Source organism: Artemia franciscana, chromosome 2 (genome assembly GCF_032884065.1).
Source record: "Artemia franciscana chromosome 2, ASM3288406v1, whole genome shotgun sequence".
In the NCBI taxonomy this organism is placed as follows: domain Eukaryota; kingdom Metazoa; phylum Arthropoda; class Branchiopoda; order Anostraca; family Artemiidae; genus Artemia; species Artemia franciscana.
In genome coordinates, this window is record NC_088864.1 from 59,952,674 (window position 1) to 60,206,472 (window position 253,799).

General features: G+C 34.7%; 4 protein-coding genes across 6 annotated transcripts; 2 read left to right on the forward strand and 2 right to left on the reverse strand.

Moving 5' to 3' along the window:
- The first annotated feature begins 34,568 nt into the window (after positions 1 to 34,568).
- LOC136043866 (uncharacterized) lies at positions 34,569 to 83,589 on the forward strand. The gene is made up of 23 exons (XM_065728827.1): positions 34,569 to 34,711; positions 36,948 to 37,059; positions 41,842 to 42,067; positions 44,850 to 45,085; positions 45,922 to 46,147; positions 47,664 to 47,899; positions 49,262 to 49,437; positions 51,335 to 51,513; positions 53,753 to 54,099; positions 55,114 to 55,234; positions 56,761 to 56,885; positions 59,923 to 60,148; positions 61,552 to 61,784; positions 63,815 to 63,986; positions 65,766 to 65,970; positions 68,272 to 68,362; positions 71,689 to 71,914; positions 73,125 to 73,369; positions 75,564 to 75,795; positions 77,207 to 77,451; positions 78,291 to 78,513; positions 82,185 to 82,310; positions 83,453 to 83,589. The coding sequence occupies exons 1-23, from the start codon at positions 34,672 to 34,674 to the stop codon at positions 83,495 to 83,497; spliced, it is 4,293 nt and encodes a 1,430-aa protein (XP_065584899.1). The 5' UTR covers positions 34,569 to 34,671; the 3' UTR covers positions 83,498 to 83,589.
- Positions 83,590 to 93,414: 9,825 nt separating this feature from the next.
- LOC136035325 (uncharacterized) lies at positions 93,415 to 93,825 on the reverse strand. The gene has a single exon (XM_065717050.1). It carries the CDS (start codon positions 93,823 to 93,825, stop codon positions 93,415 to 93,417), a length of 411 nt encoding a protein of 136 aa, XP_065573122.1.
- Positions 93,826 to 116,819: 22,994 nt separating this feature from the next.
- Positions 116,820 to 180,635, forward strand: LOC136043867 (uncharacterized). Its single transcript, XM_065728828.1, has 23 exons — positions 116,820 to 116,927; positions 118,211 to 118,322; positions 121,646 to 121,871; positions 123,675 to 123,910; positions 127,650 to 127,875; positions 130,054 to 130,289; positions 133,291 to 133,466; positions 135,262 to 135,440; positions 137,563 to 137,909; positions 139,530 to 139,650; positions 141,402 to 141,526; positions 142,623 to 142,848; positions 144,052 to 144,284; positions 145,087 to 145,258; positions 147,686 to 147,890; positions 150,632 to 150,722; positions 151,513 to 151,738; positions 154,766 to 155,010; positions 156,235 to 156,466; positions 159,710 to 159,954; positions 176,051 to 176,273; positions 177,465 to 177,590; positions 180,500 to 180,635. The coding sequence occupies exons 1-23, from the start codon at positions 116,888 to 116,890 to the stop codon at positions 180,542 to 180,544; spliced, it is 4,293 nt and encodes a 1,430-aa protein (XP_065584900.1). The 5' UTR covers positions 116,820 to 116,887; the 3' UTR covers positions 180,545 to 180,635.
- Positions 180,636 to 189,345: 8,710 nt separating this feature from the next.
- LOC136043868 (protein bric-a-brac 1-like) lies at positions 189,346 to 242,313 on the reverse strand. Of its 3 annotated transcripts, none has more exons than XM_065728831.1 (5): positions 242,190 to 242,313; positions 228,187 to 228,819; positions 223,398 to 223,499; positions 215,843 to 215,906; positions 189,346 to 190,463 (listed from the first exon to the last, which is right to left on the reverse strand). In XM_065728831.1, exons 2-5 carry the CDS (start codon positions 228,772 to 228,774, stop codon positions 189,925 to 189,927), a joined length of 1,293 nt encoding a protein of 430 aa, XP_065584903.1. In that variant the 5' UTR covers positions 228,775 to 228,819; positions 242,190 to 242,313; the 3' UTR covers positions 189,346 to 189,924. The 3 variants fall into 3 exon arrangements, with proteins under 3 accessions (XP_065584903.1, XP_065584901.1, XP_065584904.1); XM_065728829.1 differs by having other exon boundaries at positions 242,180 to 242,307; XM_065728832.1 differs by lacking the exon at positions 189,346 to 190,463 and adding an exon at positions 204,509 to 205,356 and having other exon boundaries at positions 242,180 to 242,307.
- Positions 242,314 to 253,799: the final 11,486 nt, after the last annotated feature.

Consider the following 253,799-nt stretch of genomic DNA (forward strand, 5'->3'; position numbering starts at 1 on the left):
GACATAATCATTTCAAGATTCTTTCTAATATCATTTGAAGACATACTATGCCTAATACTTCATTGAATTGGAGGGAACGCTTTTTTCCCGTTTTTTAAGTCTTAATTTCCTCATTTTTGTCCTCTTGGCTAAGAATTTTTTGGGGTGGGGGGTACAAAAAAACTTTATAAACGCATAAAAAATGATTTCGGGGGGAGGGGCTGACCCCCCCCCCCCCCCCTCCCCCAAGGTATGGCCTTGAGAAGATGTGCATGTTTTGACCTCATTTTTCAATTTTTCTATTGGACCCATAGGACCAATTCAGTGAGGGGAATCTTTTTCCCAATCACCTTCCCTTGTTTGCAGGTAGTTTTGTCCTTTTCTAGTATTGCGTCATAAAAGCTTTAAAATGTCCTCTCGGCTATGTCTCTTTTGTCGATTTTTAACATTCATTAAAGCCGTTTCCCAACTTTTCTCCCCGGAAAACTACGGAGATAACCTCAGAATATTACAAATCCTGTCAGATTAGATATTCGCAATAATGCAGCAGTAATGAATAATGAAAACTAATGCAAAAATTAGGCGGATTTCTGTGGGAAACTAGTCCTTGGACTGGACTAGTCCTTGCCCCTTTTCAGATTAATCGGCCGAGGCTGGATCTATCATTTGTTCGCTTCTTTAAATACATTCATTCCCAATCACAGTGTACAAAAAAAGCCCAACCTGAACAATATTTCAATATTCACCGTCAACATCTCAAACCCATACTGGTTTTGAAGTATTGCGTTGTGTCATTAAGGTAGTTAGAGACAAAAAGTCCCCCCCCCCCGAGCTATGTAATAAAACCAAATTAGCTGTGAAATGCTTATAATATAAGCAGCAATGAATGATCATCCTGTACTCCTTGAGATCCTTGTCGCAGGGCAATGGTGCTCGCCCTCCTCATGGGGCCGTTAATATACAGACAATGTGTTATGTATATGACATAATGTTCACAATTTCACAATATTATTGTGATTCGACTCAGGCTAACAATAGTGGCCACCTTAAAAACACTTGAATAAGTAAATAATATAGAATTATCTGAAAACTTTTTCGTAGCACCTCGTATAGATATAAAACTAAGATCTATAGTCAATCCCTGGCCTGGGATTCAGAGACGTACTGAGGGAGGGGCTCAGGGACACCCCTCCTGATATCCTGGGTTTGTTTGAATTTCTTGCCACTTCTCATTAAAGTTTTATCCTAGGAAGTTGCTTTGTAATTGGCCCTCCTCCGAAAAAAATATCGTGCGTAGTGCCTGCTCGGAAGCATTCCTATTATATTTTGAGGTTAAATGTTGAAATCTGTCTATCCTATTCTTAGCTGTCAACTAGTTAATGCTTTGTAAAATGGTGATTAAATATTACCATTTTTTACCCTTTGAACGGATTTTTCATTTATTTTACGTTTTGTGACTAGTTTTGGGAGTAAACTAGGCGCCTATTTGACGAAAACACGGAAGATGGGAAGGCTACACTGTTGCCTGAAGTCTTATTTGTTACTAAAATAACCATTCTCTGCAACTACCCAGACAGTGCCACATCTCATCTTTTATTATGCTAAATGCCGTTTCTTGCCTCAAAAACGAAAAATTGACATACGTGACTGGTGTCAGCTTCTTTTCCGCCTACTAATTACTACACATGTTTTATTTCGTTTTTTTTTTTTCACTCGTGATAACTCGAAAAATGCAACACATTTTTAATCAGATGCACGAGTCTTGTCGCAAGTTGTCTTTTGTCGTTTTACAGATAACCCCAGCCGATATCAGGTTCATCGCTTCCAGGTGTTTTTCTTAGAAGAGTAGTTATCTTGTTAGTGAACTCAGTTGCACAATTTCGGAAATTCATTTGCAAAAAAAAATAAATAAAATGCGTATTATATTTACGGAAATTTCTATTACAGAAGCCTTATTAGGTGACGGCTGAAGTTACTCCGAGGCATATTTGATCGGTAATTTTTCTGCAAAAAAAACGCATTTATTATTATTATTTGTTGTAAGACCCATGTATAGTAGATTACTGCACACAATGGAAACTAAAGAACGAAAAATAGAAAAGAAAACCAACTCTGTTTATAGCAAATAAGTCGAAACTGGAACTGAACCGTTCAATTTTAACTGAACCATATAGAAACCACGCCAAATTAAGTCACTATTATTTTTTTAAATAGTTGCGTCAAAGCTCTTGATTCATTCTTATCTTTGTTGATAAGAATATTCATTCAAGGTAAAGATTCGCAAAGAAAATTCGCAAAATTTTTGCAAAATTATAGAAATTCTTTGGGCCATAAAAAGGCTACAACAAGTATACAAATGCATATTAAAAGTGGTAAGTCTAGATTTGGTAAAATTCTAGAAATGCTGCTTTTCACTGTCTTTGAAAGGGGCTAGGTTAGGAAAACTGAAACTTTTAGGAATGAATTCAGGGCCAAAAACATATCCTGGGAAGGTATTGCCAAGTAGTAGTAGTAGAACAATTTTATTGAAAATAATCATTTCTTATGTAATAGCACAACAAAAGCGGAGCTTGCGAGGATGTGCTAAAATAAAGAAAAAGAGTAAGAGTATGGAGCATGAGACCATTTACTGAAACCAACATAAAAAAAAACAACGAAACACCACGATATAAAACCCCAAAACAGCACATAAAAATATAGAAAAATATTCCATACGTAAATCAGATTTAAACTGGTTGAAATTACTAAGTTTGTTCCAAAGCTTGGAAGCTCTATGAACAAGAGAAAAAGAAGACCTACTAGGAGCAAGTCGAGCAACCTCAATATTTCCTCGCATCCGAGTATCGTGTTGGTGAACATCAGACCTCTCACAAAATATACCTGCAAAACAAATAGGTTAATCCTCTTCTGATTTCTCAGTCCTACTTGACAGGTTTACATACCTGGAATTTTGGAATTTTGAGAAAACAACATTACACCTTAGTTTCCGATTTTAGTTTCGTTTTCTCTGGTTTTGGTTTTCAAAATGCAATTCCTGTTACTTGATTAGAATTTTAAGTCATATCAGTTGTTTTTTTTTCAAAGTTTAGGACATGCGTTTGTAGATCTCTGAACCTCATAAATTGCGATTGAGCGAAGTTATGAAGCTGAAAAACTTTTCTTGTACTTCTTGGTAATCTATTTTGCTAGGTTTTACTTTTATGTAAATAAAAAAATTTTATCTTAAAGATTTAAATACACAATGATTTTTAAATGTCAGTGCCCTCTAGAGGGAGAAGGAATGGAGGGGAAGGAAGGAATACTTCAAAATACCTTCCTGGGGCATGCACTAGGGGCTCTGAAGATCCATCCCTGAAAGTTTCATTTTCCTAATCTAACGCCTTTCCAAGATAGCAAAAAGTAGCTTATTCTTGAATTTTACCAAATTTGGACTTACCACTTTTAATGTGTATTTGTTTGTTGTAACCTTTTTATCGCCCAAAGAATTCCTATAATTTGGCAAAATTTTTGTGAATTTACGGATATTGTGTATTATCTGGAATAGTTACATAACATTACATGATTGGTTAATTAATTTCTGTTCAAAAATCTTTATATTGAATTATTTTAGAGCACGGATACACGGACATTTTACCTTAATGCTTGTCCTCCTCCTAGCAATCCATACACTAAAAAAAAGGCCGAAAGGGAAGATATAATAAAGAAAATATAATAGGCATTCATCTTAAATTTCAACCAAATTAGTTTTTAAATGAGTAAAGTACTTGAGCAATGCTTAGATCACATTGAATATTTAAATATTTTTTCTATATTTTAAAATATTTTTTAATATTAAATATTTTTTAAATATATTTAATTTTTTATTTTTTAAATGTATTTTTTAATATTTTTAAATATATTAATTTTTTATTTTTTAAAATATATTCCTTAATTATTTTTATAAATATTTTTTAATTATATTTTTAAATATATTTTTAAAATACATTTTAAATATATCTTTTCAAATATTACTCTCGACATCAATATTTAAGGCACAATACCAAATAGTATTGAATCTTGTCCGATATTCAAATATTCCGATATTCAAATAAAAATACACAAACAAACGCCGGCATTTTTTTCTGACAAATGCAGATGTGTTGAAATTATTTCTCGAAATATGTTTATTTTTTTCAAATTTCTTCTTTCCTTGTTTTTTATAGACTTAATTTATTTGGCGTATGAACAGCTCAATCATTTAGAGTTGGTTTGTGGCTAGTGTTTTTTGCAAAGAGCTTGAATTCCTAGATGCCCTCTTGTATTATTTGTTGAAATCGATCAAAGCTAATACCTTACTCGCCCACACGGTTGATTGTGAGTAAACATGCCGGCTGGGATGGAACAACAGAAGCAAAAGGCATGGAACCAAACACTTACCATCAACTTAGCAAATAAAGGAATGCTTGGGTAAGACTCCCTCTTCCGACTAGTCTGCAAAATTTGTATTTCAAGAATCATTTACCATTTCACGACCTGAGAGCGAAATTGTCCTGCTGGTCGAAAACTCGATCGGAAAAAAAAAACACGCTTAAATATTTTTAACGCTCCTTTTCGAATGCTCTAAGTTCCAGATAATAAATTTGTGTTACCTTAATTTTTTCTTCAGCCGAATAGGATAATTTCCCTCGTAGGGTATGCACTGTTGTGTCGGTTAGAATAAAAGTGAATTTTCATATTTAGAATTTTGTTTTCTTGTGGAATTTAATAATTTAAATTATTAAATTCTGGTCGCGATTTGTATATGCCACTTCCCCAGTCTTTGACTAGGATGCGCAGTTGTTTGCTGCTGAGACTTTTACAACTATAGCGATGACCCTACCTCTTCATTTCATAGGGTAGTTTAAGTTATACCTATAACCATTACGGAAAATTGAGACAATCATAGGGCTCAACAGAAGGCTAAGAGGTTGGAACGCCCGTTCATGGCCAACCTCTGTGCAAATCATAGATATACACTTTTGGATATAGATTCAACTCTGAAGTATTGAGTGTGTCGACTTTCTTAAAAATTTCTGGGAAGCCTCGTTGAGTGTCGAGTCCTTGCACTTTGGCGGATTCTAGTGATAGCAAGAGCTTGTACGGCTTTTATGTAGGCAGGAAATCATCTTGGGGTGCTCGACATTTTAGTGGGGCGCAAATTCGATAGCAAAGCAAAATTTGGCAAACTATATTGAAAGTTTAAATTGCAAGAGCCTCAGGATTATCTTTGCTAGGGGAAGGCACTGGCTTCGACTCCGTTCCTTCTAATAGGAAATTTTTTTACATGAATATATAATGAACATGAATTAAAAACTAGATGATAAATAACAGTTGGAATTGATGTAAAACACTTTTATTAATGCACATGTATCACTGTATATGAGATCGAAATATCCAGTTTTTTTCACTGTCTAATAAAGGATTTTTTTTTCTATGCGAAATGCCATTTATTGTAATGAAAAAGTAGTATTGTCATCAAAACTACCAATATATTAAAAACTAGGTCTGTATGAGCTACGCTAAAGGTCTAGTACGCACGTAGGGGGAAGGGAGAGTTGAGGCTCCCTCCCAGTATCAAATTTTTTTAATTTTCTAGCAAATTATCTATTTTTTGCTGTTTTTACGGATCTTCCTCTCTCTCTAAACAAATGCGCATCTGATACTGGCATAGATAAAATCCTGGCATTGAATTGATATCAAGAACGATAATATATAATAGAAATTGATTAATACTGATAGATTTGATGTATGATGACACCGCTTCATGTATACAAATGCTGAAAGGCCAATTAGCTGGAGGCTATAAAATGAAAATCAGCACTTCCGGGTTGAACTGGGCCGGCTGTTTACCTTTTACCTGAGCACAAATTTATCTTTGTAAAGCTTCATTTTATTATTCCTGTTCTTTGCTTTTTGGTAATTCTACTGTAAGGCATAGGCCGGCTAGTCCACTTTAATCATCTTAATATAGTGCTTACATCAACGCCAACAGCGCTGATGAAGGTGACTATTTATTATAGCGAATACGAAATGCGGACTAGGTTTTCCCATCTCTCCAGATAAATCTACAATCTGATTTTTTAGTTTGGTAAAATTCTAGATAAGGGGTTTTTGTCTATCTTAGAAATTAGTTGAAGTAGGTGAATAAAACTCTCAGGAATAAATCCAGAGCCTTAGTGATCTCCTTTGAAGGTTTTTTTAAGTACATACCTCCACTTCTTTGTACTCCAATGATCAGTTATTTTTATAGACCTTTTACAGTCTTTATGTTATAAAAGTGAAACCTTGAGAAATAGATTTATTACTTAAGTGATGGGACAAGCAAAGGGTTTTAAGCCTCATATCTTTGCTCAATCCTGATTTATAAGGGTTTAAAGATTTTAAAATCTATTTCTTAAGTTTGATATTACTCTTTGCATTTTTCTGTGTTTTTTTGTTTTGTTTTTTCCTGTCCGTGTTTATTTCCCTTGTCTTGTATTATGAATCTTGATAAAATAAGATTGTAATGTTTTTCCCTACTTTCACAGGCCATAGGCCATGGAGCCTTTTGCGGGGATGTTAAAAGAGAAGCATCTATTGATTATTTGATACTAATGAAGTTGAAGTTGAAGTTATGAAAAAGCCATGATGTAGCTTAAACTCCTGCAGAAATAATAGGAATTGCATTTTCAGGAACAGTAGCCAATGAAAAGGGACTGGAAACCCAACATTAACATAAAGCATCTTTTATTAAAATTTAGATTGGTATAGATCTGCTATCTATGCAATCGTCTGAACCTTAGAAATTAGCATAGGGTAGAGATAGCATATTGACTACATCTTCCAAGGGTATATCTCAAGCCCTGGATTCTTTCTTGAATGAATCCTTTTTGCTGCAATAATTTATTAGTGTTGTCATTTTCATTTATGTTTAAATTGTGGATAAAAATAAAACCTACCTACCTACTTTCTGAGATATTAAGAAGCCCTTCAAGTAGAACTTCAGTTTAAGTTCTTCGTTAAGTAATAAATACAGCCAACACTTAAAGCAAAACACTTGAATATAGGTAAAAAAAATGAAATTGCTTCATTACCTGTTTTTCTGTGCTTTTCTGCTTTCTGTTTCTCCTTGTTTCTTGCTTCCGATTGAATCATGTGTGAACTTCTGTTGGCCTCGTTGAGAGAATGGTCATTAGGAAAATGAAAATAATCATGTTTTGTAACACCTTATAATGAAACCGTAGAAAGAAATTCATTATTTGATAGTCTTTTTGCTGATGACAGTAACATTTTCATTGCTGCAGTGGACCTGCCACCTGCCACTTCTGTAGCTCAAGGTCTTCTTGATAAAGTAAAGGATTGGTGCTGGTCAAATGGTATGGCTCTTAACAGCCGAAAGAGTGCCATTGTCAACTTCAGGACCCCTTACCGTATGAGAGACGTACAGGGGCCAATCACCCTGACTTATGGGAATGATATTATACCACAAGGTGATATGGTGAAATTTCTTGGTGTGTATCTTGACTGTTTTCTTTCTTTTAAACCGCATATAACTCACACCCGTTCCCTCATCCTTCGCCGATCTTCAATGTTGTACCAGGTTAACTCATTTCTTCCTCCAGATGTTATGGTTTCTCTTTATTATTTTTTTTATTTATCCTTACCTTTCTTAATGCTGCTCTGTCTGGGGTATTATTAATAAATCTCTTCTCTGCTCACTTCAAAGAGCCTAAAATAGGACAGTGAAGGCTACTTTTCCTTTCCCTCGGCTTTACCCTTCCTCTGATCTTTATAATGATACTGGAATAACTCCGCTGGATCGTATTGTAGGCAAAAGTAATCTTTATTTAGCGCATTCTGCTTTTCTAGGTATACTTTCACCGCCTCTGCAGCAATTTTTTTTCACGGACAGGCTCAGGTAGGTGCTCTTCTTTTTGCATAGTTCTTCTCGAAGATTTATTTTACCCAAACGACCATCTACATCGGCCCAGAGGTCTCCTGTTCATTAATCAATCCTACTATGGAAACTCCATCCTTCTGGAAGTCCCCCCAGAGGTCTCCTGTTCATTAATCAATCCTACTATGGAAACTCCATCCTTCTGGAAGTCCCTCTATTTCTTTATGCAAAGGCGGTTTTTCGTCGGGTCTTTCCATGTTAGTAATTTTTCTCTCACTCCTTTGTTCTTATTTTTCCTGTTTTCTCTTTTCCTATTGTTTCTCCTTTTCGGAATTCTTTCCCAACTGATACATCTCTCTCCTATTCTTTTTAAAATTGTTTTCAGGAATCTTCTTAACTTTCAAAGTCCTTGTTTATTTTTCTTTTTTTATGGCACTTGGTACTAACCAAGTGACATATAGCAATCGCAAATTCTGTCGGTCTGTCGGTCTGTCTGTCGGTCCCGGTTTTGCTACTTTAGGCACTTCCAGGTAAGTTAGGACGATGAAATTTGGAGAGCGCATCAGGGACCGGACCAGATTAAATTAGAAATAGTCGTTTTCCCGATTTGACCGTCTGGGGGGGAGTGGGGGGCCGGTTAATTCGGAAAAAATAGAAAAAATTAAGTATTTTTAACTTATGAGCGGGTGATGGGATCTTAATGAAATTTGATGTTTGGAATGGTATTGTGTCTCAGAGCTCTTATTTTAAATCCCGACCGGATCTGATGACATTGGGGGGAGTTGGAGGGGAGAAACCTAAAATCCTGGAAACACTTAGAGTGGAGGGATCGGGATGAAACTTGATGGGAAAAATAAGCACAAGTCCCAGGTACATGATTAACATAATCGGAACGGATCCGCTCTCTTTGCGGTAGTTGGGGGGGGGGGGTAATTCTGAAAAATTAGAAAAAAAGAGGTATTTTTAACTTACGAACGGGTGATCGGATCTTAATGAAGTTTGATGTTTAGAAGGGTATCGTGTCTTAGAGCTCTTATTTTAGATTCCGACCGGATCTGGTGACATTGGGGGGAGTTGGGAGGGGGAAACCTAAAACTTGGAAAACACTTAGAGTGGAGGGATCGAGATGAAACTTGGTGGGAAAAATAAACACAAGTCCTAGATACATGATTGACATAAACGGAACGGATCCTCTCTCTTTGGGGTAGTTAGGGGGGGGGGTATTTCTGAAAAATTAGAAAAAATGAGCTATTTTTAACTTACGAACGGGTGATCGGATCTCAATGAAATTTGATATTTAGAAGGATATCGTGTCTCAGAGCTCTTATTTTAAACCCGACCGGATCTGATGACATTGGGGGGAGTTGGGAGGGGGAACCTAAAACTTGGAAAACACTTAGAGTGGAGGGATCGGGATGAAACTTGGTGGGAAAAATAAGCACAAGTCCTAGATACATGATTGACATAACCGGAACGGATCCGCTCTCTTTGGGGTAGTTGGGGGAGGGGCTAATTCTGAAAAATTAGAAAAAATGAGGTATTTTTAACTTACGAACGGGTGATGGGATCTCAATGAAATTTGATATTTAGAAGGATATCGTGTCTCAAAGCTCTTATTTTAAATCCTGACCTGATCTGGTGACATTGGGGGAAGTTTGGGGTGGGGGAACCTAAAATCATGGAAAACGCTTAGATTGGAGGGATCGGGATGAAACATGGTGGGAAAAATAATCAGAAGTCTTACATACGTGATTTAGATAATTGGAACGGATCCGCTCTATTGGGGGGGGGGGTAATAATGAAAAATAAGAACAAATGAAATATTTTTAACTTACGACGGAGTGATCGAATCTTTATGAAACTTCATATTTAAAAGGACCTCGTAACTCAGATCTCTTATTTTAAATCTAAACCGGATCAAGCGTAATTGGGGGGGGGGCAGTTGGGGGGACCGGAAATCTTAGAAAATACTTAAAGCGGTGAGATCAGGATGAAACTGGATGGGAAGAATTGAAATCTGTCTAAGATACGTGACTGACATAACCGGACCGGATCCGCTCTCTTTGGTGGAACTGGGGGGGGGGGTAATTTTGAAAATTGAGGTATTTGTAACTTACGAAAGGGTGACCAGATCTTAATGAAATTTGATATTTAGAAGGATCTTGTGCTTTAAAGTTCTAATTCTAAATTCCGACCAGATCCTGTGACATTGGGGAGAGTTGGAGGGGAAACCGGAATTCTTGGAAAACGTGAAAATTGGGGTATTTTTAGCTTACGAATAGATGATCGGATCTTAATGAAATTTGATTTTTAGAAGGAATTCATGTCTCAGAGCTCTTATTTCAAGTCTCGACCAGATCTTTTGACATTGGAGGGAGTTGGAGGGGGAAATCTTGGGAAAACACGGAGTGGAGGAATCGGGATGAAGCTTGGTGGATAGAATAAACAAATGTCCGTGATACGTGATTGACACAATCGTACTGGATTCGCTCTCTTTGGGGGAGGTGGGGGGAGGGGTTCAGTGATTTGGCGAGTTTGGTGCTTCTGGACGTGCTAGGACGATGAAAATTGCTTGGCGTGTCAGGAAGCTGCACAAATTGACTTGATAAAGTCGTTTTCCCAGATTCGACCATCTGGGGGGCTAAAGGGAGAGGAAAAATTAGAAAAAATTAGGTATTTATAACTTACGAGTGGGTGATCGGATCTTAATGAATTTTGATATTTAGAAGGACATTGTGACTCAGAGCTCTTATTTTAAATCCTTACCGGCATTAAGCCTATTATTTTCCTTTCTAAATCAATCTATTGATTCATAGAATTTTGTTAGAGCTCATACCATATGATATCTTGGCTCTTAGCTCTTCTCGCCTCGTCACAAGTGCCATATGAGTTCTTGGCTCTTGTTCTGATGTTCTAATGTCAACTTCGTCTTTCCTGTTTCTCTACTTTCTTGGTTTCTATTTATTTCTGTTATTATCATTACTACCAGTTTTTTTTCTGTATGATAGTGGATATTATTTATGGTTCTTTTAGTGCTCTATTGTATTGTACGGCCCGTAACAAGCAAAGCTTCTTGGACCGAATAACATTTTCACTTTTGTACTAGTGTTTTAGCATTAATAAAATGATTGATTGATTACCAGAACTTAATTTGCACTTTACTCAAAACAAAATTCATTTAAAATGTTTTCACGTTTTCTACTTTAATAAATAAAAATTATTAAATCATTAACGAATAAATGTCAGTATATGCTAAACTGACAATCCATGGTCATTTGTTTTTTGTTCTTGTTTTTTTCAGGAAAACGCAAATTGTGTTCTGGTCTGGGTGGTAGTTTTATGCTCAGAAGGTTATTTGACTTTATATCTGCTCATTTATGGCTTACCAGATCTCTTTTTCCTTTCTTTGAAGAACTTGTTTTGTGGAAAAAGTTTTTTAAATTAATAACTTTAAAAACTATATTATATTCCATACTTTGAATATAATAATAATAATAAATAATTTATTTGTAACCCACAAAGTACATTAAACTGTGGAGTAAACACACAAAAAAAGAAAAAACAAGACAAAAAACATAATAACATAAATAACATAGCAGCATAACGACATACAACATAAATAAATTACCTCCAATCAAAAAATGGCCAAAGAGGGTCAAAAACACCGACCATTTGCCGAGTTTTAAAACATATATCTTTAGATAAATGTTTCAGTCGCGAGGGCGCATCAACGATGTCAAATTTAGAGACGACTGTATGATTCCGATACCACCGAGGCAGACGCAGCAAATACTTGCAATACTTAAAATATCCTGAGCGTATTTTCTTTGTATCCTTCTTGCGAAGGAGGAAAGCAAAACCAGAAAGATAAAAAAGAGCAGGGGCACAAAAACTAGAATAAAGACGGCATAGTCCATTTCGGTTATACCGACCACGATTTGGTGAAATTTTCGCGTATCCAACCCGCATACTTTTCAGCACGCTGGACGTAATAGCGGAGCAAGTAGACGAAAGTGACGTGGAAAAAGAGAGACCCAACCATTTAATACTTGCTGAACATGGTATAGTTGAAGAACCCAAGCAAAGAGGTGATGCTGGTGGAGGACTCCCAAAACACAAAAACTCACATTTGGAGGCATTAACTGAAAGGCCTACTGTGGATAGTGCGGCTGAAAGCCGGTAGAAGTTGGTAATTAGGCTATTTTTTGTCCGGCTAAGAAGCAGAACATCATCAGCATATGCAACGTGACTAATGCCTAAATTATCATTGTAAAAAATTGACGGTTGAAGACGTTGGAGACACGAAGCTAAAACACATTTAAAAATGCTCGGGGATAACACGGCACCTTGCCTAACGCCTTTTTTAACAGGAATATACTCCCCTACCGTACCATTCCACTTCACCCTAACTGAAGAATTAGCATACCAATACTTAAGCACGGAAACAATAGAGCTGCTAAACAATCGAGGCTGCTAGAGAAAACAAAGCATTTGAATGAATTACATTATCAAAAGCACTAGATATGTCAACAGTCAAACAATACAGGGGACTTTTTTGAGCAACAGCTTGTTTCATTAGCCGACCCACAATATGGTGAGCTTGAAAACAGCCCATACCTTTTCTAAAACCAAGCTGGAAGGGTGTAAAATTGCACTTGGAGTTAATGGCCGGTAGCAATACATATTCAAATAGCTTACTAACAAAACAAGACACAGTGATAGGACGATAATTAGAGCAAGCACTGGGGTCCTTACCCCTCTTGACTATGGGAGATATACAACCGGACAAAAAACTATCTGGCACAACGGACTGTGCCAAACACATCTGAAACAATAATTGCAAATGCTTCAGCAGTTCAGGACAATCATAAGCAAAAAACTTGAAGCAAAGACCATCACTATCGAGAGACTCAGACTTATTCACTTGCATAAGAGCTCGGAGTATAACACCAGATTCCACCGACAACCCTTGAGATTGGTTGATACGAATTGGGAGGATTGAGTTTACAAGCTTTGTAAAATGATTTTGGAGATTAATATTAAACGAAAGCAAAATATTTTTATAATGAGAAACGAAGTCACATAGCCGAAGAGACGAATTAATTGGAGGTGAACACTTAACACTGTTTATAACACGATCCCAGGATTTCTTGTCACAAGGACCATCCCAGGCATTTAGTCTCGCTCTACGCAGGGAATATTTGTACTCTCGTTTGGTTTTCTGTTTTATTTGATGTACTGAACCAGAAGAAGGACGATTACAGGCTATCCACATACGGAGCCAGAACTTAGCTTTTTGTTTAGCTATCTTCACTTTAGGATCAACTTTCCAAAAGGGATTGCGAGTACCCGTTCGCACGCATTCGGAGGGTACAGCTGTTTTAGCGGCAGACTTTAGACAAAACACTATTTGCTGATAATACCAGTTGATATCTATCCGCGTTGAAGTTGTAGATACAGATGTTTGCAATAAGTGGAAAGGCACTTTAATAGATGATAATAACTGGGACAATGTCAATACATAAAGTGAAACATTGGTATTTTCCAAATTTAACTTTGAGAACCACTTGGGAGAGTTACGTTGCACAGAGGTCGCCATGGAGCAAGATAGTTGGCACGTGATTGGTAAATGATCGTCGTCGATTTTAGAGTCTTCCACATGAACTATTGATGAAAGTAGAGTTGAATCTGACACAATTACATGATCAAGGTTGGAAGTAAGACCACCACGATTGTGAATATAAGTAAATAGAAGATCTTTATCAGCAAGATGGAATCCTCCAGGTAGTGAATCGAGAAAGATTTCAGGTCGGTCGGAATTAGATAATAAGTCAGTGTTCATGTCACCGGCGAGAACCCATTTGGTATTTTGTTTTGAAAGGTCGCTAAGTAGTGTTCGTAGGCGATTACATGCTTGTGAAAAACTAGACAATGACTGCACAGTCTTTTTATTACAGGGGAAATAAATGTTTATAAATGCGGTATCACCACATTTTATCGCTAAGATGTTAGCGTCGCTTTGCAATAATATCGGCTGAGTCTTGTGTCTGAAATAGATGGCCAGACCTCCTGATGGTCTTCCACGGGTTTTTTGGGCGGCTCTCAAGAAGGTATAATGGGTCCGAGAACGCTTTAGGCTATCAACATTCACTTTAGAGAGAAGGTGCTCCTGTAGAAACACAATATCATTTTCAAGTAGCTCACTTATCAGTAGATCCTTGTCTTTTGTACCATTAATATTAAGGGAAACAAAGCTAAACGGAGTTTGAGCATTCATTTATTAGCATTGTTGAGAGCCGATCGGAGAACTTTGCATTTCAGGCTAAAACTTACGTGTTCCATAGTGCAATTTGCACATTTTGGTGAGGCTTGGCAAGGGTTTTCCTTGGAATTCACATGAGGGCCAGAGCATCTGGAACACTTGGGATGTGCTGGTGAGCTGGGACAAGCTCCAATCAGGTAATCAGTACTTTGACAGCGAAAGCATCGACGCGGAATGGATTGAAAGGGCTTAGCGCGAAAAATTTCATATCCAATACGGATTCCCGACTCCAGAACCGCATTCAGAGCGGTTTTGTCGACAAACTCGAGGCGAAAAGTACGAGAGTCGCCGATTTGACTAGCACTAATAAGTCCTTCCACTGAGGCCTCCAAATCAGCTCTTGAATAATTATGGGGTATATCCCGGACCACAGCTAAAGGCTTTTTATCAATCACTCTGGCTCCAACGTTAGGGATGGAGCTAGTAACAGCTTCAGCAAGCGAGTCGGCTGAGCGCTTATCGCGTACCATCACAACCCAGCTTTTGCTATGTGGCTTAGATTTTAGACTTATGATTCCGTCGTGACCATCCAACGTTTCGAGCTTCTTCATGCGAAGGATAGGGTCGCTGAGCTCCGGGGGTGGGTTTCTTACAACGACAGCGTAGGATGGTTTTTTCTTATTTTGAGTAGGGGCTACAAGCTTAGACTGTCCCTCTGTAACCTTGGACGCAATATCACGCAGCTGTTCAAGGCAAGAATTCACCTTGGCACTGAGGGTACTGAAGGCATCGACAGGGATCATTGGCACTTCGCTGGGACATTTGATAACAAAGTCCGGAAGCTTTATGTTCTGGGAATCGCACTTTACAAGCGAAGAAATAATGTCCGAAGCACAGTTTAATGCAGCATTGGCTCCTACGCGCTTCGATGGGACTTCATTCGGAAAAAGATTTAAAAAAAGCAATTTACGGGTCTCACCAAGAGAAGAAGACTCGAAGAAATCGGCCATAGGTTAATATATGCTCTGTTATGATGTCTTTTGCGATTGCAGCCAGAGGATAATGACAACTGATGTCATATGTCCTAGGTTAATTTTTTAGTGCCTGGAAAAAGAAGTAAATGATTAGGGAGGATAAGGGTTATAGATAGTCCTTACTCAAGCCGCATGTGTCACTTTATGGCCCTTTCTTCCGAATTATAATATTTATGAAAAAATTTGTTTTCTAACAAAGTGGGATCAAATGATCGAATATTTACAGGAAAACCAAAAAGATAAAAAAAACGTAATAACCCGGAGATGACACATAGAAAAAAGTTTTCTGGAAGGGAATGGAAGGGTTGAGTGCTTGAAATATGTTGAATGTGCGTGGGTGTTTTTTTTTTATATATATTTGTTGTAGAAATGTTCATTTATGTGTAAATATTATTGATTATTCTTTTGTTTATTTTTCTGACATGGCCTCGTGGCTTTTTGTAAATAAATATCTATCTATCTATTAAAAAATCAATTAAGCATATCAATAACATAATCAAGTAAAGAATTAAATTATCCTACAAAAACTTATGATTTTCTACGTGATCTATACTTACTCTGAGGAATCCTATCCGCATAACGCCATTACAAGGTTCACTTCCAACCACACTGAACTACCACTTCAGTTTATTTTACATACCTAACATCTCTTATGTTAGTATTAAATGAATAAAAAAGTTTCTTCAACTGAAATTAAGGAGCAACATTAAAACCTGAAACGAACAGAAATTATTGCGTATATAAGAGAGGTTGCTCCCTAACACCTCGCCCTTTATGCTTTATGTTTTTAAGTTTTCTTTTAAACTTTTTATTGTTCTAATTAAATGAACATAGTGTTTCAGGAGTCGTTCTTAAAGAATTAGTACAGAATTAAAACTTTAGCGTAAAGAGCAAGGCATTGATGAGGAGCAATCCGCCTCTTATACGTAATAATTTCTGTTCGTTTTAGGTTTTAATGTTGCTCCTTACTTTTAGTTGAAAAAACTTTTTTTTTGAATTTCTGATCATTTTTCAAATAATGCCTGGAAATTTAGCTACACATCCCTGAAAAAATCCCTCCTCCTCGCGGATTTATTCTCTAGACAATTCAATCCTGATGATAATATACCTTTGACATTTACCCTTAACATTTCTACAAGTAAAATTGAATCGGCTAAGAGAAAGCAAGATATAAGAAGAATTTCGTATAGCAGTTCTCGCAAATTCCCCCATTTTGAAGTTTCCCCTGAAAAATTCACCCCCTGAAAACTTCCCTCCCTACGGAAAATTTTCCCCTTGGAAAATCTTGCCAATTGGAAATTTGCCCCCCCCTTACCCAAAAAATCTATGCATACTTCCCAATAACAAATACTAAATGTAAATAATGGCCACATTTTTTTAACTTAAAGACCTTTCCCCAGGGGCTCTGTGGGGTCATGGTATCTCTAAAATCTTAGTTATTCGGCCGTTCAACTATGCTGAAGAAAATGGCTATCTCAAAATTTTATCTGACGATTTTGAGGAAAAAAAGAGGCTGGGGAGGGTGCTTAGTTGCCCTCCAATATTCTTAGTCACTTAAAAAGGGATCTAGAGCTTTTAATTTCCGTTCGAATGAGAACTCTCCCGATATTCTAGCACCACTGGGTCGATAAAATCATCCCTGGAAAAAAAGAACAAAAAAAAAAAAAAATAGAACACGCATCGGTGATCTTTCTTCTGGCAATAAATACAAAATTCCACATATCAAACAGTTCGTGGTAATGAACTGTAGTAAGGAGCGATCCGGCTCAATAGTAACCAAAACTCTAAAAAATTGAATTTTGATATAAATAGCTACATCAAAAGAATCGCATTTTAATGCTGATTTTAAATATATAAGTTTTATCAAGTTTAGTCTTAGCCATCAAAAGTTACGAGCCTGAGAAAATTTGCCTTATTTAGGAAAATAGGGGGAAACACCCCCTAAAAGTCGTAGGATCTTAACGAAAATGACACCATCAGATTCAGCGTATCAGAGAACCCTACTGTAGAAGTTTCAAGCTCCTATCTACAAAAATGTGGAATTTTGCATTTTTTGCCAGAAGACAAATCACGGGTGCGTGTTTATTTGTTTGTTTTTTTTGTTTGTTTTTTTTTTTCCCAGGGGTCATCGTATCGACCAAGTGGTCCTAGAATGTCGCAAGAGGGCTCATTCTAACGGAAATGAAAAGTTCTAGTGCCCTTTTTAAGTGACCAAAAAAATTGGAGGGCATCTAGGCCCCCTCCCACGCTCATTTTTTTCCCAAAGTCAACGGATCAAAATTTTGAGATAGCCATTTCGTTTGGCATAGTCGAAAATCTTAATAACTATGTTTTTGGGGATGACTTACTCCCCCACAGTCCCTGGGGGAGGGGTTGCAAGTTACAAACTTCAACCAGTGTTTACATATAATAATGGTTATTGGGAAAGGTACAAACGTTTTCAGGGGGATTTTTTTGGTTTTGGGGGTAGGGTTGAGGGAGGGGGCTATGTGGGAGGATCTTTCCTTGGAGAAATATGCCATGGGGCAAAAAATTAAATGAAAAGGGCGCAGGATTTTCTAGCATTACTATAAAAAAAAAAACAATGAAAAAATAAACATGAAAACGTTTTTTCAAATGAAAGTAAGGAATAGCATTGAAATTTAAAACAAACAGAGATTATTACGCATATGAAGGGTTCTAAAAATACTTTAGCATAAAGAGCGAGGTATTTAGGAGGAGATAAATACCTCACTCTTTATGCTAAAATATTTTTAGTGATTTCAACTATTTATTCTACGGCCTATTTGATTCAGGGGTCATTTTTAAGAATTGGAACAAAACTTACGATTTAGTGTAAAGAGCGAGGTATTAACGAGGGTACAAACCCCCTCGTACACATACTAAAAATATAAGAATATAAAAGTTTGTTACGTAAGTTAATTCTTAAGTTACGTATATTTTTTACTAATAAAAACGTTCGTTGAATATTAAAAGTTCTAGTAGCCTTTTTAAGTAACCGAAAAATTGGAGGGCAGCTAGGCCTCCTTCCCCACCCCTTATTTCTCAAAATCGTCTGATCAAAACTAAGAGAAAGCCATTTAGCCAAAAAAAATTAATATACTAATTTCATTTCAATAATTTATGTGCGGAGAGCCAAAATCAAACATGCATTAATTCAAAAACGTTCAGAAATTAAATAAAAAAAACTAGTTTTTTTAACTGAAAGTAAGGAGCGACATTAAAACTTAAAACGAACAGAAATTACTCCGTATATGAAATGGGTTGTCCCCTCCGCAGTCCCACGCTCTTTACGCTAAAGTTTTTAGTTGTTTTAAAAAGTAGAATTGTGGCAAAGAGTCAAACTTTAGCGTAAAGAGCGTGGGACTGCGGAGGGGACAACCCATTTCATATACGGAGTAATTTCTGTTCGTTTTAAGTTTTAATGTCGCTCCTTACTTTCAGTTAAAAATAATAGTTTTTTTCATTTAATTTGCACATAGGAGCTTGGAACCTCTACAGTAGGATTCTCTGATACGCTGAATCTGATTGTGTGATTTTCAGTAAGATTATATGACTTTCAGGGGTTATTCCTCCCCTTTTTCGAAAGTCTATTCAAATTTTACCAGGCTCGTAACCTTTGATGGGTAAGACTGGACCTAATCCGATAAAAAAAAAACCGATTCTTTTGATATCTATTGGCATCAAAATTCCCATTTTTTAGAGTTTCGGTTGCTATTGAGCAGGGTAGTTACAGTTCGTTATCACGAACTATTTGACTTAGACCTCGAAATCACGAACTGTTTAGACTTCACGAACTGTTTGACCCAGACCTCACGAACTGTTTGGCCCCTCGAAAACAAGGACCTTCCAAAAATGAATGGTGCCTTGTGATTTAACAACAAAAGATTAAGTTATATGTAGACCACATGCTTTCTTCTTAAAGTTGTCATTATTTCAGGGCTCGTCCCAAATTTGAGTGAGTGTGGACCAAATTGGCGCATGAACAAGACACTATCTTAGCATTTAAGATTTTCTTTAAAAGCAAAATAAAAAAATCATCAGTGTGTGTTGGGTAGGATATTTGGAGGAGGGCAGAATATCAAAACAACAAAACAGGTGGTCTATTGAATAGAAATTGAAAATACTGGCAAATTACAGAAATCACGAAGATTCAGGGGCATGCCGCTAGGCTACCTCCTTCCCATTGTGCACGGGCTTAAAGCCAGTCTATTAAGTTTTTATTTAGGCGCTGCAACTTATGTTTTTTCGTGTAATTTTTGCCAACGGAGCTATATGTTGTGAAATCACACTTGCCTTCGCGGTATTAGTCTAACATTTCCAGTTGTTTCTTATCTTGCACATGTCTGCTGCCACGTGTAGAGTTGGACGATAATTAGATAATTAGAACTTAGAGAATGTATTCCATTTAAGCATCAAAATCTCTCTTCTAAAAGAACACCTAATCCATTGGGACTAACAAGGGAGGACAGATCGATTATTTGACACTTCTTTCCCCTTTTCTTAGAAGAAAAACATGCAGAACGGTGCAAAATCTGTATTTTGAAAAGAGAAATCAATTTTCATGGTAAAAAGAGTTTCCGAACTTTTACTCCCATTCCTTCGAGTGTTTTTACGGGCTCACATAATGAATCACCCATAAGGTTTCAGTTGTGTTTTCAATGATAATGAAACCGAAAAGAAGGATTTTACAGTGCATTAAACTTGCATTAAATTGCATTAATTGCATTAAATTGGATTAAATTTGGCATATATTTCCCCAAAAACTTCAAACTAGCGTTAATTTTTTTCTAGAAATTAAATTGTATTATTACTTCATCAGAAAATGTCTTAAACCTGATGTATTTTAAATTAAAGAAAAGTATAAAATTTCTTTAACCTGTAGTAGGACATATCTACTTGGCAAAATACGGCCTGGGGTTCGATCCAAGCTGCAGCAGGGCCAATAAAAAAGGCATAGGTTACATTTTTTCCTACAGTTTAAAGTTTAGTTAAGTTCTATTTATATATCTTAATTAAATAAAAAATTTCAACTAAAAATAAGGAGCAACAATAAAAATTAAAACGAACAGAAGTTATTACGTATGCGGGGAGGGGGGCTCTCTTCTACTCAGTACCTCGCTCTTTACGCTAAAGTTTAACTTTAACTTCCAATTATTTTAGAGTAGCTATTAATTTTTTTCAAGTTCTAAAAAAAAATGCGTAAAGAGTGAGACTCTTAGGAGGAAGAAACCCCCTCATATGCGTAATAATTTATAATGTTTTTAAGTTTTAATGTTGCTCCTTACTTTCAGTTGAAAAAATCCTATTCTTTATTTAGTTTCTGACCGTCAGAGCCCGGAAATCCGGCTCCCCCTCCATAGGGAGTTCCCTTCCACCGAGAAAATTCCTCAATTTAAAGATCATCCCACATAATCCCCCGCCCCAAAAAATATCTGCATACTTCCCGATAACCAATTCAAAATGCAAGCAATGGTCAAAGCTCATAGCTTGCAGCCCTTTCCTGGGGATTGTGGGGGTCAAGTCAACCTCAAAGAAATGGTTACTAGATCTTTAGGCTATTTTAAACGAAATAGTTATCCCAAAATTTTGATAAGGAGACTCTGGGGAAAAAGGGGGCGTGGGAGGAGGGCTAGGTACCCTACAATATTTTTGGCAACTTATAAAATACACTAGAGCTTTACATTTTCGGGCAAATGAGCCCTCCCTTGGCCATCTAGAGTTAGTGGTTTGATACGATCAACCCTGGGAAAAACAAACAAAAATAAAAAAACAAATAAACACACACCCGTGATTATTCTTCTAGCAAAAAACGCAAAATTCCACATTTTGTATATAGGAGCCTTGAAACCCCTGCAATAACACTCTTATGTGCTGAATCTGACGGTGTTATTTTCATTAGGATCGCTTGATGTTCTGGGGGAGTTCACCCCTTTTTTGAAAAATAAGCAAATTTTCTTGGGCTCGCAACTTTTAATGGGTAACATTAAACTCAATAAATTTTGCACTTTTTAAATAAGCCTCAAGATTCGATTATTTTGATGTATCTTTTGTTATCAAGATTCTGTTTCTCAGAGTTTCGGCTACTATTGAGCCGCATCACTCCTTGCTTACAGTTTGTTACCACAAACTGTTTGATAGTTCTGTGACGTTGATGGTTTATTGTTAGTTTTCTAGTAGCATAGGGATGGATTTTGGGATAGCTTTTAATTTAAAACAACATCAATTTATTCAAAAAACACATTATCTCTCCATCTTGAAATGCTCTTCTAAGCTAAATTGCCGTAATCTTTTTTTTTTGTAACTTAGAAGGTAAAACCATCGAAGAGTGAATCAGTCTGATTTTTTTCAGAGTCTGAATTAATCGCAAAAAAAGGAGGCATACCTCACTTCAGACGAGTACATAAAAGTATAAATAATCTATTCAAGCCTTCCACTTGGCAAATATTTTGCAGTTGCCCTTGCCTTACCTTTGAACTAGTGTATTAAAAATAACCAACAGGACAAAAATTACTTGGACTAGTAGTTGAAAATTACTTATATATTGCAAATGTATGCACACATACAAATGATAAGATGGTCACGATTAGGACTGCGAAGTATCTGCGATGCATAACATTGCATACTTGTATGTTGGAGTATACTCAAAATTCCTTTTCTTAGGTCGATTTCAATTTAGGTCGATTTCAATTTAGGTCGATTTCAATTTGAAGAAGTAGGGTGTAGCTAAGTTAGTGCTATAGTTTAAATACCACAGTTTGATTGAAAAGAACGCGTTTGCATACAATTTCCCTTTTTTATTAGAATTTTTTTAGAAAGCTTTCCTTCTTATGCAGCATTTTTTAATTATCTTTTTATTCAGTCCACTTTAATGGATGAATAAAAATACACTTTTCTTTTCTTGTGGCGTTTGCAAACATAACAAAACAAGAAACACGAGAAAATAATCCAGCGAGTCTTTCTTATTTTCCAGCTGCTTTTAGAGACAGCCTTGTCCTTTTACGAGCTAATAAACTTAGAAATAGAAACTCGAGTCTCTGTTTCCCTCTGATTGCCACGCAGCAGATTCTTTTTTAATGGATAGGCTTTTCTTCTAAGTTTCAAAAGATAGTGGCATAGACAATTTAATTAACAGCTGTTCTTGCGGGAAGGAAAGCTTTTCCTGGAAGAATATGGAAAAAGTCTATATAAGCATGAGAAAGCGGGTGGGAATGTAAATACAAAAACACTTGAAAAGCAGTAAAATCGAGGAAAGCTTCTACTAAGAAACTTGGTCTTCGTGTAAAGATGAAGGTTCTCTACATCGAAGTAATGATGAAATGCTTACAAAACGGATTCTTTTCCCTTTTAGAAAGATGGCCCAAGAAAGAAAGCTAGCTTTCAGTCCTGACAACTCGTCAATTTCGGGACCATCCAAATCATAAGGTCTTTCTAAACTACAGCTTAAACAAAATTAGTACATATACCAAATCTGAGTTTTTGACTTTTCTGCTCTCGAAAATTATAAATCAAATGATGTTGTTAAAAGGAAAACTTTTCAGAAAAGGACCAGAAAACTACCGGAATAAAAAAAGGAAACATTTCCTTTTTAAACTAACAGTGGTGTTAAGTTATAGCACTACCTCCTAATTTACCTAAGCACTACCTCCTCAAGGTAAGGTTGGCTGTTCTTAGAAATAGAGTTTTGAGTGTATTCCTTAACATTAAGTAGGTAATACTTGGTATTATACCCCTCGAAAACAAGGACCTTCCAAAAATGAATGGTGCCTTGTGATTTAACAACAAAAGATTAAGTTATATGTAGACCACATGCTTTCTTCTTAAAGTTGTCATTATTTCAGGGCTCGTCCCAAATTTGAGTGAGTGTGGACCAAATTGGCGCATGAACAAGACACTATCTTAGCATTTAAGATTTTCTTTAAAAGCAAAATAAAAAAATCATCAGTGTGTGTTGGGTAGGATATTTGGAGGAGGGCAGAATATCAAAACAACAAAACAGGTGGTCTATTGAATAGAAATTGAAAATACTGGTAAATTACAGAAATCACGAAGATTCAGGGGCATGCCGCTAGGCTACCTCCTTCCCATTGTGCACGGGCTTAAAGCCAGTCTATTAAGTTTTTATTTAGGCGCTGCAACTTATGTTTTTTCGTGTAATTTTTGCCAACGGAGCTATATGTTGTGAAATCACACTTGCCTTCGCGGTATTAATCTAACATTTCCAGTTGTTTCTTATCTTGCACATGTCTGCTGCCACGTGTAGAGTTGGACGATAATTAATATAGACCAGAAACTAATGGCATTTCCATCCCAGAATTGACCTTAATGATGCTTCTTGGAAACAGTAATTTATTGAAATCTAAAAATCTTTTAGTCTAGAGTATGTACATATTTTATTATAAAATTTTATCATAGACGTATATGGGCTATCGACATGACTGTCGATAGCCATGAGCTCGCCTGCTGCAAAACACCTCCCCTACCCAAGCCCTCTTTACAAACTAAACAAATAAAAAAACCACAACATAAAAAATAATAAAAAAAACAATATTTTTCGCCCATATTAATTATTTCTTCGTTCTGAGGAAAGTACAGTTCAACGAGAGGCTTGCGTTCCATCTCCATTTACATGGATCATTTTGATGATGGGATCTGTACTAAGGAACTCGGCAGCGGCTATGGGAACACATGGAACCAAATGGTAAAGTAAAACTCCCTTAGACTTAGATTATACTTACGAGTTGAGTGTCTTAGATGAGAATATTAGGAAAATGAATAAGATTTTGAGTGTTCAGGGTGCACGAATAAGCTTGAAAATTAATGTTAAAAAATTGAAGTTGTTTATACTAGGAATAAAAAAAGTGAAGAGGTGATGTTGGATAATGAGAAGATCAATCAAGTGTATAGGTCTACTTACGTAGGGGATATTATTAGTAAAGATGATTGTGGCGTTTTTTCACAATAAATTTCTTTTTTTGAAGAACAGGATGATACAACTGGAAACCCAAATTGGAATCTTGGAAGCTACAGTGATGGCAGTGGTCAAGTATGGTTCTGAAACGTCGGCGCTTCGAAAGACGGAAGAGGATTTATTAGATGTTTTCCAGAGGAATTTTTTACGAATCCTTTTGAGTACCCGACTGACTGACTGTATCTCAAACAGTAAGCTCTTCAAAAATAATATTCATTCCAGCTTTCTAGGGCTATAATGAGAGAAAGATCGAGAAGGCTAGGACACGGTTTGTGGGCGAAGGACGACAGTTTGCCAAAGATTGTCCTTTACAGTTATCCATCTAAGGCCGAACAAAAACCAGGTCGTCCCCGAATGCGGTGGAAAAAGGTCATAAGAAAGGATTTAAAGGAAACTTGAATTTGGAAGGATGTAAAGAGGGAAACTTTGAATAGACTGGGATGGAAGGGCGTAAGCAGTTGTGTTCACTTCAGATGGGGCGGTGATACAATGAGACGGTGGTACCATATTATTATTAAAGTAGATTACAGACGTATTATCATTATTATTATTGTTATTAGTAAAGACATATTAATATTAAAGAACTATAATTATCAAATTATACAATTAAAATAATCAAAATTATAGGTCTATGAGTAGTAGTAGTAATTAACGAAACATAAGTGAAAACAATAATGTAAACCAGCAAAATGGTCAAAATCCTATGTTTAGTACACACGGCAAACTGTAACTCGCGAGCTGGATGTGGCTCTTTGAAATAATGAATGCAGCTCTCGAAAAGAAATACAAATTAATGGAAATAAAAGTTGTTTTCATCAAAATGAAAATAAAGGAAATGTAATTAAAATTTGTATGCTATTCATATCTAACTGTACATGATAATGTATTGAGAAAGAAAAAAATGAAATTTATAACTAAAAAATTGATCGAAAAAATAAAAACACTATCCAGAATCAAATGATAATGAATGGGGGAAAAGTTCTGCTTTTTAAATGCAATTTAATTCCAAAAATCTTTAATCACTTTCTCGATCTGAAAAACAGACTCTCTAAAATTGGTTAGAGAAAATTGAGTCAATGCAACATTAGATTTGAAGAATTATTAATAGACTTTCACTTGCAATTTGATACCATTTGCTATTCCATGTGGTTGATAATAGTCGCGGTCATTTAACAAAATATAAATATATGTACTTATTTAACTGATAACAACTGATGTTTCTGATATTTTATTTTTATGTTGGCTTTTTTAACGGGAGTTTATTGTAATGCAGTCCGACTTTCAGTGAAGCTTGGTCATCACTAGGTTATGGTTTAGGGCCATATCCAGGCATGAGGAGACTGAGTTGTATTTAAACAGAAAGTAATGAAGTAGGAGTTTATTATTTAACGGGAGTTTATTGTAATGCAGTCCGACTTTCAGTGAAGCTTGGTCATCACTAGGTTACGGTTTAGGGCCATATCCAGGCATGAGGAGACTGGGTTGTATTTAAACAGAAAGTAATGAAGTAGGAACTTTGTCATTATTTTAGTTCAGAAAAGAGGATAAAAAGCACTTTTTTCAAAAAAAAAAACAAAAAAGGACGCAAAACAACAAAATTGGTAAACTTTTCGTCTGATGTAGGGCTATATCTGCTTATTTTTGGGAGGGGGCTAGGATATGATTAAACTGAAGGTGAAATTCACCTTCTAAACTGGCTGAGGCAGCAGTGCAGTTTATCCTCTTTTCCAAACCAAGCACTATATTAACAAATTCTTATTGAACTGAATTTTAAATATTTTATATCTTTTGGATTTTCAGAGTCCCTTCCAGTTTAACTGCTTCCTAAACCCCCTCCCCTAATACCTAAATGTAGCCCTATGCTGTACAAAAAAGTTTATTTAACTTCTTGGTTGGTGTTATTTTTTTCAAATTCTTAATATATTTTGTAATCACAATTTGAAAAAAAATAAAATAAAAAGAATTATTGAACTTCCACGTAGCTAAGGACGAAATCCAACGTTAGGTGGAAAGAATGGCTGGGTTCAGTTATTTAGTTATGTGACCTAGGGTCATATTCAATCATAAGGGAAGAGGGCTGGGATACCTCTACCGTGATGACTGAATTTATGGTCAAGGACCATATAGAAGAATTAGGGGAAAAGAGGGACTGGGATACAGTTAACCTGCACAAAACAAAAGAAACTTCAGCATGCAGACGAATGGTGTTTTGCTTAGTACAGATGTTGATCTCCCAACACTCTGTCTTCGACTGGAGTGCTATGCATGACTGGTGCCAAATCGTTCGGCTCCTCCCGTGGTTTATCCTAGATTCTTCTGGCTTGTATTGCAGGGAAACGCCACTAACCCTTGCCCCGATTCAAAAATTAGTACCACCAAGACTTGAATCAGCGACCCAGGCACGAGTCTGAAAATTTAGAAAATAATTTCCGGAATGTAATGAAACAAAAACAAAAAATTGATATTATGTTATTCAGTCCAGAACAGGTGGATAAACTGCTTTGTTACCAAATAAAAGTATTGAATTTTGAAATTTTTATAAAAAGGAATTTACAGGAAGTACTATGACAAATAGCAACAAGTTAAAAGCGTACGTATTTAATGTAATTCCAGCATCTCCCAGGGAGGGTTAAATTTGTAATCAACTAGGCATGTAATGAGAAGTAATTAAAAAAAAAAATGAACATCAATGAAGCTCTTGGAATATCAGTTACTTCTATTATATACAACTATACAAGATAGGCATGGGATACTTGTAAAATAGTATTTGAATTAGGATGGAAATATTATAAATGAGTTGCTCGAGATTTTGAAGAGGGGATTCCTGAAGTTAATTAAAGGAAAATCACGCTACGTTTCTGTGCAAATAACACAATTCGCTTCACATCTGAAAGCCTTTATCAAAGGAGAGATCAGGGGAAAATACAAAAATCAACTTGGATAAATTAAAACGCACATAAAAAGATTAAAAAACAGTTGTTATTATTATTCGAAATGTTAATTGGCGTAATAAAACACAAGGCAGTATGATTACTATGTATTATTTTGCATATCTGAGTTATCTTCTGATATAAGATTTTAGCAAAATGAAACATCCTTTATATTTTAAAATCTCACGTATAGCCTAGTAAAATTGAGTAAAATCAGATAATGGCCAAAAGTCTTTTAATGCTCTTGTGTTTCAAAACTTGAACAATTTTCTTTTATGTATAAAAAAAATTTCTTTTTCCTTTTGCATAAAGAATTTTCCCCAATTTTTTTTTTCATTTTGACCTTTATTTACGAAGTTTATCCTTGTCTGTTATTGACCATGCAGAATTTTTTTTTATGTTCTTCATTATTTGAAGCACATAAGTCTATGACCTGCTCTTTAACTACCCAAATACATTTAATCTCTACCCCCACTCATGCCAATCAAAACTAATCATCTTATAGATAATTTCTTTAATTCCCATATTGCTACTACTGCTAAAGATTCACTGCAGCACCAAGCCACCTGAGGCGGACATATATGCACGCGCTCCTCCTCTACCCCAATCTATTCAAAGCTTCACGCTTTATCCCCTCTCACGAAGGCCCTTTTTGATTCCTTGGATCAAATTAGAATATAAAATAACATTTCTTGTGGAAATTTTTTGTGTTGGCAGAACACAACAAAATTTAGAAGATGAGCTATAACAGAACATAAAACGAATAGATCATACCCAAAACGTAATAAAATAAAAAAAAAGTTTTTTTCTCCGTGCGATTCCTGGAAGATAAGGGCCGTTTAATTAGACTCAGAAGTTTTTTAAAAGTACTGGACAACTTCAGCGTAAAGAACTGGATATTGAGGAGGGGGAAACACCCTCATACATGGAATGATTTCTGCTGGTTTTAAGTTTAAATGTTACTCCTTACTTTCAGTAGAAAAACCTTGAGTTTTTATATTTGATTTCTGATCATTTTTCAAACTATCACAGGAAATCCGCCTCCCCGTCCATGGAAAATCCTCCCCATAAAAATTTCTACATGGAAAGCTCCTTCCACGTAAAATCTTTCCCCCCTGGAAATTACCCCGGACAATTTCATCCTTGCTGCGAATTTCCCTCCTCCAAAAAATTTCTTGCGGATGGTTCTGTCTGAAAAAGTTCATATAGAAGGAGTTGCCCTAGAAATTTCGGAAGGAGCTCGTTCGATTGGAAACTGAAAGTTCTAGTGCGCTTTTTAAGAGTCAAAAATGATTTGAGAGCAACCAGCACCTGCCTACCAACCTTTTCCCCCAAAGAAATCCGCTCAAAATTTCTGTATAGCCATCTTGTTCAGCATAGTTGAAAAGTCCTGTAACCATGCCTCTAAGGAAGACACCCCCACCCCAAAGCTTTTGGGGCAGGGGCTGTCGCTCATTGGGGCATTTTGGGGCAACTTATACATTAGCTCATTGTTTCCTTGTAATGTTTGTTATTGGGGAAGGGGAGGCGGCATATTGGACCTTTTGTGTCAAAAGAGGGCAAAGGTATTCAGGTGAAGCTTTCAGGGATTGTTGAGAGGAGTGTTGAACTAAATCAAAATATACTATGGGTAGGCCGTTTGTCAAAAGGGCGTATCTCAGGAATGACTCAGGGTATTAAGTTGGAACTTTCAGGGAGTGATGTTACTACCTACCACCACTGCTACTACTGCTAGTACAACTACTATTTCTATTGCGACTACTACTAATGTTCATACCACTTGTCGTACATCAGCAATTTTTTAGGAACCGCTTAGCGTATTAAGTTGAAACTCCAGGAAATGATGGTGTGATTTTCAACTGACGAAAGGGCAATATGCATACTACTTCTACTACTGTGTTACTTACTTTTTACTTTTACATTACTTACTACTACTACTGATGTTACTGCTACTACTCCTACTACAACCATTATGACTCCTACTTCTGTTAAGACTAAGGATATGAAGGCGAAAATCTCAGGGAACAAAACTAAATAAAAATCGGGTCAGAGCTCCCCCCCCCCAAAAAACCGAGTTTTTTCTTAGTGAAAGTTGTGTGTTGAAATTCAAAATGTCTAAGGACGCTGAAGTTACTTACTATCCACACTACTACTACTACTACTACTGCTACTACTACTATTAGTAACTTGGTTAGCAAAACCAAGCCACCTGAGGCCATCATAGCTACGCACGCTCCTCCTCCATCCTAATCTATTCAAAGCATTCCTCTTTACATCCTCCTAAGAAGTTCCTGTATCCCTTAAATCTTTCCTCGCGATATCCTGACTCCCCGTCCGGGGACCACTTACTTTTCGTTTGGCCTCAGACGGTTGGCCGGCAAGGGCAATCTTCGGCAATTTGCCATCCTTAATCCGTAGAACCTGCCCTAGCCATCTCATCCTTTCTCTCATTATAGTCCTAGAAAGCGGGACTGAACCACATTTTCTGTACAGCTTACTGTTTGAGCCACGGTCAGTCACTCGGGTACCCAAAACAATCCGTAGGCAATTCCTCTGGAAAACATCTAGCAGACCTTAATCGGTTTTCTGAGCGTCCACGCTTCAGAAATTTTCTTGATCACTGCCATTACTGTAGCTTCCAATATTCTAATCTTGGTTCCCAGACTTATCCTCCTATTCTTCCAGATTTTTTTCTACCGTGAAAAAACACCCTGGGCCTTGGCTATTCTACTTTTAGCATCTTCATTGCAGACACCGTCCTTACTAATTAGTAAAAATAAAAAACAAGTTTTTTCATCTGAAAGTAAGGAGCAACATTAAAACTTAAAACGAACTGAAATTATTACGTATATGAGGGGGTTCGCCCCCTAGTCAATACCTCGCTCTTTACGCTAAAATTATAATTTTGTTCCGATTCTTTAAGATTGACCCCTGAATCACAAAGGCCGTTTAATTAAAATAGATAGCTCTTTTGAAAGTACTAAAAAAGCTTTAGCGTGAAGAGTGAGGCATTGACTAGGGGGCGAACCCCCTCATACATGTAATAATTTCTGTTCGTTTTAATTTCTGATCTGTTTTTAATAATGCTGGGAAATGCGGCGCCCCTTGATTGAAATGACCCTTCACCCTTGAAAATATCCTTCTTGGAAAGATCCTCCCACGTAATCCCCTCCCACCGACCCCTACCACGAAAAATCCCTCCTGAAAACGTCTGTATGCTTCCCAATAACGAATACTATATGTAAACAATGGGCAAAGCTCATAACTTGCAGCCCTTCCCCCTGGATAGTGGGAGATCAAGTCATCTTCAAAGACATAGCTATTGAATTTTCGACCATGCTGAACAAAATGGCTATCTCATAATTTTGATCGGGTGAATGGGGGAAAAATTGAGCGAGGGACGGGGCCTAGTTTCCCTCCAGCTTCTTGGTCACTTAAAAAGGGCATTAGAACTTTTAATTTCCGTTCAAATGAGCCCTCCCGTGATATTCTAGGACCACTGGATCGATACGATCACTCCTGGAAAAAAAAACAAAAAAAACAACAAATAAGCACGCATCCGTGATCTTTCTTTTGGCAAAAAAATACAAAATTCCACATTTTTGCAGATAGGAGCTTGAAACCTCTACAGTAGGGTTTCCTGATATGCTGAGATTCTATCACTTTCAGGGGGTGATTCCGCCTTTTTTCGAAAATAAAGCAAACTTATTTAGGCTTGTAACTCTTTATAGGTAAGATTAAACTTGATGAAACTTATATATCTGAAATTGGCATAAAAATCCACTTCTTTTGATGTATCTATTGGTATCAAAATTCGGTTTTTTAGAGTTTCGGTTACTATTGAGCAGGTTCGCTCCTTACTTACAGTTCGTTACCACGAACTGTTTGATGCTACCTAGGTAGGTGAAGCTGTCTACTTGATCGGTCTTCTCGCTATCAAGCATTATTTCTTCACTTTCACTTATTCCTAGTCTTAACGACTTGGTCTTCTTAACAATAATTTAGAATCTATTCCTGCATTGTGAACTCGCAAATGAGGACATTCATAACTGCATGTTTTTTTTTTCTCAGGGACGATCAAATCCAATCAGCGGTCGTAAGCTAATGAAAAAATTCCTCGCTCGAGTGAAAAATCATAGACCCCTATCCTGAGATTTTGTACCGCAAAACAATGATGTGGCCAGAGCAGGGCCGAAATGTCATTTTATACAATTTTTGAGAAAGCCAGTCGAATTGGAACTACGGAAAGACATTTATATAGCATCACAATCACAGAAAACTTGCAGGTGAGCAGTTTAAAATTTGCCCCTAAATATACAAGTAGTTTATAAATTTCAATGGTTATCATAATTTTTTTTTTTAATAAAAGTAACGGTTATAGAGTATTGCATATTTGTGCAAAAGCCATTAGTGGTTAGGGCGGAGGATTTGATTTATGCAGTGGGGGTATTCATCTAATGCCTCAAAAGTACATTTCTTGGCCTATGAGCCCTTTTTCTCGATGTCTTCTTACGCAAGTGTTGTACTTTTGTTGAAAGAGGGGAGGGGTTTAAGGGGCTAATAGCCCCCTCAAGCGTGACTTAATTTTGGTGGTAAAAAGAGAAACTGATTACATAAGGAAACAGGTTTAAATTGAAAATAACATTTTAAATGAACAGAAATTTTGCAAATGAGGGTGTCCCATCCCTCCTCCACCCATCATTCTTCACACTTTTGCTTCCCCAATATTTCCAGATCGAATGCTTAAACGCAAAGGCAGTTGGATGAACGGTTTTTTTTTCTTCACAATGCCTCAAGAATGGAGGGCGTGTTGTTGCATATTTGTCCTCCGCCATGGAAGTTTTATTTGAAATGTTTTGGAAGACAATCGGTGGATGGAAGAATTGAGTGTTTGTCAAACTAATTTAAGGCCGAGTCTTCATAATGACTTTATCAGGCGAAGTCGCCCGTGCTTTTTGACTTTCTGGTAGCTCTGATCTCCATTGGTGCTTTTTAAGTCTGAAAAGACAATTTCGGCATGTTTGAAGTGGCTTTAGCCAATAACTCTGGGTTCACACACATGTTTACACAGGAGCAACAATCGCCCATCACCGCAATTTAGTTGCCAGTTTGAGCAATTTTAGTTGTCACATTGAGCAAAAATTCGACTTTAATCAGGCGACAATACAATTTTTATAGCAATTTTCTGCGCGTAACAGCAACATAATGGAAAATACTGATAATATTATTGAGAAGCTGATAATGGCTGTTTAGTTTAATTCTATAATATATGAAAAGAAAGCAAAAGGTCACAAAAACTCAGTGCTGCTGCTAAAAGCATGGAAGCAGGTATCCAGAACAACAGGATTATCAGATCAAGAATAAATGTTAGCAATGACTTCGTCTAGCGATTATCATAAATCCAAATCATTGATCACTAAATAATGTGACCATCTTCCAATTTGTGATAACCAAAGAAAATCTGTGGACCCCACTACCATGATTATCACAAGAAAACTTGAAATCGTGGGAGACATGACTAGGAAAGCTTACCGAATTCCTCTTTGTCTTTCTCCTCCTTGCAACAAGAGATAGAAACAGAACATCTTCTCGATTCATTCTTCTCACGTGCTTTAATTTTAAATTTTTTTGCGGATAAAAATTGACCAATGCAAACTGTGTGACCAACAAGGGAACGAAAATTGTCAATTGCCGCGACTGACGAAAACTGCCTATCGCAGCATTTGAAACTCAAATTCCATTAGCTGAAAGCCCGGCTTATTTAGCATGAAAAAGGCACAGTGAAGACATGTTGTAAATAGCAGCTAATTGGGTTAGTTCCCTCGAAAACAGAACAAAGCCTCTTTGTTTCGAATTTTGAGGTCACTTTTTAGTGCCCTTTAAAAAGCTTTTTTCATTATTCAACAAGTAAAAAGAAGTTATCTGAAAAGGAACTGAGATTTAAAATTTTTCACAAATTTGTTCTTACTTCTTAGGAAATGGGAGTTTTCTAACATGTACCACTCTGTGCATATCTTTGACACTTCATGTCATATCATTTTGTGCCTACGGAAAAAAAAAAAACTCTTTAAGCCTGACTTTACGCAATCTACCACTTATGCAACTTGTAACGGCTTTACCAAATGCATCACTAAACATGTGATTTTTTCATAGTTATGTAACTTACCAAATGTTTGAATTCAGTATGAAGTATAAATTCATCGACCATGGCCAAGGGGGAGGGGGGTAGAAATAGTCAGAAATATTAGAAACCACTTAATTATATCCTCAAAAGTGAGCGTCAAGCTAAGTGTTGAGAAGGGGCAGTTAATTTGCACCCTTTTTTGGCTGGCTCTAGTCTATGAAAATTGCCTTTCTATCATCACGGGGATGGGGTTGTCTATGCCATTCCCATAATAATTTTCAGTATTATTTCCTATTTTTCTCATATCGGGGCAAAAAGTAAAACTTTACCGTAAACAGCGAGGTTTGTGAATGGGCAGCCCCCCCCCTCAGACGCGGAAAGGTTTCTGTTCATTTTAAGTTTTGATATTGCTCCTTACTTCCAGTTGACTTAAGTTCAAATGATTTCAGTTGTTCACTGTTATTTTCAGCTTCAATTGTACTAATTTCTGATCAGTTTTCCGTGACGTGAGGAATCTCCCCCCGGCCTCTGGGGAAAATTTTCCCTTACAATTGAGCCGTGTCGACAACCTTTATTTCTAAAACAAAACCCCTTACTTTATTTTCATATAACCTATCTAGTATATCTTCCGCATCTTTCTATTGGGCACACAATTATTAATAATAGAAAGTAAGCGATGCTTTAACCCTAATTTTAATTGGCTAAAGAGATTTGGAACTTTTGCCTCCTTTTTGCCCCATTGGCTATAGACATTTTAAAGTGCCAAGGACATCGGAACAAAAACACTTTTTGCCCCCTCACCCATCTTAGGTCCATTCATACCTGAAAACCACGATTTTGTATGATTTCATTGTTGGCTATTTCAAAATTATGAAGTTATTATGGTATTATCACATTTTTGTTCGTGTTGCCACGTTGAGCCCTGAAGATAAATAAACGAAATTAATTAGATGAATTTGACAACGCTTTTTGTCCGTAAAATTCAAAATTTTTTGGCTTACAAATACAACTAAACCTTAAACGGAAAGCAGCACCTTCTTAAGCTATTTGGTACCACATGTTTTAGTTTATTTTATGTTGATGTTTTACCCATATTTTTTTTAGGTTTGGCATCCGCTAATACCAAAAACAATATAAAATCCATGAATTAAAAATCCATGATTTTTTATTATTCTTAATTATTTAAGATATAAATAGTTTTTTCAACTTCCAATTAACCAATTCCAGTAGTTAAATTGTATTTTCACTGTTCATGGTTCTTTAAAAGATGGACACGTCTCGTCGCGTGCCAAGTGTAGTTTCCATCCAAATGTTAAGTGGCGTTAACGTGACAACAAAGTATTTTGCAATCGTACCATTTTTTATGACCCTGGAAACCCGTTCTTGCTGCCAGCTATGATAAGAAAAATGGGTATATATTCCAAACTTTTTTGTGGAATCTTCAGAACGCCTGTAGAGAGCAGCGTCTCAGTACAGGATGAAGAATTGTGTGTTGATTCTCGTGGGCCTTGCTGCCAGTAAGTAAAATTGCATCTTTGTGCTTTTATAACACCTGCTTTTTATTTTTTGATCCTAACCATTAAAAAAAACGTTAATCGTGTGCGAATACTACCCATCTAAACTAGCTACCATGGCAAAAAACTCCTGACTTCAATCTTGTCAGAGAAACTGTGTTCTTGACTTTTACATTCCCTTTCAACTTATTTGAATCACACATCTCCCCCCCCCCCCAAATACCTAAACATGGCACTAGACTATTTTCTAAAAATAACTAGAAAACCTAGTGTTTAGCTTAGGGCTATATCCATGAATTAAGGAGGATAAGCGTATATGCATTTAGGCCACATCCATGTATGAGGAAGGATAAGCATATAGCCATTTGAGCTATATCCTTATGTTAGGGATGATATGCATATATGTATTAGGGCCATATCCTTGCATTAGGAAGGATATGCTTATATGCATTAGGGTCATATCCATGCCTGTATGCAATTAAACTGAAAGTAAATATAATAATTAAGTTGAATTTTGTTGATAAGAATGAAAAAAGAAATTTGTTGTTATTCTAGACAGTTTAGAAGGGAATCTTCTCAACAAGATAATCTAATTTTTTATAATTTCCATAAAAGATTTTCCAATTTAGCAATAACTGAAGTGACATGGAATGGTCGTTTAACAGTAATACTTTCCACTTTCTAATGCCTTGGAATTAACCCTATAGTAGTGTAAAGGGCTTTTCCCCCTTCGAAACCCCATGAACTCTGTCGTACTGTTCGATTTTTTTGTGAACTTGTAACGTCCCCAAAAATAAACTGTCATAAATGTGCCTTATCTAAATATACAGAACCTCCTTGAACATTATATTTTGAGTAAAATAATGTATTAATATTTTGATAAATTCTTGAGCTGGTTTCTTTCTCTTTTTTATGTAAAAAACTAACAGTGATTAGCGTCCTATGACAGGATTCGTTGATAAAGGCTAATGTTTCTCTTTTTTCCTCTTTTTGAAGCGAAATTTTGACTAGTATTTTCTTCTGTTTTAAAAACATTTTGATTTCTTTGAATACCGTTGGGTAGTGACTACTATTATTTGTCCTACAAGTAAGAAAACCACCCAAGATTTTTACCAGGAGGGACAATTTTCCAGTAAATAAGTATAATAATTATAAATTATGCATTTTAATGCATTAATTTACTCACTACATGTTAGCAGCGAATAATATTTTCATTAAAATGAAAATACCTTGGTTTTAAGTAGATCTTAGGTCTAATTGTCGGGATACGCAGTAGCCTAGGTTTCAAAGTGTTGTATAGGTTCTTTTATTGTTGTATACTTTCCTACGAGGAAGGGTATGCTGCCCTTTTACTCCTTCTTGGTATAGCCTATGCATGTATAGTCAAAATAACCAAGCCGTTTTTGTTTGAAATATTTCCCCTAAATTAGACATTTCCCCGTTTCTGATGTTATCCTTTTCTTACTATGGAAAGTAACAGGGGTATTAATGATTAGTTTAAAGCGATGAATGTTCTTTCAATATTCGTTTGTTATTGATTATAAATAGGACTGTTAACAACAGAGTTCCGATTAGGTGAAGGTAGGGAAAACGGAATCAACTTCTAGTTTTCAGCAAATTCCAGCCAGGATTTGACAGTGGTCAATGACTACCACAACGTCAGCTACTTAAACAATTAATCATATAGGTCTTACCCACTAATAAGTCTTGTTAGACTATCACAACTCCTAAGTTAATGTTTTCATGTATAAGAATGAGCTAGTATGTTCAATTTTATGTAGAAAATTAAGGCTTGCAGCTCAAAAATCAATTTATTTCAAAACAGAACCACTAAAATCTTGACGTAAATTTGAGAAGGAGGGAAGAAAAAAGAGGAGAGAGAATAATAGAAGACAAACAATCAAGGCTTTTCATTTTCCTAGCTTTATTTAAAGCTTATTTCTTTTCAGATGCCTGAGTTATGTTAATTAACTTAAAAATTTTCTTAATGAAAACATGATTGAAGTTTGAACTTGACCTTGTTCAAAAAAACGCTATTAATAATTTTTGTACAAAGGAGATAGAGAGGCAGCTCGTTATGCATCTCTTAACATTGAATATTTTTTCGAATGTCTCTTAATAATATATATATATATATATATATATATATATATATATATATATATATATATATATATATATATATATATATATATACGTAATCTAAAATTATATATAATTTAAATATCTTCTTTTTCAGTTGTCTCTGCTGCCGAAGTTCGTGGAATCCTTTGTAGTGACAAAGCAACTATCAAACGAACATGGTCTATTGTCAATGATTTGCCATCTTTTGGACGTAATGTTTTCCTAAGGTAATTTTAATTATTTTTAATAATCAAACCTTACATGCCTAAAAGTTGACTTTTAAACTGGAACTTTTTTTAATTACCTGATATTTATAAACCTTACTCAGTTACTCAAGCAATTATTGTATCTTGAATTAGAACCTTATGGAAATATATATTGAAATATAATTGGAAATACAATTTCAAAATAACTAATATAATTCCATAATAGCAAAATCTTTTCCACTTTATGTTGACTAAATTTCTAATACGAAGCCTGGACGAGATTAATATAGTTGCTATTAAATGGCTGAAAAAAGAAAAAAAAACGAATTTCTCTAGACCCTAAGTCAAATTCATTGTTTTTTTGTTTTTTTTTTAGTTTTCTGTTTCCATTTTCTCACTGTTAAATTAAAATAACTGTAAGAATCATAAAATTATAAGTTTCTACAATTCTCAATATTCGAGTGCTACAATTCTCTCTTAGTCTTACAATATTATAAATGAAAGTTGAGAATGGAGATCTTGACTTAACCCACTTTAATACTGAGGCCTTTTTTAGTTTTCGCCTTTTTACTTTTTCTAGTTTTTTTTGTTTCTATTTTCTCACTGTTAAATTATAATAACTGTAAGAATTATAAAATTATAAATTTCTTATTGGAGTGCTATAATTCTCTCTTAGTCTTACAATATGATAAATGAAAGTTAAGAATTGAATTCTGGACTTAACCCACTTTAATACTGAGGCCTTAGTCGATATCTATTTATAATTCAGTACATGAATTGGTCAATAATATCATCTCGGTTATCGCTAGGATAGTAGAATGGGCATATGAAATAGGGTCTATGTTTTCTGTATATTTTTACAGAAACATTATGAGGATATTTCTATTTTCCTTCCATAGCAATCATCCTCCAGTCCAAGGGTTTGTTCCAAAACTCAAATGTCGATAAAGACCACTAATTGCTTAGCCTATTATTAACTTCGGATTAAAATGGCAGATAATACCAAATGTACCCCCCAAAACGCTTATTATGCCTAAAAGGGGCTAACATTTTATTCCGTTCTGCTTTTTATCGTAAAAATCGTTACAGCTGTGTGCTACCCGTTATCTTAGAACTAAAATTATATTAATAATCTGTGAGTTCCAAAATCCCCCCCCCCCCAAAAAAAAAACCTACATCAATTAGTGAAACCATGGGCAATTGCTTCAAACCCGTTGGAAGTTTTTGAATTTATTTTATTTTGACAAACAAAAATAATAAATTATAGCCTAATACGATCTGTTCGTCAATTATCTATTTAGCATATAGTAATTTGGTGGAAATCAAAGTAAATTTGGCGTATTCTGGCAAAGTCATATGTAAATAAAATTTTCGTTAAAACAATATTGTCAAGTCATAGTTAAGAGTTTGTCTATTTTCAAAAGCTAAGAGGTCAATGCCTCACATTCCAAAGACTCCAACTTCTGTAGGAGTAAATTAGGTCGTCAATGAACAAACAAGTAGGAATAAACAATGCCATTAATGTTGACGCCAATAAACTCTAACGACTCCAACACTATAAAATCAATGGCTCCAGCTTCTTTAGGAGTAAACCAGGTCGTTAATGGACAAATAAGAATTAGTAACCAAGGCCATCAATATCTGCTCCAATGTCTTAAACTCTAATGACTGAAACATATCTAGGAATAAATTTGACCATCAGTATGGATACCAGGTCTTCAAATTATCCTAAATAGAGTTCTTTTAGGAGTAAATCAATACAAAGTTCGATTTCAGGTCTGTCTTAGTAGCTCAGATTTTTTTTGCTTTTCAAATAAGCCACTTAAAAATTAAAAAAACATATCTGATGCACTTCATAATTAATTCTTCGTATAGTCCTTCATTCTTTAAAGTTTGCCAATATTTTGCGCTTATCCTCCATAAACTATTTACGCCACAAAACTCAACATCTCGCATGAATAAATAAAAGCAAATGAGGTGCGCATATAATATGCAGAATTTGCACAAACAAAAATTCCGGTTGGGTATATCCCAAGCCCCTCCTCCCTTTTGAAGAAAATTTAAGGAAAAGTTAGTAAAAATTTTGGGTAAAAACAATCATATATTTTGGCATAGCAACGAACCAACTCTATCCAACAGGGAGTCCTCCGTCATTCAACCTTGTCATTGGTGTTCATTGTCATAATATGTCATTGTTATTGTCATTGTCATTGTAAGTGTCATGGTCATAATTTGTTAGTCCTAAAATCCACCCAAACCTACATAAATTAGCAAAACCATGGGTAATTGCTTCAAACCCGTTGGAAGTTTTAAGATTTATTATATTGTGACAAATAAAAATATAATATATAGCCTAATACGATTTGTTCTGTCAATTACCTATTTAGTATAAAGTAACTTGGTGGAAATCAAAGTAAATTTGGGGTAATTCTGGTAAAGTAATATGTACATAAAATTTAATCAAAACAATATTGTCAATGTCATAGTTAAGAGTTTGTCTATTTTTAACAGCTAAGAGGTCAAGGCCTTACATTCCAACGGCTCCAACTTCCGTAGGAGTAAATTAGGTCGTCAGTGGACAAACAAGTAGAAATAAGCAAGGCCCTCAGTGTTGACGCCAATAAACTCCAGCTTCTTTAGGAGTAAATTAGGTCTTTAATACACAAATAAGAATTAGTAACCAAGACCATCAATTTCTACTCCAATGTCTTAAAATCTAATGACTGAAACATATTTAGGAACAAATTTGACCATCAGTATGGATACCAGGCCTTCAAATTAACTTAAATAGAGCTCTTTTAGGAGTAAATCAACACAAAGTTCGACTTCAGGTCCGTCTTAGTAACCTACATTTTTTGCTTTTCAAATAAGCCGCTTAAAAATTAAATAAACATATCTAATACACTTCATATTTAATTCTTCGTATAGTCGTTCAAACTCAAAGGTTTGCCAATATTTTGTGCTTATTCTCCATGATCTATTTACACCACAAAATTCAATATCTTACATGAATATATACAAGCAAATGGGGTGTACATATAATATGTAAAATTTGCACGGGGCGGGGTGAATAATAAAATATGTAGAATTTGCACGGGGAGTGTATAATATAATGTGTAGAATTTACACGGAGGGGGGAGTGTGTATAATATAGTATTTAGGATTTAAGCGGGGGAGTGTATAACGTAATATGTAGAATTTGCACAGGGGGGTGTGTATAATATAATATGTATAACTTGCACAAGCAAAAGTTCCAGTTGGGTATATCCCATGCCCTTCCTCCCCTTTGAAAAAAAATTAAGGAAAATGTTAGGTAAAAACAAAATTCTTACCCAATTTTTACTCCGTCATCCCGTTATTGAAACTCGACTTTGTCATTGGTGTTCTTCTTATGCTTAAAACATTTAAGATCATTTCTATTTACTCTAGAAGCATAAAGTGGATGCGGAGTTTTTATAAAAAAAGGGGGGGGGGGCTCAATGGTTTTGCTTTGAAAATCAAGGCAAATCTACGGGAAAGAATCTAATAGTAAAATAAACCAAAGAAGGTTTAGCAAATTAAACTAATTGTAATGTTTTGGCTGTAACTTAGGAAATCATCATCTTGTTTCTTAAATTTATCAGCATTTATCAAATAGTACGATACAAGCAGGCAGTGGGAATGAACTATTGCTTTTCTTTATCATTACTAGGCTATTATACTTACAAGTTCCTCTTAGTGTTACAGACAATAAGCTTTTGTTGCTAAATTATTTTTTATGAATATTATACTGAAGAATGTAGAGTATGACAGTATTTTATGAAAATATTGACTATGTTTTTTAATCTTAATGTTTATTTGCCGAGTATGGAAACTTTGAGCCTGTGAGCAGTCGTTTTGAAATAAATCGTTTATTTATCCATCTTTAAATAGTGTTTTTGCTGCAATACAAAGAGTACAGGAATCTTGTCTGTTATGGCCCTACTTAATTTTTATTTTGTTCGAGACGGACAAGTGTCATGTGAATGCCGCTTTAACTGACTATTTTCGCTCCCTTTTTTGTAAGTAAAATCTGCCGTTTTACATATTTCAAGATTATTTTAGTTATAGATTAATTTTTTAGATTATTTTTTTCATATTTAATTTTATTTTTTTTATTCGTTGTAGTCCTTAATTCTAATTAAACCCACGAGATAAAGTTTTTTCTTACAGCAAATAATCAAAAAATTTTTATAGTGTTTTTGCTGCAAAACCGGAGTACAAGAATCTGTTCGTTGAATTCCGTAATATTCCCGCTTCTGAGCTAGTCAACAGTGAGCGCCTTCTGTACCATGGTGGCCGCGTTTTGGCATCCGTTAATGAAGTCATCTCTGCAATAGATTCACAATAGATCCATAAATCACATCAGTCCAGTTTTTATTAAGAAAAAAGTCACTCAGTAATGATTTATGGCACCCCCTGGCATTTGTGCACCCCTAGGCCCGAACCCATTGGGTAAATCCTGGCCTGTATACTGATCAAAAACCTGTTATCAAAAATGAATTTCTCAGAGCAGCGGTACAAGGGATAAACTTCTGACTATTGAACACTGTTGACTAGCTTGTTAATCAAAAACTTGTTAATCAAGTACACATAAAGATAATTTTCATCAACCTAGAAGTTTAGTTTATTAATGCTAGTTTCAAGTACTGATTTGGTAAGTTAATATACAAGTAAAGAATTTGGTTTATTAACTTTATTTTTATTTATGAAATTCTGTTTTGTTCTTGATGTGTTCCGACTTCTCAATTTTTCTTACAGCAAATAATCAAAACAATTTTATAGTGTTTTTGCTGCAAAACCGGAGTACAAGAATCTGTTCGTTGAATTTCGTAACATTCCTGCTTCTGAGTTGGCTAACAGTGAGCGCCTTCTGTACCATGGTGGCCGTGTTTTGGCATCCATTGATGAGGTGATCTCAGAAATTGACTCGCCAGACAGTGCTGCGAAGAAACTTGTTGCTCTTGGTGAAAGACATATCACCAGAGGTACTGTAAGACGTCACTTTGAGGTGAGAATTCCATTTGACATATGCGCGTAAAAGGAACTTTAAGCTATCATTAATGAATTTAATAAATTTATTGGTCATATAAAATACAGCTACATAAATAGGACGATAAATCAAAACAAATTATGTTACTTTTAAACTTTTTAAGAATGTGGTTAATCGTTTGCTTTGCTCACTCTTTAAGAAAAATTTTTCCTTTTTTTAATGTTTTAAGTTTTTACGTTGGAGAGAAATATAGCATGCATATCTGTGTAGAACTAGCTCATAGAGCAGCAAGAATTCCACATAGATTGCTGAAAAGTAAGAAATCTGCTCAAAAAGGGCTGCAATAACGCATTGAAGAAGTTGAGGATGGAGCATGTTTACCTTACTGAAAAAACATACATTTTTAATAACTTTGTATATCCAACTAAATGCCCAGTATATTGCTGTTGAACTTTTTCCCTGTACAATTTCTCATTATTTTTAATAGTTTTTCTGGTTTTTGGGTTTCTACGACTCCGCGAATCCCACCCCCTACAAAAAAATCGTTCATTCATCCCTCAATGGGAGTTTGTAAGTTTGGATAAAAACTTGCACTTATTACAAAAGCATAAGCCTGAAAATATAAAAAACTGAAAAAATATTGGAAAAAGCCAGTAAGTGAATTTATTATAAGTTCAGAGGCTGCTAAAAATTTAATAATGTTGGTTCACGATTTCTAAATGATAACTACTTATATTTACAATCCAACATGTAATTTTTGTAATTTGTAATTGCTATATAGTTTATTTTGCGGCTACTGTGATTTCTATAGAATCTATGCCTGATTTTACTTGAATTTATAGAAAAATACATTTGAAATTTATATTGTAAGGAATTTTATCATAAGGACATCAGCAAAAACATCAACAAATATCAACGATAAATTTTTGCATTTTGTTTCTTCCTAATGCAGCTCAAAATATTGTCTTGTGTATATAATTCGTAATATTTTCAAATTATACGAAAAAATATGTCATCTTTTTTTCCACTTTTATTAGGCACTGAAGATGTTAGGCACTTTCAGTCCATAAATCTCCCATTTTCTTTAAATCATGATAATAATTTGTTTTTAACCTTCTATAAACAACAAGAAAAATTGGAGTAAAAAAATACAAAAAGAGAAGAGACCAAAATAAAAGAAAAACAGTCAACTAGAACAAAAATATTCGATAAAACCATTGTGTCATGAATTGCCTATGTAAATTATACTTCTAGCTAAATCCTTTTTCATGTTAAGTCTTTGTCTGTATGTGGTATCGTAAATGAGTGCCGAGATACTGAATTAGAACTGTAATGGACTTTAATGTTATTCATTTTGCTAGTTGCAACTTGTCTGTTTAAGAATAAAGAAGGTATTTTTCGTATTTGGATACTTTGTTGGAATAGGGAGAAATCAGCGGCAGCACATGGAATGGCTGAATAGCACATGGCTGATCAGCACATGGAATATATATATACTACTACTACTACTACTACTAATAACTCACTGCAGCACCAAGCCGCCTGAGGCCAACACAGCTACGCACGCTCCTCCTCCAACCTAATCTATTTAAAGCCTCCCTCTTTACAACCTCCCAGGAAGTTCCCATTTCCTTTAAATCCTTATTTATGACATCCTCCCAACCCAGACAAGAATGACCTGCTTTCCGTGTAGCCCCAGACGGTTCGCCAAAAAGGACAATCTTCGGTAATCTGTCATCCTTCATCCGTAGAACGTGGCCTAGCCATCTCAACCTTTCTTTCATTATAGCCCCAGAAAGCGGGATTGAACCACACTTTTCGTACAACCTACTGTTTGAAATACGGTCAGTCAGCCGGGTACCCAGAACAATCCGTAGGCAATTTCTCTGGAAAACATCTAGTAAATTTTCATCTGCTTTTCGGAGTGTCCATGCTTCAGAGCCATATTTGACCACTGTCATCACTGTAGCTTCCAATATTCTAATCTTGGTTTGTAGGCTTATCTTTCTATTCTTCCAAACTTTTTTTAACTGTGAAAAAACACCCTGAGCTTTAGCTATTCTGCTTTTAACATCTTCACTGCTCCCACCATCTTTACTAATAATACTACCAAGGTAACTGAAGCTCCCAACCTGATCAATCTTTTCGTTACCTAAGGTCACCTGTTCATCTTCACTTATTCCTAACCTTAGTGACTTAGTCTTCTTAACATTAATTTTCAAGCCTATTTTAGCACCCTGAACTCGTAAAACCTCTAAAAATCCATTCATTTTGCTCACACTTTCATCTAATATGCTTAAATCATCAGCATAATCTAAGTCCAGGAGCGTTCTTCCTCCCCATTTGATTCCATGGTCTCCAATTGCCTTTCCTGTGCTCCTTAAGACGAAGTCCATCAAAATGATCCATATAAAGGGGGATAGAACACAACCCTGCTTAACTCCTGATTTATATATATATATATATATATATATATATATATATATATATATATATATATATATATATATATATATATATATATATATATATATATATATATATATATATATATATCGTCATGAATCTGTAAAATATAGACCTATGACCTCGTTTGAATTTCGCATCTTTTAAAGAACAAAATGAAAAGAGGAAGAAAAATTCGAACAAAATGAACAAAAAATGAGCAAAAAGAAAAAAAGATTAAGATGAACCAATAAAAGAAAGAATGATAAGAATATAGAAAAGAAAAACAAGTCTCTCCATTCTTCCCTTCTTTTTCTAGTTCTACATCTCTTGATCACCCCTATTTATCTTTCAGGCCTTTTCTTATGCATTTATTGACGAATTAAAACAAAGAGGTGTTGCCTCTGCTGACCTCGCTGCTTGGAGAAAAGGTTGGGACAGTATCGTTGACATCCTTGAAGCTGGTCTATTAAAGCGTCAGATTGACCTTGAAGTTACAGGTCTTAGCTGTGTTGATGTCGCAAATGTTCAGGAAAGCTGGGCCACAGTCAGTGCAAACCTCAAAAACACCGGCTCAATCCTTTTCCAGAGGTAAAATTGTCCTTGTAATAAAATACTGCCTACAGTATTAAGTTATCTCAAATGGAAACAACCTATTTTATTGTTTTTAATGCTAAATTCAGTGGTGTTATGATACACTCAATATAACCACTATTCTTATATTTATTTTGAGTAATATCCTACACTAATGTTCTTTCATTTTCTTTATGTGGTCTAATATTCTTTTTTAATAACCCTAAGCAATTCCTAATCATTTTACCTTTTCCTTGTTGCATAGAATATTATTGATGTTTTTTTTTTATTTTTTTTCAAGAAAGAAAGGGTTTATTCATCAACAATAAATGTAACAAAACCTGTAGCAAAGCTATTTTATAGTGAACATAAGTAAAATAGACAGAATAAAATTAAAAAGAAGAGAGGGAGAGAACCCAAAGAAAGAAATTGTAAGTGAGAGAGAGAGAGAGTGAGTGCGAGAGAGAAATAAAATTCCTTAGTGATATTACCTAGTCTTTCAGTATAGCTTAATAGTAAAGAAATCAAATAGACAGGTTTTAGTCAAACGGGGTACAAGTGAGTATTGATAGAAGACAATAAATTTCCCTCCCTCTAGCTGGACGGTAATTCCTACCCATTCAAAAGAAGGCCTATCTAAGCCCCTGTGAATCAATTGAATGTTTTAACACGAAGGAGATTGAGACAGGCTGATGGGGGGAAAACTCCTTTGTGAGAAGAAACTAGAGGATTATCAAGTGTTTTGATTTATTTTTCTATTTTACCCAGTTTTTCTTAGAAACTGTGTTTCTAAATGTTTGCAACTAGGAAATTAACTTATCTCAGGCATAAACCCAACGACACTTCTGTTTCAGATTGATCAATGATCATCCAGAATACCAGCAACTCTTCAGACAATTCCGCGATGTTGAACTCGCCAAGCTGGGTGAAAGCAATGGATTTGTTGCTCATGTTTTCCGTGTCGTTGCTGCCTTTGACGGTATCATCAAAGAGCTAGATAACAATCCATTCATTGTATCTACCCTTAAAAGACTCGGTGAGCAGCACATTGCTCGCGGCACTGATATCAGCCATTTCCAGGTAATTAAATTTTGTCCAGAAACTTGTGAACATTTTTCCTGTTCAAAAGTTTCGTATTCGTGATTCGAAATTTAATTCTTCAAATGGACACGAAACATACTTAATGAAGGAAAATTGGCAGCCTTTATTTAATTCACCATTGAATATTCCTGAATTCTAAATTCAGTGATTGGCTGAATGTTCAGTATATTCCAAGTTCAGAATTTTAAGCACAGATGGTCAATATTCAGCTTGTTACGTATTATCGGTGAGCAGCAAAAATCTTTTAATTGCTTTCTAAACTTAGTTAAAATTTGACTTTCTTTTTTTACATTTTAATATTTAAAAGGTAGTAAAATATATGAAAAGTGTCATTTGGGCATCTGAATGTTCAGAATCTTTCAAAATTTTCCCCTACCTATGTCCAAGAAGGAAATTCGTTTTTTTTTTTTATTGGGATGGCAGCATATTACCAACGTTTTATCAAGAATTTTACTGAAATTGCTGAGCCGCTCACTTCGCTTCTGAAGAAAAATTCTCCAAACAAGTTGAAGCTCAATGAGATACAGGTTGGTGCATTGGAGAACCTGAAACGAGTACTCATCAAAGCCCTGGTTTCGGTGACCTAAAGAAAGATTCTCTAAACAAGTTGAAGCTCAAAGAGATACAGGATACAGGTGCATTTGAGAACCTGAAACAAGCGCTCATCGAAGCCCCGATTTTGGCGACCCGAAGAAAGGTTCTCCAAACAAGTTGAAGCTGAACGAGATGCAGGTTGGTGCATTTTAGAACCTGAAACGAGCACTCATCGAAGTCCCAGTTTGGCGACCTGAAAAGGGGTTCTCCAAACAAGTTGAAGCTGAACGAGATACAGGTTGGTGCATTTGTGAACCTGAAACGAGCACTCATCGAAGCCCCTGTTTTGGCGACACCAGATTTCGGTAAGGATTTTATTTTACCGACAGACATCTCTGATATAGGCGTTGGAGCGGTCCTTACCCAAAAGGATGGCGAAGAGCACCCAATTGCATTGTATAGTAGGAAACTGGTCCCGGCATAAATATATTACTATATATTACTTTGTCTTAACTATAACTTGAACTCATCCTAAAATCGGTATTTCTATGGCCAAGCTAATTCATGTATTCTAAATTGTATTACTATTTTGAAAGGTACGCAAGGTTCAGGGATAACTAACGAATCAGAAAAAAATATGGATAATTTTTTTTTATTTATGAAATCTTTAGCAGCATCGATTTTCTATATGACTATAATTTAGTCAGGTTTAGTGAAATTGTAAATACTTAACTGATTTTCTATCTCTTACGGAAGTACACCTAAGTGATTTTGTTTAGTTTACTTAAAAGTGATTCAGAACGATTCTTGACATTTTTAGGAAAAAGTGATGTTTGAAAATGTGCTTAGGAAAAATTAAATTGAACAATTAAATTCTAGCATAGAAGTTTTAACCGAGCATTGAACCTAATTCTTTGCTTAGTATTTCGGAATTTCAAGATTTTTTTTTATTTTCCTTTAGAATTTCCGTACGACCCTTTTGGTATATCTTAATGAAAATGGTATGAACCAAGCACAAGAAGCCTCATGGAACAAAGCGTTTGATGCTATTGAGAAATACATTTCTATTGGTCTCAAGTCCTTGGAACGAGTGGACCCTATCACTGGACTATCAGGTCTTGAAAAAAACGCCATCCTTAATACTTGGGGCAAAGTCCGTGGAAATCTCCAAGAAGTTGGAAAAGCCACCTTTGGAAAGTGAGTAACTAGTCAAAAACGAAAATTCTTGTGCTACCCCTTTTCGGAGCTTATTATTGCTCCGAGTGGACTTCAATAATAATCAGTTTCTAAATCTTTCTATCTTTTCTGTAAACGATCTTCTTATCACCTTTTGAATTGATGTATGTCTTTAAAGCATTATTTATTTATGTAACTTTTGTTTATGTTTTTTTTTATTTACTATTATAAAACCTTCAATTTGTCTCTAAGTTATCTAGATGTATTTCAATCAATATGACCTTGGTGAAGAAATGGGCGGGGGGAGAGACTACTCCTAAGATTTTTTCCGCAATAACAGGGGTAGCAAGGGATAACAGAAATCTGTTACCCTTGAAAATTCAACTTTCCCTTGTCATCCACCGCTTCTACCTCACCTCCCTTTTTCTGCTTCAGACAAAATCCCCTTTTTCCTAATATAAATTTTTCTGATAAAGGTTTATTCCAAGGGCTAATGCGCCCTTGGCAAAACTAATTACAGTGTCCCATTCCAATACAAAAATTAATAAAAAAAAACACACAGAAGCCCCAGCAGCGGTATCTTACCCCCCACTACGGCGCACCAGGACAGGATGCTTGGGTCACCCACCCCTCTTGAAAGGCCCTGCCCAGAGATAGATATAGAAGAAATTTTATTCCCGGAAACAGTTGATATGCTAAATACGCTAATCCCCTCCTCTCTCTTTTATCAGTTGCTGCGTAATTTTTATCTTACAACTTTTTAACTTCTTTTTATAGTCTTTTTTTACTATTTTTTTTTTGGTCACAAGACTAAATTTTCGTTGTGTTCTTGTTTGGTTTGATTCCTTTGTAAATTTTCAAGCTCTAATCGTTTTATTTTTCTGTTAATGGATTTTTCTTTTCTTGCCAATAATTTTTTTTTCCAGTTTATTGACTCTGAATTGTGAATTCGCCCCATCTGGTCATGTGATAGTGATTTTTCAAAAATAAATCTTGTCTTACATCTTGATAAAATGCATAAATTAATATATTTGGCCCCCTTCCAACAAAAATATTTAGCAACCTAGGTCATGAATAAAAGTAACGTAGGGTGATTATCTTCAAGAACCTGTTACAAATTAATTGTTTCTTCCCCTTCATTGCTAGAATGTTTGGCGCTCTTGGAGAAAAACTTTTAATAGCCTGACGAATCAATCAAAACTAAGTGATTTTGGAGTTAAAATATTGAATGCAAAATATTAAAGTATTTTAGAACTATCAAAAAAAAACCTAATTTAGTGGAAGGTTAAATAAACAGGAAAAAATAATACTAATTGAAGAAAAAAAAAATCAAATTAATTTACACATTCGCTTACGTACTTACTAAGGAACACACAATTTTAGACTCTTTGCTGCACATCCAGAGTATCAGCAGATGTTCCGCTTCTTCCAAGGTGTGCAATTGGCTGAGCTTGTAGAGTCCCCCAAATTTGCTGCCCACACCCAGCGTGTGGTCTCTGCCCTTGATCAAACTCTTTTGGCCTTGAACAGACCATCCGACTTTGTGTACATGATCAAAGGTGAATATTTATTTTTATTTTGTTCTATAATGTTAGCTATGTGCATGCCTTTCAATCAATTTGGAACTTCAGTGTCCATAACCTGGGCTCTAAATTAGCTGTAACTTCCAGAAGTTTCAACTTCCAGAAGTTGCAACTAAGCATCGCAAATACCGTGATACCAATTAAAACTCAAGTATTAATAACTTTAGTTCTAAAATAGCTATGGCTTCGATAATCTTTAATTAAGCAGCGTAGATATCGTAATCTTAATTTGAAGATTTAGCTTCCCTAATTTAGCTTCTGGCAGTAGGAACGTTTTGATGCGTTTTAATTAAAAAACTAAAAAACGCATCAAAACGAGTTTAATGCTTTTTTATTACGTTTTCACGAGTCGGACTAACATTTCGGGGGGGGGGGGTCAAATTCCCTAACCCTCAACGGAATACGACTTTGCTTTTAGGTCCATTCCTAATTTTACTAATGAAATTTTACTAATACCGAAATATAGCTGAAGCTAATTTGAGCCAATCATAATTTCACATATTTATTGGCCTTTAGCCAATCAATAACTGTATTGAGCCAATTGATTGGCTCAAATTAGCGCTAGATAAATCTTAGTATGAATAAAATCTCGTCGTAAATAGACTTTTTGCACATTTTTTTTTATCATCAACACTATCGCACCTTAATTTGAAGCTTCAATATATATCGCACCTTAATTTGAAGCTTCAATATATATCGCACCTTAATTTGAAGCTTCAATATATATCGCACCTTAATTTGAAGCTTCAATATATATCGCACCTTAATTTGAAGCTTCAATATATATCGCACCTTAATTTGAAGCTTCAATATATATCGCACCTTAATTTGAAGTTTCAATATATATCGCACCTTAATTTGAAGCTTCAATATATATCGCACCTTAATTTGAAGCTTCAATATATATCGCACCTTAATTTGAAGCTTCAATATATATCGCACCTTAATTTGAAGCTTCAATGTATATCGCACCTTAGTTTGAAGCTTCAATATATATCGCACCTTAATTTGAAGCTTCAATATATATCGCACCTTAATTTGAAGCTTCAATATATATTGCTTAGATTCTAAGAAAGTTTCAGCTTTTAGAAGCTGCAACTAAGCAGTGTGTATGCTGTAATAAAACCAATATTAATGATTTCGGCTCTAAACTAGATGCAGCTTCGAGGAGCTGCAACTAAGCAGAATGGATACTGTGAAAAAGATTTAATGCTTCGATATACATGATTGGGGCTGCAAGTTAGTTGCAGCTGCAGGAAGCTGGAAGCTAGCAAGAAGCATTAACCGCAAATAGATGCGACTGTGCCCTTTACTCTTGGAAAATGTAAGGAGTAATAGCTTCTGGAGGTTCGAAAAATTTAGTTACAAGACATATTTGCGTTCAATACAAAAAAAAAGATACAAAAATTCGGCAGTTATTTATGAGTGATAGAAGTGCTTTTTCTTCTCTCCTGAAAATACACATGCATTGTAAAGTACACAAATGTTTTTTTACGTGCTGTTGAACGCCTAGTTGTACTTCCTATGAAAAGAATTTTTTCATAGGAAGACCAATCAAAGCTACTTTTCTGGCATAAAGACCAGGTGCTACTACTGCTAGTATTACAGATAAATCACTACTTCACCAAACAGCCTGAGATCAGTTGATCCAGTTTATTTTAATTTATTCAGTTTGAACTTCCAAAGGAAATAAAAAAAAGCCCTCCTCCTTTATATAAACAATTTATCTGGATTACATCAATAATGCCACAATTACTCCCTTGTAAAAATGGATATGTTATGAGAAACATTATGAGAAATGGAGCACTTTAAAGTTTATTTATTCAGTTTAAACTTAAAGAAGAAAAATAAACCCATTTTTCTTTATTTAAAGAACTGGGTTTGGACCACATCAACCGTGGCACTGACAGGAGTCATTTCGAGAACTACCAAGTTGTTTTCGTTGAGTACCTCCAGGAAACTCTTGGAGACAGTGTGGATGAATTCACCGTCAAATCTTTCAATCATGTCTTCGAAGTCATCATCAACTTTTTGAACGAAGGTCTTCGACAGGTAAGAATTTCAATAGAGAGCTTTTATCCGTTTACAAAAAACTTACCATTGGAAAGAAATAAGGATTGACGGTATTTTGTTTTAAGAGCTAGTTAGGTTGTCAATGGCCTGAACATGAATTACCAATTTAAAACAGAATTCAAAGAAATGTCGCAGTGTGTACTTGAAGGAAAATATTAAAAATGAAAAGAAATCAGAAATATAAGTTCTTATTCTTATTTGAAAGTTTTTTGTTAAGTGCCAGGGAATTTTCATTGGCAAGTTATCACTTACACCGGTCTTCGATACCTGGGCCGCTGCTATTCGGTCTCTATAGTCGGGGTAGCAGTTTGCTAACTTTAGGACCCAAAGGTAACTAAAGCTGCTACAGCAGGGATAGGATCTTATTGACTTTGGTACCCTAGGAAAATCAAATAAACGGGTAGTACGTTGATATTACCCTACATATAAGGTACTAGTCAGATCATTGTTGATTTATGGAACTTAGGCATATATACGAAAAATTTCCGTAAATGAATATATTTGGGGTTTATATTTCTCTGCACTGTCGTTTCTATTGGATATTTATAGTATTTTCTACAAGTTATTTTCCGCTTCTTATTTATATCTGTTGTCAGACATGCAACGCTATTCATTATAAAAATATGCTAGAAACGAATTTTGAGATTTTGTTTTAAAGAATTAATCCTTACTCAATTTTTCTTCAGTTTTTAAGATAATATGTTACATTCTCTGGTATGAAACGCCTCTCATGAAAAACAAACAACAAAGTTTAAACCTAAGAATGTTTGGATCTAAGCTTGGGGCAGTAGGTTGCTAACTTTGGTACCCCAAAAGACTGAAGTTCTCTAAAAATGGTGACGGTGGCTGCTAATTTTGGTGGTCAGGGAAATCAATGAAGCAAATGTAGATGGCGTGATCGTACCTTTAATGGGTGCCGGTGGGATCAGTTTTTGTAAAAATTTGTTTGACTAGAAAAACATTAGTCAGTATTGTAAATGAAGGAATCAGGGAATGAATTTTCGTTAATTAGTTAACTTAAGAGTCAGTTACCTTACCTAAGGGTTAACCTTACCTAAGGGCTGAAATTGTAAGATTACAAGAACGAAACATTTATGTCTTCTTCAAAATGTCCTTGGTTGCTCTAGCCGAGGACATTTACAGGGGAAAAATTCTCTGGTTCGCCACCCCCTAGGCATAGTCACATCAACCACGAGGGAGAAGTCGCAGCTTTCCCCAAGATTTGAAATATTACCTTTGTTTAAACCTTCATTTAAAAAGGAAAATTTAAAAACTTTCTGTCCTAGATTTCGAAAACTACTTTTTTTGTGTCTGAATTAGCAAATATCGGAAAAGATTAGTGCCCTCCCCCATTCTTGTGGCTTCTTTCCACTGATCGAAACCAAATTAAAAATGTAACAACTAAAATTCTAAGATACCGGTATTAGGGAGCTGCTAAATCGACTTTGAGTGTCTTTAGGTCCTGAAATTAGCCAACTACTACCCCAGTTTTAGATCCCAGAGAGGGCCGACCTGGGTACTAAAGACCATATTTTAACTAGAACCATAGTGAATATATTTTTTTTTATCTAGACTTCCAAATCCTTAATGTTAACTCTAGCGATTTCTATAAACATATCCTCCAAAATCCTATAGGATTTTTACAAAATTGTTTTCATTTGCATGCAATTCAAGTTCGATTCTCATGTGTGTTTTTTTCTTTAGTAGACAGTCTAAATTTTGGCTCAATTAAACAAAATATAGAGCCAGTTACTTGTTTTGTTCTATCCATCTTAAAATGACAGACCATTTTAATTTCAATCCACTAATAAGTAAGTATAATAAACAGAAGAAATTAATATTTAGTTCTTTCCAAAATTTGAGCTTCTTTTTTGTTGTCACCTGGGAATTCTGAGGATGAAGCTCAAATCTCTGTGTTGCACGGGCTTCTCCCTGGAGAAGTACCCTTGAGGTATATATAGCCATAAACTGACACTGTATTATTATGCAATGGGTTATAAGTAGTTTAATTATGCAATGAGTTATAAGTAGTTCTTCAAAGAAAAACTTGAATTTTGGACGTTTGCTGGTATTCAGTCAGACACATTGCCATAAACATTACCATTTCCATAAATACTTTTTTCTAAAAGCAAGGTTTGAATATGAATACTTATAGAGCCTGCAATTACTTTTCCTCGATATTTAAGGGGAAAATTTAAGCTTGTTTATGATTTTCAAGGCCAACGTCGTGGATCCAGTTACACACCTTACTGGCCGTCAAAAGGAAGCTATCAAGGCTTCTTGGTCTGTTGCCCGTACAGATCTCCGCTTCCTCGGCCAGGAACTCTTTATGAGGATGTTCAACGTTCACCCAGAATACCAATCATTGTTTGTCAACAAAGGTTTCGCTGATGTTCCTCTTGTGAGCCTCCGTGAAGACGAGCGTTTTATCTCTCATATGGCCAACGTTCTTCGCGGCTTCGACACCCTTCTTCAGAATCTTGATGACACTTCTTACTTCGTGTATGCTCTTCGCAATCTTGGTGATGCTCATATTCAGCGTAAAGCAGGAACTGAACACTTCAGGTAAGAAAAATGTTAAGCTTAATATTTAATTATTATATATATTATGGATATTTGTTATGTAATATAAAATTTAAATAATATGTGCAGTAATTATATTATTACATAGTAAGCGTATAGTATAAGTAAGTATTTATAAAATTACATCATGACTATTTCTTACATGATAATTATAATACAATTATTGCGAATAATCGTAACAACTATACTAATTTATAATTATAATAATAATATTATGTAATAATAGTAATAGCCTGATAATTTAGTAATACTTTAACTAATAATATACTAAATATGAGCCCCTAGTTTAACTAGTAGTATTTTTAGACCCGAAGTTATATTAAGAAAGTCTCTTTTTTTGGTGTTTTACCCATTGTTCTAAAATGACGCAAATATTTTACATTAATTACTTTTTATACATAAATATAAAGTTGATAAATTGCAAAGATTTAGGACTAGTAATAAAGGCCAAATCCTTTTCATGTAAACATTGTTATCGAAATTTACTTTTTTAGAGTTTAGTTTAGGTTACTATTGACACGGACAACTATTCACTACGGGTATCTGTATAGATCGGGAGGTATGTGTTTGTCCCCATACACTGACAAAACTAAATTTTAATAGTTTTCAATTTGTTTGCTATTTCAAATAAATATATATCTCATTTGGGGAGCAAAAAGAAAGACGGTGTCTAGTAACCCCTAGGATACTACACAAAATTCCAGAAACTCTCCGAAATGTATGTTTTTGTTACAAAGAATCTGCTAGGTACGAAATTCAGTTTGTCTTCTATTTTGAAATCTTTTCAACCATACTCACCTCCTCCTACCTCCTCTCAAAACATAGCCTGGTAACAGCCCTATTTGAAATTTTGTTTCTGTGTCATAAAAATGAGTCAAGACAATTATGTGTTTCAACACGCTCTGTCCTCCCATCTCCTAAAATGCCTTCAGAATAGATTTTAATTTATCCCTATTAAAATAAAAACAGAAATTAGTCAAAATTATTTATTTGCAGAAGCTTCGAGGCAATCCTAATTCCTTACCTCCAAGAATCTCAAGGTCTTGATGCTGCTGGAGTAGAAGCATGGAAAAAATTTTTCGATGTTTCCATTGGTGTTATTGCGCAAGGTCTTAAGGTAGGCTGATTTTTGTTGTTGTTTTGCTTCTTGTTTAGTTCAAGTAGTTACTAAAAATGAAAATAATTGAATCACTGTTACTACTAAAAACATCTGCTAATTCCTATAGTTGATGTTTCCCTCTTTGGTTTATCACATCAATTGATTCTATTTAAAGATCATGATAAGAATTTAAGGGAAAAGGGAAAACTCTGACTTTCTTAATATCCTTTGTATCTGTTAAAATAAATAGATAACAATTACAAAAAAAGTGGCTTGCAGTCTCACAGGAGCTGTCAATGGAGTACTGTAAGTAAAATTACGTTTTTTTTATCGTAATTCAGAAATTTCAAGAGATTAGAACAAAATTCTGTGTTTAAAAGTACACTTAATCTCAACCCCCGAAATTGGCATTCCTCCAAGTAAAACAGCCAAAAAATGAAATAATTTAGAAGTGATACAATACCCAAAACTGCAGCGTTCATAACAATGAACGATGCAAGAGTGAATCATACAATAATGAATAATGATAAAACAATAAAACAAGTGATTACTTGTTTCAGGTAGCAGGGTTTCTATTAGAATCTCCTTCCCAGAAGGTAAAAACGGAAAACAAAACTATGACATTAAACAAAGAAGAAAAACTGGCAAAGCCTAATAAAAATCTAGGAGGTAGCAAGACAAATCACAACTGTACTCAGATTTGAGGGGGAGTAAAAGGCCCCCTCTGAATAGGTAACTCCGTGACTCTGTTTATGACCCAAAAAGTTTAAAAACCTGACAAATACCACGTCTTCCTAAATGAAAAGAAACTAGTAGCCAGGATATAACTGATTATGGTGTAGAGAAACCATACGGATATTATATAGAGAGCCAACTGGACTGATATTTATGGGACTTTATTTCTTGTTTTGTGACACCAAGGGGTTTTAGTGGCACCTATGCTCAGAAATGCCAATCACCGATTTAAAAAAATGGGAAGCTTAAAGAAAAACCAGAAAGAATACAATAAAGATTTTTGCAAATTTGCTTAATGATGGCTTCAAATACCCTAATTGGGTTCAAAATTGAATTCCCTTCCCTTCCAAAGAAATTCTAAACCTTACCAATAAAGCGATTTAGATATTTGTTTATAGTTATAATATCAATTTGAAATCTTAAAACATTAGTAAATATTTTAGACATAACCCTTGAAAGTACCGTGTTAAATACGAATTCATCACATGACACACCTTAATAATTTATTTTTCTAAGAACAAAAGAATTACTTGCACTTGTACTTCTAGAAGAACCTTATGTTTTTCTACCTCACTTGTCATCTGAAATTCAGTTGTTACAAGGGACTTTTTTTTTAATCTGAAACTCCCCATAGTCAGGGTGACTAAGCTTGCAGTCACACTACTTATCCTCACCCCTAGCCAAAGGATTGACTACGCTAGAACTCGAATCCCCTTGCTGAAGGACAAGGGCTTACAAGTTCAGCATTCCGTCCACTTGGCTAGGATTGGTTAGACCTAACAAAATACCTAACGTATATTAATTTGTAGGTTGCATCATCTGAAGAGGCTGATCCAGTCACTGGTCTTTATGGTAAAGAAGTTGTTGCTCTTCGTCAAGCTTTTGCTGCTATTGCCCCGCGCAACGTTGAAATTGGCAAGCGTGTTTTCGCTAAGTAAGTATATTTCGCTTGTTCTGACGGTAAACCCAAAGACTATATGATAATCATTAGAGTTTACACCATCACGTGTCAAAAAGAAAAAATAACAAGCACCATATAGCATGTACCAAAGATGCTGGATACCTGTCTTTTATGGCACTTCAAAAGGCAGGATGCGGAATGAAAGCAGACCCCCCAGTAGACCTGCTATCTTCAGGTCAACTAACTTGCCGGGCTTATCAAGATTTTCCTAAACTTACATAGTCTTACTTTGAAAAGACTAGATTCTTACTTTACATAATCCTTGTGAAGAAAAATGGCGACTATTTATCACGAGGAAACTACAGGTTCCTATTGCATTGCCAATAACTATTACCTAATACTTAGTTTCCTTTGAAATATTTCACTTTTTGAGTAAAGTAGCCAGACGCCAGAGGCAAATCTCCAGCATTTGTATCGGGTGAGGGGGGGCAGGAAGGGCTCATATCCGGATAGTCAAGGGGCATGGGCTGTAAAATATTCTTTTCTATCCAAATTATTGCCCCCCCCCCCAAACGATGCCCCTGCCAGGCGCTACACTGTTAACCTCAATAGGAACTACAATCTCTATCTCCTTATATTGAATTGATGAAGATCCAACCCTGGGATCTTCGAAGGCTTGGGTAGGCCGTCGCTAGCCAAATTATTGAATAAATGTGCATAATAGAAGCGCTCCATAAGGAGACAGGACAAAAAAGAGACATTATTATAGTTCTAATTTTATGCTCTTTTTATAGTTAAGGTTGTGTTTGTGGTAATTTATCCCCCCCATTTGAAATATGGAGTATCAAACAAAAAGAAAACACTAAAACAATGAAACACTTACTCTGTAGTATGTAGCATATTTATATCAATCAGATTATTGTGTTTCTTTCCATTATTACTCTCATTTTAAAGTCATATAAGATAGTATTTTTATTCAATATTGACACAATCACTCAGACTGAACTGGATACCTTTGAGTCTATACAACGCAATCTATTTCCAACTGAACAAAGAATGGAAACAACAACGAACAAATATATTATTTGGGCTATATATGGTCCCATCAGGGGGGGGGGGTCAATGCTAGGGTAACAACTATTAACACCTATTCTGTTGAAAGGAGCATATAATAAGGAATCTTATGGTACCATTTTTAATTCATGTTAGTTTTGTATATAGCTTAAGGCTGTAGGCTATATGAAAGCATCAGGTTGGATGGGGGTGAATGGTCACAAACGCAGCCTTAACTGTAAAAAGAGTATAAAATTATCAATCTGAAAATGCCTCTCTTTTTGATATATGATGTCTCCTTCTGGAGAGCCCCTACTCTGCACATTTGCCTATTATTGTCCATTTTTTTTTGTTTTGAAATAAATAACCTAAGCTTGTTAGGTTATGTATGTTATTCCTAATGTTAGGAACTAACCTTTGTTGAGACCCTAGACTGTACACATGTTATTGCCAATGCTGAGTAGCTATTGAACGTTAAAATTGTTACAGTATGCTATACTAAGAGTTAATTTTTCAGAATTTTAATATAGAGTTATTATTAATAAATAAACTCCAGAATACTTTTCAAATTGTCATTATATTTGGGAATAGCTCTAAATTTCAGACTGAGTATTCAGGCTCAAATATTATTAATGTGATTAGTTTAAGCAAGTAAAATGACGACTATTATTTTTAAAGAAGAAATGAGAGTTATTCTTTCCTGCATTATGGCAAGTGAAGGAGAGAGGGAGCTGGCCCAAAAAATTTTTCTACAATTTTTTCATATAAAAAATGCACATAAACAGTGATTGATTGAAGAATAATCGGAATTCATAGCTTGGTAATATAAATTTTGAAAAATAACGTAGACAAAAATAGATGGAAAAAAACAAAATTAGAAAAAAGAAGGGAACAATAATGAAGAAGAAAAAAAGAAAAAGAATATTAAGAAGGAACTATTTTTGTGGAAATGGTAAGTGAAGGATTCAGTCAAAAATACATCTATGAAGAGCCTCGCTCACTTTGGTTAATTCAATCAACAAGTTTCATTATGGTCTTCATGTGGCCTAACAACTGTTATAGGCTTATAAAAGTGTGTTATACATTTGGCTTCTCTGTTATAGCTTATATGAAATCCCTATTTGAAACCAGTCTAGGAAAATGTTATCGTTTTTACAAATGTTTACATTGATTTTGAGTACTAGGGGGATTAATTTATATTTACTGCTTGTTTTCATTAAATTAATATTTGACAAAATGTTCTTTATTTTCTATGAAAAAGAGGGTAAATAGTTTCGAATAAAGACTTGAATTTTTTACCAAAAAAAATCTTAAAAAGTAAGGAATAAAGTATCAAAAGGATATAAGTTAGAATATCAATGAAGGGGCACACTACGGCTTCGCTTTTGGAGCTTTACGAAAACCTTTTATTTTGAATCAGTTGAAGAATATTTTATTGTCTTGGGGTATTTATGTTTCAAACTTGAGTGGTGGGGAGACTTGTGTAATTCCTAAATATCCACCATATGGATTTTTTTTTTGAACTATAGGTAACAAGTGGGAACCTCACAATTTCAGTTGAATGTGTTTCGGGAAAGGGGGATGTCAGGGAGGAATATTTGCTCTCTATCACTTTTGACTCTTATATAAGAACTAGAAGTATACACTTCCAATTAAATAAGCCTCTTCTAAAGTTCACACGACCACCTCTTCAATAAAAACCGTATACACCCCTAGGACATAACTTACAACTCTTACCTCCAGACTGCGGGGAATTCTTTCAACCCCAAAGGCCTTGATATATAATCTCTTGATATTTTTGGAACAAATGACTATCTCAAAATTTCTATCAGATCCATTTGGAGAAAATACGATGTGGAAGGGGAATGGCTACCCTCCAATCACTTTAATTCTTAACAAGGGCACTGACACTATTGATTTCTACTGTTTCAAATTTGAGTGGTGGGGATACTTGTGTAATTCCTTTCGAGTCTCTTGTAAATAAAGTTCCAGTGGTAATTGTCCTTGTTTTATCTAGGCTGTTCACTTCCCACCCAGAGTACAAAAACCTATTCAAGAAATTTGAGCAATATTCTGTCGAAGAGTTGCCATCTACCGATGCTTTTGACTACCATATTTCATTGGTCATGAACCGTTTTAGTGCCGTGGGCAAGGTCATTGATGACAATGTCTCTTTTGTCTACTTGTTGAAGAAACTTGGAAGAGAACATATCAAACGTGGTCTCTCTAGGAAGCAATTCGATGTGAGTTCATTTTTAGAAATTTTTGCATATATCTGGTAGCCGACCCTTATTATGGTTGAGCTTTGCTCAATATAAGGATAATTATTTTTATGTTGGGGAGTATCATCCCCCGAATACCATGCTAGCTTGTACGTACTTTTAATGACCAGACACCGTGTTGGTTAATAATCTACGAAAGAGAAAATTTTATAAGAAGACAAAAAAAAAAAAAAAACCAATACAAAGAATGTGGCATCTAAAGTCAGTTCCTATGCGTGCTTAGCCAGACATCTATGGCTAGGGATAAGGAGCTTAGACCAATCATGCATTTCTTCCTCTTTTATAAGCGTGATGCCTTGGTATTGGTGTCTAGCTAAGTCTACTCGTGAACAGAGCTTAAGAAAAAGATCCTTATAAATGACCTAAACAACGGTATTTCGGCATGTTTGTGACACTATCTCACCCTCCCTCTCTAAGAACAAGTATAAAAGAACACATAGATAATATTCTCAGTTAATTAACTATAGGTTTAATGAGACTAAGTAAAAAATTTACACGCTTGTTCAATTTTCTCTCATGAGAAATTTCTTGTTATTACTTAATCTATTGTTATTACTTAGTCATTATTGTTATTACTGTATTGTTATTGTTACTTAGTTACTTAGTTAGTTACTATTATTACTTAGACAAAAAAAAAGTTGCTTTGTAAATTTTGAATAACTTTTTTATTTCCTTATTCTTCAAATGTCGCATCTATCTTATTTTTGTAAATGATAAAAAGGATTCTTAGGTGCAAATTATAATTTTAATTTTGTAAAGTGTTTTAAAGCTGTGAAATAAATTTGAATTTTGAAGAATAGAATGAACTATAGAGTTTATTCAAACAAACGAATTAAAACATAAGCTCTTCAAAATTTGAAATATAAGAATTGCTAACCTGATGAATTACTAACCTAATATAAAAATAAAGTTGATATTTTAAAATTCAAAATTGTCATCTATCAGTAGAGTGTTTTAAAGCAATGAAATAAAGCCCTAAAACAAAGCTGTCATGTTTGAGTTATAGGATGAAGTTTATGCTGAATTTATTAAAACAAAAAAATAAAACAAAAGCTCTTCCAAATTTGAAATATAAAAATTGCTACCTAATATAGAAATAAAGTTGAAATTTTAAAATTCAAACTTGCCATCTGTCATGTTTTCATAAATAATAAAAAGATTCTTGGACATTTTATAATATTAATCTTAGTGAAGTCTTTCAAAGCTATGAAATAAACGGGAATTTTAGGAATAGAATAAACTGAGTGCCGATTTTATTCATACAATAGAATTAAAACAAAAGTTCATCTAAATTCAAAATTTAATAATTGTTAACCTGATGTAGAAATAAAGTTAAAATTTTAAATAGAAACACCTTTTTCCAGCAATTTGTTGAACTCTATATTGCTGAAATTTCCCCTGAATTGAGCGAAACTGGCAGAAGTGGTTTAGAGAAAGTTTTGACTTTTGCCACTGGTGTGATCGAACAAGGTCTCTTCCAACTTGGTCAAGTAGACTCGAAGGCCCTAACTGCTTTGGAAAAACAATCTATTCAGGATATCTGGACTAGCCTTCGTGCCACTGGACTTGAAGAGCTTGCAGTCAAAATGTTCACAAGGTCATTATGTTATTTACTTTCCGCTTATGATGGTCACTTTGTTTTGTTATAACAGCTGTTTTTTTTTTATTTCGTTATAATGTAACTGCAAATTTTCTCTCTGGTAAGGTTATGCACAATTTTTTCTTTCTTTTTAAAAATTTAATACGAGGCAAATAAGCGTAAATTTGTTTTTTAGCTGAAATAAATTTTATTTTTGTTTAGATTACAATTTTGTTTGGAATAGATTTGTTTTCTTACAGTATCTTCTTATACAATTTTAAAATCAATAGCTCCACGTGTCATACACAAAAAAAAAGTAAAAAAAACTTAACTATAATCTTTACCCACCTTTTATAGAACATTTTTATTTTCTTGTTTTTTTTATTGAATAAATTTTCCTTTTATTGAGGGATATCCTGGTTATAATCCTTTTTGCACCACAAAAGCTGCACAACTTTCTTGAACTTCCAAATTCAAAGATTTTGCGGTTTTCCTTTATCTTTAAAGCCTTAAAAATACATTTTGTAAAAGAGCATTTTCACTAGGTAGTAATTTATGCTAGGAAATAACTTTTTAAATATTAAAAACTAAGAAAAAAAATTTAACGATTTAAAAAATAGCTAATAAAAACAAAGCTCGGTAATGTTTTATTCTATGACATTAAAAATGAATACTCTCAATCCCTTCAAACAAAGCAAATTTTATTGATTGGTTAAATTTAGTTTCGACATCGGCCAGTTCTGTGTTATGTACAAAACGAAAAAAAAAAACGAAAAATAAAAACGTGCCAAGGTGAAGAAATAAATTATTCAGTATGCTGCCATGTTTAGATTGAGCTATGTTTATCTTAAGGTTTTATTTCTTAGAGCGGGATAGCAGGTTCAAATACCAAAAAATTGTGAGCCTTAACACATTTTCCTACAGTCCAATTTTTGCTCTAGATCTCTATACTTTAAACTTTTGCGCTTGGACCATGACAATTCATCGAGTAAGCCAGGCGTCACTGTTATGGAGGAAAGAAGGAGTGATGGTGGGAACTTGAAAAAAACATCTGTAACAATTTAGAAACCAAAGGTGTCGAAACACGCTGCGAAAATGACCAGGAACCCCCCAAAACGGTCAATATCTGACAATAATTTGTCAATAACTAATGATAGAAAGACAATAGTGCTGGTGAAACGATAACCACCTTGTGAAAGAATAGGATAATATAAGTGGTGAATTGCCCAATATTTCCATTGACTGTTAAGTAGGCTAATATAGACTTTGAAAAGTGCTCGAAATTGGTAATTCCTTTTATTTTTAAAAATAATTTTAAAATGGCATTTTCGTTCAATCAATCAATCAATTTATTAATACTAAAAAAAAAAAATATTTCATCCAACGAGCATTAAACTATGCACTTGCTTTAACCCTGTTAAGGTGTTTTTTTGTGTTTTTTTTTTTTTAGTAAATTAGAAGTCAATGTTATTGAGTAGAGAAGGAGCGGTGTTAGAAACTTAAAAAAATATATTTTGAAGCAATTTAAAAAATCTAAAACAGCAATTTTAAAACTATTCATTGATTTACCTATCAAGAAACGACTAAACCCTACCCCCCCCCCCAAAAAAAAAACTGATTATTTGTCAAAAGCTGATGATGCGAAAAATGCAAATAAGATGGTGCTGGTGAAGGGATATCTGGCTGATAAAAAGTAAATTGCCCAACATTTCCTGCAATCGACCCTCAAACTGGCTAATATTGATTTTGAGAAGTCCTAGAAACTGACAATTTCTTTTATCCTAAAAAACTAGTTTAAAATGGTGTTTTCTTTCCAATGACCAATTCACCTATTCATAGCTTAAACCCTGTTACAGCTTAGTGTTTTTTGGTCATGACAGAAAGTTAGTCAACTAATAAAATTTGAGAAAACCATTTTTCAAGATAGCAGCGTAAAATACAGTTTTTAATTCGCTGATTCATTTGATGTCTTATCAGTGAAATCCCAAAAGATAACAGTGATTTGTTTGAAAATCAGTATGATAACCATGATCAATTTCTTTTTTTAGACTTTTCGCTGATCACCCAGAGTACAAACTTTTGTTCACTGGACGATTTGGAAATGTTGACAATATCAATGAAAACGCCCCCTTTAGAGCCCATCTTCACAGAGTGCTTTCAGCTTTCGACATCGTCATCACTAGTCTTGATAATAACGCTCTCCTTATTCGTCAGCTCAAAGTAAGTCTTAATTATGTCAAATATTTTGTTTCTTTTCAATACTTATTTAGATTTAAATTATTTGGTTCGTTCTTTTTTATTTCATTTTATTTTTTATTTCATTTTATATTCCTAAATTTGTCTTATATCACCAATTCAAAGCCTAAATTAAACCAATAAATTGTGACGCAAAAAAAATGTTGTCTACTTTCAAAGCTACCCGTTTCATTTCATATGTGTTAACAGTTGTAAAAACGGGATTTCAGGAGTTTTTGGGTGGAAATGTGTTACGAAGGGGGTAATAAGGATATTTTTTCACAGCTTTTGCTTTCAAATGTTGAAATTTTTTTCACTTTGTAAGTTTGTTTTTGCTAAAAAAACAAACATTTTAGCAATGTCTTGCAAAAATGTTCTAGAGCTCAGTAGAAGAGATGTTACTCCAATGATTGTTAGATATATCTACATCGTTGGCACTAGAAGGAGGTTTCCTAAACGTTGAGAAAGTGCTATCAGAAGTCACTTTTGTCGAGATCTAAAGGAAAATACTTTTCATTTAAGTATACTTAAAGTATATTTTAAATATACTTCTCTTTTCGTAAGGGGTCTTTGCACCATTCCTCTCCACTACCAGTACATGTGAGACTTGTAGGGTTATAAAATTTAGCCACTTGGAGTTACAAACCAATATATAGAATTGATTTCAACCCGTCTTGAATTGAATTCAACCCATGTATATTATATCCCGTTATATACACATGAAAAACGGAGTAAAATAAAAGAACGTAAAATAAAAAAAATAATAAGAAAGTAAAATAAAATAAAAAACGGAGGAAATAAAATAAAAGAGGAAAAAGAAAACGACCTAAAAAACTAAACGACACTTCATCTTACTTAAAAACAATTAAAACATACAAAAGCAAAACATTCATTGAATCAAAATAGAGCTCCATGGGTGCCGACCAATTCTACTATTATAAGCTTCTATGATTTTTCTGATAGAAGCATTCGGGTCTATGATACCGTATCTTTTAATGACCCAGGAGTTGCTTGACCATGGTGGAAGGGCAAGCAGGTATTTGGCATACCGGAAAAAGATTCGCCGAAGCTGCTTCGTCTCAGTTATTAACCAAATCAATACTGTAGAATTTTAGCGACTGTAGTCAGTTGAATCTGAAGTATCAACCCAGCTGAATAACGACGGGGAAAGTAAATTCATCTTAGTTTTTAAGCTTATAGACTTGATGGGGCTGTTTTCCCACCAACCGGATATTTCCGCTTTTCCCACCAACCAATCGGATATTTTGAATAGTTTACTCTGCCTTTGTAAATTGCAATGTGAACACATTTACAGTCGTTTCTTTGACGTTGTTGTGACGTATTGAGATCATTTTTCATTGTTAATGTTTTTAGAAAAGATAGGTAATAAAAGAATCTAAATTTTTTTCGTGTTTGTTCTTTTTTTTTTTTTTTTTTTTTTTTTTTTTTTTACAGTGAATAGACGCTGAAGAAAATAATGAAATTCCCATTATTTATCTTGCATATATCTCCCAGGATTGGGAATGAATCTTGTTTTTGTCAGTGCCACCAAAGAATAATAACAGGAGATTCCCCATATTCATCTTGCATTATTTTTCATATATTTTAAGGACCGTGGTCTTCATAATATTTTACTTTTACTGATTTTTTTCCTTATTAAATTTTTTAATTTTTTTTTTTACTTTTAAGGACCTTGGTCTTTTATTTTTTTACTTTTGCTGATTTTTTTCCTTATTCCTTTTTTACTGATTTTTTACTTTTAAGGACCTTGGTCTTTTCCATACTCGTCTTGGAATGACTCGTGCTCATTTTGATAACTTCGCCACTGCCTTTTTCTCAGTTGCCGAAGACATTGTACCTAACCTATTAACTGCCCTGGGTCGTGAATCACTGGGCAAGGGATTCAAGTTGATGGTTGCTGTCATTGAAGAAGGTCTTCTACAACTCGAAAGAATTGACCCCATAACTGGTAAGTTCAATGAATTAGTTATTTTTTACCTAACCTATTAACTGCCCTGGGTCGTGAATCACTGGGCAAGGTATTCAAGTTGATGGTTGCTGTCATCGAAGAAGGTCTTCTACAACTCGAAAGAATTGACCCCATAACTGGTAAGTTCAATGAATTAGTTATTTTTTTACCTAACCTATTAACTGCCCTGGGTCGTGAATCACTGGGCAAGGGATTCAAGTTGATGGTTGCTGTCATTGAAGAAGGCCTTCTACAACTCGAAAGAGTTGACCCTATTACTGGTGAGTTCAAACTACTATTAAAAAGCGATTTTTCACTAATGAAATGATAATTCAAAAATAAGCCTGCATAATTTAAGCATCAACAGAAACGGATCAGTTTTCTTTGGTATATATTTACTACATATTTATCTTCATAGTACTACAAAGTACCTTTATAGGTACTTTGTTAACGTACCTTTCATAACACCAGATGGCTCATTTTTCAGCTTTTACTGTCATTTTCACTTCATTTGGGGTAATTGGCTCCAGCTTTGCCCCCCCCCCCCAGGATTATGACGAAATTCCGCCACTGCTCTGGGTGGTGGGACGTTAACGGATTAGCTTTAGAAAAGTAATAAGGAGTATAGATCGCATGTTTGGGCTATGTAGGGTTCTGTTATTCTTTTGATTTTATAGATGCCGCTAGCTGTCAGTTATTATTAATTACTAGTCGGAAAACCTGTCAGAAAGCGAGTCCAAAAAATAGTGATATTTCTTTGTGAAGAACAGAGAAAAAATAGTTTTTCCTCCCCCATAAAAATCAGTGTCCCCTCCAAAAGTAAAAAAAACTTTTCCTGGAAGTTGTAATTAAATCCCTAATCCGTGAGACATAACTTTGTATAACTCTCAAACTGTGAACAAAATTCATCAACTTTTAATGAAACATATTGACTGCATGCTATTTCTATTATGAAATCAAGTTGCTTGCCTTTAGACAGAAAAAAAAACAAAAGAAAAAACAAACAACAAACACATGCTTTCTTATTGTAATCTAAACCAGAATTACCACTCAATGGGAAAAAATCACTAGATCTTAGTGATTTTTTGGTTACTTTAGTGATTTTCTTCAATAATCTAGCGATTTCTGTGCTAATTTAGTGAATTTTTTTTTTAGGCTATATAAGAAATCACTAGAAATAGTGATAAATCACTAGGGGTGTAACCCTGATCTGAACTGACTGATATAAGATACTATCTCTTGGAAATTGTTCTATTACCAGCTCTTTAGTGTCTGCAGTAGTAATAATAGCAATAATATTTTTATAGCTCAAAATTCCCTAAGGACGTGGCGATACAATTTGAAAAATTCAATTTTAATTGACATATACAAAAATTGACGTAAACACCGCATAAACATAAACACTTCACAAATGAAAGATTACATCAGAGCACTAGCATGAACATCACATCTTAGTGTTCAGATTAGTTATTGACTGGCTTCTTCTCACCGATGCTGTCAATTGTCTATCGTGTATGAGTTAATATTTTATATTAACGGGTGGACAGAGTAGTACCAAAGGCCTTTCTCTGTACCAAATCTCACATAAGTATGTTAAATTATTGGCACAATTCCGTGGAGCATTTAGCATGAGGAAGGGTACACAATGAGCTTATAAACTGGTTTCAACTAAAGTCTGACGTAATATAGCTAGACCTTTTCCAAAAAAGGCCCATTCAAAATGGTATTTTACTAACATAGAGATTTAACTAGCGTTAATTTGAGCCAATAAGAATGGAAAAATTAACGTCCATTGAGATCACGAACATAACTTTTTATGTTAGACCTTTTTTTGAAGAGGCCGAAGAAGACGCTTTAGAGCAAGGGAGGGGATAATCAGAGAGTTATTCATAGAATAGAATATATTTTATTCACTGCAATAGTTTGAGTTAACATGAGCATGTCATGACAGAAAAAAGGACCTAAAACAAATAAACAGCAGCAAAAAAAAAAAAAAAAAAATTAAGGCAGCAAGTGCTGCTTCAAGTTCAATAAATTAAAATGAATCATGAAAAAAATTAATACAAGTCAAGAATCTATTTCCACGATTAAAATAGCGACCATTTATATAGAATATTTCAGAATAATTAAGTATATAAATGGTTGGTATATTCAAAAACATTCACAGTTCTGAGCGGCTAATCGCTCTGATAGGCTTTAGTACCTGTAATAGCAATGTATTACTGTAGTATTAGGAGTATAGGCAGTATGTATAGCAATAGAAGATTCCTATTCTAATTTCTAAAAAAAAAAATCTTGCAGGTCTTTCTGTTAGAGAAGTTGAAGTCGTTAAACAGACTTGGAATTTGGTTAAGCCTGATCTTATGGGTGTTGGCATGCGTATTTTCAAAAGGTAAGCTCACAAATTTATAATAGAACATACTTCTTCTTCTTTTTGGCGGAATTATTGCGCAGACGCTTTCATGTAATGTCAAAACCGTAATCAAATTATAAGCCGAGTTGCAGAAGTTGAACTCTGGGTCCTTTACTATCAAATGAAGCCCAATGCCACTCCACCAGCACAGGACAGAGCTAGTTTGCATTTTCACCTTGTAAATTCTTGAACCGGTTAATCGTCGAAATGTCACTGTTGATGTCGGTATTAATGGTTATACAATTCTGATATGATAATCAAGAATTATTATATTTCATGAAAAAAAATATTTTGATGACATCATATATTACAATTGTATCATTGAAACTTTGACAGGAATGCAAAAATACTTAGCATTTTATTTACAAAAATACCAACACCATCTTCAGAGAGAAAACCCATAAAAGATAGATACTCTAAGACCTAAATTTAATACCATGCAATAGAAAATGGTGGAATCTCTCATTGATTTCATTCTATCATTTGTTCCTGTCTCTGTTTAGTAGAAAACTGTAAGCAAAAAAAGAGGTTCTCCCGTACGTATTTGAAGTCTTTGCTCCAGGCTTCCCTAAAATTTCCCAGGTACATTTATTATTATTTATTCAAGAATTAACGATGCTTCTTGACTACTAAGGTCCCTGCGTAGGCCCTGCAGTGCATTCCTGCAGCGTGATTCGATCTCTGGGTCTCGTATTACCAAGCTAAGGTCAAATCCACTGCGTCACCACAGGACTCCCAGGTACATATTTGAAGTCCTGTACATTTTTGAAGTTTTTGCTCCAGGCAAAGACTGAAATTTTCCCTAAAATTTCAGGTACATATTTGAAGTCCTGTACATATTTGAAGTCTTTGCTCCAGGCAAAGACTGAAATCTTCCCTAAAATTTCATGCACATATTTGAAGTCCTGTACATATTTGAAGTCTTTGCTCCAGGCAAAGACTGAAATTTTCCCTAAAATTTCAGGTACATATTTGAAGTCCTGTACATATTTGAAGTCTTTGCTCCAGGCAAAGACTGAAATCTTCCCTAAAATTTCAGGTACATATTTGAAGTCCTGTACATATTTGAAGTCTTTGCTCCAGGCAAAGACTGAAATTTTCCCTAAAATTTCAAGTACATATTTGAAGTCTTGTACATATTTGAAGTCTTTGCTCCAGGCAAAGACTGAAATTTTCCCTAAAATTTCAGGTACATATTTGAAGTCTGCTCAAGGCAAAGACTGAAATTTTCCCTAAAATTTCAGCTACATATTTGAAGTCCTGTACATATTTGAAGTCTTTGCTCCAGGCAAAGACCGAAATCTTCCCTAAAATTTCAGATACATATTTGAAGTCCTGTACATATTTGAAGTCTTTGCTCCAGGCAAAGACTGAAATTTTCCCTAAAATTTCAGGTACATATTTGAAGTCCTGTACATATTTGAAGTCTTTGCTCCAGGCAAAGACCGAAATCTTCCCTAAAATTTCAGATACATATTTGAAGTCCTGTACATATTTGAAGTCTTTGCTCCAGGCAAAGACTGAAATTTTCCCTAAAATTTCAAGTACATATTTGAAGTCCTGTACATATTTGAAGTCTTTGCTCCAGGCAAAGACTGAAATTTTCCCTAAAATTTCAGGTACATATTTGAAGTCCTGTGCATATTTGAAGTCTTTGCTCCAGGCAAAGACTGAAATTTTCCCTAAAATTTCAGCTACATATTTGAAGTCCTGTGCATATTTGAAGTCTTTGCTCCAGGCTTCCCTAAAATTTCCCAATATCATATCTTCTGTGGGTCACTAACTCCTCTTTAATATGTATTACACTATTGTGCACTGTTTAATATATTTTCTCAATAGCTACCAGTCATATCAATTAAGTAATTATTATTCAGTTACATTCTTTCAGTTAAATAATTGAATTTTCAAAATAATTACTGACTGAATGAGGGGCTCACACCTTCAAGAGGTAACAACGCTCCAAAGATTCCAATATTAATTAAATTAAAAAAAATCAGCCTTTTTGAGACCTTTGTAGCTTATCAAACTGTCTCTCCAAAGTTTAAGGATAATGTACAACATGTCCCGTCAATTCAATAATTTTCCCCCCAAACAAATTAAGTAAATCCCCCAAAACAATCTTAAGTCTTATTTGTTTTTCTTCCACCTTTTTGAGACACCCCTAGCTTATCAAACTGTCTCTCCCAGCAGTATTATCCATTAAATCGCCCTTTCTGTCAAAAGCTATTAAATTCTTTTCTGAGTTCAGCAATAGTTACCACCAGTCCAGTCAATTAACCAATTATATTTTCAATCATATTTTTCAATCAAATTCTAAAATGAAATCTAAGTGGAGACATCACCGGCCTATCAAATTGTCTTTCCCAAGTTAAGTCATACTGTGCCTATTAGAATAAGATGGGTCTCTATAATGACAACTCTGAGATTATTGCACCTTCTAGTCAGTCCTCATCCAGTATGACCTTGATTAGCTCAGTAATTGAGAAGAAATGTAGCATTGCAGGATAAGATGCAGTAGTATAGAACAATCTGGAAAAAGAGTCATTCTGCCCTCAATGCCTTCTCCTTGAAAGTGATGCTGTGACAGATTTCGGTGTTTTCATAGATAAAGAGCTTAAGCTTGACTGTTGAGCCCAGGCAATTGGAGATCAAGCCAACCAGACACTCAGTTTGATTGAAATCCTTAGTAGTTGCTCCCACACCATCATAACTGAACTATCTATCTTCTTATAAACTAGCTTCTTAATTAAATTATCAATTTTTTTCATTTAAGTTTGCGAATTAAAGAATTAAATTTGAATTTAAATAATTACCAGACAAATGAATGGCTCACAACTTCCACAGATAATGATTATTCAGAGTTAAGAACTATTAGCTAAATTCTATACATTCTTTTTGACCCTCTCTAGAACTTCCCTGTCTATCAAACTGTTTTCCCCGTGTTCGAGGATGGTGTACTACTAGTCCTATTAATTAAATAATTCTTTTTTTCAATTAAATTTTTCAAGTAAATCCTAAAATACAAACTAACTTTTATTATTATTACTTTTCCAGCCTTATTGAGGCACCTCCAGCTTATCAAGTTGCTTTTCTTAAGTTCTGTGATGATGTGTCAACAGTCCTGGCAATTAGATAATTATTTATTTTAATTAAGTCTATTAGCTAAATATTTTCAAATTTGTAGCTAGTTGAAAATTAAATTTTATTCTAGATAAATACCGGCTGAATAAATAGTCCACATCTTCAAGAAATAACGAGTCTCCAAATTCAGAAAATATAAATATTTTTTATATATTATTTTTTAGCCTTTTCGAGAAATTCCCAGCGTATCAAGCTGTCTTCCCAAAATTCAGCGATGTTCCTCTTGACAAACTGGAGGACATTCCAGCTGTTGGTAAACACGCCATCTCTGTAACTACTAAGCTTGATGAACTCATCCAAACCCTTGACGAACCGGCAAACCTTGCCCTCCTTGCTAGGCAGCTGGGCGAAGATCACATTGTCCTAGGAGTGAACAAACCCATGTTCAAGGTAACTATCAACATCTAATTGGACGTTCATTATACGGATATGTTCTATCAAGATCTATAAGAGAAATATAAATTTTTAAATATGGGTTTTCGTCGTATTTGTCATTAATATATATAAATATATATATATAATATATATATATATATATATATATATATATATATATATATATATATATATATATATATATATATATATACATACATACATATATATATATATATATATATATATATATATATATATATATATATATATATATATATATATATATATATATATATATATATATATATATATATAGTTGATATTAGAACTGATAGTATGCTTAATTGAAATTCTTACAGCCAATGTTTTGGTAATATTTGTATACTCAATTTATTCGAGCCACTGTCAAATAGTTAAAATATCAGTAAATGGTGGATTTTATGTTTGACTTGTCGTATCAAACATTGAATATCTAGGCCCAAATTTTCTCGAAGAAAAGACAAATCTTGGGAGAGTTTGTACCAGAATTTTCATCATACAAAAACAGAATAATTAAAAGAATTGGTAACTTAATTGGAATACTCCAACGATTCTAAAGCCTTGAGACCTCAAAGCCTGTACATAAAGTTTATTTAATGAACTTGAGTAAAGGATGTTTAAAGTTGAAAACTTGAGTAAGGGATAGGCTCCATTTGTGAAATGTTTACCTGCTTTTTTGAAGAAAAAAAGAAAGCCTTTTGAAGCGTTTAGAGCCTTTCAAAGAAAGTCTCTAAAGTTTAGGAGGCTCCGGTTGTTCACACACTTATTATTATCTGTGTTTGTTTATAGCAATTTCTTTTCTTCATTAATAAAAGAAACTTCCATATTTTTCTATGTATTTTGAATTTTACTTTAATTAAAATCATGTTTGAAATCTAATTTTAACTTAATTTAAATTGTATTTTGAATTGTCTTACTAATAGCTGTCACTATTTAGTTTAAACACTTCTACAGCCAAGGGAAATTAAGCAGATTAATGTAAACATTATTTATATATCCACCTGTAGGTGTATCTAAGTAAATGTTACATTCCAGAGCTATTAAAATCAGGAAATAAAATATAAGTCAGGAAGTAATAATATTAATAGTTATTATTTCAAACCAATAGCTCTACATATCTGGTAAATTATTCTCTTACGTGACATTCATTTGTATTACCTTACGGATAATGTTCTATATCCAGAGTTTTGGAGAAGTTCTTGTCCGTCTCCTTGAGAACGACCTGGGCCAACGCTTCTCCAACTTTGCATCCAAATCATGGCACAGAGCTTATGATGTCATCGTAGAATATATTGAGGAAGGACTCCAACAGAGCTATAAACAGGATCCCGTCACTGGCATCACCGATGCAGAGAAAGTATTGGTACAAAGATCTTGGGAGTTGTTGAAACCAGATCTTCTGGGCCTTGGAAGAAAAATTTTTGGAGTGTAAGTAGTTTTCAATAAATAATCTATGCAAGAAATAGAAACAATGTAAAATAAAAAGCCTGTAATATTTTTTTTTCATTCACACGAAGAGATAAACATTGAAAATTTAACTTGTCATAGACTGAAGAATCTTACGTAAGCTTAATAGATGGCTACATGAAAATATCCTTGTAAAATTTCACATATGGGGTGTATATAGAGAATAAAAAAATAATAAATATAACTTAAATAATAAACACATAACAAAACATAAAAACATAATAATTATAAACGCGGTTCAAATGTAAAAAACAATGTAAAATAAGAAGCCTGTAACATTTTTTTTTCACTCATAAAAAGAGATAAACATTGAAAACGTAACTTGTCTTAGACTCAAGAATCTTACGTTAGTTTAAGAGATGCTACATGAAAACATCCTTGTAAAATTTCACATATGAGGTGCAACATTAAAAGGTGTATATAGAGAATAAAGAAAATTAATAAACATAGCTTAAATAATAAACAAATAACAAAATATAAAGATTTAATAATCATAAACGCGGTTCAAAAATAAAAAGTAATGCCGCCTAACAAGAAAAACAAAAATCCAAGACAACTTAATTCCTAACCAGAAAATGGCCATGAAATATTTGTTTCAGATACTAAACAAAGCAAAAAAAAGCACTTTATAAATTCTTATGGTTATAGATTATAAAATAAATAGATTTTGTCGTCAATTATGATAGATTCTCCTTGTGTGCAGAATATTCTTATGTATGTATCAGATTAACGACGCTTCTTGACTACTAAGGTCCCTGCGTCGGCCCTGCAGTGCATTGCTGAAGCATGATTCGATCTCTGGGTCCCGTATTACCAAGCTAAGGTCAAACCCACTGCGCCACCACAGGACAAAATATACAGAATATTCTTATATAAGCGATACTAAACTTTAAGCTTTTTAGTTTCTTGCTCGACAAGATTTACTTTTCTAGATGGAATAGATTATTATATTTCTTACTTTGGTTATTAAGAATTATCTTATATAGTATGAAGGCAGTACCGATAAATTTATAGTGGAAAACTCAATTAAAATCCAGGCACTAGTTGTATTAAACATTTTTGTAATCACTTGTTTTCGTATATTTTCATTATTTTATAGCAAAAATCCTTTTCCCATTTGATGCTCAAATAACAAGACATTAGCCTTAGGCAGAAAATCACACATTTCAGTAATTGTATTAAATAAAAATATTTGTCTTTACTTTTTGTAAGAATAACTCACGCATGCGTGTATGTAACTCATTGTAAGCATTATTTTCAGCGTCGTTTATCATTTGCTATGATAAAATTTAAAATAGTTTTATCATTATCAGTTTACTTGTGATATAAAGAGGGATGAGTGATTGCTTCCCAATAGCTTTGTGGTAGAAAATGTGCTCTAAATGCATTAATTTAAGTCTGTGACTTATAATCAGGATCCAGTTACATAATTTCTTAAGTTCAGGTCAGAGAGGAAGCCCCGCCTTTTTAAAACCTGATGGGCTCTACTGTGTGAAATTTTAAGCCATTAAAAGAACAAACAAATTTTTAGTAACAAGATTTCAACAGTTGTCTCTCTGTGTTTCTGTTTTTTAAGACTTCAATTTCAGTTAAAGTTTGAAGTTATTGCAATGCATCTTTGGGGCAAATAGTGAGTAAACACCGTTAGAAGTCTTTAACCTTGTAAAATTTCTCAGTAAGTGGCTTAAATCGGTCTCAAAAACGAAAAAACCTATTAATTTAGTTCCTTGATTGTTTAAAACCTTTTAAACTAATATTTGAAAGTACCAATTTAGATATATTTGAAATGAAATCAGAATTCTTAGAAAACCAATTGGCATTATCTCATAATGTTCAGGCTGTAAGTTGCTAATAATTAGATTTATATTTGGACAAGCTATCCTTTGAGGTTGGATGCAAACTTGAGACGATTGGTTTCTACCAGCCCTAAGAATATGAATTTGTTGAATACTCTTATGCAATGAGGGCAGTGGGAATCTCCAAATATCGTTTGAGAGAACCTAGAAGATTTCACAAGCTAAAAAAGGACAAATTTCCTTATTAAGCGACACTCACTTGAAAAAATGTCTTCAAATCTCTCTTAAAAGTCAGGCCCTTACGTATTTATTATTTTCATATCTTTATACCGTCGGTTTATTTATAAAACTAATTTCAGGATATTTACAAAACACCCAGAATATCAGATCCTCTTCACACGTGTTGGCTTCGGAGATACTCCACTTACTCAGTTGGACAATAACCCTGCCTTTGGTGAGCACATAATTAAGGTTATGAGGGCATTTGACTACGTTATCCGAAACCTGGGTAAACCCAAGACCCTTTTGGCTTACTTGAAGAACGTCGGTGCTGATCACATTGCTAGAAATGTTGAGCGTCGTCATTTCCAGGTAGGGATCAATTTTAGTTATTATAATGGGAAAACACCCCAGTATTTCGATCTTTTGTGTGTTTTTTCTCTGATGCGCTTATATTTGTTTTAAGGGAATGGATAGTTTTCATTCCTACTTAAAAACTTCGGTTCAGGTTGAACTGCTATAAATGTTAAGTACCGTCATTGGCTGGTAAAAATAATATTTTGTTGGTTATTCTCATAGAAAAATTATCATAAAGCTTAAATTTTTCAAAGTGCTTTTCCCAAATTAAAAGGATATAATGGTTGTAAAAAATACCTGATTGCTCAAATGTTTAAAAAAACCTGTTTATTACACGCCACACGAGCTAAGATGGCAGCAGTGACACTGATTTCGGGAGGGGAAGACAGAGGAGAAGTAATCTTAATGGGAGTAATCTTGGGCTGAACTAAATAGTTTATGAATAAAAATTTTGAATTCAGAGAAGTGACACTACTCATTACATCGTTTGAAATATTCTTAAATTTAGGTATTTTCAGATGGTCAAAGGCTTGAAGAGAATACCAGGGAAGAGGGCCTAGGGGCAGAAAGGTGTCATTTGTCATAGGCGTTGTGCTTTTCTCAACTAATACAAAACTTGGCAACCTAAATGAATTTTTGCTTTTGCAATGACGGAAGTTGCCTTAATTGTCTTTCACTCTGGGGATCTTTAAGAAGCGGAGAAGGGGTACTGACGGTATTTAGTTTAAGCAATTTTAAAATAAATGAACTTTGTAAAAACGTACCATTTTTTAGATTGTGACAATAACGCCAAGAATGTCCTTTAAATGTTTATTTGGGCCTCAAACCATAACCATGGGTCTTATGGGTCATGGGTCTTATCATAATCACCTAGGAAATCGTTGTATAGTTCTACTAAGTTTATTCCAAAATGTGATAGGATACCAGAATTACAGCCACAAGCTGGTAATAAAAGACTACCCCAATACCCAAAGATTATTCCAGAAATTTGTAATAAAGAATGAATCGTGTTTTCATTCTTAAACGTTGATATTTAAAAAGTAAAGTGGATTAATTAGGCCTTTCAGTGGTTCATTTATGAGCTAAATTTTTGTAGAATAAAGAAATTTATGATATTTACCGTATGGATGTAAATCACTTTTTTATTCTGTTTAAATGTAATATTTTTTTCTTTCCATTATATTGCTTGAACAAGCTTGCTTGTTTATAGGTAGACTGAATATATACCAGATTGTATAACATTTAATCTCACAATCTTCTAGTTCTAAGAAGATTTGCCTGGGATGGCTTACAAATTAAAAAAAAATAAATTGGCTAAGAAATGACACACTCCCCTCTATGTGAATCCTACTAAAAATAAAATATAAAATCTTCGATTTCATTTCTACTTGGTTACTATTTCATTTTGAAACTTCTTTTATTTTAGGCCTTCTCCGAAGCCCTTATCCCAGTCATGCAGCGAGAGCTTAAGGCCCAGTTGAAACCTGAAGCCGTCGCAGCGTGGAGAAAGGGACTCGACCGTATCATCGGTGTAATTGACCAAGGTCTTCTCGGACTTAAGGAAGTAAATCCACAGATTGCTTTCTCTGCTGCTGATATTGAAGCTATTCAGAAAACATGGGCTCTTGCCAAACCTGACTTAATGGGCAAAGGAGCAACTGTTTTCAGACAGTAAGTAAAGCTTTCGATAAGTCAAGTTTATCTATATATATATATTCCTTGTTATTTTTATTTATATTTTTTTTTTCTATTACTATTTTTATTTTATGTTATTTTCGTTATCTTTATTAATTTCTTTTTATGTAATGTTTTTTATTATTCTTTTAATTTGATTAAATGAAATTATTAGTTTGGTAGGTCAGTATTTAAGTGGACTTTCGCACGACTACATACCCTCATAACTGTTTCTTCAATGCTAAAGAGTCGTTATTTTACTTAGTTATTTGCGATTGTTAAGAAACAAAGCTGAAGCTGTTGTAAATAGATGTATTAATAAATAGTTTACAATAAATGGTTTACACTATTTATTAAATATTAACAAATATTTAACTATTTATTTATTTTACTATTTATTTATTTTATTAATAAATAGTTTGCAATAATAGAATAGAAATTTACCTAACCTATCTTTACCTTGCTTAAAAGAAAATAATGAAAATAAAGAATTGTAATGTTCCAGTTATGACAGCAAAATTTGCCTTGCTGTATGAGGAGCTGCTAGCTCTTGCTATTTTAAAAACTAAGTCGTTTCATGGTCTTACCCCTTGTTTTTCATCTAGTTGATTGTTTTGGTGTTCATGTTGTCCATTTTCTTTTTATAGTTCTTTTGATAAATTACTTTCGCATAAATATAAATTTATGAAATATATAGAATATTTTATATACATTATCATATAAACATAATAATATACAATATTAATTATATAAAACATTTAATATATAATACAAATTTAAAATATGAAAAATATAATAAAAGATAATATTTTTTTAAACATATTTTCTTTTCTTAGGCTATTCACTGATCATGGTTACCAGCCATTGTTCAGTAATCTTGTTGAATATGAAGTCACTGGTCTTGAAGGATCCCCAGAACTGAACACTCACGCCAGGAATGTTATGGCTCAACTTGATACTCTTGTCGGAAGCCTCCAGAACTCCATTGAACTCGGAAAGTCTCTCAATCAACTTGGCAAAGATCACGTACCTCGTAAAGTCAACAAGGTCCATTTCGATGTAAGTATTAATTCTAATTTATCTAGATATACCATATAAATAGGCACCCATATTCATTGTAAATAAGCAAAATTTTCTTGAGCCTTCTATCTTAAATTTATGCCTTTTCTAATATTTTATCTTTTCTCAAGTTTAAACTCGCTTACTATCCTCACATATCTTTCTTTTATCTGCACAATGGATATGTCCGCCTTTTTAAGGTTCAAAATAAATTCTGAAGTAAAGTTGTTAAAATATTGCAAAACCCGTAATATTTATGTTCTGAGTTCTGAGTTCTTTATTTTGCAATAAAATTCATAAAAAAGAAATTACTTCAAGGCAATCTCCCCCATAAAGCTCCATAGCCGGGAATTTAATATTCATAGTATGATTCATAGTAAAATCACACTGCTTCTATAATTACCATTAAATAGAATTTCATCATTAATTAGAATCTTTTGCTTCAATTTGCCTTACATTGTTTCTTTTATTTCAAACATAATTGTCTTGAGACACAAATTAAGGTATTTCTTTATTTCATATCCTAATCTTTGTTCCTTACCCCTTAGTGTCACTGAAGGGTAAGAGCAAAGACAAATATTCCGAGTTACCAACTGAAATTATGTTGGCTTGCCCTGTAATTGAGGTCGATTGGCCTTGCGCTATTTCTATTTGCTTCACATTAAATTGTCTAAAAACACAAATTATGTTATAGTTTTCGTACCCCTTAATGTCATTATAGGGTGAGATCAAAGACAAATATTCCGAATTACTAACTGAGATTGCATTGGCTTGCCCTATAATTGAAGTTGATTTAGATTGCGCTATTTCTATTTACTTCACATTGAATTATCTAAAAACACAACAACATCAAACAACTGACATTGTTCTTATCATAAGGGCCAGATTTACCTCTCACTCAATCGGACTATCGGGCTGGGATTTTTCTACAATCAGCCATGGCTTGTTGCCTACAAATGGCTTGTTGTGTTTAAAATCAAACACAACAACATCAAACAACTGACATTGTTTTTATCCTAATAAGGGCCAGACTTGCCTCTCACTCAATCGGACTATCTGGCTAGGATTTTTCTACAATCAGCCATGGCTTGTTGCCTATAAATGGCTTGTTGTGTTTAAAATCAAACACAACAACATCAAACAACTGACATTGTTCTTATCCTAATAAGGGCCAGACTTACCTCTCACTCAATCGGACTATCTGGCTTGGATTTTTCTACAATCAGCCGTGGCTTGTTGCCTACAAATGGCTTGTTGTGTTTAAAATCAAACACAACAACATCAAACAACTGATATTGTTCTTATCCTAAGAAGGGCCAGATTTACCTCTCACTCAATCGGACTATCTGGCTTGGATTTTTCTAAAATTAGCCATCGCTTGTTGCCTACAAATGGCTTGTTGTGTTTAAAATCAATCACAACAACATCAAACAACTGACATTGTTCTTATCCAAATAAGGGCCAGATTTACCTCTCACTCAATCAGACTATCTGTCTTGGATTTTTCTAAAATTAGCCATCGCTTGATTTTAGCCATCGCTAAAATTAGCCTACTACTGATTAGTTGGACAAGCTACTAACTGAATTGGGACTACCTTATAATTGGGATCGATTTGCATTAAGTTGTTACTATTTACTTGAAATAAAAGTGTCTTGAACTCTAAATTATAATATTTCTTTTATTTTTTTCATAATCATGTGTCCTTCTCCTTTAAAGATTCTAGGACCACTGGTTCGACGATCACCCCTTGAACAAAAAACAAAACAAACAAACAAACAAACAAATAAACACGCATCCATGATCTGCCTTCTGGTAAAAAATACAAAATTCCACATTTTTGTAGATATGAGCTTGAAAATTCTATAGTAGGATTCTCTGATACGCCGAATCTGATGGTATGATGTTCATTAAGATTCTATGACTTTTAGAGGGTGTTTCCCCCTATTTTCTAAAATAATCGCAAATTTTCTCAGGCTCGTAACTTTTGATGGGTAAGACTAAACTTGATGAAAGTTATATATTTAAAATCAGCATTGAAATGCAATTCTTTTGATGTAGCTATTGGTATCAAAATTCCATTTTTTAGAGTTTTGGTTACTATTGAGCCGGGTCGCTCCTTACTACAGTTCGTTACCACGAACTGTTTGATATTTCTTTGATTTTTTTCATAATCATGTGTCCTTCTCCTTTAAAGTATATGTTACCTCAACACAGGGCCGATTTATTCCGCTAGGAAGTGTTGAAATCAGCCTTTTTAGGTGTCATACCGACTTTGTTTATTGGTCAAAAGAAAAATATAAGGCAAGCTGAAGCCAACCAAAGAAATTCATTCTTATTTGAAGCGCCTAAGTGTGACAGGTAACGAGACGGGTCTTGTGTCTTTCCGACGGGAATATGTTACTGGAGAGTAAGAGCAAATATGAATTTCCGAGCTATTAATTGAGATTTTGTTGGCTTATGTTGTAATTGCGATCTATTTTGCTTGCGGTGTCTATATTTACTTCTAATAAAACTGTTTTGAAACATAAATTATGGTATTACTTTTATGTTATGCCATGATCTTGTTTCCTTATCCCGCACTGTCGCTGGAGGGTAAGAGCAAAGGTGACTTTCCGAGTTGTAATTTAGATTAAATGTGGTTCTAATCCCAGCTCTTTAGTTTAGTTCTGGCAGAAGACGTTAAATTTTATTGAGTAAATACGACCGACTGACATTACTATTTAAATACTGGCTAGAAAGTTTAATGGATAGCAAAATGTTTTGGCTTTTATGGAGAATTTTGAAGAAAATGAAACTTCTTTGAATCAAAATACAAAAACTGGATAAGTTTTGTACTCGTGCACAATAGCACCAATAGCCTTCTATTTAAAAAAAATAATATTGTTCTGGTTGGAAAAACAAACATTTTCGAACTTTGAACCAAAACAGAGGTGACGCGGCATTCACCTACATAAACAAAAATTTATCGGGCCACGCGAAATTCGGCTGCCAAAGCACTCCTCTAATAGCCAAGCTTTAAATATTATCTAAATCATAAGCAGTTGCTTTATTCAGAAAAAAAAATATTATTGATTAGGGAGCATCAAAAATGAGGTTGTTACATAGAATTTTAGAATTCTAAAAAATCAGAATTGCAATTTCAAAAATTTAATATACTTAATAACCGACAAGAAATTAAACTACACTCACGATAAGGGGGAGGAACGATCCTTTGACTTTTTGGATCTGTCACTGTATGTCCAAGACCTTGTTCATTTTATGTTTGGCACTGATGTGGATTTACATGTCTCTCAGACCAAAAATATAGAGTTTCTCAGTTAATCTTCCTTTCGAGTGTGTTATAAGTCTCCCATAGCGTTCAGTTTATTTTTTAAATCTCATGTCTTGCCTCTCTTTACTGGCTAAATTTATACAAAATTTATTCTTATATATTAAAACAATAAAAAGCAATTATATAATGCTTAATATGTATGAATAGTTCATCATATGCTTAATTCAGTGAGAAAATGGACACAGTAAATAGAAAATCTTTTTAGGACAAAAGTTTTTTTTTTAGCCTCTTTTTATTCAACTGAGACCTTAAAATTTTCCAAAAATGTTCCTAGACTTTTCTTGTAACCCGTCTGTTATGTTTAAGAATTACTAAAGTTGATTACTACCTTCTTAATAGGACTTCGCAGAGCACTTTGTTCCACTTATGAAAGCCAATCTTGGTGATGAATTTACTCCATTGGCTGAATCTGCCTGGAAAAAGGCTTTCAATGTGATGGTTGCCACTATTGAGCAAGGACAAAGGGTAAGTTTTTTATGAAAATTTTAAAACCCATTTTGCTAATTACTTTTGCATACGGTTTAAAGGGTATGTAGATAAATGGCTGCATTTGCTTAAAAAGTGCATGGGTGGATTCTCTGGGCCAAAACGTTGATGGAGGAGGAGCATTTGGTGATGGAGGAGGAGCATTGTAGGTCTACTGGTCTCGGATGGCTTGCACTGATGAGTTTTTAGTAGCGATAATAATAGGGAAGAGGTTTCTCTAAGAGTTTCTGTGGGAGCCAGGTCCCATCTATTTTTAGTAGAAATTTAATATTATGCTAATATTAATGTTTTATTACAATTATCGAAAACTTCTTTTCTTCCCTTCTACTAAAAAGCCAAGTAAGAACTTTATATTTTCACATTCACAAGTCTTCAGACGGATATCATGCGCATAATATCAATGCTAAATATTATTCTTTCAACTTCAATTTACACTTATGGAAGAATTTAGACCCTCTAAATAATTTTATGGCACAAATATGGTTGGTTGTTATCAGTGCCGCAAAATGGATGGGAATGGTAAATGAACACCTCTAGATTTTGGAAATACAATTTGTTGGTATTTTCGTGAATAAATCGAGAAATAACTCCCTCCCCCCCAGATTTTGACAAAATACCTTTTCCTTATGTCTTCATTAAAACAACAAATTGAATAAAATCCGTGCCCTCTTCATTTTCATGAATAGGTGCCCCTAGTGGCCTATAATCTTTGCATAAGTCATTTCAAATTTTGTTTAATGCTAGTAAACAAATCACAAAAAGTCACAAAAAGTATAATATTGAAATATTATATTTTATAATTTTAATATTATAATTATCTATTATATTATTATTTATTATTATTTATTGTTATTTATTATTTATTTATTATTATTATTATTATTATTATTATTATTGATATATTTTATAATTATTTTTTTATTATTATAATTTATTATATTAATTATTTAATTAATTTATTCTGTTTAATTAATTTATATGTAATTTATTTATTCGTTATATTTAGATTATGCTGATTACGTCATCCAAATCTCTGTGTACTCATCCAAATATTAACTCACTTCCGTGGAGATACTCTCGATTATAATAACTGTATTTTCACTACGAATTTCTTATTTCAGGCTCGCCGCTCAATTGCCACCTTCTTGACGAATCCTGTGGCCTAAATTGAATTTCTGTGATTAGATTGACTATTATGGACTTAATTTATTTTATGTTTTATACGATATTTAGCGCAAATAGACGCATTGCATCATAATTATGTCTTGTTGTAGTCCTTAGAAATGTTAGAATAATAAAGGGTATGAATTAAGGCAAGTCTTGATTATTGAGAAACGGGCTTAAAATTTTTAGAAAAGAATTATTTGTAACAAAATATAAGACTATTTCAGCCTTTAGTAAAAACTCAACTTTTTTCTTTGAGAAAGAGGAGCGATTGATTGGAGATTATGCTTGTTTGTCATAAATATCAGCAAATACAGATTAATATATAAAATGTTTAGAAACGCATCGATATGAAATTTAATCGAAATTAAAGGGTTCGGAATTCAGCAAACATATAAGATATCTCCGTGATGTATCTCTCTTTGATATTAATCTTTATTTTTCGACTATACCATGCAACTCTCGATTGTGTCATTTGAAAATTTAGGGTATTGACTAACAAACAATATTATTGAGCTCCCTCTGTCAATAATATTGAAACAGAGGGAAGGAAGAACACTAATTAGGAATACATTTTAGAAAATAGTGAAGAAACTAATAAAGTTAGGTGAAAGAAGAAAAAGGAAACTAAAAACAAGAGATTTGAACATTATGTAAGGACATGAATGTAGGGATACGCAAGTCGTGAGTCGTGAGTCATAAATATCAACAAATATAGAATAATATGTAAAATTTTTAGAAACACGTCGATGTAAAATTGAATCGAAATTACAGGGTTCAGATTTGAGCAAACATATAAGATCTTAAGAGAAGCATATAAAAGAAACATCTCCGTACTGTATCTCTCTTTGATATAAATCTATTTTTGCGACCGTGCCATCCGACTCTCCAGTGTGACATATCAAAATTTAGGGAGTCGACAAATAATCAATATTATTGAACCTTCTGTTTCAATGATATTGAAAGAGGGGGAAGGAAGAACACTAATTAGAAATATATTTTAGAAAAGAAAGAAGAAATTAATAAAGTTATGTGAAAAAAGAAAAGGAAACAAAAAATAAAAGATTGAGAATTAAGTAATAGGGTAAAAGTAGGGATACGCAAGTTGTAGGTCGTATGAGCACTACTCATCCCGTCCTCTGTGGAAAATCCCGTCCTCTTCGAAGAATCCCAATGAACGCTTAGGCCCAAGAAACAACTTGTTTAGAGATGGACCCGTCTTTTCATGAAACTTATTATCAATCCTCCAGGTGTTGTTACCGTGCTGGAAGGGATACAACTCATCATTAAAGGGGATTTGAGCAGTATGGCTAAATTTTAATATTAGTGTGGGGTTGTTTGCAGAGGTTTATTTCACAGGATTTATTTTTCAGAAGAGGGGACAAATTTGGAAGGAAAAATGACAAGATATTGGTGAAACAAATACTAAACATTGGAACAAAATGAAAAAATGTGAAGATTTTGTAGAAATTTAATTGTAAAAATTGAGATTTTGGAGCATAGGACCCAAACCACCCTTTGCTCAAGGTATTTTGCTCAAAGTAGGTAAGTCCGTATTTCATTGAAGCGGAAGCCAGGAATATGATAAATAATAAGAATTGCATTCGAAAACCTGGTTTCAGATTGAAATGAAACAAAATATTAATCGAAGAGCAAAGCTGTTGTATTACAACTACAGATTTTGACACTGAAAACAAGTGAAAATCACTATAAATTAGAAGAATCCATCTCCACCAATCTACCGTTAGTTACGCCTAGAAATGGCTTATTATATGCTTAAACTCTGAATTAAACAGGTAATGTGTCATGGAATCGAGTCGTGAATTGTGGATGTTTTCCACACTTTCCCATTTTTTAGTAAGTAAGTAAGTAAGACGGTACTAGACCCTTACGGTCTAAACCGGCGGTGCTGACCTCCGTTTCGTGGCCCTTCAGCCATGAAGTGCAATGGGTGGTTGGAGGTCAACCATCTTCTTCCAGTTTATAGGTAAATGGTGATTCAAATCCTAAATGTGGTTTGTCATTATAGCATCGAGGAAGGTGAAACCTTCCTCAGAGGATAGGAAAGGGATTCTTCCTAAAGGATGATAATTTCCGATTGGTTTAGTTTTTTTTTTAATTGCTCTATCCTTGTGGGTCACAATCCATGTGAGAAGATCTGTTCCAAAAATAAAATTTATGTTTTGTAGAAAGAAAATATTAAACAATGGGTTTCGTTTTTTTTTTTAGTCACAATCCTCCCTTAGGACAGGAAAAAAAATCCGTCATAGAAATAAGGTGAGATGCTAATTTAGCAAACAGTTAGTTAGGCTAGTCGTTAACTCCAGCATTTGATCACCATGGGTGGAAAATATAGATTTTCAAATTACGACAAATTCATGGAAATCCAAGCAATTAAAACCTTCAGCTCATCTTGTTAGCCATAGTTCAACTGACCTTGTTAGACATTCGTGGCCTTATGTGGTTATTAAATAAAAAAAACTGATTTTTTTAGCTGAAAGTAAGGAGCGACATTAAAACTTAAAACGAACAGAAATTACTCCGTATATGAAATGGGTTGTCCCCTCTGCAATCCCTCGCTCTTTACGCTAAAGCTTTTAATTGTTTTAAAAAGTAGAATTGTGGCAAAGAGTCAAACTTTAGCGTAAAGAGCGAGGGATTGCAGAGGGGACAACCCATTTCATATACGGAGTAATTTCTGTTCGTTTTAAGTTTTAATGTCGCTCCTTACTTTCAGCTAAAAAAATCAGTTTTTTTTATTTAATTTCTGAACGTTTTTGAATTAATGCATGTTTGGTTTTGGCTCTCCGCACATAAATTATTAAAATGAAATTTGTATATTAATTCTTTTTTGGCTAAATGGCTTTCTCTTAGTTTTGATCAGACGATTTTGAGAAATAAGGGGTGGAGAAGGAGGCCTAGTTGCCCTCCAATTTTTCGGTTACTTAAAAAGGCTACTCGAACTTTTAATTTTTAACGAACGTTTTTATTAGTAAAAAATATACGTAACTTAAGAATTAACTTACGTAACAAACTTTCATAACCTTATATTTTTATTATGTATATGAGGGGGTTTGTACCCTCGTTAATACCTCGCTCTTTACACTAAATCTTAACTTTTCTCCCAATTCTTTAAGAATGACCCCTGAATCAGAAAGGCCGTAGAATAAATAGTTGAAATTACTAAAAATACTTTAGCATAAAGAGCAAGGTATTTATCTCCTCCTAAATACCTTGCTCTTTATGTAAAGTATTTTTAGAACCCCTCATATGCGTAATAATCTCTGTTCGTTTTAAGTTTCAATGCTACTTCTTCCTTTCATTTGAAAAAAAGTTTTCATGTTTATTTTTCATTGTTTTCTTATAGTAATGCTAGAGAATCCTGCGCCCTTTTCATTGAATTTTTCATCCCCCATGACAGATTTCTCCAAGGAAAGATCCTCCAACATAGCCCCCTCTCCTCAGCCCCACCCCCAAACAAAATAAAATCCCCCTGAAAACGTCTGTACACTTCCCAATAACCATTACTATATGTAAACACTGGTCAAAGTTTGTAACTTGCAGCCCCTCCCCCAGGGAATTGTGGGGAGTAAGACATCCCCAAAGACATAGTTATTATGGTTTTCGACTATGTTGAACAAAATGGCTATCTCAAAATTTTGATCCGTTGACTTTGAGAAAAAATGAGCGTGGGAGGGGGCCTAGATGCCCTCCAATTTTTTTGGTCACTTAAAAAGGGCACTAGAACTTTTCATTTCCGTTAGAATGAGCCCTTATGTGACATTCTAGGACCACTTGGTCGATACGATGACCCCTGGGAAAAAAAAAACAAATAAACACGCACCCGTGATTTGTCTTCTGGCAAAAAATACAAAATTCCACATTTTTGTAGATAGGAGCTTGAAACTTCTACAGTAGGGTTCTCTGATACGCTGAATCTGATGGTGTCATTTTCGTTAAGATCCTACGACTTTTAGGGGGTGTTTTCCCCTATTTTCCTAAATAAGGCAAATTTTCTCAGGCTCGTAACTTCTTATGGGTAGGACTAAACTTGATGAAACTTATATATTTGAAATCAGCATTAAAATGCGATTCTTTTGATGTAGCTATTGATATCAGAATTCAATTTTTTAGAGTTTTGGTTACTATTGAGCTGGGTCGCTCCTTACTACAGTTCGTTACCACGAACTGTTTGATTACTTTCTTAAGAGTCTGTGCGGCTAAGACGGACAAGTAATTTCAACTTTGATGAAACGGAGAAATAAAAATGTAGATAAGCATGAAAAAATATACAAAGCTAATCCATAGTGATAGTCCTACTTAAGCATGATAACTCAGCATCTTTAAACGCCACTATATTATATATTGAAAAAAAAAATTCAACTGACAGTAAGAAGCAACATTAAAAATCAAACCGAAAAAAAATATTTTGTATATTACGGGGGCTGTCCCCTCATCAATCTTTCATTCTTCACGCTAAAGTTCTTAAAAGCCTATGGTTCTAATTTATCGTCCCTTGTGTTTCAGGAGTAGTTCTTAAAAACTAGGACAAATAGTTAAACTTTAGCGTACTTTTAGTTGAAAAACTTGTCTTTTATTTATAATCTGATCATTTTTCAAATAATGCTGGAGAATCTGTCTCCTTTAACCATGATCCTCCCCAACGAAAATTCCTCCATAGAAAGTTCCTATTGCATAAAAAAAAACCAAAAATTTCCCCGGACAATTCCGTCTTCGTTGAATTTGCCCCCCGGAAAGCTTCCTGCAGACAATTCCACCAGAAAAAATCTCCTTTGCTAACTTTCATGTAATAAAGGGCTCATTTCTTATTTAATTTCTGATCGTTTTTAAGATTACTGTGGAAATCCACTGTCGGCGAATTTTTTCTCTGGAATCCCCCCCACCCCAATGGAAAGTTACTCTCATTGAAAATTTTTCCATGGAAAATTTCTCCCGTGGAAAATCTCCCTCCCGATGGAAAAACACTCCTTCCCCAGTCAATTCCTAACCCACTATAAAATTTCAAATCTCAACATGTAAAGTTGAGTTTCCAAAGAGAATGTAAAAAATAAAGGGAATTTCATTTAGGAGTTCTGGCAAATTACCCCCATGCGGAATTTTCTCTGCAAAGTCCAGACCCAGAAACTTTCCCACCCTAATAAATTTCTCATTTTGGAATATCCTCCCAAAGAGCCTCCTCCTCCCCCGCACAAAATGTCTGTATATATACCAGTAACAAATACTATGTATAAACAGTGGGCAATTTAATAGCTTACAGTCCTTTCCCCATGGGCTATGGGGGGTCATTTTATCTCTGAAATATAAGCTTTGAAAGTACAAAAGCAACTTTAATTAAAAACAAGTATATTTTTGAAAAAAAATGATTTTTATTTTTTTACATTAGAAATGACGTATCTTTATGCAGAAGATAATTAACATGGCCGATGATCAACCAAAGAAAGGTAAATGGTAGGCTACAAATGAAGGGCTGTCCAGTCTCCCCTTTTAGAGAAGAAATATAGTATTCAGGCATTTGCAAATAACTTTATTCAAAAGTAGTTTCATTTTTCATGACTTTACAATAAGTTGAACGAGCTAGAAATAGTAAGAAATAATTAGATTTATTGTAAATTTTTAAGAAAAGATATTGTAAATACCCAATAGTTAATCTTAGATGATAGTAAACCATTAAAAAGATTTAGAGACAATGAAACATGTTAAATATTGCAAATAGTCCGTCTCTATCTAGTCTATCGTCTAACTATAAAAGTAACCAGAAGGTGATGGGTGAAGTTTAATTTCTAAAACCTAGACTTGAATAAAATTTGCAGCCAAGTCTGTCAAACTCAGCAGGCTCTATTGGCTGCTTTAGTCTTATTTCTCCTTTTTTCCTATATATTATACCCTTCTTTTCCTCAGTTTTTATATTGTCTCCTATCTTTTCGTTCTCAAAATGCTTTGATAATCTTTTTTTCAAAATTTATAGATTCCTTTTCATTCCCCTGCAGAAATAGTTGGCATAGGAGGTACTGATATCACAGCTGATTTCCACATTTTATATTCGTAAGAAGCATTGCTTGTACGAACAACGTTCTTTACAAAAGTAAAAAATTCAATACACTCCAATTATTCCGCTCTCAGGTAAAGGTTATACAACATACCACCTTTTTAAAATATTGCATCAAACAGTTTGTGGTAACGAATTGTAAGGAAAGGAGCGACTCGGCTCAATAGTAACCGAAACTCTACAAAACGAAAGTTTAATATCAATAGATTTATCAAAAGAATCAGCTTATTCTGCTGATCCCAAATGCATAATATTTATTTAGTATCAAAATGTTTAGTTTAGTATTTGTTAACCATCAAAAGTAACGAGCCTCTGAAAATTTGCCTGATTTTTTACATAGGGAGGAATTGCCCCCCTAAGACAAAAGAATCTTAAATGAAAATCAGAAAACCAGATTCAGAGAACGAGAGAATGTATCTATAGAAGTTTCAAGCTCCTATCTGCAAAAATATGGAATTTTGCCATATCACGGATGCGTGTTTATATGGGTCTTTTTCCCCAGGGCTGATTATATCGAAATAAGGATTGTAGAAGATCGGGAGAGGGTGGATTGGAACTGAAATTTAAAGTTCTAGTGCTATTTTTAGTGACCAAAAAGATTGGAGGGAAAATGGGCCTCCCCCACGCCAATTTTTCCTTTAATATTATTTAATAAAAATTTTGAGATAGCCATTTTGTTCAGTATAGTTGAAAGTTCACATAACTATGACCTTAGGTGTAAAATGACCCCCCGGAGTCCGTGGAGAGAGGCGTTCAAGCTATGAAAGTTGCCCATTGTTTACGTATAGTATTTGTTATTGAGAAGTATACATACAATTTTTTTTTTTTTGGGGGGGGGGGGGTTGTGTGTGCTTAAGTTGGATTTATAGGGATAATCTTTCTTTGGGAGAAAAATTTTCTGGGGGTAAATATTCCAGGGGAAATGTTACACTGGGCGATTTGAAGGAATTATAATACGAAATTCTCTTTAATTGTCTTACATTATCTTTGCCAAATTTTTCATGTGGAGATGTTCCAGGGGAATTATCCAGGGTCTTTTTCCACGTGTTTTAATTTCCGGGAAATAATTTCCACAGAAGGGAGCATTTCCGGAGTGACTGAGAATCCGATTATCGATTAAAGTCTTATTCAAACGAAAAAATGCTAAGGAGAATTTTTTCAGGCCGTATTTTTCGCAAGTAATTTTGCAGGAAGGGGGAGTATCAGTGAGGATGGAACTATTTGGAGGGAATTTGAGAGGGGGGGGGGTACTTTATGTTGGATGAAATTTCAACGGTGGATTTTTTTGTGAAGGGGAGGGATATTTTTCATAGAAGTGAGCCAGATTTACTGGTATTATTTGTGAAACGAACAGGAATTACTCCATATACGAAGGGTCACCCACTCCTCAATACGTTGCTCTTTACGCTAAAGTTTGACTGTCTGTCCCAATTTTTCAAGAACGTCTACTGATTCAAGGGAGATGTTTATTTAGAACATGAAGCTTTTTTAAAAGTGCCAACAGCATTAGCGTGAGGAGCAAGGTGTTGAAAAGGGGGGGGGGACAACCCTTCATACAAGGAATAATTCTGTCAATGCAAATTTTGTTTTAATTTTTCTTGTACGGTGAGCCAAATTTGAACCTGCATTAATTGAAAAACGTTCAGAAATTAAATAAAAAAACAAGTTTTTTTAACTGAAAGCACGATGCGACATAAAAACTAAAGACGGAAAGAAATTATTACGTATATGAAAGGGGCTCTCCAATTCTCAACGCCTCAATCTTTACGCTAAAGTTTTAATTTTTTCAAAAAGTAGAGCTGTGGCAAAGAGTCAAACTTTAGCTTAAAGAGTGAGGCATTGAGAAAAGTTTTTTAACTTTCAGCTAAAAAAAATCGTTTTTTAATATTATTATCAAAGCACAATACGCGTGCAGCCAAACTGTTTGTTCTGGTAACAAGTTTTTAAAGTATTGATATGACGTCGCCTCCTATAATTTACACTTGCCATGGTTTTTTTTTATTAGTAGTATGGATAATATGGATTCTAGGCCACGTCATTAATCAATCCAAGTTACTCCATTTTCATTTGAATTCAAACCATTTTAAATGAAAACTTTCGACATTTTGAACATTTTCCATCCCGACATTCAACATGAAAACAGGTCATTGGAAAACAGAGTTTGGTCTCATTTTTATGCCTTTTCACAATTTGAACACAATTGTCATGGTTTCTATGCTGCCCTAGAATTTTAAAATTTCAATGTGTTAAATAATGGATAGTTTAATATCAATATCTAGATGATTATTATTATCTTTCCCATTTCTTTCGAAAATCCTTTAAATCATATCTTTATCTATTTTTTATTTCTTTTCAAAATTAGCTGCTATAGAATTAAATCGTGTTGGTGCAAATAGATCAACCATTTCATTTTTAAAATCAATAGTGATAACAATTTTCTTTCCATACATAGTTATAACACACTTCATTGCTTTAATTATATATTCTATACCAATGTCTAAATCTTCTTTCCCAATAGTTCGATGATATTTATTTTCAATTTTCATTTCATTTAAAAGTTTCTTTATTATTAGTTGATGACTTTATTTAACAAATTTTCTCAATCTGAAATAGTTTATCTAATAAAATGATTTCCTCTAACTTTCAACAAGTCTCCGATAGTGCAAATGGTTAGAGTGGTTGACCCAGAAGAGAAAAGTCTCGGGTTCAATATTGGAAGCCTGCAACATCTTTAATGATTCTATTTGTTAAATGAAACACGAAAAGACTATATAAGATCTCCGTACAGACCAGCATGGCCTGGCGAGTAGGTTAAGCGACAAACTGATCATCAATTACGATCCAACAGTTTGGCTCTCATACTTACCTCGTATAGCAGTTGATGAAGTCAATACGATCTTGCCCCAGATAAAAAAGTAAGAAGCACACAGCTTTTCTCTGAACAAAAACCGTGCGGGGTTTCCTAAGAACCCAGGCTGATGTGAGATCACCAACACCAAAAAATAAATAAAAATTAAGTAGATAACAGCCTGGGGGAGACCTTACCGTAGATCTTAGTTCTCCTTGTGCCGCCAGAGACGCCCAGGGCATCCAGAAAGAGCCACGAGGTATCCCTAATACGTGCTTCTGCCTAGACGTCTTCCCATTGGGGTTGGGCCGTCGGATTGATAAACTTCAGGTCCCGCAGGTATATACGACTAAGTGTATGTTTTGGCTTTCCACTTCTTCGGGTTCCCTCTGGCTGCTATTCGAGCATGGTTCTGGGTGGTCTATCTTTTGTCACACGGATAGTGTGTCCCAAGCAGTACCATCTTCGTTGGCTTATGACATATGTTACCAGGGGCTGATGCGTGATAGAGAGAACTTTCTGGTTAGCTGTGTGGTCCCTTCAGTTAAAGTTCAGCATCCTGCAAAGACAGTTGTACTCAAAAGCGAGAATCTTCTTTTCCTACTGTTGGTTCAGTATTCAGCATTCACAGCTATAGAGGAAAGCAGAGAGGACTTTACTGTTGAACAGCCTTAATTTTAGTTTCAGGGATTACTTTCTCGATCACCAAACAGGCTTTAGTCGATTGAAAGCTCCACTGGCTTGTCCAATCCTAGACTGCACCTCCTTTTCACTTGATCCAGTTTGTCCGACTGTACTTCCAAGGTATCTGAATTCTACTACCTGCTCTACTGAATTGTCCCTGCACTTTATGCCAAGTAGTGAGTCGCCCGTGGCCATGCTTTTTGTAGAACTAATCTTCAGTTCCAAAAGACTTACTTTCTCTCGTGTGACATCCAAAAGCTCCTGGAGCCTTTCCCTGTTTGCCTGAATCAGGGCGATTTCATCGGCGAAATCAAGATCTGCTAGTCGTTCTTTATCGCATATTTAGATGCCAAATCCTGTGCAGTCTCGGAGCGCATAATGGATAACAAGGACAAAAGCAGGGTGGAGAGGACACATCCCTGTTTGACACCAGACATGATACCGAAACACCATGTATTTCCTTCGTGAATTTGAACGCCATGTTGTTTGTCTCTCCAGTGCTTATCTAACGCTGTCTGGATGTGGCAGAGGATTGTCTGTGAGAATAGTTTCACCAAAATAGAAAGGAGGCTGATTCTCCTCCAGTTATCACACTTCGATGCATCTCCTTTCTTGAAAAGCTTGATAAGTGTGCTTTTTCTCCATTCTTCAAGGACTTTCTCCGATTTCCAGATGCAGGTAAAGAATGTCATCCACACCGTTATGCAATCACCTAAATAGGTTTTGATCATTTCTGCTGATATCTTGTCACTTCATGGTGCTCTACCGTTCATCATATTGCGAGCGGCTTTAACTATTTCTCCTGTCATGGCTCTTCTGTATTAATTTGAATGTCCAGGAAAGGGGTTGTGGGGATGTCTGCTTTGTTCGGGAGACTAGGTCCGTCGAAGACTTTCTTAGAATGTACGGCCCAAACATAAGAAATTTCATTGGGGGCTGTGACCATCTTCCTATTTTCGTCTTTAACTGGCCTCTTTAGGCTATGTCGTTACCCGATGATTTCATAGGTAATTTTTTTTAAACAGCTCTGGAATCGCCGCGTTCGGCTGCGTCTTCTGCCATAGCTGGGATTAAATAGCTGGGATTATATCATTTGGATTAAAACACACGAAAAATGTAAAATGGTTACAGTTTAATTGTATAATTTTAGGTGTATCAAAGTAGCTCATAGAAATATACGTTATTGATGCTTTTCGTTTTCCACTTCTCACGAACAAATCTTCATTTTTTTTTATCTTTTTCCGTTACAAAATCGTAAAAGATAACAAAATTTTTACACTTGGGATCTAGGAAATCTCCATCAATATACCGCTTTTATCATTAATCACAACCAAAAAAATCATGTCTGATTCTTCTTCCAAGACATAAGCATTAGATCTTTATATTTTTCTTCTTCGAGATCTTTAGCAAACAGATAAATTATTTGAAAGTATAAGTAATCATAAATAAAGTTCAAGAGTAAACTGGTTTTACCACATCCAGAGTTTCCACAAATCAATAGTCTAAAATGCCATTGAGGTGCTGGTGGATGTTTATTTTTAAAACGACCTTTTTTCTATATTCATATAATTTATTACTTGCTTTTTCATTCATTTACTTTTAAAAATTTTGTTAAATAAAATTAAACTATGAAGCTCATAGCTTTGAAGGTTGCAGGTTAACTTTAATTATGAAGATTAACTTTAATATATAACTGGCTTAACTACAATACCTTAGTAGCTTTATAATACTTTAACTAAGTTATACCTTCAAGGGTTTAAAACCCCAAGGTACTCTGGCTACAGCCAGAAGACAATGTCTTCTGGGATCTGAAAGACAATGTCTTCTGGGATCTGAAATATCTTCAGAATGCTGAAAGACAATGTCTTTCACCATTTCTCCTGTCGTGACATTTGGATATAGAGCTTCTTTATTCTGGGTTCTTAGGAGCATTCTGTGCTTATTTGCTCCTAAATTATACTGATTAAATTATATCTGATAAGCTTTCCATCTTTCTGAATAGTACATCCCTATAGTTTTGCAGTTTAATTTTATACTTTACGATATTAGTTACGATACCTTTTATTTTTTTGTCTGCTTGGTTGTCGTCATCACCACATTCAAGATAGACATATTCTTTAGATCTTAAACCAATGAACGCAGATAATATCTTACCAGACGTTTCATCCGTCATTAGTCCTATGACTTTTCTATTTAACTGAGAAAATCTATAGGATTTATCATTCTAGTAACCCGAAGTATGAAATCTTTCATTCAAATCAGGTTTAGATTTTGATAAAAGTCATCGCTTCTTATATCATCAATAAGACTCTCAGTGTCCAAGTAGCATAAATCTATCACGTCACTATATTTAGGTTTCATATATTTCATAATGAAATTCGCACATAAGTAATTTAGATAATTCTAAAACAGCAAATCCAACATAAATAGGCTTATCTAATTTATTTTTGATTTAGCCATTCTAGCTACTGAAAATTTATCGCTAAATTTGATTTAAGATCTAAAGTTTGGCTTTTTAACAATTTTTGGTATTTGTCCATTAATAGTAATTATTTAAATATTTGTTCTTTTTTTTTAGATTTTCCACAGGCTTTCAAAAATGTGCATTATTCACAAGTTTAAAGAAACTTTTTTGGAAATCATTCGTTCCCTTTTAACATAGTTTGGTATTATCATTGGTATAACCTTTTAAATAATCTACATCTGTGAATGCCAGTATCCTATATACTTTTTAGTACTAAGCCATACTTTCAAAACTTGAGCTATTTTCAATGTAAATGTGAAGGGTCCGCTACCCTTTTGTATACTATAAGTGATGGAAAGAAGCTTTCGTTTGATGCCTTTAAATCATCACCCCCGCTGGGTGTGCTGTCTGAAAACAATATATCTTTTGATATATTTCCATACTTCCTTAATCGATTTAAAATATGTTTATTCCAAATAAGACTTTCTGGGAAATTTGATGACAAACATTTCTACAAATGACTATCAAAATATACAAGTCTTTTACAATTTTAAATTAAATCTGATAATAGGTCAATTAAATTGAAAATCGTGCCATGGATTAAAACTTCATTCTTACTACGATCAATTTGTACATCTTCATTTTCAGCGAGATAATTCAATACTACTCACGATGAGGTCCACTCACGGTTTCACACTACTCACGATGAGGTCCATAATACTTGAAAAATCCTTAGATCAATTTTTTCTTCCAGTTTTGGCGCTTTCAATCTTTCAGAACTTCCTGAATTTTATGGTTCATCAATGACATTTACTTTGAGCTGTCTTTCACGGTAGGGCTTATTCTTGTTTACATGTCAAAGGGCATTTTGAAGCAAAATTAAAGTTTCGTCATCGGCAATTTTTTCATTGTTTCTAAATTTATCAAGATTACCTTCAAAGTGCTCTTTTGGGGAAAGAACGAGTTCTATTGGCATCAATTTATTGGGTTCAGTATTTTCTTCTAGAGAATAGTGTTTAAAAGTCTAGCGATTATTGGTAGTAACAATGAAAAGAAACTACCACCCGGTTAAACAAATCGTTTTCTTTTAAAATATTTTCCTTTCTTTTTGCAAGCCTGGGCACACGAAAGTGAATGATGTTGCTTTGTCTGTTGTCTAAATACTTCTGGCAGTTGAACATTGTCTTCAGTTGAATTTAAACAAAGCTCAGTTAGGAGATGAATTCGTGTTCAATACCGTTTTTATAGTAGCTTGATTGAATGCTGACAGTAAAAATCTCGCTTTATTGGGATATATCTGGTTCTTTAAACTTATTAGAGAACTTGAGTCACAAATAATCTTATATATGATACACTTGAACTTGCCCCTCCCCCAAAAACTGGACCTTACATACATTATAATAAAACTTCACCATGAGTTTTTTAAATTTATAGAATTGGGCTACCAGCGGCAATATATTCATTTAATGCTACGTTTCTTTTTTCTTATCCAAAAGGACCATATTGGAGTCTATGATCATAAATTATGTGTGCTTCTGATCTGCAATGATTCGAGCACATTTTTGAGTCTGTTACAACGTCACTTACTTTTGCTTTATTATTCAAGTCTCTTTGCTTGTGAGCAAAAGAGACCGCAATGGCTTCATGTCCTTTGACACTACTCGAGTTTGATGGATTGCACAGGATACATAAGTTTATCTTCGATGTCTAATGCCACTTTTGTCGTTCTGAGGGAGCGAATTCTAAAAGTTTTTGAGCCACAGGACTGGGTGGTCGCCTGAAACAATCTCCACGGACTGGTATCCATGACGCTTGCAGTGTCTTAAGTGGTGTTTCAACCTTAATTTGCTACGAAGTTTAGACAGACACATTGAACAATAAAATTATGTCCCATTATGTCCCTTTTTATCCTCGCTTAAAAACCGACTAATATTTGGAATTGGAAAAAAACTGCCCAATTGAATCAGGGTCTTTGGCAGGCCCGTAAAGAAGTTATACCCAGTGTTTTACCGAATCAATTGACGGAGCCCTTACTGAATGTTTTACCCCTTTTATCTTTAATTTCCTCCTCTTCATACTCTGTTTTGTGCTGTGACACTAAGACGCCGATATCTAAATGATCGTTAACCCTCTAAAATATTTATCCCCTTAATTGTTATAGGACATTGCCCCTTAAAACAATTACAGTTTAATTTAGGAAACTCTGACCCCTCCCCAACCCCATTAACTGCCAAATTGTCCAAATCTTAATGGCATCCCTGTCTTTACAACGATTTATGCTCTGTCACAAGGACTGAATACTTGAAGCACTCTAAGCCCGTATCGAAAGAGAAGCGTTTTACACATTGACAAGTCCTTAAATCTGAATTATATTTTACTCTCCCTTCCCTCTTCCACCTCTTAAAACAAATTCTATTTTTAAATTTTGTGACATTGACATCTATAGCTTTCGTGGCAGGGACAATGTGTTCTCAAAGTATGCCCTTGGTGTAGGTGGTGATGGTGGTATGTTAACATAGAAAACAATTAGAGCTTATTATCTCTTTGAAACACTCTGGATTTTATGAAAATATTTTGATTTGATTTTGATTTCTTGAAAACGAATGTAATATTAATCTTAAAATTTCTTGAGTGGGCAATCTGACCCCTCGGATGTATTGAAACCACACTACCATCTAATGGTTTAATGACCATAAAAGGACAGCCAAAGTGACCCTTCGTACCCATACGCTCCTTACTAAGAGCTATAAATTTAAGACCAGAAATTACCACATAAATTTGCTATTATTTTATATTATATTTGTTATTATATTATTAAATAGGGCTGTCCCCCTATTTAATTTTCAGTTATTATAATGTTCCCAAGAGTCTTAAAAAGCTTACGGAGGGGGAGGTTGTGTCCACTGGCGGTAGTTCTTCACCAAATAAGTCCGTCAGTAGATCCTTGATCCATGCAGGCATTTCCGGTGCAGCCTAAAAGAAGAATTTGTTTTTATTTCCTTCAAACATTTATGATTTTAAGCTGCGAAAACGATTTATATTGTGCTGGAATAGAGTATTAATCTAAATACCTGTGGGTCCTCAGACCCTTCAGAGCTAACAAACCCGGTGCTTATTATTCAGCAAATAAAGAATGTCTTATTTTAGTCATTTCTCTCTTAGGAGCGAGGGGGACTTCCCTCAAAACTATCGACAGGCCGCCCTATAGTAAAATAAAAGGTATGCATTACTTTTTAAAGATGGGTAGTATCATCAGTGTTCTTAATAGTTCCCAGAAAAATTTAGTTTTTAGCGTTAAATACAGGGTGACCCAAAAAGATCCGTACTCATATTTTATTCGATAAAAAATACATTTTTTAACAAATATCTTTTGTGTTGCAGGACATGAAAAGTGAACCTTTGGATGATTGTTTGCAGCTATAGTTGCCCCAAAAATGTCTTGGACCAATCAGCAGAAGATATTCTCCCTGGAGACCTATTTTGCGACAAAAGCATACCAGAATGTACAAATTTAGTTTCGAAAACTTTTCCATTGTCGCAGCTTTCCACCAAAATTAACGATTGTTAGCTGGTTACAAAGTTTAGAGAGCATGGGACTGTTGTGACTTATGTTCTAAAGCCACAGGGGGAACTTATTCAGGCTGGGAAAAGAGGAAAATATTGCTGCAGTGCGGGACTCAGTAGGACGCAGCCCTAGAAAATCAGTGCGTAGACACAGCCAAGAACTCGGAATGACAAGGGAGTCACTGTGGCGTGTTCTTACGTTCAATTGGACAGAGTTTCCTTGCACTATATTTCCTGTGGCTTTATAGTTCCCCCTGTAGCTTTAAAATAATAAGTTCCCCCTGTGGCTTTAAAAAATAAGTCTACTACAGTCCCATGCTCACTGCACTTCGTAACTCAACAAACAATCGTGATTTTGGTGGAAAGTTGCGACAATGGAAAAATTTTCGAAACTGAATTTGTACACTCTGGTATGATTTTGTCGCAAAATAGGTCTCCAGAGAGAATGTCTTCTGCTGAAAGGTCCAAGACATTTTTGGGGCAACTATAGCTGCAAACGATCATCCAAAGGTTCACCTTTCATGTCGTGCAACAGAAAGGACATTTGTTAAAAAATGAATTTTTTATCGAATAAAATATGGGTACGGATCTTTTTGGGTCACCCTGAAATAGCGAAAAGCCCCCATCAAACCATTTATTAGGCCTAAAAGAATGAATTGTTTTTGGGATGGGTTATTTTCATTAAACGCTCTCCCAGCAGCATAGAAAAAGCCCCCCCCCCATTCCTTGGTATTTCTCCCTTTATTAGCTTGAACAGGAATGCACATTAGCTTGAAAAAGCGATAAGCTATTTTTTATCGCGCCAATAAATAAGCTTTATGATAGACTATCAAAGAATTTACACTTACAGTAAGATCGACAGCTCCATCTTCGCATTTCGTAGGTGGCACAGCTCTCGATGGCCCCACAGCTTGACTGTAATGGAGCTTGAGGGCCAAAGAGGGTGCATTCTCGTCTTGCAGGGAGAGCGTAGAAGCTCCGGCAGCTTCACTGGCATGGGGCATGGGAGCCGAAAGGGTAGCATCATGGCCTTGTATGAGGGACGTTGGTCTTGATAGGCCGGAATACCTAGTGAATGAAGGTCTTGAGGGGGTCTTCTCCCCGCTTTGTATAATCCTTGGCTTCTTTTGGGGAGGAAGCTCAGAATTTGTCATAAAAAAATTAAATCTTAGTTTTTCATGTAGTGAAAAAAATACACTTATGGAAATCAGTTTTTATGAAAAAGACATACATGGATAATCTTATCTACCCACCTTGACGGTAGGGAGCCCCCATAAAATGTCATAATGATACGGGACTATTGATGGCAAATGATGTGTAAGCCCATTTCCTCTAGGAGGAATGTAATCTTCCTTAACCTTAGTAAGGCGGCTATTTAGCAGAAAAACTTAATTAGGGAATACCATAGACCATGAGCATTTCCTTGTGTTTTATTGTCTCAATAACATAATATCTATAAAGTGTGTTAAAACGTAACAGGAAAAAGGTGAATAAATCATACCCTTTTGCCCTGGTGCCTACTTAATTTCCCCCTTCTTTATCATTGTCAGAAATCTTCCCTCTGCATCTTCAAGCATATACTTAATATACGAGTATTTTGGCTTAGAAGTAGTTTTCACGAGGATAAAAAAAAAATTCAGAGAAAAGTAAAAGCTTTAAAAAATTTGGCATTATCTAGCCATTTGAGAATGTTAGTGCTTCAATTGCAGATCAAGAATTCGAAATCTAGATCACAATGCAACAACCAATTGAGAATACAGGGTTTCGTTTGGATCCGAGAACATTGATTTACAGTTATTTCCTTAAAGAGCGATAACATACAGCGCTAGCATGCTAAAAGTGGCACATGCTTCAAAATACCTTCCCAGTAAAAGTATGTAGACCTCATTGCATTTTCCTAACCTAATCCCCCTTCTCAAGATAGTGGAAAATAGAATTTTTGGAGAGTTAGGGTACTCCGTTAATAAGATTAAATAAAAAAACAGGTTTTTTTTAGCTGAAAGTAAGGAGCGACATTAAAACTTAAAACGAATTAAATTACTTCATATACGCCCCGCTCTTTACGCTAGAGTTTTTTACTGTTTTAAAAAGCAGAGTTGAGAGAAAGAGTCAAACTTTAGCGTAAAGAGCGGGGTGTTGATGAGGAAGCAGCCAATTTCATATACGAATTAATTTCTGTTCGTTTTAAGTTTTAATATCGCTCCTTACTTTCAGTTAAACAAACTTGTTTTTTTTAATTTAATTTCTGAACGTTTTTGAATCAATGCAAGTTTTGATTTGGGCTCTCCGCAGAGGAATAATTAACATGAAATTTGCAAGTCTATTTTTTTTTGCTAAATGGCTTTCCCATGGTTTAAATCGAATGATTTTGAGAAAAAAAAAGGAACGGTGGAGGAAGCCTAGTTGCCCTGAGATTTTTTGGTTACTTAAAAAGGCAACTAGAACTTTTCATTTTTTACGATTGTTTTTATTAGTAAAAGATAAACGTAACTTATAAATTAGCTTACGTAACGAACTTTTATATTCTCATGTTTTTATTACATATACGAGGGGCTCACCCCCTCGTCAGTACCTCGTTCTTTACACTAGAGATTAAATTTTGTCCCAATTCATTAAGAATGACCCCTGAATCACAAAAGCCGTAGAATAAATAGTTGAAATCACTAAAAATACTTTAGCGTAAAGAGTGAGGTATTAGGAGGAGGTGAGCACCTCATATGAATAATAATTTCTCTTCGTTTTAAGTTTTAATGCTGCTCCTTACTTCCAACTGAAAAAAAACTTTTCATATTTATTTTCTCATTGTTTTTTTTTTTTAAATAATGCTAGAAAATCTTGCGCTCCCTTCAAGAAAATTTTCTTCTCCTATGACAAATTCCTAGATAGAAAGTTCCCCCAACATATCCCCCTCTTGTCAACCCCTCCCCCCAACCAAAAAATCCCCCTGAAAACGTCTATACACCTCCCAATAAGCCCTACTATATGTAAGCACTGGTCAAAGTTTGTATCTTGTAGCCCCTCCCACGGGGACTTTGGTGGAGTGAGTCGTCCCCAAAGACATTGTTATAAGGTTAAACTTTTCCTATTTATTTTTTCATTGTTTTTTTTTTAAATAATGCTAGAAAATCCTGCGTTCCCTGCATGGGAATTTTCTTCCCCCATGACGAATTCCTCGATGGGAAATTCCCCCAACATATCCCCCTCTTGTCAGCCCCTCCCCCAACCAAAAAAATCCCCCTGAAAACGTCTGTACACTTCCCAATAAGCATTACTATATGTAAGCACTGGTCAAAGTTTGTAACTTTGAGTAGCCGTGGGAGTAGCCCCTCCCACAGGAACTGTGGGGAAGTAAGTCGTCCCCAAAGATATAGTTATAAGGTTTATCGACTACGCTGAATAAAATGGCTATCTCAGAATTTTGATCCGTTGACTTTGGGAAAATGATTAGCGTTGGAGGGGGCCTAGGTGCCTTCCATTTTTTGGTTGTCAAAACACAACAAAAAAAAACAAACAAACAAACAAATAAACACACATCCGTGATCTGCCTTCTGGCAAAAAATACAAAATTCCACATTTTTGTAGATAGGAGCTTGAAACTTCTACAATAAGGTTCTCTGATACGCTGAATCTGATGCTGTGATTTTCGTTAAGATTCTATATATTCGTTATTTCTAAAATAAGGCAAATTTTCTCAGGCTCGTAACTTTTGATGGGTAAGACTAAACTTGATGAAACTTATATATTTAAAATCAGCATTAAAATGCGATCATGGTATCAAAATTCCATTTTTTGGAATTTTGGTTACTATTGAGCCGGGTCACTCCTTACTACAGTTCGTTACCACGAGTTACCTCCGACCCCATCCCGGGGGGACGGGGCTCTTAAATAATTCGATATTACTGTCAAAAATGCTTCTTGTTTGCTATTTTTAGTATAAGGAAAGAATATTATCAGCCTCTTTCATTTTGCGCAGAGGTAATTTACATTCTTCGGAGCATTTCGCACGAAAATCAAGGATTATGTTAAACAATTGCATCCCAATTTACGATTTGCTTGTAATATAATAGTGTCCAAATTTGCCAGCTAAGAGCCCCTTCGGGCAATTATTAGAAGAGCAGGAACTAAGGCTTTAAATGATGGAAAGGAATCATTAACGGTTTAAGCGCAAGTATCTGTTTATGTCTTTTTTTAGCAACCTTCTAGAATATACTTTGATTAGCGAAAAAGTGTATCGAATTTTAGACGGGGTAAAAGCGTATATTTTGCAAGAAAGTTAGGTTATTCAATCATTGTGAGAATCGTGGAATAGAAGGAGGGAGTTAGATGTTATTCAATATAGCGAGTTATAGTAGGTTAAACTTGGGTATGCACACCTTATTTTTTGGTGGAGGGAGGATATATAAAGTTGCTTACCAAATTATAAGCCGAGGTCCAATCCTCCTTCTAATTTCTAAGGGAATCCATTTTTAGAAAGATATCTCACGTTCAAAATCTTATGTATGATTGATGGAGAATCCCGTTCAATACCCGTTTTTTTACCCCTCGGAGACAATGGAAAATTACTTGGTCTCCATCAGAATAATAGCGGATCAAATAACTCTTGTATTTCCTGGAAACAGTGGTACAACAACAAGTCTTTGTTCCTAGTAAAATCAATAGATGTCTATAACGGAGCTAGTCATTGAAAATGGCGGTAAAAATCCCTTGTTTGCTCACAAAGAAATGGCGGTAAAAAATGAATATGTTGGGATGATATAAGGACCATGACCTTACTTGAGGGAGGGCCCTTGCAGGTTTTTAAACATAACTAGCAAAGAAACCTTTATTTTACTGGGAGCCCTGATGTTTAAAAAAAAGAAACTATTACGTAACACCCAAAGAAATCCTGATTTGGTGGTCCCCTGAAGATTTTTAAGCAGCAGACACATGCATCTCATCTCATAGAGAAAAAATTCTCTATTGCGTATCAACTAAAGAAATCCTAAAGTAAACAAGCCCTGCACCTCACGGGTTTTTGAAACCCTCTCTATTATGTAATATGCAAACCCTGTGACGTGACAACCAAAGAAATCCTGACTTGAGGGGACCCTGAAGATTTTTTCCTGGCCATGAGTTTTTTAAGTAGTTAACAATGCTTTATTTAGAAAACATTCCCTATTGCGTAACAGACACCTGCATCTCTTAGAAAATATTCCCTAAGATGTAACAAGCACCTGTGCCTTGCCCTGAGGAAATCATCATTCAACTTAAATCATTAAAGGAAGAAAGGAATAGCGGCTATGCGCCTGCTCAAAGTCTTTATGCTGTCACTACTGATGCAGACGAAGAAATAGAAGGATAGGGAAAGATAGAGGCACATGTAGAGCGAGAGAGAGAGTTAAGCCTTTCCAAATGCGGTAACAAATAAATAATTTAATTAAAGAAATAAAAAAATACATATGGCCATAATCAAATACTCCTACTGTATTTAAAAGATTTTGGCGCTAGAACTCTTAGTGTCACTTAGCATGGCAGATTAGTTGATCAGCTCATTCAAGTAGCAACTAAAGCAGTAAGGCTGCATAAAGCATATTGTAAGAGGCTCTCATTTTGGGAGAGGAGTTAATTCCTTACTCCAACAAAACAAAAACTTACACGTAACATGAACATTACCGAAAATTATGAAGAAATCTTGAAGATGAGATTTTGCAAAACGGGGACCATGGGAGGGTACTTTATTTTAGCCTGATTTACGGCTAGGTTGACTAAAATCTATAGAAAAAAGAAAAAAGGGATCTTGATTCAGCTTAGAATACAAAACGTATAAAAAATTTGTTTATATCCATTTTTGTTCCATTTTTATGATTCAGACAAACATTTCGGGGGGGGGGGGGGGTCCAAGCCTCCTATCCCTGGATATGGCCTTGGATATACCATCAAAAATTCGGCTAATTGCTCAAGTTACCATATGGCGGGTTGCAAACTCTTTGTTTTTGCTAGGATACCTTTGGAACTATTTAACCTTCAGTCAATGAAATATGATTGATTGTTTGGCTTCTGCTTAATTTTAAAGGGGATTCCCACCCAAGGAGACCACACCTTGTGGAGTTTGGGAAAGTTCCGAAGGGATTTCTTTAAAATTGTCGGTCGTATCACGTTCATAATTCAGTGAAGTTATATAATTCGGCTATTTATAATTTATTTGAACGATTAATCATGATTATAATTCACTATATTCATTTTAATTGAATTTTTTACTTTGAGTTCATTCATAATTTAACTATTTAGAAACGTGAGCAAGATTATGTTATTATGCATTAGAAGTTTGTCAAGACCCTTCAAAGTACTAGGCAGGGCCGCATCCAAGGGAGGGGTGTTACCTAGCTTTACCCTCCCCTCCCGCTCCCCGCCAAAATTTTGTGCCACTAGTACAAGAGTAACAGATATGCACATAAATATATTTGTTTTACGTTTAGTGAGGTCTTCTGTAGCCCTCCCATGAATAAATACCCACCCCCGAAAAAAATCCTGAATACGGCCCAAGTAAGTAAGCAAAAATTATGTCCAATTATTCTACCGAAAATAAAAAATGCCTCTGCCTTACTGAGGAAGATACTTCGATCCAAATCGAACAGTTCGTGGAAACGGATAGTAATGGAAATCAATAGATTGGTCTTAGAATATCGTGAGAGAGCTCATTCGAACGAAAAGTAAAGTTATAGTACCCTTTTTAAGTGACCAAAAAGATTGGAGGGCAACCGGACCCCCTCCCTCGCCCCTTTTTTCCCAAGGTCGTCCGATCAAAATTTTGAGGTAGCCATTTTGCTCATGATAGTTAGAAGGACCAATAAAATGCCTTTGAACCAAAAATTACCCCCCTATAGCCCCAGGGGAAAGGTCAGGGTAAATTATACACTGGGGGAATTCGCCAGAATTCCTACACAAGATTCTTTTTAAATACTTTACCTTTTCTTTTCCCTTTCAATTTTAAACGTAGAGTTCTTAAGGGTAATTGTTCGGGGTAAATTTTCAACGGGATGAAATTGTCTAGAGGATATTTCCGTGGAGAGGGGGATTTCTCAGTGGAAGTGGTGTCAGATTTCCTGGCATCACTTAAAAACGATCCGAAATTGAATTAAAAAACTATTTTTTTTCAGCTGAAAGTAAGGAGATACAATACAACTTAAGACAAACAGAAACTATTACATGTATGAACGGGATTGCTCCTCCTCGACACCTCGCTCTTTACGCTAACTTTTAAATTTGGCCCTTATTCTTTAAGAAGGATTCCTGAAACACCAGGTTCTTTTAATGAGAACAATAGCTTTTTTAAAAGTACTAGAAAACACTAGCGTAAAGAGCAATTGCTCCTTACTTTCAGTTGAAAAAATTTGGTTGTTTTTATTTAATCAAACAGTTTGTGTAACGAACTCTAGTAAGGAGCAACCCGGCTCAATAGTAACCGAAACTCTAAAAAACGGAATTTGATACCATTTCGTATATCAAAAGAATTTGATTTGTATGCTGATTTTAAATATATATATGTTTGTTCAAGTTTAGTTTTACCCATCAAAAGGTACGAGCCTGGGAAAATTTTCCTTATTTTGGAAAAAAGAGGGAAAGACCCCCTAAAGTTTATTTGTTTGTTTTTGTTTTTTTTTTCATGGGTGATCGTATCGACCCAGTTATCCTAGAATGTCGCAAGAGAGCTCATCATAATGGAAATTATAAGTTCTTGTGCCCTTTTTCCACACTCATTTTTCCCCAAATTTACCGGATCAAAACTTTAAGATACCCATTTTGTTCAGCGTAGTCGAAAAATCTAATAATTATTTCCATGAGGACGACTTAATTTCCCACAGTTCCTGAGGGAAGAGCTGCAAGTTATGATATTTTCCAATTGATTACACATAGTATCAATTATTGGGAAGTATACTGACGTCTTCAGGGGGATTTCTCTGGCGGTGAAGTGGGGGGAAGGGGTTACATTAGAAGATCTTTTCATAGAGAAATCTATCATGAGGGAAAGGATTTTCCATGAAGGGGGCGCTAGATTTTCCAACATTATTTAAAAAACAATGACAAATTAAATAAAAAAAACAAGTTTTTTCAACTAAAAGTAAGGAGCAGCATTAAAACTTAAAACGGACAGAAATTATTAAGTATATGAGGAGGTTCCTCCCCCCTTTACACCTCGCTCTTTACGCAAAAGTATTTTTAGTAGTTTCCTCCCCCCTTTACACTTCGCTCTTTACGCAAAAGTATTTTTAGTACAAGTGTTTTTAGGAACAAAATTCGAACTTTAGTGCAAAGAGCAAGGTATTGACGAGGGGGTAAAACCCTCATATATGCAATAAAAATATACAAATATAAAAGTGCGTTGCGTAAGTTAATTTACAAGTTACATATATTTATTAATAAAACATTTTTATTAATGAAAACGTCCTTAAATAAAATTAAAAGCTCTATTGTCCTTTTTAAGTAACCAAGACAATTAGAGGGTAACTAGGCCCCCTCCCTCACACTTTTTGTCTCAAAAACGTCTGATCAAAACCTTGAGAAATGAGAATTTAGCCAAAAAAATTAAAATTGATATGCAAATTTTCTTTGAATTATTCATATACTGTAAGCCAAATAAAAACCTGCATTAATTCAGAAACGTTCAGAAATTAAATTCCTTGCTCAACACCCCGCTCTTTACGCTAAAGTTTGACTCTTTCTCACAACTCTACTTAGTGAAACGATAAACACTTTAGCGTAAAGAGCGGGGCGTTGAGGAGGGGACAGCCTTTTCATATACGGAATAATTTTTGTTCGTTTTAAGTTTTAATCTCGCTCCTTGCTTTCAGTTAAAAAAAACTTATTTTTTTACTAAATTTGATAAAGGATCCACGCTGGCCTAAAACAATATGTTCAAGTTGTTACGGAGCCCAGGAAAGTTTAAAAGTCCTATTCTATCTCATTATACAATTTAATTCCAACTTCCAAGTTTTAGATACAGCCGGACAAAATTGTTTAATTTGACACGAAGACACCAATTACTTTAGGTCTCAGCTTTTTCCCAGGTAAAAAAAAAAAAAAAAAAAAAAAAAAAAAAAAAAAAAAAAAAAAAAAAAAAAAAAAAAAAATCAGAATCTCCCCTAAAAGCCAAAAATTTGGCTTAATGTAAAAGTAAATAACTCACATTAAATGTGTATGACGTAAGAATCAATTCAGGCCGCTATTTTGACCCTTCGAGTCAACCCGCACTCAAATAAAGGACTTGAGCTTGACTCAGTTCGGATCTGTATTCAAGTTACCTCAATGCTTTTTTTTTCTTTTTACTGTAGATGTCAGTCAATCGTGATATAAATCAGACTATCACACAATGTTTGGCCTTGGCAAATGTATAACGTAATAACTTTTCAATATAACGTTGGAATTATTACGCAATAGACAGTAAATTTTATACTTTAAGTATTTGTAAAGTTGGATTTTATGCTTTAAAATATGGTAAACTAAAATCAGACTATCAAACAAGGTTTGGCCTTGGCCCTCGTCTCCCAGGATCTCATCAATTTTTAAATCTCTTCCACAATTACCTGATCTAATTCTATATCATGACCATTTTTTATTTTTAAAACAAATTGTTCTCCCCCCCACCCAAAAAAAAAAATTGAGCCCTCTTGTAGTGTTCTGTGTATTTGTTACAGTGAATGCCAAAATCAATGTTGATGTCGACATTCAACGGTGAATATTCAAAATTCCTTTTTCTCTGCTTGGATTAAATTAGCTTTGCGAATCAGCTTTTTCAGTCTTCTGCAAGGTTCAATGGTAAAATTTAACATTAGGTTAGACTATATTGGGTTAGGTTGGGTTAAATTAAATTAAGTTTTAAATCCCAGAAATGGATTAAAAACCTAACCTAATCTAACCTAACCTGTCACCGTCAAACCTTGCATAAAACTGAAAAAGTTGACTGGCAACACTGACTAAATACAAGGGGGGAAAGGGTGTAGGACATTTATCGATGAATTTTGACGTTCACCAATTTCAAACATTCACGGAATCATATGTATTCAACTTGTATTATATAATTGGTGGTTGAATGAACAGATGGACTAATCTAAATTTTTAAGTTGCAACACAGATTACAGTTATGTTTACGCAACTGTTAAGAAATTTATTTTCAAAAGATACTTCTATCGTTCTAATTTCGACCATACAACATCCGCGTTGATAAAATCCACCTGTGCTTTTTTCAAAATAAAAAATCTATTTAGAAAAGAATTAATATAAAGACTTTTTACAGAAAAGTTGACCTAAACAACTGGTTTTGTATGCTTCCTGAAAAATGAAAAACTGAAAACCTGAAAACATTGCTGGTGGCATAGTAGAAATGCACATTTAGATAAAGCGCAATTAAAACAAATGCAGAAATAGCACAATTTCTAGAAAAAGCACAATTGAAACAAATGGTGATCGTAACTGACATAGAGGTATAAATTGGGTAGATATTTTTATTCGCTGTTTACTGAGATAGCTAAGAAATAGACATATCTTTAGAATCGTTTGTTCCCACCGATTGTTTATATGTTCTCTTTTAAACCTTTTCAACGCTAATTTTATCTCACTCTTTTAGTTTTGTTTTACGACTTACCTTTTCAACTTTCTGACATATTGCCGTTTAATTTTTTCTTTTTTTTTGACAAATGAATGGCTTTGCCTTTCTGATTTAGTTGTTTTTGACATTGTTTAACCAGTTTTTTAGTTGTTGTGCTATTTTTATGATGTGTTTTTATTTTTATGGTTTTATGACTCTGGAATGTGAATTCCGGAATGCGTCCCTCGGGGCTTGTGATAGTTATTTTTTGAAATTAAATATCTTATCTTATCTAAGAACATTAATCCCTCACATAGTTGAAATTTTAAATTAATACCCCCCCCCCCTTTTTTTTTCTTTTCTCACTCCACTCTTATCTTATAGTTTGAGTGATTATTTTGCAATTGCAAACTTTGTAATTCTTGCTAGCTACATTTTTGTTTAAATTTGTTTTCCCTGTTTTAACTTTACGAGTTTTTATCGTTTGACTTTTTATTGATTGCAATTTATGATGTTGTACTGACGCTGAAGTGCGAATTCGGCCCTTTTGGGCTTGTGATAGTCGCTTTGTTGAAATAAATATTATCTTATCTCTAATCAGAATTTCATCTTGGAACCAAATTTAATATTCATTCTTTAACGAATTTAATTTACCAGCAACCCCACCAAATGGTCAAATATACCCTGAATTTATATATGCAATGAATTTTCCGTCGTTTTGATAAACCGTTAAATCAGTTTGAAGAATGGAGTGACGTATTTCAAAGTGAGTCCTTTATAGGGAAGGGGTGAACGGGGGCATGCTTGGAGAGGGGGTGGACCATTAGGGAGGATATGGCAGGAAAGCAAATTGTAGTGGTAATGAATGTTATGTTTAGATTTGGGATGGGATTCTGATTCTAAAATTAAGTCTGTTTCTTAGCCACTTTTTCAATTAGTGGTCTCGAAAAATCTATCGCTATGTCTGCGTGAATGGTCAACCAAAAGGGGGTATATAGCAAAAAGGGAGCATTGTACAGTCTTTTTTTATTTTAAATACCACTTTCAGGCATTTACAGATAACATTACCGAAAAGGAGTTTACGTTTTCATGATTTCAAATTGTTTGTTTGAAGTTAGAGTTAGAGATAACATTTATGGAAAATAAAACATGTTTTACATTGTATATTTTAAGATATAATCCTGTGAATACGAAAACAGCAAATCTTTGAGATACTTAATTCGTTTAGAGATAGTTAGGGATGGTTACAGTTTAAGATAGTTAATAGTCAAGACCTTAAGCTTGGCTGGAGTAAACCAAAACCACTATGATACATTTTTTTGTAAAAATTAGATCTGCGCGAAACTCATCACTAACTCCTTCGAACTAAGCAAAGCATTAAGCATGTTCAAATAATGAGCAAATTGATTTTCCAATAAAACCCAAAACTTCTTAAACTTATTAAATCCCAATAGAGAATCAAATTAAGCCAAATTGAGTTTTTAGGCAATGTGTATCATATAGATGACAACATATATACAGTTAAAACTAAAATAGTCATGATCTAATGTTCAACTGCACCAATTTTTCATGATGGAAAGTGTTGGAGAGGACAAACGAAAATATAAATTTAGTCATTTAGATAATATCTATATATATATAAATAAGTTGTCTGTGTGTGTGTGTCGAGTGACGTCATGTTTGTCGACTGACGTCATTATAAGGATTGAGCTGTATGCGTCATAAAGTTGTTTGTCGACTGACGTCATGTTTGTCAACTGATGAAATTACATACCGGGACACCGGGACACAAATGACGACCGAGACACAGGGAATATAAATGACGACCGGGAACCTCAAAGAGAAATTACAGACTGGGACACCCGGACACAAATCACGACCGGGACACAGGAAATATAAATGACGACCGGGACACAGGGACACAACTACAACGAGGACGCCGGGGGACAGGCGGGATATATAAATGACGACCGGGACACAGGGATTGTTCGAATAGAAATTACAGACCGGGACACCGGGACACAAATGACGACCGGGACACAGGGAATATAAATGACGACCGGGACACTCAAAGATAAATTACAAACTGGGATACCGGGACACAAATGACGACCGGGACACAGGGAATATAAATGACGACCGGGACACAGGGACACATCATTAGAATAATGAGGTATAGATGTGAATACGGATTGTTTTTCCCATGGACAATTATATGTTGCATGTTCAAGAGTCAGTAAACCTGACAATCTATTTATATGCACAGAAAATGGGACAGCGAAGAATATTGTATATTCGCATGTTTTACGTAGTTAAAAACATATATATATATATATATATATATATATATATATATATATATATATATATATATATATATCTATATATATAAAAATAAGTTGTCTGTGTGTGGATCTGTGGATGGATCAGGTGACGTCATGTTTGTTCGCATATGACGTCTGAATTATTTCACACTAATACAAAAGAAGAAAAAAACTAAAAAAGGTAAAAACTACAAAAAAAACTAAAAAGAAAAAAAAACTAAAAAGCTAAAAAACTAAAAAAAACTAAAAAAGGTAAAAATCTAATAACTAAAAAAAAACTGAAAAAAATAAAAAAAGGCAAAAACTACAAAAAAAATAAAAACTAATAAAAAAACTAAAAAAGCTAAAAAACTAAAAAAACTAAAAAAAACTAAAAAAAGGTAAAAAACTAAAAAAAACTAAAAACTAAAAAAGAAAAAAACTAAAAAAAAAGGAAAAAACTGAAAAATAAAAGAGAAAAAGAAAACTAAAAAAATATGAGGATACAAATGACGACCGGGACACAGGGAATATAAATGACGACCGGGACACAGGGACACAACTACAATGGGGACGCCGGGGGGCACAGGGGGATATAAATGACGACCGGGACACCGGGACACAAAAAATATAAATGACGCCCGGGACACTCAAAGAGAAATCGCAGACTGGAACACCGGGACACAAATGACGACCGGGACACAGGGAATATAAATGACGACCGGGACACAGGGACATAACTACAAAGGGGACGCCGGGGTGCACAGGGGGATATATAAATGACGATGGCGACTCAGGGAATGGTCGATTAGCAATCACCATCAACAAAGCTCAAGGGCAATCATTAGAATCATAAGGTATAGATCTGAATACGGATTGTTTTCCCATGGACCATTATATGTTGCATGTTCAAGAGTCGGTAAACCTGACAATCTATTTATATGCACAGACAATGGGACAGCAAAGAATGTTGTATATTCGCAAGTTTTACGTAGTTAAAAACATATATATATATATATATATATATATATATATATATATATATATATATATATATATATATATATATATATATATATATATATATATATATATATATATATATATATATATCTATCTATATTCACAGGTGGGACATAGGGACACAACTACAATGGCGCGTAACTAATATGGCGCGTAACTAATATGGCGCGTAACGACTTACGCGCGCGGGGGGGCTTGGGAGGGCGCGAAGCGCCACCCCAACAGCTAGTATATATATATATATATATATATATATATATATATATATATATATATATATATATATATATATATATATATATATATATATATATATATATATATATATATACAATGGCGTGTAACTAATATGGCGCGTAACGACTTACGCGCGCGGGGTAAGGGGCTTTGGGGGGGCACGAAGCGTCCCACCAACTAGGTGTTGGGGTGGCGCGAAGTGCCATCCCAACAGCTAGTTCTATTATAATTTGATACTTAGCCTATAATTGCTACAATTATAATTTTCAATGCAATTACAATTCTTTAATTACTTTAATAAGGATTAAATTCGTATTCACAAACTAATCAACTTCCAGATATTTAACTAGAGTATTTTCAGAGAGAGAGAGTTCACTGAAAAAGTTCATTCTAAGTTTTGACATAAATTTCCTTCCCAAAATTAAAGCAAATTTCTATTGAAGGTGGCAAGCCTTCCGTGCTTCTAATTGCAAACGAAATATTCAGTTTATAGTAGTTCATTTATTATATTATTTATTATAATTGCTCAAATAGTTCATTCCTTATTGTTGTTCAAATTATATTATTTTAGCAATACCACTGATGAAGATCGCTGTATATGTGATCGAAATATCGGGACTTTTCTACCCGTTTTTTTTTTTTTTTTTTTTTTTTTTTTTTTTTTTTTTTTTTTTTTTTTTTTTTTTTTTTTTTTTTTTTTTTTACTGTCTAAATAAACAAATGTTTTTACATTTGAAAATGTATTTGTTCCTTAAATTGCAAATTTTGAGATTATCTAATACACAGTAAATTTGTTAGAAATAGTAAAACATATTTTACATAGTAAATAGTCAAGACCTGACACTCGGCTGCAATGACTGAATGGTGTTTTTTGTCTTTCTTTTTTAAAGCTTGGACTTTTTTAAAACTAACCGCTGACTTTTTAAAACTAAGGAAACTTTATTCGCTGCTTCAGTCAATTTTCCTTATCTTATTTGGCCCTAAATATATTTAGAGATCAATTTCCAAAAGATATTATTTCTTCTTTTTCTCCCCATATAGATTGTTAGATTATGGTACAAAAAATATCAAAGTTGACCTTCAGTATTAACAATGCCCAAAAAATGTTTGTTTTAACATTCAATTTTAATTTTCAAATTGTTTTCACAAAAAAAAACAAGTAAGCTCAATATCATCCCCTGCAAGGGTTAAACGCTCCCTACTGTTTACCATAGGTTAAGGCTTAAGCTCTGCTAAAAACCAGCGAACGTAAAAATTACAACTACCAACTGTCTGAAAAACTTAATAATAGCATACTACAAAAGGAAGAAAGAAAAATTAACCATAATTTCAACATTATAGAGGAAGAAAAAGAAATGAAGAAAGAGAAAATGATATTCTAAGGCTAGAGAATCTATAATAATTTTTTTAATAAGGTGACTCCGACGAACTCACACAGGAAGTTGTTCCAGATAATATAACACGCGATAATGCACCATACATTGGATTAGAAACTTCTCAACTTTTCCACTCTCCAGTAAAATATATGTTATGTAATATACCGACTTTTTTTTACCTCATGTTACTGGGTAATATATTACGATAGCCAAAATTTTAATAATTGGGGCTGGCCATAAAATATTGGTTTTGCCTTAAGTTCTGAAATTTTGATTCGATCTGGCTTTTGAGTTGATACTATGGTGCTAACATTTGGACAAGGCTCTGAATTTCAAAGATATTATTAATCAGTAAACTATTTTCATCCATTTCATAAAGCCTCAAGAACGCAAATATTTTAGTGTAACATATTTTTGGTGTAAAATCGATCTGGCCTAAAGTTCGGAAATTTTGATTCGATCTGGCTTTTGATTTGATACTATGGTGCTAGCATGTGGACAAGGCTCTGAATTTTAAAGATATTAATCTGTAAACTATTTTCATTCATTTCATCAAGCCTCAAGAACGTATATATTTTGGTGTAAAAAAAAATGACAATTTTTTTTTTTCATGGCTGGCTTCACAGAAAGTGTGAGCTATTTTCTAAAAACTGGATTTTCACAGTTCTAATGGGAAATATAAGGATAGTTTAAAAGGGTATTTATTAGGGAAGAAAAGGATATTAATTAATGCATTTGCAAAGTAAGTTTTGTCAATAAATTACAACATTTTGGCCCTCTTTTTTCGTATTTATTAGCTGAATGAGCTTTTGAGAAGTCAAACTGATTATCTTCACTACACAAAAGTGCATTTTTAGATACTCTGGTGATAAAGCACTTATTTAATTGGTAGTTGGGAGGTGGATTATTGGAAGAAATTTTTCTTATAAAATAGAAAATGTCGGAGCAGAGTATGTCTGAGATAAGTCCATAAGTAATACAGTATGGTTTGTTCAGCGTGTGTAATGAGTACAGTTTAGTGTAAGTAAGAGTGTTGTTGCCGCTGCACGCGATAGGGGTTCGTGACCGTCTAAAATTCCACACAGCTGATCACCCAATTGGCTTAGAAAATCCTTAAGCCCCATATTCAACTATTTGGGAGAGAAAAAAGGAGGAGGGGAGGCTGCTTAAATTGATAAAGTAAGACAAATCTTTATTAATACAATTATAATAGAATCATTATCAAAAGATGCATGAATCGTAGTCAATTACCTTAAATTACCTTAAAGTACAGCTTGGAGCAATCTAAGGATTTCTTCCTTGTAGGCTCCATGAAGAATTAAAGACGAGTTCAAGAAGAAAATATTTACATAAAACCTTCTAACTAGATGCTTAATAAATATCTGTTAATAGAATCTAATTTGTTAATATTGACATTTTACTATATTTTAGGCAGTTTTTTTAGGAAAAGATGAAAGCAGTTACTAAGAAAAATCGACGAGCAAAAAAAGCGCTTTAAAATAAAAATTGAATAATTCGATGGGGAACCTATGAGCATGTTTACAATTGTTTAACCTATTCCATTTTATTTTGTATCTAACGTTTAGCCTAATCTACGTGAATTCTGTACTGGTACTCATGTCAGTTTTTCTTAGGACATGACTGTGGCAAACACCACAAGGTGCTGCTCCATGTGCATTTGTAGGCTCTCGTCAACTTTAATGAGTCATTGATTGTTTAGTATCTTACACATGAAGCAATGTTGTCTCTTGAGAGTTTGGGTGATTTTGTGAGGTAATCTGTGAGCTTTATTAAAAATATAAAATTGAGCCATGCGAAGAATGTAATTCGATCCTACTTCATGGAAAAACCATGAGGGTTCACGGTTAATATTTTAACTTTTATTTAAATTTTAACTATTAATATCTTAAATATTAATATTCTTATTAACACTTAAATTTTCAAATACAAATATTTTATTTATTTAAATGATGATATTTTGGGGTTTATTCTAAAAGAGAGAAAAAGATTAAATGTCTCCCGACCCAGTCAAGAGACAATTTATTGCGTTAGAAATGTTTAAATTTCAGAGCACGTTCAAGTCGTGTATCAATTTGATTATAGGCCAAAAGTCCAACAAGTGGCCATGCAACAATGACAATTATAATTTTTTTTCTCTTTGGAAACTCGTTATTGCTGTCGGCTATGATAAGAGTAATGGGTATATAAACCGATTTTTTTGTGGAATCTTCAGAACGCCTGTAGAGAGCAGCGTCTCAGTACAGGATGAAGAACTACGCATTTTTACTCTTAGGCCTTGCTGCCAGTAAGTGACCTTATATATCATTACCTTTTTTGCTTATTTTCTTTCTCAACCACCTCCCTATTTTCAGTGGGGCTCCACAGGGTACATTACTAGACAGTTTTTTGTTTTAAATCATGATCAAAAGCTTGAGTTGCAAAATATTTAATAGATGTAGTTTGTTAACGATTTGACTATCCTGGATACCTACTACAAACATTTACGCTCCGATTAGAAGTCAAGTGCCAAAGAGGAAGTTCTTATGAAATACTATTTGTTCAGTCAATCCTACCTAATATAGTAGTATCAGTTCACAAAAGTGTAGGAAGGGGGGCAAATTTATATTCAAGATCAAGGTGGTCAATTTTGTTTTTTTTTCCCAGCGAAAACACAGAGAAAAACACATTTTTCAATGAAAAAAAACCTATGCTATCAAAATCGAAGGTTATTTGTATGCAGATTTTAGACTATTTTGTGGACTTACTTCTATTTCGTGGATAACTTGTCTAATCCCTGATTAAAAAATAGTTTGACGCCTTTACAGCTTGACGGTAATGTTTTCTAATTATCCTTAGTTAGTACCTAATTTTTTTTTGTTCCAAGGCACCCTTTAGTGTTGCTGTGTTTAGCTCCAACTCTTCTCTCTATTTTCTATTGTAGACACCTAACTTCCCTTTGAGATTCCCCTTGAGATTAAGCCTCTTGCTGTTTTCTTGGGAGCTTTGTGTCTTTTCTTAAATAAACCTTGCTTTACGTAGTAACATTCTCACTATTTCTCCCTCACTTCTACTTCGCTCGCCTCCCCTACTCTCTCTTCCCCGATCTTCCTCTCTCTCTCTGTTGGTGAATAATACCCACTTTTTGGTTAATACAGAAAGAGAAAGAGAAAGAGAGAGAGAGAGAGAGAGAGAGAGAGAGAGAGAGAGAGAGAGAGAGAGAGAGAGAGAGAGATAGATAAAGAGGAATATGTGTAGAAATGATTAAACTCAATGAAAAAAATGAAAAAAAAAAGAAATACGCACTCCAAGGCTAGTCTATATATCCAGGATGTCCTTTTGGAAGGGATGGTCACACCTTGTCCTAAGGCTATAACACGGTCACAATATTCTCAGAGAATAGAAAATATGCTCAGTCGATTATGTTGTTTTTGGTCTTATCCTCCAAGACACTATCCCCCCCCCCAAAAAAAAAAATATATATGTAGAAAATTACATAACTGGTAGGAAAGCAGTTGAAAATGTGTCGATACAATCAGTTTATGCGAAAGCAATTTATTTCTTTTGTTTATTTAAACATCTCATTTTCAGTCGCTTCTGCTGCCGAAGTTCGTGGGCTCCTTTGTAGTGACAAAGCGACTATCACGCGAACATGGTCTCTTGTTACCGACTTGCCATCTTTTGGACGTAACGTTTTCCTTAGGTAACATTTACTTATTTCCTATTTTTAACGGGATGCTTTAGCTCATCCATATTTTATTATTTAATTATTTATTAGAACAAAAAAAAAACAAACCGGTGTATAGTAAAAAGAAAAAGGCCCTTAAGTGTTTAGGTTACTTTAGTTTCCGTTACAACGTCAACTGAATTATTCAATGCTTTATAGAGTACTTTTTATGCATAGAAATTAATTAAAAAACTGAATTATCAAGCAAAATACAATCTAACTCTTACCGGTTCATTTGTTTATTATTTTACGATATTTGATAAAAGTATGTTTTGACATCATCCAAAATTAAACGTGTCTGCCACAGGCTCGTAAGAACAGGAGGGTGTATAGGATTTAGTTGCATGAAACTTCATGGTTTTATCCTTATTTTCTTATACTTCCTGTTTTGACCTTGGTAGAAATATGTCTAGACATAGAGGTCTTACTAGACGTGCAAAATGTGAAAAAAAATAAAATGTTACTACTAAAGATTATCAAGGTAAACCTAGTACTTTTTAGGGATACTAGATTAAGACTTGTAATATGGTGAGGAAAGCGAACCGCTTTCGTTAAAATAACATGATATTTCCTGATTGAAAACAGTAATAATATTACTTTTTTGTTTTCCTTCATAAAACAAGAGCTAAGAGCTCATATGGCACTTGTGACGAGGCGAGAAGAGCTAAGAGCCAAGAGATCATATGGTATGAGCTCTAACAAAATTCTATGAATCAATAGATTGATTTAAAAAGGAAAATAAGAGGCTTAATGCCAGTCAGGATTTAAAATAAGAGCTCCGAGTCACGATTTCCTTCTAAATATCGAAATTCATTAAGATCCGATCACCCACTCGTAAGTAATAAATACCTAACTTTTTCTAATTTTTCCTCTCCCTTTAGCCCCCCAGATGGTCGAATCTGGGAAAACGACTTTATCAAGTTAAACTGTGCAGCTCCCTGACACGCCTATCAATTTTCATCGTCCTAGCACGTCCAGAAGCACCAAACTCGCCAAATCACTGAACCCCTCCCCCCCAACTCCCCCAAAGCGAGCGAATCTAGTACGATTCTGTCAATCACGTATCAAGGACATTTGTTTATTCTATCCACCAAGCTTCATCCCGATTCCTACACTCCAAGTGTTTTTCCAAGATTTACCCCTCCAACTCCCCCCAATGTCAAACGATCTGGTCGGGATTTGAAATAAGAGCTCTTAGACATGAATTCTTTCTAAAAATCAAATTTCATTAAGATCCGATCAACTATTCGTAAGATAAAAATACCCCAATTTTCACGTTTTCCAAGAATTCCAGTTTCCCCCTCCAACTCTCCCCAACGTCACAGGATCTGGTCGGAATTGAAATAAGAACTTTAAAGCACAAGATCCTTCTAAATATCAAATTTCATTAAGATCTGGTCACCCTTTCGTAAGTTACAAATACCTCAATTTTCAAAATTAACCCCCCCCTCCAATTCCACCAAAGAGAGCAGATCCGGTCCGGTTATGTCAGTCACGTATATTAGACAGGTTTTTATTCTTCCCATCCAGTTTCATCCTGATCTCACCGCATTAAGTATTTTCTAAGATTTCCGGTCCCCCAAACTGCCCCCCCAATTACGCTTGATCCGGTTGAGATTTAAAATAAGAGATCTGAGCTACGAGGTCCTTCTAAATATGAAGTTTCATGAAGATCCGATCGCTCCTTCGTAAGTTTAAAATACGTCATTTTTTCTTATTTTTCAGAATTACCCCCCCCCCCCAATAGATCGGATCCGTTCCAATTATGTAAATCACGTATGTAAGACTTCTGCTTATTTTTCCCACCAAGTTTCATCCCGATCCCTCCAATCTAAGCGTTTTCCATAATTTTAGGTTCCCCACCCCAAACTTCCCCCAACGTCACCAGATCAATTCAGGATTTAAAATAAGAGCTTTGGGACACGATATCCTTCTAAATATCAAATTTCATTGAGATCCGATAACCTGTTCGTAAGTTGAAAATACCTCATTTTGTATAATTTTTCAGAATTAACCCCTCCCCCAACTACCCCAAAGAGAGCGGATTCGTTCCGGTCATGTCAATCATGTATCTAGGACTCGTGATTATCTTTTCCACCAAGTTTCATCCCGATCCCTCCACTCTAAGTGTTTTCCAAGTTTTAGGTTCCCCCTCCCAACTCCCCCCCCCAATGTCACCAGATCCGGTCGGGATTTAAAATAAGAGCTCTAAGACACGATATCCTTCTAAACATCAAATTTAATTGAGATCCGATCACCCATTCGTAAGTTAAAAATACCTCATTTTTTCTAATTTTTCAGAATTACCCCCCCAACTACCCCAAAGAGAGCGGATCCGTTCCGATTATGTCAATCATGTATCTGGGACTTGTGCTTATTTTTCCCATCAAGTTTCATCCCGATCCTTCCACTCTAAGTGTTTTCCAAGATTTTAGGTTTCTCCCCCTCCAACTCCCCCCCAATGTCATCAGATCCGGTCGGGATTTAAAATAAGAGTTCTGAGACACAATATCATTCAAAACATCAAATTTCATTAAGATCCCATCACCCATTCATAAGTTAAAAATACTTCATTTTTTCTATTTTTCCGAATTAACCGCCCCCCCCCCCACTCCCCCCCCCAGATGGTCAAATTGGGAAAACAACTATTTCTAATTTAAGCTGGTCCCGTCCCTGATAAGCCTGCCAAATTTCATCGTCCTAACTTACCTGGAAGTGCCTAAAGTAGCAAAACCGGGACCGACAGACCGACAGACAGACAGACCGACAGAATTGGCGATTGCTATATGTCACTTGGTTAATACCAAGTGGCATAAAAAAGAAAAAAAAATGTTGATTCTTCAATACTTCGAAAGGATAGAACAAAGAATTTCCCTTGGCAGAAAATTTTGCAAAGCAGATAAAGCATTGTCACTAAAGTCACTTTTTTTGTCGTTTCAAAATTCGATTTAGTTAGTGCTTATTTCAGTGAGCTAGAAAGGTAATGTAAAAACATATCGGACAAGAGACTCTTATTTGTTGGGAATATTGATGATAATTTGACACAGGAGAATGAAAAAAAGCAATAATTTTAAATTCCAAAGCAACATATTTAAATATTTATGAATGAATTTTGGATAAGTTGTGCATTTACTTTTCATCAAAAGCAACTTTAGCTGAATATTTTTGTTTCTTGATTTCTTAGTAAAATAAAATTGGGTGTTTTCAATATACAGATAGCTTTTTTAGTTATCCTAAATTGTCATTGAACACTAGAGGTGGCGTTTTCTTCACATAAACTAATCAAGCATCTTTTATAGTGTTTTTGCTGCAAAACCAGAGTACAAGAATCTGTTCGTTGAATTCCGTAATATTCCCGCTTCTGAGCTAGTCAACAGTGAGCGCCTTCTGTACCATGGTGGCCGCGTTTTGGCATCCGTTAATGAAGTCATCTCTGCAATAGATTCACCTGACCATGCAGTAAAGACACTCACTGCTCTTGGTGAAAGGCATATCACTAGAGGCACTGTGAGACGACACTTCGAGGTAAGAATTCCATATGGATTGTGCACAGAAAAAGGATTCAATGGGAGAAATATATAACGAGCAAACTATATAAGAATTAAAATAGAAAAAACATGTTTTTTTCAACTGAAAGTGAGGAGCAGCATTTAGACTTAAAACTAATGGAAATTATTAAGTATACGAAGGGGTTAACCTCCTCCTCAACACCTAGCTCTTCACGCTAAAGTCTTTTAGTGATTTTGAAAAAAACTTCTTCTTGTTCCAATAAGTGAACATAGTGTTTCAGAAGTCGTTCTTAAAAAAACTGAGTCAGAATTTAAACTTTAGCGTAAGCTTTTCTCACAAAAACCTTAAGATTCTTCATTTCACTAAAAGCTTAAACCCTGAAAATTGTTGAAACATTAGATCTGACCTTAAGCTTAGGACATTACAACATAAGTAGGGAACTGTGAGCGAAGCGAGAAGCAAACATTGAATTTCTAATCAGCACTAGTTCAAACTTATTCATAGATCAATTTTAACGAATTTCGAGTCGAACAGGGGTTGAATTGAAATGAGATTGAATTGCCTGGGGGTTAAGTTAAATGGGGTTGAGTGAAACAGGGGCGGGATTGTATAAGGGTTGAGGTAAATAGGGTTGTGTTAAACTGGGTTAATTTAAATGGGAGTTTAATTTAATTTGGGTCGATTTGAATAGATGTTGAAGTGAGTGAAGATTGAAATAAGGGCTGTGCTGAATGGGGCTGGGTTAAACTGGGGATGAGTTACATACATACCGAACATTTTTTCAGACAAAAAATCTTGGATTTTCAAGGCTATATCCTAAATTTAGTGGTTTTAACAGCCAGCTTCAAAGAAATAAAAAGTAGTTAAATCCCCACCCTTTTTGAGATATTAACACATGTCTAACCATATGGGGGCACAGAGAACTAGTGCCCAGAGTGCTACCTAAATATCTCCTGCGCCCTGACAAATCCTTGGACAAAATCCTAAAACGTAAAATAAAAACAGATTTTGGTGCACCTAAAAGCAGGCTTTCACTAAGGGTCAACCCTTCTCCTTCCATAAAAATCTGTATCTCCCATTCAAAATCTTTTATGATTTTTTCTTTTAACAATCATTTAAAAGATCTTTAATCTTTTATTTGAAGTAGTTTGAAAGCAAGATCAACTATATTAGAAGACGAATTGGAGAATAGGATCAAGAATTTAATGTTTGCTGACACCGCCTAAAATATACTATCTTTACCAAAGTTTTGTACGGTTGTGCTTATATTTGACGGAATTCTAAAGCTATATCAACTATGTTAGAAGAAGAACTTCAGAATGGGATTTACAAAGTACTCTATTAAGATCAAGGGGGGGCGGTTTTTTACTCTTTCAATCCTAAAAAGTATTCCTTTAAAATGTAAAATCTTCTGAAATCAGACTGAAACCTATACTATGGGTGTATTGGAAGCGATGTTTTTAGCCTTAACCATTGATAATTACTTTCAGTGATTTCATTTTGTCTACCTAGTTTTATTTTTCTGTATGGATTTTACACGAGCAAAAAGATAAAATATCATTCCGCTGTCGGCCCAAATTTTTTTCTGTACAGCTGTAACCCTGGTTGGAAGTTCAAAGTTTATTAAAATGTATATTGACCTGAAACTGACAGAAATAAACATTGAAACATTTAAAGCGCTGAATATAATTCAATATCCTATTCAATTTTAAGATTATGTTAATCAGGGTTGTCAGTATGATGAAAAATTGGATCATTAAACGAGGTTAGAATTTATTAAGGGTTAGTCATTTGCTCTTATGATGTCAATTTTTCTAGGCTTTTTCTTATGCCTTCATTGATGAATTGAAACAAAGAGGAGTTGAGTCAGCTGATCTGGCTGCTTGGAGAAGAGGCTGGGATACCATCATTGATGTTCTTGAGGCTGGACTCTTGAAACGTCAGATCGACCTCGAAGTCACTGGGCTGAGCTGTGTAGATGTTGCAAACGTTCAGGAAAGCTGGTCAAAAGTCAGTGGAGACCTCAAAACCACTGGTTCAGTCGTTTTCCAAAGGTAATTCAGAAATATTTTTAAAAACTTAGGAAACAAGATGGCAGATGGGAGACTTGATCATCGCATGAGTTATCATTTAGTAAATATCTTAATATTAGTAAAAGGCGGTCACAGAATTTTGACAAGAAAATCAAGAAGTCGATATAAAAACGATAATTGGAAATTATCATAAACAGCAGACTGTTTTAGGCAATTTTCGCATCAAGAGAGAATTAAGACTATAACTGAACTGAAATTGAAGAATCAAAATAAGCTGAGCGATTATAACGGTCTTAGGAAATGCAATATAAGAAAATAGACCAACGACTTGATGGTGTACTTATGCACCAAAATAAGTTCAAAATAGGTTTCCCACCTGATAACCAAACATCCAACGGTTGCAAAGATTATTTAATAATGAGAGTCGGTCAACAATTTTAAAGTTTCTGTTTCCTCTGCAAATTTTGACGTGTTATTCTCCTGCTATCCTGTAGTTTTAATGTTTCAACGTAAGATGCCAATTTTACTATCCTTGGATATATAGGATTCAGGTTTATATATCTACAGGCTTATGTTTTGAAATTCACTTTTTATTTTTAGACAAAATATAAACGTAATAATTGGTCGAAAATCGTAAAAAATTAATTTTTTCTTATTTTGGATAAGCTTGGATCATTCTCTAAGAAAAAGTCTAAATAATATTATAATTCTTGCTTGATGAGTGGATATATTGGAAAAAAATTAATCCTCCTTGTCTTTTCCGAGTAATTACAGCTGTGAGTTTGTCGCAGAATTGCATATTTCAGAGCGATCATAAACTTTAAAGATGACAAAGGGAGCTACTTCTCCAATCGAAATAGCCACAATATGTACTTGATTGATGACCCACACATACAAGATTGTCTAAAAGATCTTGTAATTGCTTTAGTTCTCAGAAATATTGATGCTTTTCCCCATAATTTCTTATATTTTCGGTTCTGGTCCAAGAAATAGTTATGTAGCATTCTACATATTGTATGCTTATGTAGCATAGAAATATGCAATTGTCAAAGATTGGTGCAACAATAATGTTGCACCTTCTTTGAGCAAGAATATAGCAACAATTTCAATTCCAGCGAAGACCCAAGTCTAAGCTAGGGGCTAACCTAGTACATAGCCGGGATAAGTCACAGCTCGCTGCAAAAACAATCTGAGTTGGACAGAAGTCAAAGCCGCTAGCACTTGTGCAAGAAATCTGTCGATTATTCGAATTAAATATACTTATTGCTCCACAGAGTTGGAACGTCATTGGAGGGAGTAGATAGTACAGCTATGAACAGAGTAGGGTAGAAGCAAACTTGCGCAGCTGCGATGGCCTCAGTTACTGTGGTGATATTTGGCATTCACTGAGGTATTTATAACGACTGGGTCCGGAAAAGACGATAACTGAACTACTTACAATGAGCTTTAGCCTTCGGTTAATCTCAGTTGTAAGCTATATTTAATTTGTGGAGAAGGAAAGGAAGTCTGTAATCTGTATTGTGTGAAATTAAATTTGCAGGGGATACACAGGTCATCAGCCACTTTTTTTATGTAGATCAGCCCAACCATGAAAAGGCTAAATTACTGATTAAAAACCAATATGACCAACATGTTTGGAATAAAGGCACAAAACCTCAATTCTTTCTGCATAAACGCGTGGTCCTATCCATGGTTTAAAATATTTCTTGTGTCTAACGATTTTATTTCTCACTTTCATATCATATTTCCTTCTACGTGTGCTTATGACATTCTCTCTAGGTTCAAGCTAAAAAAAAGAAAAAAAAAAAAAAAAAAAAAAAAAAAAAAAAAAAAAAAAAAAAAAAAAAATCAGCGATAGGCAATATCTGTCAATTGCGTTAATAAGAACTGTAATTGGTGCTTTGTTCACAGGGAAGTATCTCTTCTACGGTTGCTACGTTTTTTTTTAGAAAAAAAGATTACCATAAATTTTTATGGTTGTTACCGATGTATAGTGCTTCAGAAAAATGCTATATAATTATTTTTTGGCCTAGAACCGAAAAAATAAGAAATTACGGGGAAAAGCATCAATATTTCTGAGAACTAAAACAATTACAAATATTATTAAACTATAGGACCTCAAATAATTTGTAGGCTTCAACATTAAATTATTCTAAGTTAATCAAAGTGATTTTCTGAATTAAAGATTGTCGAAGTTAAACAACTAAATTTGTATTGTTAATTTTTGTTATAGCCATTTAAAACTAGAAAACAATGTTACAGGATTAATTTGCTATGATGAATAAAATAACTTATCAGAGAACAATAAACTACAACAAAGCCAATTCGATATCACCCACGGTTATTCTTAAAAGGAAATGACGTAGACTACATCCGGGGCAGTACGGCAGCTGCTGCAGCTTTAGGCTGATGAATAAGTTAACATAAAAAATAAAATTTAATTTCAGCCATTTTGGGACAATAATTTATTGGGAATAACAAACATAGAACTAGGTTCAGTTTAATATTGAACCTTCCAGTTAATTTGTACGTTAGAAGTTCTATGCAACAACAAAAGATTATGATGCTGTTATGGTGCTTATATTGCTGTTCATGCTCTTAATTTATTGATGTAAAATCGATTTAAAGCATTAAGCAAACTTAAAAAAGTAAACCTGTTGAATGAAAAACACTGTAGTTTGAAAAGTGATGACTTATTGTGCATTGAAAACTAAATCAAAACTAGTTTTCCTGAAAGAACTATGTACCATTTTAAATCAGCAAGACCTTTCTTACCAACCTTGAATGACACCTTTTAAAGAGGGATTGGGTCATGCTATTTATATTTGTTTTATTTTTAATTTATTCAATTAACTCTTTTTGATAAACTCTTCCCATCCCCCCTGAATGCTAGAAACTCTCCAGAAAAGTCCACAATAAGAAAAATAAGAAAAATGTCTTTGATGGGAATCACCACTCCCTGGTTGTTACCATAATAGATGTCTAAACCCTTTGTACCTATGATTAGCATCATTAATATACATATATATATATATATATATATATATATATATATATATATATATATATATATATATATATTTATATATATATATATTTATATATATATATATATATATATATATATACATATATATATATATATATATATATATATATATATATTTATATATATATATATATACATATATATATATATATAAATATATATATATATATATATATATATATATATATATATATATATATATATATATATATATATCATTTCATTTATTATTTATATACCAATAATTATTTCATATCAATAATATAAATTTATTTAATTACTTTTTTGATAAACTCTTCTCCCCCCCCTCCTGAATACTAGAAACTCTCCAGAGAGGTCCACAGTAAGGAAAAAGGATAACAATTTTTTTGAGGCAAATTAGTTTTGTTTTTAGTGTTTAGTAGTTTCTTACTTTAGATTTTATTGTGCCAGCCTCCCAAGTTCCATCTTTCTTCTATGGTTTTTCACTCCTTTCCTTTCTTTCTTTATGATATTGAATTAGTATTTAAATAATATGTTCAATTTCCCACTTACTGTGGGAAATTTTTACATATCTTATTTATATATTATAAATAAAACAAATTTTAAAAATACATAAGTTTATACTTATATGTTTAATTTTAATACTGTCCTTAGCCACTTAAATAGCTTTTTCGCAGATAGGCTTTAGGACGATAAAATTATCAAGCAATTTTTTACAATTTTCGTCAGATTGATCAATGCTAACCCAGAATACCAACAGCTATTCAGACAGTTTCGTGACGTTGAACTTGCCAAGTTGGGTGAGAGTAAAGGATTTGTTGCTCACGTTTTCCGTGTCGTTGCTGCCTTTGACGGGATCATTCAAGAATTGGACAACAACCAATTTATTGTATCTACCCTAAAAAGGCTTGGAGAGCAGCATATTGCTCGTGGTACTGACCTCAGCCATTTCCAGGTAATATTATTTTTTTTTTAATTTGGCAAAACCTGCCATATTCCTTATACTATCATATTTTTAAGCTTTTTAAATATTTCGTTTAAACAATAGTTTGAATTAATGTTAACAAAATAAATTATTTGTTATTTTCTTATCTCTATAAATTATTATTAGTTAGTTTTATTGGATAAATTATATATTAGCTAGTTTTATTGTATTATAATTTATATTATACTATATTTGCATTATATTAGGACTATCTTTAGTTATATTAGTTAAATTATATTATATAAGTTTTTTATCTAAAAATTATATTAGTTTCTTGTTTTTACAAGTTTCATAGACAAGTGAAATATAGATTTTTTTTTTGAAACGTGATTCACAGAAAAACCAAAGAAACGGTATTAGAAAAAAGAACCAAAAAAAGGAAAATATGAAGTGCTTTATATAATGGTTAATGGGGACTGCAAAAAAAATTTGCATTGGGAAATCTCCAGAGAAATATCTTCAGAGACTTTATGAGCAGAAAAATAACGGGGTACTGAAATCAATATTTCCGAGATAATCTTTTACACTTTAAAAAATATGGCTGAATTTGTTCCATCATATTATGTTCAATATATTTTCAATGTTTTATTAAACAATGTTCCGAATTGATTTTAAAAAATATTAAAATTTAAATTTTTAACACATCCATATTTTTAGACATGCCATGTCTTTACTTCTTTACTTCGCATGTTCAGTAGACACGTGATTGTAAGAAAAATCTCTTTTGTGAAATGGTATTAAAAAAAAAAAAAATGTTTAAAAGGACATATATAATTCAGACTAATAGAAATTACAGAAAAATTTACATGAGTAAAATATTCAGAGAAATATAATATTCTAATATCGACTCTAAAGAGGCTCTGTGAGCCGATCAGTGTTCGCGGTACTGCTTCTAGCCACTCTCAAACTGTCAGCCACAATGCTGTTAGCCCTATTTTATCCTTCATTATATGTTGAATTACAGCAAAAAATTTAAGAAAGAAAATTAAATTAATTTAAAAAAGCAGTAGAACAAAATTAGAAAAAACAAAAAGTTTAAATAATAAAAAAAATCGAACATTTTGGCTCAACGTCCGGGAGCGTTTTCAACGGAAAAAAAATATAAGGAAAAAGAAATTAAAAAAAACCTAAAAATAAACGAAAAGAGGAGAATTATCTGTTTTTTACTATAAAAAATAGTTTGTCTCGTCAGTGATTACAGCAACTGTAGTTCTGGAAGTGTTTAAAATATGTGTTATATTTATTTGTTGATTTTGTGGTTGTTTATTATTTTTTTTCTCTTTTGTGTGTTAGTTGTCACTCGTTTTTTTGTGGTTTTATATTTTGAAATTTTGTGTTAAATCCATAAAAAGAGCATCACTAAAATAAATTATGCTTAAAACTATTAACGATAATTGTAGGGGGGTTTTTCTACCGTCCAAAAAATAACAAAAAAATTGTTAGCTAGCAATTTTCCCAACAATAGAGTTGCCGCCGTCCAACTAGGAACTGTTGGCTAACATTGTTAGATAATATCTTTAACAAATCAAATACTCGTTGAAGAAAACTCTTGGAAAATTTATTTCTGTTAGGTAAAAATTTTGTTTCCGCTGTCCAAGCAAATACCTGCTAGCTAATATTGTTAGCAAACGGTTGGACGGTGAAAAAATATCTTATATATGCAAGTGTAATCTGTGATTGATGTTTATGAAAAATAAATCATTTTCGATTCTCTATTAAATATATATATATATATATATATATATATATATATATATATATATATATATATATATATATATATATATATATATATATATATATATATATATATATATATATATATATATATATATATATATTTATATATATATGTATATATATATATATATATATATATATATATATATATATATATATATATATATATATATATATATATATATACAGGTGTAAATCAGATGGGGGAGAGTAAACAACCCCTTGCTCTCAACATGATGAAAGTAACGAACAAAAATTTATGTTTTGCCTTTCTGTGTGTCTTATATATTTTACAGGATTTCGAGGACTGACCTTACTTATTAAATATTTACATTTTAATGAAAAAACAATGCTTGTTTTTGCTGTAAACTGTGGATACTTTAAGCACTTGTTCTTGTTTTCCATTAGAATTTCCGCATTACCCTTTTGGCATACCTTACCGAAAATGGCATGAATGGAGCTCAAGAAGCCTCTTGGAATAAGGCATTTGATGCCATCGAAAAATACATTTCAATGGGTCTTCATTCTTTGGAACGAGTAGACCCTATTACTGGACTGTCAGGACTAGAAAAGAATGCCATCCTAAACACATGGGGCAAAGTCCGTGGAAATCTCCAAGAAGTTGGGAAATCTACCTTTGCAAAGTAAGTAACTCGTAGGATAGCCACAAGCTACGTACAAAACAAAAATATTATTCGTAATAAGTCCTGCGACTTAAAAACATTTTCATTGGTTTAGAATTTCACTCAGAAAAAACCATTGAGGTGGTATTTAACTTTTTGATTTTTTTTATTGGTTCCTGACAAACAGAAGATCCAATCAAGTGTTGAATAGGCGGAGCTGTTTGTATTGCTAGAACTCCCCTTCTCTGAAATATGCTGAAAGTACTTAAGACACTGAAAATTAAATCTGACGGCTTAAATTAGTTAAATGGAAAGTTACACAACAGTACAATCATACGTTTAGAATTTATTCAGGTATTCAGTTTTTGGCAATAGTAGTTGCTAAATGTAATAAAAAGAAATTAGGGTGAAGAATCAGCAAAAAACGAAAATAATAAGTAATAAAAAACAAAATAATAATAAATAATAAATATCGGCTGTGATAATTAAAAGGGTTACTTACGCCATTTTCGGAGCTTTTCAGGAGAGCCAAAAACAGAAAAAAGTTTGTCCAATGTGTATATCTCTTTTTTATCTTCTAAGTTCTTTCTAGTCCAAAAGTGGCGCATGTCTCTTTTTTATCTTCGTAACGACGACACATATTTGACTTATTTTCCACTAATTTTTTTTGACTAAATCAATGATAAAATCGATGTTTTTCTGATATAAACAGACTTAAGCGAGGCTTAGAGTAAATAACTAGTAAGTTATAGACTAGGCCCAGTATAGTTATACTAGGCCCAAAGAGTAGCAAATGATTCTATTTAATTGCCTTTGGTACTTTAAGGATTAATGGGATTAACCTAAGAAGATACATCACAAAAATAAGCCCATGAAATTAAATAAACTTTTTAAAGCATACTAATTCCTTTTATTTTTTTATTTACGCTCTTTTTAATTTTGAATCAGTTTTTGACATTTTACTTCTTCTCATCTTTTGTTTAATGTAGTTATTTACTTTTCAATGATTTTTTTTCGTGTAAAAAGTTTTTTAAGTTTGTAGAAAAAATGATTGGTAGCCAATAAGGTTCTGCTGAAAAATTGGTCTTACTCGAGCCTGTCCCGAGTTGTTAATGAGAAGACGGTGAAAATAAAACGATAAAATTCGATTATCGTATATTTACTCCATTCGCCACTTCCAGGTTTCTACCATAATAAATGTCTGAACCCTTTGTACCTAGGATTAGTATATATATATATATATATATATATATATATATATATATATATATATATATATATATATATATATATATATATATACACATATAATATATATATATATATATATATATATATATATATATATATATATATATATATATATATATATATATATATATATATATATATATATATATATATATATATATATATATATATATATATATATATATATATGTGTTACATCATTTTATTTACTATTTATATACCACCGATTATTTCGTATCAATAATATAAATAATTAATCCCTTCTTTTTTGTTTGTTGCCTCTATTTATAACTTCGATAAATTACTATATGTTATCATGTTACTATTTAGCAACTGTCGCATTTTTTTGTAAAGAACACCAGATAAATACATACGACATGGCCTAACTGATAAATACGGCCTCTAGCACAGCCCAACTCAAAATGTGAGTGTTTTATATGAAATATTTGATAAGTAATGTCCAAGATAAATTTTTTACCATAAAGAAAATGTAGAGCTATAGACTTTTACCACACTTTTTTTTTCTACTTCCATCATCCCCCCAATAAATTTGTGGAATTTCGATTACCAATTTCTTAGAGGTTTTAATTGTGACTAGCAACTACCGTCAAATGTGTTTTTAATTGTTTCAGAGTTACGTATTTTCCTATGTCATAATTGTAAGCTTGAGCAACTCTTGAAAATAAAATTGTTAAAAGTTTATTTCATATATATATATATATATATATATATATATATATATATATATATATATATATATATATATATATATATATATATATATATATATATTGTGTTACATCATTTTATTTACTATTTATATACCACCGATTATTTCGTATCAATAATATAAATAATTAATCCCTTCTTTTTTGTTTGTCGCCTCTATTTATAACTTCGATAAATTACTATATGTTATCATGTTACTATTTAGCAACTGTCGCATTTTTTTGTAAAGAACACCAGATAAATACATACGACATGGCCTAACTGATAAATACGGCCTCTAGCACAGCCCAACTCAAAATGTGAGTGTTTTATATGAAATATTTGATAAGTAATGTCCAAGATAAATTTTTTACCATAAAGAAAATGTAGAGCTATAGACTTTTACCACACTTTTTTTTTCTACTTCCATCATCCCCCCAATAAGTTTGTGGAATTTCGATTACCAATTTCTTAGAGGTTTTAATTGTGACTAGCAACTACCGTCAAATGTGTTTTTAATTGTTTCAGAGTTACGTATTTTCCTATGTCATAATTGTAAGCTTGAGCAACTCTTGAAAATAAAATTGTTAAAAGTTTATTTCATATATATATATATATATATATATATATATATATATATATGTATATATATATATATATATATATATATATATATATATATATATATATATATATATATATATATATATCAAACTTCAATCCCTTCGTCTTTAAAAAACGATCAGAAATTATATAAAAAAACAAGTTTTTTCAACTGAAAGTAAGGAGCAACTCAAAACTTAAAACGAACAGAAATTAATACGTATTTGAAGGGGATTTCCCCCTCCTCAACACTTCGCTCTTTACGTTGAAGTTTGAATTTTCAACTTCGTTGAAGTTTGAAAAAATAATCAAAATCTCGCCTCTAAGATTAGAAAAAAACGTATAATGCCTCTCTAAAAAAGATATTTTTGATGTTAGAATCTAATGCCAGCTTTAAATAAACCTTCAAAGAAATTACCTCCCTAAGAATACCTTAATACTAAAGAATTAATATTTGTAGACTCTTTGCTGCGCATCCAGAATACCAGCAGATGTTCCGTTTTTTCCAAGGCGTGCAATTGGCTGAACTCGTAGAGTCTCCGAAGTTTGCAGCTCACACCCAGCGTGTGGTGTCTGCCCTTGATCAAACTCTCTTAGCTTTAAATAGACCATCTGATTTTGTATATATGATCAAAGGTAAATATGTCTTTCTTTTGTTAGAGCTGCTTAGAAAAACACCAGGCATGTACAAAAAGGGCGAGGTATTTGCACCTAATCCCCTTACAATCTTAGACTTTCTACGACTCTTCTCATGATTCTTTCAACTTTTGAAATTCGATAACTTTCTATTTCAATTTCCAAATCGGAATTTACTACTTCTTATGTGTTGGTCAGTATCTGACAACAAAAGATAAGTATTTATGCGAAGCATGGACACATATTATCGAAGATATCCATTATATACTAAATACAAACTCGGGTATTTGAGGTTCAGCACTTAAACAGGAGAGAAGGAAGGTTCAAGCCCTTTCAACCTCCAGATGCCTAATATTTTTATGATTCTCTCCACAGTTTCTTATATTTTCCATAGCATTCACCAGTTTAGTCGATAATGTTTGCTAGAATAGCTTGATTCCTAATTTTGATACACTCTCTCTTTTTGTGGCTAAATAAATGGAATACTTTGTGTTTCATAATCCAAACACTGTCTAATAAGGGCCTCACTCTAATATTTGGTACAGATTCCAATTTTCAACATCCATACTGCTCAAAAGATTTTATAAGATTCTTTGCCGTCACACAATTGGCGTACCCATACGGGTATATGCAACACAGCAGCGTTTGTACCCCTGCTTCAAATGACAAAAGAGCATTGCGAAATAATTTTGATTGTTATATCTTTATCATTTTACTTCGTGTTTGGTGTCTTGATTCTGAGGTCTATTTCATCGTAAATTTTATCCCAATCTCTCTTTGTCCTCCTTTCTGCCCTTGCTTCTCCATCCTCCCTTTTGCCCAATCTCTCTCTCTCTCTCCCCCTCTATTGTTTCTCGTATCTCTTGAATGTTGTCGTGGTGTCCAAAAATCTAGGTTTTTAGACCTAGACACATATGATTTACTGCACTTTCATGTGTTAACCTTAAATTTTGTTAAAGTAAAGGGGAGGGGAAACAATTGACTTTTAACTTTTCAGTTTGATATGGGGAGGGGAGACAATTGACTTTAAGGTTTTCAATTTGTAATATCAACCGAGGAGAGGCAATGGTAAACGAATTACATAAGACAAGTATAGTTTTGCAAATGAGAACTAGAGTGAAACTTATATCTTAATCAGGAGGAAATCAAACTGTAAAGGAGGACCATTGCTTCTATAAAATCACACCGTAATTTCCTTTCGGAGGGGGGGGGAGAATACTCTTAAAGTTGCTTTATAGCAGCAGCACAATTATAAAAAAAATGAGAAAATTAGTTGGAAGCTTAATTGTTTGGAATTCGGATAAAAAGAACCACGGAGAAAACCCCTTGAGTTCTCTAAGGGTTATAGACAAAACAGGGCTTTCTTCTTCGTTCATACTTGTATGTGTTCCACTATACTTGTATGTGTATCTGAAACTAATCAGACCCCCTATAGAAGGCTAAGTACCCCTTTCCCCATACGAATATTCAAACTGACGATAAAGTTAAACTTTGGAAGATGGCGGTAATTGTCCCTAGCTGGCTGGATGTACCTCCCCTCCCTACGAAAATATTTCTAGCTGTGTCCAATTATGTACAATAAGCCATATTTTGATATCACTAAAGTCAGGTCTTCACACATGGGAATTTGTTTTTTCAGTTTGTATTTAAAGTTTAACAGATAAAATCGGAAAAAAGCTCAATGAAAAAATGAAAACACTTTGAATTTCTTTTTAATGTGATGTTTTAATAAATATTATTTGGTTTAAAATTTTAAAGGCTAATATAAGAAATAGCCCTTTTCATTTATTTAAAGAACTGGGATTGGACCACATCAACCGTGGCACTGACAGGAGTCACTTCGAGAACTACCAAGTTGTTTTCGTTGAGTACCTCCAGGAAACTCTTGGAGACAATGTGGATGAATTCACAGTCAAATCTTTCAATCATGTCTTTGAAGTCATCATCAACTTTTTGAACGAAGGTCTTCGACAGGTAAGAAATACATTTGCCATTTATTAAGAATTCGTCTTTTTTTCCTGGCTTGAAAACGTAGGTAGAGGAAAAAGATGTAGTTTTTTCTCTATTTCGTTTTTTAATCTTACACTATATTTCACCAGGTATTAAATTTGTTATTATTGAAGAGCAAGAAATAAGTGACGATAGGCAGTCACAGAATTTGCTTTCATTTATCATTTGCTACAACAGGCATACAAAATGACCCCCTTTTTTCTCTATTCTAATATTATACTGATTAATAATGTTCTTACCTTGCTCAATAGTAACCGAAACTCTAACAACAGAATTTTGATACAAATAGGTAAATCAAAAGAATCACATTTTTGTGCTGATTTTAAATATATAAGTTTCATCAACTTTAATCATACCCATCAAAAGTTACATGCCTGGGAAAAATTACCTTGTTTTCGAGAAAAGGAGGAAACTCCCCCTAAAAGCTATAGTATTTTAATGAAAATTAAACCATCATATTCAGTGTATCAGAAAACCCTTCTGTAGAGGTTTCAAGCTCCCCTCTATAAATGGAACTTGCATTTTTGGCCAGAAGAAAGATCATGGATGCCTGTTTTTGTTTTTTTTTGTATTCAACTAGGGGTCATCATAACGACCCTGTGGCCCTAGAACGTCACAAGAGGGCTCGTTAAAACGGAAATTAAAAGTTCTAGTGACCAAAAAAACTGGAGGGCAACTAGGCCCCCTCCCGCGTTCATTTTTTCCCAAGGTCACCAGATCTAAATTTTGAGTTGGCTACTTTGTTCAGCATAGTCAAAAAATCTAATAACTATGTCTTTGAGGACGATCTAATCCCCCACTGTCCCCGGTGAAGGGCTGCAAGTTACGAACTTTGCCCATTGTTTACATATAGCATTGGTTATTGGGAAGTATGCAGTTATTTTCAAGGGGTATTTTTTCTGGTGGAGGGGGGCAATCGGGGGATAGGGTTACATGGGAGGATCTTTCCATGGAAGAATTTTTCATGGGAGAAGAGAATTTCCATGAAGGGAGCGCTGCATTTCCAATATTATTTAAAAAACACTGAAAAGTTGAATTTTAAAAAACAAACGTTTTCAACCTAAAGTAAAGAGCTAAATTAAAACTTAAAATTAACATAAAATATTACATATATTAGGGGGTTCTCTCCTTCTTCAATACCTCACTCTTTACGTTAAAGTATCTTCATTAATTTCAAAAGAGCTATTTATTTTAATTAAACGGCTTTTGGGATTCAAGGTATTCTTAAAGAATTTGAAAAAAGTTCAAACTTTAGCGTAAAGAGCAAGATATTGACCAGGGTAGGAGCCCCATTATATTACATATATGAAGGAGTTTCTTCCCCTCGTCAATACCTCACTCTTCATGCTTAAAGTAATGCTTTAGTTAAACAATAGCCGATATAATAATTTGTTTGTGTTACTTTTCGGCCAATCTTAGCATTTGATATTATCTTAAGCAGATTCTTAACTATGATTTTTATTTGATAATAAACCAAAGATATTACGTTTGGATTTAGTTTAAATTTTGTCCCAATTCTTTAAGAATGACTCCTGAACCACAAGGGTCGTTTAATTAGAACAATAAGACGCTTTTTTTAAAAGTACTAAAAATCTTTAGCGTAAAGAGCGAGGTATTGAGGAGGGGGGCTACCCCCTTCATATACGTAATAATTTCTGCTCGTTTTCTGCATAATTTTGGCAGTTGAAAAAACTTGTTTTTTTATTTAATTGTTGAAAAGAAACAAAGACATGAAAACTAACGGCCATAGATATTTTTTTATAGTTTCGGGCTCACTAAAAAGATAATTTTACTCTGTCAATATTCAACCAGGTAGTAAAATTTTATTATTGAAGAGTAAGAAATAAGCGAGAATCGGCAGTTATTTTTTTTTTGCTTTTTTTTCTACGGCTTGCAGCATTAGGCCTACAAAAGGACCCACTATTTATTTTTACTCAACAAAAATATTCTACTAAGCAATAATACTTCTATTGCTAAAAAGAGAAAAAGATTTGACATTTTGTTTTGAATTGGCTGAACTACAAAACCATCATCCGCTCTTCTTTGATTTCTAAAAATAAAACTTAAGTATTTTTACTGTTTTTAGGCTAACATTGTGGATCCAGTTACACACCTTACTGGCCGTGAAAAAGAAGCCATCAAGGCTTCATGGTCCGTTGCTCGTACAGATCTCCGCTTCCTCGGCCAAGAGCTCTTTATGAGGATGTTCAATGCTCACCCAGAATATCAATCATTGTTCGTCAACAAAGGTTTCGCTGATGTTCCTCTCATGAGCCTCCGTGAAGACGAGCGTTTTATCTCTCATATGGCCAACGTTCTTAGCGGCTTCGACACTCTTCTTCAGAATCTTGATGACACTTCTTACTTTGTGTATGCTCTGCGTAATCTCGGTGATGCTCACATTAAGCGAAAAACTGGAACTGAACATTTTAGGTAAGCAACACAGATTATCCGTGGGCAATAATATTATCAACAGATGTGTCAATTTCTAAAAATGTTGGTGATAAAGGGATTTAAAAAAATTAAATGAAGGTAATAAAAAGAAGTTTTACAAAGTCAAGTGGGAGGTTTTTTTTTCAATAAAAATACCCAAAAAAGCATTTTTTAAATATCAAGGGGGTTCCACCCCTCTTTTGTCCCCTTATGGGGCTCCTGATAGACTTGAAGAAAATTAAAACTAAATATGACTAGAGTGAAAGATATGTGTCCTCTTCTTAATTCATTGATCTAAGGTTCAACTTTCAAGCGTTAATCTATGATTTATTAATCAGAATGAATGTTCAGATGGAAGCTTGGAGTTTTCTTCTCTGTAAGATGAATCTGGGAAGATACATAAATATAGAAGCAGTAGGCAAAAGTTGGGAACAAATTAGTATCGATTCAAACATTTCCAACCGATTTCTTGGCAACTCAATTTTCTGCTTATGTTGTCGTAGCAACACGTGCCATTTACGAATTTCGACGGCGTAGTTTGCGCATTTGTTGTAAAATACGGCCGTGGTGTAGTTAAGATCAATTTTAAAGTAAACGGCTCTATAGACTGCTTTTTACCGTATTTTTATTGAGTTGACACACTACCGCCAGCTTAGGATAAAGCAGAATTTATTTTACCAAAAAATATATTGTGGAACAGAAACTTATTTTCTATTGTTGTTTCCCAGGAGGAATATTTTGATTAGAAAAATATCATAAAAAAGAAAGATACTAAAAATAGAACATCTCGTAATTCCATGCATAAATATATTTTCATTCTTTGCCTGGCATAGAAATAAAACTGGTTTATCTTACATACAAGATTTCTAAATATTGAATAAAAACTGCGGATTATTTTTATGAGCAATTATGGAAGATGGACAATAATGGACAATTAATTTACTATATTTTTCCACAGTCGATGTAGAAATTTCGAAGCTATTATTAGTCTATTCCGTCCCCCAAACGTCTTTATCAGAAAAATAAGTGAAATAAAGCTATTCATCTCACTACCCCCATTGGTTAAATATTTGTTCAGCCTAAATATTTAGGCTATAAGTAGAACCTTATTATCAGATTAGTTTCTTTTTCGAATGTCATCTGATGAACTTCTAGTAATTTTGTACAGGATCGTTATGCCCCTTAGGATTGCCGATGGTTCACTATTCCCATTCTGTCTACTTTATTTCTTAGTTTGCAACCTTTCTGTTTATGGGTGGACGGTCAGACCGTCTAGAAGACAATATAAATATATTAGTATCTGTACTGTGGTCTATATATTTATTCTGTGGCCATGAACAGCCGGACCATAAATGTTAGTTTTTCTAGCCTCTTCATACCCCTTTTTTTGTATTCAAAGAAGATGTCTTAAGCTCTTTTTTGCTATCTAATCAAAATATGTAGCCATTCAATTTATGTTCTTTGCTGATGAATATGCATAGATCACTGAGCTCAGTATTCTCCAATAATTTGTAAATTTCAAAACCGTAATCTCCCCTCCCCCAAAACATCCTTGGTGTAACCATGCATAGAGTTACTTTACGATGAAACAAAATTTAGTCAAAAATTATTTACTTGCAGAAGCTTTGAGGCAATCCTAATTCCCTACCTCCAAGAATCTCAAGGTCTTGATGCAGCTGGAGTGGAAGCATGGAAAAAATTCTTCGATGTATCCATTGGTGTCATTGCGCAAGGCCTAAAGGTATGTTGTCCTTTCTTAAGTGCTGACTGAAAGTTAAATATTTGAAGTATTTTCTTGATTATCTGTTCTATCGATACAAACACTTACGAAGACAAGGCAAAAAGGGGGGGGGAATGGAAAACCGTCATGCGGGCTAACGAAACACACACCCACAAAAAAAAAATATAATGCAACTTCATTATTTTATCAGCAGAAGATACCCACATCTAATGACAATAGAATTTTTTTCTAAAATAAAAGAATAGCATTCTTAACTCCACTAATCGTTATCAAGCTTTTTCATAATTTATTACCTTTATCGATCAGTTCGTAATGAACCGCTAGTTAAAAATGGCATGCGTCTGCAATAACCGAAACACTAAGAGATTAAATTTTGGAATGAATTAATGATCCATAAGGATCTTTTATTTGCAGTGATTTCATGTATACAAAGTCTATTAAATTTAAAATTACCCATCAAAAGCCTGAGAAAACTCATATAATCAAATAAGAAATGAGAAAAGCACTCTCTAAACAAAGGGGCGTGATTTGCTATGGGACAAGGGGGTGATTACCCCCTCCAGACCTCAGTTTGTCTCCAGACTCCGGTTTGCCCCCCAGATGAAATTTAGTTTCTGCAAAAATTGTGACAAAACTAAGATTAGCCTGCATAATTTAAGCATCCTGAGGAATACGTCAGCTTTCTTTAGTATACATTTGCCCTTATCGTGCTAATTGGCTCATTTTTCATTTTTCACTGTCATTTTCACTTGATTTTGGAAGATTGGCTCCAATTTCGCACCCCCCATCCATAATTTTGACGACATTATGCCACTGCCTAAAAAGGGGTTGATCTTGTTGCAAATTGCAGCAACTCAGCATGTCTAAGAACCCTACTGCTAAGGTTTCAAGCTACTTTATGCAAAAACATGAATTTTGGCATTTTCCTGGAGAATGTTAGTAATAAGAGATGCTCACTAGTCCAAGAAACATTGAGTGCTTGAACATATATAAAAATAATGAACTTAACTGGTTGTATTTTTTACACTCTATAGGCTAATGCTTTCAGTTAAACAGTTTTTATATATTAACGGAAAGAGTATGGGATTGAGGGGGTTCATAATTAATTCATACAAATGTAAGGGGATACACGGATCAATTTTTTTTCTTTTAAAATGGAAATTCTTTAAAAATGGCTTTTGTCGAGATCTTTGGGAGGAGGGGTCATTACAACTGCATCAGATCCTCCCCCTTTCCCTAATTCGTTCGTTAGCGAAAACTATCATCATATACAGGATAATTTCTGTTTGTTTTCAGCTGTAATGTAGCTATTTACTTTCATTTTTAAAACTGATTTTTTATTTTTGCACTCCCGGTCATAGAGCCTTGCGAAGGATGTATGACGTTGAATATGCTACTATTATTTACTATTGTTTGTTGACTATATATGAATATAAATATAAATATATATATATATATATATGTATATATATATATATATATATATATATATATATATATATATATATATATATATATATATATATCTTTCTATCTATTTGTCTATCCATATTCAAGACTTTAAAAACGAGTCAACTCCAAACAGTTACATCAAATTTGAACTACTACGCTTTTGAATATTTATCTCAATATTTATTTAGGATACAGTAATCTAGCAGCATATTTACCATAAAAATCCATCATATTTCATTTTTGATGTTCTCTTTTTTACTTCCTGAAGGAAAAAACTCCTAAAATATATTAATTTATAGGTTGCTTCGCCAGAAGAGGCTGATCCAGTCACCGGACTTACTGGCAAAGCAGTTGCATCCCTTCGAAAGGCTTTTGCAGGTATAGCCCCGCGCAATGTTGAAATTGGGAAGCGTGTTTTTGCCAAGTAAGAGCCTTATATTTCTTATTACCAAAAAATCCCTATATTTTATTACCAATAATTTTTCAATGTTAAGAAATAATTTTAACCTATTCCTTAGACTGTTGCATTTTAATTTTCGTAACAGCTTTTGCAATTTTCGAATATTTTATGGTATTTTTAATTACTTATAATATATAACAGTTTCAGCTCGTTAATTTTTATCATTTATTCAAGAGAAGTCCCTCCCCCTTCCCGTGAAATGAGCAATCATAGAATTATTTCGGAAATCCTGGCCAACTTACCCTAGATTAATCAACCCTGGATTACCAACTTTGGATTAAGATGCTGCTCATATCGTAAAAAATGAGGATGTTTTCCTTTTTTCAATGATTTTCAGCAAATTTTTAAGTTATTTTTCAACTTAAAAAACACAAAACTAGTTCCAGAAATATAATTCGATAGAGAGATAATACTCAACCTCAGCCATTGAATAACAGCAATATTACCGTTATAAGCTGAAACGTTAAAACCATAGGGCTGCAGACAATCAACCTACTATTGGTAGTTCTGGCTTCTCTTGCGCACTGGGCAAAATCTTGATTGCCCAACCCCGCCCCGTGTCTCCTAAAAATTTTCAAGCCAAATTTTAAGAAAATTTCAATTTATTTGTAAATTTTTATTTATTTTAATCTGACTTTTCTGAATTTTATCTTCTACAAAATTGTTAATTATCTGGACACCCAGTAAAATGTGAACAGGTATCAAAATATCACGAAAAAAACGTTAATATCAACTAAACTCAGTCTATTCACTTTTATATTTAAGAAATGGCGACGAAGATATGGGAAAAATGGACATTTCTAATCCCCCTTGCTTATACATGCTACCAACTACGCCCTCTACTTTGTTTAAGAAAAAAATTCAAAAATGATTATAATCGTTAGATTATTTATTCAAAATGTTGCTCCTGCAAAATTTCTACACCCGGGACAAGTGACCCCTCTGTCCCTCCCCCCGTAAGGCTGCCTCTGCATATTAGAAGTTGCACACATAACATAAACTTTATGGCAGTTGTACTTCTTGCTCGAGTCCCTGAGCTAATGCTATTTGTTTTACTTAGATTGTTTACTACCCACACAGAGTACAAAAACCTATTCAAGAAATTTGAGCAATATTCCGTCGAAGAGTTGCCATCTACCGATACTTTTGACTACCATATTTCATTAGTCATGAACCAGTTTAGTGCCATAGGCAAGGTCATTGATGACAATGTCTCTTTTGTCTACTTGTTAAAGAAACTTGGAAGAGAACATATTAGACGGGGTCTTTCCAGGAAGCAGTTCGATGTAAGTTGTTTTTGTTTTTTTTTGTATTTTCTCCGCACAATTGCACTTTTAGAAAAGTAATGGTAAATGAAGAAAAAATTAAAAATGGCCAGTTTGGGCATGGATTCCTTAAATTAGAGTATATTTGAATATAATCAATGTACAGGAATCATATTCTTTATCTTAGACTGTAGGAATAGAAGCATTGTAAAGAGCGAAAAAAAAAATTAAAACGGAAACACTTAACAAATTTTTTTCCCAAATGCGCTGGAACATATAAATCAGTTTTATTTTGCTAACCGCAAAAAAAAAAAAAAAATAGAAAATAGGCTGTAAAAAAAAGTGTAACATAGAAAGCATAACAAGACGCAGAACAAACATAAAAACACACAGAATAACATTAATTAGCAGCTATAAATTATGATATAGAAAGTTACACTTGTAAAGATACAAAATATATCCTGTCTATACTGCCCGCTTCCACTTCTAGCCTTTGAAATTTTGATTGTTCCGGATAACAGGAAACAAAAGTTGTATTTTTAGTGCATTTGGAGATATGAGCTTATTTCTAAAGTTTCATTAAATATTCGTTATTTTACTCTGTTTAGTCTTTGATAAGTCTGTTAGGAAAACAAAATAATTTTCTTATATTTCTTTCTAACAGAGTTAGGGTGATTTAGTGATTCATATCCATCCCTTTATACGAACAACTCTTGTTTGCAAACCTTTATGCCATGAATATGCCTATTTTCTGTCAAACAGTCAATAACCATAGCTATTTAAAATCGTAATAACAACACCCGCAATTTGGATAATAGTTTCTTAATATTTGATCTTAAAATATATTACCTACCTTGATTTCGTCCTCTAAACAGACAAAGATAGATGAAAGTGTCAAAAGTAAAAAGAAGAATAATTTATACGATTCTCGATGTCATAATTCACAACTACATTTTTGAATTTTATCTCTTCCACTTGAAAAAATATCGAAAAATTTTGTTCGTTGAGTAAGCTATCCATCAGGCTGTGTTAAGGAAAAGAAATGTCATATCTATTATTTTAGAATTCCAGTCCTTCAAAATCGTTTTTGAAAAACTGAAGTTTTCAAAAATTCAGTTGACGATTGCAGTCGGTGTGTAACATTTTTCTTTATGAGTTTCATTTTTGAAAATTTAGAGTAAAATAACATAGTTTGCAATTCAAATATGAACTTTTATTTCATAGCAATTTGTTGAGCTCTACATCGCTGAAATTTCCCCCGAATTTTGTGAAGCTGGTAAAAAGACTGTAGAAAAGGTTTTGAATTTCGCTACTGGTGTTATCGAGCAAGGTCTCTTCCAACTTGGTCAAGTCGACTCTAAGGCCCTAACCGCATTGGAAAAACAATCTATCCAGGATATCTGGAACAATCTTCGTTCCACTGGACTTGAAGAACTTGCAGTTAAAATGTTCACAAGGTAAACATTGTTGATATATTGCGTAAGAATTCTATTATTGACTATATAATTCCGATTTTTCTGTCTTTTATTAAATGGCAATGTATTATCTTTCTTTACAGAATTAACAAGGCAATTAATAAACACATAATTTTCCTTGAGATGACTGGGATTTACTCTAGATTTTTAGATGACTTTCCTCTATATCTTTTAGTCTGGGTATTCACACATTCAGAAACATTATTGCCTTTAGAGGACTAACACTTTTCAGACTGTTTTGAATCACTAGGGCTAATATAGTAAGACAGAGATAAGACGAGATAATATGTTGTTTATCTAATGCGTATTATAACATATAATCTTATATATATATATATATATATATATATATATATATATATATATATATATATATATATATATATATATATATATATATATATATATATATGTTTATCTTATAAAGAAATTAGCATAAGATAAAGTTCAGTTAAGAGAGAATTAACCACCCTCACAATTTAGAACATTAATAATGCGCCAAATATGAGGGAAATCAAAGAACAAGGAAATTACATAAAAGAATTATAAGTCAGAAACAAATCAGGTAAACTTCACATACCAAGAGACAGCGAAACAGATAAAATCAACAGCAGGGAAGAAAAAGATACAGTGAGAAGGGAGGTGGTAATTGTTTGAAGGGAAGAAATTTTTTCTAGGGCTATCTTTTGAAAACTTCATAAGGATGAAAATGGGGATTTTACACGTACCCTGACTCATATTCAAATTTGAGCTAACTTACACAAAAATCGCTGTTTTCTTCCAGACTCTTTGCTGCTCACCCAGAGTATAAGCTTTTGTTCACCGGACGATTTGGAAATGTCGACAATATTAATGAAAACGCCCCCTTTAGAGCCCATCTTCACAGAGTGCTTTCAGCTTTCGACATAGTCCTTGCTAGTCTTGATAATAACGCTCTTCTTGTTCGTCAACTGAAGGTAAGTCTTAGTTTTAATATATATCTAATAAGAACTTTTTAAATTAATATTTCAATCAGTATTTTAATATTTCAATTAGTATATTTTTATTTCATTTTTTATATTTTCTTAAAAGAAGTTTCTCAAAATTATCCCTGTGAATTCTACGTAACTTGAACTCAAATTATTAGATTTATTTTAGTAAGGTGTTGTATTTATCATTCTGAATCTCAATACTACCAGTAAAATATTATTTAAAGTACCATATACTGTAAACATGAAATCTGACTATTTGAATTGGCTGAATGGAATGGAAATAGCTGAACACAGCTATTTATGTCTTAAAAATTAAGCAAAATTGGGAATTCAATTTTGAATAGAAAAGACGTCCATTTGTAGCTATGCAGTTTTTGACAATTGCATGTATCAAAATAATAAAAAAAATAGTTGGTGAAAAATCGGGCAAAATTAAGCTAAAAATATATGGCATAAACAACTCAAGAATATGAGGCTTTCCTTTAAAGGCTTAGTTGTCTCGGGGTATCAACAATTTGCTTATGTTTTAGTTTTTAAAGAGGATAGAAATATTTATGGGAAACAGAAACTTCCTGGGAGTGTGCAAAGAGGGTGGCTTTCAATAGATTATTATGAAGGAGGCACGTGCCTAGCTGTGTTGGCCTCTGGCACCATGGAGCTGCAGTGAGTTGATATTAGCAGTAGTATAACGTTGTCAAGTTTTATTAATTAGTTTTACTTATTAAAGTTCACGGTCAAGCGTGGCAAAGCTGCTAAATATCTGATACTGATACGGAATTAAGAAGAACCAGTGAAGCTATTCGATATAGTTGATAAAATCCTTCTTTACTTCAAATTAAATTTTGCTTTTAATTGTTAACATCTTCAACGACCTTTTAAGTATTTTCAAGACCTTGGTTAAGAACCTTACCTTGCAAACCAACAATTCAAGTCAATATTAAGCTACTTAACGTTACTTTAAGCTATTTAAAACCATTTTAAGTACTTTCAAAACCAGTTTTTAGAGCTAATTTTACGCACCTTTTTTTAAGAGCCTTATTTATTTGACAGCAATTGTTCGCATAGCTAAGAATGTCCAGAGGAGAAGGAGATTTACTAAGATGTCGAAATCTTCTTTAAATTAGGTTTAACTTAAATGAGAACTCGTACAGTTCTGCAAGGTTAAGACAAAGCTAGTGATTTGTTCACTTTTCTAAAGTCTTAATAAAAACCCAGTTGACGAGAAAATGTGACGTGTAGATTTTGTTTCCAAACCGATCCTCTGATGGGTTAATAGCACAGTAAATACGAAATAGTGAAGATATTTTTCGTTAGAAAATGACACATAGATTCTAGCATTGGTGTGCAGCTGAAGTGCAAAAAAAAAATAGTTTACAACTATATCTCCTGTGATTGAACATACACTGTATTTTGTCAGATATATTTAAAAATTACGCCAGCGCATTCCGTTATTTTGTTTTCCTTGAGACTAGATCAAATCAATATTCTTATCATAGGACTGGGACAAACAAGGATACTCGAAAAACTTTTCAAGGGGGGCTACAAAAATGTTTACAGGGAGTCGAGATTTCGAAAAAACGTTCTTCTCACAAGAAAAATATTTTGTTCCAGATATTAAGACTTTTCGCAAATTATCTTAACGAAAATTTCACATAAAATGTTCTAAAAGATTGTTGTACCTATCTTCACATAACGCACTAAAATGGAACATGACTTAACAAAACACTACATAAATGAAACATGACTCGAGCTTCCACAGATATTTCCTCTCCCTAAAAAAAGGCGTATATTAACCCCTATTGAAATTACCCACCTTGTGTCTTTTCACTGAACCGTGCTTTAAAACCATATTCCTCCCCCATGTCTGCTCGACTTCCTCTGAAACACCAGGTGACGGCACTATTGTCAGACCCTCCTATCTTAGTTTAAACTCTTACTAGTTCTGTTTCTTTTATCATATATATATATATATATATATATATATATATATATATATATATATATATATATATATATATATATATATATATATATATATATATATATATATATATATATATATATATATATATATATATATATATATATATATATATATATTTATACATAAACATACGTATCTGTGCTTATTATTATATTCACTGAACCGTGCTTTAAAACCATATTCCTCCCCCATGTCTGCTCGACTTCCTCTGAAACACCAGGTGACGGCACTATTGTCAGACCCTCCTATCTTAGTTTAAACTCTTACTAGTTCTGTTTCTTTTATCATATATATATATATATATATATATATATATATATATATATATATATATATATATATATATATATATATATATATATATATATATATATATATATATATATATATATATTTATACATAAACATACGTATCTGTGCTTATTTAGGATCTTGGTCTTTTCCACACTCGTCTTGGCATGACTCGTGCTCATTTTGATCACTTTGCCACTGCCTTTTTATCAGTTGCTGAAGACATTGTACCAAATCAATTAACTGTCCTTGGTCGTGAATCATTGAATAAGGGCTTCAAGTTGATGATTGCTGTCATTGAAGAAGGTCTTCTACAACTAGAAATAATTGACCCCATTACTGGTAAGTTCAAAGATCTTTGAATTAGTTATTTTTTTTTTAAATGTATGGCAAATAAATTTAGAGCTTTGTGCCTACAATTTAAGGGCAACACTTGCAATCTGGTTAGCAAGGCCAGTTTCACTTTAAGTTGACGCTAGTGCTCACCGGAGAGTGTTCTGTTGGTAATTGTACTTTAGAAAACATTAAGTCACATTTGTTAGTCAATATCAGCAATAACTGTCGTCAATAAATTATTCAATGAAATTTATTACGCTCTTGAAAATCATGCAAAGTCTTAATGTAATTCGTTTGCTACGATTAGAAATGAGTTTTCCCAGCTGGCAAGTGAAACGAGGCTGATTTCCAAATAACCTACTTTTCATCAGTATCAGCTCTGAATTTTATTCTAGAGGGTTTTATAACCCTGGAGATTTTGCTATTATGGTGCTTTCACACTACAGTGTTGAACCTTTCACATTAGCAAACTTAAAACTTGACGTTATGCAATGTCATTTTACGGAGCAAATTTTTTCCTTAACGTAAGAAGTTTCAACTAGACTCGAACTCTGTATGGAACTTTTTTTTTATATAAGTTTATGCCGCGTTATGGAAAAGTCAGCGTTGTAGTTATAAAATAGAATTTTTGAATAAGCAGTGGGAGACTTTTAAAAGTAATTTAATAAATTTTTCGTAGATAGCCTTTCACACTTGATCAGAACTTGAATAACCACTTCCATTTTACATTTTAATTTTTGAATAGTTTGCTTGGATGACAGGATTTTAGGTGACAATTAGGATGGTTTGATTTGGTGACAATGGGTGACAATTTACACGCTAGGCTAGTGCGAATAGACTTACTGAAGAGTGGAAGTTTATGCTTAACTTTACATAACTTACACGACTAGTATAGGAAATTCAGTACGCAGTATGAAAGCCACTTAAGACAGGCCTTCTCACGAATTTTGCTGCCTTAAGAATCTCAAGAGCCAAAATGTCCTAAACTTGCGTATCTTAATAAAATATCAAACTTATCACCAAGATTTATGTCTAAATAATATAATAATTATTTTTCTATGGGATACGAGCTTTGATAGTTTTTTCTTTGTTTTATGGAATAAAAAAATTGTCAGGTAGAATAGGGACGTTTACGCGTCTTGCTGGAAGAACAGGGATGAATAAAAGGCCAGATATTCTGATTTCCCTAACCTTCATTGTGTTGCGAGAGCAACACTTTGGTTTTGTCGTGTTTTTTTTTTTTTTTTTTTTTTTGTTCCTAGCAACCCGATTTCAGCTTATTCCTAGAAAGTGGTAAGGGTCTAACCTCTGCGGTTTTTACGAAAAGTGTGGACCTTAGGCCGGATTGATGAATATGACTTTACATTTTGGAAAGCTTCGTAGAACTCTTGCCTGGGGCCAAAAAGGATGGTTTTTGCTTGTCCTTGAGCCAGAGCCTATAGTGTGTGAAGTGAAGAGGAGTTGTATAGCCTATGTCAGAGAGGACTATCTGAAGTTATGCACCCAAGCTTTCGTTTCATCAAACCATGTTTCTGCTTTCGAGTGGAAAGCTCCGTTCTAGCAGGCAAGCAGGCAGGCACCAGTTTCAAATTGAATATCGACTAAAATCTATAAGTGTTAAATATATGCGACAGTTACCCTGCCCCACAGCCAATATATCTTCTTTGAGTGATAAATAGAAAAATTTAGAGAAGCAAAAAAGCGGCATTTTCCCTCGGGTCCGAAAGTGCTGCCGTGATTTCGGCTAAGTTTATCATTCGGTTTTTCGCACTTGGGATTGCGGTAGAGAAATGGTATCAGATGTGCCTCTTAAAATTTAAAAGTTCTCTCATTGCTAAGGAAATTAGAGTTTATCCTTTGCTCCTTTCTAGGTGATGACGTTAGAAAGTTGGCCTACGGCAAAAAAGTCAACTTTTGAACTAAGACAGATAGATTTTTTTTCGACGGCAGTCGATAGCTTTTGATGAGCTGATTAAAGTATATGTCATCCATTTTCTTGTACAAAAATTCCTTCATGAGATATACCAGTTTGAAAGTTTAAAGGGGTTGACAACTTCAGTAGTAAGGTACACACTGAAACCAAAAATAGGCCGATACCAATTGTGAGACATATAGGGGAGTTGTAAGCAACAGTCGGCTGTTAGCTCATAATCATCCTCCGCAATGAGGGGTTCGCAACTCTTACTAGTTGGTGTACCTATTTTTTGTTTCCGTTGTATTTGATGGTAAGACCAATTTGGTTCTAGTGGTAAGACATGTAGGGGACTTGTAAGTAATAATCGGCTGTAAGGCTACAATCATCTTTAGCAATGAGGAGTTTGCAACTTTTGCGAGTTGGTGTACCTAGTATGTATTTTACCATCCTTACAGATTAACAACTTCAGCGTTTAGTCGCAGCGAGGAAACAAAACCAAAGTGTTGCTCTCGCAACACTTTACTCGGCGAAGCCGAGCAAAGGTTGCCGCAACACCTCACGTTGCCCATGCAACGTAGATCTAATTCTTTTTCAGAAATAAATGAATCTTATTAAGTTACAATAAAATTATTAGAAATAATTTTAAATCTTGAACGGCTTCTTTGAACTTGCCACAGCTAATACTTAAAAAAATGTTGGATAAACAAGAGTTTTCTCTAGTGTTTCGAGCTCAGGTTTTTCAATGGTGTGACAAGTAATGGTATTGTTGGGATTATTCTTCTAATTACGAATGTCTTTCTTACTATCTAATTCCCGAATGTATTTCTTACAGGACTTTCAGTTAGAGAAGTTGAAGCTGTTAAACAAACTTGGAATTTGGTAAAACCTGATCTCATGGGTGTTGGCATGCGTATTTTCAAAAGGTAAGCAAATAAAATATAAAATTTACAAAATATATACATTTAAATCTATTTAGCTATCGAGACCTCGTTGTCACTGACAAGATTTTGATTTTTGTATATTTAGCAAATTACTAGTGTTAGTATTGGTAGTGCAAATTAGTAGTTCAATTTCTCTGGAATGTTTTCCAGTGAAAGTGCCTACGAATTGTTTTGAGTATCCAACTGACTGACCGTTTTTCAAACAGCAGGATGTAGGAAAAGTGTGGTTCAATCCCGCTTTCTTGGGCTATAGTAAAGGAAGGTAAAGATGACTAGGGCACGTTCTGCGGATGAAGGGCGACAGATTACCAGAAATTGTCTTTTCGACCAACCGTCTAGGACTAAACGGAAAGGAGACGTCTGCTGTTGGGGTGAGAGGATGTAAAAAAAGACTTAAGGGAAATGGGAACCACCTGGAAGGGTTTAAAGAGGGAGGTTTTGGATATATTAGCATGGAGGAAGGAGCGTTTGTAGTTGTTTTGGCCTTAGGCGACTTGGTGCTGTGGTGAGTTGTTAGTAGTAATAACAGTAGCAGAAGTAGTAGCCTTAAGGATGCTGCTGAAAGCGCAAGGTATATAATCCTTGGTAAGTAACTGTGATGGCCATAGAAAAATTTTATTAGTTAGCATTATGACATAGATTATATCTACAATTTTAATAATTAGGGCACCACCTTCAAATATAGTATGTAGATAAAATATACCTACCCAAAAAAAAAATCCCTTTTGAGAAACCCAAATGCGTCAAAAAATAAGTTTGTATTCTTTTTCAGCCTTTTCGAAGCCTTCCCAGCTTATCAAGCTGTCTTCCCCAAATTCAGTGATGTTCCTCTTGATAAACTGGAGGACATCCCAGCTGTTGGTAAGCACGCCATCTCTGTAACTACTAAGCTTGATGAACTCATCCAAACCCTTGACCAGCCGGCAAATCTTCTTCTCCTTGCTAGGCAATTGGGTGAAGATCATATTGTCTTAGGAGTAAACAAGCCAATGTTCAAGGTAACTATTGGTTTTTAGTAGGACACTATAAGAATATCTTCAACATCAAATTCATAATAAAGTGTTTATATGAAATTGAAAATTTTGTAACAAGGAATCGACAACTTTACTAAAAGTAATTCATGCCGGATTGACGACAGGTTGTAAAACAATGAGCTAAATTTCAAATTATAAGGAATTTTATGTACATTTTTAGAAGAATCATTTTTAAGTTCACCCATTGAAATTTTTCCATCCCATAGTGCTCAAAATGTAAGACTGGTTTTGTTGCTATTTTCAATTTAGCTCATTATGTGCCGGCTACTATATTACTTAGTTAAACAAATTTTCTCGGCCTATCCATGCCACAAGGTGAAACACAGAAGTTAGTAGTTTTCAGAAGAGCAAAACATTGTTTGTTTTATTTGAGGTAATAACAAACCACATAATAAGATAAAAACGGATATAACACCTTACTTTAGCAGTCTTAAAAGGGTCCTCAACAGGGCCCAATTATTCTGAACAAGAAGATGGGTGTTACTCTTCATTCTAAGATCATGTTACCATCCGGTTAGATTATTCCTCTGCGCACGTAATACATTGGGCCTATTGCTAAATGTGGATGCTCACTTTTTGCTAGGGCTTCTAAATCCCTACTGGCCCTACTCTAGAGGATTTGAAATTGGGTGAGCTGTAGCACCGAGAGGGCACCATTTCAACCTCAGAGAGAGATACTGCAACATCGTTTTACGGGGTGTCAAGGGCACTTCACGCTGAGTAAGAACGGCTTTGAAGGACGTTGCACTTATATTTGGAATGGTCTTCCAATGAGGTTATCCCAAAAAACCTGTCCGTTTGTTTCTATTTAAAAGAAGTTCAAAAAGACATAACACTATCGAGAATTTCTGGGTAAATGGTTTTTTAGTGGCATATCACACCCCAACTTTTAAGCAGCCTGGTGCCATGAAAGTTTTCATAGTATTAACAAAATATTTCCTTCCCTCGACTCTGAGGCCTAGATATCGCAAAGTTTATGCTTCCAAAGCTTGTGGATGTAAACAATTTCTAAGTTAATAATTTATTTTCTGAATTTTGTAAAAGTACTTGTCCGACATCTTGAGACCGATCTTGATCAACAGTTCAAGAACTGTCTAACAATATCTAGGAATTCTAGGAACAACCTAGTATCGATTTTGAAACTGAAAGCCTAACTAATAAATTTTGTTGCTAAAAAAAAAATGTTTCGCAACACATAATTTAGAGATATATTATACTCTTAATGGATAAACCACCGTCAAATGGAGCTCAAAACGTCTGTGACCGATAAATTCTCTTTTTATAGAAAATAAACGGCCAAGGAGGCTCAGAATGGTTTTACTCTTAGTATCCTCTATCCAATTATAGTAATGTATTTCTCTGTTAGTAAAATTATACCAGATCTCTTTTCACACATTGCATATTATTAAAGCCTGGTAATAATAATACTAATAGTTTTACTTAAAACCAGCAACTCTACTGCTCAGGAACATCATTCTATTACGTATTAAATAAAAAACAAAACTTTCTGAAAAAGTAGTTTTCTAAAGAAAAGTAAAATCCATATTAAACTTAGGATCAGAAGAAATAAAAACCTGCTATAATTGAAAAAGCAACCAGAAATTACTATTAAAGAATAAATGAAACCCAAAACGAACAGAAATTAAATCAACAATCATAGTAGAAAAATATACAACAGGTACTAATATAAATGAATAAATAAATCTAAAAACGAGGAAAGCTTAAGTTGAATATGTAAATCAAGCTTAAAACGAGCAAAAATATTTTGCTAATGAGGCATAAATGAAACCCAAAACCAACAGAAATTAAATAAACAATCATAGCAAAAGAACAGACAATACTTACTAATATAAATGAGTAAATAAATCTTAAAATAAGTGAAACGTAAATTGAATATTCAAATCCAGCTTGAAACGAACAAAAGTCTCTACAAAGAAGAGTTTGGGTTTTGCCTCCTTTCACTGTAAAAGTCTAAAACTTACTGCGTCATAGGTGCTTTACTGAAAACTCTATATGTCTTGAACCATCTTGAAAAGTCCAAATAAAATAAACTGAATGTTTGATATATAATACGTTTAATTGTTGAAAGATCATCAGTTCAATATTTTATTTTACTGTAATTATATTTTCATTTTCAATGCTGCAATAATTTGAAAAGAAAGGTTTGGTGATAAAAAACCTTCACAATCATCCGTACACAACCTTAATGCACGCTGAACGTTTTTCCTGCCATCTTTAAGCACCTCAATTCGTTTCACATCGTAAGACCAGATATTATCTGACGCCATGATTTTTGTCTCTTCCTTCCCATAGCAGCAAATTTCGTAATTAATTTCATCGTTCTTGACAAGTATCATCCTCGTAATCTTGCACGGCCAAAGCTTGTAATATGTAACAGAGGTACAAGCCAAGAGGTACAAGAGGTACAAGCCAAACATATTACAAGCCAAAGCTTGTAATATTTAAACAGAGTGAACGCTTGGCTATCCGGCTGCATAGCGACTGGGGAAAATGCCACTCTTAGTACAAAGTGAACACAATAATTAATCCTCCTTATTTTTAATGAATAACACGTGTCTCGAAATTTGAAACCACTTGGAAAGCCAATAGCATGGAGGATCGAATTTGTCTTTCTATTTCGTCTTTCTATTAACTAATTAATAACACTCTTACAGTGAAATGTCCAATTTCTTGTTATAAAGCACATAGCCATAGCATTATAGAAGCCAGCTTCCTTTCTTGAATGCTTGAGAAGTATTAAAAAACAAGTTCATGAAAAACTTACCAAACAGGTTTCTTAATAATCCAAACAGGCAATTTTTTTGTGCTCACTGATTGAAATTTAGTTAGATATATGAAGTGCCTCTGGGAAAGAAGAAATAAATAATAATAATAAACACTGGAGCCATATTGCCTTTACTATAGGCAACGCTATAGCGTCACCCTTGAAAGATAATTTGTATCATTTAACGGTTAATGTTCCATTTCTAGAATTTTGGAAAAGTTCTTGTCCGTCTCCTTGAGAACGACCTTGGCCAACGGTTTTCTAGCTTTGCTTCTAACTCGTGGCACAGAGCTTATGATGTCATCGTGGAATATATCGAGGAAGGACTTCAGCAGAGCTACAAACAGGATCCCGTCACTGGCATCACCGATGCAGAGAAACTACTGGTACAAGAATCTTGGGAGCTGTTGAAACCAGATCTTCTGGGTCTTGGACGAAAGATTTTCGGAGTGTAAGTGGCTGTCAATAGAAATTCTAGGCTATATGTGGAAACTGTAAAATATAGAAAGTAGAAATGGGAAGATTAACGAAGAGTGGTTTATTTTAATCCCCGATTCTAATCTAAAAGGGACATCATGAATCTATAGATTGATGTATTTAACAATTAACTCAACAATGAATTTGAATTATAAAAGACTCTGTTTTAGACATTTACCAGGTGTTCAAGATTATAGTGATAGTTGAAAAGTGTTTACTTATTGTTAGGACATCCTTTAAGTGAGAAACTTCAAAATGTGTTGGATTGCTAGTCCAGTGCAAAGCCTGATATAGCAGCGTATTCTCGCCCATATGTATAACGCTTTTGCTATGTCAAACGTCCTTGCATTGAAGCTATTTTGGACTATTTAATAACTTCCGATAAGAAAATTATTCGGTCTATACATTTTCGTTTGTCGAACTATTTGTCATTATGTCTCAACGGGCAAGAAATAAATGTCTGGTTTGAGATTAATTGTTAACTGAGCCACTCCAAGAACACTGTCAGGTTCACTTTTTGTCTAAGCTGGATAAGTCAAACAGCCTCCATCTTGCTATTTGTCAGTATATTATTTAAATTTGATTTTTCTTTTGTGTGTGTATTGGTATCCCTATGCTTTTAGTATTATTTATTGTTGTTTACTTGTTACATTATTCGCAATAGTATAGTCTTTCCTCTGCGTTTATTTTTCTTTCTTGTCTTCTTTCATCTATTCCATTTTTGAACCCTTGTGTGATATATATATATATATATATATATATATATATATATATATATATATATATATATATATATATATATATATATATATATATATATATATATATATATATATATATATATATATATATATATATATATATATATATATATATATATATATATATGGGATATAAAGACATCGATATGTAAACATATAAATATATATTGCGTTGCTACACTTGGATGTCCTACAAATAGACGTGCAAAGAATTTTTTTAGTTTTCACTTCAAACACAAGCTAATTCCTAACAATACCTCAATATTCTTCCAAAATGCCTGCAAGAAAGTAAAACCTTAACTTAAAATTATGAGGTGTCAGAGCACCCCTCACCCGACAAAATTATTTTAATCTCCCTTGAAAAATGGGAGATTACCTACATCCCTATGATTTCCATGTCGCTTGTTCCGCCCATTTTTCTAAAAACTTAATTGCAGGATATTTACAAAGCACCCAGATTATCAAATCCTTTTCACTCGTGTTGGCTTTGGAGATACACCACTTACTCAGTTGGACAATAACCCTGCCTTTGGTGAACACATAATTAAGGTTATGAGGTCATTTGACTACGTTATCCGAAACTTGGGTAAACCCAAGACCCTTTTGGCTTACTTGAAGAACGTTGGGGCTGATCACATTGCTAGAAATGTTGAACGTCGTCATTTCCAGGTAAAATCAAATTGTTGCTAATTGGCACCTAGATTTGCATCTAGTGGAATCTAGAAAACACTTACCACTTCTCATCTGTTTTTCAAATAAAACCCTTGAAAGTGTTAGCGAGGATATCTTTATGATTTAACAATTAGCTAATCAAACATTCTTCATTCAAAGAGACATTAAGAGTCCCCTACAAAGCATAGCATAAGAAAAAGTGTAAATAATAAAATTACTGTTTTTGTTAGTTAAAAATTATGTAATTTTGCAGGCGCCGGAATTTGTCTATATCCCTAACCATAGAACTATTCACCTTTGATTCAAACTTCTTCCCTTCTTTTTCATTTGTTCATTCGTGATCTTTTTTAGAGCAGGTCTTCTTTGTTTTTTGGTGATTTCTCTGCTTCCGTTTTCTTTCTTTATTGTCTATATTTTTACTGTTGGTTAATCTAACTATTCTATTATGTATCCTCTGCTTTTTTTCTACATTGTAGAAGTCAATGTATTTGCATTGTATTTTTCGTTGTTTCATCATCGTGTTGGTGAGTGCCCAACAGACTATACTCCCTCGCCCGAACTACCAAAAGTAGTGTTTAATACAAGCTTTTGATGATGATAATAAAGTCCTGTTGCAGTGAATCATTATTATAAACACAGGCTAGTTGTAGAGATACATTTAATTCCGGAGTTTTCAGCTTTAGTCGACTTAAGATCAATTAAGTTGATTAAGCCAGTAATAAAACTGTTTTCGGCAATTGCTATTATAAATACAGTCTAATAGCTGAAAATTGGCGCTTAATCGTCAATTTGGTACCAAAGTAATTGATTGATTTCTAACTTGTTTCAGTGATAAGGATATTCTCTAAAAGTGAGTACTAATGCTTAAATATCTTCACCAAAACTAAACGTTTATTTTTACCAGTTACTTTTATATGATTTAAAATTCCTAGTCTCTCGCCTTTTTAGTCCATGTAACCTTTTCTGAGTCCCGACTAAAATAGATTTTCAACATTCTAGGACCTAAGAAAACCCTGCAAAACGTTCGGACATTTTTCACTGGAATATGACTAGCATAATGTGCCCACAACCAAAGTTGTTTTTAATTTTCTTTAATATCAAACAGTTCGTGGTAATGAACTGCGGTAAGGAGCGACCCGGCTCAATTGTAACCGAAGCTCTAAAAAATGGAATTTTGATACCAATAGTTGCATCAAAAGGATTGCATTTTTCTGCTGATTTTAAATATATAAGTTTCATCAAGATTAGTCTTACCCATCAAAAGTTATGAGCCTGAGAAAATTTTCCTTATTTTACAAAGTAGGAAAACACCCCCTATAAGTAATACAATCTTAACAAAAATCACACTATCAGGTTCAGCATATAAGAGAACCCTACTGCATAAGTTTTAAGCTTATATCTAATAAAATCTGGAATTTTGTCTTTTTTGCCAGAGGACAGATCACGGATGTGTCTTTGTTTGTTTTGTTTTTTTTTTCCCAGGGGTGATCGTATCAACCCAGTGGTCCTAAAATGTCACAAGAGGGCTCATTCTAACAGAAATTAAGAGTTTTAGTTCCCTTTTTAAGTGTCCAAGAAAATTGGAGGGCACCCAGGCCCCCTTCCACGGTCTTTTTTTCCCAAAGTCACCGGATCAAAATTTTATATGTCCATTTTGTTCAACATAGTCAAAAAACCTAATAATTATGTCTCTCGGGACAACTTAAGCCCCCAGAGTCCCCGGGGGAGCAGCTGCAAGTTTCAGACTTTTACCATTGTATACATATAGTAATGGTTGGAAGTGTACAGACTTTTCAGGGGGACTTTTCGCATTGAGGGGGGGGGGGATTTGATCAAGGGGAGTGGGTTACGTGGGAGGATCTTCCAATGGAGGAATTTATAATAAGAGAAGAGAATTCCCATGAAGTGGCCCTAGGATTTTCTAGCACTATTTGAAAAAAAAGACAATGAGAAAATAAATGAAAAAAAAAAGTTTTTTCAGCTAGAAGTAAGGAGCAGCATTAAAACCTAAGACGATTAGAAATTATTACTTATATAAGGGGGTTCGTCTCCTCCACAATACCTCGCTCTTTACGCTAAAGTACTTTTAGTAATTTCAATTATTTATTCTACGGACTTTATGATTCAGGTCATTCTTAAGGAACTGGGAAAAAAAAATCAAACTTTAGTTTAAAGAGCGAGGTATTGACGGAGGGGAAAACTTCCTTATATACGTAATAAAATTATACTAATATACAAGTTCGTTACATAAGTTAATTCGTAAGTTACTTATATTTGTAACTAATAAAAACGTTCGTAAAAAAAGTTCTAGTTGTCTTTTTAAGTAACCAAAATTGTAGGGCAACTAGGCCTCCTCCCATGACCCCTTCTTTTCATCCAATCAAAACTATGAGAAAGCTATTTAGCTCCAGCCCAAAAACAAAAACAAAATTAATATGGAAACTTCGGCTTAATTGTTCATGTGCGGTGAGCCAAATTCAACACATGTATTAATTCAAAAATGTTCAGAAATTAAATAAAAAACTTAAAGTTTTAAGTTCTTAGAAATTAAAGTTTTTTTTAGTTGCAAGTAAGGAGCAACATTAAAACTCAAAACGAACAGAAACTATTCCATATATGAAAGTGGTTGTCCCCTCCTCAACGTCCCGCTCTTTACGCTAAAGTTTGAATCTTTTTCACAACTCTACTTTTTAAAACAATAAAAAACTTTAGCGTAAAGAGCGAGGAAAAGAGCAATAAAAAACTTTAGCGTAAAGAGCGAGGCGTTGAGGAGGGGAAAACCCCTTTCAAATACGGAAATATTTCAGTTCGCTATAAGTTTTAATGTCGCTACTTACTTGCAGTTAAAAAAAACTTGTTTTTTTATATTTTTGTTCAAAGAAACGAATTTGTCCTCTGGAAACACCATTCGGCTTGTTTTGCTCTTAAAGTAATCATTCCTGTTACTTTAAAGCGTTTAAAGGTATTTCTAAAAATAACTTTATATCTTTGGTCCAACTTAGGAGAACCATATAGTTTTACTCAAATGACAAGGCTAGATCGTTAACTATAGTCAACATCTATATAAGCAAAAATACCCCCGATATTTCATTTATAGTTAACCATTGTTACTCCCTAAAGTAAGCATATTTGTGGTCTTTTGCAAATGATGACTTTTGGAAGGAAAAAAAAGTTTTAAAAAAGGAATTAATTTAGCTAATTCTCACACTTTATTCAATTTTATAACTTATCCCATTTTAGGCCTTCTCAGAAGCTCTGATTCCAGTTATGCAAAATGAGCTTCAAGCCCAATTGAGACCCGAAGCAGTCGCCGCCTGGAGAAAAGGACTCGACCGTATCATTGGTGTAATCGACCAAGGTCTTCTCGGCCTTAAGGAAGTAAATCCCCAGATTGCTTTCTCTGCTGCTGATATCGCAGCTATTCAACGAACATGGGCTCTTGCCAAGCCTGACTTAATGGGAAAAGGAGCAATCGTTTTCAAACAGTAAGTAAAGTTTTCGATAAGTTCATGTTTACACACACACACACACACACACACACACACACACACACACACACACACACACACACACACACACACACACACACACACACACACACACATATATATATATATATATATATATATATATATATATATATATATATATATATATATATATATATATATATATATATATATATATATATATATATATATATATATATATATATATATATATATATATATATATATATAAACTTTCGTTTTCCAATTTAATGTGCTTTAATATTTGTGCACATCCCAGACGTAAAAGTAATGACCTTTTGAATGTGAGGCTAAATAGAATGCCTCAAATTTTCTCCATAACGTACAAAAGTCTGATAAGGTTAACAAGGTGTCAATTATGGTAAGAGGGGGGGGTGAGTTATATTTAGCAAACACAGCCAGCACATCTTTCGTCATTCCCGATTGGAGTAAGTAAAATTTAAATATTTATTAAAAAAAACCTCATTAACTAATATATTAGGGATTATGTGTTCAAAGTTAGTTTTAAAACGTAAAATCAAAATAACAATATTATTAAACATCAAGAGACAACAAAATGAAGGACGATATTAAATAAGTAATATTACCAATGAAGAATGGGTGAAAGCAAGATTTGAGCCTCTAGAGCTTGAAGAGTTCGGTCTACTGATCGAACTGATATTTCACAAAACAAATGTAGAGCAAATGGGGACTAGAAGTGTAGTTAAAGAATGGAAAAAATTGGTTATTTTCAGCCAAAAATAGTAAAGGGTTTTACGCGTAAAATCAGTTGAAGATTCTCCAGACATCGCACTTAGGGAAATAGTTCATTGATAGCTTCAGACTTCATCATTTTCTTAGCAGCCAGAACTTATAAGAAAAAATAGACGTTACTAAATAAGTTAAAGCATTGCTGATTAGTTAACCAATTTTGGATACTAAATAAAAGTTGTTTTTTTTACCAAAAAAGGAAAATAAAGAAAAAGAAAACTAGCAAAGGATTCCGTGTGACGAATCGGTTAGGGTTTGTTTTTTTTTGCTTGGAATTTAAGGAAATGGTTCTTCGCTCTATTCAAGCGTGAACATTTTCACAGGAACCAGAAAAAAGAAAAGACAGGTTAATTTATTGAAATAACATATTCATAAAATTATTCAAAAATTGTCATTAGCAGGAGTAAGTATGGTTTTAAAGCAATTAAATAAAAAAAACAAGTTTTTTTAACTGAAAGTAAGGAGCGACATTAAACTTAAAACGAACAGATATTACTTCCTATATGAAAGGGGCTGCTCCCTCCTCAACGCCCCGCTCTTTGCGCTAAAGTTTGACTCTTTCTCTTAACTCTACTTTTTAGTAGGTCTGTTTTTTAGAGTTCTGGTTACTATTGAACGGTTCGCTCCTTACTACAGTTCGTTACCACGAGCTGTTTGATAGTAAAACTGTCGCTTATATAAAGACGATTCACGATAGCAAAACTTATCACAAACAAAAAAGGCTTAAGAAAATGGTATCACATTTGGACCCGCAGTTGGATCTGTAAATTTTATATTTATTAAACTGAGAAAATATTTTGGTTAATGGGTCAGGGATTTCTGCTGAGCCAGCTTGACCAGAACGTCTCACACGAACACAGAATCATAGCTCGAGGAAACAAAAGCTTAGCAATACAACTTCAGACAGTCCTCCCTGACATAGACTATAAAACTCCGCTTTAGCATCCATGTTGCAGGCTCTGTCCCAAGGACAAGTGAATAGCATCTTTTTTTATCCAAGATAGACTTTTATGCAGCTTTTAAAAATATAATGCCATATTCATAAATTAGGAATAAGGTTCACACTCTCTGACTGTGAACCTTAGTTCACACTGAAATCCCACAGAGGCTTGACTCTTACCGCTTCCTTGCAATACGCTCAAATGGACGGTATCAGAAAAATGACAAAACCAAAGTTTACGCTTGCAGCACAACTAACATCAACACAAAATAGACTTCTTCTAATTTCCATTTTGATGCAATATTGAAATTTTAGAAATTTTGATGAAAATTATAACATGTTGGTTCTGGATTTCAAAAAGCTTCAGTTTGTAAGCGCTTTTATCTAACCAGATCTGTTTAGGAGGTCAAATCTTCAAAGAGAGTCGAATACCCGTTTACACGTAATAAAACGACATCTATATATATATATATATATATATATATATATATATATATATATATATATATATATATATATATATCTATATATATAAAAATAAGTTGTCTGTCTGTGGATGTGTGGATGGATGTGTGGATGGATGTGTCAGGTGACGTCACCTGAAAAAACTGGATTAGGTGACGTCAAAACTGAAAAAACTAAAAAAAGGCAAAAACTACAAAAAAAAACTAAAAACTAATAAAAAAAATAAAAAAGCTAAAAAACTAAAAAAACTATAAAGGTAAAAACCAATAAAAAACTAAAAAAAAAACTGAAAAAACTAAAAAAAGGCAAAAACTACAAAAAAAAACTAAAAACTAATAAAAAAAGTAAAAAAGCTAAAAAACTAAAAAAACTAAAAAAACTAAAAAAAGGTAAAAAACTAAAAAAAATAAAAAATAAAAAAAAACTAAAAAAAAGGAAAAAACTGAAAAATAAGCTAAAATAAAGGTAAAAACCAATAAAAAACTAAAAAAAAAAAGGAAAAAACTAATAAATGACGACACTCAAAGAGAAAGCGACCAGGACAAAAAACTAAAAAAAAAGGCAAAAACTACAAAAAAACTAAAAACTAATAAAAAAAATAAAAAAGCTAAAAAACTAAAAAAACTAAAAAAAGGTAAAAAACTAAAAAAACTAAAAACTAAAAAAAAACTAAAAAAGGTAAAAACTAAAAGAACTAAAAAAGAAAAAAATAAATGACGACACTCAAAGAGAAAGCGACCAGGACAAAAGGAATGTTCGATTAGCAATCAACAAAGCACCGGGACACAGGGAGTATAAATGACGACCAGGACACAAGTAAAAAAAAAATTAACAAAACTAAAAAGAAGGTAAAAACTACAAAAAAACTAAAAAGAAAAAAAAACTAAAAACTAATAAAAAAACTAAAAAATCTAAAAATCTAAATAAACTAAAAAAGAAAAAAAAAGGAAAAAAAATAAAGGAGAAAAACAAAACTAAAAAACGAATGTATATACAGACCGGTACACCGGGATACAAATGACGACCGGGACACAGGGAATATAAATAACGACCGGGACACAGGGACACAACTACAACGGGGACACCGGGGGAAACAGGGGGATATAAATGACGACCGGGACAAAAAAACTAAAAAGAAATAAAAACTAAAAACTAATAAAAAAAACTAAAAAATCTAAAAATCTAAATAAGCTAAAAAAGAAAAAAAAAGGAAAAAAATAAAGGAGAAAAACAAAACTAAAAAACGAATGTATATACAGACCGGGACACCGGGATACAAATGATGACCGGGACGCGGGACACAGGGAATATAAATGACGACCGGGACACAGGGACACAACTACAACGGGGACACCGGGGGAAACAGGGGGATAACCTGACAATCTATTTATATGCAAAGACAATGGGACAGCAAAGAATGTTGTATATTCGCAAGTTTTACGTAGTTAAAACCATATATATATATATATATCTATATTCACAGGTGGGACATAGGGACACAACTACAATGGCGCGTAACTATTATGGCGCGTAACGACTTACGCGCGCGGGGGGGCTTGGGGGGGGCGCGAAGCGCCCCCACCAACTAGGTGTTGGGGTGGCGCGAAGCGCCACCCCAACAGCTAGTATATATATATATATATATATATATATATATATATATATATATATATATGTATATATATATATATATATATATATATATATATATATATATATAAATAAGTTGTCTGTGTGTGTGTTTGTGTCGAGTGACGTCATGTTTGTGTGTCGACTGACGTCATGTTTGTCGACTGACGTCATTATAAGGATTGAGCTGTATGCGTCATGAAGTTGTTTGTCGACTGACGTCATGTTTGTCAACTGATGAAATTACATACCGGGAAACTGGGACACAAATGACGACCGGGACACAGGGAATATAAATGACGATCGGGAACCTCAAAGAGAAATTACAGACTGGGACACCCGGACACAAATCACGACCGGGACACAGGGAATATAAATGACGACCGGGACACAGGGACACAACTACAACGGGGACGCCGGGGGCACAGACGGGATATAAAAATGACGACCGGGACACAGGGATTGTTTGAATAGAAATTACAGACCGGGACAACGGGACACAAATGACGACCAGGACACCGGGACACAGGGAATATAAATGACGACCGGGACACAAATGACAACCGGGATACAGGGAATATAAATGACGACCGGGACACAGGGACACATCATTAGAATAATGAGGTATAGATCTGAATACGGACTGTTTTTCCCATGGACAATTATATGTTGCATGTTCAAGAGTCAGTAAACCTGACAATCTATTTATATGCAACATATATATATATATATATATATATATATATATATATATATATATATATACTAGCTGTTGGGGTGGCGCTTCGCGCCACCCCAACACCTAGTTGGTGGGGCGCTTCGCGCCCCCCCAAGCCCCCCCGCGCGCGTAAGTCGTTACGCGCCATATTAGTTACGCGCCATTGTAGTTGTGTCCCTGTGTCCCACCTGTGAATATAGATAGATTTATATATGTGTTTCAAACTACGTAAAAATTGAGAATATACAACATTCTTGGCTTTCCCATTGTCTGTCCATATACAAAGCCGTATGTACTAATAATGACGTCATATGCAAACGCTCTTTTTACAAACAAACAAACATGCATACACACAACTCGTTTTTATATAGATAGATAGATAGATAGATACAATACAAATTAACTGCGTAAAACTTGCGAATATACAACATTCTTCGCTGTCCAATTGTCGCTGCATATAAATAAATTGTCAGGTTTACCGACCCTCGAACATGCAACGTACAATTGTCCATGGGAAAAACAATCAGTATTGAGATCTATACCACATTTTTCTAATGATTGACCTTGAGCTTTGTTAATGGTGATTGCAAATGCTAATCGAATTGGGAATTGCAATCTTTTAAATTGAAAAGGTAGATCCGTTGGAATCATGGGAATGCGAGTAATAAGAACAGCCTCACCCTCAAAAGGCCCTGTCAAGATTGTGGCCTCTATTAGGTTTTCCATTGTTTTTTTTACGGCAAGTCGCGTGCCATTGCAAAGCTTTGGTGGGTTGATATTTCTTAAAAGTATTATTGGTACGCCTATTTTTAGTTGTAGCACGTGTGGTGGAAACCCTGAAAGATCTATGGAATTTAAAAATTCAGATGGATAATTAACCGCTTCATTTGGTTCCAAAACTGTGTCGACTGACTTGTAAAGGACTGCCTGGTCTCGAATCTTGGTCAAAACAATATTGTTGATTTCGTGGACGTCTATATTTTTGGGTGCGAGAATCGCTCTTTCACTTAGCCATTTATTATTTTTATAATTTTTTAGAATATTCGGAAATACTTTTTCAATCAATTCATTTTTGGACGTCGCTAAATTACAGAAATCAGCAGGTAGTTGTATACGTCCTGAAATTGAGTCTACTGGGAGCCTTCCGTTTCCCATTGCCAGCAATTGATCTGAAAATGTTTGACCAGAGTCATCGTTTTGCAATCGGACACGCATATTTGTTGTTAATTTTAATGTTTTTACGTGTGCCCATAAATTAGAATTTTTCAGGCAAGCATTCATTTCGTCTGCAGGAGTTGATCTAGGTATTATAGGTAATGTTTGCCTGAAATCTCCCGCAAGCAATATTAATGTGCTGCCAAAGGGTTTCGACTTCCCTCGCAAATCTTTCAAGCATTGATCCAGAGCCTCGAGCGATTTTTTGTGTGCCATTGTGCACTCATCCCAAATAATAAGTTTGCATTGCTGCAATACTTTACCCATCCCAGATGATTTGGAAATATTGCACGTGGAAGTTTCTGTAGAATGCAAGTTCAGAGGCAATTTCAAAGCGGAATGAGCAGTTCTTCCACCAGGCAGCAATGTTGCGGCTATTCCGGACGACGCAATTGCCAACGCTATATCATTTTTTGATCGAATTGATGCCAGAATCAGTTTTATCACAAACGTTTTACCAGTACCTCCTGGCGCATCCAAAAAGAAAATTTCACCAACGTTGTTATCTACACAATGCATTATCGTATGTCTTTTTGTTCCGACGTTAACTTGGAAATGTTATTTTCTACATACGACAATAGATCACTCGTACTGTAACTTTGTTCACGATCCAATTCTACACATGTTGAAACAGCAGCGATACGGTTAGGTGAAGGCATTCCCAAATCCTGAAGAGGTTTGTTTGCCATACGTACGCACAAATCTTCTATAACAACTAAAGTGTAGTTATAAATTTCTGATGTAAAATCAAAAGTCATATCTGACGTCTCTAACTGTTTTCGATGGAGTATATCTTCGGACATTTTTGACTTATATTTTTCCCATAACTCTGTAGGAGCTGATGGAGAGCAAGTTGTTAAAATGATGCCAAACAATGCACGAATTTGACTTGGGGTTGACGTTTCGCACGCGTCATTGATGCAGTTATCCCAGTGTTGGTCATTCTCCAATAAATTCAGAGCTTGGCATGTACTACGGTAAGTGTCATGTATAGTACCATTTACAGTCCTCAAATACTCAAAGGATGTCGGACCGGGCACATTCACCAAAAGCAGGCGTAGAAAGAAGCATTCATGTTGATTGGGGTGAACGGTGTATAGTCTTCCTATCGTGGTATCTTTGAAGATGGTAGGTTGGCCGTCGACTGACTTACCCTGTTTTCGACGTTCAAATACTTTATTTTTAGTATTCCACGTGTAATACGAAGGCACTTCAGTATACAGCAGTTTTTTTGCAAAAGAATCATTTTTGCAAAGCGAAAAGAAAGCGGTTAACTTTGTATCCGGTGGATTCAGGGCTCTTTGTTGCACGTTGGTTTCCGAGAAATAAACACGTTGACCATTCTGTAAATGTACCGCTAAGTGAACAACAGCTGGACTACGTTCATGTATCGGAAATGAAAGAATTCGCCAAACAGCATCCTTACTGCTTATGTATCTTCCAGCCTGATATTGTACGATTTCGTCGATATCTTTGATTTCGGGCTGCAAGCTAAAAACTGCCATGTCACTGCCTTTGTTGACGTATTTACATATGTATTTGATTGCCTTTACGGAGTTTCAGTATTCAACGTTTATGTGTGAATTAAATGTTTTTGATAATAATGGGGAATATGGAACAACCCACTGGTTATCTACTTTGATGGTGGTACCGTTACGCTTCTTTATTATTGCTGTTTAACCGCCATCTTCAGTAGATCTTCTTCTATATTGTGGGTAACCATCATTGCCAGTAATTGTGTTGGATACTAAAAGTCGAGGATATTGCTTTGTGCACCTTCCTTTGGCCATGCATGGTGAATTTTCGTTCAGTGCACCGCAAGGTCCATGTATCATATTTTTTACAATAATATCATGTAACCCCTTATCGACATTTTCATCAGGTATTTCAGCGGAAATCACATCATCAATTTCGTTCGAAGTAATTTTTTTATGTAGCCAGATTAGTATATGTGCGTGTGGCAAACCTCGTTTTTGCCATTCCACTGAGTACATCCAGCATCGCACTGACCCAAACACTTCAAGTTTTACTATGTAGTTTATCTGTGATTACCTCGTTTTTGCCATTCCACTGAGTACATCCAGCATCGCACTGACCCAAACACTTCAAGTTTTACTATGTAGTTTATCAGTGATTTCAACTTTTGCCGGAAGACACGGGCCGTAATGTCATGTCTATGAACCGCCGATTGTCCTTGAAGTAAAAGCTGCAGTATCTCGTCCCAAGATTGATTATATGTAAATGTAATAAATAAATCTGGACGACCATAGAGACGAACATACGCAATAGCATCTTGAGCATATTCATGCATATGACGGGGACTGCCAGCATATGACGAAGGTAAAATTGTTAATCTTCCAACGTTTGTGATATTACCGTCATTTATAACTGCATCTCGCAAATGAATGTATTGTTCAGAGCGGAGCTTGGTCTGATTCAGGCGGATATATAGCAAACGTTCTGATTCAATTTTAGCATACATATCAACGACGAATTGGTGAAACAATTCACGGCATTTTAAAATCTAATTTTCTTCATCCTGCCGAATCATTAGTCTATAGGAATAATAATGCATTGCACTGCATTTCTTATTCATTTCTTTGTTAGTGGCTGGATTCATCAATTTAATATTAAAGTGATAGCCGTCGGCTCCATCCCAAAAAATGATAGGATATTGTAGGGCATCGTAGCATCGATGAGTTTCAGCAATTCTTAACAACTGAGCGTTTCGCTTATGAAGAATAATATCTCGAGGTAAAAACTGATCACCGACCATAACGATTGCCACTTCGTCGATAGTTGGAGCATTGTATCTATCTACGCACATGTTGGCCAGGAGGCGTTTTGTCAGCGGAAATAACAATTTTATGCGTACCAGTAGGCATCAAATCGATGGCTGTTTTGAACAGACGCACTAAATTATTATTTTCGTGGAAAAGATGTTGCAATTGGGAAACGATAGTCCTTTCAACGTTGGGAGAAATTTCGCAACGTGCATTCAATTCAGAATTTCTATCACTGATGAAGCACAATTGTAAAAATTTATGATTCTCGCCTGAGAATGGTAGAAGGGACCCTGCTCTATGATAAATTTGCCCTTTTACTTTGAAAGTAGACATAAATTGATCTGGATTTTCGATTTGGGCTCCAAACGACGTCATTTGGAAACATGAGTTGTATTTTCTGATTTTTGACAAAAAACGCTTAGATTCTGACGTAGTTCCAGTAAGGAAAGTCTTCAATGGCTCTGGTGGTGCAGCCAATTTAACTTTTCCTGAGGCGCAACACATTCCCATTGTTTCAACATTGAATTTCAAGGCCTTGCAATAGGAACAAATTTTAGACATAGTCCCGATTTGAACACATCCACTCAAGCTATAATCATCGACTGGGCTGTACCTGAATGCCAGGCGATAACTTTCAGGTTGCTCTGATTCCTCGGCACGCTTTCTTTTGGCATTATCTTTTGAAGCCGCAAGCCTGTTTTCACGTTGCTCTTGTGATTCCTCGGTACGCTTTCTGTTCTTACCTTCTCTATCAGCCGCAAGCCTGTTTTTTCGCTGTTCTTGTGATTCCTCGGCATGCTTTCTTCTCTTACTTTCTCTATCAGCCACAAGGTTTTTGGCATAGACTCTTTGAGTAGCTCTTTGAGCACTTTCAACATAATTGTTCCAAGTAGACATCTTATAATTTTCCCTAACTCGTGACGAGTTGGTCACGCGTTGAATAGCAGGAACCTAACAAAAAACAAAACTAATTCTAAAATATTCAGGTAATTTTCTATTTTGAAATAAAAACTAAAAATTTTTATTTTTAGTTTTTAATTTTTTAAGCGCCACCCCAACAGCTAGTATATATATATATATATCTATATATATAAAAATAAGTTGTCTGTCTGTCTGTCTGTGGATCAGGTGACGTCATGTTTCTGTGTCGGCTGACGTCATGAAATTAGTTGTCGTCATTTTTTCTTTGACGGTGACGTCATTCAAGATATTTAAGACATATGTTCACGTAGAAATCTATTAATGTTTAAGTTTACAATGACTGATGAACTTACCATGGCAAAAGCCGATGAAGATGCTCAAAGAGTCTATGCCAAAAAACTTGCTGCTGATAGAGAAAGTCAGAAAAGAAAGCGTGTCGAGGAATCAAAATAACAGCAAGGAAACAGGCTTGAGGCTGATAGAGAAAGAAAGAACAGAAAGCGTGCCGAGGAATCAAAAGAACAGCAAGGAAACAGGAAACATATATATATATATATATATATATATATATATATATATATATATATATATATATATATATATATATATATATATATATATATATATATATATATATATATATATATCCTCCTTTATTTTTCAGTTTTTTTCCTTTTTTTAGTTTTTTTTGTTTTTCAGTTTTTAGTTTTTTTTATGTTGCATGTTCAAGAGTCGGTAAACCTGACAATCTATTTATATGTCCCCCAACGGTAGTTTTTATATATATAGATAGATTCGGTCGTTATTTGTGTCCCGGTGTCCCTGTCTGTAATTTCTCTTTGAGTGTCCCGGTCGTCATTTATATTCCCTGTTTCCTGGTGTCCTGGTCGTCATTTGTGTCCCGGTGTTCTGGTCTGTAATTTCATCAGTTGACAAACATGACGTCGTCATAACAAACATGACGACAACTAACTTCATGACGACATACAGCTCAATCCTAATGACGTCAGTCGACAGACAGACAAACAACTTATTTTTATATAGATAGATATATATATATCTATTCACAGGTGGGACACAGGGACACAACTACAATGGCGCGTGACTAATATGGCGCGTAACGACTTACGCGCGCAGGGGGGCTTGGGGGGGGCACAAAGCGCCCCACCAACTAGGTGTTGGGGTGGCGCGAAGCGCCACCCCAACAGCTAGTTTATCATATAAAGGTAGCTCTTGATTGTTTGAAGGCGAGGTAGGCATGGTTCCTGCCTGAATTTTCACAAGCGATATATGAAAGCATAAATTAAAAAGTATCAATGTTGGACCAGAGTATATAAAAAAAAGAAATAAAAAATTCTGTCCCAAAATACTTACAAATGCCTAAATAGTAAAATGCAATTACTAAGAAAAAGAATGGGTTTAAACAATTGCTTTCCAAATGTGCGACTAAATTAACACAAATTTTGTTAATTACTACCTTTAAAAAAAAATGCAATTTTAAGATCAGAAAAAAAATCAAGGGGGATCAGTCAGTCAATATAGGTACTTATTTCACTATTTGTGTATTTGGACATAAACGCGTTTCTTTTTTTTTTCTCTTCTAATTTGGCTTAATACAACATCCAGGACGATGTTAATCAGCTATACCCTAATATGTGCACCTTAATATGATTATTAGCAGGAGAAAGTATAGTCGTAAGGCGATAGGAAATCTGTGCTCGACGTACTGCGACCACTCTGTTTTTTTTCTCTCTCTCAAAAAAGATATCCAAGCTCTACAGGTATTTGAAGGCATTCTGGTATTTGAGGGTAAAAGGGGGAAGATCCTCCCTGAGACCAAAACTTCCATTTAATCTTCTTTTTATTTTATCCTCCCCACTCTCTCCCCCCCCCCCAAAAAAAAAAGTTTATTCTCCGCTGTGCATCCAGTTACATAACCTAAACTAACCTGACCTAACCAAAATACCAACTAAATATCTAATTATAATAAAGATACAGTGTTTTTTTTCCACCGAGCCAAAGCTAATTGTCTGAAAACGGGTAATGTTTCATGTTCGAAAAAGAACTTCTCGAGTGTGGTTCTCATATAATACATAAGTAGTATAGAAACTTTTATTGAAAAATTTATACATAAATTTACATTCAAACTTGATTAGACTTCCGTCATAAAATATCATTCTATGGCAAAAATCATATCCATCTCTTGCACAGTTGCATATAACGCCATCTGTTTTCTTTTTTATTGGTGCTGATCTGATCCTGCTTAATTCTTTCCAATTCTCTTGTAAACAAGAGCTGTTAGGACAACCAAACCAGCAGCTCCACCAATGGTCAGTTGTTTATTTCTTGGAGCGGATTTACAACTATTAATAATAGAAAGTAAGCGGTCGCGCACTTCATTTCGTTTTGACTCATTTCCAATAGGCTTAGGAAAAAATGTATCGTCATAGTTGGCTTCTAATCCTTGCTCTTGAGTAGGAATCTCTTCTCCGTTCAGAGTTGGCTTTTCATCATCGCTCTTTCCTTCTTTTACTTTACCAGACTGATTTTGTGCCAGTACACAAATCATTAAATTGTCTGTTAAATAATTTTCAAAGCGAGACCACATTGAGTACTGATATTTTCAATTAGCCTATGAGCATTGTCACTGTTGTCTGTAAATGTGTCTTCTGAGCTGGAAGACTTGTCTTGTAAAATCTGCTTTTAAAGATCTAAATGATCATTTTCTTCTTCCAAAGGACCAAGAAGTGCTGGCTGTGATTTTATTTTGGTCCCTTCTACATGGATAGGGAAATCTACTTTTTTTATTAGAAGTCGTAGGAGCGTCCATTTTTTGTCATCTTTGTGAACTACATTCTCTTGATGATATGTACCTTCTATTTCTGACTACCATATATTTCTGACATAGGCTACATCTGCAGAGCAAACTTTTTTCGTAATATTGCTTTTTGAATTCTCCGCCATTATATTCGGTCCTCTGCAATTCTCCGTTAACCTTCTCGGTTGGATTTCTGACTAATAACCAAAATTCACAGTTAAGCAATGAACGTGAACCAGCTGAAATTACCGGATCATGTAAGGGGATGTACAAAACCAATGCAATTCAATACCGGGATGGGCCTAATACTCGAATTCTACAAGTTTGGTTACGGATCAGATAGAAACCAAGAAAACATTTTGACAAATTTAGTGGCTGACCAGACCCGGTAGAACAACCGAATTTGGTTGTTTTTACACTGCCTACAATAACAAAATTTGCGAACGATTAATGAATTACAATAGAAGTCCAATAGATTGTAATAAACATGTCGAATAGTTCGATTTGCAAATGAGTGAATCTGGCAGGATAGAACTAATAAATTCACCAAATTATTTCTATAGTAGCGAAAGGCAACCAAATGAACGCGTTAAATCATCGAACTACTACAATACAACTACCGAATCTGATAACGAATGGGAACCAAATGAACACATTAAATCACTAAATTATCAGTTATGTGGAAATAGTGTAATAAAACAACCGAATCCTGGGTAGCAAATTGGAATCAAATACATACGTTAAATTTTGCTATATAGACATAGATGGAAAAGATATATTAGAAATGGGCAAAGAGCCTACGCTACAATCCCCGTTTCTGCCAAAATTTTCGTCTTCCGCGAAAATTTTGCCGAATACCAAAAAGTTAGGAGGGCGGATCGCACGGGAAGCGTTGAATTATTTGCCCCCAACCACACACTACACTCCCGGCCGGAGGCATTGAATCAGAACATCCCCACCTTGCAACACAGACGAAAAAAGTCAGCATGGAAAAACTTGTGTGTACAAAAAAGAGAATTACCAACAAAAAAATTACGAAGGACACACAGAAATGGAGTACAAATCAAATTTCTACCTAGTCTTTACGAAATAACTTAAACACATAAACTTTCCTTCTTTCTATATTTTTTTTCTTTTCTTATTGAAAATACGTCGAAGATTGGAACACGGGAAGCGTCGGGTAATTTGCCCCCAACCACAAATTCCACTCCCGACCGAAGACATTGTATCAGAATATCGGTACCTCTACAACACAGACGAAAAAAGTCAGCATGTGAAAAACTTAACTTAACTTAAACGCATAAACTTTATAATATTTTTATCTTTTCTTATTGAAAACATGTTGAAGATTGGCTGAATATTATTGAAAAAGTTATTCAGTTATTCTTCATTTTTAATTAAGTTTAAATCCTCTTTCTAGAAAAGGTCCCGGCATCATAATCCCAGCTTGGTGAATGGATGCCTTGGTCCTTACCTTGGTTTTCATTTTGATTATCGCCTTTCACAAAAATGTCACAGTGACGCAATTTCATCAGAAATCGTCCGTGGGGTTGGCATACTTCGACGTCCTTGGTACATTTTTCCACAAAGGATACTTCTAACTGCATATTACTTGTTGGTTTATCTCCTACGGTTGCCTCACAGCTTAGATATCAATACAGTTATGAAAACTCGATTATTTTTGGGAGGCAGTGCGCAGTAGCGATACTAGCGGCTGGAGACAGGAAACTGGCAGTCTGAATCTAAAAGTCGGAGCAATTCACAACTTGGATACCAATAGCTCAGAGCTATGGTGTTCCCACCTATGGTGTTGTAGTACGATCTATGCGTCAGAGTGCGGGCCTGGAATGCGCGCCAGGTCCAATTCTCTGTACCAAAAGCTTCTCATGGGCAAGATAGGAGTTTTCATAACTGTATTAGTATCTAAGCTGTGGGTAGCCTCCTATCTATGGAGCCCTAACTTCTTATGCAGTTATAGAAGTAACTTCGTTTTACAAAACAACGCTGTGAGAACAATCAGTAGGCATGTCCAGGATGTGCATGACACCCGTGCTTGTTTTACGTCTCTGAAGAAGCTCCTAATATAAGAGAGTAAGCGGGTTGCAAAATTCGTGGTTCAGTATATAAATATCACAGCCTATATGGATTTGTTAGTATCTATATAGGCTATTAGTGTCTATATAGGCTGTGATAAATAGTTTACCTCTTGATTTTTGAATAGTTTTTACTAAATTAAAATTTTACTAAATTAGTTTTAATGTCGTAGAAGATAAAGGTAAAGAGATTGAAAAGTGTAGCGATCAGGCGAGACAGGAACATACCACACTCCCGAGCCAAGGTTGGTCATGTTATGTAATTCAGCATTGATATTGAATACGAAGTTTAACCTGATAGCAGTTAAAACATCTTGGGAAGTGCCAAGAAACGCAAAAGGCTAGATGGCATTGATGATTGTCTCCCCCCCCCTGAAAAAAAATTGTTTCAATTTTTTTTTCATGTCTTACAAAGATATTGCTTATACTTTCAAGAAAAGAAATTCGGTAATGATGTTTTTCTAACAACGATCTCTACTAAGATTCAAACTTTTTGTTTTCTTTTTTAAGGTTTTGGAATTGTTGCAATCTCTTTGTCAAAATATATGCAAATATTTTTGCAATTACCTGTTTTTTGCTCTTTATACAATTTAGTATAAACTTCTACATACATGACAATCTTCAATTTTTGACCATAAGTGTGACAACGTCATTGGAATACGGTACAATGATGTACATAAAATGACGTCACTAATAGTGTCCCGTATAATTATGGAAGTAGGACAGTTATTGACTTGTTTCGCAGTGCCCAGCATAAACTTGCGATGAAATACTTGGCCCATCTATATGAAATAAGCTACCAGTGGGCATTAGGGTGGTAAAACACGCACCTGAGTCTAAAAGGAAATTAAAAGATTGCTTAATTGTTGAATATCGTAATGGGTGGTAAGATGGTTGGGGGAGAAAGGGTTGGGGGAGTCTTCATGGGTGATGAAGAATAGATTTGTTATTATTTTGATTTATCTATTATTATTTTTTGAGTCATTTTAATTTTTTTGTTTGTTTATTCATTATTATATACATATATCTTTTTTTTATTTATTATGATTTGATTAAATTAAATATGAATTTGATCGGTCAGTAGGTGACCGCAAACCATTGTAGGTATTGTTCAGGGCGAAAGGGTTGTTAATTTATATAATTAATTGTGAGTGTTAAAAAAATAAAAGTTGAAGTTGTTGTAACTAGTTGTACTAATAAAGATTTACATTACCTACCTTTTCCTTATCTTACCTAGAAGAACACAAATATAATGCAAAGTTTTAATGCTCTAGACGTAACATTCTTGTTACATCAGGGGCTACTTGAGTTTACTATTTTAAAAACTGAGCCTTTTCATGGTCTTTTCCCTTGTTTTTCATTTAGTTGATTGTTTTGGTGTTCATGTTGTTATTTTTCTTTTATAGTTACTATAATTTTTACACTTTTTACTTTTACACTGTTACAATATAGTAAAAGTGTACTTTTACACTTTACACTTTTACTATACTATACACTTTTTTTGTTATTTACTATGGCTCGAAAGTAAATCATTTTGACACAAATAGAAATTTATAAAATATAGCTATTAAATATACATCATTATATAAATATAATAAAGTACAATATACATTATATAAAATATATAACATATCATGCATAAATAAAAATAAAACATTTAATACATAAAATCTAGCAATAAATAATAAACTTTTAACATATATTTTCTTTTCTTAGGCTATTCACTGACCACGGTTACCAGCCACTGTTCAGCAATCTCGCTGAATATGAAGTCACTGGCCTTGAAGGATCCCCTGAATTGAACACTCACGCCAGGAATGTTATGGCTCAACTTGATACTCTGGTCGGAAGCCTCCAGAATTCCATTGAACTCGGACAGGCTCTTAATCAACTTGGCAAAGATCATGTACCTCGCAAAGTTAACAAGGTCCATTTCGATGTGCGTATTAATTCTAATTTCTTTGTATATAATGCATAAATAGGAGCCCATGTTCATCGTGAATAAGCTAAGTTTTCTTGAGACATCTATCTTCAATTTATGCCTTTTCCAATATTTTATCTTCTATCAACGGTTTAATTCGTTTGCTCAAACGAATTAAATCTCCTATCTACAAAAATGTGGAATGTTCAATCATTTGCCGGAAGAAAGATCACGGATGCGTGTTTATTTGTTGTTTTCCCCAGGGGAGACGGTTTCGACACACTGATCCTAAAATATCGGGAGAGGGTGACCTTTTTGAGAGATCAAAGAGATTAGAGGACAACTCGGCTCCCTCCCCCGGTCTTTTTCTCCCAGAATCATCCAATCAAAGTTTAGATAGCCATTTTGTTCACCAAGGTTGAAAGGCCCAATAACTGTGTCTTTGGATATAATATGACCCCCACAACCCCAGGGGAAAGGTCTTTAAGTTATAAAATTTGCCCATTGCTGACGCTTAGGATTTATTATTGAAAAGTATGCATACATTTTCGGGAGGGAGGATTTTCTGCTGAGGGTTGTTCCAGGGGGGATTTTTCAATGGGGAGGAAGTTTCCAGGAGGTGAACTTATTAGAGGAAATTTTACTCTGAGGGATTTTTCCAGAATTCCAATACAAAATAATTTTTATATGTCTTGCTTTGTCTTTTCCGACTCAATTTAACACGTGGAGTTGTCCGGGGTAAATTTTCACTGGGATTGAATTGTCTGGAGCAAATTTCTGTGGGGAGGGGGATTTCTCCGAGGAGGTGAGGCCAGATTTCCTGGTATTATTTAAGAATGATCAGATATTAAATAAAAAACAAGTTTTTTCAACTGAAGTAAGGAGCAACATTAAAACTTAAAAAGAAACAGAAATTATTACGAACCGCAATACCTTGCTCTTTACGCTAAAGTTTGAATTCTATCCCAATGCCTTAAGAACGACTCCTGAAACACAAAGGTCGTTTAATTAAAACAATAAGAAGCTTTTTTAAAAGTACTAAAACAACTTTAGCGTAAAGAGTGAGGTGTTTAGGAGGGGTAGCCAGCTACAGAAACGTAACAATTTCTTATCCTTTTAATATTGCCCCTTACTTTCAGCTGAAAAAACTCGTTTTTTTCTAAAATTATGTTTAAGAATTATTAAAGTTGATTAATATCCTCTTCATAGGACTTCGCAGAGCATTTCGTTCCACTTATGAAAACCAATCTTGGCGAGGTATTTACTCCATTGGCTGAATCTGCCTGGAAAAAGGCTTTCAATGTGATGGTTGCCACTATTGAGCAAGGACAAAGGGTAAGTTTCTTATGAAAATTTAAAAACCCATTTCGCTCATTACTTTTGCATACCATTTAAAGGGTATGTTGATATATAGCAACATTTGCTTCAAAAGTACGAGGGTGGATTCTTTGGTTTGAAATGAGGACAGAGGATGAGCATTTGCAGGTCTACTGGTCTCAGATCATTGATGCAGGCATCATCTTGTCTAGCGAGTGGGGGGGGGATGGCAGTACGCCCATGTCACAGATGGCGTCTTCCTATGACTTTATAGTTGCAGTAATAGTAGAGAAGGGTTTTCTCTAAGAGGCTATGCGGAAGTTGGAGCCCATTTATAGTTAACTAGCTGTTGGGGTGGCGCTTCGCGCCACCCCAACACCTAGTTGGTGGGGCGCTTCGCGCCCCCCAAGCCCCCCCGCGCGCGTAAGTCGTTACACGCCATATTAGTTACGCGCCATTGTAGTTGTGTCCCTGTGTCCCACCTGTGAATAGAGATAGATATATATATATGTTTTTAACTACGTAAAACATGCGAATATATAACATTCTTCGCTGTTCCATTGTCTATGCATATAAATAGATTGTCAGGTTTACTGACTCTTGAACATGCAACATATAATTGTCCATGGGAAAAACAATCCGTATTCAGATCTATACCTCATTATTCTAATGATGTGTCCCTGTGTCCCGGCCGTCATTTATATTCCCTGTGTCCCGGTCGTCATTTGTGTCCCAGTGTCCCAGTTTGTAATTTCTCTTTGAGTGTCCTGGTCGTCATTTATATTCCCTGTGTCCCGGTCGTCATTTGTGTCCCGGTCTGTAATTTCTATTCGAACAATCCCTGTGTCCCGGTCGTCATTTATATATCCCGCCTGTGCCCCCGGCATCCCCGTTGCAGTTGTGTCCCTGTGTCCCGGTCGTCATTTATATTCCCTGTGTCCCGGTCGTGATTTGTGTCCAGGTGTCCCAGTAAGTCAGAGCCCACTTATCGTTAGGGGCAGCTGCCCCATTCCCTACGCCCTTGTCACAGATGGCGTCTTCCTATGACTTTATAGTTGCAGTAATACTAGAGAAGGGTTTTCTCTAAGAGGCTACGTGGAAGTCGGAGCCCATTTATTGCTAGTAGAATACTTAGTATTATGCTACTTATTATCTTCTATAACAATTATCGAAATGTTCACTTTTCTTCACTTTTAATAAATTGTCAAGTTGGAACATTATATTTCCAAAGACACAATTCTTCATTGTTATGGGTATTATAAGCATGATAGCAACTTCGTCTGTTATTCTTTCAATTTTAATGACAAAAATAAAGAAGAAAAAAAAATCTTTAGATGAACAAAAGAAAGGGGACTACTAAAGGGGACAGTAGAAGGAAAAGACAAACTAAAACAACGCTGACATTTCGCTTGCATAAAACAAGCCTTCAATGATAAATGTAGAACAAAGAAGTAGTCTAAAATAATCTATAAAGGCCAAAGTTAAATAGAATCTAAAACTAAGCAAGAAAAAAAATAAAACAATATTTCTTGTTGATTTATTTGTCACCCGTCATTCCAACCGAAAAAAGACGGAATATAAAAAGCAAAAAGAAAAGGAAAAAAACATTAAACTTCCACACAAAGAAGAAAAACAACAACTATGAACTAAAAACTCACCAATCTACAACTGATTATACGTACATATATATACACTTAAATTTTGGTAATTTTGCTCCAGGGGTGGGATTGGACTTTTGAATTATACTTACTAATCAGTTTGGAAATGGCAAGCTCAGGATCAGTTATTTTATAAATTTTAATCATTTTAGTATTTCTTGTCCAAGGGAGAAGCCGAAGTAAATATTTAGAAAATTTGGAGAAAGTGGACCTGAGTTTACTTTTTTCACCAGTTGAAAAAAAATTTCAACTGAAAAATTTAAAAATTGCGAGTTATTTCAATGAGAACATGAGAACAAAGAAGCGACTGAGAAGTGTGTCTTCCTTGAAGTAACAGGCAATTGTGTATGTAATACACAATTCTATACACAATTTCTAAGCCCGATTCTATACACAATTACGAGTTATTTCAATGAGAACATGAGAACACAGAAGCGACTGAGAAGTGTGTGTCTTCATTGAAGTAACAGTCAAGTGTGTCTATAGATACTTCTGATTCGCAATCAAAATAATATTAATTGTATATATAAATACTGGTTTGCGTTTTATTTCTATTATTTCTTCCGTAGTTTTAGACTTTATTTAATTTTAGATTATTTTTAGATTGTTTCTTTTTTAGTGTTAAAGGCGCCTTATTTTGTACAGGTGAAATATCCGTGTCGTTTCAGTTTGTTTTTTCCTTCTATTGGTCGTAGTCCCCTTTGTTTATTCATCTTGAGTTTTTTTTTCTCTCTTTGGTTTTGTCACGGCTGACCATTTCGGCTTTAGTTCTTACATTAATGTTAATGAACACCTCTGAGAGGACTTTAATCCTCTTCATTCATTTCAAGGCAAAATATTATGGCTGGTTGTTCTCACTGGTGCAAATTGGAGGGGAAGTTTGTTCAGCCCTAGATTTTGTAAACACCATTTTTGTTTCTTGAATAAACTGAGAAATACCCCCTCCCACCTAGATTTAGAAAAGTAGCCTTTTCTTGTGTTTTCATTAAAGCAACAAATTGAACAAAATCCTTGCCCACTACATCTTCGTGAATTGATGCCCCTAGTAGCCCATAATCCATGCATACGTATCATTTCCAAATTTTATTTTGTTTTGGAGTAAATAACTTCCATGTTTGGAGATTAAATTTATAGGTTATCACGATATTATTTGAATTATACTGATTACATCTTCCAATCCATTCTCCACACATCCATGTTTTAACTCACTTCCGCAGAGATACCCTCGATTATAATAACTGTATTTTCACTATGAATCTCTTATTTCAGGCTCGCCGCTCAATTGCCACCTTCTTGACGAATCCTGTGGCCTAAACTGAATTTCTGTGATTAGATCGACTATTATGGACTTAATTTATTTTTTTGTTTTATACCATATTTAGCACAAATAGACATTGCATCATAATTATGTCTTGTTGTAGTATCTAGAAGTATTGGAATAATAGGGGATATGAATTGAGGTAAGTCTTGATTAACGGGCTTAAAATTTTTAGAAAAGAATTATTTCTAGCAAGATATAAGACTGTTTTAGCCTTTAGTAAAAGTCAACTTTTTTCTTTGAGAAAGGGGAGCAATTGATTGGAGATTCTGCGTGTTGGTCATGAATATCAACAAACATAGAATAATATATAAAATGTTTAGAAACACATCGATATAAAATTTAATCGAAATTAAAGGGTTCGGAATTCAGCAAACATTTAAGATATCACCGTGGTGTATCTCTCTTTGATATTAATCTTTTTTTTTCGACTGTGCCATGCAACTCTCGATTGTGCCATATGAAAATTTAGGGTATTGATTAACCATCAATATTATTGAGCTTCCTCTTTCAATAATATTGAAACAGGGGGAAGGTAGAACACTAATTAGAAATACTTTTTAGAAAATAGTAAAGAAACTAATTAAGTTAGGTGAAAGAAGAAAAAAGGAACCAAAAACAAAAGACTGAACATTATGCAATGCCATGAATGTAGGGATACACAAGTCGTGAAGGCCCGACTCACGACTTGGTCCCAAAAATAACTTGTTTAGGCACGGGTCTGCCTTCTCCTGGAACATATTATCAACCCTCCAGGTATTAATGTCGTGCAGGAAGGGATATAGAACATCATTAAAAGGAGATTTGAGCAGTATGGACAAATTATAATCTTAGGGTAGGGTTCTTTCCAGAGGTTTATTTCACAGAGTCTGTTTTTCAGAGGAAAAGACAAATTTGAAAGGAAAAATTATAGTATACTTGTTATATAAATGTTAAGCATTGGATAGAAATGAAATAAAAAAATTGTAAAGATATTGAGATTTTAGGGGACGGGACCCAAGCACTCCCGTGCTCAAGATGTCTCATAGCAATTAGCCTGTTATCCATTAAAAAGGATACCAGGAACATGTTAAGCATGAGAATGGCATCCGAAAAAATCAAACGAAATATTAATTCAAGAGCAAAGTTGTTGTATTGCAAGCAGAGATTTTGACATCTAAAGAAATCTTAATCTAGGTTGGTAAATGTAGCGGTTTGACCAGCTTGTGTCGGAAATTCACGGACGGTGCCGACATTTTTCATTCGGTAAAATAAAGAACATGAAAATACTGATATTATGTGTACCATAACTTCAATGTCGGTCTGTAAATCTAGCGGTTATGCCAACTCGCGCAGTGATTTTACGGACAGTGCCACAATTCTCTTTTCAGTTAAATAAAGAACATGAAAACATTGACATTACGTCTACCAAATTTTAATCGTGGTCGATTAATGCAACAGTTTTACCAGAGCACACCCTGATTTTACAGATGGCGCCACAATATTTCATTCGGTTAAATGAAGAACATGGAACATAGTAAAGCTTATCGTCTAGAATTTGTTCATAGACAGCTTTGTTCCTTCTTTCTCCTAACATATTGCTCCGCTCTTGACTGGGTCACCATATCGTTGTTCATACGCTTCTTATGGGAAAAAGAACTAAGCAGCTATTCTTCATCAGATTATATGATTCTTTAGGTGGAATTGGTATTCCAAGTTTCGCATTAGAAATGGACATTATGTTAATTAGTATTATTAAAATAGTCGGTATAAATGATCAGCCATTCGGTAAAATCAATCAGCCTCCCTCCACCAAACATTTAGGCTAGTAATGCTCCTGTAAAAAGTTACAGTTTTATTAATAATAGTCACAGCTGTAAGAAATAGCAGTATTAGTCATAGGTTTTTGTACTCGTAATCGCAAGTAGTCACAGTTGTATTTATGGTAATAATACCAATAGCGATCCTGAATCCTTTAGCACGTTCACTGACCATTTGAAAGGATCTGTTTACGGTGGCCCACTGCAATGTACGTCATCTCATATCTAAGCTTGACCAGTTCCTACATTTATTGGGCTCGGTCAAACCGTCTACCCTGTCCATCATTGAGACCAATCTTTATCATGAAATACAGTGCAGTGACGTTGCCATATAGGGATACATGCTCCTCAGGCGATATCGTGAACGTAGTGACGGCGCTAAATACGGGGTAGGAGGTGTTACTCTTCATCTAAAGAGCAACATACCATATTCATGCCTAAATATACCAGATTCGGCAGGTGGACAAGCTCTGTTGGCAAGGGTGACCGATCCAAATAAATGTGTGATCGTTCATAGCATGTATAACCTTCTCAACTCCCAGATCACCAGCTACCCTGAAATCTCCCTCGAATACATCCAGGGCAAGTAAATTAAGTATGGCATTATCCCTCATGAAGACTCCATCGTCCATCATAGCGTGTGCCTTGGCAGTAAAAATACTGACAAAGAAGAGTAAGACTTTATGATCTATCTTTCTCATACGTTCTGCACTACTTTAAGACACACGTTCATGCTTTCACAAGTGACTACCTTGCCGTCATTGAACGTGGAAATTTTTGATATTCCACCTTCAATAAAGCATTAGCGTAAAATTTGGCTATACGAAAGAGGTGATTGGGACGGTTCGAAAAACATACTTTGTTCTCGGCAGTAGAGAGCCTGTCTCCTTGAAGACCCAGAGAAGTACCAGTAGGCCATTGTTTACTCTGTCAAAAAACATATCCCCTCAAAGTGGATCCTGGTGTTCAGTAAGGACAAACCTTGGTTCAACGCCCAGTGTAAGAAGCCTATCTGAGCAAAGCAAAAGGCACACAAGCGATGGCTAATTTCAAAGAGTGAAGAACAAAGAATTGCATTCATCAACACGCACAAAGATGCACTTTACGCGATTTGGCTGTCATGGGTTCAGTATTAGGAGAAATTTACCTCCAAGAATAGTATGCTTCGGCAAAAGGCGGTGGGGAATCGTCAAGAAGGCTTTACCGACGTGACTTAACTTGATTTATTGATAAAATAAAAAACAATACATACACTTATTCCCGGGCTGCCAATATGCCAGAGGTTATAAATAGCCAATACAAGGATTTGAGAAATCAATCATTTGATAAAAATACCACACCAATACTGTAACTACTTCTACTACCACCGAAACTACTGCGATAATAGTAATTTTAAGGCTAATTCTATGAAGGTAAAATTTGAGAGAATATTGATGGCAAATTTGAACTAACTATCTAAACTATGTGCATTTAGATTGTCAAAATAGCGTATCTTAAGAATTGACTTGTGTAATAAGTTGGAACTCTCAGAGAATGCTGAATCAAAAGGGAATAAAAAGGGCATATCGACAGTGCCATAGCAATGGCTAACAGCATTAAGTTGACTAGCAGGCCCCAATATTACTACTGTAATACTAAAATAAAATGTCGACACGATCTTTGAATTTGCGACACAAGTCGGTCATACCGTTACATTTACCAACCTAGATTGAGATTTCATTAGATGTCATATCCACATATTCATATTCTTTAGCCGAATGGAAATCTGTGGCACCAGCCGTAAAATCACTGCACGAGTCAGTAAAACCTCTGCATTTACCGTCCGAGATAGATTTTTCAGTTTATATCATGTCGGTATCTTAATGTTCTTTGTTTAACCAAATGGAATATCGTGGCACCACCCGTAAAATCACGGCAGGAGTCGATAATACTGCTGCGTTTACCAACCAAGTTCGAGATTTCTGTAGATGACTCGTCAGCATTTTCCTGGCTTTGTTTAACGGGACAAATATTTCGATGGCGTCGGAAAACGTTTAGCCTGTTAATGGCAACATTTTGTTTAAAACTAAATTAAAATAAAAAGTGAATTGAAAAGGAAATTAGTTGTCTTTAAGTCTATTATTTGCTGGGTTTAGAGAAGAGAGGCTGAACAGTAGAATTCGAAAAAATCCGTAAAAGCCTGTTTACTATTTGCATTCGACTTTTTGAGGGATGGCGTTCATTTTTAAATAGAAAGCCGGTGCACAGAAGAGGTTTCTTCAAATTTTAAAGTCTAAATAAAAAAACAAGGGTTCTAAACCCTAAGCTAGCTAGAATCTCTACAAAATTCGTGTATATGCTCCTTACTCTTCCCTTTTCAAATTTTGCTAGAAACACAGCCTTAGTATTTTTAAGATCAATTTTCATTTTTACTCATCCGTCAACTGGTAGATTTACTTTTCACTCAAGCTCCTCCTTTGTGCAGCTTCTTCTCCTCTGCCAAGGAACTACTTTATGAGCCAACATCAAAGACTTTTTTTTGCTTATTTTTCCTATATTCAAATGCTTGCCAAAATATATTTCCCTCGTAATTTTGCCAATTAATTGCTGTTCCGAGGGCTAAGAATTATTCTATCATAGGCAGCACAATAGCGCTGCCAAAGTAAAGAGCTATGTGGGCACAATGTATTTTTTTTTGTTTAGACCAGGACACTTCGTATCGAAAGAGTTGTCGTAGAAGCTTCAAAAGGGCCATTCGATTGGAAATTGAAAGGAATAGTACCCTTTCTAATAGTCTACAGCCCTCAGGACAAGGGTTGTAAGGTATGCCCCGGGGGGCATACATGGTTTATAAAAAAAGGTGATAAAATAGATTACGGGGGTCTCATTGGATTGGTAATACGAAGTTTTAGTGCCCATTTTGAGATTCAGAGTGGTGGGAGGGTAGATACCCGACTCCACACCTTTTATTTTCCTGAAATAAATCCAATAGAAATTTGAGATGGCCATTTGCTGTCGTAGAAACTTCAAAAAATGTTGATTGATTAAAAATTGAAAGGGCTAGTGCCCTTTTTAATAGTCAAATGTGATTGGAGAACAACTAACCCCCTCCTAGACCTACCATTTCCCCAAAAACATCCAATCAACATTTTGAGATAGCAGTTTTGTTCAACGCATTTGAAAGTTCCAGAAATTATGTATCTGAGGATGACACCCCCCCCCCTATAGCCCTCAGAGCAAGGATTGTAAGTTACGGCATGGGGGCATATAAGGTTTACATATAGAACGGATTATCATATAAACTTCGGAGGGGGCTTATTGGATTGGTTATCAGATGTTCTAGTGCCCTGATTAAGATTCAGGGTGATTAGAAGATGGATACTTCCCCCCCCCCCCAAAAAAAAAAACACAAATCGTATTTTCCCAAAATATATCTGATAAAAATTTTGAGACGGCCATTTGTTGTCGTAGAAATTCCGAAAAGAGTTCATTCGATTAGAAATTGAAAGGGGAAATTGATTAGAAGGCAATTAAGCCCCTTCAACACCCACCATTTCCACAAACACATCCAATCAAAATTTTGAGATAACCATTTTGTTCAACGTAGTTAAAAGGTGAGGAATTTCTGTATTTGAGGATGAAAACCCTTAGGATGCACAATAGCGCTGCCTAAGCAAAGAGCGATGTGGGCACAATGTATTATTTATTTCATTTTTTTTAGACCAGGACAACTTTGCATCGAAGGAGTTGTCGTAGAAACTTCAAAAAGGGGTCATTCGATTGGAAATTGAAAGGGATAGTGCCCTTTTAATAGTCGATAGTTATTAGAGGGTAACTAACCCCCTCCCACGTTCACCGTTTCCCCAAACATATCCAATCAACATTTTGAGATAACAATTTTGTTCAACGCAGTTGAGAGGTCCGGAAATTATTTATTTGAGGGTGACAGTGACCCCCCCCCCCGTAGCCCTCAGGGCAAAGGCTGTAAGTTACGCCCTGGAGGGATATTAAGGTTTATATAGAAATGGTGATCATATAAACTACGGAGGAGGCTTATTGGATTACTACACAGAAGTTTTAGTGCCCTTTTTGAGATTCACAGTGATGCGAGGGTGGATACCCCCCTCTACACCTCGTATTTTCCCGAAATGCATCCAACAGAAATTTTGAGATGACCCTTTGTTGTCGTAGAAACTTCAAAAAAGTCTTATTCGATTTGATATCGAAAGGGCTAGTCCCCTTTTCAATAGTCAAAAGTGAAAAATTTTCATTCGATTAAAAATTGAAAGGGGAAATAAATAGGAGGTCAACCAAGACCATTCCACGCCCACCATTTCCCCAAACATCCAATAAATATTTTGAGATAGACATTTCGTTCAACTAGTTAAAATGTACAGAATTTATGTATGTAAGGATGACAATCCTTCAAACAAGCCCTCAGTGTAAGGATTGTAAGTTACGACCTGGGGGCATATAAGGTTTATATGGAAAGGATGATCGTATAAACTTCGAAAGGGGTTCATTGGATTGGTAATAAAAAGTTCTAGTGCCCTTGTTAAGATTCAGAGTGAACGGAGGGTGGATATCCCCACCCCCCACACCTCGTATCTTCCTTCAATGGATCTGATAAAAATTTAGAGATGGCCATTTGTTGTCATAGAAACTTTGAAACGAGCTGATTCAATTGGAAACTGAAAGGGCTAGTGTCCTTTTTAATAGTCAAATGTGTTTAGAGGACAACTAGCCCCCCTTCAAGACCCACCATTTCCCCAAACACATAAAATCAGAATTTTTTGGTAGCTGTTTTGTTCAACGTAATTGAAAGGAGCAGAAATTATGTTTTGAGGATGACAATCCCCCCCTCATCCCCGAGGGCAAGGGCTGTGAGTTATGCCCTAAGGGCATATGTTTGTGGAAAGAGAGATTTTATTCAATGTAGTTAAAAGGTCTAGAAATTTTGTCTATGAGGATGACACCCCCCCCCCAAGCTATCAAGGCAAGGGTTATAAGTTATACCCTAGGTGCATATAAGGCATATATAGAAAGGGTGATCGTATAAATATCGGATTGGGCCCATCAAATAGGTAATCAGAAGTTTTAATGTCATTTTTATGATAAAGAGTGATCAGAGCTTGGATACCCCCCCCCCCCCACACATCAACACCTCGTACTTTCCCGAAATGCATCTGACAGAAATTTTTAGATGGTCATTTGCTCACTTAGAAACTACGAAAAGAGCTCAATCGATTGGAAATTGAAAGGGCTAGTGCCCTTTTTAACAGTCGAAATGATTGGAGGGCAACTAACCCCCCTTCCACGCCCACCATTTCCCCAAACTCATCTAATCAAAATTTTGAGATAGCCATTTTGTTCAACGTAATTGAAAGGTACGGATATTATATCTTTGATAACGACCCCCCCCAAAGCTCTCAGGGCAAGGGTTGTAAGTTGTGCCCTGTGGGCATCAAAAGTATTTATAGAAAGGAGTATCATATAAACTTTGGAGAATCGATTGGTAATCAGAGCTTCTAATGCCTTTTTTAATATTCATAGTGATCGGAGGATGATAACACCCCTCCCCACGCCACGTATTTTCACAAAATATATCTCATAGAAATTTTGAGATCGCCATTTGTTGTCGTATAAACTTCAAGAAATGCTCATTCATTCGGAAATTGAAAGGGCTAGCACCCTTTTTAATAGTCGAACGTGATTGGAGGGCAACTAAATCCTCTCCCACACCCTTCATTTTCCCCAAAACATCTAATCAAAATTTTTAGACAGCCATTTTGTTCAACATAAATGAAAGGTCCGTAAATTACGTATTTGAGGATGACAAAACCCCAGAGCCTTCAGGGCAAGGGTTGTAAGTTATGCCCTGGGGGCATATAAGGTATATATAGAAAAGGTGGTCGTATAAACTTCGGAGGGGGCTCATTGGATTGGTTATCAGAACCTCTAGTGCCCTTTTCAAAATTCAGGATGATCGGAAGGGGAATACTCCCCCCCCACAAACACCTCGTATTTTCCCAAAATGCACCTGACAAAAATATTGAGGAGGCCATTTGTTGTCGTAGAAACTATTAAAAGAGCTCACTCGATTAGAAATTGAAAGGGAAAATTGACTGGAGGCAACTAAATCCTTTCAACGCCCACCATTTCCCAAAACACATCCAATCAAAATTTTAAGATAGCCGTTTTGTTCAACGTAGTTGAAGGGTTCGGAATTTATGTATTTGACGATGACAGTCCTTTTACAGCCCTCAGGGCAAGGGTTGTAAGTCTTGCCGTGGGAGCACACAAGGCTTATATAGAAAGGGTGATCATATAGACAACGGAGGGGGCTCACTGGATTGCCAATCAGAAATTTTAGTGCTCTGTTTGAGGTTCAGAGTGATCGGAGGGTAAATTCTCCCCTCCACAACTATTTTCCTGAAATGCACCCGATAAAAATTTGAGATGGCTATTTGTTGTCGTATGAACTTCGAAAAAGGCTCATTCGATTAATTGCTCATTCTTAGCTTAATGGAGCTCTATACTTTTCTTTGAAAAACTTGCTTTGTGGAAAGTTTTTTTTTAAATTTATAATTAGAAGAACGTAGTTGATCATCTCGAAAATGTCGGTGCTTATTGGCTGGCTTTCACTTACCTAGCTTAACTAAGTTATGTAAAATATAAAAAAAACTTGTTTGACAAGGAATTGTTTACCCAAGGCAAGGAGTGAAAGCAGTAGCCTGACAAAATCCTCCGTAATAATTGATTTAGGTAATAATCCAATCCCACAAGTTTCTTTCTTATCGAACAATTTTCCTAATTACGAAAAGGGCGCCATTTTTCGGTTTATAACCTATTTTCAAGCTAGTATTTTATTCACTATTCGGTCCTTGATTTGGTTCTTAAAGAGAGGGTAGCATAAGGTCCTAAATTAGTGGGCTTAGGAGCCAAATCACGCTTTCAACCGTATGATATTTTAAATTAATGACCTAGTTCTGACATCAAACTTACTAGTACATTAAAAATAAAAATAAATTCTTTAATACAAACTTCCCAAAAACGCTTTTTTTACAAACTTATCCAATTTGAAACATGTGAAAAGCAAAATAATATGCACAAATATAACCTGTTTTAGCGCAGGGAATTGATGCTTTGCTTGGATATACGGTTCACCAGGGTTCGATCCCCGCTGCAGCAAGGTTGGACGAATATTTACAAGTAGACTGGAATGAGCGGAAAAAATATGCACAAACAAAAGGTTATACAACAGTGGCATTGCAAAAGGTGCAAAAACAACACAAAACAGCCACTATTTTGATCGGGACTTCGTTTAGAATCTGAAAAACTAGTACTTACTATTATATTGACCACGTCCAAGAAGTGAAGTTAGGTTAATCATAATAGGATATAACAAAATATGATGAAAATATAATACTTCAATAACAAAATTATGGAAACTACACCAATGGATGGGAAACGGGCAGCCCAGCATGCATAGATGTCAGTAAGAATCGCGTTGAAGGGATTAACAGATTAATTAGATTAATTAATAGATTAACAAATTACAACTGCAGATTAACAGATTAACAAATTACAACTGAGAATTATGAAAAGCGAGCCGCCCAGAACGCACAGATGTCAGAGAGAATCGCATTGAAGGGAGCTCTACCTTCTGCTTTCACTGCCACCCGCCATATAGCATTATTTTTCCTTTTTGAGAACAAGGTTTCGTTTATTTCCGCTAAATGGCCGATTCCTCCAATTTTTTCACAGTTTTTCCGCTGCATAGAAAACAGACACACTTCACGGAGGTATTTATTCCATTCGATAACTGTTTTGTTAGAAATGCCTAGCTCTCGTTCACACCAGGCTACAGACGACAATTCGTAAACCCAGAAATAAATGAAACGAATTGCAGTAACAAATGGCAGTCTACTGAGAGCAAACCACGTATTGACACGCAAACCAACTTTTTTCAAACATGGTCTCCTTGTACACCTCCAACTAGGATTTTTATCGAAAGAATATAAAGTCATGTTGTGTCCATTGACACACTGTTTTGTTTTGGGTAACAATCCTTTATCCTGGAAAAATCTAATTGCCTCTTCTTCAGTCCTTGGCAAATCCCAAATCTGGCAATCCCCTGGAAAGTAAAAAAAAATATAGCTACACTGTATTTCACTGTATTAGGCACATCTCAGAATGCTTGGTACTGAGAAACTAAGTAATACGATCAACCATACCCAATAACATATGCATCGTTTGTCTGTACTTTTGGATTACCACGAAATTGTTCCTGGAAAGTTTTTGCTTGGGAAGATTTCCATGGGGATATTTTTCCGCAGGGAGGGATATTTCCGAGGGTGAACTTAAAGGAAAATTTTAAACTGGGGGGCTTTGATAAAATTCGCATACGAAATTCTTTTTATTTGTCTTACTTTCTGTTTGCCAACTCAATTCAGCATGTGGAGATGTTCTGGGAGAATTGTCCAGTGGAAATTTTCAGCGTCTTTTGATTTCCAGGAAACAATTTCCATGGAAGTGAGGATTTCCAGAGTAACTGAAAAAACTGTTCGATCTTAAGCAATGGTATTTTTCAGGGGAGTAATTGCCTATAGCAATTTTATACGGATTAAAAATGGCGACAAATTAAAAATGGCGGGGGGGAGGGAAATTGAGATTTTAGATGGCTCAACTACGCGGAAGGTTCTTTAGCCGTTAAGCAACAGTCGTAAGCAACGTAAGCAACGCTATTTTCATCACTAAAATCTTAAAAAATTAAAATAAATTTTATATATCTTCAAACCAGGCCACGGCAAAAGGGGTAACTCAAAGAGTTCTTTCAACAAAATGCGGCAGGTGATAGAACCAAAAAAAGGGTGAAGTAAGAATCGCGTTGAAAAAGCTCTGCCTTCGGTTGTCACTGGCACCCGCAATATTGCATTATTTTCTCTTTCGAGAACAAGGTTTCGTCTGCTTCTACTATATGACCGATTCCTCCTATTTCTCCACGGTTTTTCTGTTGCACAGAAAGCACACACATTTCACGGAGGTATTTATTCCAATCTATAATTAGTTTGTTAGAAATGCCTAGCTTTCATTCACACAAGGCCACAGAACGTATTTACGTAGGCCACAGAACGGGTTTACGACAATTCGTAAACCTTCAAATAATTGAAACGAACTACAATAACAAATGGTGTTTTACTGTAAGCTAACCGTAAACCGTATAAACACGTAAACCAGCAGACGTGCTCTTTTTGTACACTTCCAATGAGGCCTTTTTTCAATCATGATGATGGCCACTGATGCAGTGGCAAACAAGAGCCCTAAGCCTAATAGGGGCCACCTGCCTATAGTCTCAGGTCGGCTGACCAAGTTTCAGTATTGACACATGACCGACAAGTACCGCCCCGGACTAGCAGGCGAATGAGAATACCTGTAATTTTCATACTCATTTTAGGTTTTATTCTTCATCTTTAGTATTATTCGGTATTTTAAGCTTTTAAAATCGTTTAAATTTATGGTCGATTCACGTCTCATGTATTTATTTATAAGCGTGGCTTATTGCATGATTTTATTTCTGCTCCTGTCAAGTTTCAATATCGCTCTTAACTTGTCTTTAAATAGCTAATTATTTGAAAAACTAAAATATTTTTTAAAGGTCTATATTTATGCAGACATCTTTCGAGTATTCAGGTAAATTGTTTGAATTTCCACCTACATCTTGAATACAAAATTCTCTTGCATATTACTTAGTAATAGTAGTCACCTTTTCTTTTAATACGCACAATTATTGGCGTTTCTGATTTTGGCAGTGATAGCAAAACAGGACGCTCTCACATTTTCCTTTTGACGCATATTCATGGTTGCAGCAGTAGCTAAAACCAAGTAAAGAGCGAACCACAGCCAATAGTAACCAAAAATTAGAAAACAGGTCTAGAAAAACTGCCTAGAGAAAAAAAAACGTTATCTGACACTGACTCAGGAACGGTAACTAATATTTCGGTTTGTCTGAAACCCCTCAAAAGTGGTGTCAGATCAAAATAAAGTGTGCCATTGGAATCATTATTGTTGAAAACCTTGTACAGGAAAGTTACAGTATTTTGAACAAAACTACCGTGTGAAACAAAAATGTCATCTGATACTGATTCAGGAATGTTAACCATATTTTCAGTTTGTCTTAAAAGTAAGTTATTGCCAAAAGAAGTTTTTGGTGATGTCGGAAAAGCCCAAAACCCCTCAAAAATGGCGTCGGATCAAAATGAAAAGTGCACCATAGTAGTATGACCCTAATTACTACTACGAATACATAATTGATTCCATCTCTACAACTACATAATTTGTTAAATTGCAATAATTACATAATTAACGTACTTACATGAGCATAAAATTAGAGGACTGGCTAAAAAAAACAACTAAAAAAAAGTTGAAATACATGTGTTTATTAATAGGATTTTTTCGTAGAAACTGGTCTTATGGCGAACAATTGAGTAAAGTAAATCGGAGGCATTTTATATTACGAATCAAGTTTTAATGAATCAAAAAGCTACAAATCTACTACCCCTTTTTCTTATGACCCACGCTTGGGTAAGATAAACCGACGAACTTGTGCTTTCCAATGAATATGTTCCTAAGGCATTTTTAAAGGGAACTTATGGTCACCCATGTCCCATCTCCAAGAGACCCCATTAACCCTCCCTCAAATTTTGGTTCTGCCAGCTGGCAGAACCAGCTGCTAATAGCCTGTCAAATTTATGCAGAAATCATTTCAGATTGACCGTGTCAACCTGATTACCCACCTATCATATCTAATTCTAATATGAACCTTTTAAAAAAAAATCTTCAATTTTCAAAACAATGAGGGTTGGCAAGGGTACATTCATTGATTCAACCTTCTTTCTAGCATGTGACATCAAATATTTCCTTAAAACAAACCAATTGCGAGACTAATCTTTTAATTTTACAATTTATTTCAATTTTAAGAAATTTTGCTCGATTTTTACCAATTTAACAACCTGTTGTCCTTTTGTTTCCCTTCCAAAATATCCACTTGACATAACCATTTGCTAATAACCTGTCATATTTACGCAGATTTCATTTAAAATTGTATACGAAAAGCTCATTGTCACCATATCATGTCCAATTCTTATACGATCCGGTAAAAAACCCTATTATAACACCAAATGCAAAGCAATTTTTTTTATTGAAACAATGTTACATACAATATTACACATTGTTAATATCATTGAATAACTTTGGACATTTTGAATTTGTTCCATAAAATAACAATCATGTCCTCTCTTGATAGTGTAGCTATTCTCTTTTCTTTGTTTCATAACCAGTAGAATAATCATTAATCCATTTTGAGTCTAACCTAGTTTCTATTGTGGTGTCACCTACAGCCTCAATATGCATTTTGAAATTGGTATTATTGGGTTCATTGACTGTATCTGTTTGTAAACGATCAATGGTACTAATAATGTTCACATGTACTTTGTTTTTCATCGATTCGTCTTTATATTCCTGGTGATATAATCTGCCAATGACCTCTTTATTTTGCTTTCAATTTCACTGTCTATTACCACATTATTTTTAAAAAGATTGCAATTGGCAAATAGACAAGAAACGCATTATGACATTGGCAAAAAAGTACGCCCGTCTTCTTTAGAATGCCAATACCAGAAAAATAGTGATGGGATGCATCAACGGGAAAACTGTTACCAGCAGCAGTAGCAAGAAGTTGACGTTCGTCATCACTAATAGTTTTATGTTTGTATTCTCTTTGAACGTTATCATCTCTGGAGATCTCACTCTCACATATCAACCATTTACACGATGGAAATTCTTTGGTACTCCAAAGAAATTTAGCTTCTAACTGTAATGACAACGCACGCATACCTTTCCGATAAGATCCCATTAATGCTTGTTTCATATTTCAAATATTTCTCCTTGTCATCATTCAATGCTGCGATAACTTTATCATGTGCACACACTTTCTTGGACTATTTTATCTTTACTTTTTATAATAAGATGCATATGTAAAAAAATCCAAAAAAAACATGTTCACCAAAGAGTATATGTCATTCTAAGACACTGAAAGTTCCAAAAAATCTAACCCCCAGAAATTCTAAGCTCAAGAAATTCTTAATCCCAAGAAATTCCAAAAAGGGGGGCAAATAGTTGGGGAGCCGTAATAGGAGCCCTTGGATGTGGAACACGGACGACCATAAGTTCCCACTAAAAAAACGCCAGAGTAATTGATTCATTGGGGAACATAAGTTAGCCAGTTTACTTTACCCAAGCGTGTGTCACAAGAAAAAAAGGGGCAGTAGATTTGTCGGCTTTTGATTCATTAAAATTCGATTCGTATTATAGAATGCGTCCAATTTACATTGCTCAAGCGCGTGTCATAAGACCAGTTTCTACGATAAATCCTGTTAATAGAAACATGTATTTGAACTTTCTTTGTGCTGGTTTTTCTTAACTAGTATGTGCTCTAATTTTATGCTCATGTATGTATGCTAATTATGTAATCATAGTAATAGAATAAATCATGTAGTCGTAGCGATGGAATAAATTATGCATTCGCAGCGATGGAACAAATTGGGTGTTCATAGGAGTAATTAGGGTCATACTACTCACCAGAGGAATAGGCATTGTTGGACACCTTGTGCAGGAAAATTGCAGTTCCCTGCTTTGTTAAATGACTGTCAAAATGAAAATCACAATGAAAGTCAAATGACATGTCAAAATGACTGTGAAAACTGAAAAATGAGAAAAATAATAAAAAAAAAATAAAATAAAGATGTACTAAAGAAAACTGGAGTGGGGAGGCTTAAATTATGTAGGCTTATCTTAGTTTTGACATGATTTTTGGAGAAACTAAATTTCAGATTGGTGGAAAGGTTGGGGTCTGGTCCCAACCGACCTTGACCCCAACGCCTTGCCACTTAGGGGTTGCAGAAGTGTAGGGATGTGGTTCTGAAACCACTCAAAGTTGCTTATTAAAAGAAAGAAAACTTATTGTAATATTTACTTATTCAAATTATTTTTAATGTTTAATAGACAAGGTAAGAAAATTTGTAACGCATGCCCTATAGAGAAATTATAGCATTAAAAACGTATTTGTCTTTTTTTGTGATATTTTTTAGTTGTGAGGTTACATGCCTGCATCCCCAAAGAAGAGCCCCTAAAAATGTGTATGCAAATATATGTGCAAGAGGATAGAGGTCTTATGGCCTGAACCCCCAAAGAAGAGCCCCTAAAAAATTTGTATGCAATTTTGTATGCAAGAGGCCAGAGGTCTTATTGCCTGCATCAGCAAAGAAGAGTCCCTAAAAAATATGTATTTCATTTGAAAGTGAAACCACTTCAGTCTAGTCAAAAAGATTAGCTTATCAAATATCTATATTTGGACAAATTTTTAAATTTCCAGCCATGTTCATGCCACCATGCCTCTCAAATTGAGCTAGATCTACTTTCGCTGTATGTCGCATCTGCAGCGCACAAGCCTCTTATAATAGAAAACCAAATTGTTCAAGGGATAATAAAATACTTTGCTATTGAAATAAAAATATATGATATTATTTATAATATCATTTCCAGTAGTAAAATTTTTCTTTTACAATCTACTATACATGATGGGAACATAGAAGACACCATGGTTTATTTTAACTTCAATTAACTCACCACAAGACTCGAACCTTAAGTAAAACTGACTGGTTTTATGCCATTATGCCATATGCCATTACCATTTATGCCAATTTATACCAAACAACTAGGAATTAGGATAAAAAATTGGGACTCGAAGATATCAAGAAATAAAATAGACAGTATTTGTTACATGGCCACATTTACAATAAGCCAGATTAAAAATTCCCCATCAACTGCGTTATTGTCAAACAGTTCGTGGTAACGAACTGTAGTAAGGAGCGACCCGGCTCAATAGTAAACGAAACTCTAAGAAACGGAATTTTGATGCTAAAATATACATCAAAAGAATGAGATTTTAATGCTGATTTTAAATATATAAGTTTCATCAACTTTAGTCTTTGTCATCAAAAGTTACGAGCCTGAAAAAATTTGCCTTATTTTAGAAAATAGGGGAAAACACCCCCTAAAAGTCACAGACTCTTAACGAAAATCACACCATCGCATTCGGCGTATCAGAAAACCCTATAGCTAAATTTTCAAGCTCCTATCTACAAAAATGTGGAATTTCGTATTTTTTTTTCAGAAGACAAATCACGGGTGTGTGTTTATTTGTTTGTTTTTTTTTTCTTTTCCCCAGGGGTCATCGTATCGACCAAGTGGTCCTAGAATGTCACAAGAGGGCTCATTCTAACGGAAATGAAAAGTTCTAGTGCCCTTTTTAAGTGACCAAAAAAATTGAAGGGCACCTAGGCCCCCTCCCACGCTCATTTTTTCTCCAAAGTCAACAGATCAAAATTTTGAGATAGTCATTTTGTTCTGCATAGTCAAAAACATAATAACTATGTATTTGGGAATGACTTACTCCCCCACAGTCCCTGGGGGAGGGGCTGCAAGTTTCAAACTTCGACCAGTGTTTACATATAATAATGGTTATTGGGAAGTGTACAGTCGTTTTCAGGAGATTTTTTTTTGGTTTTGGGGGTGGGGTTGAGGGGAGGGGGCTATGTGGGAGGATCTTTCCTTGGAGAAATATGTCATGGGGGAACAGAAATTCAATGAAAAGGGCGCAGGATTTTCTAAAATTACTATAAAAAAAAACAATGAAAAAATAAACATGGAAAAGTTTTTTCAATTGAAAGTAAAGAGTAGCATTGAAACTTAAAACAAACAGAGATTATTACGCATATGAGGGGCTCTAAAACTAGTTTAGCATAAAGAGCGAGGTATTTAGGAGGAGATAAATACCTCGCTCTTTATGCTATAGTATTTTTAGTAATTTCAACTATTTATTCTACGGCCTTTCTGATTCAGGGGTCATTCTTAAAGGATTGGGACAAAACTTACGATTTAGTGTAAAGAACGAGGTATTAACGAGGGTACAAACCCCCTCATATACATAATAAAAGTTAAAGAATATAAAAGTTTGTTACGTAAGTTAATTCTTAAGTTACGTATATTTTTTACTAATAAAAAATTCGTTAAAAATTAAAATTTATAGTTGCCTTTTATGTAACTGAAAATTTGCATGGCAACTAGGCCTCCTTCCCCATCCCTTATTTCTCAAAATCGTCTGATCAAAACTAAGAGAAAGCCATTTAGCCAAAAAAGGAATTAATATGCAAATTTCATTTTAATAATTTATGTGTGGAGAGCCAAAATCAAAAATGCATTAATTCAAAAACGTTCAGAAATTACATAAAAAAAACTGGTTTTTTTTTAACTGAAAGTAAGGAGCGACATTAAAACTTAAAACGAACAGAAATTACTCTGTATATGAAATGGGTTGTCCCCTCCGCAATCCCTCGCTCTTTACGCTAAAGTTTGACTGTTTGCCACAATTCCGCTTTTTAAAACAATTAAAAGCTTTAGCGTAAAGATCGAGGCGTTGAGGAGGGGACAAACCCTTTCATATACGAAGTAATTTCTGTTCGTTTTAAGTTTTAATGTCGCTCCTTACTGTCAGTTAAAAAAACTAGTTTTTTTTATGTAATTCTAAGAAAGAGGAAAAAGACTAGACACAACTTTATCTGGTGTCAGTAACCAACGATGTATCCAGAATTTATGTGCGACGTGATATAAAAAGAAACTTTTAAAAACGCATTAAAAATGTTTATAGGCCTCTTACATTTTACAAGTTGGACAAAATTGGAAGGGTGGGGGAGAGTAGTTTATTTATAATAAAGCAATTCTTAGCAAATATTAGTATTTGTTGAATATATCACAATTATTTCGTTCTTTTTTCACATAAGTTTCGACAAATCAAAGTCTTGAAATTTATTTAAAAAAATATATTTAAAGTATGGCATTAATTTGTATGATAATTATACAAACATCCGTTTATTTGAATTGTTTCAAGTCCAGTTCAAGCACTTACAGTCCTTCGAAAGAGGCTAGAAATCCTCCTTTATTGTTTGTAGTCTTTGAAGTATTTATTTAAACAATGATTACAGGTTTTTGCAGTGGATTAGGATTCTATATGGATTAGGATTCGTCATAAGATTCTATTAAATAGATAAAAAATAAGTTCCTTTGAACTGCAAGTAAGGAGCGACATTAAAACTTAAAACGAACAGACATTATTCCGTATATGAAAGGGGTTGTCCCCTCCTCAACACCTGGCTCTTTACGCTTAAGTTTGACTCTTTATCACAACACTACTTTTTAAAACAACAAAAAACTTTAGCGTAAAGAGCGAGGCGTTGAGAAGGGGACAACCCCTTTCATATAAGGAATAATTTCTGTTCGTTTTTAAGTTTTAATGTCGCTCCTTACTTGCAGTTAAAAAAAAATATTTAATTTCTGAACATTTTTGAATTAATGCATGTTTTGATTTTGGCTCACAGCACATAAATAATTAAGAGGAACTTTGCATATTATTTTTTTTCGGCTAAATGACTTTCTCATAGCTTTGATCGGACGATTTTGATTTAAAAGTAAGGGGTGAGGAAGGAGGCCTAGTGCCCTCCAATTTTTGGTTACTTAAAAAGGCAACTAGAACTATTTATTTCTTTTACGAACGTTTTTATTAGTAATAAATATACGTAACTTACGTAACATACTTCTATATTTGTACATTTTTATTACATATATGAGAGGGTTCGCCCCCTCGTCAATACCTTGCTCTTTACACTAAGGCTTGAATTTTGTCCCAATTCTTTAACAATGACCCCTGAAACACATAGGCCGTAAAATAAATAGTTGAAATTACTGAAAATTTCTTTAGATAGCGATTAAAAGATTAAAGCGATTAAAGAGCGAGGTATTGTGAAGGAGATGAACCCCTTATTTACGTAATAACTTCTGTTCTTTTTAGGTTTTGATGCTGCTCCTTACTTCCAGCTGAAATTTGTTTTATATTTATTTTCTCATTGTTTTTCTTTAATAATGCTAGAAAATCCTGCAGCCCCTTCATGGAGATTCTCTTCCCTCATGATAAGTTCCTCGATGGAAAGATCCTCCTACGTAACCTCCTCCCACTCCCCTCGACACGAAAAAGCCCCCCTGACAACGTCTCTACACTTCCCAATAACCCTTACTATATGTAAACAATGGTAAAAATTTTGGAACAGCCCCTCCCCCGGGGACTGTGGGGGATTAAGTCGTCTCGAAAGACCTAATTATTAGGTTTTTCGACTATGCTGAACAAAATGGCTATCTCAGAATTTTGATCCGGTGACTTTGGAAAAAAATGAGCGTGGGAGGAGGCCTAGGTGCCCCCCCTTCAATTTTTGGTCCCTTAAAAAAGGCACTATAACTTTTAATTTCCGTTAGAATGATCCCTCTTGCAACATTGTAGGACCACTGGGTTGATAGATCATCCCTGAGGAGAAAAAAAAAGCAAAAAAAAACAAATAACACGCATCCATGATCTGTCTTCGGGCAAAAATACAAAATTCCACATTTTTGTAGATAAAAGCTAGAAACTTCTATAATAGGGTTTTCTGATACGCTAAATCTGATGGTGAGATTTTCGTTAAGATTCAATGATTTTTAGGGGGTGTTTCCCCCCATTTTCAAAATAAGGCAAATTTTCTCAGGATCGTAACTTTTGATAGGTAAGACTAAACTTGATGAAAATTATATATCTAAAATCAGATTATTCAATTCTTATGATGTAACTATTGGTATTAAACTCCATTTTTTATAAGTTTCGGTTACTATTGACCCGGGTTGCTCCTTGATGTATGATGTTTTAATTTCCGGGAAACAATTTCCATGAGAGGGCATTCCCGGATTGATCAAGAAACCGATTAGTGATTGAAGTCCTTTTCAAATAAAAGAATGCTAAGCGAATTTTTCCTACTGAATCATCCGCAAGCAATTTTACAGGGATGGGGGATTCTCAGTGAGGATGGAACTGTCTGAAGGGAATTTGCGGGAGGGCGGTGTACTTTACATTGGATGAAATTCCCACGGAGGAGTTTTCCGTGAGGGGGAGTGGTATGTTTAACAGAGGGCGAGTCAGATTTACCAGCATTATTTGAAAAACGAACAGAAATTATTCCATATATGAAGGGTTGCCCTTTCTCAATACCTTGTTCTTTACACTAAAGTCTGACTGTTTGTCCAAACTTTTTAAGAGCGTCTACTGAAACATGGGACCTCGTTAATTAGAATAGGAAGCTTTTTAAAAAAGTGCCAACAGCTTTAGCGTATAGAGGAAGGTATTGATGAGGGAGTCATCCTTCAAATACGGAATAAATCTACAGCATTTAATAAACAAATTTTGTTTTAATTTTTCATTTACAGTAAGCCAAATTCGAACCTCCATTAGTTGAAAAACTTTCAGAGATTAAAGAAAAAAAGAGTTTTTAACTGAATGTAAGGAGCGATATTAAGACTTAAAACAGAAATTATTCTTTATATGAAAAGGGTGGTCCCCTCATCAACACCTCGCTCTTTACACTAAAGTTTTTATTGTTTTAAGAAGCAGAGTTTTGACAAAGAGTCAAACTTGAGCGTAAAGAGTGACGTCTTGAGGACAGGACAGCCCCTTTCATGTACAGAATAATTTCTGTTCGTTTTAAGTTATAATGTCGCTCCTTACATCCGGTTAATAAAAATTAATGGGTCTTATAAGGGGGCATTTAAAAACAAGTAGAGGATATTTTCCCCATTCATATTTATAGTAATATTTTGCTCGTTTTAGGCTTTATTATCATTCATCCTTAGTAAAATTCATTATTTTAAGCTTTTTTTCATTACTTCATTTAAAAATATGACTTATTGCATGACTTTATTTCTGCTCTTATTAAGTTCTAATATAGCTCTGAACTTGTCTTTAAACAGCAAATCATTTGAAAAAAGAAGTCTATATTAATACAGACTTCTTTCGAATCCGCAGAAAAATTGTTTGAATTTCCACCTGTGCTTAGAACACAAAACAACTTATTAGACCTCCCTTACAAAATTATCTTGCATATTACTTAGTAGCCACCTTTTCTTTTGGCATGCACTATTTTTCATATTGATACTAAAAATGGAAACATCGACACTCTCCCATTTTCAGTAGTAAAAGTTCTTTATAGAATATTTCGAGCTTTATAGTAGACAAGGATTTGCCCATGATTTAGGGGGGGGGGAGAAAAGGGGTACAAACATTTTACAAAACGCAATAAAATTTGTGCATACCTATTTTTTGTTATTTCTTTACGACTCGGACCAACATTTCGCTCAGGGGGAGGGGTCAAACAGGGTAAACTCCTTGGATACGGTTTTGCAGTAGGATACGTAGTAGCTTTTCGGACAGTACTTTCTTCAATATTAAAAGAACGTAGTCGATCCTATTGAAACTGCAGGTACTTATTTGTTGGCTTCCACTTACCTAGCTCAACTAAGTTCTATAGAATATAAAAAAAAAACTTGTCTGAAGGGTAACTCTTTACCCTGAGCAAAGGTGAAAATAGTAGCCTGAAATTCCTCCCAGATATTTAATTTCAGCAAGAAATCCAATCCCACAACTTTCATTCGAAAAGGACGATTTTGCATTTTTTAATTTCTAACCTAATTTCAAGCTGTTTTTTAATCACTTTCATAAGCTGGAAACCACCACAGGGAATCATTGAGGGCTAACCTGACCCTGGTTTGCTTCTAAAAGCAAGAGGTAGGATACAGTCCTAAAGTAGCGAGCTTAGGAGTCAAATCACCCTTTCAACCGTTCTACAATTTAAATTACTACCGTAGTTCTGACATTAAACTTACTTCTACATAATAAACAAGAGCTAAGAGCTCATATGGCACTTGTGACGAGGCCGGACGAGCCAAAAGCCAAGAAGCAATAGCAGAAAAAAAGCAACAGCAGATTGATTTAAAAGGAAAATCAGAGGCTTTTTGCCGGTCGGGATTTAAAATAAGAGCTCTGAGTCACGAGGTCCTTCTAAATATCAAAATTCATTAAGATCCGATCACCCACTCGTAAGTTATAAATTCCTCATTTTTTCTGCAATTTCCTTTCCCTTCAGCCCCCCCCCCCAGATGGTCTAATTGGGGAAAACAACTTTATCAAGTCAATTTGTGCAGCTCCCGGAAACGCGAGCCAATTTCCATCGCCTTAGTACGTCCAGAAGCACCAAACTCGCCAAAGCACTGAGCCCCACCCCCTAACTCCCCCAAAGAGAGTGGATCCATTACGGTAACGTCAATCACGTATCTATGACATTTGCTTATTCTACCCACCAAGTTTCATCCCGATTACTCTACTCTAAGCGTTTTCCAAGATTTCTGGTTTCCCCTCCAACTCCCCCCAATGTCAAAAGGTCTGGCCGAGATTTGAAATAAAAGCTCTGAGACATGAGTTCCTTCTTAAATAGCAAACTTGATTAAGATTCGGTCACCCGATCTTAAGTTAAAAATTCCTCAATATTTTAATTTTTCCAAATCAACACCCTCCAGCTGCTCCAAAGTGAACAGATCCGTTCCAATTATGTCAATCACGTATCTATAACTTTTGCTTATTCTTCACATCACTTTTCATCCCAATCTCTCCACTCCAAGCGTTTTCCAAGATTTCTGTTTCCCCCCTCCAACCCCCTATGTCCCCAGATCGAATTGAAAATGGAACTTCTGAGACATAAGATCCTTCTATATATCAAGTTTCATTAAGATCCGATCACCCATTCGCAAGATAAAGATACCTCAATATTTCACGTTTTTCGAGAATTCCGGTTTCCCCTCCAACTCCCTCCATTGTAACCGGATCTGGTCGGGATTTAAGAGAAGAGCTCTAAAGCACAAGATCCTTCTAAATATCAAATTTCATTAAGATTTGATCACAGTTCGTAAGTTACAAATACCTCATTTTTTCTAATTTTTCCAAATTACTACCCCCCCCTTCCCCCTCCCCAAATCCACCAAAGAAGGCGGATCCAGTCCGGTTATTCAGTCACGTATCCTGGACATGTTTTTATTCCACCCGTCAAGTTTCATCCTAATCTCTCCGCTTTAAGTGTTTTCCAAGATTTCTGCCCCCCCCCCAATTACGCTGGATCCGGTAAGAATTTAAAATAAGAGATCTGAGTTACGAGGTCCTTCTAAATATGAAATTTCATTAAGATACGTCACTCCTTCGTAAGTTAAAAATCCCTCATTTTTTGATTTTTAAGAATTAACCCTCCCTCCTCCCCCAACTCCCCCAAAAAGAGCGGATCCGTTCCGACTATGTCAATCACGTATCTAGGACTTCTTCTTATCTTTCCCACCAAGTTCCATCCCGGTCCCTCTACTCTAAGCGTTTTCCAAGATTTTAGGTTCCCCCTCCCTAACTCCTCCATATGTCATCATATCCAGAGCGGATCCGTTCCGGTTATATCAGCCACGTATCTTGGACTTGTTTTTATTCTTCCCACCAAGTTTCATCCTGATTTCTCCGCTTTAAGCGTTTCCCAAGATTTCCAGTCCCCTCCCTTAATGACTCTGGATACGGTCGGGATTTAAAGTAAGATATCTGAGTTACGAGGTCTTTCTAAATATGAAATTTCATTAAGATCCGATCACTCCTTCGTAAGTTAAAAATACTTCATTTTTTCTAATTTATCAGAATTAACCCGCCCCCCCCCCTAAACAGAGCATATCCGTTCCGGTTATGTCGATCACGTATCTAGGACTTCTGCTCATTTTTCCCACCAAGTTTCATCCCGATCCCTCCACTCTAAGCGTTTTCCAAGATTTTAGGTCCCCCCTCCAAATCCCCCCCCCATTGTCACTGGATCTGGTCGGGACTTAAAATAAGAGCTCTGAGACACGATATCCTTCCAAACATCAAATTTCATTAAGATCCCATCACCGTTCGTAAGTTACAAATACTTCATTTTTTCTATTTTTTTTCGAATAAACCAGGCCCCCACTCTCCCCCCCCCCAGATGCTCAAATCGCCAAAACAACTATTTCTAATTTAATCTGGTCCGGTCCCTGATACGCCTACCAAATTTCATTGTCCTAGCTTACCTGGAAGTGCCTAAAGTAGCAAAACCGGGACAGACAGACCGACAGAATTTGCGATCAATATATGTCACTTGGTTAATAGCAAGTGCCATAAAAACTAAATAATTTCTTTATTATAAACATCCCGACGGTTACTCTTTTTACAAAAACAATAAATTTATAATATACAAAAATCAAAATAATATGTACAACTAAAAGGCTGTACTAAAGTGGTGTAGCAAAAGGTGTAAACAACACAGTACAGCCACTTTTTCGATAGTGACTTCCTTTATAACTTGAAATGCTGGTGTTGACGTATTATTTCGACCAAATCCAAGAAGTATTAATCATAGTAGGATATACCAAAATATGATAAAAATATAGTAATTTAGTAGCAAAATTATAGAAAACTACAACTGAGAATTATGGAAAGCAAGCCGCCCAGAACGCACAGATGTCAGAAAGAATCGCGTTGAAGGGATCTCTGCCTTCTGCTTTTACTGCCGCCCGCCATATTGCATTATTTTTCCTTTTTGAGAATAAAGTTTCGTCTATTTCCAATATGTGGCCAATTCCTCCAATTTCCCCACAGTTCTTCTGTTGCACAAAAAACACGCACACTTCGTGGAGGTATTTATTCCAATCAATAACTGTTTTGCTAGAAATGCCTAGCACTCGTTCACACCAGGCCACAGACGACAATTCGTAAACCCAGAAATAAATGAAACGAAGTGCAGTAACAAATGGTATTTTACTGTGAGAAAACCACGTATTGACACGTAAACCGGCTTGTTTCAAACATGCTCTTTTTGTACACTTCCAATGAGGCCTTTTATCGAAAGAATATAAAGTCATGTTGTGTCCATTGACGCACTGTTTTGTTTTGGGCAACAGCCCCTTATCCTGGAAAAATCTAATTGCCTATTCTTCAGTCCTTGGCAAATCCCAAATCTGGCAATCCCCTGGAAAATTAAAAGAAAATGTAGCCCAATTTGAACTTTTATAAAAATTTTGACTCCCTCCCTCCAAGAATAAGATCCATGTACATTTAACAGTAACTAGGGAATCCGAGTGTTGTGTGCATCAATTCGATATTTTACGACTTGAAAATTATGAATTACCGTCCTTTTTACAAATTGCAGATCTTAAAAGTTAAAAGTTAAGCTGAATTTTTTTTTAGTATTTTCAAAAGAACTATTTATTCTAATTAAACGGCCTTTGTGATTCAGGGGTCATTCTTAAAGAATGGAACAAAATTCGAACTTTAGCGTTAAGAGCGAAGTATTGATTAGGGGGAAAACCCCTCATATACGTAATAATTTCTGTTCGTTTTAAGTTTTAATGTTGCTACTTACTTTCAGTTCAAAAAATTACTTTTTAAATTAATGACATATAAAAAGTGACCGAGAAGCTGAGGAAGATGCTCCGAGTTCCTACCTCTGTCCCCTCAACACCAATAAGATTCAAATAATATGTGCATAGGCTATTTTCCTTTTTCAATTAATGCATGAACTTCTCGTACTTCCCCTAGTCTGCTCAGTGCCGGCAGGGCAACCCCTGAGATTTTAGTCATGTTTCGATTTCTTTTCCAATTTATATAAACCTGTTTACGCATTGAATTTTAAGCTTTACTAGGAGGGTGAGAATGGAGATCAGAGCTTGAAATAACCCTCGTTAGATTTGATTTTCTACTGTAGATCTAGTTATACAAGTTTCATTTACCTAGCACGCAAAACCTTTTCAAGCTTCTGAGAAGTCGATAGTGCTCTGGACTAGGGATATAAGGAAGGAATAAGCTCAAAAGCTTTTTCAAAGACCCTATTTCATATTCTAGGTCATTTCAGAACAGTCTATTTTACCTAATCTATCAACTTCCTTAGCTATTGAGAACCAATTCTTCTCCGATAATGCGCTGAAAAAAAACAACTACAGGTTAGTATCGTTGCTATTCGACTTTAAATCAGTTTTAAAAAATGCTGTATAACCAAATATGTGCGCAAGAGGGGCGGGGCGGGGTCTTATGGCCTGCGGCCCCAAAGAAGAGCCCCTAAAGAAACTTGCTTTTTATTTTAAAGTGAAAGAATTGTAATTTTGTGTTTTATTGTTCTAATTTAATCTAATAAAAAAGGTTATCTAATCAAATATGCATATTTGGACATATTTTTGAAAGTGAGAAGATTTTAATTTTGTGTTTTGTTGTTCTCATTTAATCTAGTGAAAAAGATTAGGTTATCAAAAACTAAATTTGGACAAGTTTTTAAATTTCCAGCCATGTTCATGCCACCATGCCTCTCAAATTGAGCTAGATCTACTTTCGCTGTATGTCGCATCTGCAGCGCACAAGCCTCTTATAATAGAAAACCAAATTGTTCAAGGGATAATAAAATACTTTACAATAGAAATAAAATTGTAGTTATTATTCAGACACAAAATCAGTTCCAGTAGCGAAATCAAACCATAAATAGTTGAAGTATATTAGCCGTAAAGTTGCTGGACAAATTTATCACAAAATCAATTTAGCGGCACATCCGTCACGAACTACTGAAGTTGAAATTGAGCCGGCTTCATATGAGCAAATGTACTTTTTAGACCCCATTGAAGCTGTTGAGGAACACCTAGTACAGCCTTTGAATTATGGGATCTCTCGTAATCAAATGAATCCCCTGGAAGAAATATTGAGACACAAACGACTATTTCAAAGGTTACAAAAAAATGGGAAAAGTGAAGGATTATAAAAACAAACTTGCTGCTTCATTGGGACAACGGCCTCAAAACATGCAGCTCATTTTTACTGTGCCAGATGCTGTCGATTATAGACGGTTCAACCCTCCTGCATGTAATGAAGTATGGGCTGTGCTTGCTCTTAATGCTGACCATAATATATATATAAATACTAGCTGTTGGGGTGGCGCTTCGCGCCACCCCAACACCTAGTTGGTGGGGGCGCTTCGCGCCCCCCCCCAAGCCCCCCCGCGTGCGTAAGTCGTTACGCGCCATAATAGTTACGCGCCATTGTAGTTGTGTCCCTATGTCCCACCTGTGAATATATATATATATATATATATATATATATATATATATATATATATATATATATATATATATATATATATATATATATATATATATATATGGTTTTAACTACGTAAAACTTGCGAATATACAACATTCTTTGCTGTCCCATTGTCTTTGCATATAAATAGATTGTCAGGTTTACCGACTCTTGAACATGCAACATATAATGGTCCATGGGAAAACAATCTGTATTCAGATCTATACCTCATGATTCTAATGATTGCCCTTGAGCTTTGTTGATGGTGATTGCTAATCGACCATTCCCTGTCCCGGTGTCCCGGTCGTCATTTATATCCCCCTGTTTCCCCCGGTGTCCCCGTTGTAGTTGTGTCCCGGTCGTCATTTATATTCCCTGTGTCCCGGTCGTCATTTGTATCCCGGTGTCCCGGTCTGTATATACATTCGTTTTTTAGTTTTGTTTTTCTCCTTTATTTTTTTCGATGAAAATTTTTTTTAGTTTTTTCCTTTTTTTCTTTTTAGTTTTTTATTGGTTTTTACCTTTATTTTAGCTTATTTTTCAGTTTTTTCCTTTTTTTTATTTTTTTTTATTTTTTATTTTTTTTAGTTTTTTACCTTTTTTTATTTTTTTTATTTTTTTTAGTTTTTTAGCTTTTTTACTTTTTTTATTAGTTTTTAGTTTTTTTTGTAGTTTTTGCCTTTTTTTAGTTTTTTCAGTTTTTTTTTTAGTTTTTTATTGGTTTTTACCTTTATTTTAGCTTATTTTTCAGTTTTTTCCTTTTTTTTAGTTTTTTTTAGTTTTTAGTTTTTTAGTTTTTTACCTTTTTTTAGTTTTTTTAGTTTTTTATTTTTTTTATTAGTTTTTAGTTTTTTTTGTAGTTTTTGCCTTTTTTTAGTTTTTTTAGTTTTTTAGCTTTTTTATTAGTTTTTAGTTTTTTTTGTAGTTTTTGCCTTTTTTTAGTTTTTTTCTTTTTAGTTTTTTTGTAGTTTTTACCTTCTTTTTAGTTTTGTTAGTTTTTTTTTTTTACTTATGTCCTGGTCGTCATTTATACTCCCTGTGTCCCGGTGCTTTGTTGATTGCTAATCGAACATTCCTTTTGTCCTGGTCGCTTTCTCTTTGAGTGTCGTCATTTATTTTTTTCTTTTTTAGTTCTTTTAGTTTTTACCTTTTTTAGTTTTTTTTAGTTTTTTAGATGAAAATTTTTTTTAGTTTTTTCCTTTTTTTCTTTTTAGTTTTTTATTGGTTTTTACCTTTATTTTAGCTTATTTTTCAGTTTTTTCCTTTTTTTTAGTTTTTTTTTATTTTTTATTTTTTTTTAGTTTTTTACCTTTTTTTAGTTTTTTTAGTTTTTTAGCTTTTTTACTTTTTTTATTAGTTTTTAGTTTTTTTGTAGTTTTTGCCTTTTTTTAGTTTTTTCAGTTTTTTTTTTTAGTTTTTTATTGGTTTTTACCTTTATTTTAGCTTATTTTTCAGTTTTTTCCTTTTTTTTAGTTTTTTTTAGTTTTTAGTTTTTTTAGTTTTTTAACTTTTTTTAGTTTTTTTAGTTTTTTAGCTTTTTTATTTTTTTTATTAGTTTTTAGTTTTTTTTTGTAGTTTTTGCCTTTTTTTTAGTTTTTTTAGTTTTTTAGCTTTTTTATTAGTTTTTAGTTTTTTTTGTAGTTTTTGCCTTTTTTTAGTTTTTTTAGTTTTTTAGCTTTTTTATTTTTTTTATTAGTTTTTAGTTTTTTTTTGTAGTTTTTGCCTTTTTTTAGTTTTTTCAGTTTTGACGTCACCTGATCCAGTTTTTTCAGGTGACGTCACCTGATCCACAGATCCATCCACAGACAACTTATTTTTATATATATAGATATATATATATATATATACTAGCTGTTGGGGTGGCGCTTCGCGCCACCCCAACACCTAGTTGGTGGGGGCGCTTCGCGCCCCCCCCAAGCCCCCCCGCGCGCGTAAGTCGTTACGCGCCATAATAGTTACGCGCCATTGTAGTTGTGTCCCTATGTCCCACCTGTGAATATAGATATATATATATATATATGGTTTTAACTACGTAAAACTTGCGAATATACAACATTCTTTGCTGTCCCATTGTCTTTGCATATAAATAGATTGTCAGGTTATCCCCCTGTTTCCCCCGGTGTCCCCGTTGTAGTTGTGTCCCTGTGTCCCGGTCGTCATTTATATTCCCTGTGTCCCGGGTCCCGGTCATCATTTGTATCCCGGTGTCCCGGTCTGTATATACATTCGTTTTTTAGTTTTGTTTTTCTCCTTTATTTTTTTCCTTTTTTTTTCTTTTTTAGCTTATTTAGATTTTTAGATTTTTTAGTTTTTTTTATTAGTTTTTAGTTTTTATTTCTTTTTAGTTTTTTTGTCCCGGTCGTCATTTATATCCCCCTGTTTCCCCCGGTGTCCCCGTTGTAGTTGTGTCCCTGTGTCCCGGTCGTTATTTATATTCCCTGTGTCCCGGTCGTCATTTGTATCCCGGTGTACCGGTCTGTATATACATTCGTTTTTTAGTTTTGTTTTTCTCCTTTATTTTTTTCCTTTTTTTTTCTTTTTTAGTTTATTTAGATTTTTAGATTTTTTAGTTTTTTTATTAGTTTTTAGTTTTTTTTTCTTTTTAGTTTTTTTGTAGTTTTTACCTTCTTTTTAGTTTTGTTAATTTTTTTTTTTACTTGTGTCCTGGTCGTCATTTATACTCCCTGTGTCCCGGTGCTTTGTTGATTGCTAATCGAACATTCCTTTTGTCCTGGTCGCTTTCTCTTTGAGTGTCGTCATTTATTTTTTTCTTTTTTAGTTCTTTTAGTTTTTACCTTTTTTAGTTTTTTTTTAGTTTTTAGTTTTTTTAGTTTTTTACCTTTTTTTAGTTTTTTTAGTTTTTTAGCTTTTTTATTTTTTTTATTAGTTTTTAGTTTTTTTGTAGTTTTTGCCTTTTTTTTTAGTTTTTTGTCCTGGTCGCTTTCTCTTTGAGTGTCGTCATTTATTAGTTTTTTCCTTTTTTTTTTTAGTTTTTTATTGGTTTTTACCTTTATTTTAGCTTATTTTTCAGTTTTTTCCTTTTTTTTAGTTTTTTTTTATTTTTTATTTTTTTTAGTTTTTTACCTTTTTTTAGTTTTTTTAGTTTTTTTAGTTTTTTAGCTTTTTTACTTTTTTTATTAGTTTTTAGTTTTTTTTTGTAGTTTTTGCCTTTTTTTAGTTTTTTCAGTTTTTTTTTTAGTTTTTTATTGGTTTTTACCTTTATAGTTTTTTTAGTTTTTTAGCTTTTTTATTTTTTTTATTAGTTTTTAGTTTTTTTTGTAGTTTTTGCCTTTTTTTAGTTTTTTCAGTTTTGACGTCACCTAATCCAGTTTTTTCAGGTGACGTCACCTGACACATCCATCCACACATCCATCCATCCATCCATCCACAGACAACTTATTTTTATATATATAGATATATATATATATATATATATATATATATATATATATATATATATATATATATATATATATATATATATATATATATATATATATATATATCTATATATATAAAAATAAGTTGTCTGTCTGTGGATGGATGGATGGATGTGTCAGGTGACGTCACCTGAAAAAACTGGATTAGGTGACGTCAAAACTGAAAAAACTAAAAAAAGGCAAAAACTACAAAAAAAACTAAAAACTAATAAAAAAAATAAAAAAGCTAAAAAACTAAAAAAACTATAAAGGTAAAAACCAATAAAAAACTAAAAAAAAAACTGAAAAAACTAAAAAAAGGCAAAAACTACAAAAAAAAACTAAAAACTAATAAAAAAAGTAAAAAAGCTAAAAAACTAAAAAAACTAAAAAAACTAAAAAAAGGTAAAAAACTAAAAAAAATAAAAAATAAAAAAAAACTAAAAAAAAGGAAAAAACTGAAAAATAAGCTAAAATAAAGGTAAAAACCAATAAAAAACTAAAAAAAAAAGGAAAAAACTAATAAATGACGACACTCAAAGAGAAAGCGACCAGGACAAAAGGAATGTTCGATTAGCAATCAACAAAGCACCGGGACACAGGGAGTATAAATGACGACCAGGACATAAGTAAAAAAAAAAAAACTATCTATATATATAAAAATAAGTTGTCTGTGGATCTGTGGATCGTGGATCAGGTGACGTCACCTGAAAAAACTGGATCAGGTGACGTCAAAACTGAAAAAACTAAAAAAAGGCAAAAACTACAAAAAAAACTAAAAACTAATAAAAAAAATAAAAAAGCTAAAAAACTAAAAAAACTAAAAAAAGGCAAAAACTACAAAAAAAACTAAAAACTAATAAAAAAGCTAAAAAACTAAAAAAAACTAAAAAAAAGGCAAAAACTACAAAAAAACTAAAAACTAATAAAAAAAATAAAAAAGCTAAAAAACTAAAAAAACTAAAAAAAGGTAAAAAACTAAAAAAACTAAAAACTAAAAAAAAACTAAAAAAGGTAAAAACTAAAAGAACTAAAAAAGAAAAAAATAAATGACGACACTCAAAGAGAAAGCGACCAGGACAAAAGGAATGTTCGATTAGCAATCAACAAAGCACCGGGACACAGGGAGTATAAATGACGACCAGGACACAAGTAAAAAAAAAAATTAACAAAACTAAAAAGAAGGTAAAAACTACAAAAAAACTAAAAAGAAAAAAAAACTAAAAACTAATAAAAAAACTAAAAAATCTAAAAATCTAAATAAACTAAAAAAGAAAAAAAAAGGAAAAAAATAAAGGAGAAAAACAAAACTAAAAAACGAATGTATATACAGACCGGTACACCGGGATACAAATGACGACCGGGACACAGGGAATATAAATAACGACCGGGACACAGGGACACAACTACAACGGGGACACCGGGGGAAACAGGGGGATATAAATGACGACCGGGACAAAAAAACTAAAAAGAAATAAAAACTAAAAACTAATAAAAAAAACTAAAAAATCTAAAAATCTAAATAAGCTAAAAAAGAAAAAAAAGGAAAAAAATAAAGGAGAAAAACAAAACTAAAAAACGAATGTATATACAGACCGGGACACCGGGATACAAATGATGACCGGGACCCGGGACACAGGGAATATAAATGACGACCGGGACACAGGGACACAACTACAACGGGGACACCGGGGGAAACAGGGGGATGTAAATGACGACCGGGACACCGGGACAGGGAATGGTCGATTAGCAATCACCATCAACAAAGCTCAAGGGCAATCATTAGAATCATGAGGTATAGATCTGAATACAGATTGTTTTCCCATGGACCATTATATGTTGCATGTTCAAGAGTCGGTAAACCTGACAATCTATTTATATGCAAAGACAATGGGACAGCAAAGAATGTTGTATATTCGCAAGTTTTACGTAGTTAAAACCATATATATATATATATATCTATATTCACAGGTGGGACATAGGGACACAACTACAATGGCGCGTAACTATTATGGCGCGTAACGACTTACGCGCGCGGGGGGGCTTGGGGGGGGCGCGAAGCGCCCCCACCAACTAGGTGTTGGGGTGGCGCGAAGCGCCACCCCAACAGCTAGTATATATATATATACAATTATATATATATATATATATATATATATATATATATATATATATATATATATATATATATATATATATATATATATATATATATATATATATAGATATATTTGTATACAATATTATATATATATATATATATATATATATATATATATATATATATATATATATATATATATATATATATATATATATATATATATATATACAACACATCACTGCTTAAGAATGTGGGACCAACTATTTAAATTCCCATGCATTTTTCTATTATGTTTCGCTATCCGTTTGGCAACGGCAACCTCTGGGTCAGCAGCCTTGAATTCGCAATAGCGAGTGAATTTCTATACCACGGAGGCAGATGAAGCAGACACTTGGCAAAGCGAAAGAACATGGATCAGATTTTACTCTTGTCAGTTTTAGTTGGGAGTCTTCAGAAGGGTGCGGTGTAGAGAATATGGGGAAGGGCAACAGCATTATATAGACTTACTAGAAGAGGTCGGTTGAATCGAAGTTTACAAGATACAATGGAAGCGTAAGCTGCTGAGATTCTATGTCTGATTTGTTCAAGAAGAAGTTTTCGAGCGTGTCGGATAGAAGAAGCAATGGGCAGACCTAGATACATAAGGTGATCTATAGGTTCAACAGAGCTAGATCCAAGCGTGATGGAAGGGGCAGAGGAATCTGTTTTCCAGTTAAATAGGACAATATCACATTTGGAGGAGCTGAATTCAAGCCCAACTTCCTGATATATTTTGTGTGAGCAATGATGATAAAAAGGAGGGTAAGGAGGAAAGTGGCGTATAGAATAAGAAGTAGTAAGAGGCAGCAAGACCTTCTGGGTGATAGTCACACCGAGAATGAGAATGAATGTAGGAATCAGAGAGCATTCAAAGAAGATGTAAAATCCAATGAATGATTGAGCTATAATGGAGAAAAACTAAATCCAACAAGGATAAAAATCCTTATTGGATTTAAAAAGTCAAGCCTTTGCTCAACATTCACGAAATTTGAACATTCACGGTAACATATACTCTTTAAAAGAGCAATTATTATTTATTTATGTATGAATTTATATTTTCTCGAAAACGTCTCCATATTTTTCAGGAAAATTGGCATTCGGGGATTTTCTGGCCTAAAATATCAATCTACATAAGTCAGAAGTTTGAGAAAATTCATTAAGAGTATAAATCTTGGAAGAAAAAAAAAAGATTCCTGCCAATGACGTCACATTTACGAATATATTCGAAGAGCATACATACATCACATTTACTTCAGTACTGGTTACATTGTTTTCTGTGTCTATGATGCAGGCCAAATTACACAAGAAACACGATTGACAAGAAAAATCAGGATAGACATCATATTTATTTCAAGAGTACATTTCAAGAGAATTAATTACATCATTTCCGTCCCCTCACCCAAAAGTGAAAATATCGTTTTTATATCTATGACGCATGCGACATTACAAAAGAAACCTAGCTAAAGAAAGATAAGGTTCAAAGATAAGCGGTAGCAAGAATTAAAACTGCTCAAGAACAAAGGTAAAGGACAAAGAAATATATGGCTAAAAGATATGCTACAGCGAGATCAAGGAAACATGCGTTTAAAATATAAGCGGCAGTGATAAGTATAAGCAATTCCGAGAAAGCGAGCATCAGAACGGGTCAAAAATGGAGTGAAAAAAAACGTGCTATTAGAAGACAAGACCCCATCAATCTTCTATGTGTTCCCTAGAGAGCCCTCCATTTTCCCGACGAAACCGTAACAAGCAAATCTGGCTACTAAAACGATCTAAAACGGTCAGAAAGCACTTGTATTTTTCCCATGGTGGTTGTATTTGCGGATACAAGATAGTGACAATGAGAATCAATATATACAAGCCTGCCGCGTAGCCATGCCGACGCCAGGCCTCAAAATCGGCTACAGTTTTTTAAAACTTCTTAAAACTGGCAAATTGACGTTTCTGGTCACAAAAACGATCTAAATAGGCCATAGCTTTAAGAGACAATTTGTGTTTTTCACAGGGCGGCTGTATCAAACCTGTAATGAACTGTCATGACATCAAGAAAATGCTCAAATTGTCTGCGATTAAAATACAAATGACAATAAGAGTCCATACATAGAAGCACGCCGCTTGCCGAATGCCGGTACTATATATCCGTACTATATACTATATACTCCCGATACTATGTATTTCTCCCCTTTCTCCAAGTTTTCAGAAATTATTTAAGAGCTGTCTCTTTTTTATATAGAGAACTATTGATTATCCGCAGGACTACATCATATGGCGACTGTGGACAAATGGATTCAAAAAGTGTCTTTTAGCGTGTTGTATTCACATTAAATTATTACATGAATATTCTTCCATCTTTAACAAATTATAATATAAAGTTGTTTTAATTCAACTAGGTAACATAGAACAATGCTCTTATTGTACGTGAGCATGAGGTTTATCTGTTAAAATAATTCCTTGGAGAAAAAGAAGAGCAAAAAGAATTAGTTAACTTTTCTTATTCATTAAAATTTTGTTTATTTGTTAACTTTTAGGATTTTATTAATTAATTTATCGACAGAATTAAATTTTTTCTTTAGCAGCAAGGTTGAATCTAACTAAGAAATGATCAACACAATTTCCAAAGACAAAAATTGAATTAAATAAATATAGTATGAATTAATGAAATTTTTCAATAGTATATATTATCATGAAATCCCCTATCGCATCAGTCAAGAAGTACCTAAGTAGCCATAAAAAACAATATTTGCTAATGATATTATAGCTAACAATAAACAAAAAAGAAGAACATAGAAGAAAACATTTGTACTTACTCTCGAATTAAGAAAAGAAAGACTAACCTGAAGAATTTAAGCTTGTGTTTGGCATTCCCTCTGTCCTTTCCATTGGCAGATTTTCAGTGAGCTTTAGAAAAATCAAGATTAATCACGTGAATGAGTACTCATTCTTTACAAAATCAGGATAGACTTGAAGTCAAAAACACAAAAATACATCTTTTGGTAATATCAATATTGCTATTATAGAATATTAATATCATTTAGTAAATGGATAAAACTTACCACAAACCATATCAACTCCAAATCCCAGAAACATGATATAGAGGAGGGAGGGACAAATAATTTACCAAAACAAGAAAGACAATTTCCCTTTCCCGTCAATGAAACAAATTAATGAATATTCTACAGGTGTTATTAATTTTCTTCAAGATGTAGGTGCTTGTTATATAATAAAGAGTGCTTTTTCTTTGATTGTTTGAAAACCTACGAGGGCAAGGAAAAACTTCGGGGTCGCTAGTCAAAATGCAGACGTCCGCGTTACATCATAGGGAGTGTTTTCTTCAAGACATTCTTCGAGACATTGTCAAAATATTCATGACGTTTTTAAGACATTTTTCTTCAAGGCGTTTATCAAGACGTTTCAAGACATTTCAAGACGTTTCTTGGGACGTTTTTCTTCAAGACATTTTTCAAAACATTTCAGGACGTTTTTAACGACATTTTTGTTCAAGACGCTTTTTCAAGACGTTCAACAGGACTTCAACACGTTTAACAGAAAAATTCCTGGACGTTTTTCTTCAATATTTCTTTTGTTCTTACGTAATAGGGCATTGTTTACTTATGTTGAGGGTGAAGCAATATTGCGTGACTTGGTAGATCTATTGGGAATCGCGTAATCTTGCATGACCCCTGAGAGGTCAGAGGCCATGGGGAATCCCAGCTTGTAACTGAGTAAGGCACAAACGTGGGTGTTACGAACTGATAGCACACCCTTGGGCGTTACGTAATGCCAGCACACACATAGGTGTTGCGTAATGGCGGCGGTACGCACGTGAGTGTTACATAATGAGGGTACACAATATTGCGTGACTTGGTAGATCTATTGGGAATCGCGTAATCTTGCATGACCCCTGAGAGGTCAGAGGCCATGGGGAATCCCAGCTTGTAACTGAGTAAGGCACAAACGCTGGTGTTACGAACTGATAGCACACCCTTGGGCGTTACGTAATGCCAGCACACACATGGGTGTTACGTAATGGCGGTACGCACGTCTGTGTTACATAATGAGGGTGCACACGTGGGCGTTAAGCAATGGCGGCGCACATATGAGTATTACGTAATGGCGGTGCACACGTGGGATGTTACGTAATGACAGTGCACAGGTGGAATGTTACATAACACTTTAAGACATTTTATTTTCTTCAGGATTTCATTTTTCTTTCGAGGCGTTTTTTTTTCGAGATTTTATTTTTTCCAAGATTTTTTTCTCGGGGAACTTTTATTCTCCAAAGATTTTGTCCGCATTTGGATTCGAAAGGAACTTCCCCTCAACGGAATGAAACGCTAGACGGCTGATGCAAGAAGGATTTGATGTTATTTTGATTCAGAGAATACCTTCTACATGATAGCCTATTCTAGGTATGAAGAATTCCCCACCCGCTTTTTAGAATGATTAAATTAATCCCATGTTTCCAATCCTTTCCATATGAGAGCGTGCAAGCATCCCAATGCGATTGATTTTTCCTCTATTAGATGCATCTGCATGCCACACTCCATTGATCTCGGTATAGGCAAAATCACATTTTGAATGAGCCGCAAGTATTAAGCTTTATGCAGCGGAAGCCTCATTACTTACAATGGTAATATCAAGAAAAAAATGTCGACTTCACAATACATTTTATCGCTAGTAAATGAAACACACAAACGAAGAAAAAAGAGACACTTTTTGCATTCGGTTATTTCTGAAGTTTTAATTAAATACCACGTGTCTTTGAGCCAAGACTACGCATATTCATGCCACAGTGACAATATGTGGCTAACCCTCCTCTAGCAAGCAATTCTAGAGAGGGAGGAAGTTGTTATTAGAGGTAAGTTTAGGTCATATTAAGAAGTATTCCTGAGAGGTTTTAATGAAAATGCATCGTGTCTTTGAGATAAGACTTGGCATTCGTGGTTGACAAGCGCACATTTGAATAATATTCTTCTTCGTATTTCGCATAATCTCGTATGAGTTAAATTTAACCCACATTAAGAGATACTTTTGAGAGCTTTTACTGAAAATTCCCCGTTTCTGTGCCTGCGTGTTAGATTTCAGCCCCCCTCCGTCGAAAAGATCCTTTAACGCCTCCCGAGGTTTTAATGAAAATTCGTCGTTTCTTTGAGCCAAGACTACGAATTCCTGGTTGACAAGCACACATTTGAATAGTATTCTTCTTCGTATTTCTCATTATCTAGCAAGGGGTAAATTTAAGCCACATTAAGCTATATTCGAAAATGCCCAATTTCTTTGACAGGGTGTTAGATTTTAGTCCCCCTCCGCCAAAAAAGACCCTTTTTAACACTACCCACCTTACCTTTAAACTTTGGAGCGTGTTAGTCCCAGGCAATTCACGTCAGTGTGGCAATCTATGGATGGCATACGGCACCCTCATCATTCCAAAGGCATTTTTAGATATTTTCATGATAAAAATGTGCTTTAAATCCATTGAGTTCTGTTTCAGAATTCCACCCCCAACATGATCTCCCCCCATGGCAATTAAAACCACCATGGTAAACTATGGATGTCACTCATTGTTCCTAAAACATTTTTCAGGGTTTCTTGTTAAAAATCAGGCTTTAAATCCATTGGTTCGTGTTTTCGCAAGCAATCCTAAACGTTATAAACCATGTCAATTCACGCCACATCGCCACACTATTGTCAGTCCTCTGCTCTGGCACCCCTAATCATTCTTAAGACATTTTCTTGTTGAAAATCATGCTAAAATTCCATTGGTTCGTGTTTTCGCAAGCAGCCCTCAACGTGATTCACCATGTCAATTCATGCCACTGTGCCATACTATGATTGGCCCTCTGGATCATTATGACACCCTATATCATTCCTAAGAAATTTTTTAGATGTTTTTCCTTTAACAAGTGATATCAAGCTCCGTTTCCCCCACCTATGCCCCTCCCCAGATACGACGGTTCGAACTCCGATTCTGCTAGCTTTCACCCCGGTTAAACCGGTTCTGCTAGCTTTCACCCCGGTTAAACCGGTTCCAGAGATTCTGGTTCCGTCAGTTCCAGTTCGGCCAATTCTGCCCCCGATTCTGCGGTACTGATTCCCCCTATTCTGTTCCAAGCTCCATCAGTTCGAATCCCAGCCCAAGTTCGACCGATTCTGGTTCCATCAGTTCCGGTTCCGCCACTTCAGTCACCGATTCCACGATTCTACCGAATCATTTCCAGTCCCACAATTCCTGATTCAAATTTCGGTTCACCACTTCTGCCTCACTTTCCAGATTCAACAGTTCCAATTATCAAAATATCGATTGATATAATGAGAATCCTCTATGGGAATATCAAAACCACACACTATACTATCAGAGTCATGCAGGTTATTAGAAAAATCTTACATGGCATTATTATCCTAATCTCACAAGTTATCAACGAAGTATCTTCACCAAAAATCAAAACGTGACAGCTATTACTAAAATCTAACATGATGCTATCAAAATCATGTTACCTTTTGACAAAACTTAACATAGTGCTATCAAAATCGTGTCTGCTATTGCCAAGATTCTCAAAATCTTATCAAATATCATCAAAATCAAAGTCTTGCATGGTATTACCAAATCATATTAATATCTTGTAATCATGTTACAATATCTTGTCTTGTAAAATCAAAGTATTGTGAGATATTATGAGAATCGCTTCGCGCATTACCAAAAATGTTGCAAGTAATTATCAAAATCTAGAATGGTTCTAGCAAAATCGAGTCTGTTTCTATCAGAATATTATCAGGCATTACCAAATCTTGTGTGGTATCATTGAATTCTTGTCTGATAAAAAAGAAAAAGAAATTAATAAATATTAAAACATGTCCTCGGTTGACCAAAGTCTACGTGGAGTGTTCTCATTGGGAAGGCAGACAAAACATGCCCTTGATAAGACCAATCCCACTTGTTGCCATATTTCTCACGAGCTGTGTTAAAAATAGCCGGCCGCTGGTGGGTTAGATTTTCCGAAACAAAAATACCACTTTTTGCAACTTTATTCTTAGCTGCATAAATGCTTTCTGCGATCTCTTTGTCACGGAAAGTACTCAGTACAGGGGCAATTTTATCCGGCGAACAGAAAATTCAAAGGTAAATCAGTAAAATGCTTATGTCAGCATTAGATATTCTGGCGAGATCCATCTTTCCTCGGAGGATATTTAACATGGTGGTTTTTAGATCCAAATTTGGGTTTTCTTTAAAGCCATTGAACATGAGCGAATCTAGTCTCGAGTCTTGTTTCGAGTCGATATCATCGTTACGCCGCGCAATCCAAAGTATTCAATCGTCTAGAGATCCAAGGTGACTTTTCATAGACTTCAGTTGTTTTTCAATTTCAGTAAATTTCGTGGTATATTCCACAATAATAGATTGATAGACTTCCGAAACGATGTTTTCAACTGGAAATTTTGTTTTATCATTCGTAGCTGAGCGAGTTAACACCTGAGTTTCAATGTCCTTTCTAAAGTTATCCTTAGAGCGAGCAATTTCTATTTCTGTCGCCGTTAATCGTGTTATTACTTCATTAGTCTCACTAACAGCACTTGCGCTCTGAGCGGCTACAGTTTTTGGAACCATGGAAATGGACAGATCAAACTTGTCTTCTTAAATTTTTTAAGATGGATATCAAGCATTAGATTCAGTTCATCACAAGCTTTCTGTTAACATTTTTGCAGTTTTTTTCGAACTTCATTCTTATTTGATTCGAAATTAAGTAGGCTAATCTCATCTACCGTCTACTGATCTTGAGGTCCATAACAATATACCAAACATTTCCAACCGCCTGATATAATCTTCGTGGAGTCTATGATTCTGACGGGCAATAGATGATACCCTGCAAATTTAGCAAAAGCAAGTTCACCTGATTTAAATAAAGCCATATCAAAGAGACTTACTGACAACGAGGGTGTTTGAAGACCGCCCTAAAAAATCAAAAATCCAAGTTATCAGTTATCTATCCAATAAACACTTTATCCAAATGGGTTATCTTGATACACTTTAATAAGTCCTTTAAAGTATCATTAAAACGTTTAATTTCTTGGTCACTCAATAACTAAATCCAGTACTTTTACAAAATGTAAGTTTTCTTCGTTGCGTAACACTGAAATCCCTTGATAATTATTTATTGATATTGTTTGTTGATATTTGTTGATACTTCTTTGTTGATAACACTGATTAATTCAAAATATAATCCTTTTTTAACATTGGTCTTAACTGGATGAAGTCTGGATAAGCATTACGTAACAAACACTTACATCCTGAGGAAAAAAAAACCCTATTACGTAACAAGCACCTGCATCTTCAAGGAACTTTTACGTAAAAAGTGTCCGGATCGGGATTCGAATGGGGCACTGGCCCCCTTCAAAACTGCAACCCCCTGACCACTTACGCAAATGCCAGTCAAACATCAGAAGACAAGAAGGACCTTGTTTGTAGTCCCATATTTTAGATGACAAGCCCCCATTTATAACGTCTGATCATACATTCTTCCTTAAACATAAACTCAACATTGACTATTCTTCTTGAAAATGATCAAAAGGGAAGACAAGTTTCAAAGTAACAAGAGCTAAGAGCTCATATGGCACTTGTGACAAGGTCGGAAGAGACAAGAGCCAAGAGCTCATATGGCATAAGCTATAGCAAAATTCTAAGAATCAATAGATTGATTTAAAGGGAAAATCAGAGGCTTAATGCCGGTCATGATTTAAAATAAGAGCTCTGAGTCACGATGTCCTTCTAAATATCAAAATTCACTAAGATCCAATCACCCAACCGTAATATAAAAATACCTCGTTTTTTTCTAATTTTTTCACTCCTTTCAACCCCCCTCCCAGATGGTCAAATCGGGGAAAACAACTTTATTAAGTTAATTTGTACATGTCCCTGACATGCCTACCAATTTTCATCGTCCTAGCACATCCAGAAGCAAAATCTCGCCAAAGCATTGAATCCCCCCTAACTCCCCCCAAGAGAGCCGATCCAGTCCGGTTACGTCAATCACGTATCTACGACATTTGCTTAATCTACCCACCAGGTTTCATCCCGATCTCTCCACTCTAAGCGTTTGCCAAGATTTATGGTTTCCCCCTCAAGCTCCCCCCAATGTCACCAGATCTGGTCGGGATTTAAAATACGAGCTCTGAGACATGAGTTCCTTCAAAATATCAAATTTTATTAAGATTTGGTCAACTGTTCTTAAGCTAAAAATACCTCAATTTTTCTCATTTTCCGAATTAACACCCCCTCCTCTCCAACTCACCAAAGAGAGCGGATCCATTCCAATTATATCAATCACGTATCTAGAACTTGTGCTTATTCTTCCCATCACGTTTCAATCCGATCTCTCCACTCTAAGTGTTTTACAAGATTCCAGGTTTCCAAGATTTCTGTTTCCCCCTCCTACACCCTATGTCCTCGAATCAGATTTGAAATGAAAAAAGAGTATCTGAGACATAAGATCTTTGTATATATCAAGTTTCATTAAGATCCGATCACCCATTCGTAAGATAAAGAAACCTCAATTTTCACGTTTTCCAAGATTTCCAGTTTCCCCCTTCAACTCCCCCAAATGTCACCGGATCTGGTCGTGATTGAAAATAGGAGCTCTGAAGCACAAGATCCTTCTAATGTCAAATTTCATTAAGATTTGATCAACTGTTCATAAGTTACAAATGCCTCATATTTTCAAATTTTTCTCAATCAACCCCCCCCTCCCCAACTCCCCCAAAGAGAGCGGATCCAGTCCAGTTGTGTCAGTCTCGTATCTTGGACTTGTGCTCAGGACTAATCCCCCCCAACTCCCCCAATGAGAGCAGATCCGTTCTGGTTATGTCAATCAAGTGTCTAGGACTTCTGCTCAGTTTTTCCACCAAGGTTCATCCCGATTTCTCCACTCTAAGCGTTTTCCAAGATTTTAGGTTTCCTCTTGCAACTCTCCCAAATGTCACCAGATCCAGTCAGGATTTAAAATAAGAGCTCTGAGACACGATATCCTTCTAAATATCAAATTTCATTAAGATCCGATCATCCGTTCGTAAGTTAAAAATACCTCAGTTTTTCTAATTTTTCCGAATTAACCGTCTCCCCACTCCACCCGCAGATGATCGAATCGGGGAAACGACTATTTCTAATTTAATCTGGTCTGGTCCCTGATACGCCTGCCAAATTTCATCGTCCTAGCTTATCTGGAAGTGCCTCAACTAGCAAAACCAGGACAGATAGACCGACAGAGTGACCGAGCGACAGAATTTCCGATCGCTATACGTCACTTCGTTAATACCAAGTGCCATAAAAATTTTAAATCAATCATTTCCTAAAAACTAATTCAAAAAAATAAAAAAAAATAAAGAAAAATAAATACTTACATTTTCACTGTTATAATCAAAATCTTCTCTATCATCTTCAAATGGATTTGAGCTATTGTTTCCCCCTTCATGAATACCTACCGCATATTCATCTTTGACTTGCTAGAAAATAATAATGTTACTATCATCAATGTATAGACAGGGCGGTATTTGATGTTCCATCCCCACTAGATTTTTTTATGGATTGACAGAAGAAATTGTTCCACATTCCTGGAAAAAAACGAGGAAAAGAATGAAAAGAAAAGGGAGTTTTCCCAGTAATTTTAGCTGCTCTCGTGGAAAAAACCTTCTGGTAGATTTTCGACAGGTTTGGCTACGGAACCCGGTATAATGCAGGTCTCCCACAGCGTCATCAAAGATAAAGTTTTTTTTATGAAATTCTGGACCACAAAAATTGTCATGCTCACACAAGAATTTTACTTTTTTGACTGTACAGCAATTTTTCATAGCAAATAATTGAACTAATCAAAAATGGAGCTGAGAAAAGCATTTTTTTAAGTATATTTTTCCTTTTAATAAGTAAGAATTAGATAAAAGTTTTTTTTTGTCAAACCCTTATTCTTTTACAATTTGTTTTTAATTATTTATAACTTATTCTCTCAACAAAGTTACATTTCATTGTTATTGTCCAATTGGGTAGGAAGGGGGTATATTTGACCACTTTAGACAAAAACCACTGAGCTCTTAGGTCTTGGCACTTTATATTTAGTATAAAAAAAAACTGACCAAAACAGACATGTAAGAGCAAAGAAGCGAAATCTTAGCAGCAAAAATAGGCCTTAAGTTTGTGACTATCAAAGAGGCTAAATAATATTTCGGTAAATAATACACTCAATCAAACAGTTTGTGGTAACAGACAGTAAGTAAGAAGTAATTTGGCCCAACAGTAACCAAAACTGTAAAAAAACAGAATTTTGAAAACAAGATACACAAAAATCCTTAATTTTAATAACACCCATTAAAAGCTAAAAGCCTGAGAAAATAGCCTGATTTTCTAAAAAGGGGGAAAACAACCCAAAAAAAAATCAAGAAATCTTAACGAAAATCGCACCATCATACACACCAGTGTCATATAACCCTAATGTTGAAGTTTCAAGTTCTTATCTATAAAATGTGGAATTTTGTATTTTTTACCTGAGAAAGGTTAGAGATGGATTCTTCCCCAGGGTGATTGTATCAAATCCATGGTCCTAAGGGGGAAGGCTCATTTGAACGAAAATTAAAAGCTCTAGTTCCCTTTTTAAGAGATCAAAAAGATTGGAGGGCAACTAGCCTCCCTCCCATGTCAATTTCTCTACGAAATTCGTCTGAACAAAATTTTGAGACATCCCTTCATTTTGTTCAGCACAGTTGAAAGTTCCAATAGCTGTACATTTAGGGATGACATGACCCCCCACATCCCCAAGAGAAAAGTTGAAAGTTATTAAACCGGCCCATTGTTTAAACAGTATTTTTACTGAAAACGAGCACTTTTTTGGGGGGGGAGGGGGAGAATTTTCCATCAGTAGGGAAGTTTCTGGTGTGAGCTTTCCAGAGCAAATTTTACATGAGGCAAATTTGCCAGAATTCCTATATGAAATAATTGTTAGCCTACTTGTCTTGCTTTCCCTTTGGCAACTTAATTTCAGATGTGGAGATGTTCCAGGGGGAATTTTGCAGAAAAATTTTTCAGCACGGTTGAAATCGTCTTGAAAATTTTCTGGAGGAAAGATTCTCCAGGGGGGAATATTCCGCAGAAGAACTTCCCATTTGAGGGGGGTGGAAAAATGTCCATGGAGGAGAAGGTTTCGAGCATGATTTGAAAAAAACAATCAAGTCTTTTTTCAAATTAAAGTACACTAAGTAGAATTTTCCAGGCAGAATTGCCTGAAGAGAATTTTCCAGGCAGAATTGCCTGAAGAGAATTTTCCAGGAGAAATTTTACGCAAGGAGGAAGGAAAGATAGAAGGACGTGGAAGGAAGTTTCTATAGAAGAATTTTTAAGGAGGGGGGGGGGGTAATTTTCCATGGAGGGGCAGACAAATTTCCCCAACATTATTTTAAGAAAGATCAGAAATTAAATAGAACAAGTTTTTCAAGTGAAATAAAGGAGCAACGGTAAAACTTAAAACAAACGAAAATTATTCAACAAAAAAGGGGGAGGTTGTTTAAAAGGAATTAATCCACAATGTAGCGAAAAGCTGGAAAACAAGTTCAATGAAAACATTGAATGAAAGTAATGTATGGGACACCTTTTTTTGGCATTCTCGAAAATCCTCGCATCTTGCAGACCAGCCTAGGAAAAAACGCCTTAAGATGAAAACAAAGTTGGATGACTCCTCTCCAAATCCCTGGACCCTGTTCATCAATGCGTTGTTCACAACATGGATATTACACATTCCAATATTTGCAAGCTCTTTTGAAGACTTTTTCTTTTATTATGCATTCATTTGCAACCATACCTATTGACATTAGGCCCATCACTGTCTATCATTATTCTTAGTCTTTCAAGATGTAAATTCTTGCTGCCAATGCATGACATTAGCGTTTTTACAATGACCTCACCAGTTGCATGTCCCATGAAATACGTCACCAGATGGCGGTTCACAACTTGATCTCTCAAAGAGGACCAAAAGCGCACTTGAATATGTAGCTCTTTTTCTCCTTCACTGTTTGTAGCTTCGTCATATTCAAGAGCAAAGTGAGCTTCATCCATGTCCTTCATAAGATTCCGTTTACAGTCTGGGTGAAATGCCTCAATTATCAAGTACATAGCTTTCTTCACACTCATCAACATCCCAGGTGGTTATCCCAGCTTACCAGGAAAAATGTCTTCGAAGACATAAATGATTCTGTCAAACAAACCTGCAGATATCAAATTTTGCAAGAACTAGAGGACTTGACCCTCGCATATCTACACATCAAATTGTAACCGTAATGGATTAAGATGGATTCCAACCTGTTTCTTGTGCTTACCCAACAAAATATGCTGATTTAAGATGTAGATACCTTTGCAACAGCTAAGGTTTTTCTTGCATATTTTGCAGTAAAAAGATAACTCATCATCACAAATCCTACCCCAATTCTTTCTGCCATTCATGTCTCCTTTAGTTAACCAGGAGTGAAAAAATTTGCAGTTGCGCATTGTCTTTCCTAAATAAACCTGAGAGAATTGAAAGACAAATAGTTTAAACAAAGGAGAAAAAACACTGAGAACTTGATTTTTGCTATCTGAATATTCCACTTATGGTACCCTCCTCTTCTCACTCATTCTGCTGTTAGTACCAACATTTAGAGGGAAAGGATAACCGATTTCTACCATTGCAATATAAGTCAATTCAAGCAAATTCATATTGGTATGGTTTATTTTATGAAGCTACAAGAAATTCTCTATGCTTGAACGTTACCATGATATGGCCAATACATCCCAGCCACCCTATAGGCCAACGTTACTCTCTATCATTGAACGGTACGACAACACGACCCACCTATCCCACCCGCTATATATGCTAATTTAGTGCTGTTACCAGCTGCCAGTGTTTACAACAGTTAATAGAGACTTAAGCAACATACAAAGCTCCAACTGTTTTATTGCTTCTTTCTGAGCTGCACAAGAGACCAGTACAACCAGATTTGTGGAGAAGGTATAATATCTAAAGTGGGTCTTTCAGTTTTAAAATATAACATGCTCACGAATAGGAAATTTTAGGGGCTTTTGGGGGAGTTAAGGGACTTTCTACATAAAAAGGGGCTCTGAAGGGAATTCAGTGCAAAAGAAGGACTTTGGGGAGTTATTCTGAGACCCGATTTAGCATGCTAAGCAGCTTAAAACACACCTCAAAATCAGACAGGAGAGGGAAGGTTGAATGGTCTTGCATACATATTTATCAATGCAATACACATTTATGTATATGCAATACATATTTATGATATGCAATACATATCAATGCAAAACATATTTATCAATTATCAATCAAGGTGGATATTCATGATGTTTAAGCAGCTCCAGGAAGAAACTGAGAATAAATGGAGCATAAATTACAGTGTTTATTTTGTTTTGTAGCTGATTCAAGGATTAGCAAGATTATAGCTCTTTAGTTGGTTAGTTGAGCTCATTATTTTGTATTTTTTTAGCAGCATGGCATAAAAAAACTTAAAAAAGAGAACTAATCTGCTTAGTTGCTGGTACGTTTCTAGAAATTCAGTAGCTTTTAACTACTGCCCCTCCCCCCCCACAGAAATCCTAGATATTCAACTGCCACCTAATTAATCAAGGAAAATTACCAAATTTGAAAATAAAGGCATAAAAACTAAAATTTTGGCAGTTCCATTTCCCTGATAGTTTGAAAATCCAAATCATATATTTTTAAACAGTCTTACATCAGGCACAGATGGGAAAGGGAGGCCTTAGTGTCTATATATTATATTAGGAATAAGGTTTATACGATTGGATTATTCAAGTAGCCAAGAAACAAACTTACCTCTACAGTCATAATTGCATCCTGAATCAAAATTTAACATTCATTTGTATCAGAAATGAACTTTAAACCCCCCCCCTGATGAACAAATATACAGCCTTAACTGGAATATTTCCTGAATTGGTATATATAGGGGCAGGGATAAACTTCATTTCCAGCGCATATGAATGTTAAATTTGGATTCAGGATACGATTCTGAGTATAGAGGTAAGTTTATTTCTTAGCTACCTGAATAGACTGTTAAAACGAGACTCACTCTAGATCAGGACAATATTATCTATTTAGGTTTCACATAGATTTCTAACAACTTGAATTCAAATAAACAAACTTACAAATGAATCGCATGCAGCATCTGTTTCATAAACAGAGGAGCCAAATTCAGCAGAATAGTTTATAGAGTTATCATTTGTGCCACTTGCAACAGGAGGTTCTACATTTTGTGAAGGATCTTCAGGCTGAATACTATTCTCTGAGGTTGTATCAATTCTTTTTCTCTTCACAGGGGGTGGAGTCGTTTGGGTCTTTTCAGAAGGATAACTAGGTTTCTGTAGCTGGTTAACTGTCCCATCAAGGTCAGCAAGGCCTTTAATTTTAAGCATATCAGCCACTTTTATTAACGAGTTCATTTGAGCTTGTGCAACAGTCACTTCACCTGTATACATAAACTTCACCAAAGCTTGAATATCATAAAATTTCATATCACTTAGGATAATAATAGGATGGCAGTGTGAGATTCCAAGAAGCAGAGTTTCAAAGTAAGAACTACATGCTGAGAGAACAAGTCTGTGACATTTTATGCTTTGACTATCACAGGAAAGTGTGACATCTGTGAAGTTTTCACTGTTCAGCAATGATACAAAAGTTCCGTGAAATACATCCAGGTAGTTGTTCCACTTCAAACATAATTCCTCTTGATCCATTTGAGGAAATAATGGCTTTTTAAACTCCAGAACAACACCAATGCACTAAAATGGAATTGAAGAGATTACTAATTATTCCAAAACACAAGCATTATATGCTTTAAAATTGAAAATTGAGAAAGCAGACCGCAATTACAAATCAAAGAATACAGCTAGATACATTTTCTCCCCTGTTTCAAAGTTTGAGTTTATAAATATACTCAGTTTGGAAAATCTTTATGTCTCTAAATATTCAAAAACATACTTTTATAGTTGACTAAAATTCAAGACTCAATTTCAGCCACTTTTTTGTATGTAGCACTGAATACCCTAAGATTTAAGCCTATATGCTCATATCAAGCCTTTTATCTTATGATAACTAACCATATACCAGATAAATTTTAACCCCTCTCCATTATGATTACAATAGCGAAAGAGCCATTATTGTTGTGGACAGAGACGTCACTAGGCTTTTACCTTTGGGAGGAGGGGGAATGCGCCGACAAATTTGGGTATGTGCTGATGAGAAGCGACAATTTTCACTTATGTTTTTACGCCTTAAAATAATGTTTATTATATATTGAAGAGAAAACTCAGGTACAAAAGTAAAATGAACAAAGAAAATAATTTAAAGTTTAAGCCTATGCGGAATTTAAATTTTCGACTTTTCTACAAGTAGATTGTGGTCAATTTTTTCACCAGGTATTTTTCTGACATCATGAGCACGAGATGGTCAAGTCGATCGTTTTCAATGGTTGACATTAATCTGTTCTTGACAATTTTTTTTCTTGCTATTCGTTCACCTTCGGCCAATGTCACTGGAAGAGTTTTACAAAAGTGAATGCGCTTTGTAAACTAAAGGCAACCGTCGTATGTTCTTTTCCGCTAGAGAAAACAACTCGACAAACTCAATGACGCTTCGAGTGCTTTTGCAAAAGTTCCATTTCCGATAGGAATGCTTGAACAGGTATTTCCATTATATGAAACGTAGCACAGAAAGGGTAGCAGTGTGAAGGATCACGGTTTGCCAGAGAGTCGAATGGAGGAAGGACCAGCTCTTTGGTCTCTTTTTATATAAGCCTTAAGTCATTGCTAATTACTGCAAAAACCTTCTTGAGCTCCATTATGTAAAAATGTCGAAAAATTCATTGGGAACACTTCGATTGTCCTCTCTTCTTCAATGAATCTTCTAGGAGGCTACCGCTGACAATGAAATCATCTATGCTCACCCTCTAACCACAAGCGGAACTCTAGATAGGACATGTTATTTTTATCAGATACATTTTCTCATAAAATTAACCGTTTGATCATACTAATTGATCCTGTAATTTGACAGTGACTTTACTATCATTTCTTATACCCTCTGAAGACAATTATCATGGCGGTTATCATGCAACACGCGCCAACGATATCCATAGCTTGCAGTTCACAAATCAGTGTTCGTTCATGAAAGTATTGCCCTCATGAACATCAGCTATGGAATAAACTCAAAACGAGTAAGGTCACTGAGAAGCCCGTAGAACTCCGATTTGGTGTCAGCATCAAGGGTTTCTGAGCTTGCCATTCCCCTTATCAGTGCTGCAATTGTCAGAAGAACGCTCCATAGAACTTAAAGACTCTGATCTGGAAGACCACCTCGTTTCTAAAAGTCCCTCAAGATGAAGCTCGCCTTCAATATGTTCAACACTCTTGCAAAACAAGCTGAAGCGCTTGGATCCCCTGTTGAAAAAGTTGTCGATGAGCTTGATTAACAGCGGTGCTCAACGACAATGTTCCCTCTGTGAGAAAGACATATGAGACATTGAATATTTCTTCCTAACCTCTTGGAAATGTGAACATGTGTTCCCTCGAAGCACACACTCATTTTATTTGCAAAATTGCAGCTCTAAAATGCCAGTTTTTCTGCATTGATGCAAGCCTTTCACAAAATTCTTGTAGTTTATTCTGCAATATCGGCTCCTTTCTATGACTCAGAATCTACAACGCCGAGTAACCACTCTCAAGCAACTCCGTCTCTATCAATTTACCATATACCTACAGCTAAACGCTCTTCATGACTGACAGCGGTTGTTTTATCTGCAAAGATGTCAAAGAAGTTAGCTCCACTAAATTCTGCTACGATTTTTTGAACTAGCTATGTTCCAACAATCGCAATCAATTCTTTTTGGCTACTATCCAACAGATAGCCGGTGACATTCAGCTTGTTTGGTTTTTCATCCAATGGTCCATTTCAGTGTTGTTTCTTGGAAGAAGGTGGGCTAGCTAAATGTAATTTTCCTTGTCATGATTCTTCCCAAGAAATACCAGAACTTGTTTAACTGGAGTACTGGTAACAGCTAGCAACATGTATACAATGTGACACCCTTTTTCACTTTCTTTTTCTGACTCTATATCTTTCATAAGCAGTGTGGCATATTTAAATGAACTATGTATGTTTTCTGGAATTCAAATATTAGCTCTAACTGAAACTTGGTTACAGAACCATAATTCTAGTTTATTAGATATAGGTAATTACCGATCGTATCTTAAGAGTAGGGAAATCCGTCAGCATGGTAGACTAGGTGCTTACATTAGAAAGGACTTGCTAGTTACAGAAAGAGAAGATATAAGGGTTAATAGAGACATGGTATTTGAGAGTTTGGTATCAGAGTTTAGCAAGGAAACTAAGGTGTTTTATTTGGTTGTTGTTTATAGACCTCTGTTGAGAAATATTAATGATTTCTAGATGTTACTAGAAGAGGATTTGGACATGGTTAAGAGTAGAAACTTACCTATATGTGTATGCGGTGATTTCAACCTTGATCTAATGAATTTGTTTATTAACCCTGAGGTTAGCCAGTTTTTAAATATTATGTTGAGTTATGGGTTGAAGTCTACGATTACAGTCCCAACAAGAGTCAATATGAACTAGACCTACGTTGCCTGAGCAACGTAAAGTGTTGCGGCAACCTTTGTCCGGCTTCGCCGAATAAAGTGTTGCAAGAGCAACACTTTGGTTGTATTTCTTTGCTATCAGTTAAACGCTGAAGTTGTCAGCCTATCGAAGCTTTTAAAATGTTATGTTCAAAGAAGACCGCGATCAGTAATCACATGATCAAAGGCTATTCCTGAGCGTTGAAAAAAAAAACAATAACAAAAGAATATCGAAAGAAGGGACTAAATTGACTTTGCAGCCAGTTGAACTTTATCCTTTTCAATCGTAGACATCGTGACGGGTCAAGACTTGGAACAATATCTTATATAATCTAGTAGGTATTATAAAGCTATCCGTAACTTTTCAGGATCAAAATACCATAGATGACACTCTATTAATTATTACGAAACTGCCTTGTTGTTTTATGTTATAGTTTGTACTCGCTGCGTAAATACTTAATTCTAGGTTACAGTGAGTATGGGTAGGCTACACCAACTAGCAAAAGTTACAAACCCCTCTTCACTAAAGAGGATTGTAACCTAACAGACGATTATTACTTACAAGTCCCCTACATGTCTTACCACTGGAACCAACTCGGTCTTACCATTAAATACACTGGAAACAAATAATAGGTACACCGAATAACAAAATTTGCAAACCCCTCACTGCCAAAGATGATCATGAGCTAACAGCCTACCTTTCCTTATAAGTCCCCTACATGTCTCACAACTGGTATCGGCCTATTTTTGGTTTCAGTGTGTACACTACTACTGAAGCTGTCAACCCCTTGAAACTTTCAAACTAGTATATCTCATGATGGAATTTTTGTACCAAAAAATGGATGACATATACTTTGATCAGCTCATCAAGAGCTATCGATTGCCGTCGAAATTTTTTTATCTGTCTTAGTTCAAAAGTTGATTTTTTTGCCGTGGGCCAACTTTCTAAGGTCACCACTTAGAAAGGAGGCCCCCTCCCACGCTCATTTTTTCCCAAAGTCAACGGATCCAAATTTTGAGATAGCCATTTTGTTCCGCATAGTCGAAAACCGTATTAACTATGTCTTTGGGGATAACTTACCCCCCACAGTCCCTGGGGGAGGGGCTGCAAGTTACAAACTTTGACCAATGTTTATATACAGTAATGGTTACTGGGAAGTGTACCGACGGTATCAGGGTTTTTTTTTTGGTTTGGGTGTGGGGTTCAGGGGAGGGGGCTATATGGGAGGATCTTTCCTTGGAGGAATATTTCATGGGGGAGGAGAAATTCAATGAAAAGTGCGCAGGATTTTCTAGCATTACTATTAAAAAACAATTAAAATATAAACATGAAAAAGTTTTTTTTCAATTAAAAGTAAGGAGAAGCATTAAAACTTAAAACGAACAGAGATTATTACGCATATGAGGGGTTCTAAAAATACTTTAGCATAAAGAACAAGGTATTTAGGAAGAGATAAATACTTCGCTCTTTAAGCTAAAAAATTTTTAAGTAATTTCAACTATTTACTCTGCGGCCTTTCTGATTCAGGGGTCATTCTTAAGGAATTGGGACAAAACAAGATTTAGTGTAAAGAGCGAGGTATTAACGAGGGGACCAACCCCCTCATATATATAATCAAAAATATAAGAAAATAAAAGTTTGTTACGTAAGTTAATTCTTAAGTTACGTATATTTTTTACTAATAATAACGTTCGTTAAAAATTAAAAGATCTAGTTGCCTTTTTAAGTAACCGAAAAATTGGAGGGCAACTAGGCCTCCTTCCCCAAACCTAATTTCTCAAAATCGTCTGATCAAAACTAAGAGAAAGCCATTTAGCCAAAAAAAGAATTAATATGCAAACTTCATTTTAATAATTTATGTACGGAGAGCCAAAATCCGACATGCATTAATTCAGAAACTTCCAGAAATTAAATAAAAAAAAACAAGTTTTTTGAAATGAAAGTAAGGAGCGGCAATAAAACTTAAAACGAACAGAAATTACTCCGTATATGAAAGGGGCTTTTCCTCCTCGACACCCCACTCCTTGCGCTAAAGTTTGATTCTTTCTCGCAACTCTACTTTTTAAAACAATAAAAAACTTTGGCGTAAAGAGCGGGACGTCGAGGAGGAAGAGCCCCTTTCATATACGGAGTAATTTCTGTTCGTTTTAAGTTTTAATGTCTCTCCTTACTTTCATTTCAAAAAACTTGTTTTTTTTTGTTTAATTTCTTTCAGAGGCAATGCTATAGCGTTGCCTATAGTAAAGGCCATATGGCTCTAATGTTTTATTATTATTTATTTTTCTCAGAGGCACTTCAATGTGGAGGGGATCGTCACATAAACTTCGGAAGGGGCTCATTCGATTGGTAGTCGAAAGTTCTAGTGCCCCTTTTAACAGTCAAAAGCAATCGGAGGGCAACTAACCCCCTCCAATGCCCTTTTTTTCGGAAATGCATTTGATAAAAATTTTCAGATAACCATTTTATTAAAAAAAAGTTCAATGATCACATAACAAAACTCCAGTGTCAACACAACCCCCCAGGACCCGGGGGCAGGCGCTGTAAGTTATGCCCTAGGGACATATATGGTTCTTATAGAAGGGGTGGTTGTGTAAACTTCAAAGAGGACTCATTTGATTGTAAATTGGAAGTTATAGTTCACTTTTAAGAGACAAATGAGATCAAAGGACAACTAGACCCCCCCCCCTCCATCCACGCCCTTCTTTCCTAATACCCATCAGATAAGAACTTTGATATAGCCATTTTGTTAAAAAATAGTTCAACGACCATATAACAAAAACTCCAGTGTGAACACAACCCCCCAGGACCCAGAGGCAGGCATTGTAAGTTATGCACTGGGGGCATATATTGCTCTTATGCAGATGCTTGTTTAAACTTCAGAAAGGTCTCAATTGATTGGAAATTGAATGTTCTAGTTTAGTTTTTTAGAGTCAAAAGAGATTGGAGGGCAATTAGCCCTGCCCCCATGCCCCTTTTTCAAACTTTTTTTTAAATAGCTCAAAGGTCAGATAACAAAAACTCAGGTGCAAATATAAACCCCCGAGGGCTGGGAGAGGCGTTGAAAGTTATGCCCTGGGGCATATATGGTTCTTATGACGGAAATGCTCTTATAAACTTCAGAAAGGGCTCATTTGATTGGAAAGTTCTAGTTCACTTTTTAAGAGTCAAAAGAGATCCGAGGGCAACTAGCCCCCTCCCCCCTAGCCCTTTTCCCCCGAACCAATCCGACAAACACTTTGAGATAGCCATTTTGTTAAAAATAGTTCAAAGGTCAGATAAGAAAAACTCCAGTGTCAACGCAACCCCCCAGGGCCTGGGGGGCAGGCGTTCTAAGTTGTGTCCTAGGGGCATATATGGTTCTTATGAAAGGGATGCTTGTATAAACTTCAAAGAGGGCTCATTTGACTAGAGATTGAAAATTCTATTTCACTTTTTAAGAGTCAAAAGAGATCCAAGGGCAACTAGCCCACCCTCACACCCATCCGACAAAAATGTTGAGATAGTCATTTTGTTAAAATAAACTCAAAGGTCAGATAAGAAAACTCGTGTTGACGATCCCCTGGGATCGTCAACACGATCCCAGGGAATCCCATGGGGTACAGGGGCAGGCCTTGTAAGTTATGGTTGGGGACATATATGGTTCTTATGGAATGGATGCTCGTATAAACCTCGAAGAGGGGTCATTTGATTGAAAATTGAAATTTCTAGCTAACTTTTTAATAATCAATAGAGATTGGAGGGCAACTAACCCCCCTTCACGTCCTAATTTCCTCAAACCTATCCGACAAGAACTCTGGTATAGCCATCTTTTAAAAATAGTTCAAAGATCATATAACGAAAATTCCAGGGTCAAAAAAAAATCCCACAGGGCCCAGGGGGCAGGCATTATAAGTTATGCCCTGGGGGCATATATGGTTGTTATGGAAGGGATGCTCTTATAAACTTCAGAGAGGGCTCATTTGACTGGAAACTGAAATTTCTAGTTCATTTTTCAAGAGTCAAAGGGATGAGAGGGAAACTAGCACCTCCCCCTCCCCCACTTCCCTTTTTCCTCAAATGCGTCAAATATTTTTTAGATAGCCATTTTGTTGAAAATAGTTTAAAGGTCAAATAACAAAAAGTACAGCATTGACACAACCCCCAAGGGCCCCAGGACAAGCGTTGTAAGTTTTGCCCTGGGGGCATATTTCTTATGGAAAGGATGCTCATATAAACTTCAGAGAGGGCTCATTTGATTGGAAATTATAGGTTCTAGTTCACTTTTTAGGAGTCAAAAGAGATCTGATGGCAACTAGCCCCTCTCCGACGACTACGCCCTTTGTCCCCACACCCGTCCAATAAAATTTTGAGATTGCTATTTTGTTAAAAATGGTACAAGGATCATATAACGAAAATTCCGGGGTAGACACAACCTAGGGCCTGGGGCGCTGTAAGTTGTGCCCTATGGGCAAATATTGTTCTTATGGAAAAGATGCTTGTATAAACTTCAAAGAGAGCTCATTTGAATGGAAATTGAAAGTTCTAGTTCACTTTTCAAGAGTCAAAAAAGATTGGAGGGCAACTAGTTCCCCACGCCCTTTCAATACAAATTTTAAGATAGGCTTTTTTAAAATAGTTCAAAGGTCAGATAACAAAAACTTTGGTGTCAATACAACCCCCGGGGGCTGGGAGCAGGCGTTGTAAGTTACATCCATAGGGCATATATGGTTCTTACGAAAGGGATGCTCGTATAAACTTCACAGAGGGCTCATTTGATTAGAAACTGAAAGTTCTAGTTCATTTTTTAAGAGTCAAAAGAGGTCAAAGGGCAACGCCCTTTTTTGCCAAACCCATCCAATACAAATTTTGAGATAGACTTTTTTTTTAAATAATTCAAAGGTCAAATAAAAAAAACTTTGGTATCAACAAAACCCCCAGGGTCTGGGGGCAGACGTTGTAAGTTATGTCCTTGGGTCATATATGGTTCTTATGAAAGGGATGCACGCATAAACTTCAGAGAGTCTACATATATATGGTTTGAAAACAAACACAAGAGAAGAACTCTACAGAAGTACTGCACAAAAGGAACTCCTTGTAACATTTCAGAAATCTGTATATATAGGCTAATCATTTCCAAGGTTCTTAGAAACATGTTCAACCATATTAAAATTGTCAGAGTTCTACTTTCTGGTATTATAAACCTAGTTTTTTTAATTTCAAATTCCAAAGGCCAGAGCATCATAAAACCAGTGTCCCAATTAGGTTACTTGAAAACAATATAAATTTCAAACATAAAATTGACCTACATTGTATTAAATTTAGGTTTCATGTTTCCTGTTCTAAGACTAATATTCAAAAGTTTACAGATTGTTTTGTAGCTAGGGAGAGAAGGAGATACCTCAAAGGGTAAATTTAATACCAAAACATTTCAGCTCTCATTGATCCTTTGCACAGACACAGAATTAGCTCAAAGGGAGAGATGAGAAGAGGATGGAGGCAGAAATTATTTTATAATCCCCAGGCAGTTCTAGTCTTCTTTATAAGTCAAGTGATTGGATACCAACCAATAAAAAGGGGTATTTTTCAGGAGGAGATTTTTATGGGGAGGTATTTTTCTGGGGGGGGGGGGTATTTTCAGCAAAGTGGTATTTTTTGGAGGTATTTTCACAGGAGGTGTTTTTCTCAGTGTGGGGGGGCTGGATGCTGTCAACTCACTTTTGACTTTTCAAATGGGTACTAAAACTTTCAATTCCCAACTGGACAATAAATAAATGTGATCTACAAAACCCCCATAGTCCTTGGGGGAAGGGCTTTAGGCTATTGCAAGTTACCCATTGTTAAAATTTAAGGTTTTTATAAAAGGGGTGTTCATACAAACTTTGGGGAAGGCTCATTTAATTGGAAATTAAAATTTCAAGTTCAATTTTGATGAATCAAAGGTAATCAAAGACAATTGGAATCTCCCTCTTAACCATAATTTTTTTCCCCAAATACACCTGATCAAAATTAAAAAAAAAAACGTTGTTCAAAACAATCTAAAGGTCAAATAAGCATGCCTCTGGGATTATCAATCCCATCAGCAGATCCTGGAACAAGGGCTGCAAGTTAAGCTAGTTACTTAGTCTTGACACAAAAGGTTTTTGCATTAAGGTTTTTTTTGTATTAAATTGGGGGGGGGGGCTCATTCAATTGAAAATCAAAATTCCATTGCACTTTTTAAAAGTTAAAAGTGATAGTTGGGCTTCAACCCATAATGTGTTTTCCCCAAATATATCCAATTTATAATTTTGATATAACTATTTTATTTAAGACAGTTCAACAGTTAAATAGCCCCTAGTGCAAGGGCTATAAGTTATGCAAGTTCCCTATTATTAACATGCATGGTGTTTATTTTTTTCGAGAAAAGAAGACATTCTTGATCCTATAAATAAAAAAAGCATGGAGCATCAAGGTCAAACTTTAGGAAAATGTCAAGAAGATTGTCAAATACAATCAAAAACCATGGTTGTGAAAAGGAAATACCAACAATATTTGCAATGGCTGATGATATTAGCTGTAAAATTGTTCTGAAAATATTTAGGAAGATCTTCAACTTAATCAAGAGGTACAATGTGCATCTAGTTTTACAAGACAATGTATCTGCAATGTGTCAAGAGCAGTTGAGGTATAAACCTGAGGGTATGAAGTTTAAACTTTCAGGGAATGTTGAATAAAGGCTGGAGTGTAACCAGTCCACCTCCAATGTCTTTTTTAGCAGTCTAAAAAATATAACTCCTCAAATCTTCTCAAAGACATATGATCAAAATCAGTTATCTAGATTCACAAACAAATATTTTCAACATAATTGTTTGTTACTTAATCTCCAGAAGGTCTGATTCATCTAAAAATAGGAAAAGCAGCTTAAACAACATTGGATATTCTTTTTTTTTGGGGGGGGGGGAATTAAATAAGGCCTTTGTATGAATGTCTTGACAGGCATTTTCATCATGACTTTATCAAACAAGCAATTACAACAAGGTTGAACATATAAAAATTCTAACTTGTGTTCTACCCAATGATTTTGCCTCATATTTTTAGAATACTGAACAACTGAGTTCAGTGGTTCAAATGCACAATGGTTCAATTACATGAGACTTCATTTGCATGGGGGTTCAGTTAAATGGGGTTGAGTCATACAGGTGTTTAGTTGCATCAGGGTTTGGTAATAAAGGGTTTCAGCTGCATGGTGGTTCAATTGTTTATGGTTTGATTACAAACACACCATCATTCAAACCAATTCCAATCATCATTGTGGATGTTGATTAAGCCAATCTAGCATTTATTTCATCTATTTATTGTGTCAATTTCATCACCTGCATTGCTACTTGCAAGTGCCATTTGGGGCAATATGACTAGAGGACATTCAAAGAGCCTAGTTTCTCTTTCACCAGTTTAAGGCACAAGCAGCATTTCACCACCAAAGTAAGAAAACACTTCTTCAACAAGTGTTGCCCACCAATGAGCCAGCTCTTTGAACACATTTGTATCTACTCGGTCATGAGCACTGTCAAATGCCACATAGAAAGAGTAGCTACATCAGGAGTTTCCACACAACTGGGATTCAGTCAAATCCTGAATCAGGATACTAAAAGCAATACAAGCAATCAGACGACCTACAGCACTAACCAGAGATCATAAAAAGGAAGAAAATCCTTATTTCTGTTCCAAGCTGCAATTTATGGTAATCACTGACAGTTTTTAGTGACCTTGCTGTTGCTGTGGTATGATAATAATTCAGTGTTAATAACTTCTAATTGTACTAATGAGGAAGTTAATCAATAGGACAAGAAACAATCCTTTATAGATGCAAAATGTTCAAATATAATCAATAAGAAAAAACAGTATATTAGTAGAGTAGACTTTATGATAGAGTGATACTCTACTGTCACTTGCCACACAGTAAAAGGGAATAGATGTTTGTACTTTTGAACCATCTGTTAAACCTGCCTTGGTCAATGGGTCATTATAGTACCATGAAATTAACCAGCCATTATTTAAATAAAGTTGTTGAATAAATAAGATTTTTGGGAGTAAAACCTGATCCTCTGTCCTTAACCAACTAAAAATTCAAAGGGCAAAACATTTGTAACAGAATGAGGCAAGAGAATCATCCTAAGAAATTAGCATAACTCTAAAAACAATTTTAGCTGGCATGCAAAGTTTCACATACATTGCAAGCCTGTTCTGAACTGATACATCAGGAGGTTAACAAAGGACAGCACTCAAACTCAACAAACCCTTGAATGTTCCTAAACATGGAATTATGCTTTAAATCAATTGTGATTGAGGGGAGTACTTTATAGAGGAGTAACTGGGCTTTTATTGGGGTAACTTTCAACAAATGAACTTTCACAATCAAAATTTAGCTTGTCCAAATGAACATGCACAAAATTTATTCCAGGAATAAAAGACCCACAACCATATAATTGCAAATTTATTTAGAGGTGTTTTTTTTTACCAGTAGAAAAAAAGGTCCTGTTATCCAGTCAAAATAAGAAAAAGGCAAAAAGAAATAACACTCAATTTTTGGGCAAAGATAGGAAATTTGATGCAAGTATGTTATGCATCTAAAAAACTTATCAATAATAAGGATTCTAGTGATAGTATTCAGGAATAATTTTCTTTTGGTTACTACAAGCAATGGTAGGTAAGAGCAACATTAAATAGTTGCAAAGTATGTTGCTATTGAACTATCTACTGTCAACTACTAAAATCCAGCAATAACTGACAATAAAAGTGCATGTAAAAAGGTAGCATGTCAACATTAGGTTGCAATTTAGTAATATCTTACAGCTCCTATATTTAACTAGCTTTCTTTTCAGTCTGAAAGTATATTTGTGAGTAAATTACAACCACTACTACTAACAACTTTCTCCAGCACCAAGCCACCTAAGGCAAACACAGCTATGCACACTCATTCATGCTAATCTATTCAAAACCTTCCTCTTTACACTTTCCCAAGAATTTCCCATTTTGCTTAAACCTTTCTTTACAACATCAATCAGTCCCAACCACAAACAACCTACATTTCATTTAGCCCTAATGGCTGGTCAAGAAGAACAATCTTTAGCAATCTGTCCACCTTCCTCTTATGGAAATTGATCAAGCCATCACAACTTTTCTCTCATTATAGCCCTTGAAAGCAGGATTGAGCCAAACAATTTGAAATACTGCCAATCAGCCAAGTATTATTTTTTTTCATGTAATCTCTCTGAAAACATCTAGGAAATCTTGCTCAATTTTTTGAAGTGCCATGCTTCAGAACCATATTTGACCACTGTATTTTCCAATATTCTAATCTTGGTTTTCAGGCTTATCTTCCTATTCCTCTAAACTTTTTTCAGCTGTGAAACAAAACATCTTGGCCTTGTCCATTCTACTTTTAACATCTTCAATGCTCCCACCATCTTTACCAATAATACTCCCAGGAGAAATAAAGCTGTCCTACCAATCAATCTTTTCATTGCCCATAATCACTTATTCCTAGCCTTAGCAACCTAGTCCTCTTAACATTAATGTTAAGAGGGCTAGAGATTGCTGAATCTCTGAGAGTTCATTTATTTTGCTCACTCTTTCAGCTAGAATGCTTAAAGCATCAGCATGATATACCTCTGGGAAAGTTTTTCTTTCCTGTTTGATTCCACATTCTCCTTTTGCCTTCCTGTGCTCCTTAAAAAAGTCTATCACAATCATCTATAAAAACAGGAGCAGAACACCACCCTGCCTAACTCCTTATTTAATATAAAACCAGCAATTTTCTTCCTTAATTGCAGCAGTGTTATTCATACACACAGCACTAGCCTAATCCATTTAATGTATTTGTCTTTGCTAAGACTGAATCAAACTCTTGTTCATGATCTGTGAAGGTGAGGAAAAAATTATATTTGATGACTCACTTTCTTAATTATTAACCTCTGAAATAAATTTTGATTAACTAATCTTCTACCCTTCCTAAAACTGGATTTTTCTTCTCTTAAAAGTTATCAGAGCCTACTGGATCTTATACTTGTCTGGTCTGCAAGTCTTGTGGGTATGGTCAGTCATATACTTTAGAATCTTTTTTTGGGGTCTCTAATTACCTTGAAATGGCTCACAGAATTGATAGACTATTTGAATTACTCTTACTCTAATCCTCTCTACCTTAGTTTTGCACAAGGATGGATGATAGCCTGAACTATCAATCAAAAAATTAAACAAAGCATTTTTTTACAATTCTGAAAAAGTTATGCCAGCTTTGCCTCTCACAAACACAATCTGTCTTGGCTTTATAGCCTACTGATTAGCCATGGCTCTCAGGTTTCAATTTTTTCATTACTTCAACCAGGCTAATTTTCATTCAAAAGCCAATGGACATGTGAAATGAATCATTTTATAAGGAATTTGAAAAAAACTATGGCAGCTTTCCCTGTAAGACAGAGACTTAGTTATTTGTCATGGCTTAACTAAAATTAGCCATGGCCAATTTCAGAGCTTGCATGAGGGTATATAAAATACCATGTATTACTTTCACTGCACTTCAATCCCTCTTCTTGTCTTCAGAAATTCTTATCATCAAATAGCATAATTAGCCATTTCAATCCCTTTCATTGGTCAAGTCATGAACTAGAATTTTAAATTAAAAACAAGCTGATGGAAGTGATGAATAACTTGAGATAGTAGTAAAGCCATGAAAGAGGTCTCTATGCTCGGACGACTAATCGCTACCTATATGAACCAAACTAATGCTTCTACAATTGTCACACTTACTGTCGCCTTTCTTATACGGGGGTTTAAATGAGATTTTTTTTTTGAATCGCTAGAATAGTTGATTTTTTAATGGAAATAAACTTTCTGGAAGTAACGGAAAGCCTGGGATCCATGGCTAATTAAAAAATACCGAAGACAAATAGTCTCACAACAATTCTGCTGATTTTCTTTATTTAGGAAACCAAAGCAGGTATAAAAATAAATCTATAAGCAAAAAGCAAAATATTACATGCAATATAATGCATGAGAAAGCAGGTGTTACCAAATAGCAGGCAGGGACACCATAAGGCTTTTAACCGGACTCACAGCCAGTATTCTTTTCTTACTTCAATGATTTAAGACGACGAAGAAGATTTAAGGGCGATTCCCTCAGGGCAAGACGCAGGTCCATGGTACACAATATGGTTTGTTCATTTTTGGTTGTTACAAAATAGTTTCTTTGAGTGTTTGGAAAACCTAAGAGACCCTGTCAAATCAGGATTTCTTTGGATGTTATGTGATAGTTTTTTTTTTAATCTTTAAAAACCTTCAGGGTTCCTGCCAAATCATTACACCTTTGGTTGACACGAAATAAGGTTTGGTTATTACGTAACAGGATTTATTTACTTTTGCTTGTTGTGTAATAGGGAATGCTTTCTAAGAGATGTAGGTGCTCGCAACGTAATAGGACTTGATAGAGTCCGCTTGTCAAGAGGAAAATCCCCGGTTGTAACTGAGAGGGGCACAAACGGGGTGCTACGTAATGACAGAGCACACGTGGGATGCGATGCAATCTTATGTGACTTGATAAATTTATTAGGAATGACGTAATCTTACATGTCTTGGTTGATTTATTGGGAATGATGCAATGACAGCGCATGCATGGGTGTTGCGGAATGATGGTGCACACAAAAATGTTAAAGAATGCTTTAAGAGATTTTTTCTTGTGGATTCCATTGTGTTACAAGACCAACACGTTCGTTTTGTCATGTTTTTTTTCTAGTACCCCGATTTCAGCTTATTCCTAGAAAGTGGTAATTGTCTAACTTCTGCGGTTTTTACTGAAAATGTGGACCGTAGGCCGGATTGATGAATATGACTTTGCATTTTGGAAAGCTTCGTAGAACTCTTGCCTGGAGCCAAAAATTTATTGTTTCTACTCATCTCCGTTCGTGATTTCAGCAGAGTTTGTCATTCGGTTTTTCGCACTTGGTATTGGGGTAGAAAATTGTCTCAAATGTGCCTCTTGCACTAAATGAGAACTTAAAAGTTCTCTCATTGCTAAGGAAATTAGAGTTTGTACTAATTTAAGGAGTTTCTCTAGATTCTTAGATATTGACCACTTGATTTCTTTGGTTTGGTCTTGATTTCTAACGCTGATCTTGATTTCTTCGGTCTGGCCTGGACTTTTAGGGTCTAGTTCATCACAATTTATGTGCATTGGTTAAAATTTCAATGAGATGGCTCTATATTTCTATATATTGACCTCTTGATTTTTTCGGGCTGGTCTTGATTTTTAGAGGTTGTCCTTTATTTTTACAGCTTAGTCCTGATTTAGTGATTTCTTAGGGATCTCAATATATTGGTCATAATTTTAGAGGTTGGCCATGATTTCTAAAGTTTTTTTTTATAGTTTGGTTAGGTTTTCATTTCTATGTATTAGTCTTGATTTCTACCAATTGGACTTTATTTCTAAAGTTTGGTCTTGATTTCTATGCATCATTATTGATTTTTAAGCATTTTCTGGATTTTTACACATTGATCTCTTGATTTTTGTGAGTTCGTCTGGATTTTTGTAAGTTGGTCATGATTTCTATGGGTTTGCTCTAGATTACTACATATTGATCACTTAATTTCTTCCGTTCGGCCTTTATTTTTAGAGTTTGGCCTTGATTTTTTTGGTTTGGTCATGATTTTTATGAATTTGTCTAGATTTCTAGGGTCTGGTCATTAGTTGTATGTATTGATCTTGAGTTTTGATGTTGTCCTTGATCTTTTTGGATTGGTCTTGCTTTTAGCGATTGATCTTTAATTCTAGACTATGGTCTTGGTTTTTACGGTTTAGTCTGGGTTTATATGCACTGATCTTGATTTCTACAGTTCGGTCTTGATTTCTATGTATTGGTTTCGATTTATTAAAGTCTGTTCCGAATTTTACATATTGATCTCTTGATTAATTCGGATTGGTCTTGATGTCTATGGTTTGGTAGGAATTTCTACGGCTGACACTGATTTTTATAAATTTATGCGGATTTCTATGTATTGGTTATGATTTCTATGTACTGGTCGTGCTTTTAAAGGTTGCCCTCGATTTCTACAGTTTGTCATGATTTCTATTTGTTTGCCTGGATTTCTAGGGCTTGGTCTTTATGCCTATGCTTTGGTCTGGGCTTCTACTTCCTACAGGAATAATGAAAAGGCTTATTCCAAAAATATTTAAAATTATATGTCCTTTTTAACAATCAAGGGGAGTTTTTTTTTACAAAATCATTGGAAAATAAGGAAAAGGAAGGGGGGTTGAAATGTCAAGAAAAAACGTAATCTAACTATGAAAAGTCAAGTTTCCGCTGTCCAAATAAACACAATGGTCTTGTTTAGTTTATAAAGTTATTTTTGCAGGAATAAGGTTGAAAAACCCTTAGTTGTGGTAATGTGTATCACAAAGATACCCATAGGTCAGTCACATATTACTATGCTGGGGTGAACTGTCCGGAGCCGTCGGAAAAAACGCTATTAGGGATTTTTATTTAGTTTAAATGATTGATTCTAACGGAAACGAATGTTTTTATAGGATAATGTTTGAAAAACCCATAGATGTGATAATGTGGGAGAGATAGTCGTGTGCGCCATTTGTAGTTTACCACAGTGTCGTGAATTGACACGGGGGCAATATGTTTGGGATTCGATTGTTAAAACGCAAACCATTGGATTTAATGCATGATTTTCAACAAGAAAATATCTGAAAAATGTCTTAGGAATAATGAGTGTTGCTAATGGGTACCAGAGGGCCAGTAATAGTGTGCCAAGATGGTGTGAATTGACATGGTATATCGTGTTGGATATGGCTCGCGAGAGACAAAGCATTAGACTCAAACTGTAATTTTTAACAAGAAATTATCCGGAAAATGTCTAAGGAATGATGAGGTGACCTCAGAGGGTGCCAGAAGGCTAGTCTTAATGTGACATGGCGATGTGAATTATCATGGTGAATCTTGTTTAGGATGGCTTGCGAAAACACAAAACATCCGATTTAAAGCATGTTTTTAACAGAAAAATAACTGGAAAACATTAGGGATGCCAGAGAGTGCCGTGTACCATCCTTAGTGGGGCACAGTAGCGTGAATTGACATGGTGTATCATGTTGAGTGTGGCTTGTGAAAACACGATCAAATGGATTTAATGCAAGATTTTCAATAAGTAATTAACCAGATAGTTAGTGTGGAATGGTGGCATGAATTCAGTTAATGTAACACGTTAAGGGTGCTTTGCGAAAACATAGACCATTGAATATAATGCATGATTTTAGTTTTGACAGCTCTTCAGGTCCGACAACATCCCTTCGAATCCCGGTGCCGACATTTTTGTTAAAAATTCTTCAAGGTGCAGGTGCATGTTAAACGATAGGGAATATTTTCTTTGTGACGCAGGTGTTTGTTACGTCACAGGGAATGTTTTCTAAGCAAAGTATTTGTTTTCTCTTAAAAGACCCTAAGAGGCCCAGGGAACAACCCTCAGGATCCGCTGGTCAAAACGCAAACGTTACCTAATGGTTTGTTTAATTCTCACAAATACCTATTAGACCCTATCAAATCAGGATTTCCTTGGATATTTTTTAAAAGTCTACGAAGGCCAGGAAAAAAACTATCCGGCCCTGCTAGTTGGGAGCATGCAAATCTAACGGGGGCCCCTAGCAACCGATCCCAATGGAGCCCTACAATCCAATTCCATATGGATCGCTAGCATCCAATTTCAACAGGTTCCTTAACCTAACCACCTTGGCCCTAGCATCCAATTTCACTAGGGGCCCTAGCAGCCAATTTAATCGGGTCTCCTAACGTACCCACCAGAGCCCTAGCATCCAATTTCACTGAAACCATAGAATCCAATTCAATCAGGGTCCTCTAGCACCCAATTTCATTGGGCCCCTAACCTGTTCACCGGAGGGGTCCTAGCATCCAATTTCACTGGGGGTCCTTGCATCCAATTCTAAGGGAAAGCCCTACCATCCAATTTCAACGGACACCTATCCTAGCTTAACTACCGGAGGCTCCAAGCATCGAATTTCATCGGGAACCCCCTAGCATTCGATTTTACCGGCCTCCTAACCAAACCTAACCACCAAGGCCCTAGCATCCAATTCAACTGGGGGCCCTAATAACCAGTTCTAACGGAGGCTATAGCATCTACTTCCATTGGGAGCCCCCTAGCAACCAATTTCAACGACAAGAAGTTTATCTAATACATTTTAAGATTTCTTTCGTCTAGATGTAATAGGGGAATGCTTACTTACGTTAAGGATGACAGCTTCAAACGTGACTTGTTTCTTCAGAACCCATGGGGAACCCCCACTTATAACTGAGGAGTAAATACACTGGGGTGTTACGAAATGACACTGCACACATGCCTGTTATATAATACTTTAAGAGATTTCATTTACTTTCATGATACTTTTTTTCTCAGAGAACCCATATTAACTAAGTATTTTCTATGCAAATTAGCAGTCGAAAGGGATTCGGTCCTAATGGAATGGAGCGTTAACCAGTTGGACTACGGAAATCGTTCTATTATTTTGATTTGACTAATACATTCTACATGATAACCTATTGCATTCAAAGAATGTTCAGGTCGCACATACTAGAGTGATTAAATGAATTGCGTGTTCCCATATGGCTGCAATAATTGACACTGAAAGAGGAAATTCGATTACTGCAACTGGGTTACATTTGGTATGCACTGGCATGTTACGTAATGCGTTAGAGTGTTATCAGAAAATTTTTCGGGCTGTTCTTAACGGACATTTTTATTAATAGATGGTTTTACTCTATTGGAATTTGAATGCGCTGTCGCTATTGACAGCACATCATCTTCATATACTTTCAAAAGTTTTTCTTTTCTTCTTCACTACGCAGAATTTTACACTTATATTGTAGGTATTCTTGAATGAACATATCTATGTACATAGGCAACAAGGTGCTTAAATTGCTTAAGCGATTACCTATCAAAGTTTTATTCTGAAATCAGAAATCTAAAGAAAGAGAGGCTTTTGCACCTACAAATTTTATTACTAAAAGCTAATTGTCCTGTGGTGGCGCAGTGGATTTGACCTTAGCTTGGTAATACGGGACCCAGAGATCGAATCACGCTGCAGGAATGCACTGCAGGGCCGACGCAGGGACCTTAGTAGTCAAGAAGCGTCGTTAATTCTTAAACGAATCATGAATCATGAACTCTTAAACGAAGAATCAGGCAGATTCTGCAAGCCAGCCTAAAAGAGATTCACCATGAAAATTCACACTACCCTACCAAACTATGACACCACTTCGTTAGTCTTAAGATATTTTCAGATTTGTCTGGTTAAAAATCATGCATTAAATACAATGATTCATGTTTTAGAAATCCAACCCCAGCTCGTAATGACCCAAGGCATTTCACGCCAACTCGGCAAAATACAAATGGCACACGAAACCATCTGGCAAACATTATCACATCTAAGCGTTTTTCAAACATATTCCTACAAAAATATCCGTTTAGACTAGAATTGATCATTTAAACTTAATGAACAATCCCTATTAGCGCGTTTTATTATGCCTCCTGAAAATTCACACCACCATGGTAATGTGTGACATCTCTGTGATACAGATTAGATTGCAACATTTCTTGGAATTCCCCCTCCACACCCCATTCTCCTTATTTTCCAGTGATTTCGTAGAAAATTCCCCTTTATTGTTAAAAAAAAATATATAGAATTAAAAAAAATTCTTGAATAAGCCTCTTCTTTCTTTCCAAAATTTGTAGAAACCAAGACCAAAACATAGACATCAAGTCCAAGCTGTAGAAATACAGGCGAACTCACAGAAATCATGACGAAACTGTAGAAATCGAGGGTAAACATCTAAAATCAAGACTAATAAATAGAAACCATAGCAAATGCATAGAAACCCACATAAATTCGAAAATCAGGGGCAGCCGTAGAAATTCACACTAAACCATAGACATCAAAACCAATCCAAAGTAATCAAAAGATCAATATGTTCACAACAATCCTTAGAAATAAGAAAAACCATGACAAATGCAGAGAAACCCACATAAATTCTAAAATCAGGGGCGGTCATAAAAATTCACACCAAACCATAGACATCAAAACAAATCCGAAGTAACCAAAAGATCAATATGTAGAAATTCACAACAACACTAGAAATCAAAACCAATACATAGCAATCAAGATAAATCTGTATATTTTATAACCAGTGATAATAACCCAAACCAAACAGTAAAAACCAAAACCAAACTCTAGAAATCAAGTCAGCCACTAAAAGCAAGACCAATCTGAAGAAATTAAGGGCAAAACTCGAAAATGTAGATTAATATATACAAATCATGACCAGACTCTAGAAATCCCGACAAATTCAAAAATAATCAAGATCAAACTGATGAAATCAAGTGATTATTATGCAAGAATCTAAAGGAACCCCACAGAAATCATGACCAGCTCACAGAAATCCAGACAAACTTGCAAAAACCAAGAGCTTAATATGCACCAATCCAGATCAATCCTTAAAAATCAACACCAATACATAGAAATCAAGAGAAAACTCTAAAAATCAAGACCAAACTATAGAAATCGAGACTAATCAATAGAAATCAAGACCAAACAATAGAAATTAAGATCAAATTGTAGAAATCATGGCCAACACACAAAAATCCTGACGAATTAATAAAAATAAAGACAAAACTATGGGAATCAAGGCCAAATCCTAAAAATCAAGAAGAGTCCGAAGAGATCAGGAGATCAATTTTTTGAAATCTATTGCAAATCCATAGAAATCTTAACCAATGCACTTAAATCAAGACGAACTCGCAAAATGCAAGAGATCAACATGTAGAAATTCAGAACAACCCTTAAAAATCAAGAAAAATACCTAAAAATCATGACCAGACCCTAGAAATCCAGATGAATTCATAAAAGACAAGACCAAAGCAAGGAAATCAAGAACAACCTCCAGAAATCAAGATAGAACCGAATAAATCAAGTGGTCAATATCTAGAATTTATTACAAACCCGTAGAAATTATCACCAACTCATAAAAATCCAGACTAAACAAGAGACCAATGCATAGAAATCCGGATCAAAGGGCAACATCTAAAAATCAAGGCCAATGCATAAAAGCCATGACCAGACACTAGAAATCACATTGAATTCATAAAAATAGAGACCAAACTGAAGAAATCAAGGCCAATCTCGAAAAATCAAGACCAAACCCAGAAAATCAGGAGATGAAAAAGCCAACCTCCAAATTCAATACCAATCTGAGGAAATCAAGAGATCAATATGTAGAAATCTTAAACAACCCTATATAGATCATAGCCAATGCTTAGAAATCCAGACGAACTCGGAAAAATCAAGAGATCAACATGGGGAAATCCAAAACAATCCTTAGAAACCAAGACCAATACATAAAAATCAAAAACAAACCTTATAAAACAAGATAATAGCAAGTGCATAGATATCCAGACCAAACCGTAAACAGACCAAACTTTAGAAATCAAGGTCAACCTCTAAAATCAAGAACGTTCCAAAGAAATCAAGGGCATCATCTACAAATAAAGTTTGATACATACAAATCATGACCAGAGCTTAGAAATCAAGACGAATTAATTTCGTAGATATGTAATACCTACTACATAAAGAATGTCAATTTCAGTCAACTCATCTCTAAATCTTTTCTGTGCAGAAGATCTTGATGTGCGTGGAAAACATTCTTAGCCCTTAAAAAGGCACTTGAGAAATTTTTGTCCATCAGTCAAGATCAAATTAAATTGAGCCTTTGGCACTTTTTCCGTCTTTTCTGATAGAAGGAGAAAAAGTTTAGGTCTTCGGATATCTGATTGATTTTTCTTTATCAGGTATCTTCTCAGGCACCCATTGAGCGAAATATCAAACTTCATCTTTGGAGTCATGAATACAGTGCGAGTATTTCTCGCAACTGAAGTCTTCCAAGCTGAATAATAGAATGTGTTTCTACCATTTCACTATTAAGAAATTATCCGTTGGGACGTTTCCTTTAACATATACAACTTGTACAGCAAAAAACTGTATATTTCTCGAATTTCCTCTTGTACTTTTTTTTCAACCATATTCATTGCTTGATCTTGAGATTTTATAATAAGAGCCATCTCCATTTACTAAATTTAATATTGCACACCATTGTTTTTTATTACACTTAAACATATTGTATTTGAAAAAGCTATGAACTTCAGAAATTGTTCATCTAAAAATAGGAATATCGCTCCAAAATGACACCACACAAGGAATTTTTCAATCCAATGAGTTCTGAGTCAATCACACCGAAACATTATGATAACTTTTGAAAAAACTAATGTTCACACACTAAACTCATTTTTAAAGCTAAAGCATGTAAATCCTAAGATCTATTAAGTCACGTGTCGTTGACCTTCAAAACCTATTTTTGGAGGATTATAGAGATCCCTCCGGAAGCAAAACATGTTACACGAGATTAAGACATCTTATAATGTAAACTCTGAACCAAGATCAATTTCTATTTTTTACAACGTGGGGGGGGGGAAGCTTGTAAGATCTATCAAACCACGAGTCACTGACCTTCGAGACCTGTTTTTGCTAGATTATACAGGTCCCTCGGAACCAAAACAAATCGCACGAAAGTATCTCATCACGACAAGTAAATATTTGAATATCTAACTTAACCCCAGATATCTGTAGCCATCATTCAGTTGCCCCTTTAATTTTTTCAAAGCCAGACACACATGAGTGTGAACTAAAAGCCCAATGTTACCATATATTCCACTAGTTAGAGATGGCAGCATAAATGGATAGGTTAGGTTAAATTAAGTTAACTACTTTTGAGTTAGGTTCATTTAGGCTAGGTTAACTTAAAGTAGTTGACTTGCAAAATATCTCGAATATAAGGAGAAGGGGGGTGTGAAATGTCGAGCCACATTGCAATCTAACTATAAAATAGAAAGATTCCGCTGTTCAAATGAATACAATGGTCTTGTTTAGTTTATAAGGTTATTTTTCTGTAAAAGCTTCAAAATCCTTAGGTGTGATAATATATATGAAAGGAATGCCATAGGTCAGTCACGTATTATCATGGTGGTGTGAATTGTAACGAGTCATCAGAAGAAACGCTATTAGGGATTTTTCATTAAGTTTGAATGATCGATTCTAGTGTAACTGGATATATTTCTAGGAAAATATTTTAAATATCCTTAGGTGCGATAATGTACGCTATACGATGTTGTTTGCCCTTTATAGTTTGCCGCAGTGGCGTGTACTGATATGGGGTTATTACGTTTGGGACTGGGATTGCTAAAACATGATCCAATAGATTTAATGCAGGACTTTTAACAAGAAAAGATCTAGAAAATGTCTTAGAAATGATGAGGTAGTGTCAAGTGGGCCAGAAGGTCAGTAATAGTGTGACATATGGTGATGTGAATTGACATGGTGTATCACGGAGAATAGAGTTCAAAAAACGTAAACGTATGGTTTTAATGCATTATTTTTCACACGAAAATATTTGGAAAGTGTCTTAAGAACGATGAGGAGGTGCTAGAGGGTGCCATAGGGTCAGTAATAGTGTGGCACGGTGGTGTGAGTTGAAATGGTGTATCACGGAGGTTTGGCTTGCAAAAACATGAGCCAAAGGATTTAAAGCATAATTTAATCACAAAAATATTTGAAAAAGTCTAAGGAAAGATAATATGTATCGTATTGATGTCATGGGTCAAGCACATATTGCGATGGTGGCATGAAATGCTTTGACTAACATGTTCTACAGCTTATAGTTAAGGTGAGAGTTGTTGAAAGCATTTTTACGTGTGGAGGTGATTGTAATCTAACACCAAGTCAAAGAAACGATGCATTTTTATTAAAACCTCTCAGAAATACCTCTTAATAGGGTTCAGGTTTATCTCTAATAAACCCCCTCCAATTGGAATTGCTTACGAGAGGGGGAGGTAGCTACATATTGTCACAGGGTATGAATATGTATAGCCTTTGCTCAAAGAAACGTAGCATTTCAGTCAGAACCTCTCAGAAATAAATCTTAATAGAGATTAAGTTTATCTCTAATAACAAGCCCCCTCTAGAATTGGTTGCTAGGGGGTGGGTCAGGCACATATTGTCGCGGTGACGTGAACAAATATAGTTTTGGCTCAAAGAAACGCGGCATTTAATTGACACCTCAAAGAAATACCTTTTAATATGGTTTAAATTTATCTCTAATAACAAGCCACCCTTCTTTAATTGGTTGCTAGGGGGAGGGCCAACCAGATGTTGTCATGTTGGCGTGAATATGCAGTCCTGGCTCAAAGAAACCCGACAATTTCATTAAAGCCTCTCAGAAATGCCTCTTAATATGGTTTAAATTTACCTTTAATAATAAAATTGCCCATTTGAATTGGCTGCTAGAGTCCCCACCTTTTCTTTAATTTATGGTTCTTTTTGCTTATATTTTATACTATGTTATCTTTTTTCCATTTTTTGTTTTTTGGTTTGTTGTGTTAAACGGCTTTTTCTGTGTTTTAATAATGCTTATAGTTTCTCTTATAGTAATAAAATCTGTATGTAAAAAAGCCTTCATTCTTTCGATTTCTTGTTCCAGGATAAAACTTTAAGATAATCGTTTACGTAATTTAAGTGCCTTGTAGCCTATGTACATTGGAATGCTAATTCAATAATGTCTGTAATTTAAGTGTAAAATTCTGTGCATTGAAGAAGAAAAGAAAGACTTTCCAACGTATATGAAGGTGTAACATATTCTAGCCATAATGATACTCTGACTTCTATTTCATTCGTGATAGCAAACTCATGTTCAAATAGGGTAAAAGTCTCTATTACAAACAGAAATGCGTTACAAACAGAAAGAGCAACCTGCAATTACATCTGATAACCTCTCTGAAGCATTACTAAACATGCAGGTGCATACCAAATGTAACCCAATTCTAGTTATCGATTTTCCCCTCTGGGTTTCTGTTATTGCAGCCATATGGGGACATACAATTCATTTAATCATTCTAGTATGCGCGAACAAGGGATTCTCTTTGCTTGCAATAGGTCATCATATAGAATTATTATCGATATCAAAATCATAAAAACACTTTGATATTCCAACTGGTTAGCGCTCTA

Coding starts and splice junctions, on each gene's coding strand:
- LOC136043866 (XM_065728827.1), top strand. CDS start 34,672: ATGAAGAATTGTGTGTTGATTCTCGTGGGCCTTGCTGCCA. Junction 73,370..75,563: donor GGAAGAAAAATTTTTGGAGT/GTAAGTAGTTTT, acceptor AACTAATTTCAG/GATATTTACAAAACACCCAG. Junction 78,514..82,184: donor TCAACAAGGTCCATTTCGAT/GTAAGTATTAAT, acceptor CCTTCTTAATAG/GACTTCGCAGAGCACTTTGT.
- LOC136035325 (XM_065717050.1), bottom strand. CDS start 93,825: ATGATCAAAACCTATTTAGGTGATTGCATAACGGTGTGGATGACATTC.
- LOC136043867 (XM_065728828.1), top strand. CDS start 116,888: ATGAAGAACTACGCATTTTTACTCTTAGGCCTTGCTGCCA. Junction 155,011..156,234: donor GGACGAAAGATTTTCGGAGT/GTAAGTGGCTGT, acceptor ACTTAATTGCAG/GATATTTACAAAGCACCCAG. Junction 156,467..159,709: donor TTGAACGTCGTCATTTCCAG/GTAAAATCAAAT, acceptor ATCCCATTTTAG/GCCTTCTCAGAAGCTCTGAT.
- LOC136043868 (XM_065728829.1), bottom strand. Junction 223,500..228,186: donor ATGCTGCATGCGATTCATTT/GTAAGTTTGTTT, acceptor ATTATTTTCTAG/CAAGTCAAAGATGAATATGC. Junction 190,464..215,842: donor CACAAGCTTAAATTCTTCAG/GTTAGTCTTTCT, acceptor TTTACTTTCCAG/GGGATTGCCAGATTTGGGAT.